The 226,747-nt window shown below is 26.7% G+C and overlaps 28 protein-coding genes and 1 non-coding gene across 40 annotated transcripts; 12 read left to right on the top strand and 17 right to left on the bottom strand.

Moving 5' to 3' along the window:
- The first annotated feature begins 403 nt into the window (after positions 1–403).
- Positions 404–14,349, top strand: LOC113547866. The gene is made up of 5 exons (XM_026948414.1): positions 404–928; positions 10,359–10,507; positions 10,719–10,888; positions 12,900–13,083; positions 13,385–14,349. The coding sequence occupies exons 1-5, from the start codon at positions 872–874 to the stop codon at positions 13,584–13,586; spliced, it is 762 nt and encodes a 253-aa protein (XP_026804215.1). The 5' UTR covers positions 404–871; the 3' UTR covers positions 13,587–14,349.
- Positions 14,350–16,691: 2,342 nt separating this feature from the next.
- Trnak-uuu lies at positions 16,692–16,764 on the bottom strand. The gene has a single exon. It is a non-coding gene; the product is annotated as a tRNA-Lys (tRNA).
- A 3,756-nt stretch (positions 16,765–20,520) lies between these two features.
- On the top strand, positions 20,521–26,498 carry LOC113549671 (protein PF14_0175; the record flags this gene model as incomplete). The annotated part of the gene is made up of 4 exons (XM_026951076.1): positions 20,521–20,968; positions 21,330–21,466; positions 23,069–23,270; positions 23,354–26,498. Coding segments are annotated over exons 1-4 (3,642 nt in total), but the record flags the coding sequence as incomplete, so codon positions are not given.
- A 902-nt stretch (positions 26,499–27,400) lies between these two features.
- Positions 27,401–28,657, bottom strand: LOC113548285. Its single transcript, XM_026949086.1, has 2 exons — positions 28,474–28,657; positions 27,401–28,343 (listed from the first exon to the last, which is right to left on the bottom strand). Exon 2 carries the CDS (start codon positions 28,284–28,286, stop codon positions 27,783–27,785), a length of 504 nt encoding a protein of 167 aa, XP_026804887.1. The 5' UTR covers positions 28,287–28,343; positions 28,474–28,657; the 3' UTR covers positions 27,401–27,782.
- Positions 28,658–30,230: 1,573 nt separating this feature from the next.
- On the bottom strand, positions 30,231–33,453 carry LOC113560297 (lipopolysaccharide-induced tumor necrosis factor-alpha factor homolog). Its single transcript, XM_026966080.1, has 3 exons — positions 33,219–33,453; positions 32,250–32,397; positions 30,231–32,106 (listed from the first exon to the last, which is right to left on the bottom strand). The coding sequence occupies exons 1-3, from the start codon at positions 33,247–33,249 to the stop codon at positions 32,001–32,003; spliced, it is 285 nt and encodes a 94-aa protein (XP_026821881.1). The 5' UTR covers positions 33,250–33,453; the 3' UTR covers positions 30,231–32,000.
- Positions 33,454–37,533: 4,080 nt separating this feature from the next.
- On the bottom strand, positions 37,534–42,089 carry LOC113560299 (lipopolysaccharide-induced tumor necrosis factor-alpha factor homolog). The gene is made up of 3 exons (XM_026966081.1): positions 41,640–42,089; positions 38,143–38,278; positions 37,534–37,775 (listed from the first exon to the last, which is right to left on the bottom strand). Exons 1-3 carry the CDS (start codon positions 41,686–41,688, stop codon positions 37,685–37,687), a joined length of 276 nt encoding a protein of 91 aa, XP_026821882.1. The 5' UTR covers positions 41,689–42,089; the 3' UTR covers positions 37,534–37,684.
- Positions 42,090–52,629: 10,540 nt separating this feature from the next.
- Positions 52,630–54,687, bottom strand: LOC113560296 (lipopolysaccharide-induced tumor necrosis factor-alpha factor homolog). Its single transcript, XM_026966079.1, has 4 exons — positions 54,626–54,687; positions 54,270–54,376; positions 54,045–54,204; positions 52,630–52,749 (listed from the first exon to the last, which is right to left on the bottom strand). Exons 2-4 carry the CDS (start codon positions 54,370–54,372, stop codon positions 52,644–52,646), a joined length of 369 nt encoding a protein of 122 aa, XP_026821880.1. The 5' UTR covers positions 54,373–54,376; positions 54,626–54,687; the 3' UTR covers positions 52,630–52,643.
- Positions 54,688–54,922: 235 nt separating this feature from the next.
- On the top strand, positions 54,923–57,161 carry LOC113560990 (E3 ubiquitin-protein ligase CCNB1IP1-like). The gene is made up of 5 exons (XM_026967150.1): positions 54,923–55,460; positions 55,577–55,787; positions 55,865–55,956; positions 56,819–56,930; positions 56,990–57,161. The coding sequence occupies exons 1-5, from the start codon at positions 55,248–55,250 to the stop codon at positions 57,016–57,018; spliced, it is 657 nt and encodes a 218-aa protein (XP_026822951.1). The 5' UTR covers positions 54,923–55,247; the 3' UTR covers positions 57,019–57,161.
- LOC113560988 (ubiquinone biosynthesis protein COQ4 homolog, mitochondrial) lies at positions 56,987–58,624 on the bottom strand. 2 transcript variants are annotated; one of them, XM_026967148.1, is made up of 6 exons: positions 58,073–58,624; positions 57,889–57,992; positions 57,699–57,818; positions 57,499–57,628; positions 57,333–57,426; positions 56,987–57,261 (listed from the first exon to the last, which is right to left on the bottom strand). In XM_026967148.1, the coding sequence occupies exons 1-6, from the start codon at positions 58,230–58,232 to the stop codon at positions 57,096–57,098; spliced, it is 774 nt and encodes a 257-aa protein (XP_026822949.1). In that variant the 5' UTR covers positions 58,233–58,624; the 3' UTR covers positions 56,987–57,095. The 2 variants fall into 2 exon arrangements, with proteins under 2 accessions (XP_026822949.1, XP_026822950.1); XM_026967149.1 differs by having other exon boundaries at positions 57,096–57,261; positions 57,699–57,801; positions 57,896–57,992; positions 58,073–58,232.
- Positions 58,625–60,381: 1,757 nt separating this feature from the next.
- LOC113560987 (G-protein-signaling modulator 2) lies at positions 60,382–68,554 on the top strand. Of its 2 annotated transcripts, none has more exons than XM_026967147.1 (12): positions 60,382–60,658; positions 60,920–61,152; positions 61,311–61,446; positions 61,536–61,678; positions 62,677–62,800; positions 62,862–62,977; positions 63,051–63,217; positions 63,933–64,030; positions 64,094–64,249; positions 64,534–64,611; positions 64,679–64,826; positions 67,871–68,554. In XM_026967147.1, exons 1-12 carry the CDS (start codon positions 60,635–60,637, stop codon positions 68,218–68,220), a joined length of 1,773 nt encoding a protein of 590 aa, XP_026822948.1. In that variant the 5' UTR covers positions 60,382–60,634; the 3' UTR covers positions 68,221–68,554. The 2 variants fall into 2 exon arrangements, with proteins under 2 accessions (XP_026822948.1, XP_026822947.1); XM_026967146.1 differs by having other exon boundaries at positions 64,094–64,288.
- Positions 68,555–68,824: 270 nt separating this feature from the next.
- On the bottom strand, positions 68,825–71,397 carry LOC113549039 (surfeit locus protein 1). Of its 2 annotated transcripts, none has more exons than XM_026950185.1 (7): positions 71,235–71,397; positions 70,458–70,562; positions 70,258–70,379; positions 69,997–70,194; positions 69,759–69,932; positions 69,511–69,654; positions 68,825–69,017 (listed from the first exon to the last, which is right to left on the bottom strand). In XM_026950185.1, the coding sequence occupies exons 1-7, from the start codon at positions 71,298–71,300 to the stop codon at positions 68,942–68,944; spliced, it is 885 nt and encodes a 294-aa protein (XP_026805986.1). In that variant the 5' UTR covers positions 71,301–71,397; the 3' UTR covers positions 68,825–68,941. The 2 variants fall into 2 exon arrangements, with proteins under 2 accessions (XP_026805986.1, XP_026805987.1); XM_026950186.1 differs by having other exon boundaries at positions 71,239–71,259.
- A 157-nt stretch (positions 71,398–71,554) lies between these two features.
- LOC113548850 (ATP-dependent DNA helicase Q1-like) lies at positions 71,555–75,330 on the top strand. The gene is given in 13 exon segments (XM_026949937.1): positions 71,555–71,716; positions 72,022–72,186; positions 72,282–72,461; positions 72,781–72,911; positions 73,275–73,449; positions 73,510–73,676; positions 73,736–73,749; positions 73,751–73,870; positions 74,004–74,199; positions 74,327–74,481; positions 74,657–74,835; positions 74,907–75,089; positions 75,172–75,330. Coding segments are annotated over 13 exon segments (1,785 nt in total). The 5' UTR covers positions 71,555–71,697; the 3' UTR covers positions 75,273–75,330.
- Positions 75,331–75,766: 436 nt separating this feature from the next.
- Positions 75,767–77,968, top strand: LOC113557115 (ragulator complex protein LAMTOR2). 2 transcript variants are annotated; one of them, XM_026962439.1, is made up of 4 exons: positions 75,767–75,966; positions 76,053–76,196; positions 76,784–76,946; positions 77,676–77,968. In XM_026962439.1, exons 2-4 carry the CDS (start codon positions 76,129–76,131, stop codon positions 77,820–77,822), a joined length of 378 nt encoding a protein of 125 aa, XP_026818240.1. In that variant the 5' UTR covers positions 75,767–75,966; positions 76,053–76,128; the 3' UTR covers positions 77,823–77,968. The 2 variants fall into 2 exon arrangements, with proteins under 2 accessions (XP_026818240.1, XP_026818232.1); XM_026962431.1 differs by lacking the exon at positions 75,767–75,966 and having other exon boundaries at positions 75,974–76,196.
- On the bottom strand, positions 77,920–80,339 carry LOC113557105 (developmentally-regulated GTP-binding protein 2). Its single transcript, XM_026962419.1, has 7 exons — positions 80,124–80,339; positions 79,875–80,032; positions 79,518–79,688; positions 79,297–79,440; positions 78,969–79,234; positions 78,129–78,330; positions 77,920–78,067 (listed from the first exon to the last, which is right to left on the bottom strand). Exons 1-7 carry the CDS (start codon positions 80,185–80,187, stop codon positions 77,981–77,983), a joined length of 1,092 nt encoding a protein of 363 aa, XP_026818220.1. The 5' UTR covers positions 80,188–80,339; the 3' UTR covers positions 77,920–77,980.
- Positions 80,340–80,461: 122 nt separating this feature from the next.
- Positions 80,462–86,928, top strand: LOC113560492 (DNA topoisomerase 3-alpha). 3 transcript variants are annotated; one of them, XM_026966390.1, is made up of 20 exons: positions 80,462–80,603; positions 80,732–80,922; positions 80,987–81,196; positions 81,464–81,597; positions 81,676–81,794; positions 81,861–82,031; positions 82,107–82,282; positions 82,726–82,906; positions 82,981–83,088; positions 83,893–84,002; positions 84,113–84,317; positions 84,425–84,608; positions 84,676–84,763; positions 84,829–85,089; positions 85,167–85,371; positions 85,457–85,543; positions 86,002–86,038; positions 86,289–86,503; positions 86,589–86,639; positions 86,774–86,928. In XM_026966390.1, the coding sequence occupies exons 2-20, from the start codon at positions 80,743–80,745 to the stop codon at positions 86,803–86,805; spliced, it is 2,754 nt and encodes a 917-aa protein (XP_026822191.1). In that variant the 5' UTR covers positions 80,462–80,603; positions 80,732–80,742; the 3' UTR covers positions 86,806–86,928. The 3 variants fall into 3 exon arrangements, with proteins under 3 accessions (XP_026822191.1, XP_026822192.1, XP_026822190.1); XM_026966391.1 differs by having other exon boundaries at positions 80,466–80,491; XM_026966389.1 differs by having other exon boundaries at positions 80,513–80,922.
- Positions 86,929–88,379: 1,451 nt separating this feature from the next.
- On the bottom strand, positions 88,380–90,585 carry LOC113548251. Its single transcript, XM_026949035.1, has 7 exons — positions 90,114–90,585; positions 89,827–90,021; positions 89,535–89,738; positions 89,317–89,470; positions 89,107–89,248; positions 88,883–89,049; positions 88,380–88,817 (listed from the first exon to the last, which is right to left on the bottom strand). Exons 1-7 carry the CDS (start codon positions 90,190–90,192, stop codon positions 88,580–88,582), a joined length of 1,179 nt encoding a protein of 392 aa, XP_026804836.1. The 5' UTR covers positions 90,193–90,585; the 3' UTR covers positions 88,380–88,579.
- A 3,297-nt stretch (positions 90,586–93,882) lies between these two features.
- LOC113549411 (zinc phosphodiesterase ELAC protein 2) lies at positions 93,883–100,283 on the bottom strand. Its single transcript, XM_026950689.1, has 13 exons — positions 99,905–100,283; positions 99,638–99,824; positions 99,173–99,339; positions 98,960–99,108; positions 98,636–98,878; positions 97,059–97,203; positions 96,801–96,961; positions 96,059–96,173; positions 95,786–95,995; positions 95,415–95,730; positions 94,909–95,092; positions 94,545–94,771; positions 93,883–94,076 (listed from the first exon to the last, which is right to left on the bottom strand). The coding sequence occupies exons 1-13, from the start codon at positions 100,159–100,161 to the stop codon at positions 93,939–93,941; spliced, it is 2,499 nt and encodes an 832-aa protein (XP_026806490.1). The 5' UTR covers positions 100,162–100,283; the 3' UTR covers positions 93,883–93,938.
- Positions 100,284–100,428: 145 nt separating this feature from the next.
- Positions 100,429–108,061, top strand: LOC113553250 (integrator complex subunit 8). The gene is made up of 16 exons (XM_026956477.1): positions 100,429–100,768; positions 101,361–101,574; positions 101,713–101,934; positions 102,072–102,273; positions 102,352–102,576; positions 102,659–102,916; positions 103,604–103,850; positions 103,913–104,052; positions 104,308–104,418; positions 104,582–104,732; positions 104,824–105,066; positions 105,129–105,372; positions 105,482–105,600; positions 106,503–106,657; positions 106,722–106,904; positions 107,820–108,061. Exons 1-16 carry the CDS (start codon positions 100,651–100,653, stop codon positions 107,940–107,942), a joined length of 2,955 nt encoding a protein of 984 aa, XP_026812278.1. The 5' UTR covers positions 100,429–100,650; the 3' UTR covers positions 107,943–108,061.
- Positions 108,062–108,283: 222 nt separating this feature from the next.
- Positions 108,284–127,407, bottom strand: LOC113553256. The gene is made up of 10 exons (XM_026956488.1): positions 127,356–127,407; positions 115,356–115,400; positions 115,081–115,272; positions 114,860–115,013; positions 114,601–114,707; positions 113,791–113,948; positions 111,706–111,949; positions 110,599–110,708; positions 110,365–110,511; positions 108,284–109,054 (listed from the first exon to the last, which is right to left on the bottom strand). Exons 1-10 carry the CDS (start codon positions 127,405–127,407, stop codon positions 108,464–108,466), a joined length of 1,800 nt encoding a protein of 599 aa, XP_026812289.1. The 3' UTR covers positions 108,284–108,463.
- Positions 127,408–141,296: 13,889 nt separating this feature from the next.
- Positions 141,297–145,561, bottom strand: LOC113547953 (glutamyl-tRNA(Gln) amidotransferase subunit B, mitochondrial). The gene is made up of 10 exons (XM_026948552.1): positions 145,401–145,561; positions 145,149–145,293; positions 144,965–145,078; positions 144,445–144,617; positions 143,826–143,974; positions 142,488–142,720; positions 142,262–142,420; positions 141,828–141,964; positions 141,638–141,761; positions 141,297–141,543 (listed from the first exon to the last, which is right to left on the bottom strand). The coding sequence occupies exons 1-10, from the start codon at positions 145,499–145,501 to the stop codon at positions 141,322–141,324; spliced, it is 1,557 nt and encodes a 518-aa protein (XP_026804353.1). The 5' UTR covers positions 145,502–145,561; the 3' UTR covers positions 141,297–141,321.
- Positions 145,562–146,095: 534 nt separating this feature from the next.
- On the top strand, positions 146,096–148,413 carry LOC113561065 (negative elongation factor B). Its single transcript, XM_026967267.1, has one exon. The coding sequence runs from the start codon at positions 146,373–146,375 to the stop codon at positions 148,143–148,145; it is 1,773 nt and encodes a 590-aa protein (XP_026823068.1). The 5' UTR covers positions 146,096–146,372; the 3' UTR covers positions 148,146–148,413.
- Positions 148,414–148,427: 14 nt separating this feature from the next.
- LOC113561066 (dihydropteridine reductase) lies at positions 148,428–151,765 on the bottom strand. 2 transcript variants are annotated; one of them, XM_026967270.1, is made up of 6 exons: positions 151,489–151,765; positions 151,279–151,426; positions 150,055–150,138; positions 149,451–149,556; positions 149,010–149,343; positions 148,428–148,531 (listed from the first exon to the last, which is right to left on the bottom strand). In XM_026967270.1, exons 2-6 carry the CDS (start codon positions 151,360–151,362, stop codon positions 148,432–148,434), a joined length of 708 nt encoding a protein of 235 aa, XP_026823071.1. In that variant the 5' UTR covers positions 151,363–151,426; positions 151,489–151,765; the 3' UTR covers positions 148,428–148,431. The 2 variants fall into 2 exon arrangements, with proteins under 2 accessions (XP_026823071.1, XP_026823069.1); XM_026967268.1 differs by having other exon boundaries at positions 151,279–151,745.
- A 6,062-nt stretch (positions 151,766–157,827) lies between these two features.
- LOC113549084 (zinc finger protein 215-like) lies at positions 157,828–159,889 on the top strand. The gene is made up of 3 exons (XM_026950241.1): positions 157,828–157,895; positions 158,673–159,050; positions 159,218–159,889. Exons 1-3 carry the CDS (start codon positions 157,880–157,882, stop codon positions 159,433–159,435), a joined length of 612 nt encoding a protein of 203 aa, XP_026806042.1. The 5' UTR covers positions 157,828–157,879; the 3' UTR covers positions 159,436–159,889.
- Positions 159,890–162,469: 2,580 nt separating this feature from the next.
- Positions 162,470–182,698, bottom strand: LOC113561129 (torso-like protein). The gene is made up of 5 exons (XM_026967361.1): positions 182,020–182,698; positions 164,779–165,013; positions 164,534–164,715; positions 164,050–164,282; positions 162,470–163,104 (listed from the first exon to the last, which is right to left on the bottom strand). Exons 2-5 carry the CDS (start codon positions 165,003–165,005, stop codon positions 162,709–162,711), a joined length of 1,038 nt encoding a protein of 345 aa, XP_026823162.1. The 5' UTR covers positions 165,006–165,013; positions 182,020–182,698; the 3' UTR covers positions 162,470–162,708.
- A 12,670-nt stretch (positions 182,699–195,368) lies between these two features.
- LOC113549746 lies at positions 195,369–201,341 on the bottom strand. The gene is made up of 2 exons (XM_026951204.1): positions 201,060–201,341; positions 195,369–196,604 (listed from the first exon to the last, which is right to left on the bottom strand). Exon 2 carries the CDS (start codon positions 196,259–196,261, stop codon positions 195,524–195,526), a length of 738 nt encoding a protein of 245 aa, XP_026807005.1. The 5' UTR covers positions 196,262–196,604; positions 201,060–201,341; the 3' UTR covers positions 195,369–195,523.
- A 1,561-nt stretch (positions 201,342–202,902) lies between these two features.
- LOC113548416 (WD repeat-containing protein 46) lies at positions 202,903–206,616 on the bottom strand. Its single transcript, XM_026949283.1, has 13 exons — positions 206,386–206,616; positions 206,101–206,201; positions 205,853–205,975; positions 205,666–205,794; positions 204,653–204,803; positions 204,439–204,574; positions 204,276–204,375; positions 204,053–204,209; positions 203,838–203,985; positions 203,652–203,746; positions 203,496–203,588; positions 203,270–203,377; positions 202,903–203,200 (listed from the first exon to the last, which is right to left on the bottom strand). Exons 2-13 carry the CDS (start codon positions 206,199–206,201, stop codon positions 203,081–203,083), a joined length of 1,461 nt encoding a protein of 486 aa, XP_026805084.1. The 5' UTR covers positions 206,386–206,616; the 3' UTR covers positions 202,903–203,080.
- Positions 206,617–210,416: 3,800 nt separating this feature from the next.
- Positions 210,417–213,942, top strand: LOC113560976 (GPN-loop GTPase 2). The gene is made up of 7 exons (XM_026967129.1): positions 210,417–210,722; positions 210,794–210,895; positions 210,974–211,269; positions 211,510–211,715; positions 211,781–211,898; positions 212,502–212,697; positions 213,606–213,942. The coding sequence occupies exons 3-7, from the start codon at positions 211,152–211,154 to the stop codon at positions 213,865–213,867; spliced, it is 900 nt and encodes a 299-aa protein (XP_026822930.1). The 5' UTR covers positions 210,417–210,722; positions 210,794–210,895; positions 210,974–211,151; the 3' UTR covers positions 213,868–213,942.
- LOC113551761 (proteasome assembly chaperone 3-like) lies at positions 210,655–211,133 on the top strand. The gene is made up of 3 exons (XM_026954266.1): positions 210,655–210,722; positions 210,794–210,895; positions 210,974–211,133. Exons 1-3 carry the CDS (start codon positions 210,655–210,657, stop codon positions 211,131–211,133), a joined length of 330 nt encoding a protein of 109 aa, XP_026810067.1.
- Positions 213,943–214,104: 162 nt separating the features above from the next.
- On the bottom strand, positions 214,105–218,670 carry LOC113560974 (TBC1 domain family member 15-like). Of its 5 annotated transcripts, none has more exons than XM_026967124.1 (11): positions 217,551–218,278; positions 217,192–217,286; positions 217,010–217,126; positions 216,837–216,945; positions 216,446–216,629; positions 216,164–216,369; positions 215,856–216,088; positions 215,590–215,788; positions 215,308–215,528; positions 214,908–215,222; positions 214,105–214,803 (listed from the first exon to the last, which is right to left on the bottom strand). In XM_026967124.1, exons 1-11 carry the CDS (start codon positions 217,999–218,001, stop codon positions 214,588–214,590), a joined length of 2,346 nt encoding a protein of 781 aa, XP_026822925.1. In that variant the 5' UTR covers positions 218,002–218,278; the 3' UTR covers positions 214,105–214,587. The 5 variants fall into 5 exon arrangements, with proteins under 5 accessions (XP_026822925.1, XP_026822924.1, XP_026822928.1 ...); XM_026967123.1 differs by having other exon boundaries at positions 214,106–214,803; positions 217,183–217,286; positions 217,551–218,001; XM_026967127.1 differs by lacking the exon at positions 217,551–218,278 and adding an exon at positions 218,380–218,546 and having other exon boundaries at positions 214,109–214,803; positions 217,183–217,286.
- Between the last annotated feature and the right edge of the window lie 8,077 nt (positions 218,671–226,747).

Below are 226,747 nucleotides of genomic sequence, written 5' to 3'. Positions count from 1 at the left end.
AAATATATAATATTCTTGTCCGGAGAATTTAAAGTAAAATGTTTAGGCGGGGCAGTGGCAGAACAAAAATGATGACAGATTTACATCAAGGCGGTGCGTTGTAGCGAAGTCGTCACTATGGCAATGCTAAGCGCGAACGAGTGCAGCTGCGCGTCTCGCGCCCGTCCGCATAGACCGGTTGTGGCCGCCGCGCGCGTAGATACATTACACCGCCGTCGTAGCGTCGTCGACGTAATGGCGGGCGGGCGGGCGGGCGGGTCCGAGCCGGCCAGATCTCGTGCGTCGCGCAGGACGGCAGTGGGGTGGATCCGTCAACGACCACGGCGCGTACCTATTATAATAGTAGGGGTCACGATCGCGTTCGTCGGCTCCGGCGCAGAACACCACCAGAACACCAGCCATCCGAAGTCCAAGCCGGTCGTTGACTCCTCCGCGCGCGCGTTACGTTGCTCTTGTCGAAAACACACGTAATCGTCGTCGCCGCAGCCGCCGTAAAGTTTTTGCGAAAAAAAAATTGAAAAATATAAAATAAAAACAACCTGTATCGGTGTTGGCCGCGTGCGTGTGCACCGCACGACGACGATCCGCCGCGTGGCCGCGAAACGGAAAACACGCGCGACCGCGCGACCGTATACGACAGCCGCGCGTAGCGCAGTAGCAATTGGTCATCCACCGCGCGCGTATATACACGGGACATGACCGCTATAGCAGCCGTCGTCCAGCCTGACCGCTCGTAACCGCGGCCGCGCTATAACCGCCGAACCACACCGACCACGCTCTCTTCATTGCAAACGCCGCCGATACAGCATCCGCAGCAGCTATCGTCACCCGCGCACCGTCGTCATCACGTCGAGTCGCAATCGCCACCACCATGATCACCGCAGGCAAAGCCGTTTCTCGTCACCATCGCTGGTCGTCGTCGTTCAAGGTAAAGTCGGAAATCGTCGTATTGTCGTTGAGACAAGTATAGTTATAACTATAACTACCTACCGTTGTAACGTACCTATGTTTACCAACCATGTCGGGGCCGTTTTTAAGGCTGCAAGACAAGAGGGCGTGAGTGCTATAGGGGTGACAATTTAAGAACTTGGTACTTGACATTATTTACTAAATACCTAAGTACAAGTTAAAAAAGGATACAGAAAAAATTATGATAAATATTGTCTTCAAGTATAATATTGGTCTCGAAACCAGGCGAAAAAATATACGTTATTATATGTAATCTATTTATTTTTGTATTTTATTAATTGACTCAATTCGATGTTGTTAAACATATTCAAACGATCGTTTAAGACTCGATCATAAGTTCATAAACCAAAAACTAATTTTTATTATATTGTTTATATAAAATGAAACAAAAATACTATATATATTAAAAATAAATGCATAAGCGTTAAGAATTACATTTTAAACATTTGAACAGGTATAGATGGTCTACATAGCTAGTAATATATACTTTAAACACACAATTGGTTCTGTTGTAAACTGTTCTTTTACGTATAAATAATTTGCCTTTACGCTTAATATTGAATTTATAATTGAAGCAATAATTGGTTATATTTGTGTAGTACCTACACTACTGTATATTTATAAAATAGGACTACGTAGTTATACCGTTATGTTGAGTATAAAAAGTAAATATAACCAAAATATACGTATGTAAATTAGATACTGAAATGTATGCACGTGTTTAGCAAATATTATATGATATATACTTACATACACATTAGACAAAAAGTGTAAACATAACAACAGACAGTAATTCAATAATATTAATATATTTTGTACAAAATATACATTGTGATTATTTTAATACCTATAAGATGTTTAATAATATAAATACATATAATCGCGTTATGTGCAAACGTTCCAAATAATAATAAAGATACTCAAATTTAATAGAAACTTCAAATCGTCACACTATTGATTTAGATGATTATAGATAAATATAATCAAAATGAGTACAATAGAATCGAGATCTAACGAAATTTAAATCTTATTTAAATCTAATACAGTGTACCCATTGAATTCGTTCTAAGTAATCGAATGTATTGAGGCAAATGTGTCGATTGTCGATTGATAATAATCGTAAACAATAAACAATAAATCGTTTGAGTGTATTCTTCAAATCATTTCTAACTCATTATCATTCATCATATTATATGCGTTCAACATTTACCTTATTTCGATATATGTACATATTATATATTTATATATATATGAACATTGTATATGAATGTAGGTAATTGTATCTAAGTACACATTTTCAATCCACTAGGTAATTTACTTCAATCGTTTCTTATTTTTATCTAGTTAAATTTCATCGGGTATTAAACTGTTTCATTTTTGTTCAATATGATATTGATGGTTTTGTATGAATTAAATATTTAAATGAACGGCATATTTATTGAGATAATGTACATTATGAATATTTCTGCAACTGTATTATTTTATTGTAATTACTAATTATTTATATCATAGCCCATAAGTACCAACCATTAATCAATATCAAACAACTATTTACAAAAAAATTACTTGATAACTGAAATGTTTCTCGTTCAGAAAAAATAATTATTGAAAAAAAGTTTATGTAATTTGCATTACGCGCTTCAAAATGGACAGTTTAAACATTTTAATCACTAAGTAGTAAATACTCGTATAGAAAAGAATAGCTAATAAAGATTTTTAAGTTTAAAATAAATACATAAATCAATTCATTAATAAACCGGATTTGAAACTCGCATAAATAGCAATACCTATATATACGATTTGGGTAGGTACACTGAAACAATCTTAGTTATTTGTATTTGTGTGGAATTCGACGTTATATTGAATCATCAATCAGTTACGTACCTACATAACTATAGATACATAATATATACACACAAATGCTCTTCGTGAAATTCACTGTAGACGAACACGATTGAGATACAATAAATAATAATCATATTCAGATCTAAATGAGACGTATTTTCCACTGACAGACATATTCTTATTCGTACATAACAAATAACAATAATATAAGTATATATATGTGGCCAGGATACCCCCAACGCAGTCCCGTAAACGATAATCGATATTCCATGTAACTCTTTTTAAGTGTTGGATGGCTCTATGAGGGGTTATAACGAGTTATTTCTTTTGTGATCCTGATTAACAACGAACAAGATCCTAATTGGTTGTCGGTCACGCACGTTTGTCACGAGTCGAAGCAAATATATATATATATATATATATAGCTGACGATGCCTATGATGAAGAAATAGTAAAGAACAATTTTTTTAAAAGAAAAAAAAAGTAATCCTAACTAAATTATTTAGCATCGTTCATGTAGAAAAACGGCTGGGAAACAAAAACACTGCAAGTTCAATGACTGCAGCACGAATGACCGCAGGAATCCGCGCGGACCGCAATGTCCGTATAAACGTGCGTCACGCGTGACTCGGGAACAATTACGATTACTGTTCGTTTAAAAGTTCCATTCATATCGGCGGCGGTGGATACCGTATAAGATGGATTTCGTATCTTGTAAGAATATTATACCTATCTATATACTGCAGTGTCCCCGAAACAATATTTATTTATTTATTCTTTTTATTTTTGAAAAATCAACACAGACCGGTTCTCATGAGCCCCCCGTAAATATTTCCGGTGCGTCATCGGAGGAAAAAAAATAACGCATAAATATATGCGTGAAGTTATAATGCGATAAGAAAAAAAAATCCTAACGGAAATTATTATTTACTTACAATATACAAAAACTACAATAATTATAAGTTACTCGCACTGCACACTGTATAAAATATATTATACTATATACAATAAAAGGATGGAATTATTATAATAATGACTACATATCTACTTTAAGGTTATTACTCACGGGTCTCACGGCGAGTTTGTCACAGTCGACAACTTGTTTTCGAACTATTATTTTTACGATTTAGGAATATTATTAAATTATGTACGAGGACTAACACGCCGAGATAAACGCGTTGTATATAATAAAGCTATATTTAATGCAACCTATGCCAAAACAATTTTTAAAAACCTCATGCATTAGGTATATCGTGTAGTATATGAGATATAAAATGTCATTAGCATTATATATCTGTATAGTTTATCGTTCACAAAACATACAACCGCTATTATAATTTAGTATATAAAATACAATGTAATGCGTATATACTATATACAAGATGTACGGGCATGTTGCAGAGATTATACGAACTGATGTTTGTATGTACCTAACCAACTCGTTGTCTCGTTAACGTTGTTATATCTATACAAATTTACAAACTTGACTTTTATGCCTTGGACAATATATTTATTCCGTAGGTAAAGATTTATAAGAAATATATACATTCAAGTTAAATGGAATAATGTACTTTGATAGACCGATACATGTATATAGTCATACAACAAATAATTTGACATCAATTCGATCCATTATATGAAAAAATAAAATTGAAGAACTTGAAGGTTACACTTCCTCATTATCGTGATTCGTTATGTGACTACATGCAAAGAGTACATAAACGAAATCGAGATTAACCCGCCAAAGGTTTTCATATCAGTTCTATGGATGTTTTCGTTTTCGGTTACCCGAGTGAGCTGTTCGCTGCGTTGTTCATATAGGTTCGTCGGGTTATTGCCCAATATGGCAATATGATATACGGAATTAAATGGATTTATAAAATTACAAATGTTAATAGTGTGAGTCATAAAAAAATATTCAAAATAAATTTATCTTATATATTTTGATCGGAAATGGTAAAAAATTGTTACTTATAAAATTATTGTTACCTACAAGCATTGATTAAATGGGGAACGCGTCTACAGGATCCATTCACGAGTAGCTATTCCATGTGCAGACTATATTATTATCAGTGCTAATAATATAATGATAAAAGCTTTCGAGACGATGTTTGGTTGGATGATCTGCAATTTGTAGTATAAAATAATACGAAAAGAGAAACCACTAACCTGCAGTATATATAAGTAAATATCGTGTGGACAAATGTGTGTATTATAATATACACTAGTCGCTGTATTAAAAAAACAACGGGATACCTCTCAGATACAATAAATAATAAGCTACTGTATAGGTTAGTGTGTTTTTTTGTATTGACGTGACTATTTGAATATGTGGTTATAATAATTATTCATATACAATGGTTTGAAATATCATCGAGGGATACTGTATAAGGTTTAATTGAACTGGTTAATGTACATTTCAGCTTATTTCGAGTAAAGACGAGAGTAGATTCCGCTTATATGGATATAATGTTATTTATACATGTAAAATAAATTGAAAACACAAACACGGCGCCAACAGAATCTAATGTTATAATATACCACGTAAACACACCTAGCTGATAGACAAATATTCATACATAGTTAGCTGTGTGAAACTTAGAAAGATACGTCAACGCTTAAAATGTAGGTACCCTACAGATTAACATTATTATCACATTAATGTGTAACGGTCAATAATTTATGTGTTATTTTAAAAATCATACACGAGACGGACAACGACCGATCTATTTTATTTATTTTTAGTTCGTATACGCGTTTTATTGTACCTATATAATCCAAGCTCGCTGCCAATTTTCCTGCGAGACATTCTTCTGTGAACCATTTTTACAGGTGTGATGATGCGTTCGGTACCGCAAGATTTGTCAAACAGTGGGTATTAATTGAAATGATACTCTATAATAAATCTATAGGTGTATAATGTAGTTCTATATGTATTATAACATATATTGTCAAACTAGACAATAACATAACACTCCCTACACCACTTCGTCGATGACCGATAAACTCATCAAATTGTCATGAGAGTTATATTATTGCAATGCAATATAATATTAGACCTCGAAGTATGTGTTACACACGTTACACGTATACATGGTACCTTCCAACCTGTGTGATTTTAAATTATAAAGCCATTAGCTTTTTTTCTTCTACACAGAAAGTCAGAACCTATAAGACTTATATACATGGAAACTAAATAGATTTTCACGTTGTATTACTTTTCCGTTATGTTTGTAACATACATATAAATACGTATAGAACATAATATAAATCTATAAAGTCTAATGTATTTATATTTTATATACGTGTATCATCGTGTATATGAAAACGATATATATGTATTTAGGTGCCAGCGCCGCAACTATTGGGTGTGCAAGGTGTGCAGACCGTTGGTCTTTTAAATTTTATACTTTTTAGCTCGCTTTAAGGTAATTATTGTCGATTGACTGTGTCTTTATTAATCGGAGAAAAGCATATCAATATCCATAATAATTTTCTTGACAGTAGTTGACAGCTAAGACTTCTAAGAAATAGAAGTATTCAGATGATAAAATTGTATTATCGTGAATATACATTTTTAACCACAAACCGTGATTATTTTCATTATTATGTTTACTGTTACTACTATCCATTGATCTATTAAGTATAAACTCCTTATTATTATTATAAAATTGAACATTATTATCATGATTATGTGATCACTAAAAAAAGTAAAACAGAAATCTAACAGATCTAATTTGTAATTACTTAATAATATTAAGGTAACAATTTTAAATTATAATATCGTTTTTAAAATGTAATTTTATTTTTCTAACCTCGTGATTTTTAAGAGTTTTTAATTTCTATAAATATTGTCAAACAACCAATTTTTATCCTATCGATACTTCCTCCATAACGGGTAACAGTTAAATCCTCGTATAAAACTATTATAGTTACTAAGTCACATGTATCTATTATTTATTTAATGCAATTATTAAAATTGAAATCAAGCCAATTATTAAATTACATTGTAATTATAGTATATGTGTTATATATTAAATAAGAACACAAATGCAATGATCATAAAATACTATGTATTTAATGCGAACTACTATTATATTCCGCAGTAACAGATATAAAGACAGTTATTGTTAAAAGATATTTATTGCCGCTACCGAAGCGAGAAATGTAATTGATGGATATATATTTTTGTCAGAATACCGTTTTGCAATAAATCCGAACTGCGCTATGAGAAAATAATTGTGTACATATTTTATGACCTAACGGATATATCTTTAAGTCCTTATTAACTCTTACGCGAAAATAGTCATTTATTAGTGTACCTATTACCCGTTAAAAACGTTTTGATATCAGTAATTTACGAACACATTTGTCATAGAACATAATTATACCGATACGATTGATATAAATAATAGATATAGTAATATCTAGTAATAGTAATGATTCGTGCATATTTTATTATGTCAGAGAAAAATCTCTATGATTCACAAATATACATAATATAGACGTTATACTTACAATAGTTTAATATTTTACACATGATTGTTCAGCAGTTACTACATGTCTACATAATATATATATTATATATTATACTTGCATGATGTATAGATTGATTTACAAAGGTCAAATCCGTTTTATTCATTCAATAATGCATTTATTAAAATTCTGAATTTGGAATTATGTACATCTATGGACCTAATTTTTAAATAGTTGGATTTTTTTGTGTCATTTAAGGAATGTCTTGCGGACGGTACAAATTTCTATTTTTCAAATGAGAAAGAACTACAATTTTTACTGTAATATATCAAAAAGATAATTTTTTTGAAATCGTTTACATTTTTAAATCGAAATTCGAGTAGTTTCTAGAGTTATTAAGCCTTATGTATTTAGGATAATAGTACATACCCTAATAGGCCTATAAATATGTGATAGATGCACTATAATTATTTGAAAATCACAGTACCTAATATATAAATGTATTAAAATTGTATTATAGTTTGTTTAAATTTAGCAACAGGGCAACTATTTATACATGTTAAGTACCAGACTATATATTACATATTAAGCTATATATTATATTGTATGTAAAACCATTGTTGAAGACTATATAATTTTCCTAAGTATATAAAGTAATATGTAATTCCTCAAAAACTTCTCATTCGAACTTCGATTTTATCGCGTCAAAAATTCAAGGAAGTCATTCGAGTACCCAACAATTATTATTTAAAAAAAAAGTTTTTACGGGATTCGTAGATTTCTTTGAAAATAATACGGTCTTTATAAGTGTAACTAGAAATTGGGAAAAATCTGAATTTGAATAGATGTATCACTGATACAATAAGTAGCACTGTACAGGATAAATGTGGCCGATGGGCGGGCATTCCCGACGGTAAATCACCCCGTACCTACATAATAATAGTCCCGTACTATAAATTATAATGTGATGATGATGATGATGATGATGCACGACACCGGCAAAATGTGTGATTCTCGTATAGAGAACTTACGGCGCGCCGCCGCCGACAGGCCCGGAATAAAACAATACGACAATAAACCATTATAATAATAGTAACACGGCGATTACGTCGTCGTGAGGATTTGGGTCAATGGGTCTCGGGCGCGATCGCCGTGAATCATCGACGAAATATCTGCCGCCGACAGCTGGAGTCCGTGCGTGGTATACGAATGGCCGATTGACGAACGTCGTCGTGGCTTCATAAAGCCGGTTCAAAAATGTGGGTTATCCCGCGATATCTGTACACCCGATCGCCACCCAATCGCGTGTGGGATACGCGTGCACAAGTCTCCGGCGGCGGCGGCGGCGGCGCGGCGATCCCGTTACGGTCGGGGCCCCACGACGATCGCACACGTCTTGCGCGCGCGGTGTGTCACGTTTTTCACTGCGTTCGAAGTCGTCGTGTACCCTACCCATAATAATAATAATAATAATGTAAGATTCATACGTAGCGGTCAAGGTTACACACCATCGTCGTGTACAGCTGGTGTGTAAACGTTCGTTCCGAAGTGACTAGCATGTGTATTGTCGGTATTATATTATTATTATTATATTGTTATCATGCGATACGCACAATACTACAATATATATATATATATACGTCATATAAACATATAAAATATATTATTTAAATTGCGTTCACGTGGTTTTTATTTTTTACGTTTCATCACTCGGCGGCTCGGCTGCGGGCAAAAGATACAATAATATGTCCTAGTCACCGCAGTCTACAGGCGTCACCGACATCAATGCAACAATCGAAAATGTATCGATTTTTTACAATAATATAATACGTGTAATATATTATTTATTATAACGGATATGGAATACTCGCCATTCGCCAATCGGAAATGGCAAACGAAAAAAAAAAAAATGAAAATAACGTACTGTAGCGTCAACGTAATAAATTCGTGTATACCGTTACACGGTGACTTTTTTTATATTTTTATTTCCTCCTCGACTTATTATAAACACATTACACACACCGCTGTATTACAATATAACTATTACAAATGTATATATGTATTTGGTCCAGATATTACACAAACACACACACGCGCGCGCGCATGCATGTACAGTACGCACATATATGTATATTATACACGCACGAATATTGCCGGAAGAAGCGCCGCCGCGACTGATGGTTTCTAATTACGCGATTAATTACTAAAGTTTCTTTGAAACTATACAATATATAAACAGTATAGTAGGTCAATAGTCTTTTCATTATCCAAGTATGATATTAATTTATAAAGACGTGAAGCGATGTTTTTTCATCCATTTCTCATATTATATAATATATTGATATATAATAATTATAAATTATTAGGATTATGTTATAGTTTGTATATTATTCCATATTTGCATATTATTTATTTATACATTGTCGATTGACATATTTAAATATTAATTAGTTATAACTGTTTAATATTTTATACTACGTTTTTAATTCATTGTTCTACAAATTATCATAGAAATTTTCTGCAAATATACATTTTAATTTTTATTAAATTGTTTATACTGTTATTTTACAATCTTACGAGTTACGAAGTATAAAAAAATACAATACAATTCCAGTACAGATAGAGAAATATTTGGAAAAAAATAGTTTTACACTATATTGTGTCAAAATTACTTAAAAAATAAAAATAAGTTAAGTATTGAAGAATATCTTTAAATTTACAGAACTAGAATACAATAAATTCCGGACAATGTACTGCTTAAGTATTAGTTGGATTATACAAAACCAGTTTATTATAATTTATATAGCTAACAATTTGTTTAATTTATTTTTCTTCAAAACATTGAATAATTATTATAATTAATTAACCTATATAGGTTCAACAATATAGTTTAAACAAAATAATAAAATTATTGCCTTAAAAAAACGAAACAATTTTGAAAATGAATTTTATACGTTATACGCATATTTCTTAGTTTACATTTATGGTGAATAAATTCTATTATTGCGTGTTCTTTTGTAAATGTTTTATTCATATTTAATTCTTATCATTCTATATTATCTTTACAGTTGCTGCGTATAATTTATGTACTATCCCTGTATAAGTATACGTGGGCTGAACTTTGTGGCGGAAATGGTGAATCGCTGAAATACTTACGGGGCGACGCTCTCATCGATAATTTGGATTGCATCGGTCCCAATGGTAAACCGTATCCAGAGTAAGTACAAAATATGATTTTATAAAAAAAATGTATATGGAACGGTACACTAGAAAAATTGATAAAAAATTGACCCAGTTTTTGAAACGTAATTTGTTGATGTGATTGAATAATTCTATTATTAGTTTCCGTTCAATCGGAAATCACCGTAATTTAAAATTTGTACGTTCAATTCGTTTTTAAAATCATTTGTTTATACAAACATTTACAGGTCAATAGTAGCCGGCACGTATAGACGCACTCACAACTGGGGATCATCGAGGACAGGACGCGACGCTTTTCACTCTGAGTCGAAACCCAGTCCCGAAACAGTACGGGAAACACTACTAAAAACCTATAAATTTAATAATCACAATGAAGATTACACGATCAGTAGAACTGGTAAGTGCTGTATTCACATCTAATATTTGCTAAAAATTTTAAATAATTACATAAATAAACATATAACTCGTATAAGTATACAGTATATACTATAATAGTGCATACCTATTACAATATTACCTACACAATCTAACCTATATAATATGTATATTGATGGTTGTCTTATTTATTTGATTATTTCACAATTTATTTACAGTTCATTTTGACAGTAATTTTTTTAAATATTTATTTTAACTATCTGTAAACCAATAAATTAAAATTTTCATTAAAATATATTTATTTAAATATGAGAACATTTATTTTATTTATTTTACTTATATATTATTATATTTAGATTAAATATGTATATGTATATATGTATATATGTATATAGTAAATAAAAAAAATCGGATACAGTTATTTAGGTAGGTACTTATTTTCAGGATTCTAACAGATACAATCTGATATTTGGCTTATATATTATTATTTGTATTATTATAATATGTTGACAAGATAATTGACATTATATTGTTCTGATTGTGTTTCTCACATTGTACGACCATTCAATTAAAGAGTAAAAAAAAATAGATAAAAACTAAATCGATATCATGAATAAATATAATAACTCTCGAACTAAATATATCGGTCATATATATTATTTAGTTATTATAGTTATACAATATATATATGCTTAACGCTATATGTAGTATGTAAAACATCAGATCATTTATTGGAAAAATAAACGTTTTTCGCATTATATATCTACTTGAACAACTGCGCAACGAATCGAGTTTTATTTGGATCTTTAACAAAATAAATATCTGTAAATTCAATAATGAAGTATATATAATTGTGTATCCTAGATAAAAATGGACAAATAGTTCTATGTATATGGTATTTTATATTATATAGTATTATTGATTATTATTAAAATAATATAGTATTAAATAGTCAATAATACCTATATGTAATAGTAATATTTTACTTATTGACAACATTTATGAAAATATTTTAATCATATTTTATATTTATATAAACTACTTCAACTATCAAGGTTAGATTAAACTTATTTTGCTAAAAATGTTCAGGTATACTAGTAAACACCGCATTTGTTTATTAAAGATTATCCCATTCTATTTTTAAAAATATTTTTAACTAGGTATTTTATTGTTTTTAAGTTATTATATTCGAAATGTTATTATTAAATTATTTGTTTATAGTTTAATAAAATTTAAAAAAATATATTTAAATTCTAAATATTCATATCACAAACAATAGTTACAAACCAGGTGTCATGCTAGTTGACACTTTGGCAGTACAAGAAAATTAAATACACACATATTTAAAATAAAATATGTTTCCAGCGAAACATAATATGATTCAATGAAAATATATTATTTGTATCGATACCACGAAATACGGATCAACATAAATTTCAATAGAGTGTTTTTCTAAGTAAATTATACAATTCACATAAAATATACGGTTTCAATAAAAAATATTTTAGATGAATTACAATTCCGGCGAAATATATGATGGAAAAATAAAATATGATTTTATATTTTACATTTACATTTTCATGTAACTTTTTAAATACTTCCGATACAATTATATCAATACAATATTAAATTTAAACCACTTTTATAAAAAAAAATTTCTCTCTAATATAATTATGAAAATTCATACATATCTACAAAGTTATTATTTTTATACACACGACGATTTCTATTCAGAAGATAAAATGCTAAACATAATATTATATTTAATAGCTGTTATGGGTGATCATAATACTATAATATACACATATGCATATTTCACACATTTGTCTTTCGGAAATTCGCTTGCTAATAACTGTAAATTGGTGCTATTTACTCGTACCTCTAACACTTAAACAAAATACACTTCGATTCTTTTTACTATTATACTACATGGTAGTATCTATAATATACGTTCGTGAATCGTGAATATTTGCAGTAACAATATTATAACTTAATACGTATAATAAATTAACCATAGTTTTATGATTTTTCAGCCCGAGAATATGGATCAACACCAGCTACTAATCGTGAACTATGCCAAACACCGAACAGGCTGTGCCGCACCAGATACAATACGACTGCGCCCATGTACGGTGTGTCGCTGACGTCTGGTCAACCCGTGACTATCGTTCAAAAATTCCCGGATCTATTACAGCAAGTCGTTTATGAAGTTTGCGAGTAAGTGCGCTAACTATATTATATTAAACGCAAAGTACCTATTGCAACCACTGTTGAGCACACGCGTGTTTGTCTCGTCAATATTTTTTTTTATAAAATCAATTATTTTATAAACAATATACGTTTCCGCTGTCGTTTATTTGTAATATATGCTAATTTGTGAAAATGTGTACACTACATATTTACATTATAAATTATAAAGTATAACGTATAAATACGAATACAGTTTGTCTTATCGCACGAAATCCACCTGTTAACTTATAATCTAACCGAACGATTTGTTTTTTTTTTTATATTACAGATCAAACGAGTGCGATATGGTTAGAGGAGAGTGTACACAAACGTATGTACCATACTTGTTCTTGGTAATACCTTTGGGGCCGGTGACCCTAACCGGTCAGGACTACGTGCTCGTGGAAAGCGGATGCGTATGCAAACCAAAGGGTTCCAGGTCCACCGCACACGAACTGGTGTCCACTATTCCGGCAATACCACGTCCGTAGAGTATGGTTTATGTGTACACAAAGGATAACAGCCGTTTAAAAGTCATCGTATTGAAGAAATGTACCTCGCCGTTTATACTATATTTATATCATAATATATTATATATTATTGTCGTGTACAATATAGTCCATGTTACTATACAGTAATATAGAACCAATACCATTTTAGTCATGAGAATCGTTCGAAAAGACCAAACGCCTCATTAACCCCATGACGTAACACACCCCCTATACATATATTGTATTTTTCATATAATATAATATATCTATTTACTCGAATATATACTACTATATATGTATATATGTACTACTTACAGTGGCGTCACGAATTTTTTTTTTTATTGATTCAGTTATGCTCACTTGTTCATCCCTAAAAACTCAACGCCTATATAAATACATGACGTAGATTATTTAGTATTAAGTCTATACACTCACCTAAAAAACTATATGCAGGGGTAACTATAGCCTGTGTATAACCCCCCCGTCGGATAAAAAATTCTCATGACGCAACTGTATATTTTAATATTTTATATACGTAGGTACGGGATATATTATATTATTATAGTGATGATATTAATAACATGATTATTATTTATATAATATAATGCTCAACTTATGCACTGGCGCCAAATATTTTTAATTTATTACGCATAAACTATATGTATTTTATAATACTACTGTATGCAGTTTGCCTTATTACTGTAATAGTCAATATTTTACTTGAGCAGGTATATATTGTACGGTTTTTTTTTTTAAATTTATGTGATACTGTAATAATGATCAATTCATTTAATATGTAAAATAATAAATTAAGTTAATTAATAATATTAAGATAATTAATCTAAAATTTAAATATATTTTATTATTATTTTACCAAAGTATATCTTGAATTATTAAAGATAATATACTATTAACATTTCAACTGACCAAAAATCAGATTCAATTATCTACATAATATATATGATAAACAATTTTTTTAAATTGTATACGCTTGTAAAATACTTGGTGAAAACAAAATCCGTAATAACATTGATTATAGAATAGTCTATTCTATAATCAATGGTACCTATAGTAGTATATATAATATAATAGTAATATTGTAATAGAGACAATTAATAGTTTATACATAAGGTGTAAGCATATGCATACCTAAAGATTTTGACGATTATACACATTACACAGTATATTACATGTGTACAAATTATATGCTCAATAATCTGAAGAAATGGACAGGGTTTATAAAAATATCTTACTTGCGCGCATTTATGTAATTTGTAAATATATATAAAACTATAAAAATAGTTAATTTTATAGGTATAGTAAATAAAATTGTACAGTAGGTGCTTTTTGTAATTTATTATTAACGAATTATTTATATTAAATTTTATGTGTAAGCAAATAAAAATAAAATGATACTTAATAAAATTGTTTGCATTTTGTATAAATTATTTTTTGTTATACTAATAAATAATAATATTCAGGTAAGACTTTTTATTTACCTATCCGGACAAGATAATATATTTGTCAATAATTTTTAAATCATTTGTCTTCATACCTATATTTTAAATCTAGTAGCTTTATATTATAGGATATAAAGTTTAAGAACTAAGACGACGGCGAACCTGTGTGTATATTGTTTCGTCTTAAGAATGTACGAGTATACAACATGATAAAATATATACGTTCAGCAGATCCAATTTTGTACTGTTATCCATTTTTTTTGTAAATTGATATACTTTTACCAGGGTTTTTTATAATGATTTTTTTGGACTGCACAAACAATATTTTCCCCAATCTTCTGGATTTTAGTAAGGAATTACTGAATACAAATATCGTCCTTGACACAACTAAATAAAAATGTTCACTACACAAAATGTGTCTGACTACATACTAAAAAAAAGCCTGACTTTTACGATATTATTTATCCGAAGCCTTAAACCTCAAGTGGTATGTTATTGGATGTGATTTTTATCTTTGGTCGTGTCATTCCTGCCTTCTGGTCAAAGTGTACTTGATTTACAAGACGTTTAGACATTTTTATCCACTTATAGCAAATTACTTGATAAATGTGAAAGTTAAATAACAATAGGTAATAATAATTAATTAATTAGATAAATTCTTCAGAAAATGTTAACACGCCTATTTATAAACTGCCTTAGATGACATAGGAAATAACTGTCAAAATCAATCGTTGTCATTCTGTTACACTCATACACACGTTTATTTACTATTTTGTACATTGTGATTTAAGGGGCAATGATTAGGTAATTTATAATTTCATCATAGCCGCCCGGGATCTATGTGTTAGTTGTAAATGATTATTAGTGTGAGTGAAATACAATGAGGGTACCGGCTGGAGCAACAGACGGATGCCACTCTCGTGTGCGTTTGCCGTTTGTACATGTCATTAATTCAACAACATTAAAAATTCACAATAAGAATTTTACGACAATTTACTTATATTGATTTTACAAAATTAAAGTTAGTTAACGTTGTCTGATCTTAATTCTGAAAAAAACATTTTAATTCAGCAGAAAAATGTCTATAGATCTTACAAAACACTTTCCATTTTTAATTTTAATTTTAAATATGATATAAAAAAATTCATATTTTCAAGATTTTATTTACACTTCATTGTCTTCATCAGTGGCGTAGCCAGGGGGGTGTTGAAATCCCACCCCTTCGGCCATATTTTTATCAAAAATATAATGTATATAATATAGGAATACAATCATTTATTCGTGGTGAAATGTATTCTGTTATGCCGTATTCACGTTATCGACTGCACTGGTGATAATAATCATTATCATTTAATTATTTTATTATTTTAACATGGTTATAGATTTATTTTATTTAATTATTAAAAACATCTTGGCTACGCCACTGGTCTTCATTTTAATATAAGATTTAATTTTTACAAAAGTATTCTGTACAATCTATAAACAATTTTCTGTCAAATTCAAATTTTTTTTAGAATTAAAATCGGATATCTTAAACTAACTTTAATTTTATCAAAACTTAAGGTTTTTTGAACAAAAATTATCGATAATAACGAAACCTCTAAAAACATATTTTACAAAACCTGAAAAAAAAAACAAAAAACTCCGCCCGGACAGGGGCTCGAACCCTGGACCCTTAGGTTAAAAGCCTAATGCTCTACCGACTGAGCTATCTGGGCTTCTGATCAAACGAAGAGAAATCAATAGATTTCAAGAAAAACTACGTTATTATAGATATATACGTATTTATTATGAGTGATAATAAAATTAAATTTCTTATACATTTTGTCTTTTACGTCACACAGAAATTAAATAATAAAAAGGAAAGAAGTAAGCTACCGGTTTGCTGTAAAATAGGTGTTGAATGTAATTCGTTATTGAGGAATACCTAAGTAATTTTATTGTACTAATAATATTATATTAAAAACCAAAGTATAATATTATTATTGGTATTTGGTTTATATATTTATGATGATTTAAGATAATAATACAGAATAATGTTATCGAAAATACTATACCTACTTTGTTATAATATAGTAAAATCCCGTTACAACGAACTCCAGGGGACCGATTTTTTTTTTTTGTAACGAAAATTCGAATACGCTCTTTATAAGCCCTGCTTTCCGGCAGAGGACTTCTATGACTTTCGTTATAACGGGATTTTTCGTTGTATTGGTATTCGTTGTAACGGGAATTTACTGTATTTGTATTTTAAGAATTTTAAATATGGAAAAATATTAATATTTAAATATCAATGCGACAATGTTCGTAGTTCATACACTGCTTACTGATAAATTTGGTTGACAACGTTTCGTATCGTACAATATCGTCAATTGTCATTATTGTCAATAATTATCCAACAATAACCATATTTGATATTTTTGATAAAAAGGGTTTGGTTGTTATTTCTAGGCAAAAGCTAGTGGAACCGTAATAAATTATAAAAATTATACAATAATTGCATCACTGCCAACCACATCCCTCGGTGAACTTAAATACGAAGAGCTAAAATAGTAAAATGTAAAATATAGAACAGGACAGTTATGTACTTATTTTGCCTATACTTTACGCCGGGCAACACTTAAAGTTTAAGTGAAGTATGTAAAACAATATATTTTTAATATTTTATATACACCTCTTTTATCAGTAATCTATAACATATAAGATAGGAAATAAATATTTTACAATTATATTTGTATATATATATATATATATATATATATATATATATGTATATTATTTTTTTGATCATAATAAACTTCTATATAAATTGTTTCTAGTGTTACAATTGCAACTATTTATCAACACTCACTGTTAAATTTATTAGAATATTAATTAGTAGTATAGTAAGAAGTTTAAAATAAAGATATGAACTCCGCTTTTTGAAAATTACTTTTTCTTCAAAAATGGATAATTATTAAATAATTGCTCAGCTCCAGTGCCGTAACCAGAATTTTTTTCGGTGGAGGGGGCTTAATTTTTGATGGCCAATTATGACAATAAATTAAGTTTGCACTGTATTTCTGACAATATAATTCATATAATTATATATATTATCAAGATCAAGTAAGTGTGATAAAAGCGGCGTTGCTTTAACATCACAAACAGTAATCAAATTAATAAAATTATTGTCGTCTGACATTTCTGGAGGGGGTGTTAAGGGGAGGGAGATAATTTTTTTAATAATACATGCATTTATTATTACAAAAAGAAATTTTTTTAAATACATTAGACATTTATTTAGACATTTAGTATATTCTAATAATTAACCTAACTTAACCCGGAGAATTTACTTCATCCGTCCTGTTTTTTTACAATAATACTGCTTACAAAACATTTATTTTTTAAATAGTTGGTACAGATATATTTAGTTTTTAGTTTTTACCCTAATCATTATTATTTTAATATTTTACTATAATTTAATTTGTTTAATAAATATTATGTTTTAAATAAATGAGAAATAAATATCCTTGATTTGATAAATGGATTAGATAGGTGAATTACACATGAATTTCAATAATAATTCTCGTTCAATTCCGAAAGTTCTTATATCGTCCATATCGTTGAGACGTCGAGTTCATAATATTCATATAATAACACTTGCCACTTTCACGTTTCACGCCACGCGACTATTCTACTTTTATTTTTTATATTATTTTTAATTTGCGTTTTTATTTAATAATAAACAACCATTTTATTTTTAATTGTGGAATTTTCTTAGTTTAATTAATTCTTAATCATTAATCAATAATATTTGGATTGTGGATAGTCCGCACTCCCCATGCTACAAAATAGAAAGAATATGTTTTAATAAAGTATTTACCGCGAACATATATATATATATCGACTATATCACTTAATATATTTTATGATATATATTTTTTTATATAGCTATTAAAGTCTTATTTTACATTAAATATTACGGTAAATTGATATAATTGTTTCGAAAATATTACGTTTATCAGGTTTATTATTATTTAATTATTATAATAATATAAATTTAAATCATAATATTATATCAAATTATATAACTCAAAATTTAATAACATATTTTTGTAAATACCGTAAACCAGTGTAAACAGATTCATAATATATAATAATAATATAATATATAAATAGATAATATAATCTTAAAATAAATCAAAAATGTCATGGTTGCATATAGTAAAATTCATAATAATTTAATATACCTACGTTACATTTAACGTATTAATGGTTTCCATAAATAATATTTTTAAATAATAACAAATTAATTGTCATAGTTATTTATCTTCATATTAATAATTTCGTTCACATTTAACATAAAATTTCTATAAAGATTAATTACCTTTATATATTAAATATTCATCAGATTTTATGGTTACAGTAGAACTAATTATGAAAAATCTTATTAACAGTTTTAAAAACTTAGATATAAAATTAAAAGTATTTATGAATTTTTTAACTATAAAATAATTTGCAACTATTCGTAATTTTAACGAATTTTTATATAGATCATTGATATCAGAAAATTTATCTTGTCTATCAATATGTAACTTCAAACAAAATATTTTTTTGAAAAGTATATCATCAATAAAAAATGATTTTTTACATTTTGTGAAAATTTCAAGTACTTACTTAGATTATTCGTTTTTGAATTACAAAAAAAAAATCGTTTACGAAGTAATAGCTAAGAATATCGTATATCGTAAAAACTTTAACTTCTAATACCTATTCATAAAAAAAAATTTTACTTTCCAGTTAATTTTTTTTTTTTTAATTGGTTTTACATAAAATTTCCATTTTCCACAATTATTTGTTTGTTTTTATCCCATTACTTTTAAAAATACTGGGAATCTTTAATTTTGACTTTTCTAAAATACAAACTAAATTCAGAAACTTTGGCTATCAGAAATCACTCAAAATCAAATCATTTTTTCAACTACCTTTTAAATATACATGTAAAAAATACACATCGATATAAAAAAAATACATTCTTCGCCCATAACCTAAAGTGCATTATGTATTTAAATAAATTTAAAAGAATTTTTTTTTTTTTATTAACATATGTAATTAGTTCGTAGTATTCGATACAATCCGATACAAATTTTCTAATTTTTAACCAATATATTTGTAGCAATATCACAGAACATAATATTGTATAATATACGTCTATGCATTGCTAAAAATATATAATAAAATAAATTATATATTTATACTTAGCCATGCGTCTATGATTCGAAGCAATAACTTATCGTCGCAATAGGCGTTTTGCCGTTATCTCCCTCTGTAACGTGTGTAACGGGTGTGTTTTCTTTTTTTTTCTTTTATGGTTTATATTTATTGATAAGATGATATCATTTCACCCGCCAATAGCATAGAATTCCGTGCCATGCGCCCATCAGTAATAAAAGGTATGGTACTATGTAAAAATTGTTTTATTTTTTATCTATCCGACATTTGAATGTAATATTATATTCTGTGATGATTGGTAATAAATGTGAATTTTATTTGTATAATAAAATAATAATATCCAGTTTTTATTGATGATTTTAACTATTACTATTTAGACGCTTATATATTATTTTTAATCGTAATTACATGCGTTCAAGTAAATCCACTGATAACATACTTAGGTGTAGTACTGAGCGGCCATACGAGTAGTACTTGTTAATGTTATGTGTGATGTAGCCGTTTGAAGCTGTATACTGTAAATTTTAGAATGTCGTTTTAGAGTTGTTTAAAAATGATGGATCCCAATAATTTACCTCACCATGTGTATCTACACAAAGACCACAAATACAAATTGAAACTTGGTTTTCATGCAGCACCTAGCAATCCAAAAGCGTTTTCAAAGGCTATTAGAGATGAACTTCAAAATTTAAAGTTTACATACTGTTCTGAGTAAGTTGAAAGTTTATACTATTAATTGTTATCTTATTTGTATTAAGTGGACGTTATACCCGCATGTGTTGTTTCTGTCTTACTAACTTACATCATACCAAATTTACGTTCAGCAGAACACATTTTGTGATGTGAACTTTAATATTAACGTAAATTTACCTATCATCAAATTTAAAGGTAAGAATTTTGATGATAGGGAAAATTTACGCTAATATTAAAGCTCACATCACAAAATGTGTTCTGCTGAACGTAAATTTGGTATGATGTATGTTAGTAAGATGGAAACAACACATGTGGGTATTAATGTCTCCTTAGTTGCATGCAGTTCATTTTTAGTTATTAATTTTGTTAATATTTTCAGTTTAAATGGACTGATTATGGGATTTGGTAAAATAAGTTCAAATGAACTTATTCCAGCTGATATCCGACATTGTATCAGTGTAGTTGTCAATGTTGATGTTTATATATTCAGACCTCCAGTTGGATCTATAATTGAAGGTACGTCATTAATTTTGATTCAGGCTATTTAAGCAACAGAAAAACATTTCAATATGATACTAACATAAGTACTTACATACTTATAAATGAGTTAAATGATAAAAATCTATAACCCAATTTGCTAATTTTAATATAAACTATCTATTTATCAGTTGTAAATTTAAAATAATTCCTATGTATGTTATATAGTAAAAGTATTTTGTTATTGTTTGTAATCACTAATAAATTCACTCAATTTACATAATCCAAATAAAAAAAGGTATAATATATACATTTTAACCATCCTCTAAAAAATTTTCTAGATACTAAAGTTTTGATTTTATACCATTTATCATAGCTTTAATGGTTTACAATTTCATCAGTATAATAAGAATACCTAATTATTACTATTAAATATAATTTTAGTGTAATAAGATTTAGCAAATCGAGAATAGTTTCATTTCTAATTTCTTTAATTATGCATTGTTATATTTAAGTTTATTTTACTATTGAGATTTCCATTATTTTTTTTTATTTGAGTTATCAAGTATATGAACACATTTTATTTTCGACTACCTAACAAGTATGAATTATGTTTATTTATGGAGTCAACAAATCTAAGTATACGAGTTATTTACCGAAAAAAATGTTTATTGATTATAACAATTAAAATTAATAACATATAGATTATAATTATTTAATTTTAAATACATATAGTATTTTTTTGTATTTGATACCAAGAATATCTTTGAAATAAAATTATTCACTTATTTTATAGTTTTAGTTTAAATAATCGATGATCATAAAGAAGTTTAAATTTTAAAAGTTGTTTGAATTAATTAGTTATTAATATAACTTCCGAAAGTTATAGGAATTGTATATTGCTCTGTATGCTCTCAATTTATAGCAGACCTTGCTAGAAATCTGAAATATACAATGGAGAGTTAAAAAATTGAAAATTAAAAATGCATACTTTGTCAATTTTAGCTAATAAAGTGCATATTTCATTGATTTTATACGCATATTATGCGTATATTTTTAAAAATTACATTATAAATTAAAAAATTTAAAATTTAAAATTAAAGATTTTTTTTTCTTTCTTAACCTGTATATTTAAATTTATATTTAATTAAACTCAAAATTATCAACAAAGGTGTTTATTGTTATCCCCATAGTCAATTGCAAAGTTAATAACAGCGATATGAAACACATTTAGTCTATCACGCTAGCATGCCGAAATACTGATTTATAGTACTATCTTATTGCAAATATATATTTATTGTTTCTTTGTTTATCGTTACTGTCAATGATTGTACATGATTGAAGAAAATTATTCTTAATTTTATTTTCACCTCAATAAGATGTAAAAATGCCAACTAGATATAATTTTTTTTTCAGTTAAAAATAGTTTTTATATATATTATTAATTTATTAGCAACATCTGATGTATTTGATTTTTGGATTTAAAATAATTTTTTTGCATATTTTGCAATTTTATCGTGTATATTTTACCTTTTTTGCTCCTACAATTTCCGAGCCCTAGTAATAACTAATAATAACTCATAATATATAGTCTTATTATATTTTTTTTTAATCATATATTTGATTTTTTTTTTTTTTTAGCTATAGTAAACCAAACTAGTGATAATCATGTCAGTTGTTTAGTACACAATTTGTTCAACGTTTCAATAGTACGACCTGAAAATGAACCGTATGACCAGTGGTCAGGATCTAAAATTAAAAAGGATGATAAGATTGATGTTAAAGTTTTATCTTTTGATCTCACAAAAAAACTTCCTCATATTACAGGAGAAATAATTAAAAAGTAATTTTAAACTTAATTATATTATAATATTACAGTAAAAATTAATTATACTATTTATGTATTTATTTTGTTTTAATTTGCAGGAAGGATGAATGTCACAGCCTTATAAATACACAAGACAGTTCTCCTAAATCTTCATTCTCAAAAAATGTTGTAAGTGATTTTACTAAATCTTTTAATAAGAATACTGTAAGTCCTTCAAAATCTTCATTAAGTGATTCTGAATCTTCAACTGATATAAACAATATAAGTATGCCTAAAATACGTGCTGATGAATCTACCAAAACATCACCATTATCAATTAATACCACTATTAAACATGCAGAAAAGGTAGATCTTACAGTTAGTCCTTTAATTTCCTCAAAACTTTCATCAAGTGATTCTGAGTCTTCAGTTGAAATGAACAATATGATAACTAGTTCTAAATTATGTGATAATAAATCTACTAACAAATCACCTGTAACCACCAATACTGTTATACAACATAAGGATACTGCTGATAGTTCTTCAGAATTTTCAGAAAGTGATTCTGAATTTTCTTCTAAAATGAAAGCTATGTTATCCAGTATCAAAGAAGGCCATACAAATAAATCTTCTAGAACATCATCCAGTATTCGCAACAGCATTAACAATAATAATCACATTGAAAGTCCATTATTTAGTTCTACTCCTATTTCAAATTCTGAACATTCAGTAAATAGCATCAATTTAATTAGAAATAAGCAATTAGAACAATTAAAAAAACATTTGGCTAAAAAAAGTATTGAAAAAAAAAAGTCATTGGCTTCCGTTAAATTACCTAATCCGTTAGCTAAAAATAAACATTCTCAATCTTTAAACATTTTAGAAAATAGTAAAAATAACTATAACAATGATAATCAACTTAAAATAATTGCTGATTCCGTTAATAATAATGAAAATTCAGATGATGCTAATAAAATAAATCATAATAATAGCCATCAAAGTAATTCTAGTATAAGTGACAGTGAACTTGGACAAAAAAACATCTTGGTTAATAATTCATTTTCAAACAAACCTGGAAAATCTAAAAAAACAACTAAAAAACATCAAAAATCAAATGAAATAGTAAATGCAATTTTGAATTCAATTAGTACAAATAAGATGAAACCTAATGCTTATATTACCAAACATTTGGTTAATTCTAATAATGAATGTAGTAAAGACAATCAAGAAGAAAACACAGTGTATACTCAACATGAATATAATTTAGATAAAGAAATGCTTAATGATTGCAAAAATTCAAATGAACAAGCAGTTAAAAATTCGTTGAAGTTAAGTTTGAGTACTAAAAATATTAAAAAAAAAGATACTCCTCAAAAGAAAGATACAGATGATTGTAAAAACCAAATTAAAAGTGAAAAATTTAAAGAAAGTTTGAAACCAACATTATCAATGATATCCGATTCAGATAGTAACTGTAGTAGAGATCATAAATTATCTATAAAAGATTTTAGCCATACAATTGATGTTAATGAAAAAATTGAAAATGAAACAAGTAGCTCTGATGATGAAATTTATTCAAAACTTAAACAAAATATATCAAAAACACAAATAAATACAAGCCATTTGAACGAAAAACCTAAAAGTCAATCACTTCTTTATAATCAAATAAATTATAGTACGGATGAAAGTGATTCGTCTGCTAAACTTTTTTGTAACACATCTAAGTTATCTTCAAAGTCAATTAAATCAAATAAAACAACACATAACTCTATTAATATATCAGAAACCGATAGCTGTAACAAAAGTTATAATAATTTATTATCAAATGAAAAAACATTTAAAAAATGTAAAAAAAAAAAAAAAGTTAATGAAACATCTGTACTTCCTCAATTGTCCAATGAAATTGTTAATAAAATGGATATTATTAAACATATTTTAGAAAAAGATTCTAGTAGTGATAATGAAGTTACAGATCTTAAAAACAAAACTAGTGATGAGAAACAACAAGTTAATGAAAAAAATTCTAGAAAAAAACCAATTAAAAATGTATCAAAACCAAATAAAAATAATGGAGAATTAAATACAGACATTTCAAACCCATTTTTAAAAGTATATACTACAAATGTGACAAGCTCAAGTTCTGATGATGAAACATTTGATGTAAATTTAAAGAAATCAAAAGTCAAATCATCTGGGAAAAAAAATGTTATTCCATTAGTAAATGAAGAAAAGAAAAAAAATATTTTAATAAATCAAGTATTGACTTCTTTAAAACGTAATAATAAAAAACAAAAGTTATCTGTTTCGCAGACTAACTTAAATGCATCTGAAATTAATGACACAATAACAAAAGATAAACCTTTACTTAATACTAAAAATAAAAAAGATGTTTTAAAAAATATAAAAATTTCTATTGGAAAACAAAAACCTTATGTGTCGAATTTAAATGTACACCAAAAACATAATTTGTCACAATTAAATACACAGCCTTCTGATGATGACAATACTAATGATGAGAAAGATGTTATAAAAAAAATCTTGAAAAAACGAAAACTTAAGAAAACTAAAAAAGCTGATATACTAGAACAAACTATGAAAATTAATATTCCAACAGAATTAAATAAACAGAAAGAAATCAAAAAAAATTTGCATATAAGATCAAAATCTCCAAAAAATTCAATTACAAATGAAGAAAAGTGTGATAAAATAAAAAATAAGAAGAAAAAAAGAAAAAATAAGGATTTTCTCTTAAACAGTATAATAAGTGCTTTAGATGATTCTTTAAGTGATCATCCTCCTTCAAAAAAGAAAAAAAAAGTTCATGCTTTGGCTGTTGAATCATATGATTCTAAGGATAAAAATTCTGATGGTAATTTATCAGAGGTTAAGATAAAGAAAAAGAAAAAATCCAAACATAAAGAAGATGTTAACTTAAGTGATTTAACTGTGAAAGATAAAAAAAAAAAAAAATGTGATTCATTATTAGAATCTGTGTCAAAAAATATTCAAGAAAATGAAGATGACAATACATCTGTAAAAGTAACCAAAAAAAAAAAAGTTAAAAGTAATCCTGTTTGCTATGAAACTCAAAGCATTACTACTAACAAACAGAGTAAAATAAATGATAAACTGGAAGATAAAAAAGTAAAAAATACTGGATCAAGTAAGAAAAAAACTAAAAAACTTTTGGAAAGTCAAATAAAAAATTTTATATTAACTCAAGATAATACACATTTAGATAATTTATATAATTTGCTAAGTTCACATTTAAATTAGTTCTTAAGTTATAACAATTTTTTATAATAAATGAACTACCCTTATGTTTTATATATAAAGTTAAATATTTTATTGGAATGTAATTTTTAAACATTGTATAATTAATTTATTAAAAATAAACCAAAAGAATGAAAAAAATGATTATTTATGTGTATTTATAATAAGTTAACTTTGTGGTTATGAATTTAATATAATATTCTATTTAAATTAAAGCTTATTATAGTTATATTTATCAAAACTGATTTTATCTGTAAGACTGTAAATGTATTATATTATAAGGTTTTTATTTTTATTATCATACCTAAATAAGAATCAAGATAAAAATTATATACTATTGAAATATATAATACATTTAACCATTGTTTTACTATAATTAACACTGAACAGATTGATTGCTTGTATTCAGGTTAAGTTACTACCTATTTATACCTTACTGAACTATGCTTCATTATTCATCATGTTTTAATACTGAGTTGCACTCTGTAAAAAATATAACCTATAAATTCCTATACATTATAAACAATTAAAATATATTTAATTTTAGAAAAATAAATACTTGTAGAAAATAATAAAATTAAACTTGTTCGAATCACATATAGGTTAGGTGAAACTTTTAACAAATATTAGGTGTACTAGCCATTGTGGTAATGTATATTACATTTGCATTCACCTGTGTTAGATCGTCTTCATAGTTTGTACTCTATTGTACAACTGATACTGATTTGAGTGACAACAATGTTCACAACATTTTATTATTTATAATCTTACAGCATACCTAAATATTCAAAACTAAACTTTAATTAAAATATACATCAATATAAATATATTTAAAAGAATTATGTGTTATAGTGTGTGTATAACGTGTATTATATATATGTATAATGAACAGACTTATTAATTAAGGTATTTTAAATGTTGTTGAATGATGATCTATAAATAATAGATAATTCAATCTTCACAAATGTCACACATGTATTTCAATCTGGATATACTTAATAATGACATTATGCCACAACAGCAATAGTGAAATAGGTACTATAAATTAATTTGTTATAGATAAATATCATAATGATAAACAGTCGAGTGGGCGAGCACAGTTCAAATTACAAACACTGCAACTCATCCATAGTGCATAGATCTTATACTATATTAATAAGGTTTATGAACTCGTCCAATAATAATTCATGATTCACGAGTTCATCATGAGTATGACCATGTTATTATTAGGTACCTACAACCTATACCTACAAGTCCTATTGTCGTCCACGTCGATTACCTACGGTTCCGGAACCTGAAGATTGGTAAAAAGTACAAGCACACGGTTCTATAGAAATCCCAAGTAAAGACACGTCCGGCGTAAGTGACGCACTGTCTGACGAACACGTTCGGGTGGTGACTCGGGGCTGTCGAATCCTTCGCATCGGCCCCAGGCGACCGTATGCCGCCGTCCGGCGTCTGTGTCGTCTCCTTGTCAACAAGGTCCTTGGCGGCGGTAGTCGCATCCACGATGTCGCACTCCATTTCCACGTGAAACGACGGCCACTCGTCGGAAAACTGTCTGCCGTACGCCGTCAGATTGACGTCCTGCGGCATCGACCGAAACGTCCATCGTCCGCTCAACCGTTCCAGCGGGCGCGATTGCACCGCCGTCGCCGGTTGGCACACTGCCAAGTCCAGCGTGTCCGCTATTGTCGATAACGACCGGTGTACGTGGTCGTCACAGTCGGTTTCAAAAAATTCTGAACGCCCACCGTCGGTAAAATTGACGTCGTCCATTACTCTATATTCGTTGTCGGAATGAAAAGTCGACGTATATACAACAATACGAAGTACCTATTTAATAATATATTACGTGATGTACGTATAGAGGGATGTGAGAGTATATGTATACAATATAATATGATGTATAGTTGCTGCATTAACGATGTATAAAATGTACAATTATAAATATATGCCTACTTACCGATTTAAATTGACATTAGTTTAAAAAAATTGTGTCTAAATACACATTAGTGAGTTTATAGGGTACTTAATTAACACATTTGCACGATATTGAAAAAAACGAGACAATTATATGATTGATAAATTAAATTTTATGTTCGATACCGAGCGGCAGACGTCGAAATACAATAAGACATAAATACGAATTAAAAATAATTGTTGTTATTATTATATATCTTTTTTTACAGATAATTTAAAATAACAATTATTATCATCATTATAATTGTGCCGTAGCTCGTAGTGGTGACATTACAAATAGTAATTTGCCACGGAACAATCACTATGTACATTATACATAGACCTTATGTCCTTATATGTGTATCGTAATCGCTCTGAACTTGTATGATAAATTTTTATAAAACTACCACAAAAAACCTTTGACCTTTCTATCTTATTAATTGCTTAATTAACATCATCGATGACTAATAAAACATTATTCGGGTGATCAGTATTTCTCTTTTAGTGATAATAAATACGTCATGTCAGTAGATATACATCACGTGACATTCACAATAAAAGTCTATTTTTTATAATACCTATATTTACATATAGTCGTATAGCCTTATAGGGATCTATCTATCATCTATAAATACATTACCAAATAAACTAGTTCTGTCTGTTCTGATGACAATTAAGTATTTTGTTTCCAAACTCAAAATTAATACATTTATTAGTTTATTTCCAATTACCACCTATAAACCTAGCCACATAGGCACTACAAACAGTTGACTTACCACTTACTGTTGGTTCCTAAGAAGTTAATTTTAGTTAACAAAAAAAATAAACGTGTTATTATCAATAAAGGTATTTGGTAACAAATAAACTATAATGATTAACAATTAACAAAATAGTTAAATTTATGAAGAATATTAAGGTTACATTACTAATTTAAAATGTGAAATTCGTTTCATACGAATATGAACCAGAGTACCAAACGGTTCATAATTATTAATTATAAATATATTATTTGTATTCAATAAATTTATCACTGTCAATTTATAATTTAACTGTAATTTTTAAGCAAAAGGAAGTTTCTGCAGGATGGTTTCTCCTCTTAACTTTTCTTTTTTTGCTTTTAGCATATATTCTTATTATACCTTTGTCTATAGCTAGATTGTATATTTCTTAAAAAAAAAAAAATGTAACTATATCAATATTTAAAATATAATGAATATATTTCCTAACCATAATTTGAATTTTGTTTTTACCTGTTTTGATCCCCACTGTAACCAGTATCAACCATTTCTTGGTGTATGCAAACGAGTCCCGTATATTATGTGAACAAAATTTCTAAGGGGGGGGGGGCAAAGAGCACTACTGCCCCTGGCGCCTGGCTTCATAATATTCATATGTTAAGAACGGCGTCAACTATTTTTAGTACCAACAACCTAGTATTTGGAAAATTTATTTTGCCCAGGGGTCTTTAACTCTTAATTTGTCGCCGCTGAATATATATACCTGTGTTACTACAGATACAGAGTCGATTGTGATATGTTTTTTTTATCATTTGTATAACTTTCGTCGGATAAAAATAAAGATTTTATAAGTTTGTAAAAATGAAAAGTAGTAAGTACTCACATAGGTAATTAATAAAATAAATTGTAAGTACCTATACAAATCAAATAATAAGAAATTAGAGAAAAATGCAACTGTTACATTCAAAACAAATAATAGGATTTTATTATTTATAAGCAAATGTTACAAGTATATTGTGTACAAAGTTTATTTCATAGGTTTCTATCAATACAAGATGTCTAATTTAATTAGTATATTAAAAAAATAAATTACCTATACACGCCTAACTGTTATAAAATCACATTAATTAAATTTTCAAAATTAACACAAAAACATTGTGTGAACTTTTAGTGTGTAGAATTTTTTGTTATAGATGGTCCAAAATCTGTAGGTAAGTTCGAAGTGGGAACGATCATATATATTTTAAAGTTTGTCGGGACTCAGTAAATATGAACTCAATTACTCGATTAGTATTACTAGTATTAGATATATATTTCAAATTAGTAGGAACTCAATATTAGGATATACCTATAAAACAACTATTAACTATAGGAACTCAATTCGTTCTAACGGTGCATCTGAATTGTATGATATCTTTTAGAGGGATCTGTCCAAATTGCATGCCCTGTATTTAATTTTACTAAATGAAATAATTAAGCTTACTTTACTTGACATTTAATTTTATGCAAGCCTTACACCAGTGGAGGATCCAGGATTTAATTTTTAGGGGTGGGCATAATCCAAAACGCAAATCTTAAATTTTTCAGTAATTTATAAATACATACAAATATGTATATTTAACTTATGCCAATGGGGAGGGGGGGGGGCCGAGGCCCTTCGGGCCCCCCTTAAATCCGCCACTGCTTTACACGAGCGTACGCTTACAATAAGCTCATCTTTCAATATCATTGGGTAATAAAATTTAATCTCATCAAAATATACACGGGTGATAATGTGTTATCTTTATTTGATCTAAATTATATTATTATATTACCATTATTTATGGTCGTAGCGGCGTAGCTTTAACCTTTCTTTTATCTATTTTGGATTAATATAATATTGCTTACAAATGTCAGCTACATATAATTAAGTGACAGACAGATACGCATCATGATGTCTATATGTAAAAGACTAAAATACACTATATTATATACAGCATACATAGGTACAGTTTGGTAAAATGTTTACTTGGTATTTGATTAAAAAATAAAATATTTCAATCTAGAAACTAAATCATAATCGTTTTTATATATGCGTTAAGAATTAGAAAAGTCCAGAAAAAAGTTTAAGTTGTGAACGTGCACATTGGTGCAGCATGATAAATAAACTTGTGGGTACACGGCATGCAATTCAGACACAGGCATACAGCTCGTTCTATATATTAGCCTTAATTGTGGTTTAAGAGTTCTCGGAGAGACTAGGTTCGTATGCGGCCGCAATTCCAAATTATTTGTTAACTATTATACTATTATAGTCATGTATGTATTGTTTGTATAGATAAATAAAACGAGCGGATTTAACATATTATATAGGTTGGTAGGTATTAGGTACCTATACCTAATGCCTATACCAATTATTGCTTTTAGAACGCTAGTTTAATCAAATAAAAACGGCTCACCTTGAAATACGAGTCAAGATAACGGACAAGTAACAATTACTATTTAGTATTTAAGTAAACATATAAAAATAAATTAATAATAATAGGTACCTGTATCTTTTTATCTATAACTATTAACCATTATTCTACTATTTCTACTGCACGGTAATTTAAAATGATGTACAAAAACTACACATTAATGAGAATAAAAGTATATTTTTTTATAGGTACTGCTAATTTATTTCCAAAATAATATTTTAAAAAGAAAATTTTAATGTAAGACCTTTTTTATAAAATCGTTTTTCGTTTCTACTTTTATAAAAACTGATAACTTTATATTATTTTATTACTTTATAGATATATTGTTAATATATAGTTTATGGTCTATACTGTCCTAAATACGCGTTACAATTTGGACACGTGTGGTTGACAACATTACAAGAGTGCAAACAGCAAGGAATTAGACAGCATCCAAAACAACATCTAAAAAAGAATATAATTGTACATATACAATTAATCATTATCCGCTCATACAATAAAAAAATACTTTTATTCTATAAGAATATTGAATAATAATTTCATCAAAAAAAAAAAAAATTAAGTCTTGTTTTCGGTTTAATGCTTACCCACAGAAACTTAATAGCATACAACTCCACCAAGCAGCAGCTTTTGCTTTTCTAGAAGTACTGGTAAATATTGACTGACCACATGAAGTGCATATAATTGGAATACTATCAGGGCCTAGCGGTGGTGCAAGTGCAGGTGATTGGACCCCTAAACAACCACGAAAAAAAAAACTAAAATTATTATATAATTTTAATACAGGGTGATAATTTTATCATTAAACATTCACTTTTTTCAACATTTTTAGTTTCATACTTTTTTAAAACTATATAACATTTTTAATTTTTTTACCCTTATATATTTAATTGTGAAATTACTATCAACTTTTGATTTTTAAATAGCAACCTATGTATTTAAAATGTTATAAAATAGTAAAGAGATATTTTTTTTTGTATGAGTTTTAAAGTTAAAATTATTATTTTTCATTTTACCGTTAATAAAAAATTCTGTCCCCCCCAAAAAAAAAATCGTGGATCCACCACTGCCTATATAATTTACCTTCATTTATTTTAATAAAGGCCTACTTAAACATCTGTTAAGAGTGTGATTACACATTTTTTTTACCCATATTAAAAAATAATAATAAATGATTTTGTAGTACTTATTGTTGATTATTGTTAGGTAGGTATTATATTTGTATACATGGTTTGCAGAACATAAGAACCTAAAATAAATTATATTGCAATAAGCATACATACTATGATGGGGGCCAAGGGATTTGAGTACTTAGTTTTCACGATAAAGAAGCAAAAATATTTATTAAAAGGGCCGATCAAAATGTAGCTTCCGATCAAGTAAAATCACTAAAACTTGAAATATGCCGAGGGAAAGTCCCCAATACTTAGACAATTTAAAAATAAAACACATTATTTGTTTCGATATTCATAAATTTATTTAAGTATGTAAAATAAGAAACACGAAAAAAATTATTACATGAAAAGCAAATTAGCCAAGCTAGTTTTTTTACTTACATTGAATATTTTGTGGAGGAATTGATGACATAATTTATCTTCTTTTCGCGTTTAAAACAGATAAATTTTAAGCGTAAAATAAATAAGAGTACTTACTAGCAGACAGTAATACTACTATTACTAGCTATATTATATTAATAATATTATGATTTCTTTTAAAAAAAATAATACTATATGTATAGGTACTTGAACGTGTAATTATTGAATACGGAATAACTGTGTCAATATCGTACGAATAACGGATCGCGTTTGAATGCGTTCGTCACAACATGATAATTAGATGATTGATAAGTGATGACACGCACATGCGCGTATTTCGCAATGATTTAGGTATATAATAGTGAAGTTATCTTTTTATTTATTTGTTCTATAATCTTAATGGAGCAATGAATGTCTTTATTTATTTTACAATAATGTGTGTTTATTTGTCTGCATACATAGTATTTTTGCATATTTTTACGAAATTCAAAATGTATTGCATATTGTAGCAAAATTAAAAAAAAAGTATAAAATAATATTTTGTCGAATAGAAAAATTAAAAATCAAATTTGTAGGCACTAAATAGTTATTGTAAAAAATATGAGATAAACTTAAAATCAACTTGATGATATTTATCAAGACCTATCATACTCAGTTGCTTCAATTTCGCAGTTAACGAGTTGTGTCCCAATGATAAAAGTGGGGTACACAAGTTGTGTTCCAGTGATAAAATACATGAATTGAGTCCCAACTGTTTTATAAGGTTTTACACAAATTAGGTCACAAGAATAAAATATATTGTTACGTTAATTGATATAAAAAAGATTTTATAAATTTAAATCGATAAATTTGTCCATTTCAATGTTGTATAAATATATAATATATATATATATATATATATTAAATTAATAATAGTTGTGAAGCAACTAAAAAATTTAATTCTATGTTTTATTTAAGCCATCCCAATATATTATATTACATATAAAAAATTTGCAATGCGAATTTACAATGTTCTGGACAACACGTGAAAAACATTTATTTCTTAGCCAAAAATTAAATGCATATAAGAATGGACAAATTTCACGGTTTGAATTTATTAAAATAGTATCATTTAAATTTTTGCCAAATATGTAATTTTATTAATATTATATTAATTATAATTTATTATATTAATGTAGTTATTTTTATTTTGTATTTATATTTATATTTCTTAGACGAAACAACATTGATTTTTACTATGATATTATGACTTTTTTATACGAACTTTTTCATTTCTCATGTAAGCTATTATAATATATAACATACTTTTAATTTTTAATGGACAAATTCACGATTTGAATTTATAAAAATTTTTGGACACAATTCGTGTAACCCCAAAAAAGGTGCGGGATACAATTCAGTATTTGGGACACAACTCATTTGTAACCTTCAATTTGAAGCTTTTAAATATGACCCAACCATTTCGGTTGAAATTAAACAATTGTTCTCAGTATCTGATAATATATTGACTAATAAACGTCACCGCTTCACTGAAGATAAATTAGAAATTCATATGGTTATTTATTTTAATAATAAATAAAATGTAAAAAAATATATTAATTTACAAACTTATAATCTCCTTTTACAATATTTAGAGTATCAATATTAATATTTCTATTAATATTGTAAAAATGTGTGATGTAAATTATTAAAATTTTCTAGTTTACTTTTTGTATATTTTTATTCATTTTTATAGTAAATTAAATATAAAAAATATATTAATTTACAATACCGTTTTTTATAAAAATAAAATATAAAAATGTATGTATATGAAATATATAATTATATTATATGGTTTATATTCGAGTATCCTTAAGAGGACGTTAGCGGCGCACTATTTGTTTTCTTTCTCTCTCTCTCTGATCCACGTGCAACATGGACAATTTGCGTTCAGCAAAACCAACTTTGTGCTATTAGATTTAGTATTAGAATGATATGACCTATTAACTAATTTAAAGATAAAAAATAAGCACAATATATCTATGCAGTGTCGGCAGTACAAACTATATTGTATGTTATATAATAAAATAAAAATGAGATGTGAGCATTTTTAATTTTAATAATTTGTATATCTACTTATAAGTTATAAGTCAAAAATTGAAATATCGTAAAAATCCTAACGTACAAACATAGATAATGATTTTGGATACACTTAGTTTGTTCATTTGTTGATCTACTCCAGTGGTTTTCAAACTTTTATTATACACGGCACACCGTACACTTCAAAAAATTTTCTCGGCACACTGACCTTTTTTTTAGATACAAAACTGTTTTAAATTAATTATAATTATAAATACATTTAATAAGAAATATGTGATTGATGGGCTGATAAATATTTTTAATTCGTGGCGTTACTCGCATTTTCTTATATCACAACTCAACGCAATCGGTAATTTATGGAAAAACCGCGGCACACTTAGTGGATACTTGCGGCTCACCAGTGTGCCGCGGCACCCAGTTTGAAAAACACTAATATACTCTAATACTAAAACTAACATCAAAAGATTAATTTTATTGAACAAAAATTTGCTATATTGCACGTGAATCAAAGAAAGAAAACAAATAGGTAGAAACACTTGTACGCGCAGACATCCACTTAAACCTTAAGGCGATTTAAATATAAACCTTCATATTTTACAAACAGTTATCTATAACTGTGGAATACCTATTAATTATTGTATCAGAAAACTGAAAATGTATCAACAGGTATTAGGTAATGAAATATAAAAATTATTAAAATGCATTATATATTTAATAAATAAATAAGTTAACAAAAAACAATAGCTAAATACCCATAAACTCTTAAATAACTAATAAGCAACTAATAATTATAATTTAATAGTTTAAAGTACAGTGGAACCTTCGATTAATGAAACTCTTTAAAAATATATTTTTATGAAACTACAAAATTGTCATTCGAAAACGTTTCTATTGAATTAATTAATTAAATTAATTTTATATTATTATTCTAAAACACATTTATCCCCACCTCAAATACTAAAATCTTTAAGTTTATTTTGTCAAATGATTCCTAAAAAACACAAACAAAACCAAATGAATTTGGACATTGAAAGTCAATGTACCTACTTACATCATTTTATCACTAAAGCAGGTATACCGTTCTTCATCTGACTTTTTATTTTTTTAGATACTACTTTCAGATTTATTGATTATTTCATTTTTGCACATTCTGGTACATTTTCTAAGAATGCATATTTAGTTAATATTGTCGAAGATTATACTTAAATTAAAAATTTTAATCAAATATTATACTTAAATCGAAATATAATATAATATTATAATACAATAATATAATACTTACCTAGACACTGGTATGTATATACTGTACATCGCGCACCTAGATACTAAATAAAAAAGGTTTTTGGCTGGCCGAAAACAGTTAGGTATTTAATGCTATATATTATCATATTATTATTTTATATATACAGACGTTGAACCAAGAAGTTGTCAATTAGATACTGAAATTTTGATGTTTGTTAATAAATTGTATTATATTATATTATTTTTATTTTTATTTAATTATTTTTTTTCGTTCTTATTAAAACATGTTATGCATATTTTTGATTTTTTTGGCATATTTTTGTTTTTTTACGCATATTTTTGTTATATTCTGTGCATATATTTGCATGCATATTTTGCCAAATTTTCCTCCTATAACTTGCCATAATTCTTTTTATAATTCAGAGAACATAAATTATTTATGCATAATAACAATTTTCAATAGATACTCATACAGAATTAAAATTAAGATTAATTAAACATTTTCTGATATTTTAAGGATAAAATAATTATGTTCTATTTTTATTTGTGTTTTTAAATACTGAGAAGAAATATTTAAAATATTTTTGACCCTTTATTTTGACTTTGTGCTCTATACTTTTCAATATTTATTCTAAAATAATGGTATTGGATATCACAATTTGTAAAAAAACTACTCTATTTTAACTATAGTATTTAACGTTTTCAGAAGTACTAACATTATAAAAAATATAAATTAATACATCTCTGAACAAATTAATACTTCTATTATAGTAAAATCATTATTTTAATTCATTAACAAAACAATATACATTTTACAAACTATAATAATATTAAATTGTTGTAGAACAGTAGGTAATAATAAATACAAAAAGAAAATACATTTAACATCATATCATATTGTTCAATTAAAAATATTTATTTTTCATAATCAGTGGAAAAATAATATTATGGTACCTTATTTTTAAATATACTGCTATTATATGCTTAAATAGAAAATAGAAAAATAAAAAACACATTTCATTCTTTTTTTTATAGAAATATTCAAATATCATATTACATGAAAAATTGAAAATTACTTTTATTCAATTGTCGTTTTTAATAAATAATAATAAAAGTAGTTAAAAAAGTATGGTATAAGCGGTACGACTATATTGTTGAAGTTTAGTTTATGGTGTGTACTGCCCCAAAATAGTGTTACATTGTGGGCACTCATGGTCGACAACATTGTAAGAGTTCATGCACCAAGGAATTAGAAAGCTTAAAAATATAATATAATTGTACATAGAAAGGATTAAACACTATTTGCTTGTTTAAAAAAATGCTTTTAATTTAGTAAAAATACTAAACAATTATAAAACAATACATGTTTACATTATACAGTGTGAATACGGTGATTGCAAGTAATACTAAATATTTTGACCAGATGACTTTGTATTGAAATAAGTTTTTTTTTTAGATCTAGGGGTATTAAAATGAAAATTAACAAAAATAAAAAAATAAATTATCATCTGACCAAAATATTGAGTATTATCTGAAACTGTGATCATACTGCATAAATAACAAAATGTTGACTAAATTTTCTATAATTTATAATAATAAAAATTATAAGTTTTGTAATACTTACGCACAGATACTCGTCAGTAAACAACTCCACTTAGCAGAAGATTTAGTTTTCTTTGATATATTTGTACGAATGTGTTTGTCACATATAGTGCATAATGTTGATATACTTTTAGGACCCAATAGATTTGGTATTGTAGCTGGAGGCAATTGAGGTCCAAAACATAGAAATAAAATTTAATAAAACAATCTTGTCTTCACATAGACACTGATTGAATATTTAATTATCTAATTTAGGTAATAATGAAATTTATTTAATTCTTAAATACACAGGCTTATGCCTAGGGTGGTATTATGTAAGAGGCTGTATTTTTTTGGTGTAGGCCGCGGGCTGCATATTTCAAAATCCTAACTGAGCTGGGGTAGTAATACCCGAATTCGATTAGAATCCGTAGTGCGCGTTTTCACTACGTTCCCTTTTTTTAGGCGCACTATTAAATATTCGTTTAAAAAGCATATTTTTTATACCTATACTAATTAATAATTATATTTACATAATATATGATGTTTATTTACATTCAAATATTCTATATAATTTGGGTAAGTTAAATTTAAAAAGGTAAATATCTTTATAACAATGTGATTTATACTATACGTAGTCAATTACATAATTATACATTGAAATATTTACATTATTATTATTTATTTACTTTTTTATGTTAGTATATGTCAATGTAATTTTGAGTTACATTTATTATTACAATAATGCTAGCTAGATTTTTTTTCTTTTTTCTTTTATAGAGTACTTTCAGTAGGTCTTCCGGCCTTTTACTCTCTTTGAATCTAAAGTAAATTCTACTTTCTTCTAGCAAAATATTAATAACCTAGTAGTCAGTATTCATAAATAATTATAACAATATTAATTTATAATTTTCATTCACAGTAATAGAGTATTAGTCTCTGAGTCTATACTCCATTTCTTGAGAGAAGGTACACGAGTAGTGCATCCATCTACCGCTTTCAATAGCATGGGGGCTAGGGGTGCCATTTGAGGGGGGGCGTAGAGTATACTTTGACTCTCCTATTTTTTTCCTAGTCTTATTGGTCTGGATTCAAATTTACAATGCACCGACGGCGCACGGGCGATGGCCTATGGCCTTATGAGTAAAAATTAATATATATTATTAATTTTTATGAATACTATATAATGCTTAGGTATAAAATATAAATATATAATATAATATTATTATGTATGTTTACATGTTTACCTATTAATATTTATTATTTTTTAGATTCTTATTAGATTATAGCATGTACTACTACTACTACAATATACGTCTATGATCATTGATCAAAGCTATTTCCAACTTTCCAGATAATGTTTTTTGCATTAGTAGGTATAAATGCGATATAACAAAATATAGTATAAATAGGTACCTCCTATGTATAAATATATAATAGGTACGTATCGACGTATATGGGTATTCCATTGTACAGTTATGCTTGTAATTCAGAATAATTCTATATTTCTAACATTTCTATGATGTTGTTACAGACTACCTACGGTTAAATTTAGTATAATATTATATCTTCAATGGGTGATAAACGATTAAGTGATTTAATGGTCATAGCAATAGAAAAAGAAGATGCTATCAAAATAGATTCAGACGAAGCAGTAGATAGATTTTCTAAAATAAAAACTAGAAGGTATAAGCTAGAATAGCATCATTAATTTAAAAAACTAATTCATTTTGTATGGAATATTGTATTATTATTTGTTATAATATGTTAATAAATAAATATAATATATTAATTTTATTTGGAATAAATATTGCATTGATTAAATATAAGTACCTATACTAAACATTTTTGGATCCATACCAAAATGCAAATACATTATTAATGAATAATTTGAATTCATTAAAATATACCCTTCAAGAGTTTAACTCCATACAAGCGACTTACACACAAACCATATCTGTATTGACTGTATCTACTATTTTGAAAAAGTGTTCTGCTTAAATGTTGGTACTGCTATTATAAAACTCAAATGGCGCCACTGACGGAGGTTAATGTCTGCCATTCTTTACCGCCCGACAAACTAGCCACTCCGGGCGAAAGTTGTGTACAGACGAAAAAACGTGTACCTACCTTCTCTAATGAAACGGAGTATATAAACTACATTTAATTAAATGTTAAAAAAATAAATATAGAATATATGTAATACATATGGACATACAGTGGAACCACTTTAATCCGTCACCTTTAAACTGGGAGTATGGACGTATGATTGGAATACAGAAGAAGTCGTATTATCAGAAAATATTGAAAAAAAAGGATTTACAGTATGTAAAATATTAAATTGTATAATTTATTAATTTACTATTTATACGAGTACATTAATACTAAAAATTGAATGTAAGCCTATATGGCTATATATTATATAGTAAACAATTATTTAGAAGTCAAATAAAATAAATTATACATTTTTTCAATTTGTAACGACGGCGCCGCGGAAACAGCTTTCGCAATACTTCCGCGAGCTAAATTATATTTTATAATTTTGTATACTTACCCAGTACCATAGATTAAATATATTTAATCTATGACAGTACCGACTGTAAATTTTTAAAGCAATATACTAAATACCTATCAATAATACGACTATACGAGTAGCAAAAAAAACCGATGATGAACGAGAGGTTTTATTGTAATTATGGGGAAGAGGTGGGGTGGCCCTGGACGCCATACGTAAAACAAAAAAATTGGAATCTTAAGATTTTCGGTGAACAACTCGTGGTCCACTGTCTACCAGCCAAGCCCGGATTAAGAGGTGGCAGGGGGGCATGGCCGCGTGTCCACAACGGATATCAAACAATAGTGGACCCCTGGTGAATAGTATGTTTTATTTTATTAAGCCATGAAATATTTGGATATAATAATAATAATAGTATATATCAAAAGAAACATGTAAAATTATGTTATTTGTACAAATAACAATTTTATTTTTGTATTTAAAAAAGTAAGAAATAAAATTATAAATATAATTTTTTTTTTTGTCTGAATTATTTTTATTTGTAGGTCACCAATATTTTGATTATGGTTATGGACCCCTAAAATTGTTTGGTCCCGGGCCCAAAATTATCTTAATCCGGGATTGCTACGAGTGCATACAATTTTATATCATTTGATAATTAATAATTATTATATGTACTATTTCTTTCATTTGAATATCACTGAAGTACAAATACTTCATTAGCTATGATAATCTTAGTAATGTAATAGGGTATAATTGTTAGGGGAGGTAGGAAAATTCGGCATTTCGTATCTCACAATACTTCATACGTCACTACATATAATATCATTCCTACCGGCTTGTAATATCATTAAAAATTGTCTAAAATATGGTTCCAGCCCAATTACAGTTATTATAACTTATAAGCTATTACATAATTACAATATAATTTATATTAATATAATATTTAAACCGAAAGAACTATGACAATAAAAGGCATAAACAAATCAATAACTACGAGTTTTTAATTTTTATATTATACTCACAATGAATTTGAAGCTGAGATGTGGTCATTTCACTTATATCTACACTCATATTTTTTTTTTTATCCAAAACGAATAAATCACGAACGTATAGAAATATTGCTGTAGATCAACACTTGCTTTAATGTACCCGTATTGTTCAGTTCAATAAGGATTTAAAGAGAAAGATAACTTAATCTCAAAATTAATGGCGCGTTCGGCAAACGCAATGCAATCTAAGTATAATATAGTACTGACTAGAGATAACTGGCTGTCTGCCCTTAAAGAGCAGTACAATTTAAATCTAAGATGTCTTCACTAGTCACCACTTTGAACTTTCCGCTGACAGCGTATCAACGTAGTTAGTTATCGGACGACGACACAACCGACAATAAATGTACGCCGTATAGACGTATACCGTGTGTGTACTGTGTAGTGGGGTACATCTTGGTAGTTGGACAGTCTGAACAGTAGCGTACGCAGATTTTAGTTCGATTAGGGTTTTCACCATGGATTTGTTAGAGACACGTGGGGGGGCTTTGCCCCTCCACACTCTCCAACACTTCATGTATAAACTAGTAAATATTACAAAAACTTTATAACACACAAAAATTCCTATTTTGATATTAATTGTTTTCTCTTATTCTCTTATTTATTTTATAAAAACATGTTATATAATATATGTAATATGTATACTATAAACAAAATTAAAAATAACTAAACAATATTAATTTTTTTGAAAAAAAAAACTGAATTATGAAACATATTTTCTTTTAGCACTCATAAATCATAATATTTATAAATGGTAGCTTAATGCCAAACTATAGTTACAACTTAGTAGTTTAAACTTAATAGTCATAAATTGTAATTTTCAAATGTTAAGTCAACATCAAAGTGCCTTGATAAAAATTAAGTTCATTCAAAATTTTTATAATTTGTTATCAATAAAAATGTTATATCTAATCAAATATTTGAATAATAATTTTTCTTATGATATGAATATGGTGCAATGTTGCTGTGATAGCAGTTTTATAAAAAATTATTAATAGGTCTACCGTCTATTCAATAGACTCTACGGTGTAAGCCCCGGTTGTAAGCATGCTCACACTATCTTAATAAGTTCATAGTTCAGCTAGTTTTTTGTTCAAAAGACCAATAAACAATAGACATATATTTAACATATCAAAAAAAAATTGGGAGGAAGAAGAAATTTTGTGGAGGGTTAAAACACTAGAACCCTACCCCTGCGTACGCCACTAATTGTAACAATTATGAAATATACACATCACCCCCACAAAATGGGTTAAGTTTCAGATAACACCTAAGCTTTTCGGAGGTTTTCGTTTTCCGCCAAAATGATCCTCGTCCGTTATCACCATGACCGTTTTCCGTCAAAAAAAATTTATAAATTATTTAAGTTATTTTTTGAGAATGGAAACCTACAGTAATTGTTCCAATTCATGTATAACGTAGCCGCATAATAAGCCTTAATGCACAATAACAAAATTGTGAATTGTCTAATTATACATTAACACCATTTTCCATTATAATTCATGTACTTCTATAATTGCAAGCTACGTACATAGAATATCTTTAAAAAAAAAAAAAAACAACTCATAATTTTAATCATTGTAAGTTATTATGCCAATGTAATTTTCCTTAACACAAGAATCAATACAAATCTTAACACCCAGAACTTACAAAGGGTGAAATCATCAATTTCATCTCAAATGGATTCTTTCATTTTTAATTTGTACCAATATTTTTTCGTAAAGAACCAGCAAATTTCTAAACATAAATACTATTCTATAGACTGATATATAAATTGTCTAAAAAAAAAAAATTACGATTGAATGCATATATTATTATTATTAGACTAATATGATGGAACTATCCTTGCAAAATCTCTAAACATAAAATAAATCTATAAAGATCTTGCTATCCTTGTGCAAAGGAAAACAACATGATAACTTACACTGATTAAAATTATGATTTTTTTTTTAAATACGTAACTTCCAATTATAAAAGTACATGAATTATAATAATGGTCTTAATGTATAATAGACAATTCACAATTTAGTTGTTGCGCATAATTAACTATACAACAAAATGTTATGTTTTAGTTATAAGAAAAATAAGATATTATTAAATATATTGTGGTACTGTGGTAGGTAGTCCTGTTTATTAGTATAATATGGTGTAGTATTTTATTGGAATGGAAAATATTATGGAGAAACTTGATTTTGGAGAGAGAGATAAATAATTTAAATGGAAAAATTAGCATATATTGCATTAATATATTTACGTTTTTACCAATTTAGCAAATATAGTATAATATATATGACATTAAAATAAGTTCGATAAATTTTATAAATATGAGTCTATAAATTGTGACATTATTACTTTGTTATTGGTTAAAATAACATCATGCAACATGCAAATTATTTAAGTCTCTTAAGACTTGAGTTAATTTACATTTTACAAATGTACCATAGGTACATGGTTATTAGCTGGCAATTTATTTATTCACATAAATTACGTTTATCATTATTATACGTTGGTATAGGTTATTACATGTAGAGTTCTTAAATTAGTTTTTATTATTATTACCTATAAGAAGTTAACATGAATTATAATATTTTAATCGTTGTACAAATTCTGCATATTATACAAATTAATTCACCAAGCATGCTTTATCTTATTTTTTACTTATAGACTATAGTAATAAATTTATTCAAATTCTGTTTTTTTTTAAATTTTTAAATATATTTGACAAACATATTTTCAAATTCTTGAAAATTGTTTCATGCTAATTGTACTATTTAGGAGTGTTCTGTGGTTATACAATCTTTTGTTTTTCTAATGAAATTCCCTTTTTTACTGTAAATCTGTTAATTACTGAATGTGTCTGTAATTAGTGAATATTTTTTTTGAAAAATTTGATTTACTTAATTCAAAATGTATACGATTTCTCAGTTATTAAAATGTTAATACTAAACTACTAAAGATAATAGTCCTTAGAAATGGTTTCACAAGAATATAAAATATGTGTAATATTGAATCTAGTTTTAGTATATATATATATATATATATATATATATATATATATATTATATAAATATAATATAATTGGTCACTTGAATAATGTTTACAAATTATAAATATTTAAAGATTAATATTAATTATAATAATATATTTTTAGAACTTATTATTATGGGCATCAGTGGTGTCGTGGTGAACAAATTGGGGGATAGATCTCCCATGACTTTTTTCTTTAATATTTATAACAATTAAATGTATGTTTATTGTTTACTATATTGTTATTTATGTATTAAATTTTGTTTTATTTTTACGCCACATCCCCCCCCCGTGACAAAATAATTTGACCGCCACTGATTGGGGCATATTGTGTACAAAGATAAATAACTCAACAACTAATCTTTACAATTTTGATTTTGATATGTTAACATTTTCAGAAAAACTATTCACTAATTTCTATTCATACCATTAAACTGTAGTAGCTACATGAATTGTTATGTTTTGTTAGTTATGCCTATGTTAAAATAACATCTTGATTAGGTACCTAAGTTTAATTTGTCAGGCAAATACTATTTTTTAACTGTCGCTAATAGTCCGAAGGTGAATATCAATGATCACAATCACGGTACATGTACGTCTGCCCTGACTATGTAATTTCTTTAACAACAAGTACTTACTAATTAATAATTATATAGCGCAACCAATCCAGATATTATTAATAGAAAAATTCAAAAATATAAACTATTCTTAGAAATATAAACATGCATGGACATCATTGCTCAGAACTGTTTTTCGTCTAGAAAGGTAAATACAATAATTAATAGTTAAATTTAAATTTGTAAAAATTGTTATACCTTATATAATAAAAACTCAATAACGTGCTTCCGAAACATATTAATATATTATACAGCAGCGAGTAGAGCTACTCCGTCTACCGGTTAGAATGTTAGAATGAATTATACATAAAAAAAAACCTGATATGCAGCAAATATTGTTCATGTATTTTGTGTAAAAATGTGGTTTCTTAACTAATATTAAACCTATGTGTAGTCAATCTGTAAATAGGAGTATGGAGTAGGACAAGTAGGTTACTACTATACAAGTAATTCTTTTTGTCGAATCCCGAAAAAAATGAACACGGAAAAAAACTATTTTTAAAAATTTTAAATATATTTATTGATTATAATATAATAAATTTATGAAAAGTCTACATGGGAAATTTCTAGTAATAAAAATTATTTTTACTCTATATTATACTAAGTTATATTGTATAATGTATTTAACATATACAAATTTTTTCTAACATAATTTTAAACAATAAAAATATATTTTTCAAAAGAAATACGTTTATTTTTCAATATTTTTAAAATTAAATAAAATATAAATAATATAATACATTTTTTAAATTAGATACCGACGGTTATTAAGGAGTTGAATGTAGGCATTTTCGATGTGGGTGTATAAGGTTTGTGTAAATGTAAATGTGTGCTTAGGTACTAGATAATAAATGATAATTATTTTATTTTTATAATCAAAAAATATATTTAAAATTTTTAAAATTTGTTCTTTTTTCCTTGGTCTTTTTTACCGATTACCCTTTTTATCGGATGAGTTTTTTTATGTGTGTGTCTCGTGTGTGGGTGACATCTAAACTCTGAAGTCTTGGGTATTATACGTATTAAAACCAATTGAAAAAATAAGCTAACATAATTTCAACTAAGATCAAAATACATGTTAAACTATTATTGACTTATTGTTTTCTAGCAGAGAATGTCATTTTGGATCTGAGTTGTGTTATTTCGCACAATTTAACACATTTTTACATTCAGAATAATTTATTTAACCTTGATATTTTTAATATTAGATTGAATTGATATATTATTAAATGTAAATGTAAGAACATTATCTATAGGACTCGGGGGCCGTATGGCCCCTACGAAAGATTTTGAAGCGAATTATAAGCATTTTTAAATTGTATAGGTATGTGGTTTATTTATTTACTATTGTCTTTCGTGTATTTATTAGAGATAGCCAGGTAGGTAATATAGTTAAAACGAATATACAGTGGCGTTTCTAGGACTTATTTTCGGGAAACGCTAGAAGGCCGGTATGAACAATATAAAGCAGCGTTCTAAAATATTTTTAATTTGCTTATTTTCCATCATATAACCCTCACATCTACAAGTTGCACTAATATCATTATAATTACGACGATTTTAATTTAATTATATTAATATTAGTTTAGTTATTCATATACCTTATCATTTTTTCATAGTCGAAAATTTGCAATTGCAATTCAACTCTTTAGTAGTGAAAATTGAAAATAAATTTTTAAAAGATCTTAAAGATTGTAAGTACTAAGTAGGTATCTTAGTAGGCTTAGAGCTTATGTACCTACTACCTATGACCTATCATACGATTATACACAATGCTTGATTTGGAAATAAAAAAGAAGGGGGACTCAGTGGATGTTGGATGAACGAGCGTTTCACACAAAATTCAACGTCACATTACTGTGTTGTGCAAAGCCCCACATCCTCTTCAGTCACCCGTAATCCACAAAAATCATTAAATTTATTATATAAAAATATTTTAAAATAAAAAAACATTTATTTATTTATTACCCATCATCCAATGACATTATAATTTAAATTACGATTTATAAAGATATATAACATGTTATTAATAACTCATCAATACACCTACAAAAAACGTATCATGTATTACATATATATACACCCATGTACAGTACTGTGCAATACAAACGTCATCGAGAAACACTTTTATGGTTACAGCACAACCCGTGATTGAGGATACATGACATCAGTGGCGCAAATAGTAAAAATATTTAGGGGGGGGAGGCTCAAGCCCCAAGAAATTTTTTTTAAATTATAATATGATAGTACAATGTACATTAGTATATATTTTTAAGGATACCTGTATTTCTCCAAATCTGACTTAAGTAGTTAAGTATCATACATAGAACACATATATAACATAAGTATTAATATTATAGTAATACAAATTTATAATTTTGTAAATAAACCGATTTATTTCATTAAAAAAAAATAATAATAATAATAATAATTTGTAGTTAAATAAGTAACACAATTGAACATAATATATAAATAAATAGGTAGATATATATTTTAATGTAATTGTATACGTCTTTCAGTTTTTTCAACAATATTTAAAATGTCTTCAATATTGATACTAATGTCATTTTCTATATTCAAAATACTTAAATTACTAAATCTATCTTGATTCATACAAATACGTAACTATGTTTTAATACGTCGCATAGCAGAAAAATATTTCTCACAGGTTATTGTACTTACTGGAAGAGTAATAGCTACTTGAAACATTTTGGAAAAATTTGGAAATACTTTACCATCGTATAATGCCAAATGCTGTTTAATTTGCTAATTAGTTAATAAAAAAAATTGTCTTATCGTTGTAAGGAAAAAATGTCTAATTACAAGGTAAAAAATTTTTATTAAGATTAATACACATAATATAATTTTTGAGGGGGCTTTGAGTAATTTGGAGGAGGCTAAGCCCCCCAATCCCCCCTTATTTGCGCCACTGTATGACATAAAAGTTAAGCTACCAAAAACAAAAAAAAAATATATAAATACGATAAAATGCAATTTATTGAATCAAAAAAACAGTATTGTACATTGACAAATGGGCTTCGAATCAAATGTTTATTATATACGTGGACATTTAAGCAATAACAATAGAATAAATAGCTCGTACGTCGATCGGCGTTCGCGATCTTACGCTACCGCTACGAACGCAAACGGCGAAAAAATCGCATATACGTACAGCTTTCAAAAGACGCAAATTATGCGAATATGAAAAGAACGGGTTGGAAAAAAACTCTGGAAAAATCTTAAAATCCCGTGAAAAGTTTGTACATAATAAATAATTGTTTAATATTTTAACTTTTAATTTTTTGTCCGAGAGGGGGGATTTTTCCGTTCAGTGTGGGGGGATAAGGTTCCAGATTCTTCTTTTCCTTTTTATTATTATCATTTTTATTATTCTTATTCCTAATCTTATTATTATTATTTTTATTATTGTTATAATTATTTTATTCTTATAATAACTTTTATTTAAATTGTACGTTTATCGGCGACTGCACTATTGGGGTTTCAACGGTTTCTTGTTATCTGTCACAGAACACGATACGCTACCGGCCCGGCGAAATGAACAGCATTGACATTCACCGTCTGTCCTCCTTGGTAGCAAGACCCACCCCGGGCAGACTTGCACGAGTAAGGAAGGCACAAGGTATCTATATTTTTTTATATTTAACATATTATGTTGCCTGCACGTTATATTGCTTGTACTCGTATTATTAAATAGTGATTTTATTCATATATCTATTCGCAGCTCTAACATTTCTTTAACTCAAACTCTGGTATACACAAACAAAATTCGACCTTGGCCTATATAATATAAAGCTGACACTGTTCGGGCAGTGCGTTAATGGTTGGTTTGTTGCGTTTGCGCAAACACTGTTGATCACATCAAATTTGCATATTTTATTTTTCTGTTCCCGTGTTATGCGATAAACAGTCATTCGTAGGAATATGTTATTCGTAAGTGTCTAAGTATGTTTCCCAAACAGAACGTATATTTGTAAAACCCCGTTTTTCTGTGCGTTATCGTCATTGTCGACATATATACGCAGAGCTACGGCGGGTTACGTTTCGCCGCACAAATGACTAGTCGCGCGTACGTCAAATCTAGCGAGCAGATGACATAGTTCCATTGATTCGTCAGAGCTCCGCGTTACGGGTGTATGTGTATCCATGACAAAATACGTATTTTGTCATGGGTATATCGCTCTCGTTTGAGCTGCCCGTCTCGTGTGCCACTGTAGTGATCTGAAAACGCAAGCGATTCGATTCTGATCCGATTATTCGGTGGCTGTGACGCGTAATTGAATGACATACGAATCTGTTCGAAACATTGTACACATTACAAACACATTATGTGTTTTTTTTTTTTTGATAGTGTTTGTAAAATTCTAGCGTTTAATAATTGTCTATTATACAAGATTTTTTTTTTGGTAATACATATATCCACGTTCATTTGATTAAGTTTATTATTTATAAGCACCTATAGTTATGAATATTTTTTTTATATAGATTTTCTATAAAAAATGAGCAATTAACTCAACTGCGGCCAATCACCGTTAGAAGTGAATTATTGTAAAACTTGTTGAAAAAACACTCATAGATTTGACATCTTCTTATACATATTATTATAATAAAACGTGAAAAATAGTCATGTTCATGTTCACAATATCTAGGGTCGCATAGAAAACTAGGTGTAGTCGCCGCAGCCTAACGATTCATTATATTAATTAGTAATTACCCATTATTATAATTCAGCAGAAAAATGTCTGTAGATCGTACGAAACATTTCGGTTTGAATTATAATTTTAAATTTAATATTATAATTTGAAAAAAAATCATATCTTCAAGTTTTTATTACCACTTTATTAGACTATAAGATTTAATTGTTACAAAGTATTCCGTACGATCTAATGATCTATAGACAATTTTCTGCCGAGTTCAGAATTTTTTCAGAATCAAAATCGGACACCTTAAACTAACTTTAATTTTGTCAAAACTTTACGTCTTTTGAGCTCAAATTGACGACAGTAGCGAGGCCCCTTAACCAATTTTTTTTCATAGTCGATACAAATATACAAATATTATGGCTATAGGTTATAGGTATATTTTGAATTAGAAAAAGCTGATGATTTACAAAGTCATTACAACAAATGTTGCGTTTCCACTTTTCCAACGTTTCGTTTCAAATTAATAAAAGAGGTATGCTAATACAAAAGAAGGCGGACTCCGTACCCACACGTCCATCGTCCACCGCCAATTCAAGCACTGATTATACATATCTATAATTTGTAATAAATTTATATTTAAAATAATTAAAAAATTAATACGTATTAAATAGTTTATGTTTAGATATCGAAGACAACAATATTGGGAGGGGTAGTATATCACTGATCTTTTTTTTTTACATACTGTTTAACTCATTAAGAAAACTAAAAATATTATTATAAAAATAAGAATAAATAAAATCATTAATCATGCATGAATATTATAAATTATATTATAAATGAGGAATGTTTGTTAGTTCTCCTTAATCCTTATAACTTATTCATTATTGTAACAATTATGAAATATCTATATCGATATATCACTCCCACGAAATGGTCCTATACAAGGTGGTTTGACCTAATCATCTAACCTATATCAACATCGACTTAACTAGGGGGCTAAGGGAGGCTTAGCCTCCCTGTATTTGTACTTAGCCCCCTATAAACTTTTACTTTTTAGTCTCAGTTAGCTTTCAAGTTATTTTTAACTTTGGTTTTTTAGGACTCTAGCCCCTGTAACTATTAAATCCTAGTTACGCCCATGCGGCTATCAATCCACCTTGGTCCTATAGTTACGTTACTGATAACACCTATGCTTTTCGGAAATTAAATAGAAACCTACATTAATTGTTCTAATTCAAGTACGACCATATCGCCAATTTTGTCTCTTTTAAATCAAAAGTTCATGCTTGGCACGTAAGTTAAAGGATTGTAATTAAATTTTAACAATAAGAATACCATTCGTTTAGATTCTGTCAAAATTATTTATAAATTAGAATTTAAATATTTCAAGTAGTTCAAACAAAATACACATTATGACTAATAATATATATAAATATTATAAATACGTTTAGACGATGTTAAAATCGTAAACCTAATACATATAGATCTTTCTCAAATGTACGAATCGCTGCAAAACCAACTCGAAACGGTTTCGAGAAAGATCAATTTGAAGTTCGTTCACTTGGAACAAATATTAAACCAGCATAACTACAATTGATGAGTATTATAGCACAAGTGATACTTATAGAGCGTCAAATTTTGTAGTGCTATAATAATTGTAAACATTGGTTTCGAATTGAACCTACATTTTAAAATTTTATATTAAACAATTTTTAAAAATCGAATTACTGCGATTATTTTTAATAAAACACTAAAATATTTTAGGAAGGTAGGTATTCTTATTTTTTTTTTAAATTAAATTCTTGAAGTGCTCTAGCATTTCAAGTCTTAATACAGCAATAATTAGTAGGCGTCCATGTGGCCTAATTCGACCAGGATGAGGGTAGAATTCAGTTAAGATAGTAACAACCACGGTAGTTTATTATCTACCATGGTAACAACTAAAATTATAAATAATAATACTTTCATTAAAAAATTAATTATTTTTGCCATTAAGTTTTATTTTGTGATATTATTAATTAATATTTATTTGCTTATTATTTATTATTTTATAAATTTAAATTATATAATAAATAACTAAAAGGGAAATACTCAATATCATTTTTTTAGTTCTTAAAAGTTACAACATACAGGTGTAAAACCCTTTTGATTTATTTGACATGAATTTGTATTGTGCCTATACTAGCTATACGTAATTACTAATTTTATGAACTGTAATAGTATTACTATTACATAAATTACAAATAACTAGATCTATAAAATTAATAAAATAGTCTTCGAAAATTGTTTTATTAGTCATAACAAGAATAATTAATAATTATAATAAAAACAAACAAACAACACATTATAATAATATAAAATAATAAAAATATAAACAGATAACATTAAAACTTTTATAATTAATATTGATATGAGGTAACTACATACTAATGTGATATTACAAAATTTGTTTAATTTATAAGTAGTTTTAGAGATTTTACATTTCCAATAATACTATAAGGCACATAATTACAAGTCACCGAAGACAATAATTGTTAGTAAAAGTATACATAATGTCTTTTGAATAATCAAACCAAGCTGCCTCATTGAGTAAGCATTAGTATACAAGTTTTGTAAGTAACAACTGTTGGTTAATTTGAACATTTATCAAGCTTTTTGTAAAAATACTCAATTTATCGTATATACTGCCCTAAATAAACTTCACACTTAGGGCATTTATGTTCAACGTTTAAACATTGATCCATACAAAATGGTATCAAACATGGACCCCAGAAACATCTGAAAAACAAAAAGCAATAAAATTATTTTTCGTAATAATTTAAATAAATAGTAAGAACACTAAAAACTTAAATTAAACTATAAAACTAAAGGATTTACTATGTTTTTAGAAGAATATTTATATATAAACAAAAAATTATGCACACATAAATATTAAATACTATAGAATATTTAGGTGTAGTAGCATCACCTGATATCCCTTAAAATATTCATTATTAACTTTATTCAAAATATTATAAACATAATACAAATACAAACACCAACTGTGATAATTATTTTTGTTTAAAAAATAATTAAAAATATAGTCTACTATTTGAAAATTGCAAGTTGGAAGAGGAGAAATGTAGAATTATTTGTGGTTAAGACATAGGCGTAACTAGGGGTGGGGGGTTAGGGTGAACTTCAGCCCCCACCATAATTTTGGGTAAATGCATGTGGCTATAAACATAATAGTACTAACTTTATTTTTGCCCATAATGTAAAAAAATATAATGTTTAATACAAACGAATAATAATTCAAGAGTCAGTTGTAAACACCAATAGAAACAATAAATAATAATCTAATAAAAAAAAAATATGCTATTAAATATTTTTAGGAATCCAGCCCCCTTTCTTACTTAAAGGACTAGTTACGCTCATGGGTTAAGAGAAGGTTACACTTATACTTGCATATGTTTTCCGGTCTTACAAAAAAATACAATATAGAAAATGTTGTATTCAAAATAATTAATTTTAGTGTAATTGTTAACATCAGATTGAGTTGATTTTTCGAAAATGTACAATGCTCAAAACTTGCTTTAATCAACATATAAATAAAAGCCTAAATGGAAACTTGGATGATATTCTTATTTTTAAATTTAATAAAAGGCCAATTTTCTCTATTGTTAAAACTGACAAGAGTAAAATGGTTTATTCTGAAGTACAATTTGGTATATTGTGTATTGTAGTAAGACAGGGATGACACAGTAGGTACAGGCCCAGGCGCCCGGATCAAGTGTTTAAATACACTTAGGCCAACTTGAGTTTTACTGCCCCCTAAATGTAAATACTACATCAAATCTATAATATAAAAATGTTAAATGCCTCCTCTCAAAAATACTGCCCTGGGCCTATGTCGCCTATTCCTTTAGCCGGGCTTGAGTGGGTATAATGTTTTCTATGTTTCAATAAATAAAATAAATATGAATACAATTTAAAGATTTTGACTTAATCATATTAAAGGAATTAACTTGTATGTTTAGTGCATTTTAATCTAGATCAAAATTATAAAAATATTTAATTAATTTGCTTATTACCCAAACACACAACACATTAAACTGGTTATATAAGCCATTGTACTCGGTTTCTTATTTATTTTTGTAGTTATCTCTTTCCGACAATTGGAGCAGACCATTCGAGTACTGTGGGGACCAACAGGAACAACAGTAGTAATAAGTTCATATGGTGCTTTTACAACTATATCAAATAATAAAAGTTCAAAATATTAGAAGAAAAACATATAATTGGTAATAATCACTTACATTCAGGTTGTGGGGTGTAAGGACTTGCTGGTGAAACACTTGTCTGCTGATTCCATCCATATGGTGCTGTTGGAACAGTACCGGGTGTATATGCTCCACTCATGATTCTATAAATACCAGGCAAGTTTTTTATACAAAATAAATTACTAACAGAATATTAAGTGTGTAATTTTAAAATACATCAAATACACTTTAAAACATAACACAGCTAATAAATTTCAATTTTGGTCATTAAGGTCAAACACGACGGGATATTAGAGCGATTTTATAGGCCAAACGATTTTGAACACTTTCTATTAATGCAATATGAAATATTTATAAAAATATTCCGTAATTACAGAATTAAAATACTGTACCTGCACGTATTCTATAATTTAATAATTTATATACAAAATAAATTTAGTAATAGGAGTCGGACACTTTGTTGTATAAACATAAAATAAATTATAATAATTAATTCTAGTAATTTTACATTTACATTCACAATATACACCTAATCATCATATTATATTATTATTATAATGATAAAAATATATATTCAAGGCACGTTCATGGAAACATATACATAATGACTATTTCTTCCAATGTTTGTAATAATTTAAAATTTACAGTTCTTTCTTGTTCGGTTTTATATTCATTATATTCGTATGTGGTATGTTTTTACTCTTTAATATTTACGTTACAATAATTTTAACACGTCTTACTTCGTTAATTCTTACTTATAAGTTAAACTTATAGTATAAGAACTAACTTACATATTATACAGACTACAAACTACTGATACTACTAATATACTAATATTCTTTACGTATTACACTAGCTACTGCCGTCTGCTATAGTCCTTAAAACTTACTCGTCGAACAGATGGGACTTTTGAGCTTTTCAAAGTCCACACTGTGGAACTGTGGTAGTCGTCGGTAGACATTATTGAAGCATACAATATTGCGGTTTTTGAAAAGATCGAATTACAATTTTAAAATGTGCGAAATAAATTTAGTCTGCAATTATAAAAAATGTCGTAAGACTTTAAACACATTTGCATGGGTAACGAGTTGTTCACATATATTTTGCGACAACGATGGCAGCCGAACATTTAATCGTGAAAAAAAATGCCCTTGCTGTGATGAAATTCTTAATAGACGTTTGGACATAGTTCAGGTTAACTTAAATCCAGACGAATCTTTTAAATCTGTACGTATTTTAAGTATAGTATAGTCAATATATATACTAATAATATTATAATATCAAAGTTAAAAAATGTGCATTAAGTAATGTCAAAGTTTCTGTAGTATTTCATTTTACATTAGATGATATTATGTGGTTTAAGACCAGAAATTGTAATGGACATATCGTTACGAGCAGTGTCTTTTTGGAATTACCAAATGACCCAAGAAAAAATCATTCAGACTAGTGATATGAAAAGACTTCGAGCTAAATTTGAACAGGTTAAAATCAATATAGAAACCATGGAGTATCAATTTCAAAAGCATATTTTAATTGAAACAAAAAAATCTGAGTGCAAGTATACTTTTATGAATAAATGACATACATTATATGAAAATGCTTATTTATAACTTGTATAATTAAACTTATAGTAGCTATGAAAGATACTGAGTTACAAAGACGTAAAACCCAAGAAATAGAAGAGAAATTGATTGAAAAGAATAGAATCTTACATAAAGTTCAGGTGATAATAAAATAATATTAACAAAACACAATAATATGCACATTAAGATTTAATGTTTGTTCAATTTTAGTTTTATTAAATATCAAAATCATAAGATAGCAATTATAGAAATTTGTAGATATGGTGCATAAATTAAAAATAAAATACTATGAAGTATAAAAATTATTATATTATTGAAAATTAATAGTTTTACATCTTAACATTAGTTTGATTACCTTTATGGCTTTATTATAAAATCTATTCTCTCTATTATCAGATTAAGGGTTGTTATAGTTGCTTCTGATTTATGCTTTCTTTTATATAGAGAATATTAGAAGTGTATAGAGAATAATAATATATACAATATATAAATAATAATAATAATATATATATATATATTATTTTACATTTTATAGTGCCACAAATTATTCAAAACCTTGTAAGCTACTAATTTGCCATATAATAGATATTAAATATTCCCATTTCGCATTATTTATTTACATATAATTATAACGAGAGAATCAAATATTATTTTAGAAAAAAATATAAATTGAACTGCATGTTCATCAGGTTGCTTATTGTCACACAATATTTTGTCAGAAATTCTATTTGGTTATAACATGGTATAAATTTTAATATAATTTATAGGGTTTAACAGAAACCATTATAAATTTAAATTTAGTAATGAGGTATAGACAACTATATATATATTATATATATATCTTTAAAATAAAAAAAAATAAAAATAAAATATTTAAATATTTTATATGCTATAAAATATAGCATTAGATAAACATTATGATTAAAAGAAGCAAATTGAATACTTATTCAATAATGGGAATGAAAATATTAGTTTAATATGGAATTATTTTTAAAATTTTAGTCCAAGTATGAGTCTCTCAAACTTCAACTTATTTCTAATACAATAAAATCAACAAAAACAGAACAAATTCCCATGGCTCAACTTCAGCCTAAAACATTTGAAGGTCAAACTGGTCAGTACATCAACAATATCATTTTTTTTACTTGAATTAATATTTATTTTATTTCACAGAATTTATATTTGCACCAAATATTGATTAAGTCAAATGCATATATCTAAGCTAGAAGAAAATACAAAACAAGATGTTAATAAAACTACTTACACATAGCAACAATTTTTATTTTAAATCAACTATTTCTAAAGGTTTTATATTTAATTCTTTATGTAGTTCTTCTATTGGTTGTTCCCATCTTTTTTCAAAATAAATATTTAACATGAAATTACTGTTTAGTCCTGTTTGAATGGCCCATGGTAAATAATGTTGAACATACTGTTTTCTTTGCCTAAAAATAATATAAGCTGGTGTTAAACTAAATAAATTAAAGTAAATGTATATAAAATTATAAAAGTTTACTTTGGTTTAAGTCGTATAGCTCCAAAAAGACCTCCACTCAAAGTCATTGGTAATTTAGTTTGAAATGCTTCAATCCATTTTACTGTTACTTCTCCTAAATAATACAAATATACACATTACATTTATATTTAATAAATAATGAATTAATATGAAAGCAATAAATTACCTAACATATTTGTAGGCATTCCCAACACTGTATGAAATAAATCATGTACTTCTCTATATCTCTGCATCACATATGCTAATTGAACATCATCAATGAATTGTACTGATCCTCGTGAGTCTGGAGTTACTTTCTAAACAATAATGAAACATTTTTTTTGTTTAACATTTCATTGATAGAATGTTAAAAATACAAATAATTACATTATGATTCAAAAATTGAAAGTAAGCATATCCAAGAGTATTTTCTGGCATACATTTTAACTTATCAAGATCAACTGTTGAAGTATTAATTCGTGGCTGTAATCTGCAATAAATATTATTCTATGTAATTACTTAAATGTAATAAAACATATAAAATAGTAATATCCAAATAATTTTAAACATTTTATACTATATACTGTAATATTTCGTTGCCTTCAGGATTAGTAATCATTTTATCTCTCATATACTTCAACGCGCATGTTCCAGTAGTTTCTCCCATAGTGGCAATCATATCTAAAATACAGTATTTAGTTGAAAAAATCCTATATATATAATAAAATTAGTAATTTTCTTATTCAAATTGAAAGTATTACCTGCTCTTTGAGGATCAAACAATGAAACAGTAGCAGAACCGACTGATAATAATAACTTTTGGAACGGTGTGGTGGGTATATGATTTTCATTATATTGAGTTACAAAGTCAGACATGTGTCGGTACATTTGCTTATTTGATACAATAATTTTTTTTAACATTTTGAATACTGTGATTTTTAGAAAAATATGTTATAAATTATAATATTGATTTTATCTGTTTAACTAATAATATTATAATTATTATCTAGAAGACGACGGAATTTCTTAGTGTTCAATTAAAATAAAACTTTAATTTATCATTGATTATGAATTTACGATATGTTATTATAATTTATTATCATTGACACTGTTTTTTTTTAACTTTTAATTAACTATTAATTGACGGTTACTGGTCAAAAGAAATGTTATAATCAAATATGGATTCTGTGATTTTGAACGATTGAATTTTTAAATAATATCGAGGTCTAACTTTAAGTTTTGATACTATTTACTATTTAGTATTTAGGTTGTAAACTACTATAATACTATGACCAAAAAATGAAAATATGAAACAAAGTAATGGTTAAAAAGTTTATGTAAAGATTAAAGAATACTAAACTATGATAAGAGTGCGCATATTTTTAAGGGACAGTATAGGCAATTAACAATGTTTCTAGCTGACTGTCACTTGTAAACATATGAAATAAAAATTATTATAATATATAATTGTTTAAAAAATATGTAATGTATTAATATATAACATTTATTTTTTTCATCTATATCAGAGAAAGACAACTCTGAATTCAAAGTGACTAAGATGGCTAATTTTTAGAACTTTAAAAATTAGAAGTCCAGACAGTATAAAAACAAATTAATACAAATAATACAATACAATTATTACAAATTAAATTTTACAATAAACATTTACTTTTTATAATTATTTATTTATATTTAGAATTTTAGAACATGTTTACATGTTTAACAAATATAATAAAATGAAATAGGTACAGATAAACTCGAAAACTTGTATAAAGTAATTTAAAATATAGCATGGGCCAAATAAAAAAAAAATACGAGGGTCTATGGTTGCCCATCTCTGATTATAGGTACATACGATTTATATTTCATAATTTCATCTATAATATATACACCAGTGGTTCTCAACCTTTTAACGTTCAATACCATCTACACATATGATAATTTTCAAGTTTTACTTAACTTAGTAAACTCTGTTAGTGCTTATAAAAAAATATGTCGGTTATGCATGGAGTGTAATTACGTGGAACTAAATATATAAATTTTTTTTCCAAATATTTGAAAATTAATTTAATTAAAAAAATGTTTAATATTCATACGTTTAATAATATTATATGAGTCATAAGATTCAAAAGTTTTGTATAAAGCTCCATATTCATTTTTATTTACAAGGATTACAAAAAAATTAGTAGAAGAAATTAGATATTCACATGTCAAGTATATAACGATTACTCATCAAATGACATTTTTATTTTTTATTTTAATTAAAATGTTTTAATTATAGGTACTTGAAACATTATACATTAATATTTTATACTATTATATTAAAATTATAATTTTTTATTATACTCAATGAAATTTCCAATATATTTAGAATAATTTTAAGGAATTTAAATTATTTATAGGCATTTGAAGATAATTTTTTATGTATAATTTATGATAGAATATTTTATGCTCAGTTTAAAGCTTAACAAATGACAATGTAATACACATTTTATCATAAGTTTTCTTATTGCCAATTTGCATTAATAAATATCAAAAATACATAATATTAGTTTTTTTTTAAATATACCTAGGTAGATTTGAATTTCAAATTTTGATAAAATTGAATATTAAACATAACAACAATTTTACTCATTTTAGTTATTACTTATTTTAGTTAAAAAATATTTGTAGGAACCAAAACGTATTCATTAAGATAAAAAAAAAAAATCATGAATTTTAAAAATTGTTCTACGAACATACGTCGCGGTAAATCTTTTTTGTGGTATTGTTGAATTGAATATAATATGGGACTATGGGAGTATACGAGTATGCGACTTCCGTATCAAGTATTAACATCAACGTATCTCATCTGTTATTCTGGTAATTGATAAAAATGATAAACGGCATAATGACGTCATGGACAGTGAGAAATGTTTCCTGCTATGATTCGTGACCTCATCCACATTTTTGTTTAGATCCATACCGAATTGTTGATATTATCAATGAGTTGTTATCGTCTTGACATAATTGGTTGAAAATTATTGTTTACTTCTTCTTTCAAATTCTATATACTGTAATATTCCATTATTCTATGGCCTAATACATTAATTAATAACAATAAATATTAATTTGTTGTAGACGTTGTTGTCATATTTTGTTTATCCATTTGGTAGTATATGCTTTATATATTTAAATCTCGTGTGTGCTAAGTATTGTTGAGTTTAAATTAAAGTTTATATAATATATTAATGCAATCATAAAAATTTATTCTTAATTGACATGAAATGTTTATATATTGTATTTTTAACGTATTGTGAACGCCTATTCTAACTTAACTCATTATGTCTGAAAATTCAGAAGATCAAGTAAGGATTTATCATTATAAACAATTTTAAATATTATGTTGAGTTTTTGTCAGTTAAAACATTCGTACTCACTTAGTAGTTAATTATTTTATTTAACTAAACTTATAATAGAATACCAATGCACTATTGTTATATGCACTTATTAAAATAAAACAAGCTATTTTATGCATCAAAATGAAGCATATATCAAATGTGGTTATTGTTACATAATAAATCAATTAACAATTCTTATTTTATTTAATAAAATTTGTATTGTTTTAGAACCCAAGAGATGCTGGTAACATGTGTTTGGAACTGGCTTTAGAAGGCGAAAGACTGTGTAAAGCAGGAGATTGTCGTTCAGGTGTAGCATTCTTTCAAGCAGCTGTTCAAGCAGGAACTAATGACTTGCGTACTCTTAGCGCCATATACAGTCAATTAGGCAATGCTTATTTTTATTTGGCAGATTATCCAAAAGCATTGCATTTTCATAAGCTCGATTTGGCGTTAGCGAGGTATTTATATTTTAAATTTAATTAATGGTCTTCACAAAAATAATTTAAATTATGTACCTATTTACTTTATTTTTGGATTTTTGCCAATTTATATGAATATTTTATGAAATTATAATAAATTGGCATTAAAATACTGGTTTTATTAATATTTTATGTAGAACACTAGGAGATAAGCCCGGTGAAGCCAAATCTAGTGGAAATTTAGGAAATACTTTGAAAGTAATGGGCAATTTTGACGAAGCTATGATTTGTTGCAAACGTCATTTAGAAATTGCTAGAGAATTGGGTGATAAAGTTAGTATTTAGTAGTTACAATTTATACTTTTTTATTCATTTTTTTCTTTAAGTATTTATTTTGTTAAAATTTAAAATTATTTTAATAGTTGAGTGAAGGACGAGCCTTATACAATTTGGGAAATGTTTATCATGCTAAGGGTAAACATATTGGAAGAGTTGGTCAGCAAGATCCAGGAGAGTTTCCTGAAGAAGTAAAAGTTTGCATTGAACAAGCTGTTAAATATTATGAGTAATATTTATTTTCTATTATTTTCTATTATTAGTTTTCACTTATCGATTATTACGATTACCTATATCATTTTCTGGTAAACTCAATATTTTTATTGTGACTGATTAGTTAACGCTAGGTTATATTATTTGAAGACAATTTTGTAGTCTACAATATAAAATAATAGAAGTAGTACTGTCCAATTAAACTTAAAGCATAAGCTTGTAAAGCACATTTTAAATCTTAAAAATCTAGGATTTACCATATAAGAAAAATTTACTGTTTTTTAAGTATGATAGCCTTTTACTAAAGAGATCATTATGTGGGTCACAAATTAAAATTATACTTAATAAATAGATATTTTAGAAATGTAATGTAAAAAAATGCTGTAAAAATAAGTAAGTAGGTAACTATACATATTATAGAGCAGTGGTGGCCAAACTACAGCCCGCGGGTCAACTTCGGCTCGCCATCATTTAATATCTGGCCCGTGAAAGAACTATAATAAAAAATTAAAATTTACGTAAAAATAAGGCCCGCGGTTAAAAGAAGATTTTTTTTTTATGGCCCGAGGTTAAAAAAGTTTGGCCACTACTGTTTAGAGGATTAGTTTGTTAATACAGTTGAGTTACTACACTCGAAAAACTTGATAACTCTAATTTTTTTTATTTCCCTAGTATATAAATTAATATAAATTCGAGTTAGGTATCCCGAAGCAAATTTTTATCTCCTTTCAATTTCGAGTTATTCAGTTGTTTATGATTTACACTTTGGTTTGTTGAGCAGACCTATTTATATTATTTTGTATTGCAAAGTTAAATATTTAATTAATATGTTTTATTACACAGTGGCTACAATAACAGAATTAGATTTAATAGAAAATGTTATAAGTAACCACAATAATTGATAAGTATTTTATTTTGTTCCTAAAGTGTGTCTATTTTAACAGTGTAATTTAACAAGAGACTAAAAGCTCATCAGCAATGAATAATATATACTAATATTACATATTTTTGTAGAGAAAATTTAAAATTGATGAAAGAACTTAATGATCGGGCAGCTGTTGGTCGAGCATGTGGTAATTTAGGAAATACCTATTATCTCTTAGGTAACTTTAAAGAAGCTATTCAATATCATGAAGAGGTAATATTTTTTAAAAATTGTTTGTGCATTATTTCATAATCCAATTATTATTTATGTACAGAGATTGAAAATTGCTCGAGAATTTGGTGATAAATCAGCTGAGAGAAGAGCTAATAGTAATTTAGGAAATTCTCATGTTTTTCTTGGTGAATTTGAAGAAGCAGCTGATCATTATAAGTAAAATTAAAAAAATATATAAATATTAAAATAATCATCAATAAGATAAATAGTAACTTTAATATTAAATTAGGAGAACATTGATCCTTGCTCAAGAATTGGAAGATCGAGCAGTTGAAGCACAAGCATGTTATAGTTTGGGAAATACTTATACGTTGCTAAGAGATTATAATACAGCAGTTGATTATCATTTAAGACATTTAGATATAGCCCAAAAATTACAGGATAGGATTGGTGAAGGTAAAGTATTATCAATGTATAATAATAATAATAATAATAATACAGTAAATTTCCGTTACAACGAATACCAATACTATGAATAATCTAGTTATATTGAAAGTTATAGAAGTCCCCTGCCGAAAAGCAGGCTTAGAAAGAGATTATTCGAATTTTCGTTACAACAAAATTTGCCTTAAAATAAAAAAAATTCGGTCCCCTGGAGTTCGTTGTAACGGGATTTTACTGTAATAAAAAAAATAAGAACCCTATCGCCTGTCTTGGTTTTCCTGACTAAGTTATTAGTTATATTTTAAACTAAAATTACAATCATTTATAAAATATTAGACTGAATTTGCCTAGATTAACACAGTAATAACATTTTTTGACTAATCTTCAGAAACCAAAACTGAATGCAAATATTAATTTATCTATACTCTGTCCAGCGAGAAATTGCGCCGCAAATCGACCAAAATCAGTTTTTCTGCGCATTCCCCAATGATATTCACCCATAAGCAAATCAGTTTTCATAGCATGGTGATGCGGGGGGGTTGTGCAGAATCGGCACATTCTCTCGCTAGACAGACTATAGAGATATGGTTTATCCTAACCAAACAAAAATTTTAGATTAGACAGAATATAGTTTAGTAAATTATATTTTATTATAAAGTTAAATTAAACTTAACTGCGTACTAAATATGTGTTTACGTAATTGTAAAAATTAATTTTTATTTTATAGGAAGAGCTTGTTGGAGTTTAGGAAATGTAAATTTGGCATTAGGAAATCATGAAAAAGCATTGTATTTTGCTTCCAAACACTTGGAAATATCTAAAGAAGTAAATACTAATAAATTAATTGTACAAATTACAATTTTATAAGAGTTTTTAATTTCTATTTAGATTGGCGATACAGTTGGTCAGGCAACTGCACAGATAAATATAGTTGACATTAAAAAATCATTGGGTATGTCAAATGGACAACTTTCACCAGATAGTAAAGAATTGTTGGATACTATCTCTAATACACAGCCTTCACCTCAACTACGACGTTATCGGGTGAGGCGTCAAAGCATGGAACAGCTTGATTTACTTAAGGTAGCGTGTGCATGTTTATGTGTGTCTAGTTTTTGTTTGTCATTGTACTTCATGTAAAATAATACATTAATTTCTTTTACTGTGTTCAGTTTAAGTTAAAGATAACACCATTTTGGCAAACAGTGATGTTATAGCAAGTAAACAAGTAGTTTAGAGATTTTAAATATGAATGCTTTTATTTTAAGTTTGGTTGATAATTGATAATTGTAAATATTATTTGAAATATTTTTTATTAATAATTTTAGTTGACTCCAGACAACAAAGGTAAAGTACCCAGCTCTAATGACAAGGTTTATCAATCTACTTCATCAGTTTCCAAAAAGGTATATATGTATATGTATTTTTCTCACTTATCATATTTATTAATATTTGTTTTATTGTTATAAATAGTCTGAAAAAACCGAAGATGATCCATTCTTTGATTTATTGTCACGTTTTCAAGCTGGGCGTATGGATGATCAACGTTGCACTCTTGGTTCCTCAAGAAATTTAGAAGATAAAGAAAATCAAAATGCGAACAAATTAATATCCCAAATTGGTTAGTATATTATTTATTTAATTTTTCTTGTGTAAACTGTCAAATGATGTAGTGACTATTGAATATATATATTATATAGAAATACGTGATTAGTAACCTGTTCTTGTTAATATTTTCATTTTTTAATATACATAATATTTCATAATAATTTAATTTAATTAAAAAAAAAAATGTATTACATAGTTAGTAGTTAATTTTATATGTATAATTGTATAGTTACTTTATATGTAACTGTGTAGTGGCATATTTATAGGGGTAGATTTTCAGTGTAGGCCTGGCATATAAAAGGCTTCGGCCACAATTTTCCTCTGGGGCCTCAATACTTTTTTCTTCATTTACTATGAACAAGGTTGTTCATAGGATAGTGGACATTATTTTTAAAGCAAGTAGTACTAAATGAGTAATGCATCAATGCATGTAATATTTTAGATGACTTAGCTATAGTATCAATAATTTGTATTTTCTGAATCTTGATATCTCTTTCAATCGCCATTAGTATTAAAGGTTTTTATTAGGGCTAGAATTATGGTTATAGGTTATTGGTTTGCATGTTTTTTTCCTTAATTCCAAATTGATTGATTGTCAAGTATGTCCACGATTTGGCATACTCTTGATTAAATAGAACAATTTTTTTTTGCATATTCTGAACTTAATGCATATATATACATTTCTGAGAATTTTGTTAATTTTAAATGGTATATATAATGAAAAATATGCTCCAACAACATTGTGGGATATAGAAATGAATTTCAGTCAATATGAACCTATTCTTCAATCTAATCGCCTGTCGTTCACATTAAAAAATTTAAAAAATATACATACTAATAACTAATAGCATGTTGTAACAATATCTAGTAAGTAATAATATAAACTAATATTTAGGGCTCGGGACTTTTAGGAGTTTGCGTTGTTTTTTAATAATCCTTAAAAACATAGCTATAAGTAATATAGAAATTTGTTTCATAATAATACGAGTTTATATTTAAAATTTAAGTTGTATATTTTGCATATTTGACAATTATTTATATGAATGGGTAATTTTTATTTCCTAACTTAAGAAAATATCTAATAGTTCAATGTAATGCCCAAGGTTATTAGTACTATATTAAAAATATAAAAATACATTCAATTTAAGTTGTTTTTTAAAAAAATTAAAATTTTATGTTTTGGACTAAAACTCAATGTAGATGAAAACAAATCTGAAAAAAAGAAAATAATTATCTCAGATTTATTATTTCGTATATAATTATATTTATCTATTTATGTATCATATCTACAAAAATATTTGTAATAATATATTATTATTTATTACAAATATACTTTTTTTAAATGCATATTTAGTGTTTCTTTAGAGCATAAATACATGTATATTTTAAGGTTTTTTAGTGCATTAAGTCCCTAACCCTAATAATATTTAAAAAAAATTGTTTTTGCATATTTTGGTAAATAAAATGCATATTTTACAATTTTTTACTCTATAGAAATCCCAGCCCTAGTGATAAATGTTGTTGATTTGATTTTAGACTTCACAAGTTTCAGTTTAGAAAATACCCTTTCACGAGTCACTTGAGTAGAGGGTAACAGTAGTACAAATTTATAGACTGTAAATAAATTATGAAATGAAAATACTTTAATTATAATATAGGCACAGGCAATGCATTTGATACATTTATCACAGTCTACTAATTCAATTTTTTTTGTGGCTTGGTGTGGTGCGATCGTATACTCAACTGAGGAAACGCTCCGAGTGTACGTATCGGCCGGTGTTGCTAGCTCCCGGATGGGTGACCACCTGGGATTTTAGTGACAAATCCTTGCCACACATACAATAAACCATGTTTCAACCTTACCGTTCCTCCCCTCTACAAATGAATAAAACCATCCAATGGCCTTTGCTGCCGCGGATTAATAAAAAAAAAAAAAAAATTCAATTTTTTTCTTCATCTTTGCTAACATTAATACTATATTCATTTAATACGCTATCTAAAACTATACTTGGTTGAAAACTTTCAAACTGCAACTTCAGTACCTTACAAAGTACTTTCTGTTCTACTCCTGCCAACTCACAAATGGTTTCTAACTCGCCGTTATGAAATACATTATTCGAATTAGTTAATGAAAAAGTTTTAGGGCCCAACCAATGAAGATCTTTAAAAATCTTTCATGTACCTATAACCTATAGTTTGTATGTATGTATATTATAGTGTAGTTTTTACTTTACTATTTCATTTTGAAATAACAGTTATGGTAATAATTAAATAAAATATTAATCAAACCTATTGTACGCTCAGTTGCTTGTACATGGGCTCGACATATTTTAAGTTCCACTTATTATAAACTAAAAAAAAAGCTAGGGGCCTCGGCCGCGTTCGTGGCCCCCCATTGTGTTTTTTCCATTTATTAATTAATAGGTTATAAAATGGTAGGGTACTTTGCATTGACAGTTTTATTAATTGTATTTCCCTCTTTATAGGAATCTTAAATACATCACTAACTGTATTTATTAAATTAATTAATTTCTCTGAACTTTTATTTGATACTACATAATTTATTCAGTAACATACTTAATAGTATAATTATAAGTTTTATAAAAATATCAGATTGAATTATCATCGCCCTGTTGTGTTGGTAATTTATAATACTAGTACCATGAAGATTAATCTTGCTCGATTTTTATATTTTTATCTTACAATTGATGACAGTCACTTTGAGTTCAAACTCCAATTACTAGGTTTTTGACATATATTTTTTCTGTCTTGTTATAAATTTATATCATTTTCAACATTATTGAAACCTTTATTTGTTTGGATAGAAAGTTATTCAGTCAATAACTATTCTGTCTTGTACTTTTGTAAGTTAAATGGAACTCTCTGTATTTAAGAGTAAGTTTTAAAACTAAAAGAAATTATTTCATAGATAATTTCCCAATAACTAATGATACATGTATTTATTTAGTTTTTACTACTTTATTACATTAGTTTAATTAAAATTAAATATTTACATTTTAATTTAATTTTCTAATAATTTGATCATGTTTTTATTAGGTGGACATGTTGAAAGTCAAGATGACTTGTTAGACATGATAGCAGGTATGCAGAGTAAGCGTATGGATGAACAAAGAGTAGAATTGGAACAACTTCCTGGCATTGCAAAACCAGATAGTGAACCTGATGATAATTTCTTAGAACTTTTGATGCGATGTCAAGGCGAAAGATTAGAAGATCAACGCAGTGAGCTCCCTGTCTCCAATATTAGCAGTGATGGAGAGTCACAACGTACACCAAACCGAGGACCAACTGTTCCAGACGAAGACTTTTTTACATTAATTATGCGCCTTCAATCAGGTCGTATGGAAGACCAACGAGCAAGTGTACCAATACCAAAACGAAATTAATGTATACCTAGTTATTAAGTATTAACAATCAGGTTATGTATGTAAATTATAAAAATATTTTTGTGTCTTCATTTTGGATTTTTATTTTTTAATTTAAGAACATTATGATTATATAATTATATTTGTCTGTTAATGGTATTACTATATACCTTAATATAATGAAATGTCTATCATATGTTTCTAGTATTAAAATTATCTTTTTTAATGACTATCTATCATATTTATACGAGTAATTAATTTTAAAGATGAGCTACTATTATTTGTTGTATTATTATTTAAATAATATAGTTTTATCATACTTAGATTACGCTTTTAATATGAGCATTTTTCATATATAATTAGTATTGTACTATATGAATTGGAAATTAGCAGTAATAATTTAATATTATAATAATATTATAAATTATATATTTATCTTATTCTATGCCATATTAGTTTAAATAAAACATAGTATAAAATAATTAGATTTTAGAATACAAATGTTTAATATATTTATTATTTAAATACAATTTTTTTTTTTTTTTTTGATAATCTGCAAAATAATATTATTCTAATAGGTTAACATATAAATTACATAATAAAGATTAATTTTTTTAAATTCTATTTATTGTTCTTAATTTTACCATAACAAAATATAAATTGTGAAACAAATAGTTAATTGTTAATACTAATTTTATTTGTAATATGTTTATTTTGACTGGTATGCATAAGTAAACAGTACTTATTTAATAATTGATCTTAATGCATGCGAATATTTTGCATACCACATGTATCCAGTTGCAACTGCTAAACCATACCTGTAATAATTAATGAAATAATATATTTTATTACATATTGATATTCATATCATAAATTATAAATATTAATATTTTACTCATATTTTAGTATCTAATATAATCCATAAAAAAACAATTTAATAGAAAATTTGTAAACATTATTGTCTATTTCTCAACAGAGAGTATAAAACAGTAATTAAGATTGGCTAGTGCTAAAATAAATAAAAAGTTTGATTTAGGTCATATCAACAAAAATTACTCAGGTTTAATATATTATTAAGGAAAAACAAATTATTTTTATGAAGTATAAATTTACAATGAATATTTATAAAACATTTCAAAATTGGTGTTATATTTCAAAATTTACCCAATTTTAAGCTTGTTATACTGGGTTAACCCCAAACAAATGTAAATTGTATTAATAAATAAAATAAAAATATCTAAATCTCAATTGAGATTAGAAATGTCAGAATAATTTTTTATGATAAATATATCAATATGAAAAATATCTTACCATGTAATGATGTAAGAAACATGTTCGTTTCTTAAAGAAATATTTGTTTGACCACCAATTGGACCTCCGGGAATACTACATTCAACAACGGCATCAATCATAATAGGTTCGCTGTCAACTATTTTTGACATGGCCTCTAAATCTCTATAATAGCAAAGCAGTACTAATTAGTTAAATGAAATTTTCTTTATCAAACATTTCAAGCATATTTTTCAAGTAAATTTAAATAGTTGTGTCATATATTATACCTATAGGCCCAAAAACGAGAGTCTGCAACATTCTTAGTTACAAATTGAGGTCTAGATTCAGTCAACCGAACAACACCTTCCAATTCAATTTCACCAGCAACTTGACCAGAAAGTCGTGATGCAGGGTTTTTATTTTTCATAGACACCCATCCGCGGTTTACTAAAATTGAGTAACTAAAAACAATTACAAGTAGAATTTAAAATATAAGTAAAATAAAAGCTATGAAAAAATTCTTACGGTCTATTTGATAACTTAAAAGGTGTGATGACATAATAACCACTGTTTGTAGATCCAGATCCAGAAAACAATCCATTGCTATTCTCAGCCCCACCATCAGTTAAACATGATCTAGGACCTAAATATAACTCTTTTGAATGATCAAATTCACCTACTACTTTAATTCTGCGATATTCAAGGTTAGTAAGTTCTTTTTCACTATAAAAATTAAGAAACTATAAGTAATATTTTACTATTAATAAAATAGAAAAAGATTCCAACTTTTCAGGAAAATCCAATGCAGGAAATTTAGTTTTAGATTTAAGTTCTTGAATTAGATTTTCTTTCCATATTTTTCGTCTGACTTGCCATGTACCCAATCCAAATGCAGAAATTGGTAGAACCTGTAAATTTATAGTTGTTAAATATTTCATATTTTTTATTTAGTAAAAATAAATTATAAGTAAAAATTTGAGTCTTACTAGTAAAATCCATCCAATATCTGTGTTATTCTTTTTTCTTCTACTAAATGAATTTAATTCAACTGATTTAGCAGTCATACTAGAATTTCTAGTCAAATTTGCTAACTAAATATGTAATTAAAAAAAAAAACATAAATTAAATGTTTATAATTATAATTCATGAAACATAACATACAATATTTTAATCAGAATTTTAATAAATTTAGAGAAGATGTGCTGTAGAATAGTATTGCATTAATATTTTCTATATTTAATTTTGAAACATTGACAGTTTATTTAATTATTAATAGTTTCTGTTTAAAAATGAAGATCCTATAGTATTGTTAATGAGTATTAGCTTTAAATAAATATAAAAATAGATATTATTAAGTTCCCGCAACATTCAAGATTTAAGGGTATTTATACTTTAGAAATTTTATATTTTAATACATTTAATTTTACTATTATTAATGAAAAAATAACACTTTAAGCAAGCATTTTTATTTTATGACAGTCCCATTTTCGAATCTAGAACTAAGTCTATCACAATTTATTTTCAATTCAATCAGTAAAATTATAAGATTATAGACCTTTTTTTCAAATTAAATAAACAATTATTCTTATTAGCTAATATTGCATAATAATAATTTCTCACTTTCAAGTTTCAACCATATTTTTAAAAGAAGCATAAGTAGTTTTTTGAATAAATTCATTTTGTTAAATAACGTATTTTTATAAATATTGTAAAGTTAGTCATATTAAGTAAAATATTGTTTTACACCAAAAACATTAACTTACATACAGTTTAGATGAAGTAAAATTCTGTTTCACTAAAAAATTTGAGAAATACTTTCCACAAATCATTGTGAACTTTAATAATTTTCAAGTTTATTAATAAACCTAGATAATAATAAATACCGTAGACTAGAAATGAAAAGAACAAAATTGAAAATATTATTTAATAATTAATAATTAATATTTAATATACATTTTGCCTTGTTATTATCTTTTTTATTTATTGTTATTGTTATTATGTGTTATCACTTTATCAGTATCATTGTAATATAAGCATGGTAAATACTAAATACTAAATTGTAATTTTTTCAAAATATAAAACTTCCAATCTTCAGTACTTCACTATTTAGTTGTTAGTTCACTCTTCAGGGAAGTGCTCTATTGCATATAAACTCTTTTGTGCTTGTCTATTGAATGAATTTAATTGTTTATTGATTTTAAAATTATAATTAATAAATAGTAAATAATGGAAATAGATGAAGAAGGTAATAGCCATATAAGCCATTTTTAAATTGTATTTTTCAAAATAAATTTATTTTTTATTATAATGCTTGGATTTTTATGAGAAATTAAAAAAAACTAAGTGTACTTCTTTTTTAGATTTAATTATTTTAGTTCTAATTTTTAAAAATTATTTTTAGTTTAGTTAATTAGTTCAGATTTTAAGAGCAAAATTGCGTTCTTTAAATCATTTTTTCCATTCAAAGCATTTTTAAATTAAAACATCATCTACTTACTACTATAGAGCATTAAGACATATTATTATATTTTGAAAAATTTTCAATTTTAGACAAACTATTAAAAATTGAACAAGAATTAAAAGAAATTAATGTTAAAATTATCAAACTTCAAAAACGTAGAACTGAATTAACAGAACTGAAAGAAAAATTGAAACAATTATCTTATCAAAAACAAACTAATTCTATTAGTGATCAGAATAAATGGACTCATACAGGTATTACAAATACAGCATAACAAAATTCAATGATATATCGTAGTGAATAATATCACAATGTCTATATTATTATTAATACATTTTAACCTTTGTAGATTTTCCTTGGCATCAAAAAGTAAAAAATACTTTAAAAAGTGTTTTTAAATTAGACGGTTTTCGTTCACAACAGTTAGCAGCTATTAATATAACATTATCAAAACATGATGCTATACTTATTATGCCAACTGGCGGAGGAAAATCTCTTTGCTATCAATTGCCTGCTCTTATAGATCAAGGTACATGTTAGACTTTATGATTTATAATTAAAAATGTATTACATTTTATGATTGGTTACAGTATTTTGTTATTTTTTATTAAATTACTCACTATATTATCTAGAAAAAAATTGTGAACTTCTATTTACAGTTATATGCGATCATGCTTAACATAATATATATATAATTGTAATTGTGTATATTGTAAGTGTATTTTGTAGAATCACATTATATTAATGATCTTCGTTTATATAATACCCACTTTAAAGTTTTAATAATAACCGTTACACATTTAAATCATTTTTTTTAAATGTTTTTTATAAAGTTAATGTTTTACTAGGTTTTACTCTTGTAGTCTCTCCTATGGTTTCACTAATGGAAGATCAAATAATTCAAATGCAAAAACTTAATGTTAATGCTAAAATGATAAGTTCCTATTCATCAAAAGAAGATGTAAAATTATTATTTCAGGTATTATTATTTTTTAATATTTTAGATTATAAGTAGAGCGATGAATATATTAATTTTATTTTATAATGTTGTCTTATTTTATAATTTTTTTACTAATTTCATAAAATGTTTATATTAGTATTATTTGTACATAGTATAATAAAATATTTTGTCTCTTTTTGAGAAATGTATAGTAATTTGATACTTTTTAGTATCAACTTACTAACTAAAGTATTTTCTACCAGAAATATAAACCTCAAAGTTGAAACCCAAAGGAATTTTAGTGTTTCTAAAGGTGATAACTGATGAAAAAAAAAAAAAATCATAACTGTAAAATCAATACATTCATTGCTCTGTTCAGAATCTATTATTTTATTTTTTTAGATGATGATTGACATTAAATCAGGTTTAAAACTTGTATACTGTACTCCAGAAAGAATAGCTAAAAGTAAAACATTTATGAATAAATTACAAAAAGCTCATAGTTTGAAATATCTATCAAGAATAGCAATAGATGAGGTCCATTGTTGTACGACTTGGGGGCATGATTTTAGACCCGGTATTAGATTTAAAGTAATTTTTTTCTGTGATGTTAAATTTAATATACATTTTATTATAGATTACACACATTTAACAATTTTTAAACCAATGTTTCCGGACATTCCTATTTTGGGTCTCACAGCAACTGCATCGTCAAAAGTTATTGTTGATACTCAAAAACTATTACAAATACAAGGATGTGCTTTATTAAAAGCATCATTTAACAGACCAAATCTATATTACGAAGTATACAATATTAATAATTTTACTTCAATTTTTATTTAACTATTCAAATTATTTGTTAGGTTAAATTGAAGCCATGAAGGTAAAAAATGTGTGGAAGAATTAGCATCATTGCTTAAAAATAAGTTCAAAAATCAATCAGGAATTATTTACACCACATCTATTAAAGATTGTGAAAGCTTACGAAAAGATTTAAAGTAATATATATGTAAATAATTAAATTTATTTATTTTACATTTTCGGTTTAGAAATTCAATGAACTATAAAAATATATTGTAAAAATTATTCTATTTACTACACATTTAACACATTGATTTATATTTTACTTAGAGAACATGGATGTAGGGTTGGTGCTTATCATGCCCAACTAGAAGGACCTTTAAGATCAAAAGTTCATAATAAATGGTTGAATGATGAATATCAAGCAGTAGTTGCTACTATTGCGTTTGGGCTTGGTATAGATAAACCAAATGTGAGATTTGTTATTCACCATACTCTATCCAAATCAATAGAAAATTTTTACCAAGTAAGAAAAATAAAGAATTAATAATTTAATGTAAATTTTCAAAACCCAATAATTAATACAATTAGTTACATTTTTAAATTAAAAAAATTATATTTGTTATGAATATACATACAATTTATTAATATAGGAAAGTGGTCGTGCAGGAAGAGACGGAGAGCACTCTACTTGCTTATTATATTTTAAGTTAAGTGATGTGTTTAAATTAAGCACAATGGTGTTCACAACACAAACTGGATTACCTAACTTATACTCAATTATAAAATATTGCTTAAATGTAAAAGAGTAAGTTCAAAAAAGTTTTAATTATTACCAGATGCACACTGTAATTTGAAATACATATAACAAAATACTAAAAATCAACATTTACTGCCCTGAACCTGTTAAATAATAATCATATTACCAATTTGAGTACGATTATCTTGTTAAATTATTAAAAATTTTTCTTTTTAATTTATAGATGTAGACGCAAATTAATATCAGCTCATTTCGATGAATCATGGGAATCAAATGACTGTAATTCAATGTGTGATAATTGTTGTAATCCAAAAACTGTGAAGTCTATTTGTATAAATAAATATTGTATGGATGTGTATAGCATATTAAATGCGGCTGTAGAAAATGATACAAAATTTACAGGTATGTGTTAAATTTAAGTAGAAATGTCTTATGTATACTTGAAAGAAAACTTTATTGTTTATTTTCCATAGCTCAAATGCTTTTAGATACCTGGTATGGTAAAGGTAACAAAAAAATATTACTATTTAATGTACAATCTCCAGTATTTTCAAAGACACGAGCCGAAATGATTCTTGGTGAACTTATTGTACAAGGATATTTAATGGAAGATTTTCATTTTACACCTTATTCCACTATTTCATACATTAAAAAAGGTAATTACTAATTATTATTAATAATAATAACTATATGATTTTTCATATATTTTTAGTCAAAATCTTCCGTTTTTATTTATAGGTCCAAATCAATATAAGGTAACAAAAGAAAATAAAATCTTTATGGAAATGTCCAAAGAAGAGACCAGTGAACCAGTATTAAAAAAGTTTAAATCAAAATAATTTATTAAAAGTTGCTTAGTTAAATGCAATTTTGGTTAAAATAAATTATGAATTAGTTTCTTTAATAAAATATGTTTGTATTATTTATTAAAATTAATTTGAAATAATTATAAAAACAGAGTATTCTATAAATACTCGAATTAATAATTTCAAAGTGTTCTATGTTATGAATGTATTATAATTTTCCTATTTTTAAAATGGTTTTTAGTTTTTACACTCAAATATAAATTGTTGTACTTAAGTCTCTAGGTATATTATTTATATTACGAAACACTTAATTATTAATTTGTATCACATATTTTTGAATTATTAATAGGTAAAATACAGGACCCTCACTCAGTGGCTTAACTTTTACTGGTATAATTAACGATTAGGAGGTATACAAAATACAAGCTCCAACAGCCCCTCCTCCCTACTCATGCGAACACCAATGCATAGATTAGTATATGCCTGCACCAAGATGTATTGATCAATACACCTTGGCTGCAGCAATCATGGATCTATGGAGTAATATTACCAGTAATAAGGCATGTTAGGGAATTACAGGGATGCAAGACGTCATTTCATTTAATGTATTCTGTGTTCTGTGATAGAAGCACAACAATAATAGAAGCCCAAGGTTTATAGATAATATTATCTATAGCTGTGATAGAAGCAAAAAATATTGATAATGGGAATTGTGTTGATGAAATAAGTAAGAAGTTTTGTAGTTTTTACTTAAGTTTCAAACAAAAGATATTTAGTTAAAATTAAAATAATTAATTATTTTTTATATTACAGAATATAAAAAACTAATACACTTGACACATCTCTTAGTCTGTGTAATTATTAATTTTAATAGTTGTACTGTAAAAAAATGTTAAGACCCAAAGTGTTATCCCAAGTCTTAAGTCAAGCCAATAGCAATGGCGTTGAAAACACTATGTAAGTTGTAATGTATCTTATTCAAAATAAAATAAACATGAATAGTTATTTACTTTATATTCATAATATTTTAATAAAATAATTTAAACTTGAAAAATAAAATAGTCGTATAAACACAGTTTTTATAAAATATTAAACATGATATTATGTCAATGTAAATTAATTATAATCAATTTTAAATTTATTCCTCTAAATATTATGTTGTGTGTTCAATCAAATTATATAATATTAGTGATTAAATGTTTTATTCACAAAATACTTTTATAGATATAAAAAAAAATTGTGATTTACTTGAGATTTTATATTTTAATTTTAAGGAAAGGTTAAGTTATGTTTAATATTGTATAGACAAAAATGTTAATTGAACTTAGCAAATTGTATCTATACTCTTACTAGTGAGATATGATTCAAATTAGTTAATTGACGTACAAACTGTATTTATAAACACAATTAATTAATTTAATAAATAAATGTTATATATTATATTGAACTACTGAACTGGATTACATAAAATATTTAAATTATCTTGCATTGTAACTGAATAATAGTGCTGTTATTATATTACTATTTTTGGTTTTATGACAAAGGCTATTGACATATGATGGCAGCTTATTAGCATTTAGTGGTTACGGTGATAGAGATTCAAGCATCACAGCTATAATTGCAGCAAATTTATGGAATACTTATCATAAGAATGGATTAGCTACATTAAAAGAAGATCAATTACAACTGGTTCTCATGGATTGTACGGTAATAAAAAAGAAAAATTTTATTATAAATCAAATCGTATTTCTCCAGAACTGTTATTTTTATTTTACTTCTTTTGGTCATAACTATCCTTTTTATAAAATGTTTTGTACACTCAATAATGCATGTATATTGTAATGCAAGTTTTTCTTGTATTTTGTTCACCCATTAAATATTATCAACATTTTTTGTTCTCATATATTTATGTTTTATTACTTATAGTTGTTATCATCTGTTAGTTTAAATAATAAAACATATGCCATTAGTTATGTACCTAATATTCATGAACCAAAATATTCATATCTTGTAATTTTTCCACTACTAAATTTCTTTATTATCTATATTATCTTTACAATTTGTTTTTATCTTATTTAATACTTATTAAAGTATGTAATAGTTATGTACTAAAATTTGAAGAAAAAAAACTTAAATTATCTTTTTTTTATATTTATAAATTTCAAAATTTCACCTATATAATTTTTATTATATAATTATATTTAATTTCACTTATGTAATTTTTATTATATTTTTGATACCCTATAGAATTAAATGTTAAATTCCTAAAATTTCATCCTTTTTACTATTAATTTAATTATATTTCCAATCCGTTTTTGTATTATTCAAAACTAATAAAACCATTTACACTAAAATAGTAAAATGTTATTTTATTAATAATTTTTTTTTGTTTTGATCAAAATTTAATATGACTTTTGTATTATATGATTATTGCAGGAAGGCAGAATTGCAATTAAACAAGTTGCCAACATTTTATTATGTTTGTATGCAAATCGATCTGTGGAATTTGGTTTATTAAAAGAAAAAATTACTGCTTTATCATCATATTTAGATGGTCCACTCAGGCAACTTTCGGCATCTTAATATACACAATTCTATAATCATTAGATATAAATATTATCCTTTAATTGTTTAATAATTTTTAATTATCACCAATATAAATATATATTATATTCATACATTGTTTAAGTAATATATATTTTAATATTAGTAAATTCAATTTTTTTTTTCATAAAACATTTTTATTTTTTCACAACTTGTATAACATCTTCATCATGCATAATATGCTGCAAACCCACTCTTTGAGGTGAATATTTTGTACTTGTACCCTAAAAACAAAATACATAAAATTAAATTTTGCGCAGAATTTTAAATCTATTGATTACATACCCAAACTAAAGCATATTTAAATTGTTCCGCTAAGGTACGATGGATTGAATGACAAACATGTTCCACAGTAACACCTTTTCTTAAAATTAAACAATCATCAAAATCTGGTGGTTGACCTGGCTTTTTGGTGTACACTCGAATCAATGACAAATATTGCCACAGTACTTCCAATAAATAGTCAAGATTCAGCTTCATATTACAACTAAAAATACATTGATTAATGCACATTTTTTTTTTTTAAATACTAAAGAGTAATAAGTACTGTTATTATTTCAATAAATTATTTGCCATATTGTCACTTGTTTAGTACTTTAGTATTACCACCTACACAAAATGTAGTTTAATTAATATTTCCTACAAATTTTTGTTTATACTTACCAGTCTTACTAAGTCAAGAAGGCTATTTGGTATACTCGAGGATTGTGAACAAAGACAAAACTTTATGGTAAATAATTATATTATCAAATCCATAGTTAGAAATATATAAATTAAAGTAAATTGTAAATTTTAATTATTAGTGACAATTGATAGTTGGTTTGTATGTGTATACTGTTTGTAAGCCTAATAATTGAAGCTAAAACTGATGCTCACATAACATTCTTTTTTTTAAGATTATAACAAAATTATTTAAACAATTTAACATATATTTATGAAGTATTTCTATTTTCAAATTAATTACATTTTTAAGGATAAGAACTAAAATTAATTGCAGAAATTGCATACTGAAAAGAACATTTGGTATTTATTATAGGTAACATAATAAATTAATACCAGAACGTAATAGTACATTTTTAATATATTTTAAGCTAGTCTAAAATTTTAATTAATAACTGTTATTACCTGACTACAACACTATTAGGTTGTCTGGCAATCCTGTCTACTTCCTCGATAGATATTTGATCAATTTTGTTGTAAACATACATACACGGTAAGTAAACACGATTGTCAGAAATCACATCAATTAATTCATCAGGTGTACAATCTTCTCGAAATAGAACCTCTGCATTGAATATTTTATATTCATGCAAAATAACTTGAACAAGTTTTTCATCAACTCTGCTTAATGGGCAGGTAGCATTGAATGCCAATCCACCACCTTTCTTTACCTAAATAATGAGATTTACACCTATTAGATATAGACAACAAGGCATAATATTAAAAATATTACTTTAAAATAAATATTCGGCCTCCGTTTATTTAAACGTATTCCAACACTTTCCAGCTCTTTTTCTAATAACTGACGCTGAATATCTTGCTTAGTAGCATCCAACATCATCAATACTAAATCTGCAGTTCTAGCAACTGCTATAACCTAAAATAAAATTATTTATGCATTAATTTAAATATAATAATAAAAACTTATATATTTAATTCTTAATATTTTGTTACCTGTCTACCTCTTCCTTTTCCTTGAGATGCACCTTCAATGATACCAGGTAAATCCAATAACTGAATATTGGCATCTTTGTATTCGATTACCCCAGGAATACAAGTCAAAGTAGTAAATTCATAAGAAGCTGCTTCACTTTCTGTATGTGTTAATGTACTCAAAAGGGTTGACTAAACAATAAAATAAACATGATACAATTAATTGAATTACTATAAAAAAATTACTTAATATAATACAACACAATATATAAATATAATAGATTAATTTTAAAACTATTAATATTAAAATTGATTAGTTGTTTTGATTTGGAGAGGGGTGGAGGATAAGGTTAAAAAAAATACCTCAATTATACATACTTTACCAACAGATGGAAAACCTATCAAAGCCACTCTAGCATCACCAGATTTCAAAACATCAAATCCTTCTCCTTTTTCTTGTTTTTTTGATGGTTCTAACAATTGAGCACGATACTTAGCAAGTTTTGCTTTTAATAACCCCAAGTGGTATTCAGTAGCTAAAAATCAATTAGTTATAATTGCAATGTAATGTTTTATTTAATGAATAATAAATAATAATATCAATTTTGTCTACAAAAATTATTTTACCTTTATTTTTTTGAGTTCTGCAAATTTCCTTTTCGATTTCCGATATTTTTTCGAGAATACCCATGGTGTAACAAATTCATTAACATAAACCAAAACCAAAAATAAAAATATATCTTTGATAAATGTAAAAAAAATTAAAATATAATGAAAAAATAATGAAAAACTTAGAAGTTTAGAATTAGAGCCCTAACCTCATCTGCCATAATGCCGTGTAGATACAAGTGATACAAGACGTTTTAAATATACCTTATCTAATATTTATCATAATATTCTATCAAAACATGATAACATTTATTGTGTTTACATCAGCATGCTTATAGCTCGAGTCCCGGGTTAATCAGTAACCGAACACGGTAAACTTTAAATTTGTGAGTAGTTATTTTGTAGTTATTCAAGTTTTTGTACTATTGTCGTATGACTGTACGAGGTACAGAAATACAAGTTGTCAGAAAACTGTTAAATATAAAAAAAATTAGCCTTGTACGTTACATATTATGTGTTATTTATCCATAATTTAAATAAGTAATTTAGTTAAACTTGAATTCAACGTTTAATTCGTACACATCATATTATGTATGATACAATTTTTTTGTTGAGTGATCTTTTAGATGAAAACTGAATGTTTCTGAAAAGGAATCAAATTAATTTTTCATTTTTGTTGAAAAATGTGTATCGAATACATTTTTGCGGATACTCAAATAAAGAAATAAACAGTAGAATGAGAGTATTGAATGTTGCTGAAAAAAATGATGCAGCAAAAAATATTGCTGGGCATTTGTCTGGAGGCAATCTTCAAAGAGTAATATTATATTTTTTATATTATCTACATAGTGCTTAATTATTTTGTCTTATTTACATTTCAGAGAGAAGGCTTTTCAAAATTTAACAAAATATATGAGTTTAATCATACTTTTCAAGGGTCTCCAAGCACTATGATCATGACATCGGTTTCTGGTCATTTACTTGGTTATGAATTCCAAGGTTCATACCGTTCATGGACATCTTGTTCTCCTCTTGAATTATTTCATATTCCTGTGGTAAAAGAATGTCCAAAAGACTTTCTTAATATTAAGGTTAGTAATACCTTACTCTATTCTTTTAATGCTTGCATAAATTATACATACAGTGTTATAGACATATGAATGCATAATATTCATTTAATATAAACATTATTATACAAAAAGTGTTAAAATAACTAAAAATGTATATGTTATTTGATCAAATAATAAATAAATTTGGAATTATAAGTATACAAATTTAGACATGTCTATGTGTGCCAATGACCAATATGTTGCAGTATATCTTTAAACAAATAAATAATATTAAAAATGTAATTCCAGAAAACATTAGTTAGAGAAGTCCGATCATGTAATGCATTAGTCATATGGACTGATTCTGATAGAGAAGGAGAAAATATTGGATTTGAAATAATTGATGTGTGTAAAGAAGTTAATCCAAGAATTCAAGTTTATAGGTATGTTGTTTTTGTTTAATATTTTTTTTTTTTTAAACATTATTTGATGTTTATTTGAATTAATATTGGTTGTTTTAGAGCTACATTATCAGAAATTACTAAACCATCAGTACAAAGAGCCATTAGTAGTCTTGGACCCCCAAATAAAAATATTAGTGATGCAGTTGATGTGAGAAGTGAATTAGATTTAAGAATTGGTTAGTAAATGCTTTTAATTGCATCCATTTGTTTTTATTATCCTAATAATTTTAAATATATTTTAGGTGCAGCATTTACTCGTTATCAAACAATGCGTTTACAAAAAGTATTCCCTGAAGTATTAGCTAAGAGTTTAATAAGTTATGGTAGTTGTCAATTTCCAACATTAGGATTTGTGGTTGAACGGTACAAAGATATTCAAAATTTTATTCCAGAAAATTTTTGGAAAATTAAAGGTATTAAAAATAAATAAAATAATTACCATTGTATAATGTATTATATTGATAAAAGTGTGTATAATATATTATTAGTTCATCACAAAATTGAAAATTTGGATGTAGAATTTTCATGGCAACGAGTAAGGTTATTTGATGAAGTTCTTTGTAATGTACTTTATGAGCGTTGCCAAGAAAATCCAACTGCTTTGGTGTTGAAAGTAACTAAGAAACCTAAATCCAAATGGCGACCAGTACCTTTAGATACTATTGTAAGTAATTATATCTGAATATATAGAATATTCTTATATCATTATAATATATCATTGGGCATTGAGTGATCAAATATATTTGAGGCTAAAGCTTCACTTTAAATGTTCAACATATAATTTTGTGGGAAGACTATCTATTAGCTCAACAAATAATTCTGGGGAGTTAAGTCCCCTAAGCTCCCTAAATTTGCCTATGAATATATCTTTAAATACAATGTTTATTATTTCAATGTTATTCATTTTATAGATTAAAAATAAATAAATTCAATTTTTTTAGTATACATTACTCTAACAATAGGTAAAATTCTGTTTAAAATACAATTAAAAAAAATTACGTTTAAGTTTTTATATATATTTATTATCTATGAATGTGTATTAAGTGCAATTGTATGTTTAAATTTAGATTTTTAAAATAATTAATGTAACTTTTTATATATATTTAGGAATTAGAAAAAGCTGCCAGTCGTAAACTTGGAATAAACGCTAAAGAAACTATGAAAATTGCTGAAAAACTGTATAGTCAAGGTTTTATTAGCTATCCTAGAACTGAAACAAATATATTTCCTAAAGAATTAAACCTATCAAACTTAGTTCAATTGCAAGTACAAGATAATAATTGGGGTAGTAAGTACTTTTTTAAAAAAGATATAAATAGTACATTGGTACACATAAAATTAAAAATAATTTAATTTGCTTAGATTTTGCACAAAATGTTCTAAACAATGGTCCTTTACCGCGACAAGGTAAAAAATCTGATCAGGCACATCCTCCAATACATCCAACTAAATACACAAATGGACTTCAAGGTTTGATATATTTTATTATCATAACTTAAGACAAAAATAAAGATAATTTCACACTATTAAATAATATAACACATTGTGAATTTAAAAAAATTATATTAAGTTTGCTCTATTCTAGTTGGCAATAAAATGTTATGCATAAGAAAACTGTACAATTTTCTTTTTTTTCATATATATGTAACTATATATATCACTTGCAATAATATGTAATAAATTATACATAGGTTAATTTAAAATAACTATTGTTAATATAAATTCTTCAATAAATTAACAAAATAGTGACTGTTTAATTGTATGCCAACATGAATACATTTTGTTATTATTCCAAATACTACAAAAAAACTATGTTAATCAACATTAAATATCACCAAATTTCATATTTACTAAAAATAATATGGATTTTAATATTTAAAATTTGTATTATACCAAATTGAGTAGTTTTCATAAGCGCAATTTTAGAGGGGCTTGGGGGGCCAACAAAATGGTTTACATATATCCCCTACCACCTTCATATATCGCAGGGAGCATACACACAGTACATACATGTAAATTATAATATTTTTAATTACCTAATATTTAACTTTTAAATGGCATGGTAAGTTTATTTATTCAACCAAAATAATTAGGTATGCTATGTTATGTTTAGCATACACCATGACTATCTTTGGCTTTCACTTATCATATAGCTTTTATTAAAAAAAGGTAAATTATGTCACAAAAAATAATTTCAAATTTTTATAAACTATTCTAAAATAATATTATTTTTGTAGTAAATCAAAATATAATATTTTGTATTTCTAATTATAGATAGAGAACGTAAGGTTTATGAATATGTTGTGAGACATTTCTTAGCTTGTTTATCTAAAGATGCTGAGGGTGAAGAAACTATTGTAAATATTGAAATAAATGGAGAAAAGGTAATTTTTGTATTTAATTATTTTTATTACTAATTATTATTGAATTTAATTTCATTGTTTTTATATCAGTATTTTAGTATCTAGTTATAAAAAAAAAATTTTTGTTATAGTTTTTAGCAAACGGTCTTCGAATTATCGCATTGAATTACCTAGAAGTGTATCCTTATGATAAATGGTCTAATAAGCAGATCCATAATTATAACCAAGGGCAATCATTTACGCCTACTGAATTAGAAATGGTTGATGGACAAACCAGTCCTCCAAATCTCCTCACAGAAGCTGATCTAATTTCTTTGATGGATAAACATGGTATTGGTATGTGTATTGTTAGTTTAATATAATTATATACATCTACCTTTTTATTTATTAACTTTCATTCAAAATTACTGTAGGCATAACTTAATTTGGAACTATTGTCACAGGTACCGATGCTACGCATGCAGAACATATTGAAACTATCAAGTCACGTTTATACGTTGGACTAGAAAATAATAAATACTTTGTTCCTGGAGAACTTGGTATTGGTCTTGTTGAAGGTTATGATAATATGGGTTTTGAGATGTCAAAACCCCATTTAAGAGCTGAACTTGAAGCAGATTTAAAAAAGTAATAAGTAATTAAAATTTATATTATTATTTATTATTTTAAGATCTAGAACCTTTTAAATTTATAGAATATGTGAAGGTACCAAATCGCCCTTGGTAGTACTTAGAGAACAAATAGCTAAGTATAAAGAAGTATTTATCAAAACAACAGAACAAGTATGTAATTGATCGACATACCTAAAATTGCATTTTTAATGTGGCTAAAATATTTTGAACTACAGGTGGAAAAATTAGATCAATCTTTAGGAAAATATTTAAGAGCACAGCCTATTGCTTTCCAAAATAATGGTCAACATGAATCAATGACAGTAAAAAATATTCGCAAATGCCCTGTTTGTAAACAAACTAATCTAGTATTAAAAAAAAAGCAAAACAATCAAGGATTTTATATAACGTGTACTGGCTTTCCAACTTGTAGAAATACATACTGGTTACCTCCTAGTGTAATTGAAGCACAAGTCAGTGATAATGTTTGTTCTCAGGTACCGTAATAAAATAATTTTTATGTGTGTTAAATACAGTAAATGATATTTTATTAAAGTGTTTTATAATGTTTTAGTGTTCAGAAAATATAAAATTAATTAAATTTCAATTCACTGCTAGAAGTATGCGACCACATTATCCAGATACCTATGAGGGTTGTATAAATGGGTGTGATTCTACATTGTGTGAGATACTTCAAGTTAACATGTCTCATCCTTCATCTTCGTCTTCGAATACTCAACTTTCTAACAGAAATATTGTTACAACTAATCAAAATAGGGGTAAATAATTTCAATTTTAATTATTTGTATTTCTTATAATAATGTGCTCACCATCACTTATTAATTTCTTTCTTAAATATTTCAGGTTCTAATCGTGACAATAATGTTTCTCGTCCAACAAATAATTTCTCTAGGACTGGTAGTTCTCAGAATGTTCAGCCTCCTAATAATGGTATTTATAAATTAAAATTTTATAATTATTTATTAAACAGAATTTATTGACACATCAATCTTTATTCTTTTTATTTTTATACATATTTTAGATTATATATATACTACTTGGGCTTAAAGTTGTATAAATATTTTTCTCAAACAAATTAATTGAACTTATGTGTTTTATTAATAAGTACTCTAAAAACTTAAATATTTGAAATTGACTATATTCTATGAATATAATTAAAAAAAAAAAAAATTGTGTTTAAATAAAACATCAAAATATACTACAATTAATTTTTTTTTAATTTTATCATTAAATCCAGTTCTATTAAAATCTAAAACTAAATGCAATTTTTTAAAAATGTTGAATTAAGATCAAGTATTCATTCAACAAAATTTAATTTTTGTGAATGGTTTTATATTTTGATAATATTAATTATAATTTATACAATTCATTTCTAAATCTTTTTCTAGATCAAGTTTGCTGTCAGTGTGGAAATGCTGCTAAACTGTAAGTGTTTTATAACAATTATAAAATTAATAAATGTTAATAAATTGTACTTATTATTTTAGTTCAACATTTAGTACATAATTATTAATTGTATAATTTATTAAAATAAAATGTATAAATTAATAAGACAAAAATGTATATTATTAATTAAATTAAGTTAGTTTAAATTATTTTTTAACATTATTAAATAATTTATACCCGTTAGTTCTTAATATTTAATGTTATATTATTATGTATTTTATCTCATTAGATTAACAGTTACCAGAGAAACAGCAAATAAGGGTCGTCAATTTTATGGATGCTCAAAACAAATTTCTGCGACTGATAGATGTACTTTCTTTTTATGGGCTGACAATCAACCTATGCCTGCTGCCGGTCGCCCCAATATACAATTTAACAATAGAAATAATAGTCAAAATAATAATGGACTAATGAATAATTCATACAGAGCTAGAGCTGTAAACAGTTAGTATTTATTTTGTTTTTGTTTAAAATATATTTGTATATACTTATTATGTTATTAATATTAATACATTATTTATGTTTGTAGATCAGGCAAATTCTGGTGGACAAAGAAAATGTGGACTTTGTAAGCAGCCAGGTAAATACAAATTTTATGTATTTATTACACTGTGTGTTTTTTACAAATGTAAATTGAAGAAATTTTTAAATATTTTAAATGCCTATTCCAAGTGTATTATATGCTTTATTCACAAAAAATATTTTTTTTTATAGGTCATACACGAAGAAACTGTCCACAAAATTAAACAAATATGTGTATGTTTTTTTAAATGTTATTTTCTTATATTGTTATACTTATAAAGAATTATTATGTAATATATTTTTTATGTATAAAACTATGAATCAATTTGAAATTCCAAGTTTAAAAACACTAGACAATTGTATTCCTTAAACAAGGAAAATTATACATAAATAAAAATCAATTATGAAATAAAATGTGCATATTTGTTTAAATAACAATTTTTATTTGCATATTTTGGTGATTTGATTAATTTTTAGATAGAAATCATAACAAATTTAAATTAATAATACATATTGTATATATTAGGTCATCCACATCAAATTTTGTTCTTAATATTTTTGCAGGGTCATATACAAAACTTAAAATTAACAATATACATTATAATATACACTATTCAAGTTAAGAAACACAGTTGGTGGATAATAAATGTACAGAAGCATAGCTACACTACACAGCAATTATATAAACGATTGATTCGGTTGGGAGGACAAACGGATGTTACCTAACCTCTGTCTGACAAAAACTAGTTTCTACTCACTGTCTTGTTTTATATTGAACAGAATGTGTATTGTAAATAAAAATTTCAAAAATTACAAATACATTCAATAAGCCTCTAAAAGAGCTGGGCTCTTGTACTTAATGTATAATCTCCCCAGGTTAACTCCTGGTTAAGATAGTCATTATTATAACTTATAATGGATGACATTACTAGGTTAACATAGTTCTATTTTTCATGTGTATTATTTATAATATGTAAATACAAAATATAAATAATTATAGTAGATAAATTTACTATTTTAAATGTTTAATACATTAAAATGTTAGTTATTTACTCTATCCATGAGTAAAATTAACCCACTTTTGTACATACCTATTGAACCAACTATCGATATGATAATGCATAGTTTAGTACCTTATGGAATACTGGTATCTCAGCGTTCAATACCAGAACTCTTATTCGGTAACATTTATAGCAGGGAATACACAAACACGGTGATTTTTCATCAATTAAGTGGGTTAACTTGAATAGAGTGATGATAACAATATTATGAGTGAACTATTGTGTATATTAATTTATAATTTTCAACTGTTTAATTTAATGTCTCTCAGTCTCTCATTAAGAACTAATTAGAAATATAACCAATAATTATTCATATCTATCTTAGATGTTTATTATGGACCAAATGTTTTTTAAAGCTGTATTTAATAATGTATCATTTATGGTAATGTGACAGCACATTTCTTTTTTTTAAACACTGTGTATTGTATTAAAATGAATTAAATGCCAGATGTTACACATCATTTAAAACTTACATTTAATTATTCACAGATGTTGAAGTTTGTGCCTTTCTTTTCTTATTAAAATCAAGGCTACACTAGTACTCACTACCTATTACCTAATACTGGGCTATAACTAATTGGAATAGATAAATGTTAAACATTTTATATAGAAGCTTATAATTGATTTTAAAATAATTATAATTATATTTTATTATTTGTCACCTAAACAATTAATAAGAACATTTTTTTCAATAAGTCATATATTTTTAAATAAAACAGTAACAATCATTAAAAAAATAAAAAAATAATTTATTGGCATAAGTAAATAGACATTGTTTGATATTCTTTTTGGTACAAAAAAACAAATTTATCAATATACATAAACTATACATAATTTAGAAATAGTTTTGGTAGTTGTTACCTGAACCAGAATAATCAACAACCATATTTTTATAAAATTAAGTAAATAAAAGTGATGTACAGATCATTATTAAACGCTAAAGTTCTGTTGTTATTTCATCTTGTGGTCTGAAGCCAAGAGTGAAAAAATCATCTTCATCAGTTGCAGTTGAGTAACAATTGTAGGGAGGCATTTCAGCATTCCATTCAGCTACTAACATACTTTTAGATGCATTCGCTTCTAATAATGAAAGAGAAGCAGGACTAGTGGATCGACCAAAAGTTGATACAGTCTTTTCTCGTAGCATAATCACCTCATCATTCTCGTCTGGATGTCTACAGAATAATAAAATAAATATTTGAGTGTAATAAAATAAATGTAAATAGTGCAATTGTTTTACCTGTTGTGATCATTATAATTATCATCAAAGACTGAGATTGCGAGTTGTTTAATGCGAGATGGTGATGATGAAGATGCTGATAGCGGTCTATGTTTTTTACTGTTTGTAAAAGTAGTCAACTGAATTGGTTTATCACTAAAATGCTCGTTTGAATTTGTTTGAGTAACCTGTAAACATTTAACATTATCTACTACAGAATAAATCTATTTAATAATAATTTATACCATTATAGGATGTTGTTTTTTGTATCTTCGCAAGACTCTATCGCCCCATGCCAATAAAATTTCCCAATCAGAAGGAGGGTTTAAGAAACAATCTTCTTTATTTAACAGTATTAAGATTCTGGATAAATCTTTTAAAACTGGTCTAAAATAAAATGTTGAAGTACTGTAATATAAATTAAATTACATAAAATAAATTTAAAATATACATACCGATATGCTTGAATTGCGGAATGTTGTCGGCTAGGACCTCTAAGTTCTCGGACTTGTTTTCTTGTTTCATTTAACATTGATAAGAAAACTGGTGCATCGGGTCGTAACTTTTCTAACTGTTTAAAAAACTCCAATCTGTCACAGTCATCACTTTCTATAAAACCAGATTAAAACTTAAAATTAAAATTAAAAACAATAATAATAATAAGATACAATACCTTGGCTTTGGTGAGAACCGCTAGTTAAGGGTCCTAAACTAGGTGACATACGAGATTTTGACCTAATATTTGAACATTTTTTAAATTTGACTACCATTCCTATAACCAATAAGATAGTTGACACTATAAGAAATCCTATGACAACTCCAACAGTTATTGCAGCAACTTGACCCGACAATTTTATATTTCCAAATATAGTCTTATCTAACATAAAAATTAAAATTAAATCAATATTTAAAAAAATAATAATAACATTAAGTATTTATTTAATATTAATTATTTATATACTAACCAATTATTGAGCACACACGGCCCATTTGATGATAATTTGTGGACCATGTGAATTCATACCCTGATGGACAAGTTTCAGCACATTGACCTGTAGCGACAATTAATACTTTCCTACATTTTTTACAAAGTCCATCGGTATCACATTTTAAACAGTCTGAATGTGTGCTGTTACACTTTTCTATTGCACTATTACTATCTAAATAAAAATAATTTAAGTACAATAAATTAATAACATACTTTAAATCTTAATTGCAACGGCAAGAAACATGATTGGTATAATTTACTTGCCTGCATATGAATATACCGCCTCTGCAATAATGAAAATCGAAACGATTACCAATTTTATTTTTCTTCGAATCAAACTCATTATTTTCGCTCATTTTCATTTTCCGAAATCTGGATGGTGAGCACTCATAGTCGGTGGACACAAACGCTTCATACCTCCATCCGTGAGTATTGTATCACTTTATTATTTCGTTGCCGATTTAAAACGATTTCCAGACCGCTGTCACGGAAATAACACGTTGAACAAGCCGTCTCTAGTCCGTTTACGATTATTTTGTAACGTGAAAAATAAATAGAATAAACGTAAGCACAATAATCCTAAGTTACATCCTACATATAATATTATTCATCTCGCTATCTACATCCTACAATGGTCTACATGACAAGACCGTCTCTTTCATACGCATACATGACACATGCAATGCAATTTATAATTTATCATTCATATACGTATACACACAGTATATATATGTATATATAAGCACAATGTTATTGTATATGAGAGATTTGTTGTTTTTCCCACATCTTCAGATTCCATTTCTCAGTTTCACCACTATTAGTGTTGGTAACACTATGCCAAGTGGTCTGGAGTGATTAGGTGGGTGGGCGTATAACAATAACAAACGATAAACCGGATAAGCTGATAACTTTATAAGCCCTGATTTTTTCTGGTTTCCAGAAAAACTGTGAATTACACTGAAAGCGTTCACGGGCCGCACTAGCACGCGGGCCACATGTTTGATAATTACATTGATACCACTATTAGCCGTTTTTTTCTAAACTAGAAAAAATCAGGAGTTTAATGAAATTCAAAATCGTGAGATAACGAAATTAAAATCTTGAAACGTCAATATTTTTAGAAAAATGAACTCTTCAAAATGGTTATCTTTATTTTTCTTGAAAATCATTAAATAAAAAATATATTTTAAACTTTTTTATCATTAAAATAAATTAAAACAAAATATTTGAATCTCTTGTCCCTGTGAATCTTATTAAAAAACCAGTATTATGATATCTCTATTATTTCAGGAGATATCGCAATGGGTAAATCCTCACGGGATACCTGCCACCTGGTATATATAGGTGACTAGAGAAAATGGTTAAGTTGAGAGATTGAATGATACAATAGATTGTATAATATCAAAATTGATTATTGATGATTGGTTTAAAGTATTCCCAAAAGTACTGATGGCATTGAATACAACGATCAGTTAATATGACTCCATTTAAATTAATTATTGAAACTTAAAAGAAACATTCAGATCAACTTCCATTATGCAATTAAATAAAATATAAGTATGCAAAAATATTTTGGGGTAAAAGAGAAGGACAATAGCAAGAGGCAAAGTAATGCATACAAAAAGCTCAATAAGAGAAAAAGAAAATATTTGATCATAGAAGGGTTCCAACTACAATAATTACATGATTGGTGATTTGGTTGCCATTAAAAGAATACAATTTCTTCCACTATCCAAGATTAAGAGCAAGTATTTTGGATTATATTGTACCACTACTAGGTATGGTATTAACCGATATGAGGTGTTGAAAGTTGGCTCAGGTGAAGGACTTGTAAAAACTAGCACAGGAACACATTATAATATGAAAAATAGAAAGGCTAATCAACTTTAGATGGGGGCGAATATGAGATTATATGTATTATTAACTAGCTGGGATTATCTGGTCTTCGCCCGTGTCATGGATATTTTATAGTTATATTTATTGACCGTCAGTTGTTAATTATAATAATATAATATTATTATGTTAGCCAGGGTCGTGTCTACAACAATTTAAAGTAGAAGAATTTTTTTGTTTAATATATTTGATTTTAAATATAATGATTTTCCATTCTAAATACTCGTAACAAAAATTAAAGTAGGCAGTAAAAGAAGTTGAAAATTACGTAGTCTTTAATTAATATAATAAATTTAGTATTATAAATACAATCGTTAATTTATAGTTTTAGAAGTAGATGGTTTTGGTTCTTCTATTTTTCCGCTGTATTATATTTCAATGAGTACCATTCATAGAAACTGAAAATTTTAGCAATAATAATTAATAAATTTGCCGAACTAAAGTAATAGTTTGGGATATTTGTACAATGGTGAATAAAAAAGGACCCGAAGCTTTACATAGAACTCTACAAGATTTAAACAACAATAAATCTATAATGGGAAAAGTGGTTGCTATCTATTTCAGCTGGTGACTTTCGACAGACACTACCAATAATAACACGAGGAACACCGGCTGACCAAATTGATGCATGCTTGAAAAATTCTTATTTTTGGAAACATACAGTAATTATAATGCTAAAAAAAATATGAGGGTATTTTTAACGCATAATCCTACATTGAAGGCTTTTTCAGAAACAATTAATATTCCTAGGTAATGGAAAATGGCCTGAAAATTCAGATGGAACAATTGAATTCCCAACTAATTTCTGCAATATTGTCAATTCAATAGACTCTTTGATAAAAAACGTATCCCTAATATACAAAAATATTAAACTAATCATGAATGGTCTTGTGAAAGAGCCATTCTTGCCCCAACAAATACCAAAGTAAATATTATTAATAAAGATATATTGAACTTTCTCCCGGGAAAAAGTCAACATACAAAACAATCGATACTGTAGGTAATCCCGATGATACAGAACACTACCCTACGGAATTCTTAAATTCCTTGGAAATATCGAATTTGCCTACTCATATTTTAACTTTGAAAATTAGAGCACCCGTTATGCTTTTAAGAAATATTAATCCGCCACAATTATGCAATGGAACGCAGGTTATTTGTAAAAGCGTTAAATAACAATATGACATTGTATATCAACAAGCACTAAAATGATCAACATATTAATATCTATATAATGTATTTATTTAATGTAAATGATCCTAAATGGTTGCTAATGATTATAGAAAAAATAATTAGTAGGTATTTTGGCTGCTCATTATTGTCTATTATTAGTACATTATTAATCCACTGAAGCGCGCCACTAATTAAGATCTTGTTTCATTTCACCCTGAGCCCCGAAGGATGATGGGTTATTCTCACATAGATACTGACCTTCCCCAGATCATGCTTAATATCCATGTTAAATTTCAAGTGAATCAGACGAGTAGTTTTCAATATTACGAGTGCGGAAAAAAACGACATTTGTCTTAATTAAGTTTTTGTGGTCATACAGCTCCCGGTAATGTAAGTGAATCATAATGTCGTGTGAACTTGTTATAGTTTAGTTGTGCTTACAATAATATACACAGTAATTTCATAGTACTTTATGGGTGTTAATGCTTGTTAATCATCCGCAGCCAACTGAAAGTTATACAATACTGTATTGACTTCTACATGTATATCCATATATATCTTTGAATTAAATTTACTTTTTATTTTTTTATAACAATCTTAACGATACATTTTTTTGTGAACATTATAACTAGAACAGAAAAAAAATCTAAAAATAAAATTAAACCCATCATAATCATTTAAATTTATTTATAACAAGAAACCATTTTTAATTCAGTCTTGAGCAATTAAAATTATTCTTATTTTTATTAATTTGTTACGTATTTAATAATAATTTAAATTTTGTACTTAAAAAATAGATTGTAATCACTAATTTGAAAATTAAATTAAAATAAAATCTCAGATATTTTAATAAAATAAATCCTCAGAATTTATAATCAAAATAAAATGATTATTCAAATTTAGAAACAGAAATTTAAGTGACTATAAAACAACCTAATGTGTTATATATAAATATATATATACATACTAAATTCAAATAATTATATTTTAAAGTATATATTCAGTACAATATATGTATTTATTTTATTTCTGAGCTTTAGCCTTTTCTTCTTTTAATTTCAATTTAAAACATTTTGCTTCCATTTCTTCAAAGTGTTCTGCAAATATCATCTTAAGGGCAGGATACATCAATGGTAATTTGTGTAAGACATTTGGTGCAATCTGTAAATTCATATAAATTTTTTTTTTTTTTAATTCATTGCATTAAAATGTATAATAATAAAATAAGTATGAATAAATTTGGTAAGCATAAAATAGTACAATTTTTTTAAGAAAAAGTCATACATTATGTAATGTAGAGATTTACTATTTAATTATGATTTATTTTTTCTTTAACCTTATTCATTTAGATTACAATACAATTAATACTGCTGCTTCAAATTATGAATATAGTGTGTTTAAAGAATACATTTAGCATATATTAATTGATAAAATTTAAATTTAAAATGTTAGCTCCGTATCTGTCGATAAATTTAATCTCAAGGTTTTACCGTCATCAGAGAACTATTATTTTAGGAACATCAAATAGGAACAGTAATATTTATAACTTTTAAATTCTGTTTTGTTTGTGTTCCAACACATTATTATGTAAATAAAAATAAATTAATTTTAATAAGATATGAATAATACCTCCATGTTATCAAAAGCTATTCCAACATTACTTGGAAGATCATTATTTGGCATATATGGAATTTTCGCATAACGTTGACTAAAATGTGTGAGTATAGTAAATTTAGCATTCATTTTTTTCCCAATATTTATAGCTTGGGACATAGTTGAATGCATTTTCCGCCTAGCTTCAGATACTAACTGATCTTCCATTGTAGCTTCATGTATTAAAAGATTACTATTCTTACCTAAAAAAAAAAATAACAACAAAATTCTTAATATAATTAAAACTTATGAGTATATTTATTAGAAAAGATTTGTGTTTTTATTTTACTTAGTGTAAAATTTATTTTGATGACATATATATTATTTTTGATTTACAAACCTAATTTGACTAATGAATCACAAGGCATGGTATCACCAGAATATGTTACTTTCCAACCATTTATATGAGTAAATGATACACCAAATGCATTAGGACAGTGTCTTACTAAAGTAGTTTCTATGTCTGACATATTAGTTTGTTTTAATAAATCTTTTATTCTTAACTTTGTTGATGATTCAAAATCCTTAAAAATATTAATATATTATCAAATAAATTTCATTTTATGTTTGTTTTTAAGTGAAACTTCTTTACAAAGGGTACAAAAAAACAAATGGCGGTTGGATATGGTAGGACCCCATCACGACTGAAAATTCATACAAATTGGTCTAGCTGTTTTGTAATTAAAAAATACAGTTCTATTGAAAATAAAATTGTTAAGTGAATTATATTTATTTATTCCAATACACACCTAATATCAGTTGCATGATTGTAAGAAGTTTCACATCATCTGCGCGTACTTGTTACGCACAGTTTAAATTTTAACTATTTAAATAATTGTTATTTACCAAATCTAAGTTAGACACAATTTGAAATTCTTCATTTAGTTCAGTAAATCTTCTATGATAAAAATTTAACCAAGTCATAATTTGTACAGGTGCTAGTAAATATACAGGTTGATCCAGTTTAAGTAATCCATTTGCTTTCATTTTTTGACGTACGCTTAATATTCCAATTAAACCAATATGATGGTCCGCATGTAAATGAGACACATAAATAGCTTTTAAGTCACTCAATACGGTTTCAGCACCAGTTACACCAAAGTGCCGTACTAATTGTCCATATGTTCCTTCTCCAGAGTCTAACAATACACATTCGTTCTCACTAGACAACATTTAAAAATAATATTTCTCCTTACAAAAAGTAAACAGTTTCTTACCCAGTATACATTAGAATACCACTAGTATTTCTCGTTTTACTTGGTATACATGAACCTGTACCAAGAAATGTAATTTTAGGATAAATATTTGTATCGGTAGGAGAAGCATTTAAAATCTCCTGTTTTACTTGAGCTAACTTTTCTTTAAAACCATCAACCTTGAATGTTTCTGCAATAAACTCATCAACATCTAAACTTAACGTGCTAGTCCTAAAATTTTTTTAGTTAATAAACTATAAATAGGTGGTCAGAAACAGTAAGATGTTTGCTTACCTGTCTATATATTTGTTTGGTCTCAAATTAAATGATAAATTGGTTTGTCCGTTAATTTCCAAAGAGTTTATACTTGAAGTATTTGTGTCCATCATTTTTTCTTGTTGATTCATATCTAAAAAATATAATAACAATTTCAATTTTTACACTAAATCAGTTTTTAACAAAGTTGATTTTGTATTATAAAATATTAAAATAATTAAACAATAATTTTAATAAGAATTTGAATTTTAAAAGTCATTGAACAAAATCTGTCAAAAACAAAAACAAATTACTTTGTAGTTAAAAATGTAATTAAGATTTTTTAAGGTGTTCATTACAAGGATTTAAAAAAAAAAAAATACGTAGCCACATTTTTTATAAGTGTTGAATTTAAAATGCTGACAAAATACATTAAAATCATGGATTATGTTATGGACATAAGAAGTGATAGATTAACTCAGAGTAGTTGTTCAACGTATATAATGATTTATTATTGAATAAATTAATAAATCATTTAAAATTAACACATTAATACCTGTTCATTGATGAGATGCTACTATAGCATACAATGCTGTAAAGCAGGGCAGTTTTTATTTTTATTAATGTTGAACTTTATCTTATATATTTGAGTTTAAATCAATAAATAGTAAATGAAACTTTTGTCTAATCCTACTATAGTCGACTAAACTTTAAGTTATTACTTCTTGTAAATTCTATTTAAATTAGTAATATACATTTTAAATTATCAAAATATTCTTACTAGGAATGCCATTGTCTTTTAATAGTGGATAAATATCTTCATCTAACATATTCAACTTATACTGTATTCTATGTATTGCAGTACTACCCAGACATTTATTTTCATTATTTAATAATAAATGGTATGTTTCAGGAGGAAATAATTTCATCCATGATTGATATCTAAAAAATTTAAATATTAAAATTATTACTTTTATCAATCATGATTGAGTAACATGAGACTGTAACTCTAATTTTAATAACTAATATCACTTAATACCTCGGATCATTTCTCACATCCTGTGGAGTAAAATGAACAACCATAAATGCAATATCATCTTTATTAACTACATCAAGTTGATGTTTTGAAAAAATTGACTCGTTCAACAATGAGTCAATATAATCTTCACTTGGACATTCAACAACTAAAACAAATTAAACTGAAAATGTTTAGGTAAATAAAACAAGTTTACTATATTAAGAGGATAAAGGTACGGTTTCCCTGCAGTGTCAAAAAGTGGAATGGAATGACGTCATGACGCCACAACTAAATGCTTACTATGTCCAGACTGATAGTTGTCACTCGACGCTGCAGAGAAACATTACCTTAACATTCTGATCTATTTCTATTTTATATCCTTTTACAAATATACATAAATTTAATTTTGAAGCATTATGGAACTACATATTACTACTATATTCTATGAAATTTAAAAATATTAAATGGCAATAATTAAATGACAATATGTTTTTTTTACTAATTAAAAGAAAGTTCCATATCTACTGATGTAATTGGGAGGAGGGTATACTTCATATTAGCTATACCATTAAAGTTCAATAGTTCTTTGAATTTATTTTTTTATGGATCTCTAATTATTTTATATTTTTAGTTTATAATTCTTTCTAGATACATATACAAATTTTCTTTTTACTAAATTTTCTACGAGACTTGTGTTTTTTAATAATACATATTATCTCACAAGGGATAAAATAATTTAAATGATTTGGGTTTCCAAATGTTTAGTAGTATAAAAAAAATCATGTAAATTAAATTATTAGCTTTTAATGTGGGTAACATAGAATATTTTTGTTGCCATAAAAAATCAATAATAAAATTAGAATTAATCAAAACAAAATATGTAAAAAAAAAAGAGAGATAAAAATTGAACTTATTTCGATTAGACTAATTCAAATCACATACAATTTTAATCAAATTAATAATATCTCATCCCAATAAAATTAAGTATTTACAATGAAATCTCAAATCTTTTACCTAATTATAATTTATATTTTTTTAGGGCATGGTATGGCGTTGCTAACTTTTGGATTAAAGGTGACTACTTGAGTTCTTAATAACAAATTCTTACACAGAAACACATGTTCCAAAAACCTACTGTAACAAGTATAAAACCCCACAGTTAATGGCTTTAGATGACAAAGTATGATTATAAGTATCAATAAAGTCTTCTAAATGCCTTAAATAAAATTCTTATTTATAGTTTTGATAATAAAATAAAATCGAACAACGCAAAATCAGTAAGTCTGAACTCAACTTGACACCTTGTATATTTGCATAGCAGATACAAAAAATATGGGTTTGATGTTCTGTTAATAGATACAATACAAAAAAAAATGCATAAAATATTATTTAGGGGGTTTATAATTATTTACAATTATATAACATCATAAGATATTAGCCTTTTAGTCCTTGTCTAATTATGAAGAGAATATAAAATTTAATATTTAAGATCACACATATTTCATGATACAAAGGGTACCTATATCATTATTTAAAAATCTATTTATTAATTATGAAATTATTACCAATAAATCTTACACTATATTACAATATCTTACCAATAAAAACTGGTCCTGGATCATCAGGAGACGTTACATCACTTGATTTTACTAGTGTTCCGTCAGATAAGGTTATATCTTTACCAGATTTTAATAATCCTAGCAATGGTCCAGGAGGAACATTATGTTTAACACATTTGTCCAAATCTAAAAATCCTGGTTTTGGTTTTAGACGACAAACATATGACATGGCAACATTACTAATTCTATTCAAAGTACTATCAGATATAAACTTTTTATCATCTGAAATCAATTAAAAAATATTTTAAGATTTTATTAAATATTAATTTTGTAGCATAAAAATACCATAATTAGCTAGCTAACCAGTTCTAGGTTCAGAATTGCTTCTTTTACGTTTATTTCTTTCTTTTTTATCTGACTGTTGTATATTTTCATAATCATAATAATTAGTATCGTCTTCTAAAGAATCGTCAACATTTTGTTGAGTCTGTGAACTATTCATTTCAATTGAGCTATAAAAAAAGAATAAATTTTATAAACATAAATAGTTTCTATTTATTATAGTAGGTTTATTACTTTTCAGACATTGATCGAAATTCATCACATCTTTTGTTTGATATCAATGGCACATAATGGACAACTATTGCATTGTCTTCATATGGCTTAAAAGGATCACTTTTACTAGCTGTAATTTTTAGATCTCGTAATACTACGAATCTTTTAGTAGCAACAAATAATTCTTCCTGTGAAAAAATCAATAAAATATCATTAATATAAACATTTTTTTTCTAATATTAAGTATTGTGTAATCATTTTAAAGCAATAAGAAGCTGTCTTTTTAATAATACAATATAATTATTACTTCAAAAGTTAAAAAATCTATTAAATTCTATAATACAAAACAATAGTAATATTAAATTAATTTAAATTGTATTTCTTATGTATATTTTTTCGTTATGGCCACACCATTTTAATCCAGTATACAAATATTATTTAATATATTGAAAATATAATATTTGGTAACATTAAACAAATACTAACAATTCCTTGTGGTCCATGCAGTTCTATGTTTGGTACACCAACATCCTGAACAGTTAAAGCTAATCCTGGCAAACCACCAATATTTAACCAATTTGAATGTGTGATAAACACATGTTCCAACTTTGACAGTTTCATTTTATGTTCATGCGCCAATCTTTGTGTACCTTCTCCACAGTTAAAAAGGTACCTAAAATGAAAGTATGCATTCAAGTTAAATTTTAATATGTGTTACCTACTGAAGTATAATAAAAGATAAAAATGTATTACCTAGAATGATCTGTAAACAAATATAAGCACCTTGGAGCACCATTTGCTCCACTGCCAAGAACTTGAAATTTTACAATACCCGGTGGAAATTTGGATTTGCCTTTAATTTTAATTCTGTTCTGTTTATTAGTAGTAGTAGATAGTGATACGTTCTTAGCCATTTGTTTTAGTATTGTGTTTGGATTATTGAAATAAAATAACTGACAATTCGTATGTATAAATTTTAGTAGTAATTTGTTAAACAACTTAAACGACATTAATCGGTAGATTAACTTTATAGTTATTGTAAGAATTAAAAAAGAGTAGTTTTATTAACAAAATGAGAGAAAATTGGCATTCAAAAATGTGATTTTTGCAAAATAATATGGGAATGCTACTAATGCTATTAATGCTACGTTTGATAATTGAACGTCTTATCACGTTTTAACCGTGGATTTGGCACCCAACTTCATACACGTATGTTATGATATCGATTTAGATGATAACCAGATAACGATTTGTTATTTATTTGATTTTCATGTGCATTACACTGTATTGTTATACTGTAAAATGTAAATATTAAATGCAAGTGCGTTTTGTTTACAAAATGTTTTTTCAAAATCTTTATAGTATCTTATAGTTAATTGCTATAAATTTTCGTAGTTCAGTGTTCACTATTCGCAACATTTATACGAATTTTCCTTTAGATGAAAAGTTCCTAGAACATTATTACTCGGATATACTGTAGAACAATTTACTCGATAAACATGGACGTAGATCTTTTGCGTCCAGGCATGATACCCATTGCACCAAACACAAAACTTTGGTTTGAATTTCTCATTGAACCATCTCTCCTCGAAGAACATTTGAACAAATCTCATGCGGGTATGAACTCTAAATAGTATCTTTTTATTTTTCTTTCTTATTGTTGTAAATCACTATTAACCACAATTATTGATTTATGAATTTATATAAATTACTCATTGGGTTTATCAGTTTTTAATTTTTAGGCACTCGCATAGTTTTAGATTTATGTTTTATGGTGAATCATGTTTTTGAATGCATACTGAACTTTGGTATATTTTATTCCAAGTCTTATATGTTCTGTGTGGTTAACATGAATTTAAAATATTATAGTCTAACCTTGGTGAAGTCTATTCTCTAACACTCTGTAGAACACATTGTAGAACCTCCAAATCTTCTAATTTGCAAAATACAGGATCATACAAAAAATGGTGTATTCATTTGAGTTTATAAAATAATTCTTTCAATTGAATATACATCATCTATAATATTTTCAGGTGTCCAAAATTCATGGGGATTGCTTTTTTTTTTGCAATTTTTTAATTAATATTAAATTAGATATTTGTTTTGAACAATAAATGAAACATTTTTTTGCAAATATAAATAAAATATGCATTTATCAGCAAAGTTGTATGCTTTTTACATGGTTACTTATAAAATTTTTTTGATACAGATCCTAGTGCTACAGAATTACTAATAAAATTTCTTTATTCATCCATGGAGAGACCAAAAGACTTGCCATTGATTGATATTGACGATTTGATGGACAACTCAAGAATTGACAAAAAAATTGAATATCGCAAACGTAAAAAATATGAATGTTTGAAAATATTGGCTATGAAAATTGTCAGTTTTTGGGAATGGGACCTAAACATTTTACAAACTAGGTAATTTTGTTTTGGTTGATCAAACTTTATTTAAATACTTTGTTTACATTTAAAATTTTTAATTTACATAAATTTATATTTTACATACTTGTACGCCTATTATATTAATTATAAATAAAATTAATTTGATTTATTTAGGGTACCAATTAGTCTTCAGATAATATTTGTACAAGACCTTTTAGATTTAGTATCAAATGGTCTCAATTTAATTGATTTTGAGTCTCACAGTGCAATTGAAAATTTATCACAGCTAAAAGATGAACAAATATTTGCTATTGCACTATTTCATCGATGGACATTAACTGTTATTATAAATTATACACTGTCCAAAAAATCATCATTTACTTTAGGTCCTGTACAGTAAGTTCTATTTATTTATTTACAATGTTCAAAAATTTTCAAAATATTACTGAGATCCTTCTGTAATCCTTTTCTTTATATAAACAAAAAACTAAAATTCACTACACATACTTATTATTACGTTAATGTTGAATTAGAGATGGAAATGAAGATGTCTTATTAAAATTAGAAATGCAAAGTGAACTTAGTGAAAAGATGTTGTTAAGACTTATAGATTTGAAAAGATCATCATATACAATACCAACTATAAATACATTTGATCCTCCTAATGAGTTAAAACCTTTATCTTGCCATTGGTTTAAAGGCCTAACTGTGTCATCAGCAGAATTTCTTTCTCAGGTATTTATAACAATTATATTTATTTATGTTAAATATAAAAACTACTGTCAATTTTTTTTATTTTTAATAAATATTTAGATTATGTACGATTATGCCAAATATAAATTCTTTAAAGCACAATATGAAGAAGCTGGTATTTATTTTAAAAAGTGTAAAGAATTAAATATGAACTTAACACCAAGTTCTTTTCATAAAATAAAACTAGAAGAATTAAACGGATTCTGTGCAGCCTGTTCATCTGAAATAACAGACAATTCTAGTTTATTAATGCAATTTTTGTATTCCACACAAACCAACCATAATGTAAATACATTAAATTATTATAATTAAATATTTATAATTTGTACATGATTGATTACAGTTATTTGTTATTATTGCTTAACAGGGAATTCTCAGAATTTTAGAAACTGATAACCAGATTATGGAGATTCCAATGTTTTTAAGAGATTCGTTGGAACTTGATTTAGCTTCCATGTTATCTTTGGGTAAATTCACTGCATCAAGAGACATGTTACTTCATATAAATACATTGAATGCTATTCGAAGAGCATCAGTAACTTCTGGAGAAATTGTTTTGTTACCTCCTGAAGATTATGTTACTAAAATTAAATTTAATCTTAGAGGTCCCGATATATTTTTAAAGGTAATTTATAAATTATTGATTGAAAACACAGTATCTTTTATTAGTTTCTATACTTTACTCAGAAAAAAAAATTATATATAGGTAAATTCGCTTTAGTTAACATACAGTTTTTTTTTTTTTAATTTTGTGTAATTTTTACTTAAATAACAATTGTGCAGTCTTAATTTGGTAGGTCAGATTTTTTTTTGAAATTATAGCTATATTAAATTAAATAAAAAAACATGTGTAAAATGGATTTATTCCGTATTATCAGCTATAGTTTTTTCATAATTTTGTACATAATACTTAATTTTTGACATTCAATGCTAAAGCTAAATACAAGTTATAGATCACTGTTTCTATTCAGTACTAAGGTATATTTTTTTATAATAACAACTATTCTTTGTTCACCTCGAGAATATGGTTTGGTACAGACCAAAACGTCATGTGTCTCGCCATAATAACCTCCTCACATCTCAATTACAATTATATACAAAATGAGCATATTCTTTCAGCAAAAAAATAGCAGATATTAAATTTCTCTGACTCAAAGATATGTTTAACTTGACTTTGATCATTGGTCAGGATACTGAATTACCAGATCGTTTTTTGTTTCCATGATGTATACAATACTTTTAAATTATAATTTATATTTTAACATGTTCATAGTGAATTATTATGAACCTAATTTTAGTTTTTAATTTTTAGGATTTAAAGCTTTGTATGCAGATTAAAGATAAAAAATTTAGAAAAAACATAAAAATGTTTGTATGTAATGTTTTATTAAAATGTCCTAAAAACTTGGTAAAGGATATCTTAAAAGATGATCATGAAGAAATACGTGAATTATTTGGCGATGAAGATATACATAAATTGTTAACGTTACCTGAAGATATACCAACTGTTAACATTGATATGTCTAAACGTTTGAATCGATTAAAAATTACCCAAATAAGTATGTAAGCTTTTCTTTATTTATTTTTTTATCATTCCATTTGTTTTATATTTTTTTTTTAGATAACATAAATGTACAAAAATTATTACTAAAAAACAAAATAAGCATTGAATATGATCCGAGCAACTTACGTAACTTGTTGCAACAATTACACAAAATGGATATGGATCCAATGTTTAGTATTTTAGATATTAATTATGAAGTAAGTTTTTAATTTTAGTATTTTAAAGTTGATTTTATTTATTACCGTGTTTCTATGCAATTGTTAATTTGTATTGAGAGTTAATTAGATGTTAGCAATTAGATTAAAATGAATTAATATGCACCTAACTTCTGAATTAAGTTAATACTCAATACTTATTGATTGCAAATAATCATTTATATTAGTTCATTATTACTTGATCCAAATATATTGTATAATTATTTAATACCGTCTAACCATTGTTTTTTTTCTCAGTGGCAAGTTCCATTACCTTTGCAAAGTTTATTAATAGGATTACCTAATGGTTTATTTAAATATTTGGTTATTATATTAATTGCCAAATCAAAAGAAATGATAAAGTTAAATGTAAGTCAAGTTATAACTAATTAAAATGTATTAAAATTATTGTATAATTGATTAATTTTAAATATTTACATTGTATATAATTGAATGCCTGCTGAGGCATGTATCAATAAAAACAATAATAATAATAATAATAATAATAATTTATAAAATATTCTTTTATTAGGACTTTGAAAGAGCAAAATTGTTACTACGAGAAGCTGAAACAGAAACAAAAGTTAATAATAACATTATGTACTCAAAAATTAGACAATTGATTTCATGGGAAGGATTGTATACTGAAATGCTTCAGTTCCAAAATGAATTCAAAAATTTTGGTTAGTATTAACATTTTGGTTTCCTAAAAAAATTAAATGTTAAATACTAATATTTAGTTGATTAAAAGTTAAAATGTTTGTACTTTTGTAGCCATTGGAGATCTCGTAGAACGCTGTAAGCAATGCTTAGAATTTGTACAAAGTGATAATCTAATACCACGTCAAGAAATTGCTGAACAATGTATATTAACTCTATTAAATGTTGGTGAATGGGAATACTTGACAAAAAGGCATTATAATTGCTTTAAATTACCATTAGCTATTGCTTATACTTGTCTTGATGTTAACAAATTTAAAGGTACTAAAAAAAGTGCTAAAGAAGTATGGGATTTAAGTAAGTGTTGAAAAATGTTGAAAATAAAAAATTGTGTTATTAATTATAATAAATGTTTTTAGTTCTACCAGTGTTTGACTATGGTTATTCTGCTACTAACAAAAGACCTTTAGATGGAGATCCTCAATGTACTCAAAATCGAGTTTTAAGTCAGAGTGATATGATGCGTGTATTTTTAAGTCTAAGAGACCAAAATGCCATTCAAATAGTTCTTTCACTATTAGCAAAAATTCAAAATTTTCTTAGAGATGAATCTGCTATGGAACTTATTATGCCTTTTCTGAATATTTGGCCAGTTATTCCCAAGTTTGTTTAATATATTCATATCTATTAAATACTATTGCTCACGTTTTGTTGAATTTTAAGTTATTAAGTTATTTAAAGAATTTAATTTAAAATATTTATTGTTTTTTAGTGGTATGAGTATTCCTCTAAGAAATATAACAGAAGTATTAGGAATTGTACTAACCGAATCACTTAAGTACCATCCAAATCATATAATTTTATTGAAACTAAAAGGCGATTTGCAATATGGTAATTTTATTATTATATTTTATATTTTGCTTTAAATATAAATTCTTCCTAGTAAATATTGTTAAAGTTTTATGTAAAACAAATCAATTATCCTCTTTTTTTTCCAGTAAGAAATTATAGCATAGTATTAATTACGTCTTAAAGTAAATATCTATTCGTTCTAATTATAAAATATTCTTTTTAAATTTAGATAAATTATTGTAGTCTGGAAGTTATCTAGTAAATAATAAGTCTTATAGAATTTTAAAATAATTAGATAACTATATGTTATGAATATACCTACATGTTAATATTTATAACAATGTAAATTGATACAAAGTTGATTTAAATAATTCTGTGAAACTATGAATTTTTCCTGAAAATACATTTTATACATAATATCTATCTTATCAGTTGTAATATGTTGTAGACAACGCCTCTTACACATATTGGTGACTTCAGTGATCTAAAAATAAAATATCTTGTTGTGTTTATGTTTATGAAATCATGTAAATAATTTCACATAGATATTTTATGTGTAACATTAAAATCACTGTTAGTGTACAATTTATATGTTCTTTTTTTGATAATATAATATTATTACTATTATAGGTAATACTATATTATTCCTTGTAGTTTGTTTTTAGACTTTTCGTAATGTAGTTGAGTCCTAAAGTTTTAAGATAAGTATAAAAAGTTGTATCTCATTACCTGAATTCTATACGTTAGAATTAAAATTAATAACAATAATTCATATCTAATTAATTTAAAAACAAAAATTTTTTGATCCAATTTTAATGATATTAAGACTGAAATTTTAATCCGTTTAGTTTTCAATGATTAAAGTGTTTAATATTTCAATTAATGATTCATAATGTATTCAAAATTCAAAGTTAATAAAATTTCTAATTGTTAACTTGTAGTTATGGGTCACTACAGTTCTGCAATGAAATGGTATTTGGAAGCTATTGTTATAGTCAGTGACTACTTTGCACGGCCAGTTTTAAAGCCAATGATAGAAGATTATGTTTATAAAAGAATGATGAAATGTTGCATGCAAATGCAAAATTTTACCCAGGTAATAATCTTTAAAACATTTAATTTGTTTTAAGCCATATAAAATTTTACTTTATTTTTTGTAGGCAGCAATATTATGTCTGTTCCAAGAAGAAATAGATTATGCAACTGCGTATAAATGTGCTTCTGAAACAAATTCATGTGATGCTTTGGATGAATATTATGATTACATATGGGATATAAATTTGTTGGAATTTCTAATATATTGGCATACTAAATTAAATCATCAAGAACATAGACAAAAACTTGTAAGTAATTACAAGTTAGAATTAATAAGTATATTAGTTCACATGCTAAAATTTAGTTCATAACTAGAAGACTTTTTTCTTTACAACTTCTCTATAGTTTTGTTATAATTTAGTTTAGTAATTTAATTTCCTTTAATACATTAAAGAAGTGTATCTTCTACAACTTGAATAGAATCACCTGCATAATCTTTATTATTTTCTACCTAATCGCAGATTGTTAGTAGTATTCCAAATTATTTAGCCGTCATTTCACATATATTACACACACATAGTTCAATAATTTATTATTTTAAATTCGGAGCTGACTGATATGTTTTTTATATGTACAAAGCGATTCTTTTAACAAAGAACACTCATTTTAATGTTTTTACATAATTTTAAATGATCTCAAATTTTTTTTATAATTATTTTAAGTTTCTTTTTATTAAATATAATTTTCAATTATAAAAATTAAATTTTGAACCAGCTTTTAATTAGCCTAATAAGTGTATTAGTATTTAGTTTAGGTTAATGGATTAATATTTTATAGAATATTCCTGTATCACTCCACTTCTGTTCATTTAAAGTTTAAATTTTTTTAAGTTTTAACTTATTAATAACTTGTATCTTGTTCATAAATATGATTTTTACATAGCAAAATACTTGATTAAATATTCTGCTTCGGAAGTTATATTGTGTATATAAAATTAAAAATAGATGTTTTCAAAAATGTTATACCATAACTTAAATTGTTTTCAGTACCTTGATTACATTTCAAAATAATGAGTGTTAAGTGTTAAAAAAAGTACCTTACTATAAAATATAATATACACATAATATATTGTATTATAAATTCTATGTACATTTTGAAAGTACAATTTTTATTTTATACGTATATCTATTTAAAATGGAGTGTTTTTATTTTTACATATATAGTTGAAAACAATTGGTGCGTTGGAGTTAAATGCAAATAATAATGAAGAAATTAAAAGAGAAGCAGCCAACATAAGAAAACTAAAATTTTTAAGAGCACTATCACAGCAGTATGTACATCCATAAAAAAATAACTGAAGGACTATCTACAATAATAATACATACAATGATTTTATACATTTAAATTTCTAAAAAAAACAACAAAAAATGGACATTGATTGTAAATATGTAATGTCTAAATTACAATAAACATTGTAAATTGGAAAAAAAAAAACATTTTGATATTTACTAATTAGGAATAATTTACATAACATTCTTAAATAATTAAAACAATACAATTGTTTCCAATTATCTCTCAGTATTTTAGACAGTATAGGTTTCTAGAAGTTGAACAATATTTTCATTAATAAATTTATTTATATTTTTATATTTTCAAGTAACGGACAATTTTTAAAAATATTTATTTTTTAATTTATTGAAAATATTGACTGTACTCAGATTTAATGTATATTATCTTCCATAACTATCATTTTTATTTTAGTCCAATTCATTAATTGAGCATTTTGTTTATTTTTGGCTTTCCTTAACAAGAAGCTTACTTTTAATTAACTAAAATAATAGTAATATTGTATACAATGGTATATTAGTCAATGCATAACTATGACGTCTGGAGCTGATTTAGTTGATTCAATACTATAAGGCCTTTGACTTAATTCTGACGAAAATTTATCCATTTCAATAACAGCTTCAGCCCTAAATTTTGATGGCTTTGCATCAGCGGAACTGTCTGAATCTTTTCGATATCCAAAAGTAGAAAATCCTAATGGCGGTCTGAAAGGTGATTCTGACGGTCTTACTCTATAGTGGCCAGCAGTTTTTGGTACCACTGAAGTGTCAAAAAGGCTCTCTCTAGTTTGACACTCAATATCTTTAGTTTCTGCTGTTATTGAATAGGAACTTATCAATCCATCACCTTCTTCATCTTCAACCGAAGGATAAAGGCGAGGAGGGTCATGTTTCATTAACACTGGAATAAGGTCACCTGATGGTACATAACAATCAGAACTAGATATGTTATTAGTATGTTTGCTTTGAATTAGGTTGGTGGTTTGACTACTGTTGTCACTTTGTGGATAGTCATGTCCTTGTACACCAGAATCCTCAAGTGATTGTTCATCTGTTACATGCATTCTTCCAATTTGATCTAAATGATCTTCTCTTGAATGGCGCATGTGTTCCTATTAAAAAAAAAGTTTTAAATTATAATGAAAAGATTAAAACAAAATTAATATAGTTAGATATAATAAATATGTTTGAATTAATATTTGCTTACAAGTATAATGTTTATCGCTATATACATAAGAGTATTTTAATCCATTCCTATTCTCAAATATTTTAGTAAGAAAATAAAAATAAAGTTTTTTGATTCTCAGTAGACTGGTGAATGTATTTTTTTACAGTGATGTTTTTTTATTTTTGTATTATCCCTTTTGAAAAGTATAAATTTACCGTCACTCATCCTTGAAGATGGTGTCTAGTTTAAAATACAACAAATTAGTATTTTGAAAAGTTACACTATACTTTTCAGAATTATGAAAAAACTAGTATATTTATGCAAAAATAGAAATTAAAAAAAAAATCGATTTTGTTTTTTGTTGTTATTTAAATACAAAGAGACTTTTAAGATAGTTTTAACATTTTCTAGACATCCTATAATTTTTAAATATTTTAGTTTGAAATTCATTAAAATTATTAATTTTATAACTAAAGCTTATGTAGTTATGTGATATAGGTACAACTACAAGATTCTCGTACGTCGTTTTCAAAGAAATTTAAAAATATTCAAAATAGATATATGCAATTTTTTAAGTTATAATTTAGTTAAAATTGGAAAATAACAATTGTATTTGTACCTAGCATTTTATTTATTATATTTTAACTAAAAAAAAAATATGATCGTAATAAACTTCACCATTTTTTACACGTAATAATAATGAAATATTCGAAACATTTATATTTATTTTAAGCTTTTTTTAACACGAACCTATTCATATCGTTCTATTTTATAATTAATATAATGTACCTATGCTATGTTTTTGGCAAAAATGTGTTCACCATACCACATATTACTAATAATAACATACAAAAAATTATAAATTATCCTTAAAAATACAGGTTGACTTTGAGGTTTGTGCTCAGAATTGTATATTGTTAGCTATAATTTACTATTAAATTCAAATTTAAAACACTAATAACAATGACCTACTCAATTACTAGTATATTTACTCCTAAATCCATCCTTATAGAAAAGCGACTTACCCGGGGTTTTTATTTATTTTATATTGAGCATAAATAAACCAAAATAATTTAAATATGTACTTAAGACTTAATAATAATAATTAATGTAGCTCTTGATTTAAATAATACAATTTATTACAATTTGACATTTTCATGGTAGTTAAATACTTAAATGTAATAAGTATTAAAAAACAACAAACTATATTATACATATCTATTATCTGGTTAGGTTGTATTTTATACAACTTACTTTTATGATTCGGTGATCGTGCACAAGTTTTCGGACAATATTGGTAATAAATGCTGAACACATGCCGCATAATATTAAAAAAAATACTACTAAAATAACTATTATGTCAAAACTTGAAAATAGTTGCATTAATCTGTTGTCTTCTTCCTAAAATAATTTTAAATTAATAGCTTATTTAATTAATAATAATAACATTTAAAATAAAATTCAAGTTAATTATGTTTTAATAAATACCGGACACCCGTCTTCATCCCATCGAAAACGACAATTCTCGACTTTATTGCAACGTAATTCGGACGCAATACATGTTAAGTCTTCACAATCGTATTGATCACTACCGCACGCTGTAAAACATAGTTTCGAGTTTGTTAGACATAATATGTGATATAATATGTACAAGTGTGTGTGTCATCGTTTTAATATTTACCTAAGTTGGACCGTAAACTTATAAAATTGTCTTACACTTGTAGCAAATCGAGAGGAGGATTATTTTGATTTTAATTGCAATACTACTACCTACTAGACATTGCAAAAATTTTCAAACTAAAAATTCCTACTTTTAAAATTTAAAATATCGTGTTTAGAATGTTTAGATAATATGATGATTATATTATAATGTACTGTTACCTCTATACGTATTAATATATTGTTGTAAATTTGTAATGAAGAACCAAGAGGCGTGTTCATAAAGTATAGGCATTTATAAAGTACTTATAAGTATAAAGTATTATAAGTCAACACGAATAGCATTTATCCGTCTATCCGGGCCATCACTATAATCAACTAAATGACGCTACCTAAGTTTGAGGTTTTTTTCGGAAATTCCAGATGCATTTATTAGGTACTAAAGTAAAATGGTTTTTTTATTACTATTTAATGAAATTTGGTAAAAATAGTCATAATAATGTAAAATGATTAAACTTTATGAATGTTTTTGAAAATCCTTTTGTAGAAATAACATATTTGATGTATCTAAATTGAGATATAGGTATAGTTTTACCTATCTCAATATCTTTGTATAAAACTATACATATGGCTTTCGAGCGAAACTTATTTATTGATACAATATCTATAATAGTATCCGACTATCCTAGTGCAGTTGAATTTTAATTTACAAAACTATCACATCCCGAATGTACATTATAAACTATAGTGATATAGAATATGTGCAGATAGAGGTACTGGGTAGTGATATATAATAATATTCACAGAAACTTTTTCATCTCAAACTATTATAATACAATATTTGTCATTCTGTGAGTATATATGAGGTATCTTGCATCGATTCCTTTTGCCTCAATTTATACTATAGTTTACTATTACTTATATGTTACATCATACCTTCATCTTTAGTCTTGGTACGGTATGCAGTGTAAAGTGCCGAGAACTTTGATTTCACTCCCTTCCCCTCTGCCAAGAATCGTACATGCAACGTGTCCCCCGATGATTGTACCATTTCAGCTATCGATCCACAGAACACTTTGAGCCGCGAAGCCATATCTGTGCGGTTTGAAAAAATCTCCACTACGTTCAAGCCGCAATCATTAGGTTTTTCTAGAGAGAATTCTTTGAAGTTAAGCTGAATCTAAAATAAATGTTTCGAGTGAATAATTATGTTGATCGCATTTATTCGATTATTATAATATAATATTGATGGTTTTTATATTAAATTTGTAGACACAACTAGACGATTTTTCGAACTAAGACATAAAAATATTAAGTATTAAGCTATAGAGTATCACTGAGTATTTATGTGAATGAAAAGTACAACAGTTAAGGGGATTGGAAGCGGTGATTTTCTGTCTTTGTCTTACACACGTGGAACATAGTGAAATAGCTATATATAGCGTATACGCGCCTGACAAAAGTTTAGGTACTTCTAGTTGTTCGATTTAAAATATGTAAAGATGATTGAATTGGTATACAAGTTTACTTTGCATAGGTCAAAGCATATTTTTAATATATTTAATAATAAAAATTGACAAATTTATAAAATTTAAAATATTTATTCTCTTTAAAATATTTATTTTAAATAATAAAACAATCGAAAAAGTGCTTCGACCGATGCAAAGTAAACTTTTATACCAATTAAAACATCTTTACATATTTTAAATCGAACAACTATAAGTACCTTTTTAATTTTGTCAGGCGTATAGCTATGTTGCACGTGTGTTAGACAAAGACAGAAAGTCGCCGCTTCCAATCCCCTTAACAACTGATTTCAGAGTAAAAGTTTAAATTTAAAAATCCAATAAGGTGGTTCTAGTAAGTCAAAAAATAAAGTTATCAGACTTTCTGCTGTGGCAAAATTGTGGTTTAATTTTAATTTTGTAATCAACAAGGTTGTACGATATTTTTTTTTTAAGCTCGGTCAAAGTGTGTTTTATAGATACAAATAGAATATTAAATATTTTATTTTTTTTGAGAGGGGGAGGGTCTGAAACTTGCAGGTACCTATATTTAATACTAGTCTTTTATGATGCTTTTCTAATATTACAAAACTCCTAAATAAATTTTCTTGCTACGCTCCAATGAGTACCTTTTACAAACATTCAAACATTAAATATTAATTTATTCCCATTCCCAAACAACTTTTTAAATAAAATAATATAATTTTTTTAATTTTAAAAAATTAAAGTTATTCTGCAGAAGTCACTATAACAGTAATTAATTCAAAAATATGATATTATTAATTTTTGTGTACAGGATGAATCATAATAATAATCATATTAATTGTTAATTGTATTCGCCTTTCAGTTTTAGAAAACTTGTTTAAAATACCATTCTGTGCTACGAAATAAATTTTAATAATAATGGTGTGCGGTGACTAGTCATTTTCGTGTCACTATTTTTTTTTTATATAATAGCAATATAAATATATTTAGTCTGATCTTTAATAAATTACAATAAACATTTAAAAATGTGTTTGTTTTTACATGCATCACTAAAAAACTAGCAGATGTCAGATGTGGTTAACATATTCATTTCATTATTGAAAACCAATTGATTATTTGATCTGTAGCGTTAATTTTTATATAGAGATGAAGATATTTTTATATTTTCTAATGTGGTACTTGATAAACTTTTTGCGTATGAACCGTTTTTCAGAACAAGAATTTTCGATCTTTGTATAATAATATTTAAGACAGAAATTCATATGTAGAAAATGGTTTAGTTTAAATTTAGATAAGATTTATATTTAAGGTATTAACAGAATAAAATAAGCGAGACTAGCTTGTCTCACAATTATGTGACAACGAAAGGATTTTTCTATTCAAAAATTTTGGATGGTTCCTCCAAGGTTCCGAGTCTCCAACCATCAGCTAAACCCACCTCTTACAAGTTTGTGACTAAATACAGGGCTAAGCATGTACAATGTACTATATAATGAATTATATACTTGTGTTTCCAAAATAGAATAGTTACCTTCCAACCAGGTTTTACTCGTATTATCCACATGCAATCCAATGGCACTTGGTTTGCGAGCGTTTTATTCTTTAAATCGTCAACTTCAGTGCTATTTATGTAACCCTGTGAACCATCCACGAATTTACGACATGGCGGAAGCTCCGATTTCTCTATGTCTGTAAAATATAATCAACACAACAATTAGGTACAGATTTAAAAATATTTTATTTTGATTTTATGCCATTAATTTATGAACCATTGTATATTTTCCAAAATGTATTAAATTTGTTTTGTAGAATCTGTTCAAATAATTAAACAGACTTTATTGCTCTGGTTCAGTGACATATTAGGTACAAGGGTACCTGTAACTACACCATTCCGATCGTCAAAAAAACATTCTGCTTTGAAATAAGGAATTAAAAGTGCATGTTATAATTAAAAAAAAGAAACAATTTAAAAATGATTATAAAAAATAGTAAAACTTTATTTTTTTTAAATAAATGTTGTTTTTAATGATTCAAAATTATGTAAAAAAAAATGTATTCAAAAATTGAAAAATGTTTATAGTTTTATTAAATAATTAGAGTATCTTACGATCAAATAGTTACCCTGAAAAAAGTAGTAAAAAAAAAAGTAGAAATAGTCGAATGCTTGAGAAAGCAACAAACTTGAAATTATATTGATGTAGGTACCTAATCCAATATCCATATCCATGCACAGAGAATGAATATTTCCATGTTTATAAAAATTTTAACAAATATTTATCAACCCAAGTATATAATGTTGGTAACAGTTTATAAATAAAAATCATGTATTATTATTGTTCACCTGGTGGGGGTTTCTTAATGAATTTGTAAACGGCGTGGAATCCTTCATATTCAATATTTTCGTCCGATCGAAATCTCAACCATAAGTATTTGCCCGATGAAATTATTCTAGAAAAGAAGGATAATATCAAATAATACAATATTATGATTATTAAATTTATGTATCCAAAATATTTCCCAACTACAATGAGACTATAATATTTGCATTGCAGCTTATATTTTAACAACATATTTAAGTTTAGAAAATTAAGATTACTCACTTAGGCGGGAACTGGTTTCCACAATAGTAATTCGCTGGAATTGAATATCCGTAAGGACCATCTCGAATTTCCAGATGATCATGCTTACACCCAATACTTGGTTCTATGGTGAACGAGTCCCTAAAGTCAAGTTCAATTATCTCTCCAGGACCAGCTAGGGAAAAATATTAATTTCAATTTTAATGTTTCATTTAAAATTATTCAAATCACTATTCATTCACCTTCTAACAATCTGATACATTCTGTATTATTGGGATAAGGTTGAGGATAACCCGGAGAGTAGAACTCAAATTCTGTTTCAAACTGATGACACGGTGAAATAGCCATCAAAGTTTCAGATGCCATATCTTGAACCGGTATATCATAATCAATAGTAGTTGTTAACGAAACATTAGTTTCGATTGTATCCAAATCTAAAATTTAAGTTTTTAAATAGCGAATAAAATAAAAAAATTAATTATATAAAAATTAATATTTTATATTATAAAATATTTACCTAATCCAAATACTTTTTTTGAAATTATTAAAAATACCGCAATACCTAAAAAAAAAACCATCTAATATTTAATTTCTTATATTATGTTATAAATGTATAATAGTATATATATTTTTAATAGTAAATTAGCTTTAAAACATTGTAATAACTGCTGAGATCTGGAATCGCATGAGAATGCAATACAAATAATAATATTTATATTGATGAATAATTAGTAGTTACGGTGTAAAAAGAAGATATAATAATAAATCTATAAAACTGATCACCAATCAATATTATATTTATATATATATACACAACATATTTCATAATAATATAGTCAATAAGTCTAAGTTAAAAAAAAAAGTCTAAAAACCTATTGTTGCTAACTGAAAGTGATGCAGTGCATTGGAATGAAGAGATTAAATAAAGGAGAAAACTTACATCAAGTCAAAAACCTACATATATATATATATATATATATATAGTTTGTGTCTGAGTGAGACAAATATAAAATAGATTTGTTAAAATGTAATACCTACCCATTATACTCGTATGTAGATTTATAATCGCAGTTTATAAAGGAATATTGTGAAGTATTATACTTCTGTTGACAATTAAAAATTTGCAATGAAATATATTTTACACGATAAAAAAAAATAAATTTAATAATATGTCATACTTTTACATAAAGTAATGTTCGAAAAAAATATTTTTGTGACATCTAGAGTAAAAATTTATAATTGTTCATTAGTTTTTTAGTCTTTGAAATGTTCTAATTTCTAACAGCAGATTGTCCATCACGCTTATTTAGAATTTAATCACGTAAAATATTAAAATCCATGGATAAAAAAATACAACAAATACAACAAATTTGTTGTTCTGAATGAATCGGAATATATTTTTTTTATTCTTTAACTTTGCGTTATAATTAGTCTCAACAGTTAAGTCATATAATAGTAATAATAGTATATAGTATATATAATTATATATACGCGTATATAGATTTACAAAAATTAAACAATGAACCTTTTGTGTATAAAAAATAATAAGATAGAGAACATAATGTTCTTTTAGTCAAGAGGAAAAAAATATTATGAATATTGAAGAGAATGTTCGAAGAACTAAAAGGAGCACTAACTGAATTTAAAAACTAAATATGTATTTATAAGTAGGTACTAGATGTGCCTACAATAAAATAATTTCATAATGATAGTATACCCTACCAAAAACTACTGGTTCGGAATACTAATTATGTTTATTATTTATATTGTTAGGTATTTAATATATTGTTTAGGTGTATGTAAATACTGTAATACTATTCAACAGATCATGTTTAAAAACAAATAACACTTAGGTATATCTACTTTAGAATTTAAAATAGTAATTTATTTTTTGTTTTCGATAAAAAAAAGTTAATACAAAGCCCATGAGAGCACCTTTTTACATTATATTTCTGCTATAGTGCTGTATCTCTACTACTCTACTACAATATTAAATTCTCATCTTATACTTAAATTATATCTATAGCTGATAATTCATTTTCTCTTTATCATTCAACAGACGATTAATAATTTATTTTATTTTTATCTCTCGGGACATAGCCTTATTCCGTTTTACATACTTAAACATGACGATTGTTCTGTTTATACTTGACTTTAAAATTCCATGATATAACTTGGACGATAACTTTTTGTTTTGTTATAGTTGTCATTATATTATATATTATAATTGTTTTGTTTTGTCTATATTACTATTTACTATATTAATTATGAAATCCGCTTTAGTGGCTCGATTTATCATATAGGAACACATAATGATACTTGAAAGTACATTACATATCATCACTAAACTTAATTAAAATTATTTATCTAATATTTTAATTATTTTGTTTTATCAGTAATATTCTAGTGGTTACATACTAATATAGACAATAATACAATATTATAGTATATTATATGTGTTTAAAATGTACAGAATGATAGTATTATATGAACAAAAATATTAAAGAAAAAAATATTTTAATTCAATGTGCAATGTAGTATTTTCTCAAAGAACTCATTCATCGTTTTTGAATAAATACAAAAAATTAATAAGGTAAACAGTTAAATCGATATCTATAGATGACAGATATAATATAATGTTATCAGTATATTAAATCATTAATTAATAAACTGACTTTAATTTGATTAAAATCAGGAAAGTAATTTCTTTAAAAATTCGTCTAAAATTCTAGATCAATATGACAAATTGACAATAAACCTACATTGAAACCACTACAGCTGGCTAAAATGAATTAACTTATAACTGATTAATAAAGTAATCGACTCGCTGACAAACTCACAACAATTTAAGAAAAATCATTTGACAAAGTACAGAACGACCCGTGTTTCTTCTTGGTCAAGTTCCACTCTGTTCGAGACAGTGTAGGTTACTATAGATAGTCCTTTACCCGAAGCCAAACCCACTGTACGTAATTTTAAGAGTACCTATAATATATTTAATTAAAGAGATTTCTATTATAAATCATAGTCTTTATAATGTTCATTTTATAAACGAGACGGCGTATTGCTGAGTCAGTGTATAGTTAATATTTGATTACTTTTGAATAAATTAAATTAATATATTATTAATTCGCTTAAAAGCTTGGGATGTATTATTGTATTATTTTATTATAACGACAAAATAATTTATAATCTGTCCTAACCAAATTTATGATCTAATACCTCCCTAATGTGACTATAAGGGGAAAACTTTCATTACCCAAATAATATATATACTAACGTTAGATAAAATATAATAGTTACATGTTAGAAAGTTACTGAAACATTATAACACGCAATAAGTGGGCGTTGTATTTTTATTCTCCCCTAATATTTTTTTATAATGTTGATGGATTTTTATTTTGTTTTAACAAAATGTTATAAATAATAGGTATTTTCATATTATAATAAACATATTAATTTGTTAATGCACAATATAATAGAAAGCAACGTTATTAGGTATATATGTGTAAATTAATTAATTTACATAATTCAATGCATAATATGTCGTATAATATCATTGATTATAAATACTAATTATAATCAATGACAATATACAATGTAACAACTGAAAATATATTATAAAATGTCGTAAAACACGATATTTTTTTAAAAAACTAAAATAATTAAGATAGGCAAGTGGCCCCACTCTGCTGTATGTTAGGTATCCAGTGCTTCACTATTATGGGTGTGTTAAATTGTAAGTCAATGATATATCATTGTGTACGAAATAAGATTCTGAGCGGTCTATCAGCATATATCACTAAATATATATTATGATATGTTTTTTAAATAAAATTATTTAAGTCATTTATTTTATTTTTGGTATTATAAAAGGTTGATATTATTTTTTCCGAAAATATTGCATTTATTATATTATTAATTTTTAATTATTATAATAATATTTATTTATACCATGTTATATTATATTATATTATAATTTTACACAACTCAAAATTGAATAAAAATTTTTCCTTAAATACCGTAAAACAGTCAAAACAGATTCATAATATAATTTGATAATAATATTTTAAAACAAATAAAAATTTCATTGCGTATAGTGAAATTCATATTAAGATAACATACGTAAAAGTTATAAGTCCTCATAACTAATGTTTTGAAATTCTAACAAAATAATTTACACCTGACCACCGTCATTTATCTATAAATAAGTAATTTCGTTCAAATTTGAATTTAAAATATTTATAAAAAATAGTTGCCTTAAATATAGATTTTATGATTTTAGTGTATGAACTACTTATGAGAAATCTTGCATAAAATTTTCAAGAATTTTGACCGAGTCAATAATTTTTTATCAATAATTATAAAAAAAATACTAAATTGAGAATTATTACTATTATTATGATATAATGATATACCATAAACATTTGGTGAAAATTTCAAGCATTTACTGTTTATTTATTTTTTTTTTGAAATTTAAAAATTATTAAAAATCATTTGAGGAGAAATAATTATTTTATAAGTATATATGCAATGTCATAAAAATTTTAACTTAAAATGCTCATTAATAATTGATTTAATATTCCGGTAGCACTTTTTTTTTATAAATAATTTGAAAACTTATAAAAAACCTTGGATTTAAAATTTAAGTCTTCCAAGATATAAAAAAAAATTTTTTATACATTTCTAACTACAAAATAATTTCTAATTTTCACGATTATTATGAATTTTATCAAACTTTGAACTGCGCGTTGCACGTTATAAAAATTATTGTGACTTTTTCGATTTTTTTATTTAAGAAATTAACAACTTATAAGGAGCTTTGTATTCAATTTTGTGAAAGTTTTTACAGGAAAAAAAGGCACATCATTGTAAAATGAATACGAAATTGTCGTTCTACTCAAAATCTAAAATATGAAAAATTCGGTCTGCTATATGGTAAGAGGATCGAGTATTCAGTGGTGCATCGTTTGTGCACCACTATTGATAATTTCGACTTTTTTATTCATAAGATAGAACGCATCGTTCGATTTTTGGGTTATGCATCATTTATTATATATGACCTGTTTACCTTATACGTCAAATTTTCGTCTACCATATTATACGCATCAGAATATTTAACAATAGCTGAACCATTAAGATTTGAAAAGATTAAGAGTATCCATAACGTAAGTTGTTCACTATCTTTCAACTCAACATTTGGAGTTTGTAATATTCAATTTTCAAATATTAAAGTGTATCTGTTTACAAATATCAACGTATAATATATTTACGATCATATAGTTAACAATAAAACAACTGTGTACGAATCGTGATTCGTGAATTGTAACAATAACGAACCTATGGATTTGTATCGTAGTATGTAATATAATTTTATTTATTAAATTTCAACATTTGTCATATCCTTCTTTTATTGAATAATAATATGTTAATGAGCAAACGATATAAAGTATAAACAGATAATTCTCAAACAATGCACGATTTTTTGAATCTGGTATACAAAAGATACTCAAATTATGTTCCACGTCATGTTACTCGGATAATCGGGTTACTGTATGGAAGTGTGTTAAATCGTTGATTATGAAAAACGAATATGAGACTTTGGAGACAATCTGTCAGCCTATACTATATTTGAATATTTCTATTTCTATTAGTAATGTAGTAAACTAAATAAGTTATTGCCAAAAACAAATCGCAAAATAAATTCCATAGGTACCTAATAGCATTATTTTATATAAACATATATAGCTGTACATTTTTCTTATATATATAATTAATAAGTCAATGGCAACATATTGTAAAACGGTGTTAATTGGATAACATTCTTGATTCGTGATATAAATAGGTTAAAGTTAATTTAAATTTTTGAAAAAGTCATAGTAAATAATAGTAATAAGTTCGGATTTACAACTCTTACAAGACCTTACAAATAATATTTTTGAATTACATAAAATAACTAAAATCGTTATTTTTTGTTTTAACATCATATTTTTTAAAAATGTTAACTTAAAATGTTTTGATGTAATATTTTATTGTAAAACAAAATATTTTGAAAATTATATACTTTTGAAAAAATGTCAATAAATTACAGTTATTCATTTTTGAGTTATAACAATAAAATCTAAGTTTAAAGTGTTCTATAAATACTTTTTTTTTATCGATACATTTTTATTATAGTTTTTTCGATAACTTTGAAAGTACTGTGTATTTTTTATTATATCCAATTTGGTATCAAAAACCTTAAACAATTTAAGTATTTTTTCTGTTGAAAAGTGTCTTCAGAGGCCAGGTAAAAGTTTTTTGACACACATTATTCAATCATCGTAAAATCTACGAAATCTAAAAAAAGCCAGACAGTACACAAAAACTGTATAGGTCAGTATAGTTAGAAACTTTTATCCCTTCTCTCATACCGCAAAATATATTTGTTTAATATTATATCTGTGTAATCTACTTACCAGAAAGTAGTATTTTAAATATTATTATATATAAAAAGAGTTGATTGTGTACAATTGTGTTTTTCAGACATAATTAGTTACTAAAGTAATTAGTAACCAAGCTAGTTAAAAGTAAAATGGATTTGGCACATAATCTGCCTATATATATATATTATATATATATATATATAGGTCGTAGGATAAATACACCTACTATTTTGTAACCTTGTTATCATTTGTAATATAAAACTGTAAAGAACAATAAGTACAGTAAAAAAATTAAATAAATAGTTTTAGTTGTTTTCTAAAAAACCCGGGACAAAAACAAATATTATTAAAGACCTCTCGCTATAAATAAATCAATATAAGTTACTAATTACTGAATATAAATCTTCTATAGGTTTATAATAATCTTGAATTGTTTGTAAAATTTACCATAGTTTATTACAGTATCCAATCGCCGTTTAACTGCTAAAAGTATTGCATGTAATTCATCTACCCAATTATATTAATATAAATTATTAATTTGTTTTAAATTTATTTTGATAAAAATTACAATTTATAAGTTTAAAAAAGTTTAACTGAATATAAATATACAAGAGGTTGATACAACTTAGCGCGCGTGTTCTAATGTTCTAAACATAGTAAAATTAATTCAAAAATCTTGACATGACAATTTTTTTTGTCAATAATTTATTAATTAAAATATTAAACATTTCATAATCTGTAAATGTTTAAATAGATAATTAAAGAAACTAATAATGTACAAGTGAGTTAATTGAATTACCACTTTAATTGTAGCGTAATTAGTAATTGTACCTATTCATTTCAAATTGAGTACCTACACTTGGCTACTTTAGAAGATGGTCGTAAAAACGAAATGTTGTCGACGAAATAAACTTGTATTTACCTAATATATAAATGTTATTATCTATTATAATTAAGTACAGTTTTAGTGGTTGTAAATTAATAATATATTTTTAATAATTGTAAACATTTTAGCGTAAACAATAATGACGATAATAAAAAGATTTGAATGTTAGGTATGTATTACTATCCGTAAATATACTCCGTATTTACAAAGAAATTAAATAAATACTAACATTTTTTTAATGGCTAACATTTACCTAACCGTATATCCGTACATGATAAATAATGTAGATCTCAATTGTATTTAGTGAGCAAATTATGTCTCTACCGTGCCTATATAATTAACTAAATCACCATTAAATAACTACTGTAGAAGTATATTATTATGATTTAGAATTTACAGACAATTTACAGATATTCAACTAATATTAATTGTTTTGTTTATTAGTTATAACTTATTAGTGTTATTAGTTATTACTTTATTAGCTATTATACTTATTAGCAAAATGATATCTATGTACTATATACCTAACCTATAGGATATTCAGCATTCACAGACTTATTTTTATTTTTATTTTACTATAATACTATAATGTTAATAGGTAGTTATTTTTAAACTTAAATTACTTAATGAATTTAATTAGTTATTAGCAATCTTATAACAAAAATACGGGTTAATATGCACAAGCACTCATGAATTTGTTATAACTATTAAATATACATAATTAACATTTATGTGTTGATGTATCCATAAAACTTTCATTTCTTTAAAACTCTATTAACAAAGAATTAACTTTTATTTATTTATTTCACTTGTTTTTATTATGAAAAAAATACAGCTTTTACGTTTCAGTGTTTGATTAATTGATACTCATTAGCAACATAAGCAAACAAAAATTTATTATGGTTAAAATGCATATTATTAGTATAAAAATTCCATTTCAAAGTAATAAGCTAAAACAAAATTAGATATATTATTAAAAAAATATTTTAAATCAATATATTATATACAACTAGTACTTAATAAGTAATTATTCTAGCTAACTCGCAGTTTAATGATTACATTAACGTTAAATTTTGATCTAATGAAATATTTAAATACTAGCTACAATTATTTTAAATGCATTTACTTCATCAGAGTCAATATAGATAATAAAACATAGTTAATATCGCGCGTAAAACAAAAATGGATTTGAAAATTTTGACAGAGTATATGAAAGAAGCTTAGGAGGTAATTTTTAACTTATCAGAATATTATTTTATTTATATTTTATAATAATAAATTTATAATCAAAATTATATATTTTTTATTAAATGAATTAAATATAATGTATAAAAATTGTTATTTCTTTCTAAATGGTTATTATAATGAGTAAACTATAAAGCTTTAATGCTTTTCATAAAGTTTATCCGATGCAATATCGTTCCAGAAGTAAATTTCACGAAAATACTACTACTACGTTAATATGACTACAGGTAGAAGTGGGTTGACTAAATACTTTAAATTGTTTGAATTAATTAAGTATAATTTTGTAACAATATATATTTTATATTTAGATACTTATTTTCAAAGTAACTTTTAAATTTTTAAACTTAAATTAAAATAAATTTGCTTAAGTAACCTGTGGCTTAATAAAATAATAAAATATTATATACATATTTTAATATATTTTCTAACTTATGTATCATTTTACAATATACATGATTACTGATTAGGTATGGAATTTCGATGTTTTATTTAATATTATAATATAATTATATGATGTACACTGGACAGCTTACCTGTCAAGTAAAATTGTACGATTATAGTTAATAATTTATAAATAACTTGATATACTAGTACTATAGATTAATTACTTTCAACGTGTATATTTACTATTTACATATTATTACGATTAGGTGTTGTAGAAAAAATAATTTGTCTCCATCATATATTTAAGTGGCTAATTTGGTCTTATCGTTAGTAATAATAATATCCAATGTATAATAGTTAAATACTGATAAGTATATAGCTTTATTCAGATTCTATTAAATATCTAGTATCTAGAGCTTTCTTTTATGCTCGTTCCTACACATTACACATATGTTTAATTTCCAATTGGAACTTATTAATATTTAAATAATAAAAATATATAAGCTCTATTGCAATTTGCAAATTATGCAACACCGAGATATCCTTGATATTTGACGATGTAAATATAATATTATAAACATATAAATGTTACAGATATAAAAGTTAGTCCTAGGAAATTAATAATAAATAATAATATTTTTTATTTCAACTATAGGTATTATGATATTTTCGAATTAAATTACATGTATAAAAATAATACCTAGGTTAAGTGAGGTTTAGTAATAAGCAACAACTGACGATTGTCTGCCCAAAACATACACCTAGTAAAATAATTTATATAATTGCTATTATGCCTCCTAAAAAAAGTATATATGGCTGCTAACAAATTATAATTGAATCCGCGACTGAAACTCACCATTTCCTATTACCTAGGTTACAATTTAAAAACATTTTAATTTAATCACACCAAAGTTTTCATTAGTTTAATAAATTAGGAGTAGGTCTTGGGCGTCTACGATTTACTGTATAAGTATTTATATTATATAGTAACAAAATGTCTTTACCAGACCATCATAATTTTTTCTAAACGTGTGTTTTGGTCTGCAAATTGAATATATTTTTTGAAAAGCATCACATGGTAGGTACTTAATAGTATGGATTACTATCCATGATCTCATGTTAAAAAAACATTACTTTTTTTTAATTAAATAAAAAAACATTGTATGACTTTAATAGCAGACTACAACAATACCTACAGGTAGCTGTGATCTCCAACCGCTCGATCATGTATTATGAACTTGAATTAAAAATATCTAATGAATTTTTGTGATAACTTACGATGAGTGTAAGTGAAATTGTGCATTACTAATTTACTAATCATAAGATGTGCTAAACCTTCAAAGTTCTAAAAGTTTCCTGAACGTTTTTACAAGAATTATGTTTTTTTAAATTCGAAATCATTAAATCATCATACAATTTACTACAAATAAGAATTGTTGGGATAGCTCACTTTTATAATATTTTTGAAACTGACAAAACTTATGCATAATATAGTCTGCCTACAGGCTTTAATGATAAGTGATTACCTATATACCTAACACAAGAGCTATAGTGATTAAACTAAAAGTTTTACAAATAAGAAAGTAGGTATATCTTATTATTCAGTCATTACAGTCGTATATTATAATGGAAAAATGATTAACAGTGTAACTGCTAGTTTTGATTTTGTTCATCAAAAATAATAAATTAATACAATAATACCTATCCTGTTTTTTAAAATATTGAAAAAAAATTTCCACCGTGACATTTTTTATAACAGTAAACTGTAGTATTTACAATACTCCTAAACATTTTTCAAAAAATTGAATAGCACCTAATAATAATAATATGGATTATTTATGGAATCTCAATTCGATGGATTAATTGGCCAAAAACGAGTACCTTTGTACAGATTGTTAAATTTAACTATGACATCATATTAATGATTGTTACCAGTGCTCCAATAAAACATTTTCTAACGAGGGTAAAAATTAAAATGTTTGTTAAAATGTAACTCATTAAATTTGGACAAATTGTTTAACAAATCTTTAAAATATAAAGATTAATATCAATGATTTTTAAAAGCAGAAATAATAGTCGTGGCTAATTTATATAATAATTTTGATCTTGACACGTTTGACAAATAGTTTATAAGCACGTGTTCCCTAACGGCCCTAACTTATAAAGTTATTACAAATTGCAATAACAATTATTCCTATACGTTCAGCTACATGTGAACGGTCGTTTTCCTCAATGCGACGTGTTAAAAATTGGCCAACGACCAATATGTTACAAGTGAATCGGTAATTTAAACAATTTAGCAATATTAAATATCGAATGACTCACTAATTCCAGAACAAATTTTAGACGATTTAGATCAGGAGAAAGAACATTAAGGAAAAATTATAATTAAAAAAAGGAATTAGTCGTCGTTATTTATTGTTAGAAAAAGAACTCTTTAGTATGCTAGAAATTATTAAAACTATATTGTCGCGCCTACAGGCTAGAATATGCAACGATTGACCTTGAACTCGACTAATCCGCGTCTAAAAATGGAAATTTGGAATAAGAATGACGTTTATTCTAGCCGGATCGTTTATAATCCTTCTCGACCACGTGTTTTAACGAACGCTTGAAACCGACGATATTATAATATACTATTGTAATATTTAATAATATGCATCTTCGATCCGTCGTTGCTAAATATGTACCTTTATTATTTCATTATTTGATATTTCTATTTATTTGTAAATTGATAATTTGTGTCTTTATTATAAATAATTGCTCAAATTACCACCTAACCAACAGGCTACTACTACCTACTAAATTTAGACGTCGATACGTATAAGCATTAAGCAGCAAGCTGCGGTGGCGGAAAACTTCGGGCAAAGAAACGAGTGCGGTTTCCGAGAAAGCAATCTTTTCGGTGTCACAACACTTCGCTCGCGATGACGAATGACCCTCTTATATACACACGTCACTCACACTTACATACGCACAGAGTATATATTATATACAGTACGAGACACAGAGAGACCTTATTATTTTATTTTTTCCTCTTAGAACCGCACCGACAACGGGTGGAACTGTTAAACTCATTGTTATAATGAGGCACGGGACACAGAACTGAACCAGACGTTTTCGATTTTTATATATTTCACATAGTTATACTCGAATTGAGTTTTTTCCTTCCCGTCACGGAGGACATGTGATACGTTTAATTATTCATCTATGAAATCGACAACAATATAGTTATCATATTATAATATATTTCCGGCGTATATACACCGCACTGCGCGCACGTGGACAGGAGTTAGGACTTATATATACTATAGCAGTATTTCTGAGCCCATGCTGTATAATATTATATTATAATACGCGCGTGTATATGTATGTACAGTGTATATATATTATATTATGCGCGAACCGGGACATATTGGCCGGGTACCGGCGCCGAACAATGTTTCGACTCTCGTTCTCTTTCTTTTTTTCTTTTTGGCAAACATTTTTGGCATTGATTTATTTATACACGGCGCATACCTACGATATAATAATAATAATAATAATAATATATATAATTCCGTTGCGTTTTACTTACACAGCGCCGGACCACTACTACGTTGTCCCGCGACGACCACCAGCGGCGACATAATTCCGAAACCCGTTCCGCCGGAACCGATGACATTTAACGCCTTTATGACCGCCGCGCGAGACTGCACCGGACGAACCTATACAGCAGCAGTCGTCGTACGATCAGGGTACGCGGTCGCCGTCACCAGCACTGCGCAATCACCGCCTCCGCCGCCGCCGCGGACGTGGTGACGAGGTTGCAGGTGGTCGTGGTCGCGATCACACCGTCACCATCACCGGCTCGGCGCACGGTCGTCGCGCGACGTCCGCTCGTCTCCATATATCGGTACGGTGACCACGCGATGTCGCCTCGCGTGTCCCGATCGCCGCCCGCAGTGTATAATATGCTCAAAGTATACAATATGATATTCCCCCGACGACGGCGTGCGGCCGCGTGTACTCTATGCGGTGGCCGGTGTCGGTATCACCCGCACACGCGACGACGACGTCGCGATGTCGTCGGCTCGTACACCGTCGGCCGGCGACAGACCACTATCGCGAGTCGGGACAGTCAGACAGCGCGTGTAGCCGCGCGGGTGGCGAGCGCAGGGCACGGCGTGTCGGGAAAAACCGCGAACGACGGTATGCGGTGCGGCAATATGACACCGGTCGGCGTCGTACGTCTCCGGCGAACGGTGTCTGCGGTCGGAGCGTTTCGCGCGACGTCCGTAACGGTATTATTCGTATTATTTGTACACAGCACCGTCGGAGTAGTGCGGCGACGCGAGACTGTAACACCACGACGGTAATATTATTATAATAATATGCACTGAAATTACGATCGCGACGTACGGGTAACGACGCGTCGCGCGTCTGTATATGTTGTGATATTAATTGTTGTGATGCCCGCGACGTGACGGTAACGCGGATAATAATATTATACGCGAGTAGAACGCCGCGCGCGTTAATAATAAAACGACCGGGCCGCCGCCGAGCGTTACGGAAGACGTTCGCGCGCGCCAGATAGCCAAGCGGCAAGCGATCGACGACGACGACGGACGTCGGGACGCCTCTATTTATATAAACGAGCGACGGAGACGGCGGCAAAGGCACACCGACGTTATACACACACGCGCGCACCACACACACTAAAGCTGTGTGTAAAGCGGCCGAGCGCTGCCGCCCCGTCGTCGTTGTGCGCCTACGCCGGACGCTAACGGTGGCGGCTGCGCTCGGGAGTCTGCGCGCGCCCTAGAGAGATGAGCCGTGGCCGCCGCCGCCTTATGTTTGTGTGCGCCCGATTGTATATATGGGTCAAGAGCCACGGCCCGCGTTTAACTCGTTCCAATTAATATAGAACGCCGCTCGTCTATATACATATATCACGTTCGGTGCAATATTCGTATATATGTGTGTGTGTGTGTGTGTGTAGCGCGCGTGACACATCGAAACTATATAATATTATGATCTGCGTATATACGACCCGCAGTGGCGTCATTTGGACCGCGCGAGGGATACAATATATTTGCGTGTTGAAAGTCCAATATCATTGCGATTTTCGAGCTCACCTCGATCTTATGATTAGGCTGGTCTGAAAAATGGATAAATTCCAGACAAGGTTTGTGCGACCTGAATATGGCCATACAGGACTATGTGGCACACGATACATAATATAGTATTACTACACAATAAGGACCTATATGGCCTATGCAACTATACTTAAAATCACTCTATAAAAATATAAAATGTTAGGATTTTTCTGTACTTTATTTAGTTTATTTTATTATAATATTTATAAAACCGTCATAATGCTTATTGTAAAACGTAGGTATGAATACAATCATCTAGCATTGAACTAAAAAAGTCAATTGTGAATTGTATTGACTTTTTTTTCTTTTGCTTTCTATGTTCTCTGCAGGCCCGCTAGATTTTCACTTTCAAGAAATTAGCCCCCTAGAAGCATTGAGTTACCCATACCTAGTATACAGTATACCTACTCATAGGTGTACCCAGACCTCTGACGCAGAAGGAGCACCTGGTTCGTACTCAGGGGGCTAAGGGACTGTGCCCCCCTTTTGAACAATTTTTCTTAGTTCATGGTGCCACCTGAAATCGCATCAGGGGGTGCACCTGCACATACCCTGCACCTTCCGTGGATACGCCTATGTACCTAATAGTAAAAATATGTTGGCGTTTTTGCGACGACGCAAAAACCAATTAGGTTAGTTCGCCGTCGATCGCGGAATGCTGCTCATTGTACATCGGGATCGGGGCGATGAAATTTTTTGTACCTTTCGTCTTCGGCCGCGCACTCAGGACGCTCGGATTCTCGTCAAAAACAATTATTAGGCGGCTTATCCGGTGACGGTAGTTTTTTTTATTCAAACACATATACACACACTACACGTGCGTGCGTACGTAAATGCATAAATAATAATAATATGTATTTATGTCTTACGTGCATCGAATACTATTATTATCCTATAATGAACACACCGTACATGCGTATATACCATGTAGTCATTATATACTATATAGGTTATAGTATATAGTATATTATAGTAAATACCCTTAAAATTGCAATAAACACTACGATTACATTTGTTTTTGCCCATCCCTGCAACACTACTTTGAATTTTTTATCTGATAGCATAAGAACTTCGATGTGCAAATATACAAAAGCTAGAAATTATTTATAAACTATATAAAGTTCAGAGAAGGGGTAGTGCGTTACGATTTCGTAGAATAACTAAATAAATTATTTAATTAATTTCCTACTTCTTGTTTGAACATCAAAAATACATTTAAATATTTATAATGTTTATAATAATATCATTTCAACAATTTATAAACTATAGTTTAAGAATGTTAAGACTTAACATTAAATATTTTTCATACAATATCCTCATATGACGATTGCCAAATCCTCTATAACACTCTTTTATTTTGATTAATTTATTATCTGATATCATACTGCTTCTATAGCTATCTCTTAATATCACTAATTAATGTAAAGTGATATCTTTTTATCGTACACGTACAGCGATTAGTTTCGATTATAAATTAAATGGTCCCTTTAACGTGAATACGTGATAACCAAGTCTAAGACTTAGGAATGTTGTTTGTTCCTTTGCTTCATTTATTATCGTCCCCATATTGATTATATTTGTAGTACAGTGTACGTGTTATGGGTTTTAATAAACGAAATTCAACAAACTTCGATTTTCCTGATTGTCTTCTTGTGCTCTACAAATAAAATGCCTTGGTTCGTTCAGGGTTCAGTTTGATATATATATATATATAGCGAATCAGTCGAGTCTAAAACCGTTTATGTTTCAAGTTATGCTGATCACTGAATAAAAATTCTTAGCATGACTATATGCCAATGCAGTTAACCTGATTCTTAAACTTGATTCTCTAGACGATAAAAATAAGAAAATTGAAAAATAGTTCATTTAAAAATTGGTTGAAGGTGGAGTTTATGCTCTGCGAATACTTGATCGACTTAGTATCCGAGTTCCTATCAATATCAGGTATCAATATACCTATGTTTTTATTCCCAAATACTAACTATACTAATAATGACTTTTTTAGCTCCAAACTCCATTATCAAAAATGATGCATAACTATATACAATCTACAATATATGCTTTGATAAATCAATACTACAATAAGCTATACCATTTTATTATATTTTGTATTATTTAATACTTATATATTAATCAAACAAACAGATTTATTTTCTTTAAATTTGAGTATGTATACACATACAATACGACGTATTAACTAGGTATATATTATTATTATTATACTTTATATTTTACTTGAACAATTAAAAAAAAACTAAATAGCGTCAACTTTATTAAAAATAAAATTATTATAATTTATTGTTATTTTTGGAAACTTTTCCACTAAAAATATAATACTAAAAAAGGATAAGTATAATATATACCAATTTTACAATTATCACAACTTTTATACATTTTTTTAAAAAAAACTTAAAAAATTTATTCTTACTTATTATAAGAATTTGATTTGATTTTTAGTATGACATTGTTCTAGATCTATAGGGTATTTTGAATAATGTGATAAAAGCAACATAAAAAACAATGTTATTGCAAAAAAAAAATGAAATATTCAAATCTGTGATACTAGGTCTCACAACCCAAGTCTCATCTAAAGGCTAAAATTATCGAGGACACAAAGTAGAAAAATACGAGTACCTATATTGTATTATATTATCTATTTTACTATTTATCTATTAACTGCATTAACGTATTATCAAACCATATATTATTCTAAAAATTAGTGTAAAGTGATATATTAAAAAATAAATAAATAAAATGGTGGGTACCGGTCTTTTAATAGACTGTCTACGCCTTTTTTACGCCGTAATATATAGTCGACAATGGTAAAAACTTGATTATTTAGTAAAATATTTTTTTTTTCACTTTGTTTATAATAATTATTTTATTTAACTCCTTATTATACAAATTAAATATACGTTTGGTTTGTACTTTTCTAAAGTTGTTTTGAATTCTAAAAAAGTTCATAAAAATTGAATTTACAATAAACTTTAAAAATATATTTTTTTTTATAGGGTTCCTAGTGCTTGAAAGTTGGAAATTCCATTAGGCATTTATAATAGTTTAATACATAACCCTTTTACACGGAATCTATACAAATCAAAAATTTCATTAAAAAAAAATATTTTTAGAGTATAAATAATATTTTTATGTAACAGGTAATTAATTAATTATTAATACAATATTTATTATTTAAATAATATATTCATTATTGATTACTATAATTTTATAGTTGTATATAAAATGGGTATATTATGATTATTATATATATTATATTATATCAATACAAAATTAAAACCAAACACTTATACAGTATACATATATTATTTTAATATGAAAGCATTTATTTAAATTTTAGTTAATTGACAATTTATCGATTTCAAGTTTTATTTACAAGGATAAGCGTAAAATCTAAAATAAAAACTCAAATTCGGGCCCTTTCATTAAATATGTCTAAGTCGCTAGTTTAACTAGTTGCTTTTAATTATATTGAAAAAATTATTTAGTATGTTAGTAACATTGTTATACTATACTTACTATGTGCATTGTATAATGTATAGGTATTAGGTATAAGTAAATATACCTTATAATATCATTATATTTATTATAAATTCAATACTCAAACTCAATACACATAGTAATTTAAAACATTATAATTTATATTGTGCATTTTTTTTCTTTAATATATTACATTGTAATTTTTCTTACACGCCTACACAGAAAATGACAGACGATTTTAAATCCGTCGTCGACAGCCAATATTTTCCAAACAATCTGTATTCGAGTTATTGAACGATCGTTTTTACGACCAGTGTATACCACACGTATAATATATTACACACGTATCCATATAATATTGATACAGTGTTGTTATACATGTACTAGATATTTATTCATTTAGATATATATTATCAGTACATCACAAATTCACAGATGTTATTAAAAATATAAGTTATAGGTAGTATAGCTATGTAATAAATAGTAAATAGTAGATGCATACTTACTTATGTCCATATAACTATTATTTTTAGTAGGCGGCGGACGCTGGACGTGTAAGTATCTTTGAAACGTTTATTATAGTTCTAATTTTATCTTATTCCGCTAAAAGATTAGCAAATTATTTTGGTTATTGAAGAAGATAATCTATAAAAAGTTAACTATAAAGGTGTGCCGAGAAATGAAACAAAAAAACTTAGGTCATTAGAAATAAATTATTTTTTGTATACTATTATTTAAATTTTGCTTTATGCATGATAAAATAATATATTTTTAAAATCGTTAATATAAACTCGTATAGTCGTATATAGAGGTATTAAAATAATTATGATTATTTTATAGATGATTATCCCTGAACAATTAATAATATATAACAAGTTTTTATAAAAACGTTAAAATTTGAAACGAAATTATTTTAACTGTTATTCATGTAGTAATAATTTATTATTACTTTAATTTTAATTCACATAAAAAATTATTATTTACAAACTTTAAACCAATTTAAATTTAATTACATAAACATTCGACTGTTTTATTATGTTAAGAAAACGTAAAAAGAACATTGATGTGTTTTAGTTAAGGCATATAATAATACTGGAAACCAAAGAATTTCAAGAATCCTGATTTAGAATGTTCTTGAAATTTTATTTTAAGATCAGGCCGCAAAAATAAAAACGTCTAAACCTATAGTATATTATAACGAACTATCACAACTGAATATTTTTAAACGCAACAATTACGCATCGATTACGTATAAAACTATGAAGTATTATTATTTATTAATAGGTTATAGATGCCTATTTGTAGAATTTAATTCTTATAATATAATACCCAATTAAAATCAACATACATATATGTATTAATTTACTTAATCTAACATGGCAATATAGACACTGGTGATCATTGTCTATACAATAAGCACATTTCAAAGATATAGCTTTTTCCACTTATTAGTTCTGACGTATATTTATATTACTTCTGATATAACAAACTAACTATGCATGTCATGGAAAAAGCAATGACTTTACATTAATATTATTTGTTTTAAGTAACATATTTATGTTAGGTGTGTACTATGTGTTATTAAGTTTTTATAAGTAATAAATTAGGAAAATGTATTTAGACATGAACTAAGAAGGTAAGATTTTACAAAAAAAATTACGAATAGGTAAATTTAATAATCGTATACAATTCACTAATAACGTTTATACTCGACATACTAAGCAGTCGTCATATTGACAAATTGTCTATAGTCTTACACACTAAAAACTCCTTAAATCGAAATAAACTATTTTAACCACAAATTAAACATTGTTGGATCTAGTCATATTAATTATAAATTATAAATATGAATGCTTAATATTCATAAGAATTACTTATATTTTAAAACTATTATAAATTAATAAATTGATTAGGGCTAACTAAAAATAAAAACATTTTTTCAAAGAATGCAGAAGTACACGCATGTTACTACGATGTTGACGTTACTTAAAATCATTTTTACGACACTTGATTAATATTAAAAATTATGAATTTTAATATATACATTTAGTCAAAAAATGGTTACAAAATGTTGTGAAAATCTGAAGTCAATAAAATCATTTTGAAGGCCTGAAGGGTATCGGGGTGTTGGTGTGATGTGACGTTGGCACCTAGCCAACTATATTGTCTATATTATAACAGATCTTACGGGATTTGAGTTAAATTATGAACATCCAAGGTGATCAATATTTATACTGACCATGTTGTCTATGTTGAATCATTAAAGTTCATTTTATCATCAGTATATGCGTTCGCAACATATAATATTATAGTAGACTATTACAATTTACGAAATGTATTGTTCTTTTCCGCTACGATAATCACGGCTTTATTTATACCAATAAACTTTTTCTTAAGCTCATATCTGTTTAATAATTTTTCATTTTTTTATTTCTTACATAATAATTAAATTATTTAATAGTTATCAATTAGATCAAGCCTTTTCAAATATCTTAAATATCTCAGTGTCAATTTCAGCTGATACATTTAACACTTATTCCAAATTCCAATTGACAATTGATAGCTACCATCATCCAACATTAACCATTTAGTGTAATCTAATAACTAGTGTTGAACCTTTTTCTCAGCATAATTTCACAAAATATCCATATAATTTAAAGAATGCAGATTATGATATAATATGTAACACGATAAAAAACATTCCCTGGAGGTTACCGTTTTTGACGTTATGTGTTTATAGAAATGGTAGTAAACTAATTTTGTACGATTGTATTAGATTTTATTGACAAATTTATACTTGCAAGTACCTCAGCATAAACAAAAATTCAACTTTTGATTCATCAAATAACTAAGACTTAATCAAGAAAAAAATATGATACGTACAGCTTTCAAATTATCTAAAACCCAAAATGATTTTAACGATTTTTCTAATATAAGAGCTAAATTTAAAAGTTTACTACCAAAATTGCTTGTAAAACTAGTTGAATAAAAATTATCTATCCATTTTTAATCAACAAAGTTTTAGAATATCTAAATCTGTGGATTGATTTCTAATTTGATTGTTTTTTACACTCACTTAGTAAATTCTATATCTAATGGTAGCCAAATTGATGCTACTTATGCTGATACAATAAAAGCATTTGATTTGTTAGACTGCACAGCAGTGGCGGCAGTGGCGCAACTAGAGGGGTGCAAAATGGTCTTCAGCACCCCCAAGTTTAACTTTACACCCCTTGTTTTTTAAACCTAACTGTTATTATTTTAGTGAAATACCATCAATTGGTAAAGTGACATTTCAGAAGTCTAGTTGTGCCCATGCAGTGCACAGTAAAAATTCCAAATTCCTAGTCCAAACCTATACTAGTATCGCCTGGAGTGATTCAAGGTGACTATCTATTCCCTTTCTTATTTTTAGTGTTCATAAACGATATTAATAAAATATTTAAACATGTAGTCAAATCCTGACTTTATTCCAGTATAACAATCTACAAGGAATCTTACATTATATAATATATTTTCAAACTTTTTAATCAAACAAAAATATTTTTGTCGACATTTAAAGAAAAAAAATTGAGAATTTCAAATGTTCAAAAAAAGGTAGCTGAAAAGGATAACAATATACAAATATATATAAAAAAAATGCTAATATAAACATTTCGTTTTTCCTTAATTTTTCTGATTATGTTTAAAAACACTGGTAATTTTACATTTTGACTTCGCACCAACTAGATCTAATTTTCTATCAGAAACCTCCCTAAGAATTGAAGAACAAAACTTATTTTTTTAATATTAAACATAATATACACATCACAAAAAATGCATATCATTATAAAACTAATAATACATTCATTACTCCGCTCAGTTTCTAATATTCGTTTTGAAAGGTATCGGAGTTCTAGGATGACGTAATGCTGTCATCCGGCCAACTTAAAACGGATTTTAAAATATTTGAGTTAAATTTAAATTTAAAATCTAAAATTTTAGGTTACACATGACTACAAATCAACAAAATTGTTACATTTTGTGAAAATTTCAAGTAAAAAGAAAATAATTTTGAAAGGTAACAAGTACTGTGTCAATTTCAAGCTACGCGGATTTAAGAGTTACTTGGTAAAAAAAAACACTTTTGTACGCAAATGAAATATCGTATTGATAGCATGATTCTTCAAACAAACAATTTGAATATTCAGTATTGAAAATCTCATAGACTTGTGAAATAACAATAAACTTTCTATAAAAGTTGAAAAACAATGAAAATGTTTATTATGGATAACATTTTTCAGACTAAAAAATATGAAAAATTGTTACAATTAGAATCTTTGATTCAAAATAAAAAATAGCATCAAAGTTTATTGGTACGTAAGTACGTTTACAAGTAAAAAAAAATGTTTATCATTTTGAGTATACTTACTTTTGAGTAGTCAGTCACTTGAGGAAACAATATGTTGTACTCTATTGACAATAGATGCATAATCTACATGTAAGTACACAAGTGGTCAAAAATAAAATATAATAGAGATGTTCAAGTATGACTTTGCGATGACACTTTAAAATATGTAAATGAATACTGAGTAGTCAAACAGAGTTTGTATAATTAAAAAAGTATATTTTTTCGATAAAAATTTAAATATTTAGATACTGTACTATATATAATGCCTTATAATGCTTATATTATATTGCTTATGTAAACAATAAAAACTATAAAAAATTAAACGTATTTAGTTTTGTAATTGACTTTACTCTGACGATGCTATTTCTAATGAAATCCCTCAGAAAGTTTTGTTATCCCCGGTAGGCATGTTAATTTAAGACAACATAATTGTGTAGGAGGCATTGTTAAATCATCTATATTATAATTTGTTGTAGTTTCTACTCGCTGGTGTTATTAAATTGCATACCCATTGCGCCAAATTACTCTTTTAATATTAATATATTAATAAACATAGAAATTATTATAAATATAGTATATTTTTATAAATATGCTTTTTAAGAATATTTTCATATTTTTACAATTAAAATGATAAATTATCTATCTATGTATGTGTTTATATCCGTCACACCAATGAAAAATATACAAACAACTCGCATTTCCTTGTTAATATATATACATATATTAATCTGAAAATTCTAAAATTCTTCTTCGTGTATATGGGCAAAATACAAAGTAGTTTTTAAAAAACTGCTAATACCTGTGAAGCTATCCATTCTAAAATAAATAATTTTTTTTTCTTATGTTCAACTCAAATCTTATAGAAAAAATTAATTTATAGACTGATATTTATATACATTTTAATGAATAGTAATAATAGTATAATCACAGAACAATTAATGTATAATTAAAATAAAAAAATTATCCAAACAAAATCTCTTTAAAAAAATCACTTCAATAGAAATCTAAAAGAGTTTTTAAAGAACCAAACAAAGAATTATAAAATTATGTATATATTAGACTTTAATTTTATTGAAATTATTTATTAGGTAACGGGTTTCCAGCTACCTGTAACCTTCAGCTATATTCCTCCTCATGACAAAACCATTTGACCACCACTGATTATATTATAACAATTTAAAACTAAAAACGGCAGTTCGTTAGCGGACACACACGTCGTGTCTAGCGGTAACGGCGAAACAGGACGATCGTTACAGCGGTGAGCCGTCCGGTAGACCACGCAACAAGTGTGTCGCTGCATAGATGACAAAAATGTAGCTAACAATCGGTCTTCCTACGTACGGTCCGACCTCGGACCTTTGACAACTATTGGCGAGGGTTACCCCTTATACATAATTCGAAAAAAAACATCATACATACTTATATAAAAATAACATTTAAAGTCTGCGTCGTCATCGACGGCAAGATCCCAAATAAATAAACAAATCGTAACATAGAAAAATACATATAGATATTAAAAAAAAACAATTGAGTTTAAAATTCAAAAGAAATTTCGGTTAGGTTCAATCGAGCTTGTAATCGTTAAGCCGCGCGGGTACCTGTCGCTTCCTGGTAAATTGACGGTGTTGAACGGTTTCCGCGGTGGCGGGCGTCTGCATCGTGGTGGTTGAGCCTCGTTGTTCCCCGTCGGCTGTGTCGTGCTAGATCTCGTCGTCGTGCTCGTCTTCTTCATAGGGTTGGACCTCGTATGTACACTCGTTGTCAACCATTTACGATCGCGGGTAATTCGAATCGTGACGAACAGTATTTCGTTTCCATAGTCGTCGTCTTCTTAGTCGTTTTCGATTATAGGAACTTTCGTCAGACGGACCGGTTCCGTTACGGCGACGTATACATTATCGTCGGGGTGCGGTACGTCGAGCACGTCGATCTGCGCGCGGTTTATCGAATCGAAAACTATCTCACCTCCTTGTTTGAAATAGTTTACATGAGGTAGGTCGAGCCACGTCCAACCAACTATCACATTTACTGGAATCGAGCTATCCGGCACTAACTTTATCGTGTGGCCCGCTGCTAACCGCCGTCGATCGTGACTTCGGTGTCGCATTCTCCGATCGTGGTGGCGCTCGGCTGTATAGCATTACCATATTTGACAGGTCGTCGAGGTTTCGGGCAGTCCCTGGCGATGTGCCCCGCATCTCGGCAGTTAAAATAGTAGAACTCGGACGTTCTTTTGACACGTCTGTTTTGGACTCGACCATGAACATCGGCGATCTAGCAGTCGGGCTAATCGTCGTAACAGCTGGTATAACGTAAGTCGTTTTCGTGCACAGTGGTTCAGTGGTGGATTTCTGTTTGATGTCGTGAGACTCAGCGGAAGTCGGAGTAGCGATCTCGAACTTCTCCTTGCGCTTCGCGCGCAAGTGCTCCCAATCCCGGTTATCGGACAACAGATCGTCGCGATTAGAGTGCGTACGACCGAACACCCAATCAGTCAATGGTTGAGACCTTAATCCCTCGAGGACGTATTCACGTGTTTCGGCAAACGTCAGATTGAGTGAACGGCACAACCCGATTAAGTAGTCGATCGTCGGTACTCGTATTTCGAGTTCTCGCCACAGATCTGCCTTATGTAGCGTGCGCCCTAAACTTGTTGACGAAAGTGACCCAGTCTCGAACCTCTTCGAGTAGGTACCAGCTCCACGCAGATTCCAAGACATATGAATGGACATACAGCAGGCGGTATCGCAGTGGCCACTGGTTAACTTGTGCCAACTCGTCGACCGAGCTGATACAGTCCTCTGCTCGATCGCTAGATGCGTGTCCCATGAACGACCAAATGGACGTCAGGGAGAATGCGGTAATCGACAGTTTAGGCGATCTTGGGGGCAGCGTCGAGTTTAGACGGCTGTGGTCGAATAATCTGCGAATCGGCAGAAGACTCAAATTTTTGTAGCCTTTCGATTAGTTCGATTACTGTATTGAACAGATCGTTATACGAAGGAGCTTTCGGCATTAGCTCGTCGTAACTGTAGACGAAATACGAACGTAAACAGTTGTTAACCCTTAACAAAACGTAAACACAATTACGGGTGCGATAACGGCGTGAATACGGGGTCGCTTAGTGTTACCTCAAAACCTAAAGATTGGAATTTGGAATTAACGGTCGAAAATCGGCGCGTAAAACACGTGACGGTGACACTGGTCGCACAACGGACTTTGCGAACCACGAGAACCACGCGAGGGGCGCTTAACGTACGCACTACGCGGAGTCAACACTTCACAACTTCGCGAACACGCTAATTTCGACGATCGCGACGGAACGCAATAACGATGGCGCATAATGGTCGCACAAAACACGCGATGTGTCCAGCGGTAACAGCGAAACAGGACGACTGTTACGGTGGCGACCACGTGTCGCCACATAGATGACAAAAATATAGTTAACAGTTGTTTAGTTCATGGTATTTTATATCAAAGCAGAATACTAATTGAATAAAAAACTATTCAATTGGTTATTCTTTAATTATTAAAACAATAGGTTTTAGACACAATTATTATTCAAATAAAAACTATTTGAGGAATGTTTAAACAAAATTTCCAATTATATTATTAAATTAAACATCTTACAAATATTAGAAAAAACTGAAAATTATTATTTGATTAATTATAAAAAAAGTTATTTGAAAAACAATTTTTTATTCTATAAATTAATTTTGAATTCTGATACAAAATAAGGGAATCCTCAAATGTAATACTTATAACCATTGTCCATGACACTATCTCGATGATGACTAAAATATATTTATATAAACGTACCTATGGATACTGGATTTGATAACCTTTTGAAAATTATATTCATCAAATTGATGAATTTATATTATCAGAAAAACATAACCTATTATAGCCATTTCTAAAACAGTAGGTGGCTAAAATTACAATTTATTCAAATATTGTTAACAATTACTGATTTCACATAAGAAAAAATTAATTATCCAGAAATATTATATATAAGCTCTAAAAGATTATTTTATTACAAATTTAATTTAACACAGATATTTTAATTCAAGTGCATTATATAAATTAAAAACAACGAGTTCTAAAAAAATGATCCACTAATGATTAACTAATGATTCACCACCCTCCAATCATAATGCTCAAAAAACAAGCAACTCGTTCATTCGGATAATTTAATAGGATTTGCAGCTATATGCATACAATAAATACAATTTTCTATTATAATATAGATTATTTTTATGAACATAATAGAAATATTGCATCTAGGTTCAGGTATAAGGAAGAGTATTTAGTGGTAATTATTCAATTATTTGAACAAATAGGTAGCAATAGTGACATTATGATTGATGCTAAATGTTATATGTATAACTTACAAAATTTAAGTGCAAATTAAATAAAATTCACAAATCAACTGAACTTATTGTTTTTAATGTGTATTCAAATAAATTTCAGACTATAAATGTAATGTATACAAAACAATAATAAAATATATCAAAAATAATCTAATCATTTTTTAAGAATTCTTCTAATTTTTTTGAAACAAGAGCTAAATTTGCGCGCTCATTTGTTTTTTTTGCAATATGACTTATTAAAAATTTTATGGCTTGTAATTTTCCTCTACGATAATCTTTAATAGCCTTTGGATACTCAAGCATAACTTCTTTACATAATTTTTCTATTTCTTCTATATCAGAAATTTGTTCCCAATTATTTTCTTTTACAATCTGAAAATCAAAGAAATTGGAATTTTAACTTTAAGTAAATTTATGCTTAATTTTTTTTTTTTTTTTCATTAAGTGTATAAAAAAATAAACTTACTTGAGATGGAGATTTATCTTTTTCATCAAATACTTTAGAAATAACTTTTCTTGCATGAACCAAGTTCACAGAATTATTATCTAGTAAATCTACAACTTCGCCAATGACAGATGATGGAATTTCACTTTTTTAAAAAAATCATTTATAATGAATGTTTATTGAGAAAAATATTTAAAGCACCATGACATACCTTTGCCTAGGTTCGATAGATCTTTTATTTAATTCTGTCAAAAATTCAATAGTCAATACATTCCAAACTCTTGATGGATTTCTAAATGTATCATTATTCATTATATCAAAAAACATTGATAATAAAACAGGTTCATTCTACAAAGCATTATAATTTAAAAATTAAGATTGACTTAAAACTTTTATTTTGTCCAGCAAGAGAACACACCAGTTGTGTGTGAAACTGATGACATATTGACTGCCAAAGCCTTATTTCCCTTTCCAAAAAACTAGACTGATTACAGCTTTTGATGATGAGGCGGTCTAGGTGAGAACACTATTGCTGAATGATGTGCAATTACATTCAGAACAAACAGATTCTTGTTGGGCGGTGATATGTTCTCTTTCTAGACAAAGTATGTTTTGTAAACACAAATGTTTTGAATATTAAATTACCATTAAAGTAGTAGTTTTCCTTATATTTAAGCCATATTTGCACATTATATTATTACGAGTTACAGTTGGTAATTCAGGTATATTTATTTTTAATTTGTTAATATCAATCATATTTAAATTAAGTGATAATAAATTAGGTTCAGGCATAAATCGATAATCCTAAAAAAAGTAAAATTTAATTATGTTTTATTATTAAATAAAATAGTATAATCTAATTCTAAATTACTTGTAACACTTCTTTGTCCCTCATTGACACAGTTTTATTAGTAATAGAATCCCATCCTCTTGTTTCATTCACTACTTCTTTTTCTTCTTTTATTAGGTTTAATTGACGAAAAATTTCATAATCAACTGCTAACTGTACTGCTCGTATACTTCCAAGATTTTTTATTTCAGTCCGTGTGCCTAATTGATCACTATCACTGATTGAAACATTTGCATCAACTCTCAAAGCACCCTCTATTTAATGCAGAATACAGCATTAATACTACTAATAAATAATAATAACTATTAAAGTATTAAAATAAAAAGTACAGTATAGGTATACTTTAAATATCATTATAAACATATAGTAGTGTCACGGTAATTCAAACATAGGCTGATTCGAAAGACGTGGTAATCCAAATGGCTTCTAGTGTACATCGCCACCGTTCTTATATTGTATTTATACATAATTTAAATAATAGTAATAACAAATTTAACTATTTAAAAAAAAAATGTTATCAATTATTATATTTATTGTACTCAAATAGCTTCACATAAGTAAATAAAAAAAAAAATTTATGTTTAAATTACAAGACAATTTTGTAACAGTCATAGATAATCCGAATGACCCCGTTCCTCAATTCCCTTTGGATTACCACCCACAATGCTACTGTATGTTATTTTATTCAAATTGTATTATTATTTCTTATAGAAGTACAATTTTTATGTATCTAAATTGATGAGTCATAAGAAATAAATGTTTTTTGTTGATAATATTAATGTATTGTAAATATTGTAATACATAGCCAGTAGGGAAACATTATATTACACATTTAAATATCACTCTAATTAACTGTATTATACTAATATAATAATAACGTATGTTTATTAAGTACATAACCTTATTAATAAAACACAAAATTTATACATACTGTTTATTATAATTTATAAGTATTAAATATTAAGACAATTTTGACTTAGAACTTTTAAAACATTTCTACAATTATTTATCATGTAAATTGTTAGTACTCGTGTTTAATTTATTTGAGACAAATGTATTTCGATAAACATTTTTCAACTAAATGTACTGGAATAATATTTTGTTTATACATTTTTAACAATTTTTTTGTTTATTACTTAATTCATATAAAAAAATAATAGTTGTAATTTTTTGAAAAGAAAAGTTATTTATTAAATTATTAACTAAAAATCCTCTTTTTGTATAATACATATTTATAAAAAATAACATAAATGTATAGTTTATAATTGTATAGATCATAAAGACCCAAGTTTTACATAGCTATAATTATGAAAAATGTAAGAAATTACTTAAAAATTAAACTAATCTAAGGTAACTAACCTTCCATTCGGCCAGAACAAGTTTTGATACGTTCAAATATTAGTAATAATTCTTTAACTAAAGCTGAAGCTTCAAGACCATTACATAAGTCAGGTTCAAACACAAGCTCCATCAGCCCTGTTCCAGCACGATTTAAATCTACAAGTGAACTAAGAATACATTTAAGTTTTTTAAAAATAAATTAACATAAAATGTAACAGCATGTTATGATTTTATATAAAGAAATTTCAAATTTGATTAAATTAATATATCTTTAACTGCATAAGAATACAAAGTTTTTTAAAAAAAACATTCAAATTGAAAGTCATTACTACAGTAATACAGTGATGCCCAAAAACAATGTTATGTTTATAACAGAGATTTTTAAATTAAATTATTACATAATATATTTCAGTGTTATTAATAATGTTAAACAAGGAAGAAACTGATTCTGAGTTTATTACTTAATGTCTTAGTCTGCAAAAATACACTATTAAAGTAACTTAAAAACTTAATAATAAAGATTTAATTCGCATAGTTTAATTTATGTTAAAATATATGACTAGCTTTAAAAATTTCAATTACAAAAGTAATATAAATTTACTAAAATATAATTAAAAATTTTAATAAAAGCAATTACTTTTTAGAAAAGTCATCATAAATTGTGCGACCGCTGTCTTGTTCTAATTGTATTTGTTTAATTAAAGAAGTTTTATTGTAGGGAACTTTATTTATATTTTGATCTATAACAGGGAAAGTAATTTGTCCATTTTTTGCCAATGGATGAAACTGTTGAGTTATTTGGTAACCTGCCTAAAAATATTAAAGATAATTAGTAATTAAAATATAATTGTTTTAAGAAGTATAAATTATATAATATTTCAGGATAGTATACTTAAAGAGAAAATGAATATAAACTGTTTAATCAAAATTAAATTTATGCATAGTTCAGATGTAACACATGAATAACAACATTTTAAAATTATTTTGTATCTTATTAGATAATTAACATGTTAAGTTAAATTAGTGTTATCCAGCAATAAATACCACATATTTTGATTGATAATAAACGTCATAAAACTATTTCTCAAACAAATAGTACATATCTTTTACCATAAGTTTAGTTATGCATAAATTCAATACTATGATATGGACCTTACCGGCATATCTGCATAAAAGTAGTGTTTTCGATCAAATGATGATATTGTGTTTAGATTACATCCTAATACTAGCGCAGTTAATATAGCAGCCTCAACACACTTTTCATTAATACTCTGCAAACAAATTGTGTTTATATTTTATTATATATTTATATGAATATTTCGCAATTAAACTAATACTTACGGGAAGTGTTCCTGGAATCGCAGCATCAAACAATGACACTTGAGAATTTACCACTGCATCAAATTTAGTACCAGCTGCACTAAACAACTTTGATTCACTTGAAATTTGAGCATGTATTTCCAATCCAACAACACTTTTCCATTTACTATAAAACATAATAAACTATTTTTTAAAAATATAAAGGAAATTAATTTTTAATTTTTTCCAAAGATAATGATTCATAAGATAAAAAACTAAAATATGAAATATTACTGTTTATCAAACACTTTTGTGCTCTTATTTCTTGAAAGTTTAAGATGATTTATAACTTGTTGTAAAATATATTGTTTCATCAAAAATTTGTTTACATACATTTTATTATTTTAAACACAATTCTAAATTAATTAGTGTTTCATTTATTACAATATTAAATTATTATTGGTACCATTAAAATTAAAATAATTACATTTTAAATTTTTAAATATTAAAATATTAAATGCTATTTTAGTGATAAAAAGCGGAGAATTTTATCGTTATCTGTATATAAATAATGTTATCACTTTATTACAACTAAAATATAACGATTCAGTTTAGTCAATACACGGTCATAGATTATATTATTAGTCAACATAAGCGATAGGCATTGTTTAAATATTTTGAAAATTTAATTAATGTCTTTACTAATGAAAATAAATAGTAAATATTAATATGTTACTCAATACTTCATCTGATACTTAAATATCAAGTAAGTATTTTTATATTAGACATTATTGTTATTCCAAGGTTTAAAAATGCCGGGTTTCCACTTCCCCCAATCGAGTCATAATGTTTAATATGTAGGTAACAGAACATCGGTAACTCATTATCGTTTTTCTTTTCTATGGTCCAAACATAGACCTTATATCGCTTAAAGTCTATGGGTCCGAGGTGTAAACAATCTTTTATCACTGATATGTCATCATCGATAACAAAAATACACAAATTCAAGGTACTGTAGCGTGTAAAGTTAAATTGTAATGTCAATGTGGAAGTACTATAAATTCTTAACTCTAAAGTATATGTAATTGTGTAATACAGTAATCGTATTAATCATAAATCATAATGTACAAATAAGCTTTCATTATTTTTTTTTATAATCAGTACCCAGAAGTTATGTATTTTAGAACAACTAAATTAATTTCAAGCGTCAATATTTAATTTTGTTTTACAGTTGTACGAAACAAATTTAAATCTAAATCGTTCAAAATGAGTGGGGGACGTCAACGTTCAATGTTCACGGTTCACCCAAACCAACAGTCTGAATCAGGTATACACGGTCAAACATATTTATTAGAAACACTGACAAACTGTACAGATCCCTTAAAAGCTATTGAAGAATTTCAAGTAGACAATGGAATTCATTTACCATCACTTCGTCAAATGTTACCTTTGCTCGATCTTCATGGAATTCGGCGGTTAGATTTTCATAACTCTATACTAGAAGCACTACGCGACAAATTAGTTGCTCATATTGAAGAAATTGGTAAAAAAGAAGGACGTGACCGAGATCGTAAGCTTAAGGATATGTTGGCAAAGAGTTTTCCTTCAGTTCATATCAAACAATTAAGACCCATTATTATGGCTATTCTTAAAAACATATCTCATATTGATGATAAATATTTAAATGTATTGGTTAAAGACACTGAACTTTATAAAGATACTGATACAGAAGTGAAGAGACAAATTTGGAAGGACAATCAATCACTATTGGTTAATGAAGTGTCTCCTCTTTTAACACAGTACATAAGAGAGAAAGAAAATATTCTTTTTGACCACAATAATTTAACCAATTTATTCTTTACACCATCGCCAAAATTGAGACGTCAAGGAGAAGTGGTACAAAAACTTGCACATATGATAGGCTCTAGTATAAAATTATATGATATGGTTTTGCAATTTTTGAGAACATTATTCTTGCGTACTCATAATGTACATTATTGTACATTAAGAGCTGAACTTTTAATGGCATTGCATGATCTAGAAATTCAAGATATTATATCCATTGATCCATGTCATAAGTTCACATGGTGTCTCGATGCATGTATTCGTGAACGCAATGTTGATGTTAAACGTTCCCGTGAGCTTCAAGGGTTTTTAGATAGCATTAAAAGAGGACATGAAACAGTATTGGGAGATTTGTCCATGACATTATGTGATCCGTACGCCATTAATTTCTTAGCGACTTCAACTATTAGAATACTTCATCATTTAATTAACAATGAAAATTTACCAAGGGAAAATCATGTATTAGTTTTGTTGTTAAGGATGTTGTCTCTTGGTTTAAGCGCTTGGGTTATGATAGATACCCAAGATTTTAAGGAACCAAAACTTGACAGTCAAGTAGTCACTAAGTTTATGCCTGCCTTGATGTCACTCATGGTAGATGATCAAGTTAGATCATTAAATACTAAAATGCCTCTGGATGAAAGGGAATCTGCAATTACCATTATTGAACACTCTGGACCTGTTCCAGATGCTGTGCAAGCATATATTCAAGAGAGTAGTGTTGCTTGTACGGTTGCTATGTATTATACATTACATGTTGCTAAAGCTAAAGACAGGTTAGCATTAATGAGAATATTGGGATCATTGGCCAATTGTGATCATGACCGTGCTTTCGAGGATCCATTTCTCCATTTTTTGGTAGCACTATTAATACAGCAAGTCGAAGAATTTGCTGCTGAAGATTTTTGTACTGTAATATTTGATGAATTCTTTTGCACTGGATTGAGTAGAGAAAATGTAGTTAGACATGTATTAAAACTAGTGTGGCATGTTTATCCAAAGTTACCACCAAGTAGATTAAGTACATTAACTAAAGTTTTACAACCAAGTTCAACACATGATGAGGCTGTACACAAACTATATACTGATTTTGTAGAAAAGATATCGACAGATACAGAACCACCACCAGAACCGCCAAGTTTTGATTATTTGGAATCGCCATTGATGAGTGTGCCAACACCGTCACATTATTAAACAATAATCTATTGTCATTTTATTAATGCTATTATATAATAATTATTATTGTTATAAAATAATATAATATTATGACAGTTGATCCCTAATGTAATATAAAACAAGATTTATTAAAACATTAAAATTGTATATTTATACTTTATATTTTATAAACCTCTCCCTTATCCATAGAGTAGGACAATATATATATATATTGTAAAAATGTTTTTATGTATAAATAATATTAAGTACAATTTAACTGACAGAAAACTGAAGGTTTGAAATGATTTTTTTGATATTTTATAAATTATTCAATGTCCAAAGTTGTTTTATTCTCCTTTGTGTTTAACTGGACAAGTGAACCATTTGGAGGTCTTTCTTCATTTTTGATCCATTTAGAAAATAACCTGAAAAATAAAATAAGAATCTTTAAAAAATTACATTTTATTTATGGTTAAAAAAAGAATGCATAATGATAATACAAATTATAAAGAAAAATAAAGGAGTATACTATTTTATTTTTTCAATTTAATAATGTAAACTAGATTTAATATAATTCATAGTAATCATTTGTACATCTAAGATAGTTTTCAACTCAGAAAAGTTAATATACTATGTTTTTTGGTGTGAAACTTAAATAAAATATTTTGTATTGTTAGTTATTTTTAAATAATAAGAGGTATTTATTGTGTTAATTAATTTTAGAATTTTTTTTATCAAATAATTTATATTGTGTGTATACATTTAAATTTATTATATTAAAAGAATGATATAATGATAACCATATGCAAGTTATACATTTTCTGCAAATTATAAATTAGAATAATACACGCTTAAAAAATAAATTGTTTTAAGAATTAAATATTGATAGTGTACAGTACTTACTCTGCGACAAATTCTAATGGAGTCCAAGTTGAAGTGTCAGCTTTAGGCATCCATTTACGATTTATAGGTGTGTCAAGGGTGACAGGCAGTATTGAAAGAGCCTGAGCTCCTGTTGGTAAACCACCATTTTCATCAGCCAATGATTTTGTCAAATGATGTATGGCTGCTTTGGCTAAACCATAACCAATCATTCCTGGGGTAGGACCTAGAGCAGCTTTAGCACCAGTCAATACTAAAATACCTCCAGGTTTTAAGAACTTAGATGCAATAGATGATGCTAATACTGAGCTCCAGACACTTTGTTTTAACATTAAATCAGTATTTTTTACAAAATCTACACATAAAATAAATAAATAATAATTAATAATGTAAATGAAAAAATATTTTTATGTAAAATACAGTTTAATATAACAATAAAAATGCATAATTTTATTCACTTACCATCAGAACTTGAACTCCCACCAGCCCAACCACCAGCAACACATATTACAGCATCTAATTTTTCAGATCCTAAAACGGAATCAAGCTCCTTCAAAATTTGAGATTCCTAAAAAAGTACATACTATTTTAAAAATTAAATAAAAATTATTTATTAATAATTATTTATTATCTTTATTGATTAAATGTAAAAAAAATAATAATTTAAAGATTAAATTGTGAATGTAGAAGGATTGGGTTAGTTAACCTTTTGATTACTATAGTCACATAATATAAGCTTTTGCTTTCTTCTTATTTTGAAGCATATACAATGAAAGTACCACAAAAAAAGTATTTCTAATTAAATTTATTTAATAATGCAGGCCAGCCAGGTATAATTATATTGTAATACAGAAGTCAAAGCGTTTAACAAATGTATGAAGTTATTTTTATTGCTCCTAGTTGCATAGAAAAGACTTAAAGTCCTAAATGGAAAAGAACAAATAGAACAATTCAATTAATTCAATTTAGAAAAGTCATTTTCCATTTTTAAATGAGTAATTGCTACAATAGCTATATCTTTCTTACATTATAATCATATTATAAAACTATTATTAGGTTGTTTTACTTGTTCCAATATTGTAGCATCACGTTCCACTATCACATTGGCATTTGCATTTTCATTTTGTGTTAAGTCTATTGATCCGACCCACTGAAAAATAAAAATGAATTACTAATTATATTATATTATAACAATAGCTCTATAATATTATGGACATCTACGCATTAAATAATATATGCCTGTTTGGGTTTTATTACCTAAATATCTTAAACCATAGATTAATTGCTTTCAATACTAAGTATTTCATATTTAGTAAATGACAATTGTCAATTAACAAGACATTTTTTAAATACCTGCAACCACAGCAATTATAAATACTATTATTATTACTTCACATACCTATTATTTAAAATACCTATTTTTCTAAATGTGTTAATATTAATAAAACTATTAACTAGTTTGTGTAATAAAAATATGTAGAAATATAGTAAACTATATTATAAATTAATTATTTGTCACTTGATTTTTCAAACACTTATTATGGTCTTGATATTTCTGTAGGCATTCTTATTTTTATTTTTTATTTTATAATAGCTACCTGTAAGAAATATACGATATTTAATTACTTAATGTGTTTTCAATCTTTAAATTAATAAACTAAAATAATTAAGTGTTATTTGAATGTTACAATGATGATTATAATACTAAAATCAATTTAAATACTAGTAGTTTTTATCACATAACACATAACTATACAGTAACTAATCGCATTTCATCATTAAATATTTTAATATTATTTTTTAATCATAATATAGGATAATTATATTCATAGGAATTGAATATTGATAAAGTTAAACATCTCAGTAGACTTCTAATTTCTACAAATATAATCATATTTAATTATAAAATATAATTCATATAGGTAGGTATGTATTCGTTTTCATTGGGCTTCAGAAATAAAATAAGCTTTAATTATATGCTTTACTATGAACGAGTTTGTAGTTTTCTCGTACTCAAATTAATTATAATTTGATTAAAAATCATTTTACAAAAAAACATAAAATATACCGTTATTTTGCAGGTGTTAAACTATTTATATGTTTTTAAACAATCGTGAGACTATAATTGTATTTTTAAACATAGGTAGGTGACCTCGAATTATATAACGATCCGTATAATTATATCAGTCGAATAGGTATACTTTCATTGGGGTTATAGTTATTATATACCGAGCAGCTATAAAATTTACATTACTATATAGATATTATTATTATAGGTTATTATGCTTACATATTTTTGGGACGAAAGTAGCGATATGCACGTCGATCCCAACGCTCCTTTTCCTCCGTACACCAATACTTTACCGGCAGCCATTTCGATGAGCGGTTCGATTCGGCCGTAAACGACTAAAACGCAAGTGGTTCACGACTGTTTAAGCCTGTGAATACGAACAAATAATAACAACGGATGACGATGTGTGTAACGATATAACCGACGTACTAAAGGAGTGTAGACGTCTATCGACGAGACCGTGTCGTAAGTGACTGGTGAAATGTGAACAGTGAACACTGAATAGCAACTATACTATCGTAAACGCGAACACTAATACAGTAATCCTTGTGTGAGTGAATATCGTGATAGTTTATTATTATTATTATGAACACGGCCTCAGATTATGACTGTAAATTTATTATAGAATAGAAAGGCGCTGGACCGTGCATTGGATAGGCGGACCTACCCAATGCACCTACTACCTACTATATAGCTGCTACTTACACGTCTGCGGATTGTGTCCGCGGGGCGTTAACATTTTGAAATTCGCGGGGCGCGAACCAGGGACACAAGTCAACATAATATAATAATAATGCTAATGTAATATATTATATATTATATTATGTATTAAATTATTTTACGATATTATGCCTACATAATAACTTTGCAACGTACATATTAGATATATTCAAAACAAAAATATTAAAAAATAATATCACCTGTAGAATCTCAACAGAGGTCAGTATACCCATGGTATAATAATATACATGATCTGATGTTCATGATCACATAATCTCATATTTTCATTTTCTCATAATATTAAAAAACTAAAAAAACATAATAATATTAATATTGATCATGTATTCGTGTGCATCGTACGGAAAATAGCCATTAGCCCATCATTGCCCATTAATCTTTGATAGTTTACTTACCAGAGGCGTGTCAAGCGGATAGGCCTGGTATATTTCTATATAGATATTACACGACCCAGAAAAATACTAATATAACAATTCAAAATATGCGAGTTATGTATTTTACAGTGGTAGATAATATATAAAGTGAAATGAACAAAAGATTTAACGACAATTCCGATTTTTTATCTGCAATATCAGTATATAATCCGACATTAAACAATTTTTTAAATGATAATTTTGTTTTAAAATTTACGAATTATTATGACGATGATAAATATTAGTATATGATAAGTATTGAGTCAATACAGATTAGCAAAAATATTTATATTGGCTGTAAAAATATTATGGATTTTTGCAAAGAAATATGCGATATGGGAAAGTCATTTGAGGAGATTTAATCGGTTATTGAACGCGTGTTGGTTATTCCAGTAAATTCGGCATCAGCCGAAAGAAGTTTTTCAACTATGAGAAGAATCAAGACTTATTTACGGACATCTATGACTAATACGCGTCTTCATAATTTAGCACTGATATCAATCGAAAGAGAGTTCAGTTCGGAGTTGTTGAAAGATCCTACTAAGATAATTGACGAATTCGCCAAAATGAAAAACATGCGAATTTAATTTATTAAATAAATACTCATATTATAAATAGCTCTTAATATTAGTATGTCATGTTACACGTCATACTTATGACTTAAAAAGTTTAATAAAATTTTTCTTAAATTTAAAAATGTGTTGACTACAAATTATTTTTATAACCAGGCCTGTCCTAAATTTTGATCCTAGACACGCCTGTTATTTACAGAATATATTAAATAGTTTAGATTAATTGGTTCAGTTAACCAACTTCTATCACACTTGAAAAGTCATTCGTATTTCATTGAAAAATGAGAAATGAGAATTGCTATTTGCTACATGCCTACATAGCAGTTATAACACAAAGGGCTCGATTTCCACCATCACGCTTGGCAGAAGACGACTACTATCGTTAATTGTCATTAAAGATAATGCGTCCACGAAGACTAATATCGAAGTACAAATCGTAAATATGTATAAATTTAAACATCTCCATCCATAAATTATAGATCCATCTTGACTAGTCTTTCCTTTTCACGATTGTCCTTTCAACTTTAATTATACACTTATACACATACTTTGATTATACATAATCTATGGTAGAGGTCGGGAACCTGCGGCTCCGAAGCCGCAAGTGGCTCTTTAACATGCAACCTGCGGCTCTTTGGATAATTATCAATCGAAATCCGTAAAATATAAATTATATTATACCTGCGTTATTATAGTGATAAATAAAGTTTTTCTATATTTTCTAAATTTAAGACGTATGATTATGTTTTTATTGCCTACCAATTTCTAGGTTGTTCAAACCTGTGCAGCTCCCTGGATATCATAGTTTTATAATTTTTTGAAAAAATGGCTTTTATCTACGAAAAGGTTCCCAACCCCTGATCTATGGCTATCAGAAACCTCATGTATAAACATTGATACATGTCACATTGTATCGAAAAAAAGTTAAAATTTCAAAATATGCATACAGTAAACACCAACATTTAGATTATTATATTACATCATATAACCTGGCGATTGGTACTAACTACTAACTAGTTAGAAAGTTTGAAATTAAATTACTCGTTTATAGAATCGATAACTGAGTAAATAAATAGTTGTATTTTTCATTACATATTGAATTAATTTTAAATTATTTATAGATTTTGAAAAAGTTTTACTTACTTTTATTTTTAATGAATTATAAATTCATTAAGTACAAAATGTAGTTTTCAAATTGACGTTTGGAGCCTAATAATAAAATATTCACACAAAAGGGGGCATTCATCATGGGCTCTTTAATGTACGAAATTTGGAACATTCAAGCAATTAGTAAACTAGGTAATGAATTTTAAAATTTAGTTTGTTAGATATACATAAAATAATATAAAATATACTGATTTTTTAGTAACTTTTTTCTAATCTAATTATAGGTTGTTGGTATTAATGGTATTTGTATCGATTAACATAAAATTTATTATATAGGTACTAGCCACAATGCTAACAGGTGGTAGTCGGTCAAAAAGTCCGTTTTAAAAAAAGTTGGACAAAAAGTTCGGATTTAGTTTTAATGTCGGACAAAAAGTCCGAAAATAGTAAATACAAAATATTTTATATAATTAATATTTATTTTAAAAATTTAAAAATTTTTGTAGTCATTATATATTATACACATTATACCTATTATTATATTTTTTTCTATTTTCTTATTTTCATTTATAATTATATAATTTATTACAACATATTAGAACAACAATATCAACATTTATTTGTAAGTAACGAACAATGAATTTTTTTTTATTTATAAACATGTCAATCTAAACTGAAACTAAAAAAAAAATAGTATATCATAATCTAGTGGATTTCCGTTATATTTTTGTTAGTTGTACAAAAATATAATAATATGCGTACATTTTTAAATTTTTAAAATAAATATTAATTAGGTATATAAAATATTTTGTATTTTCGGACTTTTTGTCCCACACTAAAAATATGCTCAGATCTTGTCCGATTATAAAAATTGAATTCGGACTTTTTGTCCAACTTTTTTTAAAGCGGACTTTTTGTCCCTGGACATTACGTCCGCGATTCAATATAGGTATACATGGTACGTTATTCTTACAGTTTACCTAAAATATAGATAATAACACGTCTAGACAAAATAATAAATATACTTCAATTTAAGAAATTGATTATAAAATATTAATATTATAGGTATATCATTTTTTTTTTACATATCATTATTGATATTGTAATACAAATTTATTGTGAATTTAAAAATTGATCATTTTTAAATCATACATAGACTGGCTGAAATTTCGTAAATATGTGTGTTAGGTACACAAGAGGGACCTATTTCGTCCTAAATGTATAACAATATTTAACTAAACCAGTATCAACTTAATTTTAAATTGATTTAAACTAGTCTGGACGAAATGAAAATCATATAATATTAAAATTTGAACGAAACGATTAGTGTCATTTTTGGTTGAAACGGACGGGCTACGAACAGGTACACATCATTTGTAATGACTGCGTACGAGTTGATTCCAGGGTCATTACATATTTTTTTCAATATTTAGTCAAATATTAAGCCTATAGCGTGATCCAAGAGACACCGCGAAGAGGTTGGCTAACAAGTTTGAAGTTTATTTAAAGTGTTGTTCTTTTTAGTTTTTTTTTCGTATTTTGAAAATCATTTAATTTTTATTTATAAACTATTTATTGTATTATATTATAATTTATTATTTATTAAAAAAATGATTAGTTAAAAATGTAAAACACATTGTTTTTAAAAACTGGTATTCGGTAATGATATAGCCGTATACCGTGACATAATCACTTTATTTACACAAACAACTTTATTTTTCCCGGATTTTCATGGATTTTCTAGTCCCATTGCACCTGCGTTTAATATATTATGTTTCGACTTCACTTCTAACAGCTCAATCTATCGATATACAACAATAAGGAATCGACTCGCACATAATATCTCTTAATGACCGGGTAATCAACTCGTACATACCTATTAATGACCCGGAAATCAACTAATACATAAAGTAGGTCTCGAGAATCAACTCACTTACTGCGTTTTTAATATAGGGTTATTTTTTCCAGGATTATTTTTTCACGTGGTTATTTATTCGGTGACTAAATTTACAGTGTTTTTTATTATAAGAATCGTAATTTTCTTATTAAAAATATAATTGCTATCTAGACATTAGGCATATAAGTATGAAGTATGTGTACTATAAGTAATTTGTTAACGAAGAACATATATATATATATATATATAAGCAGAATGAGAGATAGGTACACATGGTATTAAGCCAATAGGTACTGACGGTACTGCCTAATAAATAATAAGTAATAGGTTAATTGAGCAAGACTATACAGTGTCCTGTGATGATTTAGTTATTGCGATATCTCCTGAAATAATGGAGATATCATAATTTTGGTTTTAAGCAAAGTATACAGCGTTTCGCGCATGAATGCGTAAATGCATAAAATCGTACATTTTGGAAAGATATAACTTTCAAAATAATGATTTGCGAGAATTTTTTTATTAGACTTTTGTATTCAGTGCTTTAAAATATACATTTCGGGAAGAAAAAAATCGAAAAATCGTGTGGGAACTAAACTGCATTTGTTCCATTCATTTTAATGTATTGATAATAAAGTTAAAAAATATATTTTTTTATTTGATAATTTAATATTTTCAGAAAAATTAACTTTACAAAATGGCTATTAATTTGAAAATAATTAAATAAACAAATATATTTTTTAACTTTTTAAATTAAATTTTAATTAAATTTTTCAAAATAAATTAAATCGTGAAATATTTGTAGTTTCTGTCCCTGTAAATCTTATTAAAAAACCAAAATTATGATATCTCCATTACTTCAGGAGATATCACACTATCGCAGTGGGTAATTCCTCACGGGAGTGGGACACTGCAGTAGGTATAGAGTAATTCTAGATCTGCATCTTTTTAACCGTCTATTTTGAATGATAAGTGGAAGACAAAATAAGTTAAATTATAGTGACGGATATTTAGCTGGATCAGTGTTCCGTATTCAAAATTTTAGGTATTTACATGGAAATTATTATTATTGTAACCTACATATAGGTAGGTTCAAAAGGATAATGTTTCTTATTGTACATTTGTCATTTAAATAACAAACGATAAATTAAATGTTACCTTTTTTATATTATTTTCAACAAATCTCCTAACAATAATGCTTTAATGGTTCGGCAATTCGGCTAGTCAAGACTAATTTAGTAATTTATTTTTTTATTATATTTTTGTAACTAATGGTAACCCTAACCAAAAAATATTCGAATTTCGCGAAAATCCATAAGTGTGGCGTGAAGTGAGGCTGCTTATTTATAGCAACTAGCAATTATAAGTTATAGCCTTATATGGGTTGAAATTGAAAAAGAAGTTAAAAACTTGAAACACTTTCCAAGTCTCAACTTCTCAAGGAATCTATATTGATATAACTTTTATTGATATCAATTAAGTAGTTTCTGAAATTAGGGAGTTCAAAGATGGAAACTCTTCAGCTTTATGAATTTATGATATTACTACATCAGTATGACAGTATAGTTTAAAATAATACAATTTAAACATGACGTACGAGGTACTTATAATTTCTCGATATATATTCAGCACAGTTGTCGTTTAGGATTAATGTCGGTTTGAGGTCTTATCATAGACCGACTATTAGGTTTCATCCGTTGTCCGTGGCTTACACCGCTAACATTATCTATAGATAACTTAAGTATAAGCAATATTATCATACAGAGTACACACATACAGTATTACTATTACAGTGTAATTACTGTAAACATAAACTTATTATATTTTATTAACATCGTTTTACTTCTACTCATATGTCTAAGTTTCTATTACATTTACTAAATACTTTACTAATCTTTTATCTACTAAATTAAATTATTATTTAAGCCAAAACTATTATTAAGTACCTATTTCCTACTCATTATTTTATTTAATAAAAAGATATTAAAAATATCATAATATAATATTTTGTTCTAAGTGATATTTTATTGTACTTGTAAATATTGTCTTAGCCTTTTTATAAATGTGTAATTAAGCTTAATTAACTGTATTATCTAATGAATATTTATACAGGTAAAAGGTTAAGAAATTGTTACAATTAACATATTATTGATTTTGTATAAGTATTTGTTTCTATTAAAAGCCAATATTTAATGACTAGGTATATATATAAATCATAAAACATTCAAACAATACACTAACTATTTTAATTTTAAATTATATAAATAGTGTACATATATATAAATATTAATATTATCATTATTACAATTAATTGTCGTACCTATTAATTTTAGGTATCATATATTTTAGTATTGGGTGCTTAGAATAAACTTTTTAAACAAAATAAATAAAAATACATTTTTTAAATATTAATTTGGCATACATTTCTATATATTGCTTATTTTCTCTGGTAGTCTGGTTATATAATTAAAACATTGTATTCGCTCAAAAGTACCACAAAATAGTAATTAATCTTTTAAAAATATATTGCTTAATACTGTTTATGATAAACATAACAATATTGAAGGTAATAATAAAAATTAAGTTTTTCATATGGGATTGTGAATTAAAAAAAAATATATGATCAATACTAATGTAATGTCTTAACTTACAAATATTGTCAAGTTAACTTAATGACTATTAAAGTTGTAATTCCCTGCTAAACGCATAAACTTATAATTTAGTCTTGGTGCCATTAAACTTTTAATCTGAAGTTTTGTATTTGTATTTACATACAAGTAGTCTTAATATATTAAATTTAGTATTGACAAACATGTTTTAAGTTTGTTAACATGTTTTCTAATAATACATTTTAATTTTTAAATAATTACTTTTTATTAATTTTTTCAGATTATTCTCAAAAATGTCCGGATTGCCACAAATGTTTTTATTCTGCTACATCATTATTAGTACATTTTTTTAGTCATGTCGGAGAAGAAAAATTGGTTGAAACCGATAATAATGATAATAGTTCAACTTCTAAAAAAAAACCTATAGAAACTAGCAATTTTGGATCTTCTAAGCCATTAAATTTGACAGTGGGTGAAACTCTGAATCCTTGGAAATATTGTTTGGCCACATATGAAGAGGATAACGATAACCCAGTTAAATCGTTTAAAAAAGTAACAAAAAAAAATAAAGAAAAAGACAAGAATTTTGAATGTAGTTTGTGTAGTAAAAAATTTGGGTGGACAACTGATCTTAAAAGGCATTTACTCATTCATACAGGTACCTAATCTTCATTTTATGTTACTTTAGTATGGTTATTATTATAAATTAGTTTGATAAAAATAACTATTTTGAAAATTTATATTGTCATTAAAAGTATTAAAAGAAAAATCTATTTTTATTATTAATTGTTTTAATTAAATGTACTGTGATTTGTTTATTTAAAGGAGAAAGACCCTTTAAATGTAACTCATGCCAAGCTGCATTTACTAGAAATTTTTTACTCCAAAAACATTTTGCTCGAGCTCATAAAAAGATATCTGAAGATGAATCAAAAAAGTTGGAGAATCATGTACACGCCAATGTTACTGAAATTAAATTAAAAATGAAAGAACTAGAGTGCCAAAGGGAACATAGTAAGTCTGTTTCAGATAATGATAGTTAATACAATTAATTATTGTATGTAAAATTTAAAACCATAAAACTATTTAATTTTTAATAATAATTGTTACCAAGGAACTTAAAATGTGTACAAAATTTAAATTTGAGATATATTTTTATTTAATTGGTATCATAATATTTTTTTGATTTGTTTTTTTATTGACAAGTAGTAAAGTAATACTAAAACTGTGCGTACTTTAATCAAAAGTACATAGTAATTTAGTTATTTTTAAAATGAAAAATCTCCATATTTATTTTAAATTCAAGTAAATAATATTGAAGCTAGTAATACCTAATATTACATTCAGAGCCGTGCCGTTAAGATTTGGCGGCCAGAGAAAAATTAAAAATAATCGCTCTCTTTTTTATTTATCATTATGCATTTTATTCTTACTTAATTGATTTTTTTTTTTTACAACATATTTTGAACATTTATTTGACAAAAAACTAAAACTGATTGCAATAGTAATTATTAAACAAAATAAGTTTAAAATAATTAAAACTTAATACAAATCACAAATTATATTATATTATACATATTATATTTACAAACGTATAATAAGAATGTATCATATAGGTACTTAGTTTAAAACCTAATTTATTATAAAGCTAAATAATACAAGAATAAAACGTTGCAATTGACTAATTGTGATTACTTGACTATAGTCGGAAATTTGTTCAGAAAAAATTTGTAATGGTCAAAAATAATTATAAAACAATAATCTTTCTTATATATTTAATTTATGTAAAATTTAAAATATTATAAAAAAAACCCCTTTAACGGCTCTGATTACATTAAATATTAATGTTTTAAAGTTTTCATGATAATTATTGGTTACATCTTGTATAGTTATTATTCTTAGTGAATAGTATAAGTTAGAATAGTTAGATAACATAATTAAACATTTATTGCGAGTAATAAATAAGTATCTGGTCTAATTTTAGATGTTTTATTACATTTCTATGTAATAATTTCTAAACTTTTCTAATTTTACTTTTATTAAAAATTAGAAAAAAAAATGTTCAATATAGTATTTATAAATATTAAAAATAATAATAAAAAAATATTTATCTTACATTCCTAATTTTTTTTTTTTTTTTACTAATTATGTAGGTACTAATTTGCATTTACAATTTGTTTTTATTATTTAATTAAATAATTTTTTCAATGACTATAATAGTACTTACTTGATTAATAATATGTTTCCTATAAATAATCAGTAATATGTAGCCTATATTTTTTGAGATATTCAAGGTAATTTATATAAGTTCAGCTAAGCGTGAATCATTGGGTTATTATGTATTTTAAATTGTTATATGAATTTATTATTTTTTAAGCCATAAATTCTTGTAAATATTTTCTAAAATATTTTGATAAAATTATTTACTGTCTTGCTGAAGTAATGAATTATTTAAAGGTTAGATAATAACAACTATTTGTAGGTACCACACTAAACAAGTATCAAAATAATTTTTAACGTAAAATATAATACAATGTATACTCTATTAGTATATTATAATGGTATTTTATTTGTACTTAAAAACTTATAAATTATAAAAATGAACTATTTTTACTATTGTTTATGAAATCATAAAATACACCTAATATTTCATTCAAGTATACTAATTATAAATTATAAAACCAGATATATATTGTATCAATTTCTGTTCATGTTGCAATTATCTACCTATATATTTTAATTTTTAATACTTATTCTTTACTGTTTAAAATGTATACTTATTTTTTTTTATATCCGTAAGGACAAATGTGGGGGTGGAGGATTAAGAGTTCAAATGTTTTATGAAATATTTTTTTTTCTCTGTAACTCTTAAAATGAATTTTCACAGGTCACAGTTTGTTGACTTTAAGCTTTAAAAAATGTAACCTTCTTCCACCCATGCCCATTAAAAGTTAACTAAATAATGGTCTTGTATACCTGGTTTAATAATTTTACTAGAAAAAATACAAAGTAGTATTATAATAATTATAGATTTATATTGGTATCTAGTATCTAAGTATCTATATGTCATATAACCTTAGGAGGTACAACCAGGATTGGCTCAAGTGTTTAAACACACCTAGGCAAACTTAAGTTTTATACTACATTAAATCTATAATAAAAAATGTTGAATGCAACTTCTGAAAAATGCCGCCCTAGGTGCGGGCTTATGCAACTTACCCCTTGAGCCAGGCCTGGGTACAACAAATTATTGATTAATTTATTGTTAGTGATTATCTTATATATACATATTTTAGTATTTAGTATACTTAGTTCCATAAATAATTTTATAGTTTAAAGTTATTGTTTAAAAGTGTGTTGATGTGCCTAAGTATTTTCAAGTACAAGTAAACCAAAATTAATTATTTGAATATTGTAAAACAAACGTATTTTATGATGATTATGTACATAATTGACATTCCTACTGTCATGTTTGAATGGGCAAGGAAAGTTGAAGTCAAAGCTTCTTCTCTTTAGATAAAAAATTCACTTCATTTTAAATTATCTAAATAAAAAGTCATTAAATAATTTAACAAAAAAACTAATTTAAACGTTTACATTCTTACTTTTACCGACTCAATCATTAATAATTAGTAGATACTTTTTTTTTTGCGTTCAATACACAGAGACCGATAATCTTAAAATATATATAAGTTCTTAAGTTGTTATAAAATAGTTATTTACATGATAAAGAAGCAATGAGAGTAATTAAGGAAAATAATAGTTTTTATATAGGTACATACTTTGCAATAGTTATTTTAAACAATAATTATATAGTATTTTATAATAATTTAATATTTTTCTTTTACACTAGGAGGTAAATGAAATGTATATTTTTGTTTCAAGTACCTACTGTATAATTATTACTAGTCATATCTAGTCTTAGACATTAGTTTTTAATATTAATTACCATGTATTATTAAGTATACTGTATGACAATAAAAAACAAATGACAATAATTTTTGTTTGTAACTAAATTAAAAACAAATGACAATAATTTTTGTTTGTAACTAAATTAAAAACAAATGACAATAATTTTTGTTTGTAACTTATATAAATAAAGACTTTATTAAAAATATATATGATCAATAATTATTTATAATACAATACTTGTTGTTCAACAAGAAAACATACTAAAACGATATATTATATAGGTAATAATTTTAGGTACATTAGTATTTGGCATTTGAGCAAAAGGTGGAGGTACCTTGCTAACAAATTAATAAAACTACTATAATAAATACATTGTAATATTGGGATTTTAGGAATTATTTTTATTACATATTAACTTCCCATAGTTTTAAATTATTATCCATAACTTCGTGGAACCAAGCTCGTTTTTGAATATCCTTAAAAGCCGGCGCCAAGGTTTTTAAGTCAAGTTTAAGTAATGCTTCATTGCCTAACATTCCATTCAGTTCACTTAACAGTTTCGTGTCTCCATGTAATTTCAGTAATGAGGCGAACCCAAAGACAAAAAATTTCACTCTTAGCCTTTGGTGTGCCCAATTTTCAACAGTTGCATTACCACTAGCTGATTGTATTTTACCCACATGTTCTGCATACCATGGTGAAAAATATCCAATCAACTCTTGGTTAGAGATCTGTGACACGCCTTTTGTTTTTAAACGTTCTTTAATTACTTTGTAAGCGTTTGGAGCGTATACATACACCTAAACAGTTAATACAAATTAAATATATAAGTACCATATTATATACTATATAGGTAGTAGTGAATTATTTTCAAAAATCGAATGAAATGGGGGGGGGGGGCATAAAGAAATTTAAACTGTATAATATACTAATAAACATTAATATAATATTATATTAGATGGGATTAATTTCATTCATAATTATTACAGAAGAATTTGTTCACATACCTATCTAATTAATTAAAAATGAACAAATACATGATGAATGGTGGTGGGGAAGCACAGTCAGGGACACTGTGCTCTACCCTTGTAAATACGCCTTAATAGGTAGTATAAAATAGTAATCGTATTTAAATTTGTTTTTAATACTTATTTTATATTTTTATAAAATCAATTAAATTTACTTAGATTACTAAGTATTGCAATAACATAATTTTTAAAAATACATTCGATGAAAAGGTGCGTGTCGTATAAATTATTATTATTTTAAGTTTTATTCATAATAATATTTTTACGTAAAGAAAAATTAATTATTGATATATTATTTTTATAAGCGTTTGTATGGATTATGTAGAATATTGGGCGAATACGTTTTGAATAAATTCTATTAAAAATATTAAAAATGTTCTATAAAGTAGTAATTTACTTATTTGCAAACTTTTTTTCAAAAATGTTTGAAATGTGTTTAATTTTTGAAATTTATTTTATAGTGAAAGAAAACAAATTGATAAAATAACATATATCATTCTTGAGTTAAAATAGTAAAATTGAATACATGTAGTAACCTGTAGGTAATTGGTATATTTTGTGCAGAATGCAGATGTAATAATAAGCTTTCTTGAGCAATAGTTTTACGACGGATACTATGTCATACTATCGCTCGTCATTATATCGTAATCAACTAACTGTGTTTAGGCTTTAATTACCAATAGATTAACTGCAGTACGCAAAACAATGAACACTTACTTGATAGAGAGAATTGCCTGTGACATATGACGTCACGTAATGAGATCCAAAACTCCTGACGAATTCAATGACCGACAAACTATCGCCGACATTAACAGAGGCCACCTGTTTGGCCACTGGCTCGTGAAGGTCGGTGCTCTCCATATCCATTGCTAAATTGGCAGTCTCCCTATGCCTAGCCACCCTGACGAGAACATAACAATGATCGCCGGTTACATAAGACACGTCTAAACCTGTATTGAAATATTATATACATAAGTAAATATATAATAATACATAAAGGTAGATATTGATGGTATTGTAGCCCATTCTTTCAAAATAAACCAGATCCGTTCATTTTGTGGTACATATTTATGCACGAATAAAAATGCATAATATATATTATAATATACACCTTAAGTGATTATCTAATTCACGTTTTCGGTTTATTTATAGTAATATGTCATATATATCTATATATATAAATGTATATTATCAAACAAACCTAAATTTCTAGCTAACGTAAATTTGGACCAGCTGCCCGTAAACGCCTGCCACGGTTTCTCCAGCCTTTCTACGGAAAAATCTCTAAAGTAGGCTTGTAATAATTGTTTTACGTTATCACAAAATTCCATGTGGAAGTCCCCTTCGAAGACTTGACCACCTCCTCCTATGCTTCTTTTGAGGCTATTATTAAAGTAAACATACATTTTTTTTATATTATTTATTCAATTTTCATTTTGTATTTACCTTTGTTTTTCCGGTAGATTCGTAAACACGTCTACCGTAGGTTCTCTGAATATCCATGAATGATCAGTGTCGTTTCTGGGAACCACTCTCATACTTATGCTAAAGTACCCATAGCGATTAAATACATTGATGGCGTTGCCCACTTTTATGTCTGCGTGAGCCTTCTGTTGAAGCCTCAACGCGTAAAGAATAAAAACCATTAACGCCTTGGCCCCATCGAGGCCCATTGCTTGACCTGTAAAATTAAAATACACACTATATTAAATAAATTTGTATATTCATAGTTAAAACATACATGGTAATATCATGCAGCGTGTAACATCAGACAAAACTAACTTTTTATTACATTTTAAAATTTAAAATACATTTTCTATATTAAACACTTAGGTATGCAAATATCACTAATATAATACAAAGAATACAAAAACACATTTTGGGTGAACTATAGTGGTGGATTAGGTACATAATAATATACATAAATATTTAACTCACAATATTTATTAACATTTTTTCAACTCTTGAATGATTAAATCGCTATAGTTTTTATATAACAAAATTTTAAAATTTAATAATTACAAAATTTGATGTTGTATAAAAAAAATCTAACAAATGATTAAGTCGTTTTCTAGTTATAATGAGGTACTTCTAAAAAAGTAAAATGAACTCAATGTTTATAAACCAATATTGGTTATGCATAAAATATGTAAGTATATAAAACTAATATATTCGTCACCAATAAGACAAGAATCATAATATTAATTTTATATATTATTTTTAAAATATACACATTTTATTACGGTCCTATTATTATAAATTATAATCAATATAATATAATAGGTATTAGGCATTAGCCATTAGGTATTATACTGTTTTATGTCCGTGGTGAGATCGAACGTGATTTTAACTGTATTATTTATTAATATTTCATTGTTTGTATATTTAAGTGTCGATAATTAATGTATGACCTAGGTGGCTAGGTAATGTATATATGTACATATAATAACATACACTATTACATAGGTACTACGTGTCTATCTATATACGTAGGTACTCTACTACACCTTGTGCACTAGTATACAATCTAAAGTAGGTACATATAATCTGACACCCAAATAATATAATAAATAATAATAACGTATAAAACACAACGAAATACTATAAACAATATACACAGTACACTCATATATGAGACATGCATGATTAAACACAGAATGACTATTATACCAACTAGACCAACTATTTTCTATAATAACAAGTATAATATATGGATAGGTATGAGAAAACCCATACACTGTTATGTATTTACAGTATATTTTATATTTATTCATCGTACATACCGATTAACGTTTTTGATCTTCATAAAAATATAATACTGCATGTGCTTTATTTGTGTAATAGCGCAGGTACTTTTTATTTTAATTTTAAGTAAAATGTAAGTTTGTGATGTTTTATCGTGACTATTGAATATACTTATATTGCGATATTATTAATATCATTCATTACATAGTAATTAATTAAAATTACGTATAATTTATTTGTTAAACTTTAATCGATTTGATTATCTTTAATTAAATCAGTATTGAAAAAAAAACAATAAATAAAAATTATAATAATTATAATTATTATTTACAACTATAGAAGAATTTAAAACTGGAAAATTAGGTATTTTATTATCATTTGCAACCGCTATCACAATTATTATTGAGTAATTAAGAGAATATACCTAAATACTAATCAAAGGTGAAAAACTTATTTGGATTGATTTACGAGCAATAAGAGCTCGTGTTAATCTCTGATGAGAAGGAAGAGAGATAATGAATATCTGGAGAAAAAAAACAAGGGTTGTTTTATATTTTTATATGAGGCAATTTTAATTGTATATCTACACTAAAATATGATCTAAATTTTATTAAAAACTAATAGAATTGTTGAGTGACATGGTTTAACCTAACCTTTTTATTATTACTTCACATAAAGAGAATCGTCGAATATAAAAATGCATACTATAAATGTATGTTAAGGAATAATAAGCTCTATCCTAAAGGCTTAAAATCAATCTATCTATACAATAGGTATACATACCTATCTGTATATAAATTTGAAAATGGAAATATTTGTCACGCATGTTCGCTGAAACCACTCATCCGATTATCTTGATTATTTTTGAATGAAAGAGTATGTTGTGAATCAGATTTTTTATTTATTTATTTCAGTCTATTTTTAATCCTATAAGTTTTGAATAATCGAGTTATTAATTTTTTAAATAATTAAAAATTACGCACATAAAGATATTTTTTTTCATTTATGTTATCAATATTATTAGTTATTATTAGAAATTAATATTTTAGTGAATAATTGATGTAGTATAACAGTAGATAACTTTTTCCTTGTTTTTGGTTTTTATTACTATCTATAACTTTATGAATTGTTAGTTTTTGATCCAGAATAAAAACGAAATACAATTATGAGTGGTTCAACAAAAAAGAAGTAGGTATTTAAATAAAATGCTGCTGTTAACTAGTTAAAAAAAAAAGCAAACTAGGCGGGACAGCTATGTAAAGTTGATATATCAGAAATATCATGAAATCAGAAAACCAATAGGCAATAATATTATTTAATCACACGCGTTACACTAAATTTAACACGGATGCATTTTTTACGGGCAATGAAATACCCCTGCATTTACCCCCGTATAGCTAGTATTATAATAATATATTGTAACATAACTAAATTTAAGCTCTTATAATCTTATTAATTATTATATTATTATGATGTGCTTTAATATACTAAGTTTTGCCTTTATAATATATTATATTATAATATGTATCATTAATTATTTAATTTTATTTATTTAATCATTATTCATTATTACGGATAATTTGTACTATGGTAAACATAATTCTAGCAAATACGTATATTTATTAATGGGATGGCCCCCTATAAGTTTAGATGAAGTTTAGATAAGTCAGTCGAAAGTTGATGTGTATAAACATACTATAGCTATAGGTGGAGCTTACGTGTTTTCAGATCAAAAATACGTTAAGGTGGAGTTTACATTTTTTTTCAGGTGAAAAAAATGTATCGGTGGAATTTACATGCTATAAATCCAACCCTAAAATCAACTATCTGTAAATCGGTTGAGTTTACAATCGCCCATATACGTATAAGATAAGATGGAAACAATAAGATATATAAACATAACATTTTGGCATTACTACTATACTCTATTGCTTATAGAGTATATTATAGGTATACTTTAGACACATCATTATAACTGATATTGGATGGCGTTTTACATTGTATTAGGTATGTCAAACAAGAAATAACGTTGGTTTATCTTTACTTTCAAAAATCCAACTATGAACGAAATAAAACTTACATTGGATAGTGAAAACTACAAAAATAGTAAAATTTGTCAAACAAAAATTAATTTTTGATTTACATTATTATTTTATTTGTATTCGACTAATGTATTATATTATAACATATTATTGTATTGCCAATTATTATTTTATATTATTTTATTTTATTATGTTTTCGTAAAGTATTAGGTAGGTAATAATTTAAAAAAAAAAAATCATATTTTTGGGTATAATCATAACTCATAAGTTGTTAAAATTGTAAATTTAAAAAAAAACTGTGCTAGCCGAAAATGGTGACGCCCTTATTAAAGAAAGAGGTGATGGGCGATTGTAAATTCCATCAATTTACAGCCTTACAGGTAGCCGATTTTTGGGTTCGATTTAAATCATGTAAATTCCACTGATAGGTAGGTACTTTTATTTAGACCTGTAAAACACATAAACATCACAGATGGTAAATTCCACTGAGTATACAACTATTTTTTCTAATGATTATCAATCCAAATTTTAAATTTTATTTAATTATTAAATTGTTTTATTATTAAGTAGCTGCTTATTATTGATACCTAATTATAATAATTATATATATCTATATATTATTAATTGTATTTTTATCTTTTTTTTCAACTTACTAATAACTAGTGATCATTGTTGATTATTATATATATATATTTTAATTTGTATATAAACGATGAAATTACAATTTTTCAAATAAAAACCTGCCAATGGAATTTACATGGATCCAATTTGATAACCACTTACTGATTTTTTTTTCTTATTCGATATGTATGTTTTCATAAAATGTTAATAACGACATGAAGTTTTCAATATAATCTAGACGTAGAAATAATCTTAAATATTATTAATATTTATAATTAAGTTACAACATTATTTCATTGTTTATAGCTATAGTAGTGTTAAAACACATATTTTCTAGGTACTCTAAGTATTAATGTACTTACCTAGCAATACGTTGCACAAGAACTTAATTTAATGATTGAAAATTGAGATGATCGATTACAAAATAAATTATAAATAAATATGTTTAAAATAAAATTTGAAAAGGTCTACTGTCCAGCATTCCACCTCCCAATATCTTGATTAAAAATAATAAATACTAATGTTTCTGATAGTATATACTATATACGTACATAACTACGTCTATAAATATATAATAATTAAACTATTTACCATGTAGCTATTGCCATGTATTATTTACTTATTAGTTGACAATTTAGTATAATCATAATGTTCATAGTATTATTTTTTGACTAATTAACCTTATTAAAATCTTTCATACATAATATGAAATATATAATTTGAAAATCTATATTTTTCGAATAATGATGACATGTTTATAGCTATACAAATAACTATATAATTAATAAAATAGTTTTAAGACGAGCAGATTATCTTTATTATATATTGCAGCAGTTCATTATTCAATCATGGTTCTAATGAACCAAAATGATAAAAATAAAAACATCTTTACCATTTTTAAATTTCTTTGTTAAAAATAAATAAATAAAGTTATTATGATGCAATATGCAGTATATGACCTATGCATCTTTATTAAAAAAAAAATCTTTCCAAAGACTACGTATTATTAGTCGGCAGCGTTGCGCAAAATTCATTAATGTCTATAAAAGAGATTGACATAAAACATAACAAAAGATATAATTTTGAAGGGTACTTAAAAACAGTGCAATAGTATAATAATAATGATGATGTATAATGTGTATGGTGGTCTTGCCGTCTGTAACCAGGTATACCTGAGTGGCTGTGTATATATTTTAACAATTATACTAGAATTATCATAACTTGAAATTTGCATCGAAATGCAATCCACAAAACTTATATCGTTAAAAAAGTCTAGGCGGGATTTCACAAAATGTTTCTCAGTACTGCAGTCGTTTCGATTTTGCTTTTCATTCCGGTTCACAGGTAAGTACGTAATAATAAATAATGATAGATCGTCCGAAGAAGAACATTATCGATACATTTCCGTGACGGTTACGGAAATTTTCCTCTAAAAATCGGATAAATCATATATCTATATAGAATAGCAGGTATATAATATACAATATACGCATATTATAGTTATGCACTCACGCCACTTTATATTATATTATAATCGTGTATTATTATACGGATATGACGGTATATTTTCAACCATTCCTCGGGTAATGTAGACGATAAAATATTATAAACAATGTGTTTTATCTATTATCATCAATTGGTCGTCTACAAAAAAAGGATATTTTTACTATATTCTATATGGTATCTATAGTAAGGTCCTAAATGTCTGACCGGGGCCACGCATAACTTTACCTATAGGTAACCTACTGGTACATACTTCATTATGTACCATGGACTCGTAATAATATTATTATAATATAACATTGTATACACGCTGTAGGACGGTAGGTTTTTTGGTGTATTAAATTTAAACGTGGAAACATGCACGCGTTGTCGTCACAATAAATCCCTTGCACGATTTCGAAATATAGGTAATTTATTATTATGGTACCTAGTTACATACAATAATATTACACAGGTACATAGTATAACATTGAAAAAAAATCGTGAAATCTCCTACCCATCGCGCAGCAGCAATCTGGACATTATAGCCTTCAAATTATTGCAAAAAGAAAAAAAGCGCATATTATTATCGTCATTATATTCGGATTGTTTTACACATTCATACACGACACAAAACGCGAGTTGTACAAAAAAAAAATGACTACACAAACTATATATAATATATATCTATTTAGACAATATTATACGGGTGTGTTCGTGTGTATAATGCATATATAGTATAACAATGATGTATATGTGTGTGTTTTTAAACATACAACGTTGCCTTAGGGAAAAATTGTCTGTATAATATGTTTATAGCGAACAAATAAAAACAATTTGTTGATCTCACCTCCGTGGTGGCCGGTCCGGGTGTCCTTCGACAGATAAAAATTCCAAGATTGATCTCAATAAAAAACGGTGTACACTTATGTTACGCTCGTTATATATACACATAAAGTGTATGTTTATAATATATATATATAGACGATTTAGGAAATGATGACCATCATAAACCACAAACTCGAGTACTATTCATTGTCCAAACATATATATATATATATATATATATGAACGCGGAAACCTATATATATACCTGTGTAATGTGTAGTATGTATATACGAGTATATTATAAAAAATAATACACACAATAGTAGATACACTATCATAATTATATCAAATTCCGGAGTTAATCACGTGTAATGTAAGCCCGTGGTAATCTGTATACTGTGTAATGTATTATAGTGTATGGCGTATGTAATGATGACGTACAAGATGTATAAACGGATTTGACTATTTGACACTAAAATTAAATAAAAATAATGTATATTTGTAGTACCTTTCGCTTCGCATTCGGTGTACAAAAATGATCCGAATATCCGACCTAACTACTCATGTATATTATGTTTATTACAGTTTAATATTTCCATGTAATAGAGAAGGTGATTCGCTAAGTATGATCATCACTGTTTTTTTCCATTAAAAAATATTTTTTATTTATTGGGCTTCACAGAGAGAAACATATCGAACGCAAATGTGGTTTTTGAGTGGTACTTGAAGATTTCAAAAATCAGAAATTGAATGTATTTATTAGTATATGAAAAAATGGTTGTTACATGTTTGGTTAATCATCTATATTATATATTTATATATTTAAATACATAAAATCATTAAATTATATACACACACTATACAATTTTACATTTATATTAGTGTAATTACATCGAATTAAACAAAATAACACTATATATACATCATATAAGCCGAAGGTGTATGTATTATAATATGTACCAGCCAACTATTACCATAAGTTTATAACTGTTACAAACCAACTAACAATATCCCGAACTCGTCGGCAATGAAGCTGCAGGAGTTATGTATATTATTATTATTATTACAGGCGAGCGTTGCGGAACTAATGAAGTAATAACAACGTACCTACACCCCGAAAAGTCCATCGATACTAGCCGAGCCGTATAGGTATATTGATTACATAGCTATAGGTTAGTCAGGTAGGTCTGATAATATTATTATTTATTATTATTACGATTGAACGCGGTCGTTGTGGCGTTTTGTCCTATAGCTAGATGATGTAATATCGAGCTCTTATTGTAGATAGGTACCCGCAGTGACACGCCTGGATGGGTACGTCCTGGGTTAATTGACCACCCGATCGTGACATACCGAAATCGGTAAGTAGGTATGTTCCACGAAACAAAAAGACCAGTGATCACCAGTTACCACTCACCTGATAACCCGCAACAACCAATTAAAATCTTCTCTTGTACGAACGATATCGAAAACATTTAAAAATATTATATTATTATGTATGTATAACCAATACGTGAATACCTACTCAGTGAATTCGTCATAATTTCGAAAACAATATGCACATTGTAATATAATATAGTGATAAAAAAAAAATTATTGCAACATTATTGTTTTTATATTAATAATATTTAATACATAATAATATATAGAATAAATAATATTATTTTTTAATTTATAAATTGTTTGGAGCGTTTTTTGTGGGCCTTTTCTTTGGACTATTTTTGGGATCGAATAGAATTGAATAAAGTCTACTTATAAGTGTTTGAATGGAGTCCAGTTTATGTATCTTAATATGTTTGAATTTATTGAGTCCGTTGAACTTATGACGACGATAAAGTATATATTCGTCTACGGCTTAGTGGTGTATATTCGTTCAAAAATACCACAGTTGTGCCAAATACTTCATGGACGTAAAATATATGTGCAATCGTGGAATATAGATTTAGAGAAAACAATTTTTATGATTAAAGGATTTAAGATTCAATTTCAAAAAAATGATGAAAGGCGATGTTCAACGCGGTGGATTTATAATAATTCATGTAAGTGTTTTTTTTAAATATACTCTATAATAATGTAATTTTAGAAACTTTTAATGTACACAGACATTTAAAGTGTGACAAAAAAATGCTCACTAGACAAAATATTACAAACTATGTTAGTAAAACTAGTTTTTTTACCAATTATAAACAGATGGAAACAAGCACATATACAGTATAATTTGGGAAACTACCAACCTCCACGTGGTGTCTTCTGAATAACGTTTATAAACCGAAAGCACTCAAACAACCAAGAAATATTTTTGAACTCAATTCCAACAAATCAAAAGTATTAATAGAACTCAATTCAATATTACTAATTAGTATAATACGTACAATTATAATTCATTATTGTACTCATTGGTTCAGTAACCCGATCTAGAATCTAAGCAGATTTTTTGATGAGTCTATGTCAAATAATTAATACTGTGGATAGGTAAAATATTAGATTCCTCTAGTAAATAACCTCGAAAATCTAGCCCCCAAAAAATAATACCATGACAAAATAACCCTATAATAAAAATTATGTGTGCCTACCTAACACATATCCACTAGATTTTAATGTTAATTTATGTATGATTTAAAAACAGTCAATTTTTTTAGTCATAATAAATTTGAATTACAATGTCAATAATAGTATAAAAAAAAATACATATATCATTAATATTCAAAAAAAGAGTTTCTATCGACATACAGGATAATAATTATAAGAGTGTAAACATTTCTTAAATTGTATAAAAACCCAAGTATCTAATAATTAATAATATTATACAGCATATTAGCATACTATTAGATATTTGTTAAATCGATAAATTATTATATATACCTATTAACGATTAGGTATGTAGCATATAGCTATGGGAATGTTTGCTTAGAATGCTTAGATAATTCAGGTTTTATATTTTGCCACCCCTTCCTGGAAAGGTATCGATAGATTCCTATGCTACAGCCTACAGTATATATATATATATAAATATTTGTATGATGAATATCTCTCTTGATATTTTTTATCCATTTCAGTGTAAACAAAATTATATCGTAACGACGTAACTTGTACAAGAATAATATCTATCAATAACATCGGCACGTTTTTTTTTTAACTAACAAAAATATTTTTAAAATGTTTATCTACGATAGTACTATATTTCCTACATTACATTTTATACATACTATTTATAGTGGTTTTTATTACGATAAAAAAAAATTAATAATAAAACAATTAAACATAATATATAACTATATTATAAGCAGTGCACGTACTATTACTATTACTTTTTACTCCTATTGTACATATTATTATATAATATTATCCATGTACCATGTGTCCATGTATATATTAATACACGACGCGTGTCCATCGTTTCAATCGTTAATCGTTCAATAATCAATCAAGGCCCCATATAATGTGATTTAAAAAAGTATGCGTATCGCCATATCGATAATACTTTAGAACGTATAAATATTTTTATTTCAAACTAGACTCAGCGTTTATCCACTCCATATGGGCTACATAATACATAATATTATTTACAAATGTTTATTTATCGACCTAGGGGCTAGATATAATATCTCACAATTCATATCGTGTATATAATATATGTATAAACTATATTACAAATTTTATTTTTCACTGCAAAACATCTTCTCAGACCTTGACTTGAATTAATAAGTATCGCGTAAACACGTTGTGCCTATATGTATTAAATCTAGCAATCTAAGATCTAACTATAAATATACTGTGATGGTAGATGCATCAAACATAATTGCAGGTTTAAGCGTAAAATGTCTGTATGAATGAATAATAGTAAGCATAATATTGTGTAAACTGGGTGATTCTTTTATGGAACAACACTCAATGTTAAAAAATCTATTAACTTTTTGAAAATATTTTTTTTTTACATAATTTCCGGTCAAAATAAACCAACATATAGCAAAAATAATATTTTTTATCGTTGTTTTTTACTTTTTTAAATGACAATATACATTTTTAATTTCACAATCAGAAACAAAATATTGTTTGGAGTATATTGATACATAATAATCAAATGTCGGTCGACACACGAAGTTTTGAATTATAAATATTTAGAGCTTAGATGAACGGAGTATAGTAAACCAACATTTTGCGGGATATCCTCGTATTCCCCGAAAATTCGAATTCTATTCAACAAAGCTTTAAATATGTATAACTTAAAAACCAATCGTCCGGAATTTAATTTTTATGTATTGAAATGCTCCAAAAAATATTCTACTTCCGGTTATGAAATAAGAAATATATGTTGTTATTCAAAAAAATAAAAACTTAAAAATATATATATATATTTTTTTTTTTACTGGAAATTATGTGAAAAAATATTTTCAAAAACGTTGATAGATTTTGAAATAATGAGTGTTGTTCCATAAAAGAATCACCCTGTATACATATAACTCGAAATACAATGTTTCAGTCGACCTTCGTATGTACGCCGCGTTACCAAAATGTACGCCAACTCAGTTAACCAGATACCGTGTCAAGCATCAATATCGAAATATTATACCTACCTACCTTTACCTACCTAATACTTAGTACTTATCCATGCGCAGCGCAACATACTGCAATGACTGCCATAGTGCCGTATAATATGTATAAAATGTTCATGTACTTATTATTATATATAGTACATACATAATAGTAAATACAATATACACACTATATATAGTCTATCTAGGTAAATATATATTCTGTACCTATATATTATATTATATTATATTGTAGACTGAAATTTATAATACAATTATATATGGGAATTAACAATAGTATCATGATTCGTGAATAGTATATATTTATATATTATAATAAACTAAGTCACTACAGTTGTTGTAAACGGAAAAGTTAAATTAGATTTAGGTTATACAAATAGAAGTGCAAATTTGGATTTAAAAAAAAAAATAACGTTTCTATGAGTGTGAGTTACGTGACAGGTTAAGTTTTTGGATTATTGTTCTTATACATCCAAAAATGTATATGTATCTAAATAATTGAAAACGATTAAGAAAGAGGTATATATTAGTCACCTTTCTAAGGCTCTAATTAGTAACTACACCTAATGGTTTATAGTGTATACACATAAAATAGTAAACGACTAATTAAATATTATATATTTAACCGGTAAAATGAGGGCGAGACTATTTCGTAAATATGTAACATAACAATATTATATTATATATCGTTTAAGGTGTGATGTATTTAAATTAAAAATAGTTTTATTGTAGGTATTTACATAACTATCAGCGTACAGCGAATAATTTTGATAAATAAAGAGCAGACAGCCGACAGAATAATAGAAATTAGAATATATACAAAAATTGAGTATACTCGTTGTCTCACTTCGTTTACTTCAGCGTAAAACTTATGCTACGGCGTACATATTATTAATTATATTATATAATAATTAAATTATTACAATTACAATTATTACTATTATGACATTAATTCTAAATAACACAACGGAGTAAAGCGTAGATATTTAAATATTTGTATCAAAAAATATATCGAAAACAGCTAATAATACAAATATACGTATGAATCGTATGATGTATGAATATAACCTTGTAATATATTATAATTTTATGACTGGATTCCAAAATAAAATATTCTATTAAAAAAAAAATTAATAAATAAAAAGTAATTTTGCAATGAAACTTAAAAAATTTAATGTGTATTAAAATGTTATTAATAAAATTTTGTTTTATTTTTTTTTTGCAGCTATATTTTAAATGTTTATAAAGTATAAAAATATTTTAATGTCAAGACTTTGTCATTAAAATTGACTTTTTAATATAAATAACAATATTATTCATTAAGTTTAAATATTATAATAAGTAATAACCTCGTTTATTCATGTCAAGTATTCAATTTAAATTTTAAAAATTCGGAGAACTCAATCTGCTTTATAATAGGTTTCAAGTGTGCCTCGCCATTGATTAGGTCACTGTAATGAATCTATTACATTTTATTTTAATGATAAATTATATATAACTATATATCGTATAAAAACTATAAATGATGTCAAGCGGACACTGTATCAACTTCAATTTCTAAGGGTGTATATATTATAATATATTTAATATTTATATTACTATTATGGCATTATTACCTATATTATAATATCATATACTATTATTGCAATTAGCATATTATATAAATCAATACCGGGTACCGACATAACATAATATAATAATATTTTATTGATACTACAATATATTGTATACACAACTTAAAATATTTTGAAAATATTGTATTGTGTGAAATAGGCTGAAATGATAATATAAATAATATAGAAATATTTTAAGTATCTATGTTAATTTTTTTTTTTGAATACAGGAAAATAACTAAAATTGTTAAAGGAGAAATCGTTATTGTTCATTTAAATCTAAATTTTTTAAATTGTTGACGTTAAAGTATGTCTTTAAATGGATTAAAATATACGCCAAAATAGTTATAGCAAATTATATCATACCCATCTATAATCTACAAAAATGGTAATGTAAATAATTAGTAAAAATCTTAAATCTCCACATATAGTTGTATATATTTATAAATTACAATAAAAATAATTACTCGAAAAAGTTAAGTGAAGATTCCTCTGTATTTTGTTAATTTTATCCTATTATTAAAAAAAATGTTGGCACACTTTTACCAAAAATCATTTTAATATTGAAGCATTTTTCTAATCCAAAACATAATTACTATAGACACATTTATATATCTGCACTAAGATAGTAAAACAAATACACTGTTCGTTTCGTTCATGATTAAAAATCCATAAGTCCATAATACTGTAAATTAACTATCGTAGTAATTCGTAGTGCTTATATATAATTAGGAATCTATTAAATTCATTCAATTTAAAGATCTTAAAATCTTAATAATAAAGATTTTATTAAACATAAACAGGAAAAACAGGAAAAATACTAGTTACGTAAGAATTACTACAACATTATATTATTACCGTTATAACCCAAAAAATATTAAAATATCAAACATGTTAATATAATAGTATCACCTCAACATAAAATTAAAGACGTATTGCTATATTATTGCAGTTTTTGCATTCTGTAATAGATTCCTCGAGCTATTCGGAATTTAAAATGCATTTTTGGGTTATATTTTAAATCTTGAGTAAGTTTACTATAACAAAGTCTGTTTTACTGAGTTATTTAATTTAAAAAAAATTAATAGTGTTACTACTTGTTTTGTAATTTCCTAATACAACAAAATTAGGTTTATCGTTGATGATGACCCACATAAAAATGTTTAAACATAATATGAAGATGATTGCCAAATTTCTTACAACGCCATGATAATGACCCATAAAAAGGTTTTACTCCATTATTAGTCACTTTTAGTGAACACAACTAAAGGAATAATCTGAGGATAATCATCAAAACAATGTTTTAAAAAAAAAATTATTTATCAATAATATTGATAGTTTAAAATAATATATTTCAAATTGTATTATATTATTGCGTAATAAATACGGATATCGCACATTCCTTCTGCGTATATAATTGAAATTTATAAAATATTAATTTAAGTACTAAGTTATGCTCGAGAATTTTGTTTTCAATTTAAATAATTAAATAATTATTATTATGAATAGCGATATAGGTTATTGGTATAATAAATAATGTAGGTAGTTTTGAAATCATTTTTTTTATTCGATAACCTCAAGATCAGAATTATAATCACGAGTTTTCATTTTTACAGTAATAATTTATATAGTTCTAACGTAAAAAAATATTAGAATATTTAAAAAACAAATTTGACCTTAAGGTTAAAGAACTTAGAACTATATTACTATATATGTAGTATATAAACAATATACAATATACCTAAACCTAATATTTTATTCTATAGTGACTAACTCAATGGTTATACGTTCATCGATATATTTTGTTCAACATAAACTATTGTTTAAACACAATACTATAATTTGTAGGGTATTTCGAGTATCTAACGTGTATGGTGTATTATTTAATTACAAATTTAAATACAATCAAGAATCAAAGAAGAAAAAGAATATTATTAATGCCAATATATATATATATATATATTATAATGGGAGTAATTCAATTTTGTACACTGACTACTGAGTGAAATGACTACCTTGCTATAACACTAATATAAGATATTTTATCTTGAAATAATTTATTTAGCCATTTTTTACACTACTGCACATGTTTTTTCTTTAAATACTTATAACCTAACCTTGTATTTTTTCAAAACAAAAATTTGATACGATTAATATTAAATTTCATTGTCATACGAATATACGATTATTGTATGTATCACTGTATCGCATACACGATAAATACGGTTATTTATAAATGAAAAACGTAAATAAAAAGTTTGATGTTCACAAATCATATTATTGGCAAAAACTGAGTACCTAGGTATTATTATTTATTTGATTATCTTTGTACATCCTTTTAAATTTCACTTATTTATAGGTGCTCGGGAGCACGTACGCAACAGGTCTAAATGTATGCCGCCCATTAAACACGTCGAATTATAAATATCTATTTTGATTTCACTTGTTTTAGTAATTTAGTCATATTATTTTTAATTAAATATCAAATTATACACGCATTAGCCGAAATATAAATTTACATTATTTTATAAGTATATCATATTATATATTTAGATAGGTTCGAGTATATGCGTCATATGATATATTATAATAAATAAATATGTATGTAAATTTTACATATTTGGCTAAATATTAGAATAAAATCTTTTCGATAATTAACCCAATCCTTAAATAGCATCAGGTAAATTTGAACATTATATAAGTATAACTTTTTTTTTTAAATTTAACTGCAATTTTTTTTCTTCAATTTGAAATTAAATTATTATATAATAAATATTTTATTCCAGAAAATCACTAAAATACTGTACGTCTGTCGTCTATACTTAAACTTCCTCTGAATTAAATACGTAAATTATATTTTTACGATTTTTTGAAATGAAAGAAACGCCCGGAGTAATATAACCAAACTTGTATGCGTTCTCTTTAGCCGCCGAATTAAAACACTGGCTGTATTTTAAGACTATTTTCTTACTCATAATTCATTTCGTGTTCACGTTTTTCTCTCTAGTTGTTATGACTTATGCACTTTTGTAAAATTTTAAATTGTATCATTTATTGATTTGTGGGTTATATACTGGTGGTTGTCAAGATATGCCATTATTTTAAATTTAATGAATTACTAAAATTAAGTAAATTCTAATACAAATAGTGCAATTAAATCAATTATTCAATAAAGCACACAACAATGTAAGGAAGGTTTTTAAAATAATTTTGTATAAATGATTTTAAATTAAAAAAAACTCAACTATAGATTATATATATATATAATATGCTTTAAACACAAATTTAATAAGTTGATTACTCTGAGTATTGTATTTCTCTTACTATACGCGCTACATAAAAAAGTTGACTAGAATTTTTCATAGTTACCAATTTATAGGTAATTGATAATTAAATTTATTCCTCATTTTTTTCGATTAAGGGTGTAAGGTTTTATATTAAAATATTGTAATAAAACTACAGAAAATACTGAATTCAGTGGAGCAAATTCTGTATTTTTATTTTGTACTTGTATTTTGTACATTTTTTCCTGAATGGAATCTGTAATATAGGTAGCTATTTTATTCTTTAAAGTATACCAATTAATACATTATATTGTATTAAATATTTAAATCATATTATACTAAAATATGTTATGTCTCTGTATTAATAAAAGTTTATATAGGTACATAAAATCTAGAATTGTAAAATGTACTATTTAGGTATTTAGATAAATTTAGGTATTTTAGTCGCCGATTAAATAACTTTTTATTGACACGACACAAATTAATTCAATTGTAATATTATACGTATAATATATACTTTATCAAGCTATACTTTGAAACTATAGTTTGTCAATAATACAATTCAGTGCATATCAAGGTTATTCTAGGTCTGGGGGCGTTGATAATAATAATAAAAAAAAACACAAAATACACCAAAGTAAAAGTAGGTATTTACGAATAAAATAATATAAAAGAATCGTTTTAAAATGGGTAAATACGTATTGTAGTTATAAGCTGTATACCTATAGGGTGTCATAATTGATGACATTTATTTTTATGAAGACGGTAAAATAAAATAATATATTGTACGACTTTCTATTAAATAGTGATTTTTTAACGTATTATTATGTAATCAATATTTGTAATAATCTGATAAGTTTTTGGCAGTGATGTTTTGCATATGCCTATAACATGATATAATTTGACCTTGAGTGTAGAAATGTATGATTAAAATAAATTTTGATTTGACAAGAAATTTATTACGTAGTCACTTACTTACATTTAAATATAATATATAGTAACAAACGTAAGAGAAAAAATAAGCAAACTGAAATGTTAATATTTCGTAGTAAAGCCAACGGCCTCGTGTAAGTATATACCAACTTATTGGTAGGTGATATACGTGTACAAGATGTACACATATTTTAAGTTAACGTGCCCAGACACTTGTTGCGAAAGTACTATCAATCGTGAGAATCTGTTTTATAAAATATAATGTATACAGAAGGAACGGATAAGCGTGTTTTAGTTAAAAAAAAAAAAAAAATTATGATAAAATTAACAGACGACCATAAGTATTTATGTAAATGCCCGACCAACGGACTAGTATTGTTACAGGGACGGACTTATGACATTTTTTATGACGTGACATATTGTCGCTATTCGCTATACACCTGTACAAAATATTACAAAACTAAAAATCTAATGTTCGGATTGCGAGAGGAATACCACGCGTTCTTCTCGCATAATATAATAATAATAACAATAATAATAATAACGTACATAAATATTACGATTAAATCACAACGGGAGAACGTACCTATCTACTGCAACGTGCGCGGAGCTTTTCTAATCGTTATTTTCTTGCAATCCATGCCCGCCGCGGAACACCGTGACACAATATGATATTTAATTTATATATTATAATATATAGTGAAATATTGCGATTTACGATGGTTATATGGTATAATATTGTACACGCGGATGAAATATATATCGCGGTCAGGTACGTAAACACACGATGTATGTATATAATGTATAATGTAACAATAATAATATTATATTGTAATTATTTGTAAATTATTACCGATGGAAAATAATCAATCACGATATTATATTAATTTAATCGTTATATATATATATATATATATTGTGGACAATGAGAAATATAGCGAGCATTGGCGTATTTAACAAAAATAAAAATAAAAAAAAAAACAATCGAACGAATGAAAAACGATAAAATACAATAATGAAAATGGAGAGAAAAAGGTAACGAAAAGGTGCACAAATGTCATTAATATTATAATATTATATTATATTATTGCAGAGCGTCCGTCACGATCACCGGTCGAAAGTCGAATCTACAGCGCCGCGCGGTACTCGCCGGACTGCGTGTTGCTGCTCTCCACGGGCCGCCGTCGCCAGTCGCCACCGCTCGGTTGCGAACGCGACGCGCGCGCGTTTTTTCTCGCTCTTTGGCCCCTTCTCTCCTCGATACGCACAACTTACGCGGACTACGCGTCACGGGCGCCTCGTATAATTACATTTTACAATAATAATAATTATCATTATTCACCAACACGGTTATGATATTATTGTATAATAATAATAATAATAATAATAATAATACGCGACTGTATCGCACGGGAAACCAGTTTTGTTCTAAGCGCTATAATATTACGGTAAACACAATATTATTAGAATATTATTATTGTATTATTATAATTTATAATATACACGTCGGTCATCGTGTGAGGCTCGCGTTGTTTTGGACACAGTCATAAACACGACCGCGTCGGTCATCATCGTCTCTCGTTTCAACGCGTACTGTGACAGTTGCGTGCTCGCATCTGTGTACCTATATTATACGTCATAATAATATATTACGTACATTATAATACAGTAATCACTAATTTTTATAAGTGTGTTGCGCTATTACTGCAGCAATAATTATTGTTATGATATTATTAGTTTGGTATTTTATGTATTACTAATAGTAATTTACTATGCATTGTACTAAAGGTACATCGAAACTTTCAGCATATACGTAGTGCCTACATAAATAAGGTATACTTTTATATGGCTACATTTTGTTAATTATATAAAGACTTAGATATACGTGTTAGTCGACATTCTACGAATATTTCTGTTAGGTATACAATATAGTTAGTCCTATAAAATCTATGTTTTTGTGCTCTAAAAAATGTTAGATATTGCTCAACACGACCACTAGCCAAGACATATTTTTCGTGTAAAAATTAATATTATTGTTAAAAAAAAATTTCAAAAAGTTACCTAATTATAACGGAGTGACGTAAATAAGCAAAAATCTTTCCACTGGAGAGGGATCTCTATTCAATTCGGATCGTATTAAAAAAAAAGTAATCTCTTAATCAAGCCTTAGTACTCGTCTGAACTTTGCTACATAGATTTATTTTATTCAAACTTAAAAGTATACATGATTTTGAATAACGTAATACAAATTAGAATACCTAACCTAACCTAATTTATTTTATAAAACAATTTCAACGTAATATTAAAATTTTGATCATGTATATATTTTATATTTATATGATAAATACTAAATAGTATACACTACATTTTTGTATAAAGTATATACTTATACAAAGAAACTACTACTATAATTATATATGTTAAGTATAATATAATATAGATACGCTGTTAACAAATAATAACATGGCAGCATGAAGCATGGCAATAATAAAAATAAACAATGATTATTATAAGTTATACTATATTAACATGAATAAATCAACACGCTTTTAAATTTAAAATAAAATGCCCATTGGAACCTACAGTACCCGGTATTATAAAATATTAAAATCACGATTAGCTAGTCTATTTATGAAATCTTCACTTAATCGCATATAAATATTTATATAACAAATATATGTTATTTATTTTGCATAATATAAGTGTAATAAATAAATAAAATTATAAAATTTATTTTTTTAGTTATCTATTTGCGTTACTTGACCATGTTTGTTTAATTTACGAAATCACTGAAAAGTATGACCTAAAAACATAACTCATATAGTCACATATATGTAGTTGGGGCGGTTATTGACAAGTCCCAAGGAGAGGGGGAAATATAATTGTATACATACACGATACACATACCATCTCATTTTTTTCTATCGATAGAAACATGAAAACTAATTTTATGTACTTTAGTGCTTCACACAATTCACAATATATTACATCTTATTATGAAAAAGTTATATTTGTAATAAATGGTTTGTATATTTTGATGATTAATAGAATTACTAATAAATAATATATATTTACCCAGGCCAATGTAAGGTAAGTAGATTACTTTGTACCCACCCATTGGCCATTTCCCTCCATCACCATAAATTTGCCACTGGTTATATTTACTATATACAATATACATATATATTGTATACATATGTCAAGAACCCAGTTGGGTAGGTGTCTGCTCTTGCTGTTGCCGTTACTAAATTGTAGTGTTTTATCATTTTTTTAAATATAAGACGCCAGGAGACAGGAGTGACCAGAGTGGACAGCTATCTGCAAGTCTTTCTGTCAATCCTTTGTCGACTTTTCGTTAATATTTAAACTTGTTATTGTACAAAACTTGTGTAGATTGTTTAATTCAAATAAAAAATAAAATGTAAAAGACAATCGTGGAAACACAAATTGCTCAATAAAATTATAATAAATGAATAAGTTTGATAAATTAAATAATGCTAACAAAAAAATCTACGGCATTATTTATTTGTATTGAACAAACAGAATAAGTAATAAGTATAGACATAATGTTATGTTACGAGTTTTATAAATTTCGTACGATAGGTATAGACGGTATAGTTTGGTTTTAGATTTTGGGCGGAGCGATGAATGTATTTCTTTATTTTAATTTTTATAACTCACAATACTATCCGGAAATTTGTGAAAGAATTCTTTAGTACAAAAAAATAGTACAATAATTTATTACAAAGAAAAAAAAAATTAAAGAGTAGATACTATTACCTTAAAAATAATAATTTTTAAGTTATAATATATCAGTTTTTAAGGGAATTCGATACCGTGATTTTCTGTTTTTGTCTAACGCACGCGTGACATAGGATTTTAGACGGACCCATTGCCAATCATACCAATTTATCCAATGAAGTGATAAACATTCTAAAAACAGATTTGAATTTGTTGTTGAGTCTATTTGAAATTGACTTTCCCAGATTTTTGACTTTTTGATTTTAACTTCTCCAAAAATTGAAATACAGCAATTTTTAATTACTCTATTTTAACATAATTTTTTTAGGAATTTGGAGGAAAATATCAAAGTTGTGAGAAAGTCGTTTTCAAATAGACTTGACGACAAATTCAAATCTGTTTTCAGAATTCTTATCGATTCATTGGATCAATTTGTATGATTGGTAAAAGATCCGTCTAAAATCACGCGCATGCATTAGACAAAAACAGAAAATCACGGTATCGAATCCTCTTAAGTATTATGTTATTTTCAAAAATATTGGCTGTTTTTGATTTTATTAATATCATATAATACGTCTATTGTTTACTATCTGCAATTTTAATTCCGCAAAAACGGAATGTAGTAGCTATATAATAGATTAGATATGTTATGGTAATTATATGAGAATTCAAAATTTAGCCTATATACTATCAAATTTTTAAACAATAATAATAATTATATATACATATTATGTATACAAATTATGTACAATGGAATGACGATGATCTCAATGATTAGCTATATCATCTATAATTAATGTGCATCGTGTGTGTATTAATAATATATGATTATTAGACACTATTACGGGTTATGTATAAACTTAGATTATATGTTTTTTTTGTAAAGTAAAAAGTTTGTTTTCCTAACTATTTAAACCGGATTGACCTTAGAATTAGAAAACTTCCTTAGTTGAGACAAATAAATATAGGTTTTTACCGTACGCTTATCGTAATTGCGTGGATAACAAAATATAGGTACACTTTACCTATACACATTACACAATGTATGACTCTCAAATAAAACCATTCATTTATAATTACAACTATAGTACCTACCTACCTACTGTTAGTAGATACTAACTACCAAGTAGTATAGTTTTAGTTTATGTCTATGTAGGTATTTGGTATATATTACCTACAAAATATATAAGCACAACAAACTTGATCCCAGAACGAACTACAAATAACAAACCATTATACGTACACATGACACATCAATATCATTATATAGCATACTACTATTAATACGCGTCAGTTTTTAATGACGTTAACTTGTATACATGTGTATCTACAGTGATTATCAGAAAAACCTAAAATATCGTTAATATTATTCTTTAACAAGTAACAACTGCATAGTTCATATTCGTAAATAGAAACATGAAAAATTTCAGGTTTCTATTTAATCATAGACTATTTTTTATTATGTTTAAAAATTAGTGCTACACTGCTACGTTATTTTTTTTAGCTGTTGTATTCGGATAATAAATAATCAGAAAACATTAGAACCATATTCAATAATAATTTGTATAAAAAAAACGTAAAATATCGTATTTTGTAATAATAATTTTTTAATAACCTGTATTTATATCTAAAAAAAATATTACTTCCAACAGTTCCAACGAAATTCAAACATTTTAATATTTTATATTATATAAATTCAGCATAAACAAATTGAGATTTAAATTTTTATAATAATAAAGCACATAAAGTTTAAAACGTAAATTTCATTAATGAAAAAATAAATCAAAACGTCCGATTATATACCTATACCTGCATCATGTATTATGCTGCATACAAAAATCCCGAATATAAGTATAATTGTGTCGTTATGACTTTATAAAATAACTCCGTAATGGTTTATTATTGGTAGATTTAGATTATTATTGTATTGTACAATTGTACCGATGACATCTAACCACCTATAGTGTATTCTATTCAAATATAGTAATGCGGTCGCGTATTATATAGATATACCAGGTGTGGACATTCGATTTATTATAATTTGATTTTAGTATTTTCATTTTTTTAATTGAACATCTTTTATATTATATTTTCTATGGCTATTGTATTTTATCGGCATACTAAGACTACACAATAGAATTAATGTATGAAAGAATTCGTTTTACATGTACCACACCCTAAATACACGATATATATCTTTTGCATTTGTCTCTAATACACAAGGTATGTGATGTTATATTAGGAAACCCTTAATTGACGATTTTACAACTTAACCACCCACAGAGTCTAATGGCATCCACATCCGAAGGCTAGCCTCAAAGGGTTCAGAGGTCAAGACTCAAGACATCTACCTACGACCTACCTTTAGGCACCAAACAGTATATAATTGTGCCCCTGGCCTAAAAATTTACAGTAAATCGTTGGCGTCTCTGGAACTAACATATTAAGCTAACCTGTACGTTTATAATACCTAATAGTTTAAAAATATTATTAGCCTCGATTTTTCGATGAAGTTTGAGCTTTAGCCCATTAAATAATTTTGGTATATAAAATTAAAGAATTTTAGCTTAAATTCGTCAATAAAATTATAATAATAAATGATAACATGTTAAATATAGATTCTATTCAATATGTCTAGTAAATATAACGCGCGAATGAATTGCATAGAAATGAATAATATCGATTTAAATTTATAATTACTATTAAAAATTTTGAGTAGAACCATGATCTTTGAAAAATAAAAGAGATCAATTTTATAGGATAAACGATAAATAAATTAACAGATGGATATACAATAACAAATAGTGATTTCTGATAACTAGTATAACTGCTAAATTGTATAGGTATTTAATAATATAACATTATAACCTAACATTATAAATACATAATATGTTATTACTTCTAGTCTATATTACTCTTTTAAAATTTGTGATTTTGTGACCACTATTAAAGAAAGAAGAATAGTGTTGCGAACGATTCATATATAACTAGATACCACCTATCTAAAGATTGGAAACTGTACATAATTGGTTCATTAAACATGTCATTACATGATTTTCTCAATAGTTTCCCTAAGTATAAGGAATAACTATCAACGGAATTATCTAGTGAAATTTACGAAGACTAGTTTTATACGAAATTTATTTCGGTTAATTGTTCCTAATTCAAACAATAATAGTCCTCCTATAGAGAATCGAAACTTTCACTATTTATTTATCTAATAATAGATACAGAGTGTTTAATACCCTGTATATAAATGTATAGCTCCTTACAATATATATTTGTACATTAGTTTTCAAATACAAATGACACATTTTGTCATTTTGTAACTTTATAGGGTAAAACAAAATTACATAAATATATATTGTTATACTCAAATAATTTGATGTTCAACATGATTTTAATCATTCAGTAGTTAGTACAAGGATATTATTCATCTAATCGTAAATAAGAATTCTCATAAATAATTTTAGGTACAATTAGGTATTTTTAATATTATTGTAATTTATAAAGTGTTTAAGAGTTAAGACATGCAATAGACATATTTATTATAAACATTAAAATAGGTATATTATTTAAACGAGAGGACATAACTTTAAGATTATATTTATAAAATCGATGATTTACCTAAAAATTGTATTATTAAACATAACGTGTTGATTGTCAAGTTTTAGACTAAGTAGAGTAATTGGTTTTTAAATTTTTTTGTGTCTGGGGCTTTAGTTTATTTACGATATAATCTGATATCGTAATACTTTTTATGGCAGCAAATGGATCAATTTTAAATATTATGAATGATTTCTGGTAGTAAATGGGAAGAGTTTGTACTTAAAGATGGAAATAGGCAAAAATAAAAATTACCAAAAATAAAAATAGAAAACATTGTTTTTTTATTATTGTAAATCAAAAATAAATAATCGTACACTATTTAAATTTTCACCAAAAATTAAAATAATAAGTTAATAATACATGTTAACTACACATACTAATATTGTTACTCCCTATCGGGTATTTAAGAATTTTGTTTTCAAAATTTTTCTTTAATCAATAACTTGGATATAGCTGTAAGCAGTGCCGCAACTATAGAATAAGGGGCCCATATGCGGTAATTAAATTGGGCTCCTTCCTAGATTAATTTTTGTTGTAAGTCTCACAGTTACAATCTATAAGTATCAACATTTTTAGGTTTTAAAATACGTTATACATCAATTTGTTTGTATATATAGAATATATATTATATAAAACTATATAGGCTATTACTGTTGTATATTATACAACACTGAATATTTATGAAGTACCTACCTAACTATTTAGTTTATATTGTATATCTACTCAAATACTCAATGGACTCATTGTTTAAATAAATATTTTATTACTCCAATAATGAATTATAACCTTAATTGAATTTAAAAAAAATGTCTTTTTTTATTATAAGATAGGTATTATAATTATTAAAAACACACAATTTTTTTTTAACAAAATTAAATATTAGATATATAAATTTTAATTAAATAAAATAAAACATTACAATATCATACAAAATATAAGTTTTAAGAGGACGTTATACCCGCATGTGTTGTCTCTGGCTTAGTTAATGTAGATTATAGAAAATTTGTGTTCAGCAGAACACATTTTGTGATGTTAGCTTTTATATTAGAGTAAATTTACCTATTATAAAATTTAAAGGTAAGAATATTATCTAGAAATGTCATATGATTTATTGATATTATCATTTTAAAGTGAGTTATAGCTATTTAAAATATTACAACTTTAAAATATTCATCTCACTTTAAAATGATAATATCAATAAAGCATATGACATTTTCTAGATAATATTCTTACCTTTAAATTTGATAATAAGTAAATTTACTCTAATATTAAAATTAACATCACAAAATATGTTCTGCTGAACGCAAATTTGCTATGATCTACATTAATGAGACAGAGACAACACATGCGGATGTAACATCCTCTTAATGTAAAAAATTCATTTTTCTGGCTTTTACGTTTGCAAAAATATTTATTATATTGTCTACATCTATTTCAGCAGTTTGGAGCCTTTCAATATTTAATATAGCCAAGCTTGATAATCTATCTTGTGGGCTGTGATATGGTACTACGTAGATAATTTCTTATTAATTTTAGTTTTGAAAACGACCTTTCAGCAGAAGCAGAAGTGACTGACATAGTAAAAAATATCATTGTATCTGTAAATACATCAGGAGAAATAGTTGATAAATTTTCATTTAGAATAAATAATGATAGATCTTTTATGGTAATTTTTTTAAGATTACTAATACTATCATTTGAAACAAAAAAACAAAAATTTTGTGAGTAATCTAGTTATGCATTTGTAGTGTTTGCTCCAGGCTAGGCCCGGGGCCCCTCCAAATATACATAAGCTTCGGGGTCCGTGTGCGCCGCACGCTCTGCACACCCGGTTTTTGCGGCACTGGCTATAAGCTAATTACGGCCTATTTCATTGGCGTAATTCCATTAAATTTCAGCAGGTGCAAACAGGCGTGGCTCCAGCCCTCTTTCCCCTAAGAACATATAATATATAATACATGTGTATGTATTATATTTTTGTTATAAAATTTTGTGAAAAGTATGACTTAATCACCCCCCTCAACAATCCCATGGCGCCCCTGGGTGTAAATCATAAACATAACATAACAAATAACAATAATTAATATATTAGATGAGTAGGTAATAAAATTTTCATTTATTATTCTTAGCTTTTACATAGTTATTCTCATTTTGAAAAATTATTAATTGTGCTAAGGATAAGCGGCGTCCAGAAACTGACACACTGCTATTGAACTAGTCAATAACTTTTTTAACATCAGTGAGTTGATTTTTTTCAATTTCTAACAAATAAACTACTGAGACATTCTTGGCCTATTGTTAATTTTTATCCGCATATATGTTTTTAAACGCCGTAAATATGAAAAAAATCTTTCACACGACGCAGTATTCGTAGGACAGGTGCAAACGCATATCTTTGCACCTGCTATATATTGCCCAGGGATGCAAGTACGCCGCGCTGTGGTGCAACCCCAAATTTACACAACTGGCCTATTTGTTTTATGATTTTTACAACCGCTATCGAAAACTTGCCGCTTGGCGCATGACGGTCGGTGTTCATTTTTTTGTGTCTCCGATTATAAACCTTAAATTCATCACAATTGTTTTTTAATTATTTATAACTTCTAAGTATTAAATTTAAAGTCATTATTATATAAATTAAAAATATTTCAGTTGTTTATGTATTCACTAACTAACAATGTACGATTAATGATATTTAAATATGAAGTATATAGTTGATTAATATATAAAACAACTAATACATAACATTAAATTTAACCACTCAGATAGTCCAACCACCATTCAGAACCAAGTTAATACAAGGTCTGTTTGCAGATCATCGTCGCTGGTGGGTCATAGCCTTTAATTAAAGCCATCGCCATCAGCCATCCCTCACGCAAAGGTGATTAGACTAATATCATCATTGTGGGAATCAGAAGTAGAACTACACGGTACAGAACTAAACTTATAAGGCACAAATCTACTTCTGGTTTACCCTCTAAAACCGACCGATACTTAAAGCGCTCACCAGTCACTTGGCTCTAGCTGTACGGATAACCAGGGCTATCGGAATTGGTACTTCAGAACCCGACACTGTAATCGGAATACGCCAGACACGAGATTTTATCTGTCTAGCATTCTCTACTAGTGATGAACTCTAAAAAGTTACTCAAAACACCCGAAAAAGTTGTAACTAACGTGGTTTACGGATATGGCTCAATGGAGTAAAAAAATAGAGCCATCTAGCGTAGTATGTCGGCGTAACTAAAATGATTTCCAATTGGTTGTTGAGCAGATGACGTAGAAGAAAAAGTTTACAAATATTAAACAAATGTAATTATTACGTCATTGTGATCAATATTATTATAATTCAAATATTTCTAAAGAGAAATTTAAAATGTGTACCAAAATATGTATGTAAATGATTTAACTTGAGTAATTACCTACAAATAAGAAGTCAGGTACATAAAGCTACTATAATATTTTCTCAGGTTTTTTGGGGGTGTATTTGATGACACATTTTTGAGCATTGAAATAAACTTCAGTCTTCAACTTGTTTGGTTGTTTCTCGTATCAAAGTGAAAATAGTATCTAGTTATTACCTTACGGTTATATTAAATTTTCAGAACTATTCAAAATCGTTTAAATTGATGACATTTTTTTATGTGGATCAAAAATCTGAGAACGAAATACAAGTCATAAGGTTCCTTAATGATAAATATAAATATATTGAATAAATAGGCATAGTTATTATTAGGCTATTAAAGTTGAATGTTGACCAAATTTGATATTTTAATAACAAAATAATTTGATTTTTATAATATAGCAAACATTAAAGAGATAAAAAATAAGACTGAATGTTAGAAAGTTTTTGGAAGCTGATGGGGTTTTTCCGCTAAGAATCTTTTTTTAATAATTTAACTCATTAATAGTAGAAAATTAAGTCATGCTTGGGATCACAGATATTCATGTTGCGCCATCTATTTGCGTATATAAAAACTATAATGTGTCATTGTTTTTGGCTAATATTTCTTATTTATAGCTTCATTGCCAATAACTTTTTTAGCTGTATCAAATCTATTTGGTACTTATAATAATATATATTTCCATCACTATAAAATAAAAAAAAATAAATAGGAAATAACAAATGTTTCACTTTTTAGATATTGCACAGTGTTAAAATATTTTGAAAACAATATTATGTCTAAAAATACAAATTTTAAATATTTAGTTAAATTTACTTTTAGTTAAGACAGTAAGGTAATTAATTTTTGTTTATCCCAATTATTTTCGTACAATATAAATTTTTACAAAAGTAAAACTTTAATGAACCAAGTGTTAAACATAAAAAATATGGTATTATCTAATTCACTTTAAATACATTTCTATTAGAGAATACAGGCTTTATACATAACTAAAATAAGCTATCAAAAACCACCTTTAGTGTAAATAAGGTTAGATAAATTAATTTGGCCATTTTTTGATTATCTTGTAATAAAAAATGTCCAAAAAGTAGTTTTTATTAAAATTTACGAGTATGTATAATTAGTATGATTGATACTTTTGGTTCATATTTCTAAAAATGATTAATAAAGCGAAGTACAAAAACCATTAAATATTAATACCAAATACCAATAATACCTACATGGAAAAAAAGGACTGAATAGAAGGACAAATTACTATAATTTAAAACTAATAGATTATAGTTGTGATAGACTCAAGGGCGTTATCTTTCTCTTTGTGGTCACTCAAAATAGATGAATCAGTAAATTAATCCTAATAAATTGTGCTGTTAGTATTGGTACTTAAATACTTAATCTATAACCAATAGGTTTTTTAACTTGTGCATTTTTTTAACTGAACTGCAATAGGTAAGTCATATTATAATCTATAATAATTTAATCAACTGACATAACTGAAATTTTTCAATTACTCAATTGTTTTAATAACTTAAGTTTCACCTTATATTGTGCTAATAAAAGTACAAATTGTAGCGTCATTAAACCTGTGTCCTTGAAAAGTTTTTCAAGGAGTATAATGGAAGAAAAGTTAAAAAAAATCTACTTTTACCAGATTATAGTCTATGGTATAAGATATAAATGTAATTAAGTAATTTAATACATTAAGTTGTAATCTATTAAACTTTTTTTAATATTACTTATTACTAATTAGATAAAGTAGACTATGACATTGTAAAAAATCTAAAATCCTATATAATGCCTGAAGGAAATCACAATATTTGATAATAATTGTTATTCTTCAACAATCTAATGAAAAACTCACTTTATCCTCCACCATTGTCCTTTCCTTTACAATGCACCTATTTAAATATTATAATCACTGTAATTTTAGTACCAACCATAGCCCAGCTGCCAAGGCTTAATCACAGAAAAAAAAATTGTATATAAATATATAATTATTAACTAATAACTCTTTCTAGTAACTAATCTTAATTATCAAATTAAGTATTTATAATCATATATTTTTTTCTTCTAATTTTGTATGTATTACATCCCAAAGAGTAACTTATTTTAATCATAAATAGTGTTTTAAAATTTAAACTAAAATAAAATTCATTATTAATTTAATATTTTACCATTGTGAAAATGTCAAGTGTACTCAGAAAAAAATATTTGTTAATCATTAAAATGAGGAATTTTTTTTTAGATTAACAGTAACTTTGATTTGCGACATCCTCAGTAATTTGGAATATTTTTACCAAATCTTTTCTTATTATCATTTTAATAATTTAACGTAATTGAATTTTCAGATAATATAGTTGAAATCCTAACAAGAATTATCAGTGGTATTAATAATTAATTATGTTTACATGCATAATTCAATAAAAGATTAATGAAAAAAAATAAATTCAATTCTTACTCGATTTTTGTTTAAATATTTTATTGATCATATGATTGTATGATTTATTGTAATTCTTTAACATTGGGTTATCTGTCCATAATTTTAAAAACATTTATTATATATTATTAACCAAAAAAATATGAATTAATAGTATAGGTACTAATGCCAGAATTTATTAAATTAATAGATTTACCAAAAACCTCAAAACTCGCTGTACACCATTTTACTAATTTATTAAATAATAAATGGATAACTTATTTATATCATAAGAAAAAGTTTATGCATAAAAAAAACATATAAATATTGAAAAAATTTATAATTTTCTCAAATAATGCTTATACATATTAGTCTTTTCTAAAATCTATATTTTGTATTACCTTACTCATCTTATATCATAATACATTATAATAAACAATAAACATACATAATTATTAACATTAACTATAATAGTAAACAGTAGTATTTATTAATAAATTAAAAGTTAGTTATTTTTGTATTCATAATTAATATATACCATAGAATGATAAATAAGTTATACAAATGTAAGTTTAATAAAAAATAAAAAAAATATATAATAAATATAAAAATATATGTTCTTTAATTTATTTTTACCATTACATTTTAACTGAAGTCTAAATAACAAGACAATCAAACACACAACTTCCATTAATGGTTTTTAAAAGTAGTTATTGATTTTGTACTCACATAAAAGAATATTAAATTAGTTACATATATTATTTATTTTTATTATTTAAATATTATTCTTTATAAATCAAAATAAGTACTTAATGATATGATAAAAATATTTAAGTATTTAAAAAAAAATGATTATAAGCTACAAAATGTATGCTACTTTATGATGAATTTTAAGGTTTTATTTAATACTATGAGAAGTTATTTTAATTTATATTTCGTGGTTCTAGAGTAATAGAGCGTCCATGGGTAAAAATATGATTATCAGGTATTTGATTTTCTCTTTCTAATTTGTACTCTAATAATACATCATATTTAGTATCGTTGGTTATTGGTATATCTTGATCTTCATTAGCTAAAGAAAATGCTGAATATTCTGATGTATCAATACCTTTTATCAATAATTTCTCTTCCGTTTCAAGGACTTTTTCTTTAAGTTCCAAATATTTTATTTGAATATCTTGCAATTCCTGTTTTTTAATCGTCAATTGTTTAATTTTTAATGTTAATTTACTATTTTTTTGTTCGAGTGATTTTAACTTTTTTACACATTTACTATTTATTTTGTATCTGGGTCCTTGATTTCTACCTCGATTGTAATTTGTACTGATCCAAAGAGCTGGTGTTGTATTAGTTTTCTTTTTTGGAAATAACGCTTTCTTTAACATCTTTCCTTTATTGGGATGTGTTTTAATTGTCTTCTCTAAATTAATAATAGTAGGTTTTGATAGAGTATGCATTTCAATTTGGTTATTATAAGGATTAATTGATAAATTATTAGTCAAACTTTGAGTTGCTACAATGCTACTCTGGGTATAATTAGTATTCAATCTAGTTATGTCCGACTCCATATCGTCGACACTATCATCAGAGCTAACTAAATCTACATATCCTACAACATTACTTTTAGCTAAACTATCAAAATTATGATTATCAGTAAACATTTCGGACAATTTTATTGCTACTTTAAATGTCTTACTATACAATCAAAAGTAAAATTTTCTTGTATATCTATATTTTTTTGATAGACTGTGGAATAATAATTTCAAATTCTATATTAGGATAAATAAATAATTAATAATTTAATTTTAGATAACCGAGTTAAGTTGCATTATCCTCAAAAACTCGAATAGTGTTGTTTTATATTGCCTTTAAATATCTTGATAAAATCGCATATTGATGAAGTTTTAAATTTGTTACAACTTTTTTTTTTGCAAATTGAGCATTCTTCTATATTCCATTGCAGTTATCCAGCATTTCAGTAATTGTTTAGCTTGTAATGGAAACCTTGAAATAAAATATTAAATTAAACTAGTAAATTGAATTAAATAAAATTGTTTTTGAACAAATTTATATTATATTTATTTATACATAAAATTGTTTGAATAATTAATTTGTTTTGAATTTAATATATCTTACATTCTTACATGACCACTAAATTATCCAGACATTTTATGATACATCAAGCCCAGCAACTCATTGATATGATTGCCTTGGACTAATAAAGATAACAGTTTTGTACTGAGATCTTTCTAGTTAAATGAGAGCAAAAGAAGTCAGTTTTTATCATGGTCGTCATAATAATAATTCTTTATTTACTAAAATAAATTCTAATTACAATAAAATAAAATGAAACATGATATGAATATATCCATGACAATTTGAAGCTTTTTTTTATGCCCCTCAAATAAAAAAAAAAGTAATAATAATGAATAAACAATGTAAATCCTGTCTCCACAACAAAATAAAATATCTAAGTATTATTTTATTTATACTAGACAAATGTCTAACTTGTGGGCTGTGGTCTCCACACTAAACAAAAGAAAAATAGCCAATATTATACTTTGCCTTTTTCGACTTCTCAGTCCAAACTAAAAATTAAATTTTAAATACTTCTGTACAAAACCATCATTATATGACTCTAATCCTGATAATTCAGGGGTAATCATGACTATTTTAGGTATTAAACAAGTTATCTCGACTACCATAGTTTTTTAATAAAAAATTATATAGGTAAACATATCATGTTTCTGAAATGTAATTAACTTTTAGTTATATATTCATAAATATAAAAATCAATTGCTTCATGCATGAGAGATCATCACTTAAGAACCGCTCAACTGATTTGGCTAATTTTTTGTTTTATGATTATAGTAAATATCAGAACAAGGTTTGAATGAAAATTTTTTTTTGGAAAATCCATCTGAAAAATTGCTATTTGTTACATAGAATATTATAATTAAGAACTTTTTTTTCTTGTCCATATTATCAAGGTGACACACAAATCAACAAAAACAATTGTTGAGTTAATAAGCTGAATTACACAAGTTTATTTCACGACAACAGCTTAGTCATTAGTCAATGATATTTTGCTGTTATCATTCAGTTTATGATTTATTTAATTGGAAAAAATGCCATCAGTAAAGCTTCAAAATATTGGTCAGTGTACATGCAAAGCAAGACAACTACATTATTGTCGAGTCAATGAGACTAATGAAGAATATAGTCAATGTTTTTAGCAAAATCAAATTTTTTAAGCGCAATCCAAAGCAATGTCACTATGTTTGTAATGTATATAGACTTATAAACTACTCTATAATTTCTCCCAATTTCAGAAATTTTTCTTAAACATATCAAAAAAGTTATAGCTTGAATCATGTTTGGATATATACTTAGATATAACCCGAAATAAGGAGAATGCTCATCTCAATTGAAGAAGTTCACAAAGCAATACACTTAATACATAAAAATATCATTCTATATTATTTTTGGTAATTTTTTATTGGAATAAGTTAGGTTATATAGCTAGTATTTTAAATTTATTAAATATTAGGTATTTAACAAGTAAAAATAATTGATTATAACTTAAAATAGGTACCTTAAAATTTAAAAAAATAAATACAGTGAAGCGTTGATTATCCGCACTACAAAATTTTTGACTACAAATTTATGTTTAGTTTAATTTAGTTTAGTTTTATCATTCATTATGTTTTATCGTATACTATAATGTTATATTATATATAAATATATATACATGTAATGTTATATTATGAAATGGCTAGGCGGGAAAAAATTGATTATTATTTCAAATACATTATATTTTTATTATATTCTTTATATTATGTATGAATAATATATTTAATATTATATCTAGTAAATTAGTTTTTAACTTTATATTAAAATTTTCAATGGTTGTTTGATTATCCGCACAAATTGATTATTCACACCCCCTTCGGTCCCAATTAGTGCAGATAATCAACGCTCGACTGTATGTCCATAATCAAAATTCAAAATTAATAATTTGTTTATAGAGGAAAATATATTATATTAAGTTAATATCTATAATGATTTTTGAAAATAGATCGTTTACAAAGTTTTATTGCTAAAAAAATTCAGTAAATCTAGATAATAGCAAACTATATTTCTCTACTTTTTGTATCATTACTTTTCCAATGTTCAAAGATATTCATTTGTTTCATGAATCTGTGTTTCAGTGGTTGGGTCCACAAAATGAAAACTATGATTAAATTTAGTAATTAAAACCTAACCTACCTCATATAACTTGATAATATACTGTTGCCTGTTGGTTAAATAAAATTCTCAATCTATAAATGTACATTACTGTGTTGTAATTTGTATCATCATGATGTACAATTTACAATCCAAATATTTTTTATACTTATAATAAATTATTTTTACTTGATAAATACCTAATACCTAATAAACATAAAAAAAAACATAAGATAAATAAAACTAAATGTTAATTAAATGTCAAAAATATAATACGAATACTTTTATACTTTTTGTTTAAGAATTGTGGTAGTCGAGATAACCCAGAATACAATCCTATAGCATTTAAATTATAACTTTCCGTAATACAGTGGATTCCGCTTATGTTGGCATATTGGGACCAACTCTGTTTGCCCACAGTAAGCGGTTTGGTCATAAAAACCGAAATTGGTTAAAAAAATAAAAAACTATGATATCAAAATCCCTTTCTGCATGAATTTTTATTTTTTCCGATTAAAATGTAGTTATTATAAAAAAACACCAGGGTGATAGGAAAAATATTTAAAAAAATATTTAAGAAAAACTACCCCTAAAAGTTGATCAAAGGTTAATTTAGGCATAACATTAGTTTATGATACATTTCAATAAGTATTATACTTAAAAATCTATACTTATTATTAAAATATTCCGGACAAAAAGTACTACAAGATAGTATTTTTTTTACCTAAGATTGGTAATATCATAAGTATCAAATTATTATTGTTGTAAGTAGGTAGTTTTTCACTTTGCACAACAATAATATTTTTAGTCATTTATTTTTCATCTGGAGTTCACAATTTTACCACTACATCAAAATTGTTCGCTTTTTTGTGTCGAATCTGGTCGTGTATGCACTAACGTAATTTTATTTTCAACAATAGAAACTACAAAAAACTAATTTGTGCCGTTTTTGTACAATATGCAGAAAAGGGTTTTAAGGTTTAAATGGTGCATTACCATTTTTACTACTTTTGATAAACACAATCTCATAGATATGACGAAATCCGATTAAATTAGTCATTTTTAAATACATATGTGTATATTCTAACACTATGGTAAAATAAAAATTGCCCACATAAACCGAATCAAGTGCCCATATTACGCAGATTTTTTAACCTTGTTATATTCACATTTATATTGAACCAGACCATTTTTCCCATATTAAGTGGTGTCCACATCAGGCGGAAACCACTGTATTACTAATATCCCATAAAATATAACAAACTAGATTTTACACAATGACATAGGTACAAATAAAAGCTGTGAATTAACTACAAAATTACTCAGGTGTTTTAATATGAAACTTAATTGAATACTGACACCATATTTCAAACTGTGTCTTCAAATTGTATTCCTGTTAATCTTTTCACTGATAATAAAAAGTGAGTATCGTAACCTATTACTCTGACAAAATAAAATTTTTTTTTAATTTCAATACCTGAATGACAATGAATGCAGGTCAACAAGACATAAAAATTCCTTTTTTTAATATGTCTCAATCTGTTGAGTCATTATGTTGGAATAGGTGTAAGTAATGACACATAAAAGAGCGGGTGGGTGACTTCCAGACAATGGATTTAGTTAATATTTATACGATTATGTAAAAAAATATTTAGATTAAAAGGCTGTGGGTTGGTGATCAAATGGTAGTTTGTGTCAGGTAGTCAGGTCTAAAAATTATATAGCACCCCCAATGGGTGTAAATAATAGTAATTAATATATATGCAGAATAGGAAAAAAAAGAATTATGAATATACTTATAAAAGTTTATGATTGCTGGTCAAAGCAGTAGGTCATGGTATCATGCAACACAGATTGACAGATCATCTTGCGGATTATTGTACCTAAAATTGTCTAAAATTCTATTATAAATTATAATATTTCCGATATTCAAGTAGCACATTCATCAGTGCAAAACAATATTAGCATATCAAAATATTGGTTATAGTTTAATTTACAGAAAAGAGATTAAACGGTTTAATTTTGTAAGTTTATGGCGAATATTTTAGAACAAAAATGGACAATTGATAGCGATTTGTATTTCGAAAAAAAAAACACATGGCTAAGTAAGTTACACAGTTATAATATGCTAATTATAAAATATTATTGTACCAGTTATTTTTTTTTTTTTTTTTTCTGTAGGACAAAATCAATGTTGATGAATAGAATAAAAAATTGCACTCGTCAACTCACCAGATAGTAAAGAGTAGAGAACAAAATACGACGCTTTGGAATCTGGAACGAACACAAATTGATTTGTTGGGATATCATTGATATCAATAAACTATAAACTATAAATTATTGTTCGAGACATACTATACAAATCGTATGTTTATTATTATCTAATATTTGTATTTTTTATACACTACAAAAAAAATAAATAGTAAATAGTAAATACACAAGTGCTACAAGTAAAAACTTCTCCAATCTCCAGTAAAGTTCTCCGCGTCCAATATGGAGACTAGTGTAATAGATAATATAATCATCATATCGAATTTGTAACAACTGATATAACGGTATACTCTAAGCGTCTATGCATCTTTTCTTCCGACCCATAGACGCGTGATTAACTAGTATAATCTATTATGTATATGGTAACCAGATATAAAAATTAAAAAAAAAGTAAATTTTTTTTTGGTAAAAATACTATATGTAAAATTTGAATAAATAAATACAAAACTTTGTTAATATGTAGGAAACATATTAACAGATAACAAATTAAATTAACTATGCTACCAACCATATTAGATTGCATTAGCTCGAACCATAAAATTTAAATGAATACCAAATTATAAAAATCATAAACATGCATTAGCCCATAATATTTTCAAAAAAGAGTACAATTGAATGTTAAGGACACTAGGACATGCATAAAAAAAGTAATGTCCTACGAAAAATAGTATGTAATATGTATAATCATGGTAATGACTAATTGTGACTACCTTCAATTTGTTAAAGAATTAAGAAAATAATTGAAATAAATTAGGAATTATAAACGAAAATAGTCATAATTACACGTCCACCATATGTAAAAATGAAATGTTTTGCTCTTAAGTGGTGGCGGTGGGGGGGGGGTAACGTCAATCTATCTCAGTGGTCAATGGTCAATCGACTCAATCGTATTCATATATTCATGCGCGGTGAAGTTCCATGGTTCTAGATTGTTATATCTCACGCTACGATAAAAACTGTTGATGACAAATATTGAGGCAATATCGCGGATTAAGATATACTCTTAGTTTTTGGGTAAATTACCCACATTAAATGTCGTGAATGAACCCCCCCCCCCCCAAATGAATAATTGGGGAGACTGGATTTAGCTGGCACTCGAGTAATTTTCTATAGAAAAATATTTTGTTTTTTTCAAAAATACTTAGAATACTTAATCTACACCAGTATATTTTACTATTGTTATTATCACCTGAACTAAAAGCTTCATTCTTTAAAATCTGAATCAAGATTCATTTTTATTCTAATACATTAGACTATTTGTAAGTTGTAACAATTATTGAAGGCAGAATATTTTTAAGCAATATAAATAATGTATTTTTTATGTATATTATTTTGAAAAATTTTGAAGAATCTACAGGCCAAAATAAAAGGTGTAGCGCTATTGTCAAAAAAAAGATTAACTGCAACTTGCAAATCATTTTAGCATGTACAAATCTTTCTTTAAATTACTAAACAATAATATTAATTTAAGAGAAGTTTTATAAATAACATTTGGACACTAAAGTTTTGAAACAAGAATAAAATGTAGTACAGACGTCAGACTGGATTGTTGTAATCAAACACCCTTGGCACACACCAGACATAAATAAATGGGCTGACAAAGTGATAACAAAAATATAGCATACAACATAGGACTATAGATAACCAATAGCAAGAGATGAAGAAAGAAGTTCAACATATTTAGCAAAAAATTACATACACTTTTTATAATTTATCTATAGTCAAAGTGTAAACAAGCAGTGGAAGAACTATTAAGAAAAAAGATACAAGAACAAGAAATTAAGATGACAATTATTCTGAGTTCTTGATAAATGAATTTTTTTATTGTTCTTTATAAGCAATTACATCTTATTTGCAATGAGTTAAATACTAGAATGCTCTTAAAAAATACAAAAGCATAACCTATATTTTTTTGTAAAAATGAAAAAAAAAAATTAACAAATGATTGCAAAATTTAAAAATAAGAATAGTTAAAACAATAATTATTTCTTCTTATTTCTTTTGTTTTGAAATCTATCCAATACACCAAAACGTTTTGATAATGTTGATTTTCCATCATCTATCTCATCTTTAGGCCGTGCATTTAGTGCTCTGACGAATTCCTGAAAAAAAAAATAAGCTTGTTAGGAATTAATAAAAATCTAAATCCGTGAACCAAAATTAAATATTACCTTTGTTTTTTCTTCTAATATTTTTTCTTTTATTTTTGAAGGGTTAGCTAGGGTTTTTTTCTTGATTTTATTCCTTACTTTGATATTTACTTTTAATGGTTTTACAGTCTATATATATATATATATAAATATATAATTAATAAGTAAATCATGTTGATATGAAATATTGAGTTTTGATTTACAACAAATTATAACTTTTATTCTAATGGTTAATAGTTGTACTTACTTGTAGTAAATTTCTAGCTGTTAGTTTAGTCTGGAACGTATCTATGTCAACTTCATCTACAGTAGATTCTAATGTTATCATTTCAGCTGGGATCTACAGTAAAAGTAATATAATTTTAACAAAATTCAAAATGAAGAATTTAAGTCACAACTCTACCTTTTCTAAAAGCATTTTCACTTCAGCTTCTTTACGCTGCTTCTTTGTTTGGAATGGATTCCTCTCCAATGCATCAAAATTAGGTTCACCAGATCCTTATTATTAATTGTTAAAAATTAATAACATACACTTAGTTATGTGTTCAATAAGCATGGAAGCTATTTAATCCTTATAAATAATTCTAACCTGGTACTAATAAGCTTGAAAAACCATTATCATGTCCGACTCCAAGGACATCTTCAAATGGACAAAAAGCTAAATTATTTATTGTTCTAGCGATATTATGTCTGAGATAAGCGTGCTGTATAGTCTTAGAACAACATTCTTCATATACCTAGATTATAAGATTATCAATTCAATTTTTATGAATGTCAAAATAGTTAAAAGAGTATCATACTTACATCAACAACATTATTGATAGCTACTGCTAAACATCCAGTTTGACTGAATACCATACTTCTTGGACTAGTCCTAACTTTGTAATCTTGTAATGGTCCTTTTAATCTGCGTATATCCCAAACTTTAATACTCCTATCCATTCCAGATGTGGCCATATACCTATATCGATAAAATTAATTTCAAACTATAAATAACTGTAGTGAAATATAATCAGGCTATTTTTACATTCCGTTAGAATTTATAGCAAGTGATGTAATCATGTTTCCATGACAAAGTATTTTAGCGACAGGTTCCCGAAGATTAGGACTCCACATTGAAACAACACCTAAAATTAAACAAGGTTAGATATTATTTAATGTTATTCAGTTAAAAAAAAGTTAAAAATTACCTTTTGTATGTCCTAAACAGATCAATGCATTATTTGGATTTTGAGTCATGAGACTCAATCGACCCATTTTCGCATTAAATTGTGTTATTATTTTTCCCATTGATACATCTAACCAGGATAAAAATCCTTCTTCACTCTATAAAATATAAATGGAAATTAAATCTATTATGATTATAATATTAAATAGTTATTGTGCAAGTAATGTAAGACTTACAGCAGTACTTAAAAGAAAATGATATGGAAGAAATTCCTGGTGTAGAACATTGTTTAAATTCTTCAAGCAATGTACTTCTACACCTTGATTGTCATATATATAAACCCATTTTTTTTGTGCAACCGAAAAAAGATTTTCATTGTGAAGCCATCTGTTCATAAATAATTAAAACATGTGGTTACTTATAAGTTATGATAATAATATTATTTTGGTGAATGTCCTTAGCTCACACATATGTGTTGTTTCTGTCTTATGTAGGACAAATCATATTTGAATTCAGAAAAATCCATCCATTTTATATTATTAGCTTTAATATGACAGTCTATTTTTTTATTATTAAATTTAAAGGTAAAAATATTATCTAGAGCATCTCATAGACTTTTATTGATATTTTAATTCATTTTTAAGTTATAGCTAGCAAAATATTACTACAGTAGAACCTAAATTAACTGTGCTCACTCTTCCGAAAATTTAAAAATAAGTATGGAATGTAGATATATTAAATGTAGTTATAATCAAACATTTTATATTACATAATACACAATATCGACAAACGTATTAATGACATTTTAGACAATAACAATATGAAGATAAGCAATATTGTACATCGAGTATTATATTTATCGAATCACCTTCAAATTGGTTTATTATAAAATTGTATGTATGTATGTATTTGTAACTATAATTAAATAAAAATTTTCAAAATTTCATTATTATAAAAAGTCTTGATTAACTGTGGTTTTCATTTATCTGTATAATCCCCTCCCCACCATTACCTCAGATAATCAAGGTTCCACTGTACTTTACAACTCACCAAACATGCTTAAGATAATATTCTTACATTTAAATTTTATAATAGGTTATAAGTTATAATATTAAAAATTAAAACAAAGAAAACAAAATGTTATATTATATATTATACATTAGTAAAACACATGAAAGGTAAGGCATTTTCTTATCAGTGATAATTTAAAATAGTTTTTTAAAAATATTTACAGTTACTATTGGCTTACTTGACATCATAAACTTCTTCCATAACATTTATTTCACACATCAAATGTTTTGTAATCCAATCCATAGCAGCAACATGGCCTTTTCGTCCTCCAATTAATAACTGCCGACCATTTAATGAGTAGTCAATACTAAAACAATACATTTTAATTTTATATTTATATATTCAAAAGGATACTACAAACTTACTCGTACGGACCAAAATCAAGTTGTAAATCGAAATGTTTTTTAGCACTAGTCACATCGACAGAATTTGATAGCTGTGTTTGAGTAATTTTTGTTGTTTTCTCTCCAGGTTCAGCAATGATATAACTTTAAAGAAGAACCAATAATTTAATTTAAAATAATTAGGTATGTTGAATTGATTTAATCAAATCAAAACAGAAACAATTTATGATAAAATGTTCAAATGTATAAATATTTATGAAGTGTAATACCCAGAATTTTCAGGTAACAATACATTTGCTGCTTCTGATATTTTAGCTGCTAATTTGTTTTTGGTTTCATTGATTATTCGGCTTTGGTGAACTTTCCCCATCTACAAAAAAAGTTAAATAATTAATGACCTAAAATAATTAAAATGCTAAAAATAAATAAAAAATTATACACAAAATAATCTGAATGATTATTGTTTTTGGAAAATAAATTTATTTTTGAAACATTTTATTTGATCCTAAACTAAATAGTTATCTAAGCCTATACTACCTATACTTTAGTCTTACCTTAAAAATGGAACTGAATTCTATTGTTAAAAATCACATAGATAATTAATTAAAAGAAAAGGCCATTAACACATCGGATGTAAATACATTTCTAAATAGGAGTAGACTGAGTAGAAGAATAAACAATATGAGTAAACACGGCTTAAGATATCTTAAATCGTGGTAGTAGAAGACATGACAACAGTCAACAGTTACTCGTTACTCTTACAAGTTACAGAATGCCGCATGGTGAATCCGTAGTATAATCTCAAATAATTATCAATTATTATTTATCATTGATACAGTTAATATCCATATCATGGAAGAAAAATATTATATTTGACTTAAAATAAATAAATAACCATATTATCATTGACCGCCAAATTTAATTATGATAAATTAAAATTTTTGTATTTTCGTTTATTATCGCGATTATTGGATTATAATTATAAATAAATATAATGTATAGTATAACATATTGCTCATAGTGTATGGTTAAATGGCACGATTCTGGAGCGCTTAATTAATCAAATTTAATTTAAAAACTATATAAGTATTATTAAGTAGAATACTAGAATGTAAGTACAGACTGTAATGCCACTGTATAATTGTCTTCTAATTTCTTTTAAAGTTTTAAAATTTAATGCATGAAATTAAAATTCTTAAGTATAAAAAAAAATTATAATTATTGAATAACAAGCTATCAACTTAAAATTGTTATGCTATGTTCTTGCAGCATTTTATCAGTATTCAGTATTATAGATAATTTACTATACAATTATATAATGTATACTTCGAAATAGTTTTTTATCCTAATTGAATTCCCCAATTTTTTTTTTTTTATGTATATTGGTCATTGGTGAGGAAGTGGGGCAGATACTGTAATTTTCTAAAGGCACCACCATAAGCGCAACTAGAGGTCTATTTCTGGGTAGGCTAAATTTATATCAGCTACACGTGGGGACTTTGCTCCTACACCACTAGTATTAATAACATATAAAACTGAGTGGGCTATAGACAAAACTGCAGGGTGAGGTAAGCCCACCCAAGACCTCCCCTAGTTGCGCCTATAGGCACCACCAAATCTAAATACGGCTTAACTAATTTAATTTAATATATTATATATATATATATTAATTTAAATAGATAATACATATTTAATATATAAAATTAAATCTATAGTCTATACTTTGTCCAGCGAAAAAACACTATATAATTAATAGTAGCTTTTTTGAAAAATTCGTTAACTGTTTTTAATTTTAGATCACTATGGGTCCTTACATTTGAATGCCTTAGCATTTATATTGATAAATATAAAATTTGTTATATTTCTTATTGTCAATTTAGTTCTTAGATCTAAACATATTATGTTCATTAAACATTAAACTAAATCCCCGTTCAAATTCTGCTTTATAGTAACTAGCAATGTTTTTATAAGTACATTTAATTCCTGTATTTCTTCATTCATTTATTATTATGAAATTATTATTATTTTCTCATTCCTTGTACTAGTACAGATGTATTTAATAAAAATCTGCGGCCCAATTGTTGTATTTAATTTTCTTCATGTCTTATACCTATATACCATATTACCGTCATCATAATTCATAATATTAATTTAATTTTAAATATTTGTTTTGTCGTTTGAACAATTTAAAATTTTTCTATTTCTTATAATTTTATAATTAATCATAATTAATTATTCTGGTACACCAATTCTCTTGGAATTATGAGAATAAAAAAAAGTAATGAGAAATGTTCAAATTATAAGTATATTATTAATAAACTGTGGTAATATGGTTATCATCCAAAAAGTTACGACCGTATACCCGCGTATTTGTTTTATTTTCTTTCCTGTACGCATTTAAGAATTTTAGCGTTTTGGTTATACGCCGTATACCCGCGTATATCCTCCACTACACCACTTCTAGTAAGTACTAAGTAGACTTTAAAGATACGAATTTCAGTTTGATTAATATATACAGTGAATTTTAAACTAATAAATTAGATGATATTTATGTCGCCTAGTTGAATTTATTTTTAAAAACTAGGTGAGCATGAAATAATTCTATAATTGATTATTTATTTTGAGAATTTTTTTTTTGTCGGTCAGTTAAAATTCTTTAAAAAATGGACTGTATTATTGTAACTTATAAACTAGTGTTAAATGTTAATTGATAGATTAGGTACTCACATTTTAAGTTGCTGCAATGAGTATATAGTACAATGCTTTGGGTACATTTATAAATTATCAGAATCTCACTTATCAATTATAATTATCAATGAATATTTCATAAAGATTTTGGAGTGACAACTAATTGCGTCCCGTGGTAAAATTTTTTTCTGAATTGCGGCCCACATTTTTTTTAAGCAAATTATTTTGTTGGATTACATTGTAAGATTACGCGTTTATACGTTTGCTTTCGAATTTTATTTTATTTCGCAGTTTTACAAACAAGTTTACATTTAAAATGAAATTAGTTAATTCGAACAAAAAATACTACCCTTTGCAGGTTCTATACATGGGATTTTTGTTTAATTCTCACAAAGAACACTCTAATCTTATTCGTTAGAGGTGTTCAAAAAAAAGCTTTATGAAGTGTCCATGTTTCAGTTTTTAAAAACCAATTTAAACATTACTCATCCTGATTCCTGGGTTAGATTTTTTAACAGCTGTAAGTCATAACATTCATGAAATAAGAAAAAGGCGTGATTAAAATATTTTATTGTAAATTTGTAAATTGTATTATTATAATAATTATATAAAGATACTATTGTAAATATCTACAGAGTATCCCGCGAGGATTTACCCATTGCAATATCTCTTGAAATAATGGAGATATTATAATTCTGGTTTTTTAATAAGATTCACAGGGACAATAACTACAAATATTTCATGTTTTAATTTATTTGTATGTTTTGGTAAAAAAGTTAAAAAATATATTTTTTTATTTAATTATTTAAAAAAAAATTGAAGATAGCCATTTTGTAGAGTTTTTTTTTTCTAAAAATATTGACGTTTTAACATTTTAATTTCATCAATTTCCTGATTTTTAATATTTTTTCTAGTTTCGAAAAAACTGTGAATTATTTAATAGGATAGTGTCATAGTGGTATCATTGTTTCAAATATGTGACCCGCGTGCTCGTACGGCTGGCGAACGGGTTTCAGTGTGGCTCGCAATAAACGTCATATTTTATTTCTTCAACATTGTTAAATTTTTAAATTAAGTTAATAACTATTGTACAAAATATCAATATGTACATTTTTGTTATACCTAGTATTAAATACGGTTATATCATAAAAATTATAATAAATAGATAAAACAAATGTATTTTGTCTACTTTGAATTTAATAAAAAAAGATGTTTTGTCCGCCAACGTATAAATACGTAATAGTTAATATTTTATGGATTGTTGGTAATTTGAGTATGGCATAGTCCGCAATTTAAATACCTAATTTAATGTTTCGATATTATTATCTTGTCCCATTTTTTGGCAAGACATAAACATAATAATAATTTCGCAGTTTTTTCGAAATTCGAAAGAATATTAAAAATCAGGAAATTGATGAAATTAATATGTTAAAACGTCAATATTTTCAGAAAAAAAACTCTACAAAATGGCCATTTTCAATTTTTTTTTTAAAGAATTAAATAAAAAAATACATTTTTTTAAACTTTTTTACCAAAATATAAAAATAAATTAAAACATGAAATATTTGTAGTTCTTGTCCCTGTGAATCTTATTAAAAAACCAGAATTATTATATCTCTATTATTTCAGGAGATATCACAATAGGTAAATCCTTGCGGGACACTCTGTATAGCCGTGATGTAGCCTTCTCGGTTCCATGGTTATTTATATTAATAGTTAATACTAAACTAATATTAAAATTTAAAATATTAAACGAAAAGAAAAATTTAAATACATATTTAAATTCAGCGGTCAATGATTATGTAATTTGTTGTTTATTCCAAGTCCAACAAATATTTTTTTTGCTATGATATATTGATATAAACTGTTTTTATCCTTACTCGATGCCGCCTAATATCATTAAAATATTTTGTACCTGAATTTTAACTTGAAATTTTCGAGCACCCGGTTCTTTAGATGTTCTAGTCTAGTCTTAATCTTTTATCTATGGTTCTAGTAGTCTAGTGTTTAGTTATTAGATCTAATTGTTGAATTTTTCCGATTATAGCGTCAGTGCCAATTCGCCGAGTATATTGCAAAAAAAAGTATATTTTTACTCTATTATTTCGTGAGTTTTAGAATGCCAGTTGTGCAAAATGAACTTTAAAACTGTAGCAGCTCTACTGGACGGTGTGCACACAGATTTTGTGGTGTCGGTTTTCGAGTAATATTTGATTCGTGATTTACATTTGACGATAAAATTGAGCACATGCTAACTCTCTGTATAATTCACAGGGACACTATTTTTATTGCGGTTACTCAAAATTCAAAACTAGGAACATTGTATTTAGTCAAGCCAGATTGTTATTCATCAGAAGATCAAGGATACGACATTAAGTAAGATTTTAAGTTTTAAATTTCAAAAATTAATCTATATTTAATCTTAATTCTTAAATAATTTTTTGTGTATGTTAGAGTGCTATTTGGCCGAGACGACGATACGCAAACTTCAAATATTGTTAGTTTAATGCGAGGATTAAACGTCGATTGCAAAACAATTATTTCTCTTATGATAAATAATAATAACTTCAGAACTTTAAGAGCTATACAACAAGTCTTATCCTATTTGATGTAAAAAGTTAACTTACCAAACATGCCTCTTTATGGTCAGGTCATCATTGGACCACCTGGCAGTGGAAAAACTACGTATTGTGATGAAATGAGCAAGTACTTACAAGAAATAGGCAGACGAGTAGCTATAATCAATATAGGTAATTTATCTATGATTATTGAATAATAAAAAATTATATTTTTATTAATGTAATTTAAAGCTACCAATTTCAAAATGGTAGTTTTAAGTTTGTCATTAATTTGCTATTTTGATATTATACGAAAATAAAGTTTTTAATTTTTGCCACTAATCTATTGTATATAATATTATTTTATTTTATTTTATTTAAACCAACCAACCAACGGAAAAAATTAAGCCATCAAACTGTTTATTTTATTAGATCCAGCCAATGACTCATTGTGTTACAAAGCAGCAATTGATATATCAGAACTTATTACTGTTGAAGATGTTATGGATTATGTAAATTTAGGACCCAATGGAGCTTTAATTTATTGTATAGAATACTTGGAAAAGAGGCTTGATTGGTTGTTGGAAAAATTGAGGAAATTAACTGATTTTTATTTATTTTTTGACTGTCCTGGACAGGTATATAATTAATTATAATTTTGAATATTAAACAGGAACTAATAATAATGTTTAACTTGATTCAGGTAGAAATATACACTCATCATAACTCAATGAAAAATATTATGTCTGCAATTAAAAATGAATTAGATTTGCGATTATGTTGTGTCCAACTCATTGATTGTCATTATTGCAGTGATCCAGGTATGTTTTTTTTATACCTTTTAAGTTCAAATTGATCTTTTTTAATCTCTTAAAGTAAAGTAAAGTTTTATGTTATTATAAGTTATATTATATAACTTATATAATATATTAAACAACTGCTCTTACTAAATATCATACATTAATAGAATTAAATTTCTTTTTTTAATTATTCATTGATAAGTAAGTACTTACTTTTTTTATTTATCAATTAAAATGTTAAATTAGTTTATTAAAAAAGCAATGGCCAAGAGACCTGCTCAATGTTTAAAAATAATAAATAATAAAAAATATAAAATTGATTAACTAATGGAAAACTAAAAACAAAATCTAATTTCTGGTCAAGCAGCACTGCCAGGAGCCTTCCTATTTTATTTTGAATGTTATTTTATGTCACCACACTTACTTATTTTACCTTGCCTGTATAGATTGTAAATATACTATTTTAAATAATAAAAAATGACTAAATCTAATCAGCATGGTTTTAGGTTTATCTGTTACTATACTATAAGCGTAACAAAAAAAAAGGGTCATATGATATCCCAATTTGAGATAAATCCTTAAATCTGGCAACCCTAATAATAATTAATAATTATTAATTTTCAGGTAAATACATATCAGCACTTTTGATGTGTACATCTACTATGTATCAAATGGAATTACCCCATGTGAATATATTATCAAAAATAGATATAGCTGTTAAACATAAGTCTAAGCTATTATTTAATTTGGATTATTATACAGATGTATTGAGTCTTGATCATTTATTAGATGCATTGCAAAATGATCCTCAAACTTCTAGGTAAGTACATATTTTAACAAATAATTATCATTTTAACAGAAATATATAGGTAACATTATACTTAAATATCATAATATTTATATGCAAAAAATAAAACATGCATTCATGGTATACTTAAATGTTGTGATAATATTTAAAAACTGTGATGTTTGATATTTTATATATTTACGTTATTGATTAACTAATGCATATTTAAAAAAACTTCAAACAAATCAAACCTTTAGACACAATTTATTTTTTAATTTTATCTATTTTACAATATGCTTGTTTTGTATACTACTTAATTATAAATATGAATATAATATGCGGTTTGCCAATGTATTGTTTTTGTTTTACTGTAACTGGGATATCCACATCATAATGATAATTGTATTATTTATAATTTTAAGCCACTATAAATTGACAACAATTTAGACCAAAGCAGTGGTATTGTCAGGGATGTCTAAATTTATTAGGGAAAGTGTAGGAGTGGCACCAATTGTGGACAGAATGATAGGGAAATGTTTGTGATGAAAAGTGAATCAAACGCAGTAAGAATGGCTATAAAATAAATGTAGAAGAAAAGAGAGGTAATGGAAGACCAAAGAAGAGATTGATAAACAAAATAGAGAATGGCACAAAAATAATTTGTTAGTAAAGGAGAGGCGAGGATAGTTGTTCTTAAGCAACTGTGGAATAAGGGTGATAAACTCCATATAGTTGGGAGAAAAGGACAAAGAAAAAAAAGATTCTATAAAACCTTGATAATATTTTAATTTTTTATCATTGAAATTAATAAAATGTCTATTATAGACTTTTTACTATACATTTGTTATTACTGTATACCATAATTTATAGGGAGCCTTTTTCTTTCTTTTTTTAATATTAGATATAAATGCACATAATTAAAATCTTTATTTTTTTCATAGATATCATCGTTTAAATAAAGCTATAGTTAGCCTGATTGAGGGGCAAAATATTGTTTCATTTGTACCACTTAATGTGAAGGATAAACGTACATTAGAATTAGTGAGAAAAAACATCGATAGAGCAAATGGGTATATTTTCAATCCTGAAGAGAATCAGAATGCTGAAATGTTAAACTCTGTTATGCAACTGGATATCAACGATTTAACTCTCGACGTTTTAGAAGATTTACCTAAATCCAATTCATTAGATGAAATGATGTAAAATTAAACTTTATTTCCCTCTTGTAATAATATGGTCTTTATATAAATATATACTAAATAAAGCATTTTTTTTTTTTTATGAAATATGTTTATAGTTTTATTTTAAGAAGAAATATATACAATTATTATTTGTATATAAATTAATAAAGTTATAGTAATTTAAAATCGCAAATATATTTTTATATAGAATTATATTCATTAAAAATTACATTCCAAATACCTAGTTCAAAATAATACGCTAAAATAAATATCAAACAGATACAAAGTACAGAACAAATTATACAAATTACATTAATAATAAGTAAAAATGTGTAATAATTATATACCCTGAATGATACTATACATTTGTTATGTTTGAAAACAAAAACTCACAAAACAATCTAATGAAATCATCATACATAGTGGTTAGAAAAACAAGTTTTTAAAGGATAATATTGTATAAAAAGTGTTTAAAGAATTATAAAATATGGTAACGACTGATACACAATCATAAAGACTTCATTCTATGTGTTGTTGAATACAAATCAAATACAAATTACATTTAGAAAGTTGTTGACCAAAAAAGGTAAATATCACAATAAAATGTATAACAATAATCAATATAATATGTAGGTTATATAAATCTCTTTAAAGGTTTAAAACTATGTGTGTGAGATTATAAAGTTTAACTTTGATCACAGTCATATGTTTCTAGTGTTTCTACACATAAATTGTTTAGTTATTATGTATAATTCATTGATAAGGCCTTTTCATAATCATCTTCTCTAGAATTGCTGTCATTGGATAAAATAGTTTCAGTGCGAGATATTGAAAATCCAAGTAATTCATTAACTGAATCTTGCAATGACGGCTGCGCTTCTTTCAACTGTTCATATATACTATACGCTGTAGTTAATGCTTTATCCAAATCAATACGTTCACATAAATTATTTACGTGCTGAAAATAAATTTAGTTAAATAAAAATAATGTAAAACTTTCCAGATTTAATAATTTTTGGTATTAGTGTAAAAAATAGTAATAAATTTAATAACAATATTAACTTTTAATATCTCAGTTAATCCATAATTTTCATTGATAATAGTATCCTTTTCATTATCCAATATTGCCACACATATTAGTAAATGGAAATTTGCACATGGAATATCTGTCCATAAAACTTCCCACAAACGCATGACGTCAGAATAAATAAATTCTCGTTTGAACAAAACCAAAAGCCATCTAAAGCAAAAGTACATATTGCTAGAATCCATCTTTTTTAAATGGTTTTCTAATTTTGGTGATACAGTTGTAAGCAAATAATGCAAATCATTCAACTGTTTTTTCATCCCAGTTTGTTTTAATTCAAAGTTTGTATTCTATAACAGAAATCAAACATAGTAGTCATCTAGATAGTAATTTTCTTATAGTGAAATCAGTGTTATAAATGTTTGTTAGACTTACAACTCTGTTCATGAAACCCACAAAACACCAAAATGATTCTACTTCATCACTGTTCATGATCATCAATATCGGTGATAACAAGTCACTCATACCCTGGACATAACCAAGGTCAAAATTGTACATAACATAAGTCATTAATACATTATGTAGTTTAACAAGATTTTCATTTCCTTCTCCAGCATAAAAATCAAGAGTGCGATCAGTTCTATAAACATCTTTATCTGTAGTCAAAGAAAAATAATTTAATAATTATTAAAATAGGAAAATTGTCTAAATATTTACCTATTAGGCTCTTATGATCTCTATACTTATTAAACCTAGATATTTGATCAGAAGACATATTCATCCATTGTACTTTCATTCTCTCATATTCAGTTTTTTGTTGTCTGTCAATGTTTATACGTTGTTCCCGAGTAGAATTCCAAGGATAATATCCAAGTAAGTACTTCCATACTTCGTGCCTTATTGAATTTTCACAACCCTAATTATACAAATCAAATTAATAGAAATCTTTACATATTAATAATGTATACATTTATATAACTTACTCCATAAAAAATTATGTTTTTTATGTAATCTTCATTTGTTATTTGACCCTCTTCATTCATAGATTGATAAAATGTGGTTTGATCTAATGGATTCCCTCTTGATTTTATTCCCGGTCTTGGTGGCAATACAGTTGGTGGGGGGTGATCTACCATAGTATATTCGTCATCTTCTTCAGCTCTATTTAAAAGTTCGGCTACTTCTTGGTCTGGTCTTGTATCTGGCGTGCGAGTCACTTCATATTCAATAAATAATTGTGTAAGTACATTTAGTATATTATATAAAATATAATATAGTATAATTTACTTACATAGAACATCACTAATTTTTGCAAATGTTTCATAAGTTTTTTCCACAGGATTGTTTTGGAAGCCACTAATAAAACTCCAGACTGTACTTGTAGGTGGTTGATCAGGAAATATTTTTAACTCTTTAATTGACTGACACAGAGGATCTGAATCTTGTCGCTCGCCCAATACCAATATCACTCCAGTAGGTCTATGGTGTCGTATTTCTCTAACAGAATTAGATAAATAATAACTATAGTTAATATAGTGTTTTATTTTATTTTTTAATGTATTAATGTATTTACTTTTCTGTATGAAGCAAAGTCTTTAAAGCAGTCACAAAATCATTAATAGGTGAGCTTTCAAATAAAAATGTGACAAGTGAACCATTTGTTTGGAGTATTGATATTTGATATTTTTTATGTTTTTTCATTTTATAACTCTTCATTGTAGCCAAGTTAATTTTTATATCAATACTATTACGATCATCTTAAAAATAAAAATATAAATTAAACGTTAACATATTAATTATCATGTTTGAAATTATTTTCTTCGATTTTATCTTAATTTATTACATATTATAAACTATTATTTATAACTTTTGAAGTATTGAAAAATTACTTTTTACAACTGTCAGCTTACACATTATAAAAAAAATGAATGAAGATTAAAGATCTATATTCTGAATTTACTTACTTTTATTTTTTCCATTTTGTTTGTATCCAGTATCAACTATATTCCATTCATCTACATCGGGAAATATAGACATTTCAGTTGGCTTCCATTCAATAAATTTAGCATTTCTCTACAAAACATATTTAAAATTATTCGACCCATATGACAAAAATATATAAATTACAAAATCTTACATATTTCATAATTCTTAATAACCCTGTATAATGAGTTTCTGAATTTTTATGACTCTTTGATCCTTTATGCAATTTACTTAAACTTTTTATCGCTACGCCTTGTTGGACAAAATACTCCTAAATTAATAGTTATTAGTAACATAAAGTATAAGTAATAAAAATTGGTATTTTACTGTTCCAACTTCTTCATCTGAAGCAGTAGATTCAGTACTTCCATAAGTTGAATTCATTTCTGTAGTAGTTGTTTTCTCATATAAGACTACAGTACCTGCTCCAGCTAAGCAAAAAAATATAAGATAATATTTATTTTAATTTACCTACCTAATCATAATATTTTTTTAAATATTTGATATTTTGCATTATTCATAATTTATACAGCAAATTTATTTAACAACAAAATAAGCATTACATAATAAATGAAAGTATATTAATATTATTATCTATTACTGCAGTCTTGTTGCATGCCAGAATTATATTAATTTAATTGTTTTCATTGTTTCTTATTGTAAAAGTGTACAATCCAATGAACCTTAGTCTTTACCTGCACCACCATTTTGATTTGTAGTTGTTTCAACAACATTTGTATTAGTCGCCATACCTTCCATTTTTCTCATTAAGAATAATATTCCTTTTAATAAATTAGACCTGTCATTTTGATCTCGTTTATCAACAGCAGGTAACTTATCTACACGGTTCATTAAATGACATAATTTTGCATCTGCCAATCTATATTGTTCGCTGTACCTGTCCCCTTGAATGTTGTCAATAATTGCATTGATGACTTGTAATTTTTTAACACATATCTTCACTTCACTTTTTACATCGACTACCGGAACTATGCTGTCGGTGTTCATCAACGAGTTTCCCTCGACTTCGATTCTCAGTAGACCACGCAAAACACTCCTCATTTCATTTACATCGCTCATGGCAGCTATTCCTCTGACTCTCAACTCGTACGACAATTCGTCTTCGTCCAGTTTGGTGACGTCCATTTTTTTTTTTTTTATACTCAAACGATGTATATTATATTATTATTATAAAAGATAAAAACACTACATACATTAAATATATTATAAGTTTATAATATAGGTACCTCCTATACTACTGTGGCCGCGATAACTTTTCGTCACTTACAAAAACAACAAATACAAACGGCCTTGTAATAATATTGAGGTCACCAAAACCCGTTCTCGTTGTGTTATTATTCCTCTTATTTTTTTTTTCAATCACACAAACGCTCGAAAGCAATCTGCTCAATGTACACAAAACACTAGTAACACTACCCACCCTCCCACCAATGTGTATATTATTATTATTATTATTGTTGAATTTATATCCTATGAATGCTATGACAAACATGATGCACATACGATGCAATAAGGTACCTGTCTGATTCGGTCTATTTTCGTGCAAAATCGTCCAGACTATGCACACGAAAGTATGAAACTGTGAATTTTCAATCACGGTGTCTATGAAACTGCGAATTTTCAAGCATAGTGTCCAGAGTTCAGACGCCAACAACAGACTGACATCATCACGTATTTATTAATTAGGTGTCGTTTCGTTCCCAGCAAAAAATGTTAAGAAAACATGCAAGTCGCTGCTGTTCGACAGTGTGATCGTGTGAACTATTGTCTAATTGTCTATAAAGGCGAATGCGAAATCGCATATTGTAAAGTATCATTATTGTTGTTTGTTGTTGTTTTTATCAATCTAAAATAGAACCGCGGTTATATTTAAGATCGTGATAATAGAAATAATAATATAAATTTTAAATATTGTGTTCCGTCTTTTGTGGACAGAGTTACGACGCATTATATCATTTAATATTGTATTATTTCATATTTGTATTAATGACTAATGTATTATATTAAATTCATGCATGTTGCAGGTGTAGAAAGGAGGAAGGGAGACTTGGTGACTTCTAACTTTAATATTAAGCCCACAAAACAAAAAAAATTAAAAATGGCTTATACCCACCGGGAAAAAATAATAATGTATTTTGTAAGATAAAAAACAAATTAACTATAATTTATTATAATATTAATAATGGATTAAATGAGTTATAGCCTTATAGGTACCTAATTACCTAAACTATGTATAAATATTATACTGCAATATTATGTTAAACACAATTTCGACGTACTCATTTTATTATTTTAAATTTTTAAATTAACATTTTCAACATTTTTTCATATTAATGTATTGAGATTATATTATTAGTCATTAAAATATTTAGTAAACGAAATTTTCTTTAAGAAGGTAAATAATTATATGTATATAAATAGGTATGTATAATACTATATTCTATTTATACAAAATAGTAAGTTCATACAGTTATAGTTGTCAATATAATATTGACAATATTATTATTTGTATATTCTGGGTTACCAGATTTTGAAATCCCTTAGCGCCAAGCTGGGACATGAATTTGAATGACGATGAATAACTTTTTATAAACTTAATGAAACGACGAATGTATTAATTTTATGATAGTGTATTTTTTTTTTTTTGAATAACTATTATTGAGATTTATAAGCGTAGAAAATATTCAATGTTTTTAGTTTTTTTTATTAATGTCGATTAAAAAATATGTTCTGGGTAGAAAAACCTTAAAATTTAATACAAAGTTCGGAATTACTCATAAGTACATAAGCTATTAATTTTTCAGTTAAAAAATATCGAAAATTTATAGTCACAATATTTTATTTATAAGCGTTTAATATTAAAACTGACAAAATTCATAAAAATCGCGAAAATTAGTAACTCAGTAACTTATTTGTTGTCGTAATTTTTTTTTTTATACCAAAGAAATAAAAATTGAATACAACGTTCTTTATAATTTTTTCAACCTACAAATGAAAAAAAAAATTCTAACGGAAAGCTAAATCAATTTTTATGAGCTTTCAAGTTCAAATGTTTACGACATTCGATATTCTCAAATTAACAATTAACAATAATTAGCAATTATATTATCATTTAAGTTCATTTAACATTAACACGTCTATAATAATGACTAAGGCTGTGAATTTATAGGAAAGTGCATTTTTTACGTATAGCTTTGTAAGTATATATAATTTAAACTATGTAACTATACAAATCCATTTACAAAACTTTTATTTTGCATTTTTTAAAAATTTTTTAGGTCATACTTTCCTTTTTAAATTCATTTTTTTAGTATTTTTAGTTTAATTTCCATTTATTAACATCTTAAAAAACCTTATAAAAATTTAAAAAATTGTTTCAGGCAAATAACATTATTAAATTTCAAAATCAAAATTAAAATTAAATCAACTTTTTATTAAATAAATACATTTGTATGAATATAATATCAATATAAATATAAAAATTAAATTAAAAACCATTCCAAGTGCAATTTGTACTAGAATTTTAGACATTTTAAATGCATTTTTTAAGGTTTTTTAATACATTAACTTCACAACCCTAATAATGAGTAATGACCCACTCGACACCTAATGTACAACAGAGCAGTATCTATTTATCTATTTTTTTTTGTTGATGTAACACTTATATGGAAATAATTTTATCATTTTTATTTAAATATTTTTTAATTCTTAATACGAAGGTATATTATTATTTATAATTAATACTTTATAGTTATTTAACACAATTTTTATTTTTATCATTTTTATATAATGGTACAGTGTACATATTTTCTTTCAGCTTCTATTAACTGGGAACCGGGACATGCCTTTAAAATCGGGACGAATATCAGCCTACCTATAACCAACAATCCCAATCTCATATACATCCCACACATGATACACTTACGTTTATACGTAATAAGAATTTATAGATGAAAGGTCTATTTATAAAGGTTATAGTCATTTAAAATGTACGTACACTGCACGATCTAATATAATATAGAACACTACGATGTTAGTTTGGAATTGGAGTCTTAACTTAAAAAAACATCATGCTGTCTTATTGTTTGTAGACCACATATTTTCCTTGCAAAACTGATTAGAAATTAAATATTTTCCGTATTTTAATGGAATATCTACATAATATACGTAGTTACGTAATCGTCATAAGTAAAAATAGCAAAAAATATTTATAGGTAATATAATACGCTGTACAAGTTAATGTTATGTTTATTCAGCTGCTGTAGTTTTGGTAGAGCACTTTATAGATATGTATAACCTTTGTATATTTTTATATAGTGCCTTAATTTTGGTTAACAAATATCGATTGGTCTACAACGCATTTTTCGCGATTTACACTTTCTTCGACCGATAGATGACGCTGCCGTGTATGATTTTAGTTTTAAAAAGGCAAAAGACATTAACACGTTTTGGTCATAATGCGTTTGTACCGTTAAACATTTATTTAACATCATGATATGGAAATTGGAAATAATACCCGATATGGCCGGTATGGGCATATGTCGCTACAAAAATATACTTATAAATTCGGTCGGTGTCGATTGGGTGCTCGGATACAAACGTGTAAGTATTAAGGAGACGGGCGTAACGACTAGTGATAACGTCGGAAAAATGCTCGTGTTTTTTCATGACGAAAAAGAGCCCCGTCGACTGAACAGCCTTCGAAGAAACGGTATATTAGGTGGTTCTTCTATTTGTGCAGTACACATGAAACGGTAAACCAAATGTCCAGATGGTGATGCACCACCCGTGGCGATAGAATCTGAGCTTGTGGTCGATGTAACAGAGGATGTCGTTTCAACGCCGGTGATGATGGAAACAGGGCATAAAATAAATTATAATATCTATGTATTATATTATTTTAGGTAGGTACATTATGACTCCAAACTTTTTACACTAATATTGTCTCATATTATTTTATTTAGTTAAGTACACATCATAGGTGGAAGGCGGATGATATCATTATTATATACCACAGCCAGAGCTGTAGCAATGTTCATTTGCGCTCCTCGCCATTTAACATATTTCCGCCCTTGTAAAAATTATTTATCCTCCCCCTCACCCACGTACTTACACATATAAAAGATTTCAACATTCGTTATTTTATTTTATTTTTATTAGCTATTATAATAATTATTATATTTATTAAGAAAAAAAAACACTGCCAAACTTATTATTATACCCTTAAATAATAATTTAAAAAATAATTGTAGTTTTATAAATTTCAAAATTTCAGTTTTCGTGTTTTTTTAGTAGTGAATTCATCTATAATATTTTCAAATTAATTTTTGAAGCCAATTGTAGACATTGTAGTCCTTAGATAGTTCTTAATAATTTTCGTAGTTTACTAAAACTTCTTTCACAAGTATTTCCTTTCATGGACTTATACAAAAAGACTAAATACTAAAATAGGAGTAGTTATCTACCACTCATAATACTTCACTTTGGACTAAGTGTTGAACATAAAAGCGAATCAGAAATAAGTAAGTGGCTTCATCTATGTTTCGGATTATTGTTTTTATCTCCCGAAAAAGTTTCCAATGTATTTGCATTTACTTTAGAAGCAATCATGCCATCCGACCCCAGAGTAATTAAGTTCTCAGATAACCTTGTTGACAGTTACATAAGTAATGACACAGCGTTTCTTCCTCATTTGTGGGCTGATCAGAATGCAAATTTAAATCTTACTACCAATGCCTGTGAATCCTTTCAAAGTCATCTAAGAAATTCATTTTATAAAAGTCACCCGAATGTTCACATTTTTAGTAAAGTTCTTATCGAATTTCAAACCTAAACTTATATTAAACTAAATGGTATAACTCAAGTGAATAAACTAAAAAATTCAAAATCAAAAAAAAAAATGACTGTATTGCAGAAGGCTATAAATAAGTACGCACTAAAGGAGTGATACAAGACCTAGAATATTTACAAATTGTATCACATAATTTTAGTTAACTATACATATTTTTGGATTATTAAGTATAACGATTATTATTATGAAAAATATGATTTTATATGATTACTTAATAGGTATAACGATATTTTTACTATGATTTAAATATTTAATGTAAACGATATGATATTATGTTATATTATAATTTTTTTTTAATAATATATCATATTAATTTTATATTACTACTTGATTTTATTCATTGGTGGAGTTTACGTGAACTCAATTTTACCTGATTTATTTCAGTGGCGGAATTTACAGTAAAAAAAGGTACTTGTGGCAGAGTTTACATGCGCTCTATCCAACTATACCCGCCGGGGTTATCGTTGTATACTATATATTCACGAACGATGTATATAGATTATACCCGAAACCTTCGGGGAGTGTTCGGCTGTCATCTTCGCTCAACTATGTGCAAGCGGCGACCTCACCATAAACGTATAATGGTAGCCTGCAATCGCAAGGTACTACACGTCTACACGCAATTAAAATGTGTCGATCGAATGCAATATACGAAATGACCGAATTCACAAAAAAGTATATGATAATAATTTTGTAGACATAAAAAATGTAAGTGACAGACAACAGTTCATGTCTGACGGGGAACTATACATAATAACCAGTACTGAAGCCTGAAGGAATGGTCTATTCTGCAGCATTATAACTGTTACTACGATTTTGGTAAAATCCGTTGAAGATCCATCCACCTTATACTTGGTGAATGGAGTGAAGGCGGAAATTTGTAACTGATAGGATACTAAGATAGGACTGTGCACGGACCTGTATTTTTTTTTAGAATAACTATTTTTGAGATTTATAAGCGTAGAAAATATTCAATGTTTTTAGTTTTTTTTATTAATGTCGATTAAAAAATATGTTCTGGGTAGAAAAACCTTAAAATTTAATACAAAGTTCGGAATTACTCATAAGTACATAAGCTATTAATTTTTCAGTTAAAAAATATCGAAAATTTATAGTCACAATATTTTATTTATAAGCGTTTAATATTAAAACTGACAAAATTCATAAAAATCGCGAAAATTAGTAACTCAGTAACTTATTTGTTGTCGTAATTTTTTTTTTTATACCAAAGAAATAAAAATTGAATACAACGTTCTTTATAATTTTTTCAACCTACAAATGAAAAAAAAAATTCTAACGGAAAGCTAAATCAATTTTTATGAGCTTTCAAGTTCAAATGTTTACGACATTCGATATTCACAAATTAACAATTAACAGTAACAACGTATATGATATATGTTGGAAATAATACAAATATTCAATTGTTTTAAGAATAACATAATTTAATTTATTTAATAACATACTTTGTACAAGTCGCAAGTGTAATGGATAATAGTGTATATTTTTACAATATTGAATACAGACTCGTCAATTAAGCGGATTTTAGCAGTTTAGCATTGCTTATATAACTACAAAAAAGCTTACTTTATTAGTCCTGTTTTATCTAAACATTACACAAACTTACATAGTCATAAACTCATAAAGGAAACATACAACACAATTAAAAGATCTACCTTATGTTTTTAAAATAACAGACTTACATACATTTAGCTCTTGAGAAACTTGTGCACCTAAAGCTTATTTTTGTTCATTCAGCAGTTCAGGCGTTCAGCATTATTTATTCATTACCAATAGAGAAAGTGTTAAATTAATTTAATGAACTTGTAACTTATATAGTTGTATGTGATCAATTAATACAACTTCCATAAGCTATCTATTAATCTATTAATCTAATTTATAAGAGAAAGAGATTGTTTTAAACACATTTGATATAAGTTGATTATCACCTTTTAATGCATTAATACAAACTTGAGAATACATAATTTCGTAATTACCATCCATTTTCCAATTGGAAGGTATTTGGTATTTAAGATTATTAGTAATGATTATATTGTGTAAATATAGATAGTCAATGTTATTACTTGGAATGGCAATGGCCGTATAGCTTTTATTTTTATTATAATATATAAATGGCTCTTGTTATGCCTTGGCTCAACATATTATACGTATTATTTATGTTACGTGTATACAGCTTATTATGATTTTTAATTTATAATATTCTGACATCATGCATTAATCATCTATTTAGAACGTTTTGACGATTCTTGGAAGACGAGGACGACCGATGTGTTTTACGCTATTGAATATTTGTGGAGGTCATTACGTAAAAATCTTATCTCTCGAGTTTAACGTCATTTATACATTTCATTCATTGTGGAAAATAAAAACGTATGGTTTGCATGTATATTAATAGATGGTAGTATCTATTATTAATACCTACATAATAATAAGTAAATCGTAAATGGAATATAAAATGGTTTTAGGTAGGTGTAAAATAAGTACTCCACAACTCGTAGTCCGGGTATGTACAATACATACGACATACCTACACTGTATATAGGTCATAATAAAATTATATTTAGTGTTTACTTATCTAAGGCTTTTATTAAATAATTTGACTCGTATAGGAGTATAGAACATAGGTTAATAGTGGTGAATATATAGGAAAATATATCTAGTTTGATCTCCCTAAGAATATATTTCTAAAATGTACATAAATTAAAATATACCTTAGATTCTAATCATATATGTACTTCAGTAACTTTTGGTATTATTTTTTTTTGGAGGTGGGGGCTTAGTCCACAAACCCTCTTATTTACATCAATACAATCAAATTTGTATATATCTAACAATCATTTAATTTTTGTAAACGATGAATACAACAATTTATACTATACCCACGACGTAGAGAAGATTTTCTCTACATATCGTGACTACATATACCTAATTATAATTTATATAATTATAAAATATATTATACAGAGTGTTTCAACCAGCGTTTCATAGATACAAATAATGTTGAGACTTGAGAGAGATCTTACACTTTTACATCTTACCTATCACCTATGTGATTATTATGAATGGAATCGAAAATCTATTTTGAAAGTTTTTTGCGGAATTATTTTAAGGCCTGTAAATATTTTTAAATTATGGTTTCTATCTCATTTAACTTAAAACTTAATTTAAACGCCGGCGTCACGCCCAATATTTTAAAAATCGTGTGATTGGTATATTATCATAAAATTTAGGATCACAAGTCAAGGCTTCTTAAAAGACAGCAAATATTAAAGTGAAGTACAATTTGTATTAAAATAAAAATATAATTATGTATAAATCTTAATTTATAATTATTTTTTTGTTATTTTATAGTTAAATCCTAAATAAAAATTAATTTCCCCCATTTTCAATTGTTACACGTTTTTTTTTTGATTTTCGGATGTCAACAATTTTCAAGTTTTTAAAAATTTGAGTGATGAATTAAAATTAAGGTTTTTTGGGATAGAAATCGAAAAGTACCATTGTACCAACTTAAAAAATCTCTCAAATGCAAAACACAAAATAGGTTTTTGATTCCATATTTTAACTTTTCCATTTATTATTGATTGGAGAATTAGGAGATAATTCTCAACATTTTTTGTTTTGGATAACTTGAAACATTCTGTATAATTTATACTGTATGAATATAGCTTATAGGCTAAGGCTATAAGCTATACATTGCCGCTACAATATATGTACATTGTAGTTTTTATTTGGTAGTATCGATAAAATAACATTTTTTCACGAACCTACATAAAAATCGATATTGACAATATTATTATTATTTATTAAGTACCTACTAATTACTAATTAGCATACAATATAAAAGCGTAATTACTATTTTTTTTATAAAATCAATAGTACCTATCTATTATTACGTGGGTACATTAAAACGGTATATCTTATTTTCCTGTTTCCCATGTTTATAAAGTTTATATTCGTATATTGTATATATATAGTACATTCATATAGTTATTATAATAC

This window comes from Rhopalosiphum maidis, chromosome 1, assembly GCF_003676215.2.
Source record: "Rhopalosiphum maidis isolate BTI-1 chromosome 1, ASM367621v3, whole genome shotgun sequence".
NCBI lineage: Eukaryota > Metazoa > Arthropoda > Insecta > Hemiptera > Aphididae > Rhopalosiphum > Rhopalosiphum maidis.
This window is presented reverse-complemented; position numbering and strand designations above follow the sequence as displayed.

Coding starts and splice junctions, on each gene's coding strand:
- LOC113547866 (XM_026948414.1), top strand. CDS start 872: ATGATCACCGCAGGCAAAGCCGTTTCTCGTCACCATCGCTGGTCGTCG. Junction 10,508..10,718: donor AATGGTAAACCGTATCCAGA/GTAAGTACAAAA, acceptor AAACATTTACAG/GTCAATAGTAGCCGGCACGT. Junction 13,084..13,384: donor GTCGTTTATGAAGTTTGCGA/GTAAGTGCGCTA, acceptor TTTATATTACAG/ATCAAACGAGTGCGATATGG.
- LOC113548285 (XM_026949086.1), bottom strand. CDS start 28,286: ATGGACGACGTCAATTTTACCGACGGTGGGCGTTCAGAATTTTTTGAA.
- LOC113560297 (XM_026966080.1), bottom strand. CDS start 33,249: ATGTCATCAATTCCTCCACAAAATATTCAAT. Junction 32,398..33,218: donor TCCTCCACAAAATATTCAAT/GTAAGTAAAAAA, acceptor GTGGTTGTTTAG/GGGTCCAATCACCTGCACTT. Junction 32,107..32,249: donor ATGCTATTAAGTTTCTGTGG/GTAAGCATTAAA, acceptor ATTCTTTTTTAG/ATGTTGTTTTGGATGCTGTC.
- LOC113560299 (XM_026966081.1), bottom strand. CDS start 41,688: ATGAGTGTAGATATAAGTGAAATGACCACATCTCAGCTTCAAATTCAT. Junction 38,279..41,639: donor ATCTCAGCTTCAAATTCATT/GTGAGTATAATA, acceptor AATTGCCTCCAG/CTACAATACCAAATCTATTG. Junction 37,776..38,142: donor TTACTGACGAGTATCTGTGC/GTAAGTATTACA, acceptor TATATTTTTAAG/CTTTCTAATTCCTTGGTGCA.
- LOC113560296 (XM_026966079.1), bottom strand. CDS start 54,372: ATGAGTGGAGCATATACACCCGGTACTGTTCCAACAGCACCATATGGA. Junction 54,205..54,269: donor TTACACCCCACAACCTGAAT/GTAAGTGATTAT, acceptor TATTTGATATAG/TTGTAAAAGCACCATATGAA. Junction 52,750..54,044: donor TTAATGTGTTGTGTGTTTGG/GTAATAAGCAAA, acceptor TTTGTTTTTCAG/ATGTTTCTGGGGTCCATGTT.
- LOC113560990 (XM_026967150.1), top strand. CDS start 55,248: ATGTGCGAAATAAATTTAGTCTGCAATTATAAAAAATGTCGTAAGACT. Junction 55,957..56,818: donor GAATCTTACATAAAGTTCAG/GTGATAATAAAA, acceptor TTAAAATTTTAG/TCCAAGTATGAGTCTCTCAA. Junction 56,931..56,989: donor AACATTTGAAGGTCAAACTG/GTCAGTACATCA, acceptor TTTATTTCACAG/AATTTATATTTGCACCAAAT.
- LOC113560988 (XM_026967148.1), bottom strand. CDS start 58,232: ATGTTAAAAAAAATTATTGTATCAAATAAGCAAATGTACCGACACATG. Junction 57,629..57,698: donor TTCAATTTTTGAATCATAAT/GTAATTATTTGT, acceptor ATTATTGTTTAG/AAAGTAACTCCAGACTCACG. Junction 57,427..57,498: donor AATGCCTACAAATATGTTAG/GTAATTTATTGC, acceptor TGTATTATTTAG/GAGAAGTAACAGTAAAATGG.
- LOC113560987 (XM_026967146.1), top strand. CDS start 60,635: ATGTCTGAAAATTCAGAAGATCAA. Junction 61,447..61,535: donor CTAGAGAATTGGGTGATAAA/GTTAGTATTTAG, acceptor TTATTTTAATAG/TTGAGTGAAGGACGAGCCTT. Junction 64,031..64,093: donor ACTTGGAAATATCTAAAGAA/GTAAATACTAAT, acceptor ATTTCTATTTAG/ATTGGCGATACAGTTGGTCA.
- LOC113549039 (XM_026950185.1), bottom strand. CDS start 71,300: ATGATTTGTGGAAAGTATTTCTCAAATTTTTTAGTGAAACAGAATTTT. Junction 70,195..70,257: donor GCATTGGATTTTCCTGAAAA/GTTGGAATCTTT, acceptor TAATTTTTATAG/TGAAAAAGAACTTACTAACC. Junction 69,933..69,996: donor TTTAAGTTATCAAATAGACC/GTAAGAATTTTT, acceptor AATTGTTTTTAG/TTACTCAATTTTAGTAAACC.
- LOC113557115 (XM_026962439.1), top strand. CDS start 76,129: ATGTTAAGACCCAAAGTGTTATCCCAAGTCTTAAGTCAAGCCAATAGC. Junction 76,197..76,783: donor AATGGCGTTGAAAACACTAT/GTAAGTTGTAAT, acceptor TTTATGACAAAG/GCTATTGACATATGATGGCA. Junction 76,947..77,675: donor TGGTTCTCATGGATTGTACG/GTAATAAAAAAG, acceptor TGATTATTGCAG/GAAGGCAGAATTGCAATTAA.
- LOC113557105 (XM_026962419.1), bottom strand. CDS start 80,187: ATGGGTATTCTCGAAAAAATATCGGAAATCGAAAAGGAAATTTGCAGA. Junction 80,033..80,123: donor CAGAACTCAAAAAAATAAAG/GTAAAATAATTT, acceptor ATTGATTTTTAG/CTACTGAATACCACTTGGGG. Junction 79,235..79,296: donor GGCCGAATATTTATTTTAAA/GTAATATTTTTA, acceptor CTCATTATTTAG/GTAAAGAAAGGTGGTGGATT.
- LOC113560492 (XM_026966390.1), top strand. CDS start 80,743: ATGTTTCTGAAAAGGAATCAAATTAATTTTTCATTTTTGTTGAAAAAT. Junction 82,907..82,980: donor ACAAGATAATAATTGGGGTA/GTAAGTACTTTT, acceptor TAATTTGCTTAG/ATTTTGCACAAAATGTTCTA. Junction 86,640..86,773: donor TGGACTTTGTAAGCAGCCAG/GTAAATACAAAT, acceptor TTTTTTTTATAG/GTCATACACGAAGAAACTGT.
- LOC113548251 (XM_026949035.1), bottom strand. CDS start 90,192: ATGAGTTTGATTCGAAGAAAAATAAAATTGGTAATCGTTTCGATTTTC. Junction 89,739..89,826: donor CCGTGTGTGCTCAATAATTG/GTTAGTATATAA, acceptor TTTTTATGTTAG/ATAAGACTATATTTGGAAAT. Junction 89,249..89,316: donor TCCGCAATTCAAGCATATCG/GTATGTATATTT, acceptor ATTTTATTTTAG/ACCAGTTTTAAAAGATTTAT.
- LOC113549411 (XM_026950689.1), bottom strand. CDS start 100,161: ATGTCGTTTAAGTTGTTTAACAAATTACTACTAAAATTTATACATACG. Junction 99,109..99,172: donor TTTCGATCAATGTCTGAAAA/GTAATAAACCTA, acceptor CTTTTTTTATAG/CTCAATTGAAATGAATAGTT. Junction 94,772..94,908: donor TGATTCATTAGTCAAATTAG/GTTTGTAAATCA, acceptor TTTTTTTTTTAG/GTAAGAATAGTAATCTTTTA.
- LOC113553250 (XM_026956477.1), top strand. CDS start 100,651: ATGGACGTAGATCTTTTGCGTCCAGGCATGATACCCATTGCACCAAAC. Junction 101,575..101,712: donor CTAAACATTTTACAAACTAG/GTAATTTTGTTT, acceptor TGATTTATTTAG/GGTACCAATTAGTCTTCAGA. Junction 104,053..104,307: donor TTTTAGATATTAATTATGAA/GTAAGTTTTTAA, acceptor TTTTTTTCTCAG/TGGCAAGTTCCATTACCTTT.
- LOC113553256 (XM_026956488.1), bottom strand. CDS start 127,407: ATGTCGCCGCTGGTGGTCGTCGCGGGACAACGTAGTAGTGGTCCGGCG. Junction 115,401..127,355: donor TAGTAGTGGTCCGGCGCTGT/GTAAGTAAAACG, acceptor TTTTTTTTTTAG/GTATTGCGGTATTTTTAATA. Junction 115,014..115,080: donor ATGTATCAGATTGTTAGAAG/GTGAATGAATAG, acceptor ATTTTTCCCTAG/CTGGTCCTGGAGAGATAATT.
- LOC113547953 (XM_026948552.1), bottom strand. CDS start 145,501: ATGTATGTAAACAAATTTTTGATGAAACAATATATTTTACAACAAGTT. Junction 145,294..145,400: donor ACAAAAGTGTTTGATAAACA/GTAATATTTCAT, acceptor TATGTTTTATAG/TAAATGGAAAAGTGTTGTTG. Junction 141,965..142,261: donor GGAAAACTACTACTTTAATG/GTAATTTAATAT, acceptor AATGCTTTGTAG/AATGAACCTGTTTTATTATC.
- LOC113561065 (XM_026967267.1), top strand. CDS start 146,373: ATGAGTGGGGGACGTCAACGTTCAATGTTCACGGTTCACCCAAACCAA.
- LOC113561066 (XM_026967270.1), bottom strand. CDS start 151,362: ATGGCTGCCGGTAAAGTATTGGTGTACGGAGGAAAAGGAGCGTTGGGA. Junction 149,557..150,054: donor ATGCTACAATATTGGAACAA/GTAAAACAACCT, acceptor GTACTTTTTTAG/GAATCTCAAATTTTGAAGGA. Junction 148,532..149,009: donor CCATTAGAATTTGTCGCAGA/GTAAGTACTGTA, acceptor TTTATTTTTCAG/GTTATTTTCTAAATGGATCA.
- LOC113549084 (XM_026950241.1), top strand. Junction 159,051..159,217: donor GCATTTACTCATTCATACAG/GTACCTAATCTT, acceptor GTTTATTTAAAG/GAGAAAGACCCTTTAAATGT.
- LOC113561129 (XM_026967361.1), bottom strand. CDS start 165,005: ATGGGCCTCGATGGGGCCAAGGCGTTAATGGTTTTTATTCTTTACGCG. Junction 164,716..164,778: donor AATCTACCGGAAAAACAAAG/GTAAATACAAAA, acceptor CTTTAATAATAG/CCTCAAAAGAAGCATAGGAG. Junction 163,105..164,049: donor CAGGCAATTCTCTCTATCAA/GTAAGTGTTCAT, acceptor TTAACTGTTTAG/GTGTATGTATACGCTCCAAA.
- LOC113549746 (XM_026951204.1), bottom strand. CDS start 196,261: ATGTTTACTGATAATCATAATTTTGATAGTTTAGCTAAAAGTAATGTT.
- LOC113548416 (XM_026949283.1), bottom strand. CDS start 206,201: ATGGGGAAAGTTCACCAAAGCCGAATAATCAATGAAACCAAAAACAAA. Junction 205,976..206,100: donor TTGTTACCTGAAAATTCTGG/GTATTACACTTC, acceptor TCTTCTTTAAAG/TTATATCATTGCTGAACCTG. Junction 203,747..203,837: donor TTCAAGCTTATTAGTACCAG/GTTAGAATTATT, acceptor ATTAATAATAAG/GATCTGGTGAACCTAATTTT.
- LOC113551761 (XM_026954266.1), top strand. CDS start 210,655: ATGAACTTTAAAACTGTAGCAGCTCTACTGGACGGTGTGCACACAGAT. Junction 210,723..210,793: donor TTTGTGGTGTCGGTTTTCGA/GTAATATTTGAT, acceptor TATAATTCACAG/GGACACTATTTTTATTGCGG. Junction 210,896..210,973: donor GATCAAGGATACGACATTAA/GTAAGATTTTAA, acceptor TGTGTATGTTAG/AGTGCTATTTGGCCGAGACG.
- LOC113560976 (XM_026967129.1), top strand. CDS start 211,152: ATGCCTCTTTATGGTCAGGTCATCATTGGACCACCTGGCAGTGGAAAA. Junction 211,716..211,780: donor TTTTTGACTGTCCTGGACAG/GTATATAATTAA, acceptor AACTTGATTCAG/GTAGAAATATACACTCATCA. Junction 211,899..212,501: donor TCATTATTGCAGTGATCCAG/GTATGTTTTTTT, acceptor ATTAATTTTCAG/GTAAATACATATCAGCACTT.
- LOC113560974 (XM_026967123.1), bottom strand. CDS start 218,001: ATGGACGTCACCAAACTGGACGAAGACGAATTGTCGTACGAGTTGAGA. Junction 217,287..217,550: donor AAATCAAAATGGTGGTGCAG/GTAAAGACTAAG, acceptor TTTTTTGCTTAG/CTGGAGCAGGTACTGTAGTC. Junction 214,804..214,907: donor GATTAACTGAGATATTAAAA/GTTAATATTGTT, acceptor ATTTATTTTCAG/CACGTAAATAATTTATGTGA.